Genomic DNA, 260,058 nt, shown 5'->3' on the forward strand with positions numbered 1-260,058 from the left:
CTTAACTGAATATCTGCGGGTTTAAAAATGTCTTTGTTTTGTTGTAAAAATGCTTTAGTTTCCTCAAAGAAGGCTTCAGGTTTTAAAAACTCTTGCTGTAGTCACTGATGTTTCTCTCTGTAATTGCAGGCTGTCAGGAGACACACGGAAAGTAACACTGGGATTGTTGTGACTGTGGATTGTTGCAGCAGGAGGCTGTTTAAGCCTTTTTTGTGGAGTGCCCAATGCCCAATTTGGGGATTATCAGGGAAAATGTCTTTGAACTCTTACTATCCAGTGTACCACCACCTTATTTAACCCCTTGCTTAAAGTGATAGTTCAGGATTTTTGAAGTGGGGCTGTGTGAGATTCTTATGTTTAGTCAGTAGATTACACACAGGAGCTTGTGGTAGGCACACTACTGGTTTGCAGAAATAAATGGGGCCCACAGCTCAGCCAGAGATATACTTGCTGTTTAACCTTGTGTTCACGTACCCGCCCGGCTTCGTCTGGCTGCATCATGAGCGTTTTTGGATATATACATGCCTATACGCGATGCATGCTACAGGAGGATACCTCTAAAGGGCACAGGAGAGCTCAGGCTGTATACAACTGCTGATGTGTGGGATGTAAACAGAAATGGCGACACTTAAGGAGGTCTCATCACGTTAATGCTGAGATCAAGGCAGAAAAGGCAACAATGGCAACAACAACGCAGGTACATTAATCAAGCCGTTGGGACAATGGGGAGTACATGTCTCTTATGCTGCTAATGCGAGAATTTAATGATGAAAAGCACCATCAGTACTTCCGCATGTCTGCTACGAGATACACATACTGCATCTCGCAGTATATCTCTGGCCTTACAATGCTGTATAGAGGGGTCAATATCAAAACGTGTTTAAGCCACTTTAAAAAGGCCTACCTAAAAATTACCTTATCCGTCTAACTGTATTGAGAGTGTTGTCAACGTGAACTTTCGTTTCAGTAGAATCATGTAACAGCCGCTAACAGCACTTTTTGACCCAAACAGCTGACCAGCGGCGGATGTGGTTTCAAAGGAAAAGGCTGTGTGACAGCGAGGTAAGGTGTTGAAAATACTCTTAATACAGCATCCATTTAGACTAATATTGATTTTTTTAGGGTCTGACTTTTTTAAAGTGGCTTGAATATGTTTTGACATCACCCCCTGCAGGGTTCGCATCTGTTTCTGCAAATCGGGAGTGCGCCAACAGCCAGCTGCTGTATGTAATACTCTGACTATGCATAAGTATCTCATACAGCCCAACTTCAAAAATCCTGAATTATCCCTTAAAAATCTCATTATCCAGTGTACCAACACCATATTTAACCCCTTACTTAAGGATGACACTGTACCAAATTAATTCAGTTTTTGAAAATATTTGTCAAAATGTAGTTAAATGCTTCTGTGCACATCAGTAGATTTTCGGGAGTCATCAAATCCTGATTAGGACCCCAGAAAGCTGAACCCCTCAGCTGCGTGGGAATCTCCCCAAACCAAACCAACGGAGCACAGACTTGGCTGTGAGCACATGTACTGTGTGGCCTGTTTGTGTGTACAGAGCGTTCTGTGTGTGATCCAGATGTGTGTCTCTGTGGGATTTGCACCCAGGAGGTCAGGCATTAACGTACACCGAGACCCAGAACAAGGCGCAGTGGAAAAAACCTGCATCTCCAGGAGCACCACAGCAGCCTGTGTGCACTTATTTTTCTTAATATGTAAATGTTTGGGTTTTTCAGCGTGGTCGCAGAGATTTTGGACCAGCAGATAAGATAAATAATCCTTTATTTCCATCACTAGGATCTCCCAAAGTTGAAGTTAAGAGGTTTCCCTGGACAGCAGCTGGTCGGGTGGCGAGCGGCGCTCTGGTCTGGATTACTGCTGAGCGAAGCAGTTGTGAGACAGATCATATGTCAGCTATGTATGTACGGGACATGTAGGTCCACAGGGTTAACAGCTTAAAGCCTCTCTGATGTGTTTTCAATCAGATGGAAACTAAAGAGGCAACTGAGAACAGCGGATCAAGTCCAACAGACCAGAGAACACAATGTTCTCTGCTGGTTCAAAAGACACAACGAGGACAAGATGAACCTGATTGATCCGAAAAGAAAGTGGGACAATACAGCAGCAAAGAACAGAAGGTAGAGACGAGTAAAGGACGATACAGCATTACAGGTTCAGGCTTCTCCCTGTTGTTAGAATGATTTAGTTTAAAACAACTTAAATAAAGCCAACATCACATCCTGCAGCTGCTTCACAGTAAAAGCCTTCAGTATTGTCAGAAATAACTTTAAATCCCTCGAATAACACTTTGATTTTTACACTATTTTGCAAAATTTAAAAAAATCCAACAAACAACCTAGAAATCACACAGTAGTACTCTGTAACATTTACAGTTTTTCCTCAATGTTTAAATAAAAAACCTAATCCCTTTTATTTACGGCACTTACAGTATCTTTTATTTTTCATTACAGAAAGAAAGTGGCACTTAAGATGGTGGGAAATATAACAAAAATGCCACATTGTGCAGGTTTACATTACAAATGGAGGTTCCCCTACCAGCAGCAGAGGTAGAGAAGAAGCTTCTGCCTCCTCCATATGACCAAATATACATCTGACACAAACTATATTTAAAGCATAGTTCAATATTTTGGGGACTTTACTTATAAATTCACCCAATGACACGTCTAAGGGCCCTGACACACCAGGCCGACTGACAGGCTGTTGTTGAGCAGCTGTCGCTCTAGTTTTCACATGTCCCGCACCATTGGCAGTAGTTGACGTTTGTCTGTTACTTTTTGACAGATTCAGCATGTTAAATCTGCGACGGACCTGGTAGAGCTGTTGGGTGAAAAAAGTCGCTCTGATGAGAAGTTTATCTCAGTGCACGAAAAGAGACACAGAAGTGAGGAAAGCAAACAAACAACTGAAGTCAAGAGCCATTGAGCTCTTTAGCAGAAATGGTTTGTGATTGTTTGGTTTGTTGCAGTTTCTGGCCGAGACACATGTGACATGAGGCAACGCATTGTATTGGGTTTGTTTTTATGGTATACAACCAGAAATGAAGACGTGATGTGCTGAAGCTATTACACAATGACTTTTAATATATAATCAATCGAAAAAGAAGATCTTCTTCTTTAGCTCATTTTATTTGTGCAAGTGACTCAGTCTTGTTTCTGTTAAACCTAAATCTGTTGTCTCTGTCTTCACCTTCTTTATGAAAACCCGGTTGATATGAGGCTTGTAATATTTTTTGTGTGCAAGTTTCAGTGTGGCACAGTTGTTAATGGTGACCTGTTACATCTTCAGAATAACAGAAAATATATTTTAAAAAAAATATACAATTTGTTGTGTTGACAGGAGCTTGTGAAATCTGTAGGTCCATCCTGTAAACCGGCTTCAGCCTCTCATCAGGTCATCTTCAATTTCATATATTACATATATATATACTTTATATAAACCAGTTTAAAGCCTCAAAAACTCATCACACATCTGTAAGCTGGTTAGTGGCTGATGTACAGAAGTTCACTGTGTTGCATGTCAGTGATTTTTAAAAATAATCCACAAAGAATAAATGCATTACAGTATTATCCTGTAAAATTACTGCAGGTATATGAAAAAAAAAGTATTTCCAGAACTCACAGATGCTTCTAACCGTCCATTTAAAAAACAAAACAATTGTTCTAGATTCATATTTGTACCTCTAAAACATGTCATATGTGATCGTGATATGACAAGCAACGTACAAGCCCAATTTTTAGAGACTGCAATAAGAATATTAAAGACATTATCCGCTTGATCAGAGTCTTTAATCAGAAGAAAACATCTGTTAACATCGGGGCCTTTCGACACATCAGGCCTTTAATGTCTTCTCTGTCTGGTTCTGTTTGGAAAGCATTGAGCGCTTGAGAGTGTTTTTTCCTGGAAGCGGAGCGTCATGTGCGTGTTGTCAGCCGACGTTTGGAAACACTGCGGCAGAAATTCATCTCTTCTTAACAGACCATCAACACACAGCCAGAGGTGAAGTCACTTTTATGGAAATGAGGAAGATGAGTGGAAGCAGGACGGAGGCCAAACCACCTACAGACCCGCTGACATTAACTGTGTGTGTGTGTGTGTGTGTGTGTGTGTGTGTGTGTGTGTGTGTGTGTGTGTAGTCATATTAGTTTATCGTGTAACAAAGTATATACTTTCTACCATTATCAGAGGCTCCATTCAGTCAACTGACACATTTTTCTTCATTTTAAAACTCTTACTCGTTTGTTAACAGTGATATTTCCAGACGGCATCGAGCTCCAAATGTTCTTTTCTTGCAGAATTAATTTCTCCCTATCATTTTCACATAACCACTGCATTCAGCTGTGGGGGTAGCAACATTTGTCGAGAACGGGAAAATATGTGACTCATTTCTAATGCAGCACATTTATACTTAAGTGCTATTTACTTTTACTGCAACAACACGCGGTGCAAGCTTTACAGCTTTCACTAAAAAACAGCTGCCCTCAGTGTCATATATGTGAATTTGGCAGTACATCCAACCTGCCATACAACCACAGACCACATGTAGCCAGCTCAGGACGTCCACATCCAGCATCTTAACCTGCAAGATCGTCAGCCACCAGAACAACTGATGCAATAACTGGATTGCACAACCAAATAATTTCTGCACACAGTGTCTCAGGTGAGCTCATCTACAAGCTCATGGTCCTCACCAGGATCTTCACCTGAGAGCAGTTTGACATCGTAACCGAGCTGAGTCGGCAGCTGCTCACCATTGACGGCATCTGGTGCTTCAGAGAAGCACTCTCGTCACAGATAAATCCCAGTTCACACTGTGCCAGGCAGATGGCAGACGGCGTGTGTGGAGTCGTGCGGGCGATCACTTAGCTTATGTCAGTGTTGATTTTCCCATGTTGGCAGCGTTCTTATGGTATGGGCTTGCATTAGCTCTTGACAATGAACACAGGTGTATTTTGATGACAATTGGTGACTAAAAATGCATCTCCGTAGCTCCGGTCCTGTAAAATACCTATTACAGGCTTTGTTTTCAAGATCACACTGCAGTATTTGCGATGGCCTTTTACTGCGACCATCCCGAAGCACACCTGTGTCGTAATGATGCTGTTTAATCATGAGATCTTTAACTTCAAGCTGTGGAAAACTGGAGTGTTGCCTTTAAAGTTTTGTTCAGTGTATTTTGAGATTTTACAAAGCAATGTCAAAAAATAAAAAGATTCATAAAATCCTACTCTCCATGCCCCAAACATTTTTTAAGGATTTTGAATGATGATTAAAGTAATTTTAATACCAATGAAGGCCTTCTTTTAAGATTTATAAATTCAGTGCCTTTTAAGTCTCTCCAAGGATCTGTGGGAAAAGTGAAAGGATCTAGAAGATTAAGCCTCTGTTTCCACAGCCCACCAAAGTATCTAACGGGACATTAAAATGTTTTCCCAGTGAGGCCAACTTTTACATTAACTCACTCAATTCAAACTGTAGATAATAATGTGCATTTTCTGTGTATCTGCATTTAAGTGAAAAGTCTTATATTTCAGCTGAAGTTGTTCTGATGTTATCATAACAGAAACCTGAACCAGAACCTTTACTATAAAGTGTGTGATTTCGTTTGCAGATGGACTGTTTGGTAATGAGCACATGCAACAGTTGATGTCTCATTTCTGATTCTTAAATGTGCGTAACTTTCTCTAACAACAGGGAACCATCAAGGAAACGGCCCAGTGGTCCCACTGACAGAGCAGGAGGAGGGCCGGTATAGAGGTCTGACCAGGCGTGAACGCCACCCCGCCCTCGACAAACCCCCGACAGAGAGATCATGATCACTGGACGACGAGGCTTTCAGCTCACAGGTCAGATTTAAAAGCTTTGAACCAACATGTTCGTCTCCAAAAATCACCTGATTACAGAGTGAGATAAAGTAAGACCTTTATAGTTTCATACTGGGTGCCATTCTGTGACCAGTTTGAGTGAAATATACATAGATACACCTGTGCTTGCTAATGAGTCTCTTAAAGGCTGAAGAACAAACGTCACGGCTCTCGCCTATCGCTGTATCTCTTCGTCAGTCTTTCATGCCTTCACTGAACCGCAGGGGTCCCTAATCCAGGAGGAGTTAACCTCCTCCTCCTCTGGTCAGACGGACGAACAGACACCAATTAAGCAAAGGAAGGGAAGGGGAGACGGACGGAGAAAGAAAGAGGAAAGAAAGCTGACAGAGGGGGGAACACGGGAGGCAAAGGTCAAACTTAATGCAATGTAATGCCAAGAAACAACACAAAAAAGGGCGGGTAGAGAAAGTCAAATCGAGACAAAGAGAGGAGTAAAAAAAACAAGTGGCAGAGGTCAAGCTAAACGCCTCGTAACGCAGAGTGACTAAACTAAAAGAAATTTGGAAAAGGGCTGCAGAGAGAAAGTGTTGGCGACAGGCCAGATAGACCATTAGCAAAGTTAGTCTGGTCAGTGTAGCGTAACGACGATACGCCTTTAAAATCTCACATTTCACTCGCTTTACAATCCTGCTTTTAACCTTTGGTGCAGCAGCGTTGGCTTCAGTTCAGCGAGGAAGAAAAACTACAAGAGGCAGGAGAAAGAATCCATGAGGGTAGGAGCCGGGCCTCGAGTGGAGACATGAAAGATAAACCAGAGCAAAGGCCCCGAGTGCTCACTGATACAGTACCGGATTATTGAGTTGTTGACATGGTGACTATCTGGGTATCATAAACATACACTGATTAATAATTTTTTCCTTTGAAATGTACATTTAATTTACACAATTTTAATGTAAGCAAATGGTTATCTATTATCAAAATCTTTCTTATCGTAGTATATTGACTTTGAAAGTGACACATGAATGTTTTCTGATTAGTGGGATGATCCAAGTATCGTGTGTGTATCAAAATCCGATCTTATTTCTGTGTGCCTTAGAGCTCTATTACTGTCAAAAAAAACGATTAACCCTTAGGGACTGTTAGGTGCATTTTACGCACTTTTGATTCTTCATTTTTTAATTGTTTTTGTTCACGCATATGACCTAAATTTTGGCAAGGTTGTGTGTTTTTGTTTTATCTTGGCTGATGTCTCCACCAGTGTCCAATCTGCTCTCATTCTCCACCGGTGTCTCCGCCGATGTCTGCTCCGCTCTCATTCTCCTCTGGTGTTTCCGAATGTCTGCTCCGCTCTCATTTTACCCCGGTGTCTCCGCTGATGTCTCAGAATGTCTGTTCCACTCTCATTCTCCGCCGGTGTCTCCGCCGATGTCCCTGAATGTCCTCTCCGCTCTCATTCTCAGTTGGTGTCTCCACCGATGTCTCTGAATATTCGCTCCACTCTCATTCTCTGCCAGTGTCTCTGCCGTTGTCTCTGGATGTCCGCTCTGCTCTCATTGTCCGACAGGTGATATCAATTCAATCTCAATCTCTTCTAGGGCACCAAAATGTTTCGATCCGGCCCTGATTCTGTCATTTATTAGCACGCTCGCTGTTTACAGTAACCGCTGAACACCGGTGTAAGCGTCCGCCATCTCCCCCTTCCCTCCTTCTGCTCTGTGTGTGTGACGGGGACATGATGAGAGGACATGCTGGACGCAGTCTGAGTTCGGGTGTAGTGAGTTTCCAGCTCAGTTATGCTGAAAAAATAAACTGATATCTGATGTTTGATTCCTTCCAACAACAAGCAGAACAACATGTAAATATGCAGAGATCACAGCAAAGCCGTTACTTGAACTGTTCTGTAGCTGTGCTGCTTCCCGACATTTTGGGGAATGTCCAGTCCGGTCAGGCATAGCAGCTGCACCACGGTCAAGTTAATTTTAGGTTGAATATTTGACAGATGTACGTTTAAGACCCAACAGGATCGTTTAGTTTCACTTTCATTCTATGTTGGCAGTATGAGAACAGCAGGATCATCTCCCAAGCTTCCAATTTACTGCTGGGAGCTGACACGGACCATCAATGGTGCTATGAATAGAACTGCGTACGTGTAACCGCAGCTGTCCTCAGGCGTTCAACGCGGAAATTATGTCAAAGCCTAAAGAGTCACTTGTTCACTGACTCTATATGAATCTGCCACAAAGGAGTTGTAGTTCCTCACCCAGTAAAGTGAAACTGGGAGCCCTCCTGGAGCCAGAGGCAGGAGAGGAGCTCTCCAGAAGGGTCTGGTAGACGGGTGTTAACCCTCAGTACCAAAAATCCACATGGTGTCGCCGCCCTGTAGGTCCACCACTCTTAGAGAGAGGCATTTTAGTCAGGTGTACTAAGATGGGCTGCAGACAAAGGTGTGGATCTTGGTGTGCTGACCCCTGGGACTACAGACTGGCTCTGGCAACGAGCAACACCACCTCTCTGACGAAAAAGAAACCAGAGCTGACTCAGGAGGTGCAGCTGCACCAACTACATGCGGTTGGGGTTACTCTCTCGTAGCGGTGTAGCACTGTACCGGTATTGACTAAAACCTTTTATTTATTTATTTTTTAAAATAAAATATTGATATGTTGAAAATACACGTGACAATATTGTGTAAATAATCCAGCCCTTGTTTATCATTATGAAATCTGGATAGCCCAGGGTAAGAGGTGTGGGGCTGGTCAGGGGATACTCTGCCGTGTTGGGCGTCTCCCCGGGAAATGAGAGTCACCTCTTTGTGACTGTGAGTTACTAACAGAGGGTCTGTTGTTTGTGTTTATGCACCAAAGAGCAGAGTACCAGGTCTTCTTGGTGTCTATGGGTGGTGTCCTGGAAAAGGGTAATGACCAGGGACTCTGTTTCTGCTGGGGGACATCAATGCTCATCTGGGCAATAATGAAGAAAACCTTTAGGGAACAGGGACAGCTTTGCTTTTGAACTACTGTGCAAGTCATGGATTGGCCATAACAACCACCATGTGGGAGCATAGGGTGATTCAGAAGTGAACCTGGTACCGGGACACCCTGGGCCAAAGATCGATGATGGAGTTTGTGGTCGTGTCTTCAGATCTGCAGCTGTATGTCTCGGACACTCCGAGGAAAAGAGCAGCAGAGCTGTTCACGAATGGGGGAGGCTGTCGGACAGATCTGGTCAACCTAGTGAACTGGGAATGTCTGGTTGAGGCCTCTGTTCACGAGGTCTTCAACTCCAAACTCGTGGATGAGTTTTTCGTGCATCCCGGGGCGGTTGTGGACATGGAATCTAAGTGGGCCACATCGTCCATTGGAGACACAAAGTATGGCTGGTACAGAGGGGTGTGGGGGGCGTCCAGACTCCCTCCCAGCTTCCTTAGAACAACAGTGGTCTTTGATGAGAGCTGCTGAATAGCGGCCGGGCTGCACGCTGACACCCGAGGCCGAGGAACGGCAGACCAGCCGGGATTATTGTCAAAGCCGACGACCTGTTTGCTTAACCTCCTCACCCGACCCCTGAGGGGAGGTCAAGGTAGCCGGGCCGGCCCTCCTCCTCCTCTTCATCTTGTTCTTCCCCCTCGTCTCCTCTCCTGCTGCTTCCCCCCATCCTCCTCCAGTCACATAGAGCCCCCCTCCTCCTGCTTCCCACGCCGCGTCGTTACCTCGATTACATCACACGTCATCAAGCACGCCACGGATTTGGGCTGGTTGGGTTTTTCCTTCGTGCCAGATGTATGGTCGACTATATGAGTGCGTATGTGTGTGTTTGTGCGTGTAATCCTAATCTCCAGGCTCTCCACTACCAGAGTGTGAAAAACAACTGATGATTTGTTCCTAAAAAGTCTCACAGAAGATGACTGTGCAATAATAATTCTGTGTGTTGTTACACAGGCCATATACATAAAGTAGTACTACTTCAAGTTGTGTACAATCAGTGTTAGGGTTAAGAGGTTACTTAAGGATTTATTTGACAACAGAGACGAGGAAATACATTTTATGATGGACATCAGATATTTTAGACGTTTAAAAAGTATGCATTTTAAAATTAAAGTGGTTTAATTTCCATTTTATTCTTTTATTATTTCTTTTGTCCTTTTAATGGTATACTGTTTATTAGATAAAATACTGCATCACTAACTAACAAGTTATAAAAAATTGCAAAAAAGTCTGTTTTAGTCTCAACTGATGTTTTTGGGGTAATTTAGTCTTGTGATGTTTTAATCTTAAGTTATTTTTATGATTTTATACAGCTTTGGTTGTTAATAGGTGCCATTTAGGTTGTTTTTTTGCATGAAATCTTTTGTGGGATTATGTTTTAAATTCACGTATGAGTCTGATATTGTGGCATATTCGGTCTAATTTATTTGTGTTGCATTGTAATGCAACTTTGTAAAGTTGCTATGCTGCAAGTCAGGACATGGTTAGCCTAGCTTGGTATTAAGACTGAAGCAGGTGGATACAGCTAGCCTGGCTCTGTTAGATTTTACAGAATCACCTTTGAACAGCAGTTTCAGTCGAAGCTGCAAACTGTCTCTGCGCCGACTGTTGATCAACAAGAAATATGTTGACCTGCTGTCCTGCATTTGCATAATGGCGGGGGCTAGGTCATGGCCGCCAGGATGGGAAAATATACAAAAGCAAGGGGCCTCCTTTAGTCAGATGGAAGTGTCACCATACTGGACGAAAAGCTTCAGTGTTGATGAAAACGGTACACTTAGTCTAGTTTCAACAAAACTTGATCGTTTTTGTTTTTTTTCTGAAAACAGAGCTGTTAAATACCACAGTGTTGTGAGTCAGGAAATGTGTGTGTCTTTTGAATCAGCTCTATATTAGAGTCCTGCTGTCTCCATTTGTGATGTGTAGATAAAACTATAATCTCAGCTAATTCTGGTACATTTACACTCAAATTACAGTTGATTCCTGTTTGTTGTCCCTGATGAATAAATACAAACTCCTCACTAGCCGTGTGTTAGCCGTGCTGTGCTAGCGCAGCTGCATTTGGCCAAATGCAGCTCTTAATGTTGGTCCACAGGATTAAGCTGAGCAGTAAAGCCTCCTGTTATCTGGCAGCATTATCCCTCAGAAGTTCCTAACATTAGTGACCTGTAAGCCTGTATGTTGGAACGCGGCCACTCTGCAGGTTAATGAGCAGTAAACAGACAATATGATGTTTCAGTCGGTGTTGATGGAGCAGAGCTCTCAAATGATCAGACCCACCATACATCTGCATATGAGCTTAATGTTAGGGGACAATCATGTTCATGCCTTTATGGAATACTTACCCCCGCTAAATGGCCATTTGTATATCAATCAATCCCTGTTACGTTGAATTCTCAAAGAAAATTTTCTGGCATGCCTCCATAATTCACAAAGCATCCAAAATCTGAGAAAATACTTCATAAACTAAAGTCACAAGCAACTACGTAGAACAGATTTGAGGACTTCTGTCAATCAGGGACAAAATCTTTCAACGAATTATAGGAATGGCAGGACACTAGGTTTTTTATGCACAAATTACGAAGCAGTTACGTGACTGTGGTGTAATCCATGGCATTTCCTGCCTCCTGCACTCTACCCAAATGTCACCGCTCACCTAAACCACACAGAGTATGTTTGGTAAATGATAACACCTATGCAACAATCCTCTGTCGTGTGCTACATGGGAAACTCCAGACCTTATTCTCCGGACAGTGTTTGGAGTTCCTATTAGAAAACAGCCTAAGTCTCCACCTTTGTGACAGAGAACAGAACAGATACATATGCTCCCTTCAAAACCAGACTTTATTGACAAAAACAGTAACTTTACCTCACTGGACAATAGAGTTTCTGGTCTACCACTGCCTCAATCGGGTAGTTGGTTTGTGTTATATTTTGACTTTGGTGTTTTAACTTTAGTTTGAATTAACACAAACTACAACACTACCGGTCGAAGCAGTGGTCGACCTGCAGCTCCCGTTTTCAGCAAAAGTAAATTACTGCTTTTGTTCACTGAGTCTGGCTCTGAAGAAAGGCATAGATACGTTTTACACACCTTCAGTTTAGTTCCCTATAGAAAAAGGCTGTCTTTTTGGGAAGTACTGAGCACATGACTGGATAAATTAGACTTGGCTTATGCTGCACGTGTTATTAGAGAGTTTGTAAAAGGATGTTTTGAGATAATTGTGCTGTTGGTAAATGCGATCGCCTGTGACTTGGATTCATCAAGAATTTTCTCCAATCTTCAAATTCTTCATTCACATGAGTTCCCCACAAGAATTCAACATAACACAGTAGTGTTATGTTGAATTACTATTCCCTAATTATTAGTATTCCCTTAATAAACGGCGATAAAATATTTTGTCTTTAACAACGTCATCTGTGCTACCGTTATAAATGCTGCAGTCAAAAGAGGCAGTGTTACACTGTTTAATAATGTTAAACATTATTAAGTATTTCCATTTCTGCTACTTTATACTTCTACTCCACAACATCTTGAAGGGAAATATGTACTGTATACTGCACTACATCTATGTGATAACTTTAGTTACTTTGTAGATTTAGATTAAAGCCACACGACTGTTTGTGCTACTGCATCAAGTATATTTCGTGGTAGTCAACAGCTTTATTGACTCAATTTAGTTCCCTGTAAACTGTTCACACTCTCTTGGAAAAGTGCGTTACAGATGGATATAACTATTGCTGTCGTTATTGTGTAAAGTGTTATTAGCTGCCACTTACCCTCACGATTAATGCCCCGGTGTTCTGTGCCTTTAAAGTCTTTGTTTAGTTTGTCGTACGTCTTTAAATCATTCCCCCTCCAGAGCTGAACTTGTGCTGTGCTCAGTCGGTCTATATCTGCTGTGGAGATTAATACTGAGCATTTATCCCTCAGCAGTGCCTAACATTAGTGACCTGTAAGCCTTTGTGTTGGCACCGCGCTCGGCTTCAGGTGGTTTGTGGACAGCAAACTTACGACGGCGTCTCTCAGAACTGAGGGATCTGCTGTTTCCATGACACCGGGCGGCTCAGGTGAGTCCAGGTGAACACAGTTTAATCGTGAGTGGGGGAAGAATGATAAAGGCTCTGATTTAAGCGGTTTTATCCAACATATGATTCCATTTGTTGGCATAAAGAAATGCTTAAGACATCCTGCAGCCTCTGCTCACACTCGCTGTACTCTCGGTGTTTGCACAATTCCCATGAGCCTTGTGGCTTTCTGTCCCTCCTCCCTGAAGAGGACAAACATGCTGGATGGGATTTTCTTTTCACTCCCTCCAAAAACTCAAGCTGTCTGACAATCACACTCACTTCTCGCTGCTGGTGTCTCGGTCAGCCGTGCCAAGGTGAGAAAGAAGCCAGGATCTTAACTTCAGTCTCAGCTCTCTTTTTCACTCTTTACACAACTTTTTCTGATGCTTTTTGTGTGCACAGCTAACTGCAAAGCTTAGGGTGTCTTTAGGGAAAGATTGTCCGAAGGTGTGCACCGTTGTCCCCAGATTTAAACTATAATTCGTCTCCACTCAGTGTGATGGACGGATTTTCACCAAATCTTCAAAGGTGGCTTGTTGCTTCCCAACGTGGTACGACAACAGATCTTACAAACTTGTTTTTTTCCGAACACTTTATCAGCCAACATCTTTGTTGGACCTTACTGATGCCAAAACACTCTTTCTTCCTGCTTGTCATACATCGCTGCATGTTCAGTGAACTTCAGACGTCTACATATGACGTGCTAGGTATCCTCGGTGCATCTGTTGTTCTGGGACGCTGTGTTAATTCATGGCTGTCACATACATTGTGTCCTTTCAAAATACGCCTCCGTTCTCACAGGAAATGTTAACAGTGGTGGTTGTTGGATGCATACAGTCTTTTTCAAAATAAAAGTGCATCAGTAAAACCAGTCTGTTCTTAATCCGAGCAAAATGGTGAATCAAATAGCGCCACTGTAATAGTGCTTTAAGTGTACAATCCTGACGCCAAACCTTTCAAGTCAACTTAATAAGCCTCTGAACAGCATCAGTTGAGAACGCTGCTGCACAGAAACAGTCATGTTGTTATTATACGCCGCTGGACGGCCAGACTGCATCCACCGCAGCAGTATGATATGCAGACAGGTGGCATCACTTTAAAAATGCAGCCAGATGGCATGTGCCCGATAACCCTCAGAATAGCATCAGGCTGAAATGTTGCTGGAAACGGTGTAATATGAGGAGCACGAGGCGCCTTTAAGGCAGATGGGAGGAGCAGTGGATGGACCCAACAAACCCTGGACTTTTATGTGGGAGTCCAGTGTTCACTTTCTGATTGTGCATTTTTTTTTACACCTTACCATGTGCCTCCTTCCTCTGATCCTAACCATGCGTGACTTTGTTCCCTAATCGTAACAATCTCGACAGTCCGCACTGTTGTATAAACATAAGGAGCATGCTGCATCATCCCACCATGTGGATTTGTTGACATCACCATGACAGCATTCTGGACACCTGACAAAGACACATACCCAAAACGTCATGAGTATGCACGGAAGGTCACCGACAGAGCGGCACCATGTGACAGTTGGGATGAGAACTTAATGTTACTTAACACGGTCTCACTCCCAACTTGTCACATATGGGCACATACTCACCGTCCCTTGGCATCATCATCAGTTAGTCTGTATGTGAGGAGTTGGAAGTGAGACCGTTTTCGGTTACTAAAAAGACTGAGGATGCCATTAAAAGCACCCAGCTTTGATTGAAAGCAGCGGTGTATCGCTAAAAAAATACCCACCGCTTAGTTGCACAAATACTGCAACTGTTGTTGTTTGTTTCACATGGTGGGACACTGCCCCAGGGGTGTTTTTTGACGCTTTTGGAGTGAGGCCAGGCTGCTGATGTTTGTGTGGCTGAATGGGAATAAATGGGAGTTAGAAATTAAAACCATAAGCGTGAAGACCTTTATAGCAGCACATTAATGACGATGTCATTGGAACGATGTGCTTCATTGGTGGAATGGTTGGGTGTCTACATACTTTTGGCCACGGAGTGAGTGTAGATTTACGTTATGGAAAAATAGCTCTGCATAAAGAGTGGCACCTCCCATTTCACTGCACTGTTGGTACTGTAAGCTTGTACTTAGGATTACGATGGGTGGATGGATGGATCGACCATGTTAGTCTTCAGGGTGAATACCACCCTGATGACATCATAGATTAGTGTCATGGCTGCAGGCTGAAAAGCGGCTCACATATTGATTTCACCTGCTGTAATTCTGGTGGCAAACATTTGATAACAGGTTGTTTCATGAGCTTTATTCCCTCTGTAAACTCTGAGCGTCATCTCAGACCGTAAAATGCAGCCCGAGGCATCCTCTCAGATTACACTGAGCTGAGGAGAAGAAATCAGATGTGAGTAAACGGCCGCTGGTCACTCGCTCTTTCTGCCTAATTATCTTCTTCTTGTTTTCACCACCATTTCACAGTTTGGGCATGTAGCTGATGCTGTTTTAATCCACAGTGACACTAAAATAAGCTTCAGAGACGTGATGGCAGACAGTAACAGCAGCCAAGAGCAAACACTACGCCTCCTACAAAATAAAAGTCACATGTGAAAACACACTGAATTGCCCTTTGGACACATGTTGGATCCACTCTGCAGTTTTTCAGCCTGCTACTGGTGATAATATTTGTTTCACACGTGAATTACAGATGTACATAATATCTTTATTGCAGTGTTTTACCCTCTATGTTAACATATGGAAAAGTATTGTAAATACACAAATTTTCTAATTTAAAAAAACCCTTGAAAAAGTGCAAACACAAGCTTTTTTTCGTGTGTGTGTGTGTGTGTGTGTGTGTGTGTGTGTGTGTGTGTGTGTGTGTGTGTGTGTGTGTGTGTGTTCAGTACGTCCTAAAAAGTACTTGCAGAATTTCCATTTTATATCTATTTTACTACAGTTCAGAGGAAATATTGTACTATTTTGCTGCACCACAATATTTTTTACACTTATCATTGTTAACAATCAAATAAATAAATAACAAATAAAAATTTTACACAAGTTAACAAATAAATATTTGACATGTAAAGCACATGTTTAGCATATTAAAAAAATATGTTTTGTCAAGGATAAAACTACCCAACAGCATGTCAAATAGTTAAATATTTTTTAAACCAACATAAATTGTAAAATGCTGCATGCAATTCACCAGTAATTATAAACTAATAATATAATTGTGTTATACTTACAGGACACATTTTTCTGCTCCTACAATTTTTACTTTTTTTCTACTTTTGTTAAATTGTGTTTTTTGATTAAGTTTTGCTAATAATCCTTTACTTGTGTAAAAATTCAATGCAGGACTTTTACTTGTAATATTTTCCAAGTGTTGTTTAAGTAGTTTTACTTAAGTAAAGGATCAGAATACTTCTTTCCTTGTCTAAAAAATGCAGTTTTTGTAGGGATGTTTTCTTTGTATATTTTTTCTTCCTGGATTTTTTTTCAATGATTTAATAATGTAATGCTTTGTTTTAAATCCATAAAAGCATGAAAATCACAGCACCTTCATCACCACTCAAGAACACTGAATATATATATAAACTGGTGTAGTTAAGTTCATAAATAATATATATATATTTTTTTAAAGTGTTAAGCCAGCCAATGTGATAATTAATTACTTGAGTTAATTTTTAGTTTAAGCCAGAGATCTTGTTTTGCCCAGAGTTTCAGTTCAGATAAGATTTTATTTCTTCAGTAAGGACATATAGCATTTAGGCCATAAATAATGTCTGCATGGAGAAAACATACAATATTAAGAAATAAGCGAACATCTGCTGTAGGAGACCCATTTTTATTGAAAAAACAACATAACGGATGTTGATTAAAGTCTAAAAATATCAGAATCACATTACTCTGCTATCTGGTGACTTTGTGCTTTTTTTATTTGTTTGAATTAATCTGTGTGCAGTGATCAGGCTGGAGATGTGGAAGAAATCCCGTGTGGTCGATGCTGCTGTTCACACAAAATCCTTTTTTTCTCATTTGAAATATTAAGACGGTTCCGTCTGAATTTCCAGTTTTTATCTGCAGGATGAGTGAACAGCGTTTATTTGTTGGCGAAATTTGTTTTGTCTGTATTTTATTTTTTTATTTTGCCGTGTTTTCTTTTTTTTACAAGTTTTATTTTAACTTTGCCTGACGTGCGGACTCATTTATCTGCTTTAGACTGTTTTCTCTCAGACCCCCCAGTTTCATTCTTAGTTTATTATTTGACACTTTAAAACCACACTAACTCTATTTTATTTCCAGGTTTAGTGAAGAACCAATGCAGTTAACTTTAGAAGTTAACTTTAACTTTAGGTAAATAACGTTATTATTTTTTGCGCTTTTTGCTCTTATTCTCAGTTTTAAACCGGCTGCTCACAAAGCGAACTGTTTTTGCGCGGCTGATCCCAACACTAATGTTTTGGTTTTTTTGTTGAAAATAGCCTATTTAATTCTTAACTGGAGTTTCGTTCTGGCGATAAAACAATTTAAAGTTTAGTTAAAGTTTTACTGTGGGTGCTGTAAAAATAAAAGTGAAGAAAATGCGCCACAAAGCTCCGCTGTCCGTCTGGAGCGTGATCCTAAAAAAAATCCGATTTTTATTTGTATGTATTTTTCTAAACTTTTGAAAATAGAGACAGATGTAGCATTACTTTTTTTTGTTACTACAGGAGACACGGAGTCTGACCGGAAAGGACCACAGGGAAATTAAAAAAAAAATAAAAAAAAAAGTAAAATATCAGAAGTTAGATTGATTTTTCTGTTTAAATCGAAGACATAAAAAGAAAAAAACAGTTCGTTTAAACAAAGTAAAATAAATAAATAAAAGTACATTCAGAAAATTATGCCAAAAAAAATGAACTTTACCAAAAACTCAAAAAAGCTGACGCTGTATGTGAAGCCTCGCCATAGTTGAGTATCCTAATAACAGCTTGAAGGAGTTAATAATGAGCTGCACAAAACGTTTCTCTACGCGGCTCCACACTGATCAGAAACTCCGCCAAAAATACTGGGAAAAAAACTTAATTTTAAGTTAGGCCTATAACCATCAACTTTTCCATTAACTGTTACCTGAATGATTCGTTTGCTTCACTGAGCTCATCACTGAATAGAAAATAGCTTTATGTATAGGCAGAAAAATAAATTAAAAAATCATGAGAGAAAGTTTTTTTTCTTTTTGTTTTTTTAAACAATACAATCATCCACACAGGGCATATACTGTATTTCATTCTTGAAATATTACACTTGGTGCTAGGTTACTAATTGTAATGATAATGATAACTACATAACAAAAGTCATGATGTCTAAAAACTATTTAATAATTACTAAGTTATTTAATATTTAATTATATATATTTTTTTTAAAAATGAAACTGTAATATTATATTATATCCTATAGGCAGGAAAAAGATGTCAGTGTTAACTCAGTTGAAGAAATTTTAAAAATGAAATACTACATGTAAATGCATACCGTTATTATCACCGTCATTAGTGGTAGTGGATGTTTAAAACTTTACTTATGGAGTAATAATAATGATCATAATAATGTTTCAGGATTATTTAATACATTCATAGAGGTCTTTCTGCATTAAACTTTGAAGAACAATGTCGCAATAGCACTAAGATACAATTTGCTGAAATATTTTGACAGCACAGAAATAACAGTAATCTAAGAATTAATAATTACATTAATTATGGACCGTATATTGTGTGTATGTTTGTGTGAATGCATGTGTGTGTTTTCCTCAATTGTTTTAGGTGGAGAGAATGAGCGACATATTTCTACTCAGTTTCTATTAAATTCGATGTTATTTAAAGGAAAGATTTACTCTAAATGTTAACAAAAATAAAGGCCCATGCTGGTGTTTTTAAAAGTTTACCACCTTAACTAGATAATGTAAATTTTACATTTAGGCCATTTTCAAATGGAGGCTGGTTCAGTTTAACATTTTATCATGTGCATTTTTTGGGGGGGGGTTTTCTTAATTTTGTACGCCGTTCTTGCTTTCTTAAAACTTTGGCATGAAAATATCTTAGTAATCCGTCACAGTGAACATTAAGTCTGCGTTACAGTATAGTTTCCTAATTAATTTTTAGATAATTAAGAAATAAATGGAAGCCAGTGGCTGCCTGGGATGGTAGAAAAATTACATCCACATGTCTAAAACACAGAAGCATGTTTTAAAAGCATGCAAAACCATGGTCTGGTCCTTTAAGTGAAGAAGGGTTTAACATCACAAAAACACCAAAATTAGGTTTTATTTTCATTTAATCAGGAGTTAAAGTCTAAGAGAGATTAAAATCTCTTTTTTTCTGACAAAACAGGCATGTAAGAATGAAAAAATGTTATTTAATAAAAGAGAAATGGTTTTATATCGCTCGTGTAATATGAAGTCGCGGTTATAGTGGTCGTATAGTTGAAACAAAAATCCTTCGGAAGTTCAGTCGCTGTACAAACATTTACAGTAAATGTGATTTTGTTTTGTGCGAGGTCTCAGCTGTGGCGCTGACCTTTGACCTCTCAGATGGCGACTCCTGCAGAAACAGAGTGGATGCTCTTTAAGTTTAAAACGCCTCCCTGCTGCATTATTAACCATGAGCCAAGCTGAGCGGATCAGCTGATCACGGCGAGCCGGCTGCTCGAGTCGAGTTGCCCTCCGAGGTGATTAGTTGTCACGCAGTGGGCCTCTAAAATACACAGAGGAAGAAGAGGAGGAGGAAGATGAAGACGAGTGCAGGGGAGGGATGATCTGGTGGTTTTTGGCCTCCTCATTGGTTCGCTGGCCGGGTCCCAGTAGATTTTTATTGGCTGGTACTGGTTCCCATGAGCACTCGGGGCTGGAGGGAGTTGGGGGTGAAGGAGGTGTTGGCGAGGAAGGTCAAATAGGCCACGCCCTGTTAAAACTCAGCAGCTTTTAGTGTTTATCCTGTGCCAACCCCCTGCCTCGCCTCCTCCCGCTGGAGCGCTGCAGCTCCCCAAACCAACGCCTCCTCTTGACCTCCTCTTCATCTTCCTCTGCTATTCCTGCACCTCCTCTTTCTCATCTTCACCATCCTCCATGTATTTCATCCTCATTGCTGTCTCTCTTCTTTTATCCTCCTCTGGTATCTCTCCTCTTCCTCCTCCTCCATCTCTTCCTTATTTAGTCATCACGCACCTCTTGACACTGCCCCCTCCTCCTCCTCTTAGTTCTCCTCCTCCGAACTGCATATTTTTTCTCCTTCATCTCTTTTCCATCTTCTTTCTTCTCTTTCCACTTCTCCAACCATTTCTCCTCAAAATAACAGATTTCTAACCGCAAAAACATGTTGGAGGAAACAACACAAATAACATCATGAAAGAACGTTGTTAGTTAAAAGTATAATATGCAACTCCCATTTTTTAACACGCTCTTCAGCTGAGGTGAAAATGAAATTTAACCCTAAATTCACTCTCGTTTGGCATTTAACTTCAACATATTTGCATTTTTTCTGCACTGTCTCTCTAAGAAGCTTGGAGTTTACAGTCCGGCATCCGGTCCCTCACCTAAGCGCTGTGGGCCCATAAATAAATCCTGAGCACAGAAAATAAGAAGTAAATAAGAAAATCCAGGCAGAGTTCAGAGTCTCTGCAGAAAAATACAAACTGTAATTGAAAGGGATTATTTCTGAATGAATCCAAATCATATTCTTCAGGAAAATCCTGTATATCTAACATATCTGGCAAAATATTTATCCTAAATTTAAGATTACAATGTTGCCTGATCACATATGTCATTAGTTTTCCAACTGAAGTTTACTGTTTAGTCTCCCACAGCTCTTAATTAAAGTCACAACATGAGACGAGACGTGTTACTTTAATAACATTTAACCAAATCCAAAATCTCTGCTTAACCTTAACCAGAGTACTGTTGCCCAAATCCAAACACACCAGCATCTGCTATAAAGTCTTGTGTTTCCTTTCAAAACTTTACAGACAAATCAAATTGTATAAAGACATAATCTTTAAGGAGGGCTGAGTTTGGTTAATGTAAAAAAGGTGAAAAGCTGCTTCAGTTTAGCTTCATAGACAATGCTGGAAAGTTGAAGTTCTTTTACAGTTTTGGTCAAAACTCTGGTGGCTGAATCATGACAAAATATGAGCGACTGTGTTACAAAATATCTGGTTCTTTGCTAAATTTAAGAAAGTGTTTGTAATTCCATAAACATCTGTTGTATTTAGTACATCTTTATTGCAACGCCAACGTGTTTGAACTTTTGGCTTCATCAGCGGTTGATTTATTTCCTTTTTCATGCAGCCTCATCCTGCTTCTTTTCCAGCATTTCCAGGTAAAAATTAACTACAGTTCCCAAGATGCATTTTGTCAGAAACCACTCACAGAGCTTAAAATCTTGATGAAGCTAAAAGTGATGATAGTGAAGAAACAGCTTTAATTAGTTCACTTTTATATTCCGGGTCCGTTCTAGTTTAATTCAGTAACCACAGCAACTTGTTTCATTCGAAAATTCTGCTCCAGTCGCTCCTCTGGTGCCTTTTTCTGCATAGCAACGGCCTTCAAGGCTTTTTGGGTGTTTGTAGTCACTGATGACGACTTTGAGCTGAAATGTGTTAATTATGTTTTGCTCACATAAAAAGAAAAATGTGTCATGTTTGTTTTGATGAGAGCTACAACCGTGCACCAGATACATAGTTTAAAATTTGGATCCGTGTGCACGGCTTTTCTGGCCACAGTTACGTTTTCAGACTTAAAAAATAAAGCAAAAATAATTAAAACTGGTGTCCATAACACATTATGATCATTATTATTAGCAGCAGGAGGTGGAGGAGGAGTTGTAGCAATAGTAATTGTATTTTATCATTATTTTTACAACTAAACTACTTCTAGAACCTTGCTGTCGCCTCCTCCTCTCCTCAGTCTCCTCACCTCCTGCCTCTCCTGTCATCTTCACCTCCTCATCTTCCATTATCACCTCCCCGTTTCTCCCCTGTTCTTTATTCAGCTCCTCCTCCTCCTCTGCCATCTCTCATGAACCTCCTACTTTTCTTTTTCCCCTCCACTCCTCGCCGTCTCCATCTCTTCCATAACCATCACCCACCTCCTGCTGCTACTGCCTCTATTCATACTTCCTCTCCCCCACCCTCACCCTTCTACAACTCCTCTTCCTCCTCTACTTTATTTACTACGTCTTTGCTACATCCCCTGCTGCTCATTGTCTCCAGAAATCAATGAATCGTTTCGTCTTCATGATTTCATAAAACCGTAAAAATGACATAAAGCTCATCGTAATTTCAAACGCCTTCAAATATCTTGTTTTGGCCAAACAACAGTCCAAAATCCAAAGATCTAAAGAGAGAACATTTTGCATTTTTTTTCCCAAACACTGACTCAACAAAACCACAAATATGTACGGCGGCCGACAGGAGCAAACACACTGCGACTTAACAGAATACATACAAATAACAAAAATTAAAAATTAAATTAATTAAAATTAAATTAAGAGAACATCATCAATTTGAAGACACATTCACGACATTTGGAGAACATGTTGGAAATACCACATTAGGAAATACACTACAACACAACACATTACGTATATATAGTCAGTGTATTACATACAGTAGCTGGCAGTCGGCGGTGCGATGAAACAGACGAAGTGTGACCCCACAGATCAGCATTACCATGCTGTATAGAGGAGCTGACATCAAAATGTAGTTCCAAAGGAAAAGGCTGCATGATGGCGAGGTAAAGCAACGAAAATACTGCAAATATAACGTCCAGCATACAGCACGGTAACACTAACCGGTGGAGAGCACACTTCGTCTGTTTCTGCAAACCGGGAGTGCACCGACCACCAGCTACTATATATAAAAAACTATTTATAACTATCACATACAGCCCCACCTCAAAAATCGCACTGCCAATACCACAACGCAACACATTAGGAAATTTACTACACTACAGCACAACACAACGGAAATGTTTCCAGGACACTCAAGACTGATATTTTCTGAAGTTTCAGTGTGTTTGCTCCTGAGTTAATCCTTACCCCCCGAAAAATCACTCTAAATGTTTCTGCTCTTTATTTGATAACAAAATATTCAGATTATTGTTGTTGTGTGGCATCACTTTTCAGTTGAACTTTGTTCGACCTCGTGTAACCTGCTGCTGCCTCCTCTTCCTCTCCTCCTCCTTCCTCCTCCTCCTCGACATCCTTCGCCTCCTGCTGTCACTTTGCCATTTTCCTCCAGGAAGCAGCTCTGCCTCTTTGTCTGGCTTCAAAATGACCCGTCTGTCTGTCCATCTGTCTGCCTGTCCGTCTATCCGTCGATCAGTCTGTGCGTCTTGTTTCTCCAACGCGCAGCGACATTCGTCAGAGCGACGCGTTCGTCGTCTCCACCCAGAAAAGATAAGACTGATTTTACTCCAGGAGGACTTTCAGAGGACAGTTTGTTTAAAAAAGACTCCAGTTCAAGAACTTGACCTCGGTGTCCTCTGTCGTCTGCTTTTCACAACCTTGCTGAGGCAAAATTCTCACCAAAAGCACAAACCAAACTTCATCTGGTCAAACCTGATTATTTTTAGTGCTAAATGATTCGTTTGAAGCTGTGAACCTTTTTGTTTCATTGGACTTTACTGGGATGTCTCTCGGTTTGTTTGTCGAACTCTTTGGCAGTTCGTCCGTCCGCCTGCCTGCTTAAATTTCACTCTTTCCCCACCAGTCTGTTCAGCTCACACACCTGTCTGTCTCTCTGTCCGTTTGACTGACTGGCCGTCTGTCTGACTTGATGCTTTCTTCTCGTTTCTGTCTCTTTCCTCTTCCCCGTCCGTCGATCCGAGCTGTGCCGGCCTGTTCGACCCGTCCGTCTCTCTGTCTGACGATGGACAGTTTAAATCCGGTCTCACCTTCCCTCTTGAACTCTGCCTGCCTCTTTTTATTTTATAAAATTCAGAGAAAGTTGGGGAAACTTTTTTTACCCTATCTTTTCTCAGATTTCCGTTTTAACCCCGGACAACTGGAATTGAGTCTTACATCATCTGAAATATTTTAAAATACGATATTCTTTATTGTCTCCATAGGGAAATTAATCTCGGACTCAGATGCTGCACCTATAAAGGCCTTCACAGTTACATTAAAACAACCTACACATGAACAAAACTGCAAATTTTACATACAAAATATTACACATACATTGTACACAACACATAATTCACACACTAACATCACGATACAACTGCACAATCGTCGCAGCCTTGATAGAGGTTAAAACAAATTAGTTTTTATCTGTATCGTCTGTAAGAGGGCGAGAGCTCGTATTCTGCGTGGAGGATATGTGATGATTCTGTCATTTTAGAGACTTTTCACTCTTGCAACTTACACAGAAATAACAATCAATATTATCATTTTCAAGGATAGACAAGAAGGAAATCCACATCACATTTTTTGAGGGAAAATGTTGAAAATTTTGGAGTTAAAAAAGGGGGTGTAAATCTGGAAAAAAAAAATCTACATGAAATCTAAAGAAAGAAGAAAATCAGGAAGAATGTGCTGCTATTTAATGTAATTCCTCCTCGTTTTTCACATTTTTTTAATTTAAAAATGTGAAAACCGTGGAGGAATTACATAAAAAGCCTTTATAATAGTGGCTAAATCATTTTTTAAAAAAGCTTTTGTATTGATGTAATGATATAATTAGTTTTTTACATTTTCCTGGATTTTCCTGAGTTCCTGGATTTCATTTCTGTTTATCCTGTTGGTTGCCGTTTTTTGATCATAGCCTACAGAGCAACAAGTCATCTCACCCTTTTATTAATTATAATTTTATTCTTCTTTTCTTGTCTGTTATAGCTGCACTGTGATTGAAGCACCTTTTTGTCTGGCTGTGTCTGTGACCTTTGACCTCCTGCTTGTAAAGCCGGAGACCAGGAGGTCGGAGCTTTTTGTGATTTCACGCTGGCTGCAGGTCGTTTTAGAGGAGAGCGTCTGCGACGGAAATGCAGATTAAACCCGAACAAAAAGAACAGAGGAAAGTGGTTTCAAAGACTTCGTTCTTAGACTATCCCGTTAATCAGCGGTCGCGTCGAGCGAGCGGCGGCCGAGCGGAGGAGGATAAATCATTTCCTTCCTCACTTAAATAAAGTCAATTACTGGGCGAGGAACCAGCTATAATCTGAGCTGGTTGGTTGACATCCATCACTTTCCACCTCCCCTCCGAATTCAACCCCCCGCCGTCGCCTCCCACCACAGCAGCTTAGCTCTGCGGCCCAACAGTCAGAGAAAGTGGGTTAAAAATGGCCGTCATCTCAGGAGCGTGTCAGCGGGAGGGATGGCGACTAACTGCGCCTTTACTGTACATCTGGAGAACGTGCAGCGATTTCAGCGAAAGGCCTCTCGGAGCAGGGGGCCGTAGGGTGGAAGGAGAGGAAAGAAGGATGAAAGGACGGAAGGAAAAACAGACGCAGCAGAAATGAAAGCATGCATACATAATAGATCGTGAAGCCACGAGGTGAGGATGAAGAGCGGGTCGGGATGTCCCCCTTCCTCCCCTCTTTATATTCTTGTTTCGTTTGTAGAAATACGGGGGAGGGGAGCGAGGGCTAGCGAAGGCCGGCGTTCTGACAGAGGTGAAAGCGAGGGGACGTTAGAGGAGGAGGGATCGGGGGCGGAGTCAGCGCTCAAACTGGCACCTCGGCGGGCCACTCACACCGCGGCGCTTTACGTTAGAAAAAAAAAACCACATAAAACCCTGGTGGAAGATTGAGATAATTCTAATTAGAAGTGACTCTGCGTGCCAGTGATCCATGCAGACTATTAGTGTTGTCACGAAACACTGCGGATGCTACTGGGCATGCTCAGTGAGTCGGGCAGCCCCCGCATCGCTGGGCTGTTTGGCGAAGGGAAGGTCACGTCGCCTGGGTGTACAGCAGCGAGCGCTCCCTCAGCACGCTCTGGGTTGCCTGGATTCTGCACGCGATCTTCACCGGGGGGCGGGGTGGGAGCAAACGCCGGGCGCCGCAGCCAGGCGGGTCACAGCTCTTTTTTTTTTTTTTTTTATCATTGCGTTGTTTGTTTGAAAATACTGCAGCAGAGTTTTGCAGCATTTTGAAGCTGATGCCCTTAAATCAGGCCACAAAGGGTTCAAGGCCAAAATACATCGACCCGCTGCTCAATTGACTGAATTCCCAAAATAAAAGCAAAAACAGGCGTGTCACAGCGGCGCCGCTCAACGCTCCTTCTGATGAAACAAAACCAATCTGACGTGTCAAAACTGCTGCAATGTTGTGCAAACGCACATTTAACCTCTTTGCTTTAAGAAACACAACACTTTAATTTTACATGTTAGGAGCCCTTTAATCTTTTATATATTTACATTAAGGTGAAACAGTCAAAGAAACAGTAACATTTTTAGTGGTTGAACAACTAAATGTGACTAAAGTGAAGTCTGAAATGTTAAAAATTAAAGTTTTAAATCACTTAATGTTAAGGTTTATTTAAACCGCGGGAGATTTTAGGAACCCTGAGTTTATTGTAAAAGGTGTTTGCATACATTAAGAGATCATTAAAGCAATTTTAAGCGTTTTTGCTCTGTAGTTAAATTTGTGAACTACTTAAACAAAACAATAATTATTATAAATAATTATTTTATCTTCTTTGAGTCACATGGTTTTATGTGCATAGTGGAAATTTTTGACCAAAATATTGTGTGAAATAATAGAAATTTTGAGAGAATCTCTGCGTTTGGGTGTAAAGACTTTAATTATATTTATAGAAAAGTCAGAGTTTGGAAAATAAATTTCAAATACATTTTTGTAGGTTGTGGTGGAAGTCATTGAAAATATAAAAACAGGCTGCGGTAGGTGATTTAAAGCTGCTGTTCACGAGGTTAAGCATGTGTGTTTTTCTTCACACAGCAGAACTGCGTGTGAGTAATGGAGGGGGGTTGGTGATGCTCCACATTCATCCTGATTTTCTTTTATTTGTCCGTTGCATTCAGCATTTAGATTTCATGTACAGATTTTTTCAGATATTCATTTAAAGATTTAAAATTTCATGTGATCACATGCATAACAGAATTTAGGCCGAATGCTTGCAGTGTATTTTGTTAATATACTTTAGTTCAGTGAATTTCTTTAGTTTAAATTTATTTATAAATATTTACCTTACAAAATTCCATTAAATTGTCATATACTGAATACACATTTCTGAATCTAGGGATTTAATATTTATTTCTACATATACATTTATTTGGCTTACATTATGAAATTCCTTTTTTCCTGCACATATACTCATTTTTTATTACATGCTTTAAATTTGAGACAGAGCCACAAAAACAGCCACAGCTGTAATGGAAATATCATAAATAGTTTTTAGCTATTAAAGCTATTATGTTATAATAACACAATTACAAAACAATCAGTAAAGCTGGACTGGAGTGGAGTCTGAAAACATAATAAAAATTATGTAATAACATAATCATTTTGTTAATTATTTTTAATTAAAATAATTATTTTTTTCAAATTATGACTGTAAAATTAGTCATTTTTACATATTTTTGAGTTCATGGTTTTAAAAAAATAGTATAAAAGTTTAATTTTTGTTAACTGTACTCCATACTAACATTTGTTAATTATTTAAATAAGGCGTTATCATTTTTGGTCAATTTCTGCAGCGTTTGCAACACTCAGGCGTGCATTTCTGCAGCTGTGCAAGTTGCTTAAAGAAGAAGTCTTTACTTTCCTAAAGTGTGTTTATGATCCCTAAAGAGAACATACGGACTGTGTGTCTGCATATGTGAAGCTTCAGGCTCCACCCACTGAAACAGCAGAAAAAAACCCAAAACAAAACATATTACCAAACATGAAGGAGGAGGAAAATATTTACTATGAAATCTGGTTACTGGAAGAAAAGGTTAAAATTAGCATTTGAGTGATTTTGGGGAGTTTGTGTGTTTTCATTTTCATTCAGCATTTTTAAAAGTGAACATTTTTGGCATGAAAGTGGTCAGAATTTTCCCCCAAAGTAAAAACCTCTCTGAATCTTTTAACTATTAAATGAAATCTAACATCCTTCATTAACTTCAGCATAAATTTACCAATATTAAACTGTTAAAATAATTAAAAACAACACAAAATTCTGGGTCATGACTGAGGTTTTGTGTGGATTTGATCGGGACAAAAAAACAATAATCTGATAAGTTAAACTGCAGTCTCATCCAACTGCATCAAAATTGTGCTGCATTCACTGACTGTTTGCAGTGTGGGAAACAAGCCATTAATTCAATAAACGTAACCATCACGTACGTGCCTGCTCTGCTGTTTAAAAGCTCTCTGGATGATAAAAGATGGAAAATATGAATTTGTGAATTTCCAGGATTGATACTGAGACTTCGATTGCTCACTCTGTGTTACTGTGTCTTTGATTCCAGCTGCTCTGAAAACAGACTGGACACAATCGAAGTTTGTCAGAATAATTCACGCCTGAAGAAATACGTTTCACTTGATTCAAGAAACTCGTTACAACAAACTGCTTTCAGTCAAATCTCACATTCAGCAGATTCTTTTCAATAAAGAAAATCTCAGACGTTGAGATTAACTGCCGGATTATAAAGCTCTTTTATAATCTGCATATTTGGTTTCAGAACATTGAAGGGTAAACAAGTAAACTTTATATTTTATTTTCAGAGATTGCATTTTAGGAACTTTTTGTGAGACAAATGAAGATATTTTGAGCCTTACAAAGGCTCTTTACTTCACTAACGTCGAGATAATGATTAAAAACATTCGAATTTTGCTTCTAAAATAAGTTGAACTATTTCATCTTGATGTCTATTTCCATTTAATAAAGACAATTTTTGAGACTTGGTACTAAATACGATAACTTGGTTGGTTAGTTATGCTTTTCTTTCTAGTTTTTCTCAACAAAGGCAGAGCCAAAAATGAGGCCAAAAACTTCGCTCACATCAGTTTAACATCTGCTCAGCTGGAGACAAAAAGTTCAGTTACATGTAAACAGTAGAAATAATTTTCCCTCTTGATATTTCATTACGGAAATCACACATTTTTAGTTTTGCTGCTGGAGTAAAGGTATAATAAAGTGTGTTTTGAGAAGCACACAGTAGAGTTGTTGTCTTACCAGTGATCCTGCTGCTGCCCTCTGTCACCTCCTCTCCTCCTCTGGAGTTTCTCATCTTAAAAAAAGCAGCACATTCATCCGGGTGTTTACAGCTCTGCAGACGTCAATCATAAACAACAACATGGAGATTACACGATGTGACACAAGCTGTCAGCGTCTGTGTGTGTGAGTGTTAATGATGAAGTGTGTATGAACTGTTTCTCACAGCCTGTTAATGAAGTTTAAACCTGCAGAGTTCAGAGTTTTTACATCACTTTGACTCTGAAATATTCAGACGACAAACCTGCTCTCATGGTATTTCTGTCACATTGCAAAGTGCTTTACATCTCTTTAACTTTTTCACTTCTAATGACATTCGTTTTGCACTCCTGTGTGTATGCACATGCTTGACAGGCCATATTTTTTTACCTTTATGGTTAGTTTTTGACATTGTTTTAGATCTGTCTACTGCGTCTGCAGAAAAGTTTCTCTGCGTTTCCCTGCTTTCTGGTTCACAGCTGTTCAGTCGCTCCCAGTCTGGGGATTTGACTTGTTTTTGCTAAAATTGAGGGATTATTTTTTTTTCCCCTCTTCAGGTGGAAAACCTCGTGTGAACCCTCAGGCTTATGAAACCCTTTAAAAACCTGTTGTATTATTTAAAAAACACATCACTGCCAGAGTCACTCTGAATTCCTCAAAAATTTTCTGCTGATTTTCTAGTTTGCAGTTTTTACACCTGGATAGCTCAAACTTTCTAAATATGATGTAAAAAAAGTGTGAGCTGCAGATATTGGAGGTATTTTCTGTCAATTTTGGTGTAAAACTTGCACTTTTCCTTTCTGTCTTTTCTCCTCAGGCAGCCTGCCGCTTTTCACCCCCCGAAAACACAATCTGATTTTGATTTTTAAAGAGTTAATATTTAATCATGAGGTATTACATGAGAACGTTTTGATGATGGAGGAAAATTAGGGGATTCAACAACACAAACAAACAGAATTCAGCTTATGAAAACGTGAGAATTGGGGAAAAATCCAGCTGATACAGTTTTAGTGTTTTTTTTTAAGTGCACTGACTGAGAATATGTGTATTTTCACCAGCAGCGACAGGAAGGTGATGATTTTTATATTCTGTGAAGCTTCAACACAAAATGAATACTGAATATATAAAAAAACAGAAAATGTGCCAGACGTTCATAGTGTGAGCACACAGTGAGAGCCAGAAGCACCACAATGTGTCTGCTTTCTGTCATGATTTCATTTTCTTTATTTATGAGGACAAAACACTTGAATCAACATTTCTGTAAACATGACAAAAAAAATTCAAAACATAATTCACAACAATAACAACTTTGCAAATCATGCAGAGAAACAAGGAACAAGAAACTGAAAACTGTTTTAATATAAAAATAACATCCCTTATCCACTTTATGTAGCCCTGCAAAACGATCTGAAGAAACAGCCCGAGGTGGAAGAAGTATTCAGATGTTTTACTGAAGTTAAAGTAAAAAATACAACATTAAGTCAAATTCTTCATTAAAAATCTCAATAAATTAAAACAAAATCTACTTCATGTATCCACACTAAAGTCTTTATTGTGCAAAAGTGTTTATTGTCATCATGTTATCTATTTATTATTGGAAAACTTTTACTGATTCATTAGTGTGTAAATTTTAATGTTGTAAAGGTAGAGATATTTTTTTTACAAATTGACAGGTAGTTTAATTTAAAATATATTTTACAAACTGGAAATGTTTTACATGTGAATATACTGATCTGATAAATTTGAAAAAAATGTAGTGCAGTTCAAAGTACATTTTTTTCTCTCTAGAAGGAGAAAAAAGTGATACTTACATAAAGTACAGGTATTTAAACTCAACCTGCTGAAGTTTTCATAGTTTTCATTAAATGAAAAATTAAAAATAATGTATTTGATTGGAGAAAATACAAAATTAATCAAGTCAAACTAACTGTGACACACAAACATACAGCTGAAAAAACTAAAACGATCTGAATGTGAAACCACATTTCAGTCCATTTCTGTCAGATAGTTTAATGATAGTTTTAAAATGTTTTATTTTATATTAAGGCATAACTTTAGCGATAAGGAACTGAACTTGCAACACTTTTGTGCCATTTTTGAAACTCAAAAACTTTCCCCAATGTTTTTACAGTTTGTTAACAAAAGGTTGTTTTTTTTTCATGTTTCTGTGTGCAGACTCTTCTCCCCGTCCTGGTGTGGGTCGGGGCGGCGAGCTGTGCAGGCTGGGATTAGCTGAGTGGTAGTCGGTGCTAATGACCTGTGAAGGACTTTGTTTAGCAGCGCGGGGGTCAGCGGCCCGAGCAGTCACGCTCTAAACTTCAGCTCTGCAGCCGATTAGATGCCACTTAACACAGAGGCTCAAAGGCCGCAGACCAGAATAAATCCTCAACACAAAAGCACACCTCCAAAAAAAACTGCGTCTTACTCCTTTACACCTGAACATGCTGCAGAGCAACAGGTTGAACAGCAACACTTTTGTCCTTCTGGCCAAAGTTTTGATGTAAAACAACGATAAGCTGTATTTTGATATTTGCACAGAAACTTGAACTGCATGTTTTTATACAGTACAATAAAAAATCCCTTTTTTCCTCCCAGCTCTGCTCATACTGACATTACATGTTTTGGCAGTTAAGAGCTTTTAAAGTCCACAATACTTTACATTATTTATACTTACAAAAGTGAGGTCAGACATCCTCAGAGTCCTTAAATAATCAACTACACGTCAGTTTTCCTCTCCTAAAGTTAACTGGTTTATTAAATATCATCACTACATCTTGTGTGTTCAGTACATCGCAATCAGTACATCGCTTTGAATGATTACAGTAAGGTTGTTGTGTGTGAATAAATATGAAATACTTTGAAAAAGTTATACCATGTTGATTAAACCTGCTGAATTTAAGATGATTTCATTTAAGAGAAATGTTTGCTCCTCTGTTTCAGGTTGACATGAATCTTCAGGAGTTGCGGTGAGTCGCAGCACATTAATGACGATAACTTTCAGACTCAGAGTGTGAGGTAAACTGCAGATTTGTTTCTTTTTTTCCGTGAAAACATTAAAATAAATGTTTTACTTCTTCTGTATTTAACTGGATAAAAGTATAACTGAACTAATGTCATCTTTTTAAAGACAAACTTCTCAGAGACGGAAAGAAAACAGCGGACGCTGAAACGCACCACAGAGCGGACTGCACACGAGGTAAATGAACTTTGACATTTTCTGCATTTATCACTGAATTACCTGATGTGGAAACAGCAGCACATGAAGCCTCCCTGTCCTCTAAACTTTGCATTAATATACTGCTTAAAATATCATTTTACTAGAGTTAACCCTTTGAAATCTCTCAGTAGTATGGGGGAAAAGGCAATGAGCAACTTAAGAAATGGACCAAAAATTTGCATATTTCTAAAAAGACACAAGAAGCAACTTCTGTGACTTAGACATTATCCAAAAGTAAGCCAAAAAAAGTAAAACAATCAAACAAGAAAATAACTTGAAAACAAGCAAAAAAGTTTGCTGAAATTATATTAAAAAATAAATGTTAAATTATAAAATTAGAACACAACATTTCCCCCGTTTTTCAAGAATTTTCACCACAAGAAAACTTATGTTGATCCAGGTTTCAAAGGGTTAATAACTAGTTTTCACACATCTCTGACAGTGTGCCGCGGCAGAACTGTTACAGTCATTGCTCATGTTTCACTGAATGAATCACTTGTTTTGAATTTTAGTTTTCTGCACTCTGAGTGTCAAACGTTGACATTTCACTGCCATCAAGTTCAGATGATTTAGATCCAACATGTCAGATATCCACATTTGTTCGTGACCCACATAACCAAATCATAAACCTATACGTACAATCAGAGTTGTCCCCCTCTCAAAATGTTCCAACAGTATTTATATACTTTTTTTTGTTAATCTTGTTCTTAATTAGTCCTTACCCCCCAGGGCCTCCTTTAATATTACACACACTCTTATTGCTCTGCGTACAAAATGTGTTTTTCAAAATCAAGCTGTAAAAAATATTATACATTAATTTTGTTTTCTACTCTCATGAGACAATTTTTTAACCAACATCAGTCCTAACCATAAATATCAAATATTCATTCATTTTCAGAATGTTATCCCTTTAAATGCCATGTTTTTGTCGTAATGCCACTATGTTTTTAGATGAAAAAAAAACACAAAAAAGGAAACATTTTCAATAAATTGCATGCAAATATAAAATATATATATATATATATTATTAATTAGTTAATTAATTAATTTTGAAATTAATTTTATTTATTTTTAATTATCATAGCCTGGGTATGCCAGTGATCAGCAGCAACACTGGTTGTGACAGTGCACCTGGTGGAAATAGCATGTAGGTTTGGGAGTGTCTGCATTGTTTCTTTCGGCCTCAGACTTGGACGGGGGTCTTCGTGAAATCTAGAGCCTTTGTGATGAGTCTTAATGGGCGCCAGGAGACAAAGCCCTGATCTGCAGAGAAGTTGATGTGGGGAATGAGAAGGTTTTTGGCGTCATGTTCAGCGCTGCACTGAAGTGTTTGTTATAATTATCAAAGTGTTTCTTCTCCGTCAGCCGTGCTGTGTGCTAAATAAAAGGGAGTCGAGCGTGACAGAAACCAGACACCAAAGATGAGACACTGTTTCAAACCACGTCTCACTTTTTAAATTTTCATTCATTACGCACAGCGTAGTCTGTCTCCATCGTCATGCCCCCTGGAGACTCTTTGCCGCCACCAACTTCCAAAATTCATTATTAAATGTTTTTTAAACTGTATTAGCCATCTGAAACACACTGTAAAATCTGACAAGTTGATTTTACTGAAAATATTCTTGGAAACCGATTACCTTTAAAAAGGAAAGTAAATATAACTATAAATCTTCATTTAACTTAACCTTATATCTAAGTGTTAAGTTTACTTGGAATTTAGCTGTAATTACTTAATTTTGTGAAGTTGTTACAACTTAAAAACAATAATTGAAATGACCTTGTTCTTTCTAAGTTTTTGTAACCTCAGGATCAAAGTTAGTCTGACTTAACTTAATCACAACAAAGAGTTGTTTGTCAGTTATGAAGTTAGGAGATCTTTTTTGTTAACATGTTTAAGAAAATGCAAATATGATTGACTAGTTTGCAGCAGAGTACAGTTATAGAAGCACAGCAAACACTTTGATTTATTTAAACTCGTCATTTTTTTAGTTACAACTTCGCAAAAAGTAAATATAACTACATTTTTAGTAAACTTTACAGTTAGATATTAAGTAAACATAAATCAGGATGTAGCTATATGTACGTACATTTTTCAAGGCAGTTAGTTTCCTAGATTTTTTTTTTTTCACTAAAATCAGCTTGTCAGATTTTACAGTGCAGAAAAATAACACAACAGCATTTATTCGGCACCTTTTTCACACAATGTGACGCTTGTTTGAGTCAGATTCAGGAGGAAAAGTGTGAGGAACCAAACAGAGCTCCTGTATCAGCAGGATAATGTCACCGAGAGAAAACGGGTGCAAAAACAACAACGTGAGTCTGAAGTTGACAAACTAGGAGTAGTGTTTTTTTTTAGGGGTCGGAGGTTAAAGACACAGTTGATCCTTGATTTCAGAATCAGAAACGCACGCTCTTTTTCTCACTGCTTCTCACAAAATGTCTTAGAAAGTTAATTTATTCATAAAACTATTCCTTGTTTTATTTAATTTTTTGTCATTTTACCAACTTCTTACTATTTTTTTTAACTGCCACAAAGCAGAGGTGACCTGTGTTATTATTTCTTGTATTTGTTTTTTCAGGTAAACTTTTGTTTTTTATCTGATTACAACGTAATGTTTGACAGATACTTTCACAGCTTTCACAGACACTTACTATGTTTTCCTCATGCAATTATGTTTCTCTCATATTTGATGTTGTAAATTAATATGTAAACACAACAACAGTGTTACATTACGTTTTCTTACTGGGTATTTCAAGATCCAGGGTGAAAAATTTCGGGGAATTTACGGATGTATTGCAGACTGCGACCAGCTGAAACTTCTCCTGGTTTGAATTTCTTCACTGTTCATTGATTGGGAGATTTTTACCGGGAGCTGGATCGGACGCAGAGGTCTCTTCCTCGCCAAAACGAGAAGATCCAGTGATTAAAACTATGGAAAACACTGAAAAAAGCAGTTTTACGTTAAAAAATCTGTGTTTTTCTGGTAACAAAACCACAGAAATTCTTTATTTTTAGGTGATTTTGCACCAAAGAAAATATACATATTATATTACATTATATTATATTTTATTATATTTCTGTCAATATATTCCCCTAATCCTACACACTGGACCTTACATGTAGTTTGATTCAGGCCCCCTGATGTTTATTACATACACAAAATCATCAGAAGAACAATTATGGTGTTAATTCTGAGTAGCTCACATTCTCCTATATTGCACATCACAATTATAATAAAACATCTTTAAAGTGCAGATACAGTGCATCATGATGATACGTGTCTCCTGCAGGTAAAGTTCATGCATTAATTCACTGAATGCAGAAAATCAGATTTCAAATCAAAACAGATGAAAACTTGATTCTACAGAAAACGTGATTTACATTTTAAACAACTGAACTATTTTTATAAAACGTCGCACTTTGAACTGCAGTCCATCTCTGGCTGCTCTAACACACAAACAACCAACTCATGGACTCGCGGTCTCCTGATGTGAGTGTCGCTGAGCTTCTATAGGGGACTTTGCTGCGCGGCTGATGCGTGCGTCCGTCCTGAAGGCCTTTCTGGCTCACTGAGGCGTGAAAGGGCCGAGCGTTTCGAGGAAGCAGCGGAGACGATGTCTGCAGGCGCATGTTTTGATCTCTGAAATCGTCGCTATCAAACAGATTACGGGCGGAAATACCTGACATGATGGCAGACAAAAGAGAATCGGGTATTGATGTAGGACAGACGCTTTGTGTTCAGAGTGACGGTCTGAAGTATGAGGGCCGAACTCAGGGAAGTTTTTATTCTGAGGAGACTTTATTATTTTTATTTGGTCATTATTACCGTGTTCTGGGTTTGAGTGGAGAGTTTTAGTAAGTTCAGAGTCACTTTGAAGACGGTGGTTGTGTTGTGATCCTGGTTCCTCATTCTAGTCTTATTTTTAGGACTTTTGATATCTCGATTTTAGGTTTTTCTGTTTGTGTGTTTTCTTTGGGCAGGTTTCCATTAACCCTCAAATCGTGTAACTACGCCTAATGGAAACACATCAATTTTCAAAAACTCCCACTTAGAGTAAAAAAAGTTTTAACGCTTGCTTGAGATGTTATTTCAGGCGATAAGAAAAAGTTGTATTTTGCAAAAATTCCAATGACAACACATTTTGGGTTTTTCTAGGTCACATGATGCTATGGTTATGCGCCTGTTGGTAGGAACTGGCTCCTTTATGATGCAGCAGGAGCTACAAGAGCTGCTATTACATCACATAACTCTTCAAAAGTTGAACAGATCATCTGGAAGTTTTGAATTCATAATTCCCCTGTGAAACGTAGACTATCAGCTCCCAGAAATCCCTCAATGTGGCCGCTCCCACGTATAAGGGGCTCGCCTTTTCATTATCGGTCACATAACACGCCTACGTCGCCTTCAGTTGGAAACAATGTCAGCTCATGCGGTGGCTGCAATAGAAATAAATCTGCTAATGTTTTAAACATCCAACGCCATGCTTCTTTCAATGTTTTCACCAGAGGAGAAGTCGTGTAACATCACTCAGTGGAAACTTCAATTGTCTTTTATCGACATTTCAAAAATTTATTTTGCACAAATCTGTAATGGAAACCCACCTACTGCCTCACCTTATTCATTCATGTTTAGGTTTGTTTCCTGTTTTATTTTGTAGGATGACTCCTCATGTGTCATGACCAGTTTTACTTCCTGCCTTTGTTTGTTTTCCCGCCCTGATTTGTCTCACCTGTTCCCGTCAGTCGTGCTGCCACCTGTCGTTTGTTATCTCTGCTCTGCTCCTCCTTGGATTGCCTCGTCTTCCTCGATTATCGGTTTGTTAAAGTTTTAGTTGTTTTTTTTTTCATTTGTTCTCTGTTTTGCTTCAGCGTGCTGCCCAGTTTTGTTGGCTATTAGTTTTTGTCTTTTGGTGCAGCTTTTTTTTGATAAAGTTCTGTTTGGTGTTTGGATTTTGGTCCTGAACTGAAAAATCCTGACAGGCTGAAGGAATAAAAGAGGGAAGCTCTGTTTTCTTCATCGATCGAGTCTGCCAACAGTGGAAAACGTCTGGTACGAGCAATAGCCGTTCCACTTTTCCATATTTTTCTTGTGATAAACAACATGTCAGGACACGTTAATCAGAGTAAACACAACTGCACATAATGACATAATGGGAATATCAGAAAATACTAATTTCATTATCCATGTAAGCAGCTAAGCAGGGAAACTGTTGGGTTTTTTTTTTTAAAATAAGGGCAAAAACTGAAATATTTTGTGCATGTAAACATATTCACCACAACAGTCATATAGAAACTCTTTTTTTTTTACTTGAATGTTTATTGTGTTTTAGTTCATATATGCAACCACAAGCTTTATTCATTTTAAATTATGACTTTATTTGTATTTAACTTAGAAAAAAGTCAACAGACTGCACAAACACTGAGTGGGAATCTTTGAACTGAACTGAACACAATCCAATAACTGACGTCACAGTTGTCCATTATTTTCTCAGTCTGTGATGCAGACATGAGAAAGACAGTCATCAAAACAGTGGTTGGTAAATTTGATGGTGATTTGCTAATCTTTGGTTTATGTTTTAATCCTCTGAAACCTGAGCAGCTTGATTTCTTTAAAAAAAACATTTAAGGAAATCAGTCAGCAAGTTAACAAGAAGAGGCCTAAATATTAGCAACACTAGTTTGTTGCTAATATTTAGGCCTCTTCTTGTTAACTTGTGACTTAAAAAGTTAAAAGAAAACTGCCTGAAAATAAGCAAAAAAGTAACGTAAAAAAGGAAATAAACTAGAAATTTTGCTAATTTAAAAAAAAAAATAAATAAAAAATTGTAATATATTTTGAATATAGAATTTTAATTTTCATAAATGTAGTTTCTGAACATTTTTCCTTGAAAAATCTTATTCTTCTTCCTCTCCCCCTTTTATTTAAACATTAATTTTCAGGGGTTTTTTTTTGTCATCTTTCACCAGTTTTTTTGCCATTTGTTCATTGCCTTGTTGCCATGTTCATGAAGAGAATTAAACCTTTTTGCTCAGGGTTCAAAGGTTTAAATACTTGTGAAAGGCGGCTGAATACGGCACAAGAAAATCTGATGTCCACCCAAGTTTCAAGGGATTAACTGGTTTAATGGACAACAAAGTGAGCTGATTTAGTTTTTGTTTTAAAAGTTACATTTCGTTCAGTTTTCATCTTGTTTTTGTCAAGAAAACAAAAAAAAAAGTTTGATTCCCTTTTTGTTCAAATGAGCACATCACAGATCTTAATCGTGTGTGTGACTTTGATTAACTGCTGAAATCATTAGAGTAAAAGCAAATGTGATTGATTAGGCTATTAGTTAATTATTAGATACAGGCATTAAACAAACACTATAATTTTAAAGGTCCTGCGGACCGCAGTGAGCAAAGTGACAAGTTGAAATTTGTGCTTTGATCATGTGGCAAATGTTTTTGAGACAAAATAAATGAGGAGGATTTGAGGCATTTTTTCAAGGATTTAAGTTTGTTTTAACTGTTTCAACTCTGGCTGAACTTTAAATTCCCCTTAAGCTTCCTGTTAGTATGTAAGAAGGTCGCGATGCCGCAACCTCTGAACCCGAGCTTCCTTATTATTGTTGTCTGAGACGTCTTTGTTTTGAAGTTGGTTTGTGCTGCAGGAGCTGGAAAAATACTTTACATTTTCTTTGAAACTGCTTTGTTAGATGCCACACTCCCTGTGGCCAGTTGTCACAGTTACACTTGTTTTTTGACTTAATTTTCATGAAAAAAAAGCATTGACTGTTTCTTTAACCCTTTGAAGCCTGGTTAAACGTCAGTTTTTCTTGCACTGCATTCAGAATTTTAATTAAGAATTAATTCTCTTCATGATTATAAGAAGAAAGGCAACGTGTAAATTGCAAGAGACTGATAAAAGGTGACAGGAAAACAAAACCTGAAAATGAATGTTTTTTTTTTAAAAAAAAAAAGGAGGGAGAGAGGAGAATTTTACATAAAATGTAATAAAAAGAAATGTATTAGACACTGTATTTATGGTCATTGTAATTAAAATAATAATAATAAATAATTAAAATATGTATTGAAATGAAGTAACATTTTTTAAATTTTTAGCACTTTTTAGGTCATTTCTTTTGTTTTATTTTTATGTTTGGGCAATTTTCTTGTAACTTTCTTTTTTACTAATTTGTTGCAAATTTTCAGGCCAATGCTTGTTAAGTTGCGCATTACCTTCTTACAGTGTTTTTGAAAGAAATCAAGTTTCAAAGGGTTAAACGCTGGCACTACAGCTAACAGTGTGTCACATATATATCATTTTGTCATCTGTAACTGTTTCTTGCAACATCTATTGCACATTGCCGTCCTGAAAAAGGGAGTTTCCCCCATTTTCTTCCCCATTATAGGTTTTTTGGGGGGAGTTTTTTCTTAGTCGATGTGAGGTCTAAGGACAGAGGGATGTCGTATGCTGTACAGCCTTAGTGATGATAGGCTTTAAAAATAAAATTGAAAATTGATACAATGAATCACCTGCAGACATTTTGTTCACTTAGAAGTTTTCCTGACTTATTTCACCGTCTCCATCATTCATATTTAAACTAACACTAATTCTGTATGAATAGTCACCATCAGTATGTCTGAGCCATGGGGGCTGTGAATGCCGTTCTGCAGATGTAATCCACCTGCATGAGGGCCGTCTGTCTGTCAGCTCCTCTCTGGTTACAGCAGCGTGTTTCAGCACTACTGAATTTAACTACTGCATACAAACAATATAATAATGCTCTTATGACATTCGGAGTTTTGTTGTCTTTGTAACTTTTCATAGAAGACTTCAATGTGTCTTTGATCTGGACTTGTTGTAAAAAGATATTATAAAAGGTCTTGAAAATTATTAAGGTACAAGAGGCGTTTATCATATTCAGATCCCCTGAAAACGCTAAAAATTGATTGATTTTGATTTATTTCAAACATGTAGAAACAAATGTTTACACAAACAAGCAGACAGAAAAAAAAAAAAAAAAAAGACTATTGACAGACAATGAAAAACTTAAAGCAAAAGAAACACTTGATGACTTGGTGAACATATTCGAAAAGGAGTGAGAAGAGGTACAAACTTATTTAATCCCTTAAGTCTGCCTTTTTTTCCCTTAGAATTTGTCATTTTTACTATTTTCCATTTTTGATGACGTCGTTTAAATCATATTTGGCATGCTATTTCCACAAAGTGCACTGTAACAATCAATGTGGCTGCAGATCATTTACATATTCCAGGCTGTGAAAATTAAAAAAAAAAAAAAAAAACTACTTTGCATGTAGTATATTGAAAATACTTCAATAATTAACACATGCATAGTGGCATAATGACAAAAACCTGGCATTTAAAGGGTTAAAATTCTGAAAATTAATGAATATTTGATATTTATGATCAGGACTGGTGTTGGATTAAAAAAAAAAAAATAACTCAATGCAAGTTTTTGAAAAGTGCCTTTTGTGCGCACAGCGATCGGAGTGTGTGTAATATTAAAGCAGACTCTAATGATTAATGTGTTCTAGTAGAAACACAAAATACAAGTACGAACTTGAGAATAAGCAGAATATGGGACCTTTTCAGAGTGAAAAGAAAGTGCAGCGTTTTCAGCTCACTCATGGGGTTAACTTTAGCTGAACTGTGCAGCTTTTTACAGCTTTTTATTTTCATGCCACAGTTATTTCAAACCGCACATAATATTTGTTGGTGTTTTGACTCTGATATTGAAAAACTCTTTTTATCTGCAGAACGTGGGGTCCAGCCTCATCTCTCTCTGGGTCTCAACAACAACCTACAACCAAAAGTCTGAAAATCTGCGTCAGTCTGACTGATCACAGACGTCACGGCCAACAGCGAGCAGGTCGAAGGTCAGTGTGCTTGTTTTATTCATCACTGCAGCCCAGTAGCTGTAGTGTTGGACGGAGGTGAGTGTTCGTGACTCACTGGAACAAACTGTTGGATGATACGAACGCACGTCAAACTTTCCGATGTCAGACTTCCAAAAATAAAATCAGCTGCTCTGTCTGAGAAGTTTCTGTGGTTTTTAGTCCACAAATATTCACCTAAAGACCGAGGAGGAAGCATTCTGATCTGTTTGTCCGCTAAGGGATGATTTTATTTATTTTATTTTATTTTATTTTATTTTATTTTATTTTATTTTATTTTTATTTTATTTTATCTGCACATTAATTTTTATCAATTTATTCGCTTAATGACTTTATCCAGCAGCAATTACATTCAATTAAAACTCAGCAAAGATGCAGTCAATCATAAAATCTCTCATTCTGCTCACAGTTTGGTTTGATTAATTTTTGTTTGGTAAGTCGTTGTGCTACTGAAAAGTATAACAGCTCTAGAAAACTAAAAATAACAATAAACTAGAAATTATTTAAAAAGTATATACAGAAGAAAAAAAAACGACAAAAACACAGTTTTATGTCATATACAGAGTTTATTAGTCCGTTTATTTATGTTTTATCTAGTTCAGGACATGTTTTTCTGTGTGAAAGCTTTCTGAAAATATCCTCCTGCGAGCACTTTTAACGACCACTGATCTCACTATGAGTGGTTTTTTGTTGTTGGTGTTTTTTAAATCTCTCTTTGGGTAAAATGGGAAATGAGAATTTGCCAAAACTGTCAGATTGGGTTCACTCCAAAACCCGCCAGCACATCGACCAACTGCTGCTATTTGACTATCAGCTGATAGAGATTTAAGGTCATGTGCCGCCTACAGTCCATTTTAAAAAGATTTTTCCATCCTTGCTGCTACACAACAGAAAGCACACCACACCGGAGCGCAGCCATTTCACACGACATGTGAGGACGGACGGAGCAATGCAACACTGCCCACAATATTCTGCTGACACATTAACCCCTCTGTGTGTTCACTTTCCGCTCTTTGGAAAGCTTTGGTTTACTCTACATATCAATACATAAAACATAGTTTTAGTTATTTATCAAAATTTGAGATTAAAACTGATGAGTAAAAGTGCATGTGAAGGTTGCAGACCCCTCTCTGTTTTGTTTTTTTATTGTTTTTTCCTCCTTAACGTTCACCTGTGTAAAAATGGGAATTAAACCTGGCCCTAGACCTCTTTTCTACCTCTTTTTTTCTTACAGAGTTAGGGAACATCTTTCTTTGGTTACCATTATTTAAAGCATTTAAGTAATTAGATCGTTGGACCCCCAAATTGGTGCGATTTATTTTCAAAAGCATGGGGAAAAAATGCACTTTGGCTAAATGTTTCACAAATTGCAAGAAATTAGAATTAGAAAATTACTTTTAAAAAGCTCACACGAGGGAAAAATATATTCAAATTAATCATAATTACAAATTTTAAAGTATGTTACAACATTATTATATGTTTAAGCATTGTTTCCAGGTTTATTTTATTTTATTTTATTTTATTTTTATTTTATTTTATTTTATTTTATTTTGTTTTTTTTTTATTTTATTTATTTATTAAGAAATTCAGGTAGTTTTCTTGTACTTTTTACCCATTTCTTGCTAATTTGGGGGTTATTTCGTCTTTTTGTTGCTCCATGACTTCTTCTAATGTCTTTAAAAAGAAATCAAGGAGGTTTGCTCAGGTGTCAAAGCGTTCATGTACCGAGACGGGGAACATAGGACCCTGGGAACATAGGAATGACCCCCTGTGAGGAACGCCTAGTCTCTGCCCTCTTTGCCCAAATTTGCTTGAAGATGAAGCAGCGTAAAACCAAACCTGCCCTTCATGAACCTCTGTGCTATTGTACAGCCTCTGATATAAACATTTAGACCTTTATTGTGTAAAAGCAAGTAATTCAGCTGTCAGTGAAAGTCAATCAGGGTTGTGACGTCCACGTCCTGTCCAGTTCTCAGATGGTCAGTGGTCTGTGTGTGTGTGTGTGTGTGTGTGTGTGTGTGTGTGTGTGTGTGTGTGTGTGTGTGTGTGTGTGTGTGTGTGTGTGTGTGTGTGCTGCTGACAGAGTGTAAATCTATGTTCCTTCAGGGGACGTGGACAGTCCAAACGCTCAATCACCATCACTTATCAGCCCTGCAGGGCTCGACATGTCGTCACTGTCAGGTTAAAAACACACAGCTGCAGTCTGCTGATTCACGTGTTCAGGACCCTCTGCAGCTTTTTAAAAACGCTTACAGTAGATACTCTTAGATGTGTTTCTGCAGTGGTGGAATATAACTAAGTACATTTCCATTTCCATGTGCAGTATTTGGAGTAGTATGTTTTTTAGATTCTCGCTCTGTATCATTACAACGTGTTCCTGAACTGTGGAAACAGAAAAGTATTTTAGCGTACCGTTTAAAGAGGTTGTTTACTACTGTCCAGCCGCCAAAGGCCTCTTATTTTTTGGACCAGCAAGTGGCATCACATCACCCACCAGTGAGAGCATTTATTGGTCCGCCGCAGTGCAGTGCAGTGCAGTGCAGTGCAGTGCAGTGCAGTGTGCAGTGCAGTGCAGTGCATTCTGGTAGTTGTAGGTTTTCTACCTCGTGAGCAAAAGCATGTGCGCCTCCATTTTTTTTATATTCTGTGGTCATAGAGCATCAATTTCAAAAGTATGTGTGTCTGTCTGCTGCATAGTGTTATGAAAAGACCGCTTTTACAAAATTGAAGGCCATGTATTTTACGCAAATATTTCCATTTTATGCTACTTTACACTTCTGCTCTTCTACATGTTGAAAGCCAGTTTTGTACTTTTTTCTTTATCCGAGTTACTTTGCAGATTTAGATTTTTAATACAAAACATGATGAATTAATAAATGATGATGTGTTATAACAGATTCAACTACCCAGCAGTATACATAGCCATTAAAATGAACTCCACTTTTACCAGAAGCAACATTAAAGTAATGAACACATTAATGCCTCGATAATTTAATTAAATGATAGGAAATATATATTATTCTGAAATGGGACATTCTGCATAGTGAGTACTTTCACTTTTGCCAATTAAATTATCTTTTGATGCTAATACTTTTGAATTTTTACTTCAATTTTAAATTCAAGACTTTAACTTGCAACAGAGTATTTTTATTTTTTCTTAGGGTGCATTGTAACCCTGGGATAGATAGTTAGTTAGAAGATAGTTGGTAAATTAGGTAAGGACTTAAACCACTGGCCCAAAGTTTGATATTTGATGGTAATGAGACTCAACAATCAACTATGTTTCTCCAGAAGTACATACTGCACCTGTAAGTACAATTTTGCACAGCCTTGTCAGTAGGAAATATGTTCATTTTTATGCTTTTATTTGACTATTTTTAATGCTCAGCACCAGCACAGGAAGTGCTGTGTTATTTACTTTTGTGGTAAAATATTGTGTTGTTGTGATGGATGGCTGTTTCCTTTTTCATAATCTATAACCATGATCTCTCTCAGCGTAAAACAAGTGTTTCTAGTTGTCCAACCTAAGAAATACTACTAAGCTAAACAAACGAAACAAATTGTCAAACAATTATATCCAAAATACAAGTGCTTGTTCAGCCCAGTTGACAAAAAAAATGTTGGCATTATACATTTCTGCAAACCATAAACATGTTACCTATGTGTGTTTCATTCATACCATATCAAGGTATCCAAAGTGACATCGTACATAAGCTGACCATCATCTGGAGGTGGAGTGGATGATGGACGGCGTGCCACCGAGGCGAGAGCCTGCCGAGCTGCAGACCATGATCGAGACCAACAAACAACAAAACAGGTTGTTTTCCAGTGAGTCACCTCTCTGTTTACAGCAAGTTTTTAGCCACCAGTTGTTTTTTAGGTACTTGTCACTGTGTTCCAATAGAGATATTCCAACAAAAAGGCTTTTTATTGTTGTTTTGATTGTTGTTTTTTTACTGAGACATCGTTTTTGCGTTAAGTGATCTTAAAAAACAGCAGAAAATTATTAGGTTTTCACTAGGTTGTCACTTCACATCAAAGTTCAAAATTAAAAAATATCTTAGTTAAAATCATTTATCAAGAAAAAATGCGAAACATGCGCTGGTTCCAGCTTCTCATGTGAGGCTCTTAATTAACTATCAATCAATGATGAAAATAATCAGCCAGCAGTTGCAGCTCCAAGTATTTGTAGAGGGGTATTGTTCATATTTTCCAGGATATTTGATAATATCAGCCAGCATAACATGTATCTATTATGATGGTACTTCAGGAAATGAAGGTACCATAAAGCACCACAATGATAAGTACCATAAAGTACTGTGATGCAGTACAAACACCACGTTGATGCCATAAAGCAGCTCTGTGATACAGTAAATTCTGCAGTGAGGATCACAGACAGTAAAGCCTCAGCAGTGATGTTTTCACTCGGCTGTTATCGCCGCAGATTTCTGAGTGAATGTCGGCACGCTCAACTCTTTTCTGGCACCGGACCACAAGTCGTCAGCCGGCCCGGTCTTTACTGAACGCCGATTACATTCGGCTGTGTTTTTGGTAGTTTGAATCCTGCTGCTGTCCAGTTAGTTTTACTGGTTTTGGACCAGTTTGTGTGACATCACTGGCACAAAATGACATCACAGTGTGCCCTCCCCCTCCTCTCAGCCCCGCCCCCTGTGGGCCGCCCCAGCTGCCAAAACAAGTGAGCGGACTGAAGCACCGCGCTGACCTAAATTCTCCCAGAGAGACTCCTCTTAAAGCTGCAGAGACGCAGACTGAGGGAGACGCAGGGACACAGACTGAGACACAGACCCAGAGACGGACGAGCAGAGACACAGACTGAGACTGGGAGACGCACTGAGACAAAGACTGAGACAGAGATAAGAACACAGACATAGAGAGACAAAGACAGACAAAACAGAGACGGGCAGAGACTCAGGCACTTCACCACTTCCTTGCTTTCACTCTGCCCTGCAATTTTTTATCATTTAACACAAAAATCCTCTTAAAAATGTGTCTCTTTGTATTTTTATTCATTTATTTACTTGTTTGTTTATTTATTTAATAATTAGCTTTTGGTACCACATACAATATGCGTAGATCTGTTTTTTATTGGGGTTTTTTCTCGGTTTATTAGTTTATACTATTTCTAAAATATATTTAATTACTATATTTTAATGGAAAGTAAATACAAACCACTTCCTTAGGTTTTTAAGGATGATATAACAGGATGAATAAGACTGCCAGCTTATACAATAGGCACATGAATGACTAACAGAATATTAAGGAGTTTAAAACTTTTGAAAATGTTCCTTTAACTTCTCTTTTTAGGATTATAAAATAACTTAACATCTCTATATGAAAGTTTTGTTTGTATTGTAAGAGTTAAAATGGTCAGTATAGAATGTTATTTAAAAGATATATAAGACCTTCACGTATTACACGTTATGTCACTGAGAACTTAAAAAACGTCTTCATAATTTACTATAATAAAAGGCTGAACATGCTATAAAAAGCTGTAGATTTAATAATGAACCCTATAATAAACTAATAATTGCGATATTCATTATTGAGTAGTCGTGAATTGTCAAAGGCAATGGTTTAATTACATGAATATTCATGCGTTAAGATAATAAAAAAATGCTACACTTTTTAGAAAACAAGTTCCACTATGGCAAATAATCGCTGCATGTAGCTGTAACAATAAACAATAAGTTCCGTTCTATTAAATAATAATAAATATTTTTTTAAAAAACTGTATTAAAAGCAATTGCTTCAGCAAAACTTAAATGTTTTGATTTCCTATCATTTTAATTTTCAGTACGGATGAATGTGGACGAACACACACACACACACACACACACGCACACACATACGGATCATGTGACATGTGACCACACACACTGATCTCAAACTGTGTGTAAACTTCAGACTTTTAGACTTTACAGCTCTTAAATTTGGCAACAGAAAAACATTCACAAAGCCGCTGAAATTAACCTCGAACTCATCCAACAATAAAGACTGAAGAGAACTGAAGATGAGAGTCAAACTGCTGCACGATGAGGCCTGTAGAAATTTTAAAAATTACTCTAAATGTGACAGTGGACTGTTAAACTGACGTCACATGGACTAATAATGCAGAACAAAATACACAAAATCATAAAGAATAGTCCAAAAACTCCTCGTATGAATAAAGGATGAACTGCAACACACTCCAAAAATGACTGAGTAAAAAGGCTATCCTCTTAAATCAAAGGTCCTAATCAGACACATGCAAAAGAAACAGAAAAAAAACACTCAAGAACCTTTTAACAAATAGTTACCCTGAAAATATAATAAAAAGAAAAAACGCCACAGATAAACCAGTTTTCAAAATTACAAAATACATGGCTAAATTTTAAAAACCTCTGAATACTGAGAAAGAAAATATAATTCATAAATCACATAAATCAGTTTGATAAACATATTTTTAGAGCAGTCAAGAAAATATAAACGTCTAAAGTCCTGATCAACCGTAAACTTTCTCATCACACTGTTTGAAAACAAAATTGTTTTTCTTTTTTGAAAAATCACACACATTTTTTTAACTAATAAATAAATAAAGGGATCAAATAACTTCCGAAACTCATTTTTGAAAAGTCGTATGATTAAAGTCACACGTAATAAGAATGCGTTTGTAATTTTAAAACAGTTATAATGAAATAAAATAGAATAATTAGGAAATTAACACAACCGATAAAAAAACGTCTTATAAACCGTGTCACCAAAAGAGACAGGGGAAAAAACGTTACTCGTAAGATTTCTAAAACAACCTGGGGTAAAACATTTTCTGCTTCCTCCATCTATGAAAGTGAGATACACTTACTTATTTATTTAGTGTTATTTTATTAAAAACTATTACATATCCAAAATTTAGGCCTGGGGACCCATCTTTTGGATTTTTAAAATAATCTTTTGATAGTGTGATATTTTATGTTCGACTGCACACATCATCAGGCAGAAGCTCTGCTTCAGGTTATTTCATCCTTTTTAATCAAGTTTAGTTTCTCTGGAAAAAATAACAGACAGACAGCAACAAAAACAGACAGTACAGACTTCATACAAGTGAACGCTAACAACAAAAGTGCAAAAAAAAAAAAAAAAAAAAAACAACTCCAAAATATTTGTTTTTACAAAACCAAAATTGAAAAAAAGTGACATGGAGCGAGATTTAAAAATCAAACTGAGCCTGGATCAGTCTGCATCCCGCTGCCAGTCTACCCTGTTTTTCTTCCACTGTTTGGGAAATTTAAATATTTAAACATTTTAATAATTGAGACCCGCTGGACTATTTGTGCTTTTATTTTTTCAATAATTTGCTCTTTTTTCTCCATTTGTTTTCCGTTCGTAATATCTCAATATGTGTTAGCTTGGTGTGTGTGTGTGTGTGTGTGTGTGTGTGTGTGTGTTGACAAGGTCAGCTTCTGTTGGGCTTAAGGAGGCTTTCATTTCGGTCAGAGGTTATGTAAGTTTTCTGTCTTGCACTGTAAAAATTAATTGTTTAAAAAAGGGGGGAGAGACAGCATCCAGTTTACCCAGTCTGCACGCTCAGCTGTTAGAGTACATACAATACAATACATGGATTAATACATGGGATTCATTTTGAAAAAAGTCAAGGGACTCAAATTAAAACAAATTTAAATTATATCCAACCTGCAGCTCATTTACAGTCAAAAGATTGCATTTATTTTTGCAGTGAAAAAAGGCCTCAAATAGATAGTTATTTAAATAATAATTAATAAAATCAACAGTGCAGTTTAATATCAATGCCAGCAGTAACTGGAGGATTTTAGACTGGATTTTACGTTGACATTTTTTTTCCCGTAGAATTGCAATAAATTGACATCATAATTTCACTCTCTCATTTCTGAAATCATCTGTTTTTATATTACTGGCATTTTATTGTCATCGCTTCAACACAGGCGACAAATCGACCATAAATGACTGCTTTGTGAAATTACATCAACATCATCAACATTATCTGCTGCCTCATTTTTTTCCTCTGGAACTTCAGTTTGCTTTATTTTTGCAAAGGCAACATTTATTTGATTCAGATTGTGTTTCAGAGCTCAGACAGCACTGACCTGAGATCTGAGGACGAACTGATCGATACCACAGCGATCAATACTTTAATGGTTAAATACTGCTCATTCGGTGTGCTTAGAACAAAAATTGCATTGACTTGTTTAAAATTTTTGTGCACCTTGTTGTTTTCTTTGTAAACAGCAGGAGAATAAAGGAAGTAAATTTATAAAATTATTTCCAAATATTTTTTATTATTATGCTTATTAAGAAAACAGTATCTAACTGTAAAGACTAATAATATTTTAGTGATTATTTTACTGATTTAACGGTATAGAGGCTACTTTGTGTCAAGTGATTTATTTAAATAAATACTGACTAATCTGCACCAAACAATATTTTTTAAAGGAATTATTTATTGAGAAATAAAATATTATTTATCCGTTTGAGCAAAAACAATGATTCATATAACCATTTCTTCCAAATAAACATGGCTGTGGTGAAAAGACATCTTGGTGCTCATTTGTAAATGAAATGTACTTTTTTTAAAAATTAGTAGGCAAATTTTTAGAAAATAAAGGTGATTTTTTTTCTATAAAACAACAGGCTGGTTTGAAACATTTTGAAATACATTTGCAGAAATTAATTTAATGTAACAACAATTTATAACATCATTAATAAAACAATAATTAATTTTTAAAAAATGTGTGTTTTAAAAAAATGTTGTCTTCTCACCAAAATCTTGGTATCGGTAATATCGTCATATTAAACACTGATATCGGTCTCTGATTTTAACTGGTGGGCCTTCCCTCCCTGCTGTGGTCAGTTGATGCAGGTTTTCCAGATGACATTGAAGCGCTCTGTGCAGCTTTTACTCCCCAAAAATACAAAATATGTTGCATATATTTCATTACAGTTGGCTGAAAATCTTGTATCTCCAATTGTGGTGTTTAGTGCGAGCTGACAGACCCATTCTTCAGCTCCTCTGATGGATTAAATGCAAAGAATGCAAAAAAAATGCATTAAATTCAAATGAAATGCAGCTACAAATGGCACCATGAATTATCTGTAGAGGAAGGCCGTGAGATGTGGTTGAAAGCTCTGGTAAAGTGGAGTTTAGATTATTTTTGTCAAACTGTTTTCATGGTCAAGAATGGATCCTCCTGCTCAAATTAAAAAAAAATCCAGCTCCTCTCACTCTCCCAAAAGTTAATATTTGGAGATACAAGGTTTTCACATGACACTGGATATAGTCGTATATGTGTGTGTGATGCAGAGGCCTGGTGGTTGTTTGAAGCCGCTCTGTTCGTCCCCTTCCCCCCCAAAAAAGCTGCAGAAGCAGTTCCAGCATGCAGAGGCCTCCGTCCATCCTCCGCTCACTTTAAAACTTTTCCCGGAAACCGGAGCAGGTCAGCGGGTCATTAAAACCGGGATGGAGGCGGCTGAAGTGGTGATTTTTTTTTTTTTCTTGAATAAGAAGGTTGTTTATACGGCGGCTCTTAGCACACATGCGCAGGAGGTTTTACGCTCTTACAGGCCTGCAGACACACACACATGAACACACGCGCGCACAACCAAACCAAAAATTAAAGTGGACAATCTGGGCTTTGATGGCGACCCAAAAAACATACAAATCTCGCGTTACAGCTGCGGTGTTTTGCATAATTTTACATATGAAGAGTTCAGTTCCAAAAACATTCATATCCGTTAATTAGCTAATTTATTTAAAGGGGCTCTTCAAGTCCAAAATTACATTTTTATGACTCAAAGGCAGCAGTAAAGATATTTTTAGCTTAATTACATTTCTGCTTAAGTTTGCTTTACTTTTGGATATCATTTTTTTGGAAGGAAACTCTTCACAGCGAGCAGTTTTATTATTATTTATATTGTTATTATTATTAGGCCTGTCCGGGGTCAAACCTGAGTAGAGATATGATTTGTAGGCTTATTTTTCCTCTCAAAACCCCTGATTATTTTTCTGCAGATTTTAAGGCTTTATTCGTTATTATTCAAAAGTTTTTCCTCCCAAAAAAGAGAAAAGAAAAAGTTTTGATTGTCTTTTTTCTACTTGATTGTCTGAAAATTCATAAATAATTATTCACCCTGTATGTCTTATTTCACCCCCCTCCCTCTTTTTACCTCAATACTGATAAGTATACACTGACAAATAGAATTTAAATACATTGTACAATAAATACAAAACATAAATAAAAGACTCAAAGAAAATACTGAAAATCTTTGTACAAGATATAAATAGCTTGAAATATACTTAAAGCGTTACCTTTGGCAAGTCTAGTTTACAGTTGTACAACCCGCGGGTAACAAAAGTTTGTCCCTTTTTTAAATCAAATGCGGAAAAAATAATCAAAATAAACCCGTTGCTCTTCGGGGCAGAATATGGCCAAAAAAGTTTCACTTCATATATATTTTTTGCGATCAATGTTTGATATTTACCACTTAGTATTTGCCCTTAACGTGACGTCTTTTGTGCGTCCTCGTCCCGGTGCCATCCAAGGAAAGGGAGAGGATGGGAGTTCAGTTTAGGAAAGCGTTTGGGGTGACCCTCTTTTGATGGGACAGCACCCCGGGGAACCCCGCGGACACTCCCGGGGAGAAGGCCGGTAGGGAGCTGTTTCTGAGGGAGTCCGACAGCAGGGACTGCGGGGAGCTGCTGGTCGCCAGACCGCCGTACCCCGGTGCGCTCTGCTGGAGGTGCGGCGGCGGCGGAGGAGGAGGCGGTCCTCCTCCCGGCGGCCCCGATGCTGCTGCATGTTGGGTCCCTGAGACAAAATACCCGGCAGTCTGTCCGGAGAGCAGCCCGACAGGCGACGTGCTCATCCCGTAACTGTTCGTCAAACCCAGTGCCCCGGCGGCCGACCCGCCGAGGATGGAGCGCCCCAGGTCCCCGTTGCTCAGCTGCTCCACCGCGGGCAGCAGCGACCCGTAGCCCGCCGCCTGGTTCAAAAACCCGGGTGAGGATCCGTTGTAGTGCGGGTGATGGTGGTGGTGATGGTGCAGGGACAGAAACGGAGAGATCTGCCAGTAGAGCGGGTTGTTCGCCCGCTCGTTAATCCCCAAACCGAGAGGAGCGAAGCGCAGCCCGCGCTTCATCGCCAGCTTGCCCCGGGAGGTGGCGGAGCGCCTGCGGAGCTTCCCGGTAGTCCCTCCGATGAAAACATCATCGCTGCTTGGGTCCAGCATCCAGTAGTTCCCCTTCCCCGGGTCGTCGTAGTGCCTGGGCACCTTAACGAAGCACTTATTGAGGCTCAGGTTGTGCCGGATGGAGTTCTGCCAGCCCTGCTTGTGCTCCCGGTAATACGGGAAGTTTTTCATGATGAACTCGTAGATGCCGTTCAGCGTGAGCCGCTTCTCGGGGCTCTGCCGTATGGCCATCATGATCAGGGCATTGTAGCTGAACGGAGGCTTGTCATATTTCCCGTTTTTCCCGCTGTTGTTACCGTTAGTATTCTGCTCCGGCGTGGCCTTGGCGCCGTCCCCTCCTCCGCCTCCCCCTCCGCCCTCCTCCTCCTCTTCCCCCTGCTCCTCCTTGCCCGGTTTGTCCGGGTCCAAAGCTATGGCCGTGGAGTCCACCTCCGGCGGGTCCAGCGACTTCTCCGAGTCGGAGCCCGGGGAAGGAGAGAAGGTCCCGGGGATGCCGACGACCGCGGCGGCGGCAGCAGCAGCAGCCGCACCGGAGTCTGCTCTGTCGCACTTGGAGGGCAGCAGGAGGCTCTTGATACTAAAGGAGGAGGACCGGTGGACGGTCGGCGGGTCTTTTACATCCTCCATGCCCGGTGGCGGGTCTCCCAAAAACGAGGAATAAATAATAACAAAAAAAATAACAACAACTCCAAGCTCGTCCACCTCCGTTATCCGGGCTGGAAACGAAAGAGAGACGGAGAGGAGAGAGAAAGGAGGGTCAGGATGAGAGATGCATGGATGGAGGAGTGGAGAGAGAGAACAGAGACAGACCGAGAGAGAGAGAGAGAGAGAGAGAGAGAGCGTGGCTTGGATGTAGAGAAATTAGTAATTAAGGAGGTTCCCACTTGCGGCTACATCACGGAGAGGAGGAGCTTCTCCAACTTGGTGAATTTGTCAACAAATCCTCTTTTCTGCTTCTTCCTTCCGTCTCCAAGCCGAGACTCCGACGACCTTTAATGTCTCCAACAACACAAACCTGTCATTTTTATCTGGTCTCTTTAATCTCCCTCTTTCGGTATTTACGCGCGTGCACCTCTCCCCCAAATTCGTTCGTGTAATTGTGCCGTGCGTCATGTGCCTTCCTCTCTGTGCATGTGTGCGTAAAATCCCATTCTGAGCCTGTGCGTAAAAGCGCACGTCTGTCTGAGCTGTGTGTGCGCGCCTGTGCGTGTGCGTAAAAGCACACAGGCAGTGAGGGGCAGTCAGCCTCCTCGGCTTTGTTTTCTCAACGACAGTAATAGTTTGAATTCATGTCGGCAAACACAGCGTGTGCACGGTCGGTGTGCGTTCATGTGTGCGGTTTTTTTTTGGGGGGGGGGTGAAGCACTGAGCGCGCCGCTATTGTCTAGTAATAAAAATCATTGTGGAAACACACACACACACACACACACACACACACACACAGACACAGAGAGACAGAGCGAGAGAGAGCGCCTGGAGGCTGCGGGTCTGACGCTGTAACCAGAGTGCCTCCTGTCGGCAGCAGTCAGTACTGCAGCACAAATAAAAGTTTATTTTCTCGCTGGTTCAAGGTAAAATATTGCTAATATAATAATAGTATGCTTCTCTTAAATGTTCCTTAATGCAGTTTTTAAGGGTTTTTTTCAGTGCATGAAATATTACAAAAACTGTATCATTTTGGACCAGTTCTTCATTATAGTTAAATGTTTTTTACACTGAGTAAAACCCCAAAACTCACTGGCTCTTTACAGCTGCCATGAAAATATTATTTTTATTATTATAAAAATGTATTATATAAATATTATTAAATATTATTAATTTGTCCACCAGAGAAATATTCTTAGTTGTGTGGAGAACTCTCTGGAAAAAAAGAAGATTTTAAGCCATCATGTAGGGATATATGATATATTAGTTACAGAAATGATAACTAAACAGTTAAATTAATAAATACTGCTTTATTTTAGCATCTCTACTAACATTTTTAAAGGCAGGTTGGAGAAATTTGGACACTTCAGTATTTTTAGAACCCTGGTTCTGGTCCTTGCTCCACCATTTTATTTCATGGATAAAATATATTCGAGTATGTATTTAACTATCAATTTGCAATATATATATATATATCTTTTGAGACACATTTCCCAAAATGAAGACTCACATATTTAGTGTCTTTAAACTTTGTGATCTCCCCTAGAATTAAAAGTGTGTGCATTGTTTGAACAATGTTTGGTCAAATTAATAAATACAAGTTTTTCACGTAAAGGTGAGGCACTTAGAAACTGAACATACTCATTTACTTTTCCAAATTCTACTCATTTGATGTATTATTTAAAATATACATTTTGGATGTGTGTATGTGTGTTACGATCGTCCTCGTTCCCAGACGTCTATTACGACCATAAAGTGAAACCTCGCGTCTCCCTCGCGCTCGTTCTCGAGTTTTCAGAGTTATTGATAAACCTTTGTCAATCTGGAGCTGAGCATGAGAAGCCCCAGCAAATAATAAAAACATATATTTTGGATGTGAACGTGTGTTTGCTTATTAGTTCGTTAGTTTTTGTCTTGTGTACTTCAGGAAACATATTGAGGCGAAGGAGATTTGGAGAGAAATGATAAAAACCAAACACGTAATCTAGAAATGTGATCTCTTTTTTGATTTTCATTCGAACCACTTTAGGCCCGCGGATTTTTCAAAACAGCACTTTTTATTTAAAAGAGAAATGGCTCACAGCGCCGTTTGCACGAAGTAGGCCTCTAGAGGTGCACACTACAATGTGAAACTCTAAAAATCAAGCCCTCCCACCGCGGACCGCGCATGTCCAGCAGGTGAACGCAGGAAGCGTGATGGGCCTTCAGATTTGAGCAAAACAATTGGATTATTGTTACAGAAAGAGGAGCAGGAGGCCAAAAAACTGCCAGTAAGTGTGATTTTGCTTATAGCGCGCTGGCTGCGTGTGTGCGTGTGTGTGTGTTTGTTTGTTTGTTTGTTTGTTTGTTTGTTTGTTTGTTTGTTTGTTTTTCGGCTGCACGATGTGTTGTGAGGCCTACTTCTGAGGCTGATTGTGTGTTAACGATGAATGAATATCTGCACTTTAGTGCTGGATTTCATGTGTTTAGGGTGCTTGTTGTTGTCACGCGGTAATATAATATTTCATAGGCAGACCAGGATCAAAACGTGATGATCAGCTGGGCCTCTGTGAAGCCCACTCTGTCCTCACACTCTGTACTGTTGCACTAAATTTGATGTGTGGCATTAATTTTGGAATATGCAATAGCCAGGGCCGTGATCAGCTTTTTTCACTGGGGGGGTCACTTTAGAGCATTTTGAAACAAAAACATTAGTTTTTTTTTTATGACATATTACTATGATTGCTGATATGAGTACAGCTGTTTGCATTCAGGGGGTTGCATTATGTATTTTGGACTGTGACTGTATTATTATTTTATATTGTGTGTATAGTTTTATATGAGTTACAAAGAGTTTTCCAAGACAAATAATTAAATCCACAGAGGGGATTGCTGCATAGCCCGTGTGCTTATTTTCTTATGCCATTTGTGTATTTTGCTCTGTTGCAAAGAATTGGTGGATTAAATCACTTATGCTTTTGTTTTGTTTTGGTTGCAGTTAGTGAGCGCTGCATTTGGGGTTGTATTTGTATTGATTTAGTTTTGCCCACTTCGGCAACCTTAAGCTTCTAGGACGTAGTTTGTTGAGTTCCAACCAGCCTGGTTCTTCCTGCTTAAAGCTAATTTTATATAAATATTTTTGTAACTATTTTTAATATAACAGTGTTTGGATTGTAATAGTTGGAAGTGATACAGCCTATGCAACACTCTTAATACATTGTATTTTTCCTCATTTTAATTCATTTTAAAGTCATAAAACAGAGAGCAGGTGCAGTAGCTTGTACTCACAGCAGTCCAGCAGCAGCTTCTGCTGGGATGCAAAAACACCACTCACACTGACCACATGCAGAACTGCAGTACTCTGTAATACTAGAACCAGCACTACCAATAATGGCAATTTAATAACTTTAATAGTTATTATTATTACATTTTCTTACGATTATGTTTGGACAGCGGTGTGTGGTTGCTTATTGTAGCGCAGCAGTATTTTTTCTTTATAATATTTTATCAATATATACTGTAGAGTGGTGCAGCGATAACTTTTCTGTAGGTCAACGCGGAAGTTAGTGTCGCCTTGTTCCCTTCATCAAAAAGCCCAGGAGTTTTTTCCGTTGGATGTTGGATTATTGCAGAAAATAAGCCCTGTGGTAAACAAACTTTTATAAGATAATCTTTATAAATTTACTCCACTTTTATGATATTTGAAGCCTATACAATCCCCAAAAGTAAAAAGTTAACATTTTGCTATAAATTAGGGACACCGAGGTCACATGATTTGACGTCCCCATCACAACAAGGCTGTAAAGCTGTGGTCGGCAATGACATTCTGTCGTGTCATTAAGCCACCTGTTTAGCAGACACATAAGAGCTTCGAAGTTCACAGTGGATTATTTATGTTTCAGAATAAAGCATGAAAGGTTTCTTAAGTTTGTGTTACCTGCAGACCTTATTTCAGACATCTAGGTATAACTAAAAACCGGTTCAACCAGGAGAGCTAATAACTCCTGCTAGGGCCGGGCGATAAAACGATAACGATATCAATCGCGTATAAAACTTTACCTCCATTGAAATATGAGATGTAAATCATAGAACGCTCCGGCGGTGTCTCTGAATGTCCGCTTCGCTCTCATTCTCCATCGGTGTCTCGGCTGGTGTCTCTGCCGGTGTCTCCGAATGTCCGCTCTGCTCTCATTGTCCGACAGGTGATATCAATTCAATCTCAATCTCTTCTAGGGCACCAAAATGTCTCGATCTGGCCCTGATTCTGTCATTTATTAGCACGCTCGCTGTTTACAGTAACAGCTGAACACCGGTGAAAGCGGCCGCTGTCTCCCCCCTTCCCTCCTTCTGCTCTGTGTGTGTGTGACGGGGACATGATGAGAGGACACGCCGGACGCGGTCTGAGTTCAGGTGTAGTGAGTTTCCAGCTTGGTTATACTGAAACTGATATCTGATGTTTGATTCCTTCCAACAACAAGCAGAACAACATGTAAATATGCAGAGATCACAGCAAAGCCGTGACTTAGGGACTGTTCTGTAGCTGTGCTGCTTCCTGACATTTTGGGAAATGTTCCTCTCTATAGTTCCACTATAACTCAAACACAATGTATTTTCCATTATTTTTGTAGAATTCGAGTTGGCATAAGAAGATATGAGGGGAAAAAAATAAGAATTGAACTGAAATTGATGTTGGTCTGGGAAATGACTATTTTTTAAAAAATTAGATTTTCCAGCTTTTTGTCTGAAATGTTTTTTTTTTTTTTATGAAAATGCACAAATTGAATTCATCTGTACTCACCACATCTCAGCCTTTCATACCCTCAGGTGATGAAAAACAAACATAAAGAAGTTATCGGTTATCGGTATCTTATCAGCCGCAAGAAGCTGCAAATTATCGGTTTATCGGTATCGGTTGAAATAATCATTATCGTGCATCACTGGTTATGATATCTTCATATCTCACTTAAGAGTCAAAGGGGAACGTTTAAGCTTGACAGAAATAGTGATTTGATGTATATTGTGATATATATTGATACCGACTGATATGAAAAAAATGATCGTGATAAGACTTTTTTTCCATGTCGCCCAGCACTAACTGCATAGAATCAAGGTCTTAAAACTAGATTTGGCACAGCGACTAAGTTCAGGACAGGTTCTAGTAATCGGCTATTAAAGCAGCACCTATCTTGAGGTCATTAAGTCCGTTGTTATCGTGCCTCATACTTTGTAAACTAACACAGACCAGTCGACTGAGTAAGCCTGCAGCTCTCTGGGCCTCTGGAGTTTTGCCCGGCTGTTAATCCAGCCCTGTGTCTGCTTCTGTCTCGGGAGGCTGTTACATTTGTAAACACTTAATGGTAGCCTCCGTACTATTTTAATCGTGACATAATGGTTTGATTTTAAATTCACAACAAAAACAAAAAAATCATGGGGAAGTCTGTTCCTTGAGTAAAACTAAAAAGTTATCAGTTAATCTATAGTTAATCAACAAAATAATATTAAAATGCTAGTCTGATAATAATTAATCACTAGAATGATTTTCCAGTTCCAGCTTTTCCATTTAGACAATTAGCATTTTTTCTGTGTCCGATCATTAGTTAATTAGTCAACATTTAAACCGTTAAAATCCCTCTGACATAAACACATTAAATGTACATTAAAATTTTAATTAAGGATTTTGGAGATGACAGATTTTGCATGCTGCATTCAGTGACACGCTCTGAGCTCTGTGATCGCTGTTTGTTTACACTCGCTGCAGATTTTGTATGACAACAGAGCTGAAATCCAGATTACACACGACACACACACACACACACAGACACACAGACACACACACACACACACACACACACACACACACACACACACACAGAGGTCTTCCTCCTCCAATCTGCCGTATTAAATCTCTGCTGTTTTTTTGTGCCAGATGGTGTTTCTGTTTAACTGGATCTGAACCTCCAACAAAGGCTGCGTTCACAAGCACACATACACTTCCTCTGATACATGGGTTGCTTTTCATTATGCCAACATGTCTCCCTGCTTCCCTCCCTCACTCATGACTCTTTTTTCGTATCTTAGCTCCCCCCAGTGAGTACGAGAGAGCGAGAGAGAGATGTGAGATAAAAAGCTGCATGAAGAGCTAAAGCTGCCAAATAAGAAATCCTATGTTTGATAATCTCATACCCCTTTCCCACCATAGTTAGCACATGCATGTGGGTTTTTCACAAACAGGTAAACTTGCTTAACATAGGCAATCAACTGCATTCCCCCTTCCAGTGAACACACCGCTGCAGCAGACGAGTCTGCCTTTCTGTCAGCTCTTGTATATGTGTGTGTGTGTGTGTGTGTGTGTGTGTGTGTGTGTGTGTGTATGTGTGTGTGTGTGTGTGTGGGTTGTTCTGTTGGTGTGTCCTTGCGACGTCACACACATGCAGGAGAACAGCAGCAGGAACAGAAGTCTTTGAAAACTTTTCAGTGGTTTTTTCTCTTCATATGTCTCTTCGTTATTCAGTCTCTCTTTCAGACTCGGTGCAGATGTATTCGGATCGAGGTTTTATCGCTGCTCAGGAGGAAACGGACAGTATTTAGTGATGGTGTGTCAGTGCATCTCGGCAGTTAAGGAGCTGAAATTACCTCGTTCACTCGGATGTTGTGTTCTCGTCAATGCTGATCAGAGCCGGAGGCGATAAATATGCATGATTACTGCAGAGTCATTTGACGGGGTGTGAATGCATCGAATGCATTCTCATCGCATTAAAAAGCCAGATGTTTGCAGGGTTTTTGGTACAGTGGGAATGAGGCTTCAGTCTTGCAGCTGACATAAAATAGACAACAGATGAGGCATTTCTATGCCATGCCACTTGATAAAAGACATCTGCATAGTGTCCACCTGTGTCTCCTCGCTGTAAGCTCCTCCAGAATCCTCCTCTCTCCTCAAGGTGCTTTTACCAGGTTGGCAGATCCCCCATGATGGCAGAGTGAGAACAATCTTTATTGTCTGTTTTCACCGAAATCTGTCTTGCATCCACAAGCTCTAATCAGTCAACAGAATTAAGACATATAATACGTACAGATAAAACACGTAAAAAATCATGTGTAAGGTCGCCCTCCAGCAGTCATCAAAAACAACATCCATACACCCCTCCGACAAACACTGTTAAGTGACAAACATCCACATAATACACATCCTACGTTCAGAAAAAAACCTATCCAGTCCCAGTTTGTGTACGAGGTGTGTTTGCGGGTCTGAAGCTTAATTCAGCATCATGAAAAGCAGAGATGGATGAAGTATCTGAAAGATATCTTACCTGAAAATGACTTTGGTAGAAGTTAAAGTCACCTATTAGAATATTATTTAACTGAAAGTCTTAAAATATTGGATGTTTACTGTAGTTGAGTATCAAAACAAATGTATGATATTAAATGTATTATATATTATATATATTTATAATAGTAAATAATAGTAAATGCCGTTAATTAAAATGCAAGCAGTAATTTTTTTTTACATGTGCACAACATTAAAAATGGAGCGTACATAAAACTTGAAGAAAAAACAGGTCCTTTTTTACAATTTAAAGGATTTTAAGAACAAAAACCAGTTTTTGTTTTTTTGTCCGTCCATCCGTTCTCCCATTCCTTCCCTGCTTTGTAGTAACTAACTAAAATTCTTATGGGAAATGCAGTGCAGTAAGATACATTTTATTTAGGAAATTCAGTGTAGTAAAAGGGAACGTTGACAGAAATATAAAAATTATTTTAAGTATTTTAACAAAGTATTAATTATTTCATCACATTACACCACTGATAAAAAACCCATTTGCTTTGTTTATATGAAGCATCATTTCGGCGGCTCATTTTTCAGATTCAGGGAGTCAAAAGTTAAAAGTAACGTCACACAACAGTAATCTGTCAGAAATTTTGAAATACTGCTTTTTGGTCAATACAAAACACAAATCGCCATATTTTTGATTCTGAGCAGCACATTTTACCAGAGTGTCATTTACATTGAGGCGTTGTTAGTGACACTCAATTGTTCTCACTTCAGTTTGACCTCCAAATCAAGAGGTTTCTCTAATCTGGATAAACTGTTTGTTTGTCTCCAATTTGTCAGATTGTCTGACTTGGCGAGTACATTTCATTAGTAACTTTAAAGACATCCTTGCTTATACGCAATTACTGCTTACATTTATGATCAGGGGCTTAACCACTTATATTAAGGTCAGCAGGCTGTGCTGTAAGCTTGCAGCGTAAGGGGTAATTTCAGCCATCTATCCACCTTCATATCCTGCTAATCCTGCGCAGGGTCCCTGGGGACTGGCGAGAGTTTACCAGGTACATGTCCCAGTCCGTCACAGGACAGACACGTGTAGACAAACATGTTAAGACAGTGAGAGACAACATTCAGGCACTTGTGGTGGAGTCCACGCTAACATTAGCATCTTCATTAGTCCTCTGACATCATCTTCACTGGGGCAAAACCCAAGTCCATCATCCCACTCATTAAAGAGCCGACAAATGACCCTGTGTGCACTTGTATTGATGGACCTGTTGGTGATTAACAAATCAAATGGTTGGTTAAGTTTCTGTGGTCTGACAGAAGAGCCTCACAGATCTCTTCTTCTCCTCCTCTGTGTGCACACGCTGCCGTTCCAGTTTCAGCGTCGGTCTGTGGTGTCAGTTTTTCCGCTCGCTGAGCTCGCCACCAGCTGCACAGATTACAGATCTGTTGCCAAAACAGCAAAAGTATTTATGAGCAGCTTTTAAGAGTTAGATTATCATGAGTCTGGTCTCACAAAACATGAACTTGGCTGACTTCTCGTTCACTCGCCCGCTATCATGAGCTCTTCACTGAGGAGGGGGGCCGAAACCTGATTTAACCTCCCGGCTTTCATTTAACCCTCTTTACCGCGCATCTCCCTCTCATGAAGCTTGTAGAAAGCGCTTCAAACTTCAGGACCAACTGCTGTTTTCTAGGAAGAGGTGAATCACATTGAAGGTCTGATCTGTGATCGATTTCACCTGTAAATCCAATTTAGTCATCAAGGAGAGGAGACACCGCAGGACGGAGATTTAAAGCTCCGGTCACCAAACTATCAGCTGTTTTCATCCACAAATGTTCCCTCTTCACACATCTGCTTCTTTTTTGCTCCTTTTCATCTTGCTTGTGTCCAAAACTGCAGCCACAGGATGACGACGCCTGCAGAACTTTACCTCTTCAAAGGCAATGTTGAATCTCTTGGTTTTGGAAAATTGTCACAATAAGATTTCAGTGACACCTCTGATCATTTTTGCTTTGTGTGGAGCACACAGCAGCTGGGTTCTTATTCTGTGCCAACACTTTGTAATTTTGTTGATATCAACTTTCCTTTGATGGAAGAACAACTCTAGGATAGTTTCATTATCTCCACCAGGTTTAAGTGGTCATGTGTTTGGTCGTGTGTGTGCGTGCACGAGTGTTTCCATCCGTCTGCAGTTAATCTCACAAAGTATTCGACTGATCAGCCTCATATTTTGATGCGGTGAATAACATTTGTTGCTTTATTGACTTTTTTACACCATCAGTAGACGGCTTTCTGTTACAAATTTGCGCAAAATGTAAGCAACATTTTCGAAATGTCGTTAAAACACAATTGCGAGATGACTGTGATTTTATATGACTTCTCCTCTCACGATAACGTTCCAGTAACCATGACGATGGATGTTCAAAACATGAGCAGGTTTTTCTTTTGCAGCCGCCGCAACAAAAGGCAACAAACCAAATATGAATGAATGAATGAATCAACATAGGTGAGTTATGTGAGCGATAATGGAAAGGCAAGCCCCTTTTATGTGGGAGGGGCCACATATGAGGGATTTCTGGGAGGTGATAGTCCACGATTTCACAGAGGAATTGTGGATTTAATATTTCCTGATGATCTGCTCAACTTCTGAAGAGTTACGCGATGCGCTAACACCTCTTGTAGAGTCTGCTGCATCATGAAAAGCACATATAGCTGTAGCTATTTATAAACTGGCTACCTGTGCAGAGTGCAGAGTAGTGGCTGAGACAGTGGGGACTCTGTTGTTCATCATGTGACCTATAAAAGTGAAAAAAAGTGTTTCCATTGCAGAATTGCAGAGCTTTTTCAAAATTAATGTGTTTCCAGTAGGCGTATTTTACATTTACAATTTCAATTTGCACAGTTTAAGGGTTAATGGAAACCCACATATTAAATAAATGATTATTATAACAAACAGGAGGGAATAGTGCTTTTGTTGGGGACTATTTTCAGCGGTGGATTAATCCATAGTCTGTGTTTTAGTGAGTATTTGTGGCAGCAGTATGTTTGTTATGGTGTTAATCTGAAGTATGTGTGTTCATGGTGATGAAGCAACATGTCCCCCAGTGCGACAGTGTGGCTCACTTATGTGTTTTCAATCGTGTTTGGAGCTCTAAGGCACAGAGGAAGAGGATATATCAGGCTTTGATAGACACACAGTACTTGTTAATGCATTCATTGTTGGTTTGGTTTTTGTGTTTTCATGGGATTTGTTGACAGCATATATGTGTGTGTGTGTGTGTGTGTGTGTAAACTCCTTGTGTGTATGATCGAGTTCGACAGGGTTCTGAGTTCAGTCAGAGAGAGGCAAAAGGACAGATTGTTTTTCTTAATACATTTACGTAGTACATGTAACTAATCTTTTTCTGAGTCACCATTAAATGTTGGTCAACTTTTATGGCAATTGAACCAATTTTGACTCTGATTGGGTTACTTTTTGTCAGTTCAATCTTGCAACACTTTTACAAATGCCATTTACGCCTGCTGATCACAATTTCTGGTCCATCCAGCTGCATTCTTATTGCAGTGTATTCTGTGTGTGTCAGTCGATTAACTTTACTGCTTAGTAGCTGCGTTTAGGTTTGCAGTGCCATATCACATGGATTAAAGTGCACATGAGAGAGAGTTTTCAGTTTTTCACATGACTGATTCAAATATGGGCGGTCCTTGTGTGGGTGTGCAGTGTAATGCCTGTAAATCATTAATCTCCATATAAAATAATGATATCAAAGTATGAAATAATGATGTCACAACCTCCAACGCACTTGTGTACATCGAGGGCTACACATGTAAGTTGAGCTAAATGGGGAAAAGCGCAGAATTAACACTGGCAGGATTACAGATTCAGTTCCCACTGAGACCAGCTGCTCCTCTAAGTGTTTGCAGCCTGGATTTGTTTCGGCGGCTCTTAAGAAAGCATCCAAGAAACTGCATGGACATCATGTTCAGCAGGACGTATGTTTAGTCTGAGGACTGTTATATGTTCATAAGCTTTAAAAAAATATCCTTTAATATGAGTGTAATTTTCTTATTTTTGACCAGAATAATTCAAATTGTAGATATTCCCCAAGGAATGCTGTCTTAAAATCCAATGTTTTTATCTACTACCTTTTTACTCCGCATTTCTGATCACTTTTGTGAACTGATCAGTTAGTACACCTACGACATAACATCCTTAATTGTATTTTATGCCACGTGAACCTGCTGGCACAAACTTTCTACTTAATTCAAATGAATTGCACAGCGCTCCAGGGATTTGCAGGAAGTGATGCACAGAGCACTGCAAAAAAGAACAATTTTGCATGAAAACATATCATAGCCTTTAAGAAACTCTTAATGATAGAAAAGTCGATGTGAGTATCTTCTACAATACAGTTATTCAACCTTCTTGATGATAAAATGTTTGTAAAATATTCATATTTTCCAGAAGTACAATGGAGAAATCACTTATATTCACAACTAGTTTGTATTTTACTATCCTTACCGACATTATTCTCTTGGAAAAATGTTCTCAAAACTTTAGAACTTCATTCGTAAAACCTATTTTTTTCCACCCCAAGTTTTTGTAGTTCTTGATCAAAGATAAAACTACAAACTGCCTTTTTATAGCCTTTCGGAGAGGACTTTTGATTCTTATTTTTGTGTTGAGAATTGCTTTAATGCAGCTGCTGCAGTCAGTTTTCTAAGAGATGGTTCAGCTTTTAATTAAACATTTATCTGGAAAACATCGAGCTCTATCGTGATCATAAAATCATCTCAAAAACATGGAAACCTGGATACCTTCAGACCTCCGAAATATTGTTCTAGAGATTCAGAGGTTGTTGACTGTTTAATGAACCAGTAAAATATGTCACATAATTCATCAATAGTTTGTGCAAAACTATGATGAGATGCGACAGTCTGTCAGTCAGTATGAAGGATCACCAATGTTGTTTTTCAAGCATGAGATGCCGCTTCATCTCCACAGCCGTACCTCTGACCTCTGCGGCGAGTCTTTGATTGACCTCTGTCATCAGTTTTGAAGGTCGCACGGTCGAAGCTGCGGCTGTCGTCACTAACTGGATTTCCAGGATTGTAAACGCTCTCGCTGGATGTTTGACAAAGACCTCTCAACCTGATTTTTTTGCTTTTCAGGTACCTATGCTGGTCTGTCATCCACCCAAATTCAAACAGACTGTGACAGATATGACAGCATCATCGGCGAACGGTATCATATTCGCTTATCGAGTTTGACGTGATCCAGCTCAAAATGATTTAAAGTTCAAACTAAACTGTTTAGAGAGGAGGAGGAGGGAGTCTCAGTGGAGAAATGAGGACAGTGGACAGGGACTTACTTCCTGTCAAAGCGTGTTAGGAGCGAGGCGGCGGTACTGTACCGCGGTAACTCCCTCTGGAGAGTACAGTGCAGGGATGAGATGGGTCCTGGTTCTGCGTGTTGGCTATATTATTACAGCCTGAGCCGTTACACCGAGAGACGCCAAACTAAATCAGGCTGACTCGCCGGCAGCTTCGGGGTCATCCGAAGTTTACAGCTATTAATAGCACTGCATTGGAGTCAAAACACCCACTAAACACACACACACACACACACACACACATTGCTCCTCCCACATCACTACACACACAGAATATATGTACATGTGCATTCATACATGTAACCCCCGCAAGGCTTTTCCCACACACACACACAAACACTCACACACACACACACACACAGTCCAGTCCGGGGACACATGTACAGACTTGTCATTGAGAGAATGAGGAGGGGGAGGAGATTAGGGCAGAGAGAAGGAGGAGAAGGAGGAGAAGGAGGAGGAAGGCAGGCCTGGTTGGCACAGCGACAGAGCACCCATGTTGCCACGAGGCACAGAGACAACGAAGCGTCCGTTACAAATCAAAACATTTGGTTGATTCATTCTGGGATGTTTTCCTCCTCCCCCCCACCTCGCCTCTGTCGCTGTTGTGTTTGGGATGCTCACACACTGACCTACATTGGCAAAACAGTGATGAAATCGGGGCTTGTGAGTTTGTCTGTGTGTGGTTGGCGGTGCCAGGTTGGTGAATGAACCTCACGTTTGTGTAGTTGTGCATACATGCATTTTATGTTTGCGTGTGTGTGCATGCATATGTGAGTATTTTGCATGTTTAAAGGACACTTGCATGTTACTCTAAGCAAGGTCACATTCATATCCGTGAAAACATAACTAACTGTTCACTTAAAATCTTTAAGTGCATGAAAGGAATGTGCTATAAAAGGAAACATTTTTACCTTTAAAAACGTGACTGAGCTGCTGTTTCTAAATTTTAAGTTGTTAATCTTTGTACGTATTTTTGTTATATCTCTGTTACCTTTCACTTAAAGCATATGCTGTATTCCTTGTTTTGTTTTGTATTGTTTTGTTCTGCTGTCTTTACTTTCATTGTGTCATTGTAGGTCTCTCTTGACTGTTTATATGTTGTTGTAATTGTTTCCACGTTCTGTTATCACTGCATTTCGCAAAAATAAATGCATAAGTTGAATTAAGTTGACTGAATTTGAGAAGACAAGTTGAGGTAATTTCATAATGATCCAACTTGTCTTCTCATATTCAGTCAACTTAATTAAAAAAAAATTAAGGCAAAATTAAGGCAGCCCAGAGACTAACTTTTTAAAGTTAAAACAGTGCTTTATTTTTATGTTTTTTTACATTTCAGCTCAACATTTTTATAGATGAACGCAGCTGGTGTCAGGACAGGGTTATTCTAGCCCAGCATGAAGTCTGGAATCTCTGTCTGGAGTCTAAAATTGCATCTTGCAGTGATGCATCTTGTTTGTTTAATCTGTGCGGAGTGAAAGCGACTTAGGGATTCATCGCCAGCTGCACATTTGTACCAAAACAGTATTTTGTGTTTTATTACCTTCCACAATGTCATGACACATTTTTCACACCACATCATCCACTTAACGAGGCAGAAGGCTTGAAACACACACACACACACACACACACACGCACACACACACACACACACACACACACACACACACACACACACACACACACACACACACGCACACACACACAGTTTACCCTCTGTTACCCTCCTGGCTGTTCATTCAGCTTTGCAGAAAGCACAAATTATGATGTTTAGAGAAAAATTAAATGATATCTATATTCACTGCCTCAGTCCATAATTATCTAAATATAAATATATACATATACATGTAAAGTGATCGTTTGAAATGCAAACATAACTGCAAGTGTTTCTCCCAGCAAGGTCATATTTAATTGGATTGCACTGATGATTAATATGAGGTGGTTTGCTGAACTCATCCCTCCTTTTCAATTATATTTAATATGATACAATTAACAAACTCCCAGATGTTATTTTTCCAAGAGAAACCAGTAGAGATAAACTAAAATTGCACAATTTTTGTTCGTTTTTTCTGACAGAAATCATTTGATCACATTGTGTTTCAACGGTTTCCATCGAATAATACAATTAAAGTTTGTCAGGTTTGAACTTTGCATCAGTTGTTCATTCATCCTCCCAGAGTAAATCCACTGTTATACTGCAACTCTCCTCCCTTCCTCCTCTTCTTATGCAATCTGCTCTCCTTTGTGTGTTGTTGCCTGACGTGCACGTGTTTGGTGATTAGCAGGTGTTTCTGCTGCTGCTGACTCTGAACCAGCTCGAGGTGTCCCTCATGGGCCACCGTACAGCCCTCTTTCACCCAAAGTAGATTAATGGGTCAGTTTAGCGAAGTTCATCCAGGGTTCAAGTTCAGATAGAGTTCAGCCGAGCCGAGACAGAGGGGGGGAGGGAGAGCTGGAGCCGCTCTGCTGGAAAATACAGAACAGAGATAGAAATGCAGAACGATAAAAACAGAACAGAAATAGAAACACAGAACGATAAAAACATGCAGACAGAACAGAGATAGAGACACAGAACGATAAAAACATGAACAAAGACAAAAAAGCAAAACCATAAAAACATTCAGGCAGAAAAGAGATAGAAACGCAGAATGATAAAAACAGAATGGAAGTAGAAACACAGAACCATAAAAAAACATGCAGACAGAACAGAAATAGAAACACAGAACAATAAAATAGGACAGAACAGAGGTAAAAAAAACAAAAAAAACAGCAAAAATAGAGACACAGAACTATAAATACTTGTCAACAGAACAGATAGAAACACAGAACCATAGAAACAGAAAAAGGAAACAGAACCATAAAAACATGCAGCCACAACAGAGATGGAAATGCAGAACTATAAAAACAATAAAAAAGACAAAAATAACCATTAAAAACTTGTAGACAGAACCGAGATAGAAACAGAGACCCATAAAAACAGAACAAAGATAAAAACACAGAACCATGAAAACACAGCAGACACACAAACACAGAGACCTTGTATTACTAAAAAACAGGCAGACAATCTCTTATACTCAGTGTCTAATTAGATGTTCAAACTCAATATTAATGTCCGAGTACAATGGCTCTAAAATGTGGAGGATGCCCAGAAATGCACATCAACGACCTTTTAACCTGTTAGTCCAAAAGTACAAAAAGCTAGTGAAGACGTCAGAGGCGGATCTACAGGTGGGCCTGGATGGGCACAAAAAATATGTTTCTTGTCTGTCAGTCAGTAGATTCACAAAAATAAGCAGCAATTCTCCCATCAGAGTTTAGAAAGTCACTGCAATATCTTTGTTTGTTTCAAAGCGTGAGCTTGAGCTTGACAAGTGTTAGTCTCGTCATCAGTTTACGCTGAAAAACTGTTTTCATCTGCTGATATTTTTCATTTCATCAAAGGAGCAGAAATGTAAATGTTTTTTAAAAACTGCAGAAGAGGACGCAGCAGATATTGGCAGAGCTGTGCTGAGCATACAGTTAGCAACGGACGTCACTCGACAATATTTACAACTTGGATGAATTTTATTTAAAATTTTTACTTATATTCCCTTACGAACAGAAGGAATATAAATAAACAGAGAATTGACCATTTCCAAGGGCAGCAAATAACCACCTATTTTTCCTTCTTTGTCTCTTGTTCATCGTCCGTTTTTGTCGGCTTGTACGTGGCGAGGTCGCAGAGGCAGGAGGCTGATCAAACTACTCCAGATGTTCCTCAGCAACGCTGTACAGCTCCTCCTGGGGGAACTCAGGAGGAGCTCATTAAATATATAATCTCTCCAACGTGTGTTGGGTCTACCGCGGTGGTTTTTTTTACCGTGCCAGTAAATGTGAATGAATTACACTTTGGTGCTTTTTTCGGAAAATGAACTGAACGATTGAATTGATGAGAATCCAACCGAGCTAATAAAGCGCAAAAACTTAACATTATGATGTGTGGTGCTTAGAACTAGCTCGAGCAGGTCATCCATGGTGATCTGTTGGGTTTCAGGAAGTTTTAATATTATTGTTTATTTAAAATCAAACAAAAAAACACTGTATCGGACGCTGCCTTGTTATTTTAAGACTTTCATTCATAATTTTAAGAAGACTGGAGCTGACAAGGACCAGAGTGCAGTTTACAAATGTTCGCAGCTTGTCATCACAAGCTTCAGAATTGTATTTTATTGTTGGATTTTGGGATAAAAAAACGGTTATTCTTTGAAATCAGACAAACTGTGAATTTCTCAGTGTACAAACAAACTGGACGGAAAGAGACGATTACTTTAAACTCTGGCTAAGCGGTTGTGTTAAGCACCAGAGCCTCCTCTGAAATATAGATTATGGACGCAGTGAATTATGCATCACAGTGTGATCGTTTGTGCGGCCGCTGCTGGGACCTGCGATCGGTGTGTGGCGGGTACAACATCTAAGTTATTCATGAGGGGGAGCTGAGGGACAAACGCTTGAGCTCCTGAGACGCTGCAGCTCAGCGCTGCTTTAGCTCCTTGACTGGCGAACTCAGGATTTAGCAGCAGGAATTAACTAAGGGCGCGAGGTCTGGGTGATGGTGAGGTCAGGGAAAGAGGTGGTGACGACTGCATCATAGTTAATGGGTTTGTAGGTAGAGGGCGAAGAACTCCACCTGAGGAGGAAAAGATTTTTTCTGATGTGAGACATCTGCCATTCAGAAACACGACACCTAGTCTGGTAAAATGAGTGCCAGTGTAGTAAAAAAATCTTAACTCTTTAAAAAAAAATCATGTCATAAATGAAAACTTTGTCTTTGGTGGTTGGTTATATTTTACAAAGGAGGTAAACATGCGATTTTATAAATATTGAGTGAAAATTATGTATTAACTTTTACTTAAAAGTTTATGATGTTTACAATGTTTAAAACACTGAGAAAGTAATAGTTCAAGTTTTGGTATGAAACGGAAATCGCAAAAAAATAGTAATTTTATGTTTAAGAAAATATGAATTTTAATGCTGCTACAGCTATTGTGCATATGTTACATTTCAATCAATTATTGTGGAAGCCTCAAGAGAAACATCACTTTGGACTTGGTGGGTGTAGAGAATATAAAGAGCTGTTTTAAATTAGCTCAGTTTGAAAATGGCAGGATGACAAACCCACCAGTGTGTTTAATTTCTGTATTAATTTCTCCACCATTGCTGCTGTTGTCCAGTAATGTTGCATAGGTCTTTGTGGCAGGCTATTTGTACTGCTACTCCTCCACTGTCATTGGATGGCAAGATAAAAAGTGACAGTGCTGAGTGGCTGCAGTGCCTTTTTTTTACCAAGTTAACTAGTTTTCAACCGTTGTCAACCAAAAAAAATAGCTGCCCAGTAACTTGTCATACTGTGTTTATTGTGACAGTCCTAATGGCAGATGATCAAATCACCTCTTTAGCGTGTTATCAGCCCGTTAAATGGCTGTTATCGGTTGTTTTCACTGTCATTATAATGTTTCAGACAGCACAAACTAAACTACCAGTAAGCCAGAAGGTACACATTAAATGTTGTGAAACGGTCAAGTTAAAATGCCATAACTACATGTTACATGACATAAGTTAGGTTAGTTAACTTGTAAGCAGTTTTCTGGGTGAAAGTCCTGTATTTGTTTGACCCATCCATCCCCTCCAACCTCCTCCCTGTACAGGCTTTGTCACTCTTTATGCTACGTCACCTGACTGCCTCCTATATTCCCATCATCATAACTACGGCCAGTAGTAACTATTAGTTGCTTTATATTTACATAAATATAGGAGTAAGGCCATAGTACCTCAAATCTATGCTTCCTGTGACAGCTGATATGTTCTTTTTCCGTCTTTTTTTTTAAAATGATAAATCTTTCCCTGAACTGAAAATCAAACCCCTCACCATCTTTGAAACAGATCAGAAAACATCTGATTCAGTTTTGTAACACTAATTCTAGTTTTCACTTTTTGCTCAGTTTTGGACGCTGTTGGTCTGCACAGACTTTGTATATGACGCACAGCTGCACAAATCAACTGGATCTGAATGGGATAAATATTTGTTTAGGATAAACATCCTTCATCCCACTCTATTACACACACACACACACACACACACACACACACATACACACACACACAAAGGCATCCTGCGTACTGTTTGGACTCTGAGGAGTCAGACACCAACTGACTGGACAAATGTTCTTTTGCTTTTTCTCTCAAACACAGCCGCTGGCTAACACTCTGCTTTGTGTGCGTGTGTGTGTGTGTGTGCGCACATGTGCATGCATGACTGTGTGTGAATGTGTGTGTTTTGTCCGTGTGTGTCAGCTCCTGCCCACCCTGCAGGTTTGTGTGTGTTATAGCGGCCCACTGCTCCTGTGTCCTTTGATTAAGGTCAATTTGGTAACTAGGGTTGGCAACACATCCACACACACACACACACACACACACACACACACACACACACACACACACACACACACACACACACACACACACACACACACACACACACACACACACACACATACTTGTGCATGTGCATGTCTAGTTGACACAAATCAGCCATTGTAAACTGCGTCATCCATCTGTCCCAAATTAATGCTTGTAAATACGTTAAGTTGATATTTTTAGTTTTATTGTAATTAGTGTGACATTTTCACTTTTAATAAAAAGGAATAATGGTGAGGTTTAATATGCAAAGTATATACATGCATCTTTCTGGGATATAATGGTTGAAATATTACAGATTTGATCATATTTGTTCTAAAAATAACAACAAATAAAAAGCATGTCCTGGCTTCAAATTCGTCAATGAAAAACTGAACCATAAATATACTCACAGTTTAGAAGCGATTTTTCAGGTGTGTTCATTTTTTATTTCTTTATTTCCACATATGGACTTAAGAATATACAATACATAATAAGAAAGAGTGTGAAGGAGAATTGCCTAAAGCCCTCCAGGGGCTAGAAAAAATGCCATTCTATAATCCATTAAATTAAAAGACAAAGACAAAGACATTATTATGAGAGGAAATATTCCCATACACACTCATCATTCACTTCAGTTTTACCCAAAGCCTTGTTAATATATGCAGCTCATTAAGGGAAGGATAATGAAACCACAGCAATGTGACTCTGTTTAACATGTCTGTAATATTTTGTCTGAGAGTATTTCTGAAAATTGCAATTTTAAAGCAATTGCCAGTATATATATATTGATTTATATATAGTTATTGGTATATATACACGTGTGAGAGAACGAGTGTTCACATCTGATTTTATTATATTGTTTTTTGCATGAGCCACAGTTTAAGTGTATAATTTTAGGTACTTTACTGTTGTTTTCCTTATCTATATAACACAGCTAAACAGGTGAAATATTCATAGCTCGTCAGCAGACCCAGCTCATCGTTACTTTCAGTTTATAAGCATGAAACTCGCGGCCAGCTGGTCAGATGGATCAGAGATAAAATAGTCAGTTTTTAGTCAAAAATCAGTGTGTGTTTCATTCTGAGGAAGGTAATCTGACCTCCAACATGTTCGCCATAGAGCGAGTTACTTCACTAAATGTGAAACGTTTGCAATGAAGACCCTTGAGGCAAGATAAAACGTGATATAGAGTAAATTATCTGACGTTGATGAATATGAACCCAATGACCGTAATGTATCTAATATACATCCTGTAGTCTTAATGCATCTGAGACCGTACGCTGCTGCTGTCGAGTCACATCCAATCAGAGAATCCTTAGCGCTTATTGTTTCACTTACTCTGTGTGTGTGTGTGTGTGTGTGTGTGTGTGTGTGTGTGTGTGTGTGTGTGTGTAGGGGGTCATGCTAATGTAAGAGTCCAGCATGTTGCTGTGTATGTGTGTGTTGGATGACATTACTAAAAAGAGTCGACATGTTACACAGCAGTGGAGGCTTTAAACCCTACAGCATCTCTCACACACACACACATGCACACACACACACCCCTCTCAGCTTGGCTCTGTGCCCGTATGCATGACAAGACCTCTGGGACCCCCTAAACACACACATACACACACACCCGCCCCCACCCCTACCCACCCAAACTCGGCAGCCCGGCGCCTAATAGCGCCCAACATCTTCCCCTGACGTAGCTCTGTGTTTTTGTGTGTGTGTGTGTGTGTGTGTGTGTGAGCGTGCATGAGCACGGCTGTGGCAGAAAGAACACTGCGACCTAAAAACCCAGCTCACTGAGAGCGACTGCACGCCGAACAGAAGGCTCATCCAAGTGTAAACACACACACACACACACACACACACACACACACACACACACACATACACATACACAGTGAAGCACATACTGTAGGGACGAGTGTGAACACATGCACACACACACACACAAGGCACGTGGACACATGCACTAAGTTACACACTCACAGACACACACACACACACACACACACACACACAGACGCAGACATATAAACACACAAATTGACACTTCAATAGAAAAATAGGGATGTGCACACATTGCTTTTGTGCGTGTGCATGTGTGTTTGTGTGTGTGTGTGTGTGTGTGTGTGTGTGTGTGTGTGTGTGTGGTCCTCCATCTGTATGTCGAATGATATCACAGGTGAGGAACCACAAGTGTCGGATGACTGAATATCATTTAATAAAATCTCTTTTGCGACTTATTTTCTCACTGAGTAAATTCAGATCATGTGATGACAACTGAACTGTCTCCATGGCAACTGAGCAAATGCCACATCCACTGAGGAGGGCTTTAAGATGGCTTTCAGATGTAGTTGTGTACAGTAAGACAGCCCTTTCCAATGCACCATGAATGCACATAATGTGTGTGTGTGTGTGGGGGGGGGGGCAAATTATCAAAAGTTGTTTGATAATTAATTAAAGGCAAATTATCAAAGTTGTAATATTGATGTTTAAGGTGTGTTGATTGGTGCACAACACCAACACATGCATTAAGTCATTAAATCCACCTTATATAGTTTATAGACAGCCAAATGTATATGAAATATAAAACTGCTCTCATTCCCAGGTGGTCAAATACTGATACTTCCCAGCATCTCATAATGGTGCACCCTTTAGCATATCTATGTGACGAACAGCTTAAACACATTGTAGTGTTTGCAAATACATATGCTCAGTGTTTATGAGTGTGTGGAGGAGGGTGGTGTGTGTGTGTGTTGTGGTAGTGCATCATAAATATTTTTACAGTAGCTATCATCTTGGCTTCATGTCAGAGTCCCCAGCTGTCGCCACAACACCGGCCCCTGGCAGAGAGAGAGAGAGAGAGTTAGACAAACCTCTGCTTCTGGTGTCGCGTCGGGGTGGTGATGTAGTGTGTGCTGCCGTCACAACCAGTGGCGGTGCTGTATGCTGCCTGTAACGACATTATAAAGGTGAGGCTAATTAAAAGTAATGAGCTTTGTGGGTTGTCCCTGGACCTGCCTCCTTAGATAGCTTATCACAGTTTAACACAATTTATCAGTCAGACTTGACTGTGTTTCCTGCAGCTTCAAATAACTGTTCAGTGCAATAAGCATTTACCAGCTGAGCTACAAAAGACGGTGACTTTGAGTGCTGGGAATAACGTTACAGGACTAGTAAAAGAAATATGCCTCTGCCCCCCAGAAACAAATACATGGGAACATCGGGTTGAAGATCCAGGTTGAAAAATCCTGAAATTACCCTGAAGTTAGAGCTTTTTAAAGAGTAACTAAACTCCCCAACGTTGGCCTGATTGCCTCTTTTGTTGAGTGTTAAAGGAGAAAGTCTCAAAAATGGGCAAGGTTGGTAGTGGGGCTAAGACAAACCCAGTCACCTAGCCGTGCAGCCCCTCAATCCACAGCACCTCCCTGCTACACACATTAAGTAGTCGGTTGGGGAAAAGGCGGTGAATGGGGTGGCAACAGCGGGCATGGTTGGTGATGACATTGGGCTCCTGCTGCCAGGATCAGCCAATAGCAAAACTCAACTGCAATACTCAGGTTTCAGCCTTTAGAGGTAATTTACTATGTATATTTATAACACAAAATGAATCATTTTTATACTTTACACTCAAATGTCAAGAGTTAGACCTGAATCAGTCTACACTACAAAATACCCATATATGTTGCACTCAAAAAAAAAGTGGTTCGGGTTTAATTACTCTTTAATCACCATATCTTATTTTAATCTTTTTTAAAAACAAAATGCACAAAAAAGAACTTATTTTACGACGGTAATGTGCTGGACTATTTTTTCCTGGAAAGTAGTGGCTTCCTGGAAGAACAACACGGCAGAGAGGGAACATACTACAGTAGCAGTGTGTCTGTGTGTGTGCGCGCGCATCTTTACATCTATTTGTGTAACATTACATTCTGCCTTTGTGTATTTTCCATGTTTTAACTCTTGCTTTGATCTCATCCTGTTGATGCACACGGATGCATGCTGGGATGCAGGTTGGCTGTGTGTGTGTGTGTGTGTGTGTGTGTGTGTGTGTGTGTGTGTGTGTGTGTGTGTGTTTGTGTGTTTGTGTGTGCGTGCATGCGTGCGTTGAGGCGTGCTGTACGTACTTGATGTTCCGGTACGTTCTGACCTCCTGGCTTCTGCTGGGGATTGGCGTCCTCCAGGATTCAGACTGGCGAGCTGTTAACTGGAGTCTGTGTGTTATTTCCTATGAATCTCTGAGTCCCTGTCCAAACTGTTGTGTTCACTTGACACAAACTATTTACTATAGATAGTATAGGTAAACATACATATGCAGTGCAGGTACTTTGTGGTACTACCCAAAATCAGATTTGTTTATGTTTTGTTTGTTTGTTTGTTTGTTTGTTTTTACCGGCAGAAAAGCGTTGGAAGGGCGCTGGGGAGAGCTTCATCTGAGCCACGCTACAAACATATGATTTTATAGAATATGAAGACGCTGTGGATTAAAATACCCAACACTCTATAAAGACGTTAAAATAAGCACAACCTTAAACAGCTGCAGTAGTACATTAACATTAGTTAGTGCAGCAGTAATAATAATCCAAAAAACATCAGATAGAATAGGAAAACACTGACCGGGAACATTTTACTGCACAATCAGTACTGTAATACTTTGTGTACATTTGATGATAGACCTAATAAGGCCTAATGATAGACCTGATAAGAAATGTTTAAACAGTCATGTTAGAAGACTTGTATGTAATGAAACCTACTTTACTACTCCAGCAAGTAGACAGACCCTTAATAATTATCTACAGATAAGATTTTTAGTTCCTGCTGAGCCAGCTTGAGCTAACATTAATGCTTTTTAAAGATTGTGGGATTTCCCAGTCTGAGTAAAAACCACACATATAAACACAAAACTAAGTCCTTTAACTTCACGTGGCTATTTTCAAAATTGCAGTGTCATCGTCTCCCTGGCACAGCTGATGTGATCCAAATATTTCCAATTACAGTTAACTCCAGAGTGTGCAGAATCTGAAAGTCAAAATTTATTGAAAAGATAGATATTAAATCATACCTGAAGTCACAACATGCTCTGTTTCAGTCCATCAGTGTTCAATCTTTAAAAAAACGTAATTTTCACACACTGCACATAACTGTTTGCTCTCTGGCTCGATGCACAAAAAGGGCATGACCTGCGTTAACAGAGCAGTTTCTCGGTGATATTTATTCATGGTCTCTTAATCAGAGAAAATCAGAAATGTCTGTGGTGGAGGAAATGAAAACGTTTAATTAGTGAAATTTGGGTGACGGGAGATGAGTGGAACATAGTCGTGTGTGTGTTTGTGTGTGTTAATGCTACATTTTTTGGGTCCCTTAGTGTTGATGCTCAGAGGGACGACCAGTCAGGCTGGACAGTTTAACTTCTGGAGCTGATTCAGACGTTAACAAACAAACACACACACACACACACACACACACACACACACACACACACACACACACACACACACACACACACACCTCAGGCTGTCTGTGCTAAACTCAAGCTTTTTGGCTTTCGGCTGAAGATGAGTTACAAAAAAGTGTGTGTGTGTGTGTGTGTGTGTGTGTGTGTGTGTGTGTGTGTGTGTGTGTGTGTGTGTGTGTGTGTGTGTGTGTGTGTGTGTTCAGGTTATGCAGAAGTCAAGGTTAAAGCGTCAGAACGGAGCAGGAACAAATCATGACTCAGCTTCGTCGCATCATCAGCATTTCAGCTGCTGTTAGTCTGACTGAAGCCTGCATGTTTTTGTTTCATCTGTAAATTTGTGACATGAATATTTACATCAGATCATGTCTGATTATTTTATCAAAGCTGCTTTTAGTATTTGTTCCAGCAGCTATACAAAAAAAAAAAGCACCATGTTATAAGCGATTATGTGCTGGACTTTTCATGACTGGTCAGCTTCAGATCTACAGTAGAGAGATGTGAGTGGCATCAATCTTCTCGTTTAGGTGTCATCAAGAAAGAAAGTAGGCATATTTCCAAAAACATCATCATGCCATTCCTTTGAAACTATTTTTGGGGAGCGACACATTCTTATCTAAACTGATAAAATTAGCGCGTCCACCGGGGTGTTGTATTTCCATCATCAGTGCCGATTGGAGCAAGAGATGTTTGATATCCAAGACTACAGCGGAGTCATTTGACCCAGGAGTGAGTGCCGATGTAATCTTACCCATTAGATGAAAAAGCGAGATGTTAGCAGGTGTTAGTGGGTTTTTGTGCAGCAGGGAAGGAGCTTTGGTTAGTTAGTTCCAGCAAACATCAACTCTCATTGGGTTGTAAAAAATGATTACTTTCCTGATGTTTGTCAGAGAAAAAAGTCTTATTTTCTTCTAGCTCTGTCAGTCCTTCACATTGTACGTTAGATTATGAAACTTGTCAGATATTTACTTACCGGTGCAAAAAGCCAGCATCAGTCAGTGCAGATGGACGCTGTGCTGAAGCACAAATGTGAGCAGTGTGTTGGATTTGCAGCAGCCTCTTTAGCTCCTGGTGTTTGTTTTGACACTCTCACAGAATAGACCACTGTTACATTACTGTGTGTGTGTGTGTGTGTGTGTGTGTGTGTGTGTGTGTGTGTGTGTGGTAGGGGGCGTTAGAGACTGTATGTTTGCCCTAATTGTTGAATGTTCTCTGTGTGTGTGTGTGTGTGTGTGTGTGTGTGTGTGTGTGTGTGTGTGTGTGTGTGTGTGTGTGTGTTGGAGATTACAGTGTGTTCTGTGGTATTAGAGGGCTTAAAGAGGGACGTGACGGTCTGATTGCTGAGTGTTTTCCTTGATGGTTTGCACACAGACACACACATACATATGTACATACAGTATGTAGAACATACAGACATATGTTCAAAATAAGCCTCTTTTCAAAACAAACACACACTGACATATTAATGCATGTAATGCATGCACGTGCACTAACAAAATGTGGTCTTTACCCGAACCATGACAGACAAAAGTTAGATGACTTGGAAGTGAACCGAGCAACCAGAACACAAACTTTGTCTGATCTAGCCTAAATTTTGACCCTCAAACGGCTCTTTTAACGGGCGACGACTGTACGAAATGTCCCTACTTTTCAAACATTTAATTTGTAAAAATCGTGAAAATGTCATAATTTTCTAAAGCAAATCCCAACCGTAGACTGCATAATAAAGATGGAAGACGTGAACTCCCCAAAAGTGAAGCCAAGACATTTTGATCACCCTCTAGTGGTTGGTTGCTGTATATGTTATAAGGCCCCGCCCCCCCATGTTAGCAGAAGCCCTGTTTTTTCACATAGATTGCGTGAAAGCGCCAGCGTGACATTTAACTCAGGACCATCCGCCTCTAGCTTGACGCATTTAGGCTAATACATGCGTCAGCAGCACTTTCTAAACAATAACAACAACATAACATGTCAATCACAATTATTTACTTTCTTTGTTATATGGCGGCTGATCTCGCCCTCTTGTTTTACCATTTTGCAGACATTTACGAATTAAAAGCTATGCTTTTTAAATGTCGCCCGATGGGTCACACACAAACACATCATAAAAACATCTCACCCGCGCTGCCCATGGTTACATCTTTCTGGCTTTACGTTTTACACAGACCTCATTTCAGGGCTCTCACTGTCTCCGTTCAGCTCAGAGGCGACTGTGGACGTGCAAAACTAAAAACTCAGCCTACAAAGATGGTTTTATCACCCTGCTGGATGCTTGAGTTTTCATTTTTCTAATACGCTGTTAATAACTTACTTGCTGCTGTAACGAGGGGGTGTGGCATCATAATTGACAGCTGTGTGTGCCAATCAGTGGTGCTACTTGTGATTGGTCAGACTGGTTTATGGACAGGAAATTGACACTTAGGAGATCCAAATGATGTCATCAGCGTAATATGGCAGTCATTTTTATACAGTGGCAGGAAGAGGAAGTGGGAGGAAAATGTGTCATCCATCTTCATGTACAGTCTATGAACCCAGCGCTTTAGAAATATGATTTATAAAAAAAAAAATTGTTTCCAAAAATGTCCTCACTCTGAAATTTTAATACCGAAATTGGTCCTCACGAATATAGTCATCCAAGAATGTGCATGCAAACGCTCTCACACACACACACACACACACACACACACACACACACACACACACGTGTGTGTGAGAGAGAGAGAGAGAGAGAGAGTCAAAGTGCTGGGTTCTGTGGGGTCTGACTGACATCTAGTGGACAATTAAGAGTTGAACATTTGTCTGACTTTTAAATGGTTCATGTATGTCCATTCATTCATTCATTCATTCATTCATGTTTCCAGACACTTTCACTTTCTTTATTTTTCAGATCTGGAAATAAAATGTTGCTTTAAGACATATTTGATCTTTCATGTCCCAGCAGCCTAAATCTGGCACAATTTGTCAGTGAAGCCAAATAAAGATGCAACATATTCACATCTTCTGTGACACCTTCATTAAAAACTCAGAGCTTTTTATTGTGAGGGCTGTCACTCACATTTTTTTATTATAGATCATATGAAAGGTGTCTGTGGTAGTGATGCTCCTGCAGAGGATGATCAGCTGGGTCTGCAGCTTCCCTCAGCTTTGCGGCGCTTTATAGTGAGTTTCAGCTCATTGTTGATCTGTCCAGCTCACATCTTTGCTGTTCTGATTCACTCTCACTGCTCTCACAGTGTTGTTTCAAATTACACGGCTCTCTGGTGCCAAAATGCAGCTGAGAGTCCCGACAATGAGCCACAATCAGCTGAAAACCTGTGGCGCCGAATATCTCCCAATATAACCAGCAACAAAGTATTGTAGTTTTTGTTGTTTTAATGGACTACAGATACCATCAATGCTGGCGTCCTCTGTGGTGAGATTTTCCTTTAAAAATTCAGGAGGAAGACATGCCCATGTTGGTGCAGAGCGGTGAAGAGGGAGAGAGCACAGAGAGGATCCCCCGCTCTTTACCCTGCTCTCCTGTTAAAGGGACAGTTTTTGTTTTCTCTCAGGATGTCTAAAGGTGACTCAGCAGGAACCGAACTGGTCTCTGTGGACTTTGAGATCTTCGGTCACGTTCAGGGTGTGTATGTTTTAACTCTGCTCCCTCCTCTTCCTCTCCTTTCTGCAGCGCTGTGTGAGCCGAGGCGGTAAACTGATCTGCTGCTTAATTTAGGAACGAGCTCAGCTCTGCTGCTGCAGGCGGGACAGGAACTCACCGCAATCACACACTTCCTGCAGCCTCAGATTTAATGTCATTATTAGGAAATAGTCAATAATAAGACATGTATTAAAAAATACATAAACACAGATACTTTATTTCTATATACTGGCTGTTATTATTAATATTTGCTGTTGTCTGATTACACATTTCATGTCATTTTCTCTCTCCCTCCCTTTATTTTTTCAGTTTTCAGTTTCTATTTAAACGGCTTTATTGGCATGGCTATAAAATACAATGACGTCAAAGTATATTAATAGAAAGTGTACAATTATAATGAACAATAACATTATATAAAATCTCTCTCTCTCTCTTAAATTTCCACAGGAGTCTGTTTCAGAATGGTAAGTTTCCCTTTTTGCTTCACTTTTTGCTCCCGTTGCCACAACTTTGCCTCCAGAGTTACATTTCAGCTACATTTCAGTTCTCCAACTCTCTTTTTGCACTAAAAGATCTGTAACCTGAGGCTCCCATTCCCGGATATTTCAATAACCTTGTGGTTTGTTGATACAGGCCTTTTCTTTATGTTTTAAGTGTTTAACAAATCGGGATATTTCAGATATGTAATGCAAATATTTACACAAGAACCAACTCTACAGTGCAAAGTCATTCTTATGGTCTGTTTGCCACTGTTTGCACTTTTGAAAGGTTATGTTTCCAAACAACAGACACAAAGGAGGAGAGGAAGAAGAATAAATCAAGCTCACAGGCTGAGAATCAGCTGGATAAATATTTGAAAACAATACAGAACGCCTGAGAGCTTTATTGAATTGTATTCCTTTATATTTTGATATTTTTTAACTGTCAGCTGAATTTCCTCAGGGAGGATCACCAGACACCCCTGCTCAATACATGCCCCCCTCCCAATGTACAAACAAAACCTTCACCTTTATCAATAGTGTTGCTTATTCCTATTGATGCTCTGTTTTTTTCCATATTGTCGTAGTTACAGATGCTGGGAATCATCATCTGCTCCAGAAATTAAATCTGCTGTCCATTTTTAATATCAATATTTATCAAACTAATGTTTTTATGTATAAATATATGTTTCAAAAGCACAGCTTACAGATATATTTCATAACTTTGCTTTAATGAACTCTGATATTCATTAATATCCAACAAGACAAGCAGAGGACATTTATCTCCCCTCTTACGGCACAACTCTCCTGAAATACACTATTTCTCTGTAACACCAGTCCTCAGTGAAAACTTCATCATTCTCATTTAAGTTTAACGTGAAAAAAACACCTGTGCTGTAGTTAATGTATCACTGTATGGATGTGTGTTGTGTCTGTGTCTGCTCTGCTCTGTTTATGTTTATCATAACTGCTTGTTGGTTTGTTTTATTGTTAAGGAGAGAATAATGTTTATTTCTGAATAGATTGTAAATTTTAGAGGGGAGGTTTTTTACTTTTTACTTTAAGCTCCTTCAGGTTTCTTCACCTCTCCTGCACAGTTCTCATGTTTGTTATTATCTACTTGTTTTTATCTAATCTTGTGTGATAATAAAAGTTTTAAGAATTAATTAAATGAAAAACCTCATACTGATCCCCCAGTTAACATGCCTAAAATCTGCCGTACCAACGGCGTAGATTCAACGCAGAAGTATGAACCAAGTGACTTTTTCTGTTATTACTTTTTTCCTGTTATGATAAGAAAACTTTATCATACAAGTACAGCTTTAACCCCTTCCTCTCTCTCTGCAGTACACGGAGAAGCAGGGTCTGCAGCTCGGTCTGGTCGGCTGGGTGAAGAACACCTACGGTGGGACGGTGGTGGGACAGGTCCAGGGTCCTGCTGACATGGTGGAGGAGATGTGAGTACACTGTTATACTGCAACACTACAAAATAAATGTACTTGTTCTTGTTTTTGAGTGTATTTACTTTTATTTCTGAGTATAAATGTGGACTTTGACATCATGTTTCGTGGGCTGCAGTGTTAATTTATTTGATTTTAAGTTCATTTTGCACAGGTGATGCTTGTAAAAGACGTGTGGTTTGCGATCGTGAAAGAGTCCTTATGTGTGTGTTGTTGTTGATGTCAGTGTTTTCATTATTTCATGTTGTTTGTATTGTTTGTTTATTTATCGTCATTACTATTTATCTGTCGATTTTTTTCTATCAACTTGTTTTGTGCTAGAAGATTTCCTAGAAAAGCTGATGGTTCATCTAATTAAATTAAGATATATATAGCTAATTTACTGTATATTCATCACAAACAATGTAAATCCTTCAGTCAAGGGACATTTTAACTTATAGAGACCATCATGAAACTTCCCCAGTTTATTCCTTACAGTAAGTATTTTCTATATTACAAGTTTTCTGAAATGTTATGTTTCAATAAATCAAGCTATGACTGATTTATTTATTATAGAAAAACATCTATAAAAAGTCGTAGAATATAGGTGCAAGTAAAACTTTTGCGTTTTAGTGTATGTAAGTATTACTGAAGTGGAGATTTTTGGTTCAGCTGTGGAAAAAAAATCATTTTGAGAAAAATAGGGTTAAATAAAAGGTTTAAACTGTTACATGTCACCATGACACACCCCAGTTGATTACTATTAAGACAATTATTTTTTTATTACAAGTTTTTGTAAAGTGTATTCATAAATATGCAGAGTGAGCATTAACTAAATAAATCATATATTTTATTATTTTTTAAATTCATTTATTATTATTATTTTATTTGTTTATTTAGCTTAAAATGCCAGAAATCTGAATAACCGTAATGTGTATTTTGGACAAAATGTATTTCACCTGGTGTGCAAATTGCAGTCTGACCTTTGAACCACGCTTTCACACTCAACACTTGTTGCGTTTTGTTTTTTTACTTTTTTTCTGCCACGAGATGGCGCTCTTTACCTTCACGAGATAACAATCCAGTCTGCACTTCAGTTGATGTCGCACACAGAGCTGCAGCATGTGCAGGTTTCCCCCCAAATTCATGTTTTAACACGGTTTTTCTATGCAGCCTAAATGCGTAAAGAAAAATAAGAATAATCTGATCAGACAGCAGTTCATGAACACATCACTGCAGACTGTGACACACACACAAACACACACGTTTCACCTCCTCTTTCTGTCTCCTCTTTCTGGCTCCTCCTTCACTGAATTAATGGAAATGAGCAATAATCAGTTATGAAGCTGTTTTCACGTCCTCTCTGTCCGGCGGGAGTGATGTCACCAGGGTGTGGATGTTTCTTTGGGATGACATCACTGCCTTTAGGGATCTGCCCTTACACACACACACACACACACACACACACACACACACACACACACACACAATGATATAATTCTTGGGTGTTTGTTTTCATCCCCCTGCTGCAGCAGATGGGTGGAGTTTACTGAACCAGAGCTGCTTATTTCAGCTGCAATAGTCACAGAAAATTGAAAAGCAAAAGAATATTGAAACAGCTCAAGTTGATTTTTTCTTTTTTAAAAAAAAAAAAAAAACAAAATCCAGAGGATTATTTTCCAGAAAGATGTTGTTTGGACTTGTGAAAACACATTTAAATCAAAATCCAGGTCCAGAAATTAGAGAGATATAATAATAGGAGGAAATTGAAGCTGATTTCAGCTTTTTGTTTCAGTTAAATAGATAATAAATCACATCACCTCTCTGTGACATGTATACACAAACTGATTAACACACACTTTCATTGAAGAGATTAAACACCCTCACACCCTCTCACACACACACACACACACACACACACACACACTCTCTTTACTATTTCCTTCCATTCTGTCAGAGATCTTTTCCGTGCTAAAACGCTCACTCTCGCGTCCTTCCTGTCGACTCCACTTTCACCACGACCTCACTTCCTGCAGGGCCTGGGAAACAGGAAGCAGCTGTTCCTCTGGCCAAAAAAAAAAGGGTTAAAGGAAGAGAGGGGAGGGAGGGAGGAGTAAAACCATTGGATGAAGGTTTCTCCTCTATGGAGGAGACAGGCAGTTCATGATTTTGCGGCCCTTTTTAGGACAGTTACATTTTAAAATGCTGGATTTCAGCTTTTCTAAAACAAAAAAAAGAAAAAAAAAAGTGCAACATGTGCAGGGAAAGATTTGGGAGAAAGAAGAGAGAGAGAAAAAAGCAAGGGAGGATAGAGGGTGGAGGAGAGAAAGGAAAAGAGATAAGCAGTGGGAGTGATGAAGTGAGTTGCAAGAAAGGAAGCAAAGTAGGAGAGTCAGAGCTGGTGGGAGGTAAACGAGTGGGTGGCTTCCTCTTTTTCCTCGAAGAGAAAAATCTCCCAGAGAGTCGACAAGTTGAAAAAAAACTGAAGGATGAAGGAGAAAATTATTAATAAGAAAAAGACGGAACTGAAACTAAAAATTCGACCTATTTTGGAGTGAAAGCAGGAGGGCAAAGAAAGAAAGATGAGGGATAAAGAAAGAAAGACAAACGGATGTAAAAGGTGGATGACAGTCCATCATCTTCTCATCCCAAATCGTCACATATTTCCTCTTTGCAGAGGACTTTCACGTCTACATATTGCGCTCTAGGTATCTTCCTGCGCCTGCTGTTGACGTTCAGGCAGACCGCTACTGTGATGTCAGCACATGCACACGGTGTGTGATTACGGTGCACGTGGTTATGTTTAGGCAAACACAAGCACATGGCAACCAACGGCGGCACGTTAATAAATGCACATGCTGGCACGGACGGTTAGGATATGTGAAGTGAACACCAGACTCCCACATGAAAGTCCGTAGTTTCTTGGATCCATCCACCGCCCCTCCTGCCGTCCTGTAGTAGCGCCGCCACGCTCCTCATATGAAAGTCATTACTGGCAGTTTCAAAAAACTGACGCCATTCTGTGGCGTATCATGCAGACACGACAGGTTCCCATCCGTCTGCATATCATGTGAAGCAAACTTTTGGCATCGGGATCTTACGCCAAAAGTACATCGAAGCGGCTGTATTTGGCGACTTCGGATTTGGATGATGGTGTGCGTTTGTGCGTTTTGTGAAAGGAAAAGTCCAATTTGATCAAATTTTGGGTCTTATCTTCGTAGTTTTGTCCACTAACATTACATAAGAGTAAACATTATCACAGTAATGATGGTGAATAAAAATACTATTATTATTAATGTAAATGGTGACCACAGCTAAAAACAAAAAAAAAAAAAAACACCCAAATCGTAATATACTGGAAATATTCTTTTTAGATTTGGGGGCTCGGGATTGTTTGTCAGTTCGGGTCCTCACAAGTATAGAAGCACAACCATGTGTGTTTGTGTGTGAGGACCACAGGGATCAGTTTGTTGTTTTAGAGGAAAATGTCAGCAGATTATAAAAAACCAACGAATATCCAGCTGCTGGAGAGTTAATCTGTGTGTGTGTGTGTGTGTGTGTGTGTGTGTGTGTGTGTGTGTGTGTGTGTGTGTGTGTGTACAGTACAGTAGAGTAGTAGGTCACTGAGCAGATCAGTCGACTGTAGATGCAGAAGTTTTTTGCCAAAAAACAAAAAAAATAGGACAGACCGTCTCTCTTTTTTTTTAGAACACAAAAAGACTAGAAACTCTCTCTCTCCTCTCTCCCTCTGACCGCTCCCTCAACGACTCCCTCTCTCTTCCTCCGCACCCTCTTTTCTCCTCTCTCCCTCCCTCTCAGGAAATCTCTTCTCTCTCAGAGAGTCCTCACTCTCCTAGAGAGCAAGGCCTCTTCTCTGAGAGAGGACCACCTGGGACCAAAGTTCTCTCTCCCTCCCCCCCCTCTCTTCTCTCCCTCTCTCTCTAAGGAGCGAGCTGCCCCCCCTCTTTCTCTCTCTCCCGCTCGCTCCTCTCTCTCGCTCCCTCCCTCTTCTCTCCTCTCTCTTAGATCGGGAAGTTCTCCCTCTCTCCCTCTCTTCTCGGAGGGCAGAAGCCTCTCCCAGGCTCTCTCTCTCACCCTCGCTCTCTCTCTCTCCTCTCCTCCCTCTCTCTCCTCCTTCCCTCTCTCTCTCCTCTCTCCCTCTCCCTCGTCTCTCTCCCTCTCTCCTTCTCTCTCTCCCTCTCTCTCCCTCACTCTCTCGTCTCTCTCTCCCTCCCTCTCTCTCCCTCTCTCTCACTTCTCTCTCTCTCTCTCTCTCTCCCTCCCTCTCTCTCTTCTCTCTCTCCCTCTCTCCTCTCTCTCTCTCTCTCTCTCTCTCTCCCTCTCTCTCTCTCCCTCTCTCCACTCCTCTCTCTCTCTCCTCCCTCTCTCTCTCTCTCTCCCTCTCTCTCTCTCTCCCCCCTCTCCCTCTCTCTCTCTCTCTCACTCTCCCTCCTCTCTCTCTCTCCTCTCTCTCTCTCTCCCCTCTCCCCCCCCCCCTCTTTTCTGGCTCAGCCTCGGTCGGTGCAGCTGCACGGACGTGACCCTGATCCCCTGAAATCTCCTCTAATCTTCAGGCACACCATCAGAAGCATCACCATCATCAGTCAGTCAGTCGCTGGTAAAAGCGAGTCTCTCTGCAGAAAACACTCTCTGGTTCTCAGGGTTAAATTTAGCTGTGCAGGAATGTTTGCATTTTTCCCATCATGCCCCAAATACTGAGCTGACCCCTGAGTGGCTGGTTGTGGTTTCTTTTATTATTTATTTATTTATGTATTGTCAATATTTTTGTCCCACGAGCAGCGAGGCTCATGATGATGACGTCAGATTGTTTAAGCGACACTTTGGTCCGCCGTCTTTTTTCATCGGACGCAGTCATGAGGACCTCAGTTGTGTGGAAAATTCCCAAAATGGAAATCTGCTCAGCTGTCACAGAATGATGTGAAACTGTATCGTGATAGTTTGATATCCTTCTGAGACACGGAAGTAAAAATCTTTAATATTTTGATTTTTTTTAGCATTTTTTAAGTAATTAAGTTGTGATAAACATATCACAAAGATTTATTTTCCACAGAAAATGTCATTTATTATGTTCTATAACATTTCCTTTGTAATGGATATCAAATCGATCTTTTCCACAAAAAAATACAGAACATGTTCATGTACATCACATGATTAAATTCACGTCTAAGATATATTATAATAATGGAATTGTGCATGTTTTTTAATGGCTATACATAGGGTGTGTGAGTGTGTGTGTGTGAGTGTTTTCAAGGCAAATTATCCACATGACTCTCCCTCCCTCAGTGCGGTGTTTCCGCAGTCTGGAAAATTGTTGAAATAAGGAAAAAAATCTAGCAAGAAAAAAAGTTACAAGAAAACTACCTGGAAATACACAAGAAATATATAAGAAATATAGAATTACAGGAATTATAAATATAGTTTTCAGGACATTTTCCCTGTTTTTTAAAATTATGTGTAAAAATCCACATAAGTTAATTTCCTTGTCACCTTTTACTTTTTTTTTTTTTTTTGGACAGTTCTTGCCATGTTGCTGCCATGTTTCTGAAAGAAATCAAATCAATTTTCTCAGGATTCAGAGGTTTCAATGCTAGTGAGACTCCCCTGAATGACACACACAGAAAAACAGATGTTCATCCAGATGTTCAAGGGTTAAAATGTGTATTTTGAAAGCTTAAAATGAGCACACACTTCCAAAAACTTAATATAACATAGTTAAGACTATCATAGTCAAAGAACAGCGTTATGGGGAATAGAAAAAAATCTTTACAAATTCAATCACATATCGTCCTTATTACCATTAAACATATTTCCTGCATTTCCCCCAATTCTGTCACAGTAACAGATATATTCTACTGGCCAAAACCCCACGTTTGTACAACACTAGAAAGCCCAGGAAATTGTTTTCACTGTACATCACAAATAATGTCCCCCACAGAGGACAAATATGAATTGCTGGACATTCAAGAGGAATATATCTGAAATGTCTGATGATGTAATAAAAATTGGGTGACTATTCTTATTCAGGCAATGGCGTTACTAAGTGATCAAAAGATGCTGTTTACAGGTTTTTAATCGTTATGTCTTTGAGATGTGATAATAATCACTTCTCCCCTTTCTTCTCCTGCTGCGTGTCGTCCACAGGAAGGTGTGGCTGAGTAAAGAAGGAAGTCCGAGCAGCCGGATCACCAGAGCCCGCTTCTCCAACCAGAGAGCCATCGACAAGCTGGAGATCTCCGGCTTCAAGACTCGATTCTGACCATCGAATCAAACGCACCCTGACGCGTTTCTCTTTCCCCTCCAGGACAGAAACACTGAGCGCTGATTCTAGTGTTTAAAATTTAGACTTTATATGGATGCTCCTGTGAATTCAGTGAAAGGCGACTGCTGAATGATTGGAGCTGGAGTTTGTTCGTTTGTAGAAGGATGTTAGTTTGAGTCCAGAACAACAGAAACTTTCAGGCTAAAAGTGTCCTGTTAGATTAACCCTTAGGGACCTTTTGGCCCACACGCCCTTTACATTCTTCATTTTTTGATAATTTTGGCTATGTTCATGCATAAGGCATGAATTTTGGCAATATTGTGTATTTTTGTTTAATCTGTGAATTTCCAGCTCAGCTCCTACAATAAGTCTAAAATTCACTGTAAACTGAATTGCTACATTTGTACTGTTAAATGAAAAAATGCTCCACTGAAACCCATTCAAACTGCAATATTTGATCCCACAGCCGTCAAAGCATAAAACATGAATTATATTATTTCTAGGTGTCATTCTGAGTTTTGCCTTTGAAATTTGTTATTTTCACTATTTTCCACTTGATGACATCCTCTTTTTTTTTCTTTTCTTTTTTTTTTTTTTTTTTTTTACCATATTTAGCATTTAGAGAAAATACACGTGCACTGTCACACTTAGGGTTGCTGCAATCATTGACGTATCTCAGGCTGTGATAATCAAAAATAATAATCTACTTGGCATGTAGTATATTGAAATCACTCATTTTTTGTTTGTTTTTTAATCCAAAAACAGTGGCATTATGACAAAATCCTGGCACCTGAAGATCTGATCTGAAAATTAATGAATAATTGATCATTATAATAACTGACTGATGTTGGTTGAACTATTAACTCAATGAAGAAAAATAATATTGATGTGTGATATATTTTAAAACTTGATTTTGAAAAGCACATTTTGGGCAGAGAGAGATACCAGTGTTTGTAATATTAAAGTGGGCCCTAAGTGTTAAAAAAACTTATTCATTATAAATTAAATCTTGTTTATCCAACACTTAAAACACTTATTGTTTGTACAGAAAGTTTATACTAAAGCAGTTAAATCCAGTATGTGTGTTACTGTTTAAAGTAATGGTATTAGTATTCTGAAGGCATACAGTTGTACTTGTAGCAGAGAAATTATGTTAAAGGTCCAATATGTCGGATTTAAAGGAGGAGCAGGACGAGGATTCAAAAGTCTGGACCCGGGCAATATAACTTTCAAATCTGAATAATTAATTTTCCTTAAAGAATCTCCTTGAAATCTTTAAACCTCAGGACCCTTTCAGGGCGAGAAAAATGACATAAGCAACTAATTACTCCTTAAAAAATTGAAATTACACTTTAAATCATTATAACAGTTTATTTCTATCTGATAATATCAGTCGTTGAGCCGGGTGTGTGCAGCAGGTTGCTGGTTTGAATCCCTTAAATCTACCGCTCTGTCTATATACAGTTTGTCACTGTGTGATGTAAACAAACACGCCTCAGCCATGTTGTCGTTACATAACAGCAAGTCACGTGACCCGATTACCTGTCATCTGATCCAATTAAATCACAGCCAAAGAATCCCTGATCGGCTGCCACGGCAACGACAACAAAACCCCTGACGCAGCAAAGACAGAGCTCCTGTTCACTGCAGCCACCCAGTGTGTGTGTGTGTGTGTGTGTGTGTGTGTGTGTGTGTGTGTGTGTGTGTGTGTGTGTGTGTGTGTGTGTGTGTGTGTGTGTGTGTGTGTTTGGAGACCAACTCTCTCTGGATATGCTGTTAGTGGACACTCTGTCGTCATGCCAACCCATCCTGAGACATAACTCACACACACACACAATCAAGAAGAGAGGGGAGGAGGCGTTAGGATCTTAATGTAATGACATACTTACATAACATGCTGGAACACAGGACGGACAGACATCCACTATCATGTAAACGTGTGTGTGTGTGTGTGTGTGTGTGTGTGTGGGGGGGGCTGTAATGAAGTAATAGCGGCAGGCGGTGTCTCCCCCGAGAATATCAAGAACAAGCAACTCTCTCTTTCGGTTTCTGTTTTTTTGACAGCATGAAAACGTTTGAGAGATAAGAGGTTCTCACAGGACGGCCACGCCACAAACGTGTGACGATCTCATAGAAAATGTTACATCGTTGTAAAATAAAGTACCCAACAGGATATCAAGGAGTTAAAATGAGCACAAACTTAAGCATCTATCAGTAAAATGCAACATACACATTATTGTAGCAGGAATATTCATCCAAAAACATAATAAATAACAAGAAAACATACTTACGTACACAGTTCGTTTTTTATTTTCAGGTCAGTGTGTAGGATTTAGTAGCACATAGCAAACTTCTCCCATGTGCTACGGAGAACTACGGTGGCCAATGTGAAAACACAAATAACCCTAGCCGAATAAGATAAGATAATTCTTCATCAACAGACCGTTGATAGAAGTTGTTGTGTTTTTTGGTTGTTTTTTTTAATACCTTCACATGTTTCGATGGTGCGTTTCCATCGCTGGAACTTGGGGTAAAACCTAGGAGGCCTCGTAGTCGGTTCTTTCAGCCTTTTTGTCTCGATTAGTGTAGATTCCTGATATGATCCACTGGACTCCAGAGCTGACATAATCCTTCTTTTTCTCTTTCTTTTATGTATTTTATTTGTAAAAACATCCGTAGTAGCAGGCATTATTAAATTGATATTTAATACATGAATTAATGAAAAACTTTATTACCATTGACCAGACATTGACTTTGCCATGTTTATTTATTTTATTCCTTTTATTGTGAAATGCAGTGACAACAGATGTTTATGCATTTATAACGTCAAGTCGGAAACTCCTAAAATTATCTCTAAGTTGCCGCCTTGTTTTTCCGACACAGGAGGCCGTGGCAACTTTAATCTTGCGGCTCTTAAAGACTTTTCAAATGTTATCAAACTGGATGGCATGAAAGGAGTCTTTTCGGGGGGTTTTGACGCTCCCAAAAATGTACTGATTCTCAAGCATCTCTTTCCTGATGTAAGTCAATGGGGAAAAGTCTTTTTGGGCACATGGGCATCACATGACCGACCCTGACGGTGTAATTCCACTTTCGGCCACTATGTAAAATTTGCACTTCCTGGGGGCCTGGTACCCACCCTGAGGTAGGGACTTGTTTTGCCCCCGTAAATATTTTCGATTATTGTCCTGTGGAGGTGGTTCCTTGAGTGGGCGAGGCCCATGAAAGTACCCCTGACTTTCTGCAGTGGAAACAGGCCCAAAGAAAGGACTAATTCACACCACCCCTCCCTGCAGTTGAAGGGTTTGAAGTACTGTCCAAAGTTTCGGACAAATGCTCACTGTCCCACAGTTCCCACCCAGTCCTTTTTTGCCGGCCCCCCATCTCCCAGGCAGCCTGGCCCCTCCGACCCCCTCCGCCTCTTTTCCTATCTCCGTCCTCTCTGCTGAGGCTGTCTGACCCCCCCTCGCCTCCTCTGTGGATTCAACCACCTCCACCCTGTTGATCAGCCGCTCTGCTGTCGCCCCTCATCCGGCCAAAATCTGCTGCAAATAATGCAGCAAATAACGAAAATACGGCCGCCTCCACACTCACACTGCAGCCATGAGAGAGAGAGGGAGCCCACCCACACACTCCAGTCGCTGTGGAAAAGCTGGAAAGAATCCACGGGCCTCGACCTCCTCTTCCTCCTCCTCCTCTTCCTCCGCCTCTTCCTCTCCAAGCAACCAGTTTGGCATCCCATAGTGGTCACCATGGAAACACCACTCTGTCTGGAAGTGTTTGTGAGAGAGATACAGAAAGAAAAGAAAAGTTGACACCTTCTGGATTCTCAGGTCTCCTCTTCTTGTTTCCTCTCCTGTGTCCTCGCCTCCTTCTCTCCAAACTCTCTTTTCCTCTCCTCTTTCTCTCTTCTGTCCATCTCTTTTCTCTCTGAATATCTGCCCAGCACTTTAACTGCCCACACAGTTCGTCTTATTCATCACACACACCTGAGTGGGTGCTGACAGCCAGCTGTTGCCAGGCAACATGTTGAAGTTGAGTCCAGCTCTACAGTGAAAGAAACGCTGACATTTAACACAAGCCGCTACTTTTGCTCTGAGTCGGCAGATTTTGTGTCACAGTGGATGTTTGAGAACGTGTAGTGACAGAAAGATAAAACCCACCCCTTAACTAGTTTTTATATTATTTAAATTATTTCACTAACTCTGGGCAAATAGAGAGATATATAGACAGCGTAGCATGACATTTTAAAAAGATCGCAATGATTGTAACGTTGAAATTATAATCTATCGTGTCATGTTTTGCATGTGTAGATTCATTGTTAAAAAAACTTTAGTTCAAGAAGTTAGAAAATATTAGTAGCAGTAGTCAAAGTAAATAAATAAAAACTTCATTTATACAGAACTTTTCAAAACAAAGTTACAAAAGTGTTTTAAGTCATTCAGGGACAAAAACATTTCAGGACTGCAATGTAATAAAATCCCCAAATTGCAGAAATTTAAAAATAAAATAGAAATAAAATGCCTTGATGTTATGTATTTTTAAAAAATCCCTCGTATCCCACAAAAAATGTTGGTCATAAATTTAAAGCAAAATCCAATCTTCCAAATTCTGCTTTAATCTATTTTATAAAAGCATATATCAAAAAATAATATCAAAAGCCTATTAAACACCCCCAAATACCGATGATTTAGCTAATTCGAGAGTCTCACAAAGATTTTGGCCTCATTTAACTCAGACATTGCCTCCTGTCCTGCTGGGATAATGGCATGAAAAGCAGGTTTTTTGTTTTTTTTGTTTTTTTTCTGACTGCATGTCCGTCTGGGCTTCTGCCCCCAAAACCAAGTATGTTAAGCCAAAGCATGATCTCTGCCGCAACACAACCACGTTAACCGCAGCATTGTTGAAACCCAAAGCTTCAACTTATCCACCACTTTATAACGTGCAAATGTAACGTGTTCGTGGTTTGCAGAAAAACACAATGCCAACATTTTTTCTGGCGATTGGGTTAAATATCAACTGTGGACGTCCTAATATTATGAGCAGTTTATTTTAGGAAATCTCTCTGTGGGACTGATGGTGATCCTCAGCCTGCAACTAACAACATAACTTTACTCTAAAAGGATATCAGTTTTTAACAGATCATAAAATGATGAAACAAATATAAAATAAAGAGTTAAATGAGGTGCAGCAGGTAAACAGCAGTGAGTGATTTCACAGCTCTGCTCTGTTACAGCTGCTGCATGATGGGAATTACCTCCATGACCTTTGACCTTCTCCTCACCATCCTCTGCTTCAAAACAAATATGGCTGCAGTCCGCTGGACATTTCCACCCACATGGTGTCTGGTATCTAAGTGATAATCCCCGACACACACACACGCACACACACACAGAGTTTGGGCAGTGTGTGTGTGTGTGTGAGAGTGACATCAGGAGCCCACAAAGACCTTCAAGGCCAGATCAGATTCTGCCAACAGACATAGTGTTAATGCACACACACACACACATACACACACACACACTGCTGAATTGCATATCAGCACAGTTGGATGTCCTTCAGAGTCAGAGTGCATTGCAGCGTGTGTGTGTGTGTGTGTGTGTGAGAGGTCATCATTATTATGGCATAACAACATGATTAAAAACTGACAGCCACCTCATGTCATTTTAAAGAGACTGAAGACTTCAGTCTGTCAGTTTTGGTCAGAGCAGTAGACCTCGTGCTGCTTGATTTAACTGTTATATTAAATATATTATTATTATAAGCTCCCTGATATGAGCTTTGAAGTTATGCTGTGTCTTTGGAGTCATTTTGTGTCTCCTTGTGGTTGCTTTTTTTTCTTTTTTGTAGTCATTTGGGTCTCTTTGAGATTATGTCTCTTTGTGGTTGTTGTGCATCTCTTGTAGCCTTTTTGTGGTGATTTTGAGTCTCTTCCTCAAAATCACCACCAAAAAACAAATCACCTGTAAATGTTAATTTGAGTGTCATTCTGCATGTAAAGAACAGTTGGGGGCCCCTGACTTTGGGACCTTGAGCTTGTAGATCTGTTCAGTAATCCCTCTGTGGAAACGTATACGCATACAGCACATAGTCTGTACATGACATGCACACAGATCACAAAGGCATGAAAGCTGCGTTTGCTCGAGGTCGGACATGTAATCTGTCTGTTGGCCGAGTCATGGTGATAATTTATGGCTCTATAGTCGCCTAAACTGACACAATGACCATCTCAAGACAAACAATATACACGTCACAAAACTTTTACCGATCAACCAAATTCAGCCCAGTTTGTACTCACCGAAAAGTCCAGTCAGTGTTTAACCCTTAGGGACTGTTTGGTGCATTTTACTCGCTTTCCATTCTTCATTTTTTTGATCATATTGGCTGTGTTCATGCATATGGCTTAAATTTTGGCAAGATTGTGTATTTTTGTTTAATCATAGAATTTCCAGCTCAGCTCCTCAGGCATTTAAGGGTTAAAATTCTAAAAAACTAATGAATATTTTATGTTAGGATTGATATGATTACGACTAATATTGATTTAAAAAGTAAACCCAATGAAAGTATAAAATTATATAAATGTATAATACTTTTTATAGCCTGATTTTGAAAAGTGCCTTTTGTGTGGCGAGTGGTATGAGTGTGCATTTTTGACACTGTACTTATTGACATATCCCAGGCTGCAATTATTTTTTAAAAATCTACTTAGCATGCAGTAGAAACTAAAAAAACATAGTGGCATCATGACATTTAAAGGCTAAAAAATCTGAAAATTACTGAATATTTGATATTAATGATTAGGAATGATGTTGATTAAAAAATCCTAAATGAAAGTCGAAAATAATAATAATAATGTATATTATTACAGAGCCTCATTTGGAAAAGTGCATTTTGCGTTCAGAGTGATTCGAGTGTGTGATATTAAAGGGGACCCTAGGAGTTAAACATTTCTGCGAAACCATTCTCCTTGTCTCCCCGCCCTGCAGATAATGTATGGTGAGTAAAACAATGTAACACTGGAAAGGATAAATGGAGCTCGTGTGTGATGATTCATCAGTGTAGGAGGATTGTAAAGATGAGTGTTTGGACCGAGCTGCAGAGTTTGAGCTGTTTGCTGGACGCAGGGAGGATGTGGTGGTTGAAATGTGGAGATAAGAGCCGGGTCAGCATTACATTCCCCCTCACACACACACACACACACACACACACACACACACACACACACACACACACACACACACACACACACAGTGCCTGATGGGAAATGACTCTGAAAACATTTGTATACTTTTGAATAGTGTTTTCTGTCTTTACGTCTTACGTTTTAAGGTTTAATATTGTGATTTTTCTTACAGTAAATGATCTTTCTGTATGTATTCGTTCTGTTTGATCACAGTCATCTCTAACTTTTCAGAGTCTGTTTGGCATCATTCACTCTCTGCAGACTCTCCCTCCTCCTCCTGCTCTCTGCTGGCTCAATCTCCGCCTCTCACTCAGACTGAGGAGCAGGGAGCGCTTCATTTATATCCCACTGCAGCCCTGGGGGGTGGAGACAATCTCCAAGTGCATGTCAGACCTGAAAAATGCATTGTCACTTTCACTTTGATTCATTTAGTGTTTGAACAAGGAAGATATCAGCAAGTTTCCCTTCAGCAGTGTTAACAGTTACTGTCTTTCTGTATGAATAATACATTTCGTATAAATTTTCCTCAATTTGCTTTTAAAAAATAAGCAAAGAAATGCACACACATTAAAAATGTTAAATATATAGAAAAATATCAAACTGATGTTGGTTGTTTGGGCCTTTAAATGGAGAAATCCACATTTTTAGCCAATGACAATAGTTGTTAGTTATCTTTTATTACCTTTTTTTAATATTTTTATTTATTATCTTTTGTTATCTTTAATATACACTCTTTTTTTAAAAAAATAATACAGTGCCTATCTTATTAACACATATTTGTAAGGCCATGTAATGTGAGGAGGAGCAGAGGTATCACTACAAGAACAATACTGTTGAAGTAATGATAGATTTAATGAGATTTTGTCTTGTGATGAAATACTTTACTGATATTGTAATGTGTTGATCGGACAAATATGATGTAATGAGTTTTTTGAATTGAGTTGAGCTGACTTATTTCTGAGGCCTTTTCAAAAATAACAATTATTATTGATTATTTTGATTATTATTATGATTCTGTGTTTTGAGTCTCTGTGTGTTTTCACACGCTTTGTGTCTCATTCATGTGACACATCTTTACAGTCTTGTGATGTACAGTTAAATTTCTAGTTTTAACGTTTGGTGGACATTTCATAGACGATACAATAAAAAGTCCTTTTTATGTAAATTAATAACAAAGATAATTGCTACTCGCAGCCCAAAATGACTGCCTTACACCTACCAGGCAATTAATAATTTTACTAATAGACTTTATTTGTATAGCCTACTTATTAGTGCCAAACTCTAAAATGTGTTACAACAAACATAAACACAAAATAGAAAATAAGTAAAGTTTAAATGATGAAATTGTGGTAAAGTGAAAAAAAAGGACTATTCAAAGGACTGGATGCAGCATTCATGATGGGGGCTCATTCACTCCTTTAAGAGATGTGCAGTGATGCGTGGAGCCAAAAAACTTTTTCCATAAAGTGACTGTCTATATGGGAAAAAGTCTTTTTGGGTTTCATGGCATTACGTGACAGATTCGGACTGTGTAATTCCACTTTTGGCCACCACGTAAAAATGGCTTCAAAGCTCATTGCTGTTCCTGGGAGCTTTGGCCAAACTTCTGGATCTGTCATGTGATGCCATGGGGCCCAAAAAACCTTTTTCCTATAGGCTTACATTGGGAAAGAGACAACTGTAATTCAGTTGATTTATTCTTTAGCACCACAGCTACGGGTAGATCGATTTTGTTTGTTTTAGAGCCGATACAGTTACTTATTTTTAGCCCTTAATGAAACTGATAACAGATATTTGGAAGCGATATGCATTTACAGTAAAAATGAAAATCTTTCTGTCATTATTTAGAATTTGGAATATAAATAAAACCCTGACACAAAACTGTGTTTAAATACCTTTAACAAATGTTTTGTCCAAAACTGGACCTTTCAGCATCATATACAGCAAGTTCCCTGCACCTTAAAAAAAAAAGTCAAGTAAAAATTTTAATAAAAAATGAATTTATAAAAATAGCTCCATGAGGTTTTACAAAGTAAAAGTTCCTCCCATGCTGACAATATATCTTTGCACTTTTTAATTAATTAATTTTATCTGCGATCATTAATATAAAACGCAAATACAGATAATCGCCAAAATGTCAAATATCGGCTCCAATAATCGGCCCGATAATCTGTCGACCCGAGTGTATGCACCAAAAAAAAAACCAGAGTGCGTTTTCCAAAGATGGCGCCTCCCATGTCATACAGCCTGACGTCCCCTCACATTGTAGCACCGCCCGCCCCGCCGGTGCTGCGGGGTGTATAAACCGAGCGCGCTGCAGTCCGGGCCGTGCTGAAGCGGAGCGGAGCGGGGGGCGGGGGGAGCAAGAGGAGGAGGAGGATTGGTGGATTTGAGGACTCTCTGCTCCTGCGTTGTTTTCGCTCCCAGCACTCAGCAGTCCGTCCGTCCGTCCTTCACTCCGAGCGGGACTCCTCTGCGCTTCTCCGGGCCTACAGGTGAGTGTGAACCCGAACCGGAGCCGACCCGGTCTGCTGCTGCTGGGTTAATCTGCCACCAGCCTCTGCACGGATTTGTTTCATTGTCGCTGGTGGAAGCATCCACATCCACGACGTCTGTGTGTGTGTGTGTGTGTGTGTGTGTGTGTGTGTGTGTGTTTGTGTGTGCGCGCGTGTGTGTGTGTGTGGCGGGGATGTGCGCGCTGATATCTCGGGTTAGAGGCTGCATGACGCGGGTTAATTGTTCAAACCTGCAATTAAAACAAGCAGATTCATCCGCGTTGTGCAGCGGCGGGCTGCTGGCGCAAAGAGACGCCGGGAAAAGAGCCTCTTCTCCCGGGTGTGTGTCTCTGCTTTCCTCTGCTTTCTCCATCGTGTTGTTGAACTTGTGTTAGTGTTGGTGTGTGTATGTGTGTGTGTGTGTGTTTTGGCTTTAGTGCGCCAGAGCTGCTGCTGCTGGTTGTTGTTGTTTTGGTGAAACTCTGCAGCTTTCTCCGGATCTGCAGCTCTCTGTGTTTCAAAGGTCTAAATTGATGTTGGTTTTCTGTGTGATGGAGATAGATGGAGGTGTTGGTGCAGGCGTGGTCGCCCCTGCTGACCTCACCCCTACAGCCAAAAATCACCAGAATATTCCCATAATGCTCCTCTAATATTCCTCCAGGGACTCAGTCTCTGCAGTGACCTTCTCTGTACTTTAGGATGTATTTTCGTATCACTAACACAGTGTGATGACCTCAAAGTGCATTTGTGCCAAAAAACACAACATTTATTCATATTTTGTGGTCTATCGTTGTGCTTATGCAATCGTAAATGATCCCAGAATGATTTTGGACCGTGTCTGTGGTTGTAAATACAGAGGTTTTTTGTGATCTTTGTGCAGTTTTTAGTTGTTTTATACAGTTTTTGGTTGTAAATACAGAGGTTATTTTCATGTTTTGTGATTTTTTTTTGGTAGTTTTATACATTTTTTGCTTGTGAAAAAAGGTTATTTTGATCTCTGTGCAGTTCGGGGCAGTTTTATACATAAAACTCATAAAAGAAGCTATTTATACTATTTATTTTGTGTGTATGCAGATTTAAAGCATGTTAAGGATACTAATTGTTCTGTAAAGGTATAAACGCTGCTGCTTTCAGGCGTTTTTTGCGCAGACCCTGTTTCAAATCCTGTAGAGCAATTATGTAATCAGATACAGGCTGGACTGCTGCTTTCTCTCCTCCCTCCCCTTCTCCATTTCTTTGCCCTCTCCTCTCCCTTTTCCTCCTTATCTTCCTCCACTTTCCTCTCTCTCTCATCTGTCGCCTCTTGTTGTCGTTCCACCCTCATTTTCTACCCTCTTCCGTCTTTTCTCCTTCATTTTCTCCTCTTTTTCTTCATTACGTTGCTTCCTGTCATCCTCCTCCACTTATCTTGTCTTCGTGCTCTTTCTCACCACAGATTTTCTCTCACCATGCTCTCTCTCCCTCCCTGCTCCCATCCTCACCTCCTCCCCTCCTCATTATTTCTTTGATGCAGCAACTGGCAAACATTTGGCAACTTGTTGACTGGAGCCTTAGAGACGTCACAGTGAGGCGTCGGGTTGTTCTCACGTTCCTCAGATCCTGCTGCTTTTACGACACGCTGCAGCCAAACTGGAATCACCTGATACAGTTAAATCCTTTTAGGATGTAAATCAGATTTTGGGAAGATCATATTGGATGATGAGAAAAGTTAAACTCCATTCATGTTTGCAGTGAAATAGTTGGTTTAATGCCCTGCCCCCACGGTGAGGTCAAAGGTCAGGGATTTAGAGCTCATGGACTCTGAGGTGGAGGAGGTGAAGGTCAATCTTTCATCCCAAATCTTTGTCTAGACTAGAAGATCTTCTCTTTGCAGTTGAGCGTAGAAATTCAGACAGTTACTTGGAAATTGTAGATTTAAGTTTCTCCTGCAGATTTCAAAAATATTTCAATGTAAAGCTTCACAATTCTGCACCTTTGCTGCCTCTGCCTCTGCAGTTTTACTGTTTCTGAGCCAAATTTTGTTGTAATGTGCACTGTTGTGCAAAGTTTGAGTGACAATAAAGTTGATCTATCTATCTATCTATCTATCTATCTATCTATCTATCTATCTATCTATGAGAATCACACTTCTTTAAATGAGATTTTTTTCCTGAATGTTAACAGATAGTAAAGAAACCCATGAAGCTATTAGGGTTCGTACGAGGAGCCTAAGGTGCTTGAACTTGGCACTCAGAAATTTAAGCCCTAAAATACCAAAAAAAATCAGACATTTTTAGCTTGTTCCTTGAAAAAGTACTTGATTATAATAGAAGATAACAGAATGATGAATCATTTTATGAAAAGTATCAGATAAATGTTTTAAATGTGGAAGCTGAGAACGGCTGTGTCAGGAATTTAAACCCTTGAAACCTGTGCAAATTTATTTATTAGTTCTTTTGAAAACATCATTTTTATTAATTAATTAATTGATTTATTTTTGCAAAATTTCAGGTTATTTTCATGTAACTCCTATTTTTAACTTCTTCTGGTGTTTTTGATAGAAAGCAGGCCAAATTTCTCAGGTCTCAGAGGGCTAAAATAAAAATAAGAGTTCTAAAAAGTACTTGAAAGTCCTTGAATTTGACTTTCTCCTGTCTGTGTGAAACCTGAAACATGAACTGATAAGTTACGTCACATGACTTTTGGTGCAAATGCCAAAACTTTTTCATAGCGTAAAAGATATTTGGCTTTGCATCCTTGATTTCTTGACTTCATATTTGACTATTTTGCTTATTGAGGAGACATCCCTTATATGCCCCAGTAAGGTTTTCTTAAATCTCACCTACACAACTTGTTATTTTGTTTGTCCATTTTTTGTTTGTTTGTTTTTTTGCAGATATCCTCAATCCCTGAAACATTATCAAATTCATAATGGACAGTTAAAAAGTTTTTATCAGCAGAACCAATGATTTCTTTCTTTTTTAATCCCATGCATTCTTCTTTCTTGTCGAAATCTGGCGCCTTCATTACCCACAATGCAGCTTGATCATCTATAGTTGCATGTGAGATTTGGGCGTGTTATGCTAGTAGCAGCTAATGTAGCGTTGAGCCTCCGGCCTGCAGCGGAGGAGCAGCGAGCTACAGAGGAACCAGCTTTGCATCCAGCGCTGTACTCTTCTGTCGGTGCTAAAAACGGTTTAGTTTCCGTGTGACGCGCGCTGACGCGGTCAGAAAGCAGATCTGCTATTTGTGTTTATAGGCTCTTTAAATAAAATGGAGCAAAGCCAGAATGAGATGGGAAAGAGGGTGCAGTGGGTTTATGGGAAATGTGGGTTTAATTTAAAGCAACACAGAACGCTGCACGCAGCATCTTTCTCCTCCTTTAGGTTTAGTTTCCCTTCAAGCTGTTTTTTGTTTTTTTTGGCACACAGCTCATAATTTAGTGTGTTTATCTGATCATATCCAGTCAGTCAGTTGGTTTCATTCAGCAGGTCTGATGTTGATGAAGTTGTTTTGCTCATGAATGATCTACAGGGACGTTTAAAATGAACTGATGCTCCTGCAGGAGACACGAGTGCTGCTGCTCCGAGTCAGTTTTTCTTTCCCTTTCACTCAAACCTCCGTGGCGACAGTGATGATGATGATGATGATGGTGCAGGTTTGGCTCGGCTCCGTCGGCGTGATGCAGAGGGAGATTTGAGGCGTAAATCATGGGCTCTGCTGCAGCGTCTCAAATAGCAGGTGTCCTGAGCTCTCTGCTTCATCATTTTAATACCGGGCTAATATTAAACTGAACCGCTCATGTCGCACTTCATCTGCTGTCTGAACGAGAGGAGGCTGTGAAGGAATACGCAGAGGACTTCAGATTCATACTGACTGATTACATAACCAAAGTCTTATAGAGACACTGGAAGATACAGCCTAAAAAACTGTGCATGCATGTAAAAATAAATACTGGTTTTTAAAGGCTAAAAGGGATTTTTAAGGCGACAGTTAAAGTTCTGTTGATGGACATTTATCTGAGTATTGAACCATAGCAATGCATCCATAACATCAAGTATTGATAAGTGTCATCTCGCTTCTTATTCTCTAATCAGATTCTTAATTTAATTCGTAATTTCACCACTTTTCAGCTGCTTGCGTTTGGAGAAACTTGCTTAGTACCATGACTCTCGTATCAGAAAGGCTGTGAGTCGATTGGATGATGTGGTTTTAACAGGAACTGCAGGAAATGCGTCACAGCTGGACTCTGCCTTGATTGGCCCAAATTTTGGTAAGCACCATTTTGCTACGGTCGCTGGATTAAACAACATGTGTCTTATTGACGCTGCCTGTTCAAGGCGGGAATATCACGCCGTTATTATAACGTCTGATTGTGGAAAGGGGGAACAGAGTTGTCTCGCCTTTGAGCCGAGAAAGGAGGTAGCAACAGCGACAAAATGAGGTCTGTGTTAAACAGAAAGCCGGAAAATGTGACCATGGGAAGCCCGGTTCGACGTTTTGATGATGCGTTTATGCGTGCGAGCCACCGTGGGAGATTTAAGAAGCAGCTGTTAGCATGGCAGCTAATTCAAAGAATAAAAAAAAGTGCTTTTAAAATTTTTTCTATGATTTGTTGGGGATTACCGCAGCCCTGACTTTGTGCATTGGAAGTCCTTTTTTCAGTCTCCCTCATTGCCTTTTAATTTGAGATTTAACTTTATTGTTATGAAAAAAGTCTGACATTTGTCGTGCATCTCAGGCAACTGTTTTACATATAAAAATACAACAAGAAAATTAAATCAAACAACTTATCCATAATGTTACAGCCAACATCAGACAAGACTGAAAGTGTGCAGTGCAGCCGTCTGCGTAACCGTCTTTTATTCTCTGTCGGTTTGTGTCTCTTTGTTTTCTCTCTCGTTGGATCTTGCTCCACCTCTCCTGTAAACACCGCTGTGAGTGTGTGTCGCATGTATTAATTAGTGCAGAACACTGTTGACAAGAGTGTGTGTCTCAGTCTGGTTGTTTGCTGAAAGAGGACGAGGACAGGGACAGTGGTCCAGTTGCATTGTGGGGACAGAGGAGGAGGAGCTGCGGTCATGTGATCAGAAACACCACAATGAAAGAACACGATCTTTTAAAAATGTCTTTGATCCACCTCTGTGTGCACGCAGAGTCAGTGTCTTTGTGACGGACCGAGCACGTGCTGTCCAGTCATGGTGCACCAGAGGTCGATCAAAGAGACATCTGAAGTGGTGCTTCAGCTTTTTTTTGTCTTTGACTCTGTGTGGTCAGAGAGGAAGAGGATTTTTGATGTCTTGTTTTGTCCGAACAGCAGCCCAAAAGCCTAAAATGACTGAGTTTCCAATCATATAAGAGAAGAGAAGGTATCAGATCCTCACAGTAATGAGAGGCTAAGAATGACTGCAGTGATTCGTCCATTAGCAAAATTGTTTGTGGTTATTATTTTCTGTTGATTGATAAAACATCAATAACTAATGTGCTGTCAGAGAGTCCATTAACTCTGAATCCTGAACTGGATTTGTCTCTTTTATAGATTCTTAATTTAATTAATTTTCTTTTAATTCAAAAGATTTCAGAAATAACCTCAGAGCTCAAGGCCCCTAAAAGGTCTGTAAGTGAAGAAAACCTTCAGAAGAAAGAAACTGATATAAATTTGGCATTATCACAATGTTGCAGGAGTAAAAAAAAAAATCATGAGATTCGGATAAAACTCAACTTTTTTTCTTACTGATTTAATAATATTAAGATTTGAAGGTTCGTTTGGAGGAAGGTGAAAAGTTTCAGACATAATCCAAAGAGCGTAGACGTCACAGCCCCGCCCACACTGTCTGATTGACAGGTGACTAAAAGCTAAAGGTTACTGATGAATTCACTAACATGTATAAAGGTGAGGATGTGGCGTGTTGTCCCTTTAAGACAGAGAGCTGCGCGGCGTGTATTTTCAGAAACGAGGCCAGTCTTCGGTGTTTCTGTCGTTCTTTTTCTGGTCCTCTCCAACTGCGGACCCTCCCTTCTTCCTCTCACACCTTTATTTCTCTTACCCTTCATCCCTCCTTGCTTCTCTCCTTACTCACCTCTGCCTCCTCTTCTTACACCGCTTTCCTCCATTTACTTTCATATTTGATCTCTTTTTTTTATTTTCCCATCTTATTCCCCTCATCTTGCCCTTTAAACTGTCCATTTTTCTTATACTCCCAGTTCTCCTCCTCCTCACCTCCTTCCCATCTAAAAGTTTCTTTACTCAAATTTCTTCAGCTCACATCATGAAACAATTTTTGGACAAATATCTCATAGCAATCAATCAATCAATCAATCAATCATAGCATCATTTTAAAATTGAACAGAATAAAGAAAATGAAAAACTTGAATGACGCTGCTGAAAATGTTTCAGGGATTTCACTGCGAGAGCTTCATCTGCATCCCTCCGTCGAGGATTTGAGGCTTAAAATTTAAGCTGAAAGAGTTCGGATGAAAGGAGGAGAAAACTTCATCTTGAGGCCCCGAGGATGAGGAGGGAGGGAGTGATGGATGCAGGGAGGGAGGGAGGGAGGGAGGGAGGGAGACATGTGTGGGAGAGGAGAGAGAGGAAAGCCAGGCAGGAGGTGGCCCAGAGGGAGGAGGACAGGAGGGAGGAGAGGGGGTAGTGGAAGAGTGGGAGGTGAGAGAGAAACAGGAGGAGGTGAGCGTCTACTAAATCTGGTGCCAAAATTAACACTGTGTGGTGAAGGAGAGGAGAGAAGGGCATGATGGGAGGTTCATTCGGGAGGAGGTAGTTGTGATAGAGGGATGAAGAATGAGAGAAAAAGTGGTAGAGGAGGTCCAGGAGGTGAAGAGACAAAGGAGGACCGGAGTTGAACATACCAGCCGAAAAATATTCCCAGGAAGGAGGTAAGAGGAGAGAGGGAGGAATGTTCTGGAAAATGTCCAGCAGATAGGAAGTGGAACAGTGCGACAGAGAGGAGGGGAGGAGGAGGAGGAGGAGGAGGGGGAGGAGGAGGAGGAGGAGGAGGAGGAGGAGGAGGAGGAGGAGGAGGAGGACATTTTTCCCAGTGGCAAAGCTTCAGCCAAATATAGAGACGTGTGATGGAGGCGACCACCTGCAACAAAACACTGCAGAGTCCAGATTGACAGTTTGTTCTTCATCATTTAAACATTATCAGTTCAGAGTCCACTTACTGGATTTTCTGCAGCTTTTTACGGCATCATGAAGTCTGCAGAGTGATGTATTTAGTCGTTACGGAGATAAAGGTGCCCAAACTATCCTTGATTCAGAGTGCATTAGGACTTCTTGTTCATGTTTGCTTAAAGTCAGAGCGTTTAATTTGAAGCTTTTGTGTGTGTGAACCTTTTTATACTAATATGGAGATCAGGAGGAGTCCTGAGAAGATTCAGGACCTTTTCATGCCTGAGGGTCCGAACCAGTGTCCTCGTTTTTATATCTTTTTTTTAATTTAACTTTCAAAGTGTGCAAATTGAAATTGTGAATATAAAATATGCGTATTTATTTATCCCAAAAAGCTTTTTACGCTCGCATGAGGTGGTATTTCAGCTGATTTTAAAAATCCATATTTTGCAAAACTGCAATGCAAACACTTTTCCCTGTTTTATAGGTCACATGATGCTATGGTTATGTGCTTGTTGGTAGGAACTGGCTCCCTCAGGCATGATGCAACAGGTGCTACAAGAGCTGTTATTGCATCACATAACCCTACAAGTTGAGCAGATCATACAGAAGTTTTAAATCCACAATTCCTCTGTGAAATTGTGGACTACCATCAGCTGCCATATAACATAGATGATAATTGTTATTGCCATGTTATTGCTCAGAAAGTATATGTTATATGTCGAACGAGAGACTGACTCTGTTGTGTTAAACGCCAGTCACGCCTCTTATGTTTCCAGGACGCCAGCATGCTGTCTAAAATCACATGCTGGGGTTACATAATGCCAAAAGGACCATTGATTGTTTTGTGCATGGGCTCTCTCTTCTTCTCGGGCGATAATTTTCTCCCTCTGACACTTCATGAAGGTGTCTAACCAAATGTCAGTTAAACATTTGCTCTCCTTCTCTCCCCATGTGCTACCGCATCACATTTTGTTTGTCGTTTTTCCTTTTCCAGATCTGATAATGGCCTGTGAAACTTCATGTAATTGGTCCAAAAGTCAGAACCATCCAAAGACATATTTTTACACTGGAAACCCACAGAACCACGGTTCAGCTTGAACTGGGACGGGAACATTTTTGGTCCAGACTGTGGTTTAGTGACAATCTAACAATCTGGTCCAAATAAGGGAGGTGTGAAAGGGTCCTGACAAGATCTTTACGTCAGTGAGATGAAATATCTTAATGTGTATTTAACACAGTGGATTAGACAAAAAAAGACAGTCCCATTTGGGGGGATTTTATCTTTTCATCTATGAATAGTTCCTCAAGTGTTCAGCTCAGTGAAAAGCCACTTCTGTCTGACACCATTTACATTGGGTACACACACACACACACACACACACACACACACACACACACACACACACACACACACACAGAGTTATCAGTGAAGCATGGCATGTTTGAACTGTCTGTTTGGGATTCTGCTTCTTTTCATGCTTGCCTGTGTGTGTTTACATAGCTGGGTTACGTCGGGGTGAACAGGTTTAACCTCAACAGGGGTCACACACACAAACACACACACACACACACACACACACACACACACACACACACACACACACAACTGTTCCTTCTTTTCTCACATTGAGCTTCATAAATCGTCCCTCAAGTGTTGAAAGCTGCTCACAACTGAGACTCGCATCAAGACTCTGAGATGTCAGATGTTAAAGAATCAACAAGAGCAACTTGACTCTCTCGCTGCGTTGATGAGATCATAAATGGAGTTTCTTTAAAAAGGTTTCAGAAAGACAAACTGATCATGAAAGCTGCATAGCTCATAAATGCTCGTGTGAATTTCCATCCAAGTAAGAAAAAAGAACCCATAAGCTGCAGTTACACACCCGCGATATCTCATGAATAAGATATGTGAGCAGAGTGTTTATAAAAGACTCGACGCTAATTTGCTGCAGGAAGTATTTTCCATGTGCGTGTTTCCAAAAAGGCGTTCAGTTGAGATTTGTCGGTATATTTCCTGGTAGATGCAGGCGGCTGCTGGGACCGACGAGATGGAAAAAATCACCACACATAAATGAGGGTGTTTCTATCAGCCCAGAAAATATGACTTTAAAGAAGATCTTGTTTGACTTGCTTTGATTCCTCTTTGGCTTCGAACACTCTCCGAACGATCTGTTCAGTCTGATCTGAACACTCTGCACTTTGAGCTGCTGCCTAATTAGTTTTACAGACGTTAGATGAGGCAGCAAAACCTCCCTGAAAGAGATTGAGGTGGAGAGGGAGGTGAGAGCAGGGAACTGAAACCATTAGGTCAGAAGATTGATTGTCGCTGTGTTATTCAGTAAGCAGAAACCTGTGAGTCTAATCCGTAAACAGCAGTGGAAGGTGTCCGTCATGGTTTGCCAGAGTCTGCAGTGATGTCTTAATGTCTTTCCTTTTTCTGACCAGTGATTGATCTTTATTTTTACTTCGATATAAAACAAAGACAAGCAGCAAATCCTGAGAATGTCTGGACATGCTCGGGTCCTGACACGCCAGGTTGACAGTTGGCTGCCGGTGGGCGTCTGTCGCCGTAGTTTTTGAGGTTTGTCCAACACCGTTGGCTTGTCGGCTGTGTTTTTTTTTTTTTTTTTTTTTTTTGCTGACTCAGCATGTTGAATCAGTATTGGAAAAGGTGCAGCCCGTTGGTAAGTGAAATCTCTCTGAGTGGCACTTCAGCTTAGAGCTGGAGAATAGAAATGGAAATGACAAAAGCAAATAAAAAGCTCAAGAAAGCACGAGCTTCAAACAATCATGCTGTAATATAATTGAGCTCTCTGATAGGAACAGTTCTTGAGTGTTTTTTTCACGAGCGCACCGTAAATATAATCTTGTCTTTCAACATTGGGTTGTATTGGCTGTGTCTTGAATCCATGTTGTCCTTCTTGTGGTTTTCATTTTTGAATAAATACAGACTTCCACTACCAGCTGGTTTGGAGGTATTTCCTCTCACGCAGGTGCAGAACATACATGTTGGCTGACTGTAGTTTTTGTCGTGTGTTCATGTGCAACTTTTTGGCTGAGACTCTAGTTCTTTGACGTTGGTGTGGTTAGTTTGGGCCTTGAGTTTGATTTCAGGAGCAGACGATGCAAGTAGAGTTCTTCAAAAAGTTCTTGTGGTTGAAAATCAAACTGTCACTGCAGATAAATTGCTTCATCAATTCAAGGGCTGCAGTTATTGATTATTGTAACCATTAATTCATTTTTAGATTATTTTCTTAACTGATCATTTGGTCTAAAAAATCCCACAAAAAACTGTGAAAATTGTCTTTCACAGTTGGTCCAAGCTGAAAGTGATGTCTTTAAATGTCTCTGTTTTTCCAATAAACAGTTAAAACCCAAAGGATATTCAGATATAAAACTCGATTGTCCGGTCGATTACTAACAGTCCTGTCCGCTCACTCAACACACTGAGGCGTGTGTTCATGTGTTTGTGTGAGTTGGACTGAGAGTGTAATGTGACGTATTGTCCACATGTATTTACTCTAAATTGTCAGATGGGAAACACCCCCCCCACACACACACATACATACACACACACACACACACACACACACACACACACACACACACAAGGATGCACTCCACGTTGACCTTCAGCAGGACTCCATTTAATTTGATTTCCCTGTAGCCAAAGGCATTTCTCTCTGTCACACACACACATATACACACACATACATACATACACACACACACACACACACACACACACTACACTACACTACACTCCACACACATTCCTGATAAATGAAATGTTTGAGGCTTCCAGATGTGGTCAGAAAACACACCACCGTCTGTAGTCTCTCTCTGTGTGTGTGTCTGTGTGTGTGTGTGTGTGTGTGTGTGTGTGTGTGTGTGCGTGCACAGATTGGTATTCTGATGTCAGAAGCAGGGTTGTGTCGTGGTTGATGGTTTAAATCCCAGGATGTACAAAGCATTAACTTGCTTGGCATTATGGGAAATGACTGACAATGGAGTTAAAAGGACGACACGCAAAACAGGTTCAGTCTGAGGTTAATCGGGGTTAAAGTTTTGACTTTTGGGGTCTGTTTTAGTGGTGTGTGTGTGTGTGTGTGTGTGTGTGTGTGATTATATATCGTGCACGCCCTGAGGCGTTGCTGTTATAGCGAGGGTGGGGTTGACATGCAGAGACTGAGAGGAAATGAGTGATTAGCTGAAACTGGGCCGCTGCCTCTCTGGACCTGATGCTGTTCTCTGGTGATCTGAGGCTGCGTTCAACTGCACAACGAAACCTCAACTATCTACTACCTATATGAATCTGACACACCCCCTGTGTATCATCCTCTTTCCCTGTTGTGGCTGTCACTTGTATGATTAACAGCACGTTTGAGTTCACAATTAGCTGCAAATATAAGATCAATGTTCACATACTTTGCTGCCTAATTTGTGTTAATGTGCAGAGCTATTATGTTTCAGCTCAAACAAAAACTGCATGTTTGCCCTGAAGCTGGTTTACTGCATTCTTATCAAGTTTGGGAGCTCATTCTTGAACTTATGAACAGAAGTTGATGTAACAGTCTAACCAAAAGTTACTTGAAGTGGCTGATTTTAGAAGTTTTTATAATCAATTAATGGTTTCATTTCTAAGCAAAAATATCAAAAATTCCCTCGCTCCAGCTTCCTCAGATAGAGGGTTCGCTGCTTTTCAAATGTAAATATAATCAAGTATTTTTATGTTTTGATGTTTTGGTTGGACAAAATGTCCAACATGGTCCCCAGATTTTGCGTGCTCTTGACCTTCACGCTACTCTTTGGAACAGAGAGTTGCTGACATGCAGGCAGCAGCACAGAGGAGGAGAGACCTTCTGCTTAAAAAAGGTGAATTTACAGCTCACAGCAACTTAGTACGATATAGTCTCTGGCTTTTGTTTGACATCTAGTGTCTGCAAAAAAATGTCGCACATTTACGACCTGTCATTAGCGCAGTTAGCTCGTTAACCTGAATGCCACTGTCACACCGAACATCCTGCAGAGCCCATTCAAACTTTGTATGGAAAACTAAACAGATTGTCAAATATTTGTCTTAAACAGCCAAATCTGATTTGACTGGCATAATTCTACATTAGGTGCAACCCAATTTTTTTGACATTTCATTGGCCAAACGATCAATTAAGAAAATAACAAAGTTTGAGCCCTCTGAGCGCCCAGCTGTATGATGTGATTTCATGATTGAAAGCTCTGGAATAGCTTCTAAGCCTTTATGGTCAGATTGTTTTGACAGAAACAAACTGTTAATATCACAGAAATAAAATGAAGTTTTTCTTTCAAACTTTCTTCCATTGTTGTTGCCGTTTGTTCAGAGTTTGCTGCTGACGATACTTCGCCTCCTGATACACTGCCCCCTCTGTTCAGAGGTGTAATTACACCTTGTGGTGATTCGATGCTGTGCACAGTGAAAGCTCTGATTCGCGGATGTGAATCAAAACCAAATCTGATAACACAGGTTTTGATATGTATGAAGAAGTATCAGTATTGTTACTGCATCAGTGTGCCTGAAGTCTCGTGTTCGAGTCTCAGTGATTTGTTCGCTCACGCTGTATGAAAGCAAACTCCGTCAGACTGTTGTAAACATTTCTTTACGTTATTCAGCTCCGTCAGTTTCTTTGTGCATCACAGAGAAGGTTTCCTGGAACTTTCAGCAGGATTTAACTTCAGCTGATATTTTTTCAGTATTGCTATGACGATAGGGAGGATTACATCACTGACCTCCACCCCTCTGGTCTCCGGGGCGGAGGTGTAACACGACCCCTGGTGACATCATATACTGCATTACGTGTGTGGCTGAGGCTGCTGGCACGAGAGATTTTTATTTCAGTACAGTCTACATCTTCTTAAGATAAACTAATGCTTTGAAATACATATTTTTCTAAACGTCATCTATCAGGATAATGTTGCAAAAACAATTTATTGTGTTTCTTCTCACTGTAAAATTAACTTTTACTTTGAAAAGGTATGTTTGAAAGTGTAGAAGCTGATTACAACAGTGAAAATGTTTATCACAGAATAAGACTTAATGTTAATGCGAACAAATAATTAAGATGATTAATAGTAATTGAGAGTGAAAGTGATTAAAATCACATGTTCATACACTCATACTTTTTTTTTTACATCTATTCTTTACTTTGATTCTTGTTAAATTTTACCTTGACATGTTTCAGCTGCTATCATCTTGCAGACTGCAGACTTTTTTTTGTTTGCAAGAAGGAAAAAATAAAAAATGTGTTTTACCTGCAGAAGTTAGTCAGAAGAGGCCAAAAGAAAATAAAAGTTGTATTGAGTTGTATCAGATGTTTTTTTTTTCATTTGAAGCTTCTACTGAAGTTTTCAAATTATGCTTCAAATGTATGTCACCATATTTTATGATGTCAAACAAAATCCTTAATTTGAGTTACATGATTGTTCTGATTAAAGTAGATAGCCTTATCTTTTTTTGTTGTTGTTGTGTTTTTGTAATTATATCAATTTTCTGTAATGAAAACAATACATTTTTGCAGTTAGATCGCCGCCCTGATGAGTTTGCCTGCCACAAGTAGATCTGCTGTGAGCATGACATGTGAGCTGGTGTGTCTGCAGCTGTGTGTGTATGTGTGTGTGTGTGTGTGTGTGTCTGCAGCTGTGTGTGTGTGTGTGTGTGTGTGTGTGTGTGTGTGTGTGTGTGTGTGTGTGCAGCTGTGTGTGTGTGTGTGTGTGTGCGTGCGCACGCAGTGGGATGTTAAGGAGATTTACACCAGCGTATTTCTTACCCGACAAATACCCGCTGACACACTTGGCATCATGGGAAATGAGTTTGATGACATTGGACAGGGAGTGGGAGGAGTCACATGTCCTTGGACAAATGCATTCATAAGGATCTGTACACACACACACACACACAGACACAGACACACACATTGATGTCTCACGGCTCAGATCACTGTCACAGTTCGTGCTGTCGTGCTTTGATCATTTTCAGCAGATATTTAACGCTGACTGTATCTCAGTAAAAAACTGATTTTGAAAGTGCGAAAAGTTGCTTTAAGTTCTGTTTTGGTCGTTTAGCTGGAAAAATAATCAGAATATAAATTAATCAAGACTGACAGATTCAGACTTACTAAACTCCTGTATCTGAAATTTGAAGTAATAATTTAAGTGTTCATTTTATTTAGTTCATTCATCACAAAACGAAAGCTGCAGTTTTTAAGGGAAAGAAATCAAACGACAAGATGTGTCAACATCAGCATGCTAACAGGCTAAACATTAGCCTAGTACATGCTAATAAGGTAACATGATCAGTATTTCATACTCAGTGTAAATTCTAATAAACTATAGAGCCAACCGATATATCAGCCAGTTTTATCGACCGATATTGGCCCATCACAGATATGTGTATCAGATGACAGATAAGCCGATACAGACATGATATAAAGTTTGTTTTTTTTAACAGAACGTAATGCAGAAAAAGATGCTTAATTAGGGATGGTAACGTTCAATGGACAATCGATTAATCGTTAGTTAAGAATTTAATCGAACTTGTGACATTCAAGTGATTCAACAGAATATTTAAAAAAAAAAAATATTAGTAGTTAAATTTACAAATTAATTGTTTAAGGAAAATGCGTACAAATTGCAATTAAGAATGATCAAAATCCCAATGAAGGTAACGGTTTCAGTGCACCGGGGTAATTTTTGATGATAAAGTTTTGTGTTTAACTGTAAAATGTCCTGCCTCTGTCACATATCTTTGTCAAAAGGTTATTGATAACTGCATATATATAAAATATTGGCATCAGCCACAAAAATCCAGTATTGGTTGGCCACATGTAAAATGTGACATGCGGTTACATCATCAACACGCTCACGTGTAAAAGTAGTTGCAGTAAAGCCGCCACATTTGTCCAAACAGATACTACTTTTCCCCCGAAACCTCTTTGCTCCCTCTTCCCCAAAAATCCTTTGTATGTCTGGCAGTAGAGCTTAGTTAGAGTTACAGCAGTGTGTGATTGTGTTAATTTGTTTGAGGTATGCAGACGGACAGACAGACGGGCAGGCGGACAGACAGGTGAGTCAGTGCGACAGGTGGGCGGTCGGTCTTGAACCTGCTCTGTTGAGGAATGTGTTTGATCCCACTTTAACACTCGGATCAGCAGGATACAGACACTGGAACAAAAGAACTACAGTTACTGTGAACACACACACACACACACACACGCACACGCACACACACACGTCCTGTGGAATAGATTAGATCTGACATCCCACAATGCACTGCAACATGAGCTGGGCAGGATTGTGTGTTGGAGAGAGAAAGTGTCAGCTGGCAGCTGGCCAGGGCGAGATGATGGGATGGATTGCCATGACGACACAGCCGACCCTCCAATCTGGATTGCGAGAAGCCAAGCGTTTGCGTGCTGTGTGTGTTTCTCTGTGTGTGTGTGTGTGTGTGTGTGTGTGTGTGTTGTGTCAGTGTTATTTTAGAGTCAGGCTGCCGTGAGATGAAGTGTTGAACAGATATTTTCTGGATATTTTTGTTGATCTGTTTCCTGCAGAAAATCATTTTCCGTTTAGTTCAAATCAGAAAAAGCTTCATTGGTGTGAATGTTGAACTTAAATTTCTGCCAAACAGAATTTAACAGCTTCTACTGCCGCGTCTACTGATGCTGCTGATACCTCACTACTACATCTACTACCTTTACTCTCACTGCATGTAATACTTCTTATAGTGTAATATGAATGAGAATGGAAAGTTAGCAAGTTAACATGACTAACTGGATATTTCATAAGAATGAGCTCACATAATATAACTACTATACTACTTTAACTTGTCTGTAAACATAATATCTGTCTGAGTCACATCAGATAAACTCCAGCAATAAATGGCCCCAAATTACTTCAAAACATCAATAAAAAAGTGAAAAATGGCTGTTAGGATTCCCCACAGCTCAAGGTTATGCATACAAATCGTTTTATTTAACCATCAGTCCAAAAGCAAAAGATTTCAATTTGACACTTATAATTAATATAAGACAGAAAAGCATAAATTCCTTTCTTTTAAAAAGCTGGAATCATATTTTTTGAGAGTTTTGCTTTGCAAAATTACTTATAGGATGAATAAATAATCAATAGTTGCAGATAATTTCCTGTTGATTGATGATTGACAAATCAATTTAATGTTGTGACTCTAGTTTCAGTATGTCAATTTTGACATCGACATAGAAAATCAAGTCCAGTATTTTTTTTTAGTATGAACCAATATAGAGCAACACCATCCGTCCAGCTGGTCGTCTGATTGACTGTGAATGATGTCATTTCATGCCAGTGACGGCCGGCAGAGAACAGACGTTTATCACATTATGGTTCAGTTTCACTCAGATCCGCTTGTAGCTTTTGAATGTTCTTACTCATTATCAGTCTGCTTCTTTGAAGAATAAATTGAGATTTGGACACATAATGAACTTATTTGTGTTGCCTCTAACAGATTTAGTGTCACGTTACAGTGATTTACTGGGTGGTCAACCAAGGAGTTCAGGTGAAGCATTGATTTTTGACACGTTTTAGGTCCATTGTGGAGTTTTAGAAGACATACAGAAGTGAAATATCACACTCTAAACCAGTGATGCTCAACCTGCGGGCCAAATCTGGCCCCCGCATCACTTTCTAATTCACAATACAAATTAAGTGATTAAAACTGGGAATTGTTTTTGTATTTTTAGTATGCATAAGACTGCATAAAACAGCATCAAAACAAAGCTCGTCCCCTGCAACCCCTGACAGAGATCCTAGCAAACCGTAATGTCCTAAAATCCTAGAACTGTCCCAAAATGCTAGAAATGTCCTAAAATCCAACAAACATCCTAAAATTCTTGATATATAATCTAGAAACGTCCTAAAATTCTGGAAATGTCCTGAAATCCTGGAAATGTCTTAAAATCCTAGAAATGTCCTAAAATCTTAGAAGTGTCCTAAATTCCTAGAAATCTCCTAAATTCCTAGAAACATCCTAAAATCCTAGAAATGTCCTAAAAACACCCACAGAAACATGTATGGGGCTGCTGCGACTGGCCCCTGACCTCCTGTCATTTTGCAAAAGTGGCCCCCAAACAAAGGAGGCCGAGTCTCCCTGCTTTAATCAAAAAGTGGAGGGTTTTGTGAGATATTGCTGTTGTCAAGTTCAGAAGCAAAACTTACATTACATACATTAGTGTAGATCACAGATCGTATAAGCAAGCGAAAACAAAGGAGAGGGAGAAGGTCAGATTATAAATCGAGGGGATGAGAGAGATGAGACAGGGCGGAAAGGTTTGTAACAAGAGACTTAACATCTGCAGGGGTGTTCAGACGGTCATCTGAAGGGTGGGTGTGGCGTGCAAAACACATCTGGTCCTGTGGGTCATGTGGTTGTGCAGAGTGTGTGTGTGTGTGTGTGTGTTTGTGTGTGTGTGTGTCAGATTATCTCTGGCCGTCATTGAAAAATATGACTGAAGAAAGGGAGGAGGAGGAAGAAAAAAATGAGAAAAGGGAAAAGCAGTGGGGAGAAACAGAGGAAGAGGATGACGTCTTGATAAAGAAAAGGACGGGTGGAGTGCAGAGAGGAAGATTTAAAGGAAAAGAGTGGAGGAGAGAAATAAGGGTGGAGCAAAAAAGGGATGATTAAAGGAAGAAAGAGGGAGGATGAACGTTAAGGAGTGGGTTGGAAAATGATCAGGGACTGAAAGAAGTTCCTTTTGTTTCCACTATTTTCTACTCTCCCTCTTTTTTTCCTTCCTCCCCCATGCCTCCCCTCTTTTTTTACTCCCCCTCTTCTTCTTCCTCCCCCTCACTCTCCTTGGCGCTGTCCCAGCCGCTCCACCCTCCTCTGTGATCCGGCCTGCTTCTATCACAGTTTGGGAACAACTAGTTCTCTACAGATCCAGTCTCAAGAGACCGAACCCCCACCCTGCGCACACACACACACACACACACACACACACACCACACACACACACTTTACTGCTCTGTAAGGCAGCGGTGGCCTCTGTCTACTCTCTTGCTGCTTTTCTCAGCCGCATGTTAGCTAAACTCTCCTGACCACATCACAAGCTTCATTTCGTAGAAATACTAGAAATAGAAATATTGAGTTCAGTGTTCGTGCGGTAGATGTCATCTTCGTGTTTCCCAAATATAGACAAATTAAGGTGGGGACGCACGTTATGTCTGTTGGAAATTATAAATTAGATTTGGGCATGAGATGTTTAGACAGTTTTCCCACTGCCATGGAAAAGTTATGATATTAGACTGTTTTCCAGGCCTGGAAATGGTTTGGAATTTATAGAATACAATAATAGAATTTATAGACATTGTTTTGGCTATTCTTTCTTTTCTCTTCATGATATACGTAAAACATGTCTAACAGTATTCAAAGTATGTCAAACATCAACTGCTGTGCTGCATGAACATTAATTGGATTGTCAAGGCATGGCCTTGACGGTTTGTGAAGAACCCGTATGTTTCGGCTTGGTCTGTTGGAACGTGCAGCTAGATGTCGAACTTGCAAGTAAAGATAGCAAGAGCTAGCAGGTTGCTCATCCCCAAATGCCTGGTAAGTGCATGTTTGTAGGCCCAATCATTACTTCTTTAATAAATCGTGAAAATGGGGTTAACTATTTCGGAGAAGTTTTGGAAAGGTTTTGAAAATGCATTTGTAGGCAGTAGACTGCTTTCACATTGTCAGTAGACACCTTTCCATATTTTGTCTGGTGTGTCACGTTTAACGATCAGGCAGGAAAACCGGGTTAGTAAACAGTAGAAAGCAGCATGGAGGCCAGTGAAAATGTTACTTCTTTATATGCCTCCACACCGACGACACGTCACTGTGACCTCGTCTGTCACGCTCTTGTGAGCGCAATAAGTCAAGAGCAGGAATGTCCTAAAATTTGGCAAAAATGTTTGAGTGAACTCAAGGATGAACTGATTAAGTCTTGGTGGTCAAAGGTCATGGTGACCTTGCATTCGTCTCATTCTTGTAAAAGTGATATCTCGATGGAACGTCTACTTGGACTCAACGATGAGTTGATTCGAAGATGGTGTTTAAAGGTCACTTTGTCATTTTCATGAATGCAATATCTGAAGATGGCCTTGAAGGAGTTTCCTCAAATTTGGCACAAATGTCCAGGTGGACTCCAAAACTGATTAGAAAATAACAAATGTCATGGTCACCGTGACCTCATACAACATGATTTTGGCCTTTAACCCAAGAACCCATAAGAACCACCTTGAAACTTTGCTGACTGATGTCCTGTGTGTGAGGCAGACATGGATGTAAACTGTAAGTGCACCCTGATCGGTGCGCGGAGGCATACGACCGTGTGGCGCTATATCTGTTATATCTGTTACTTTTTCAGTCTCTGTTTTAAACTCTACAGACTGATTTGAAACGATTTTTAAGCATTGCGCTGCATGGATGGGGTGACAAAGAGTCGCAGATATTGTAACCTTTCCAACTTAGGGCAAAAGCCAGATGTTTGTGGATGTTATTGGATTTTTGGAAGGACTGCACGATATGCAAAAAACAAACAAACAAACCCCAAAGCATATTTCCATGGCACGAGCAAATATGAAGCGGGGGATTTGGGGTTCCTCTCCCAGGAAATTTTGAGTAGCACTTCATTTCCTTCTAGTGAATTTTTATTCACCAATTTGTGTTTTATACAGTTTATGTTGGAAGCATCTTTGTTTTTGATTTTTTTGTCAAAATAAAGTCCTTTGCTAACTTTTATGATTTCACTGGAGGGGGTCAATAACACTTTAATGTTATTTAGGTAGATAGATGCCGAGACATCAGCATACCAGTGATTTTTTTTTTTTTTTTTTGTGGTATGACATTAAACTAAGATGATACAATGATTGTCATAGTTTTTTAAATCTTAAGTAAAAAAATAAAATACATTTGGACTTTTGTTGCTCATGCAGTATCTTTCGGATTATTTTATATAATACGCAGTTTAAAGAGTGCCTCTAAAAAAACTTAATTTGGAGGGCCATGTAGTCCCGAAGACTGTGACACATCAAGCTGACATCTGAGAACCAGCAGGGACGAAAGCCGTCTCTCGGCACCGTGTCTCGGCCAAAGATCTGCACAAAAACACACTAAACAGACGGCCAACCAGTTCGTATGTTCTGCGCATGAGTAAGAGGAAATACCCCTCCATACCAGCAGAGGGCGGTCATTTGTATTCATCATTGAAAAGGTAAAAATCGGCAGATAGCTAGTGAGTACATAAACGACACAATCCAACGCTGACAGAACAAAGAATATTCCCCGTACGACAGTGAAAAACAACACAAATCGTCAGCAAACGTTTCTGCTACAGAGGATGGCAAAAAAACAATAATCTTACCTCATATAACGTGTTTTGTTTTGACCCCCCTCCCTCTTGACTTTAGCGCTTTGTTTACGATTTTGACTTCTGTTTCTTTTCTCGTGCACTGAGCTGAACGGCCAATCAGACTGATTTCAGTCACCGATGAGCTCCAAAGCTGTCGCCTCCAATCAGAGGGGTTGACGAGGGTCGACGATGCACGGCACACCGTGGCGAGGAGTGCCACGTACGCTCGCTGTCGGCCCAGTGTGGGCAGATGGCCTATCGTAGGCTTCGCGTGTCATGGCCTTAATACTTTGCGCCGACTTCTTAAAAGCAACAGGGCGTACCTTTCGACATGAACACGAAAATCTGAGGGCTAAGCGGCAGGGCAAGTGGTGTTTTGGAATTGGGCCTGCTGGTTTAAAAATGTGGATGTAATGAACAGGATTGTCCTATCAGGGCTCCTGTAGCTGTCCTGTCATATCAGCTGTTTAGTTAAATAAGATCTGATCTCAGTACACACTCCCCGTCCTCAGAGAGACGGACGGGTCAGAAAGACTTCTGAAGAGTCCTCTTGACCTCCGCTGTTTATCTCGAGTGCTTCATTCCTCCTCCTGCCGTCTGATCCCGCGCTTCTTTCCTTCCTCTTCACATTCCTTCACTCCAACTTTCCTCATGCATTCCCTCACTAATTCGTTTCATCTCCTTTCTTCCTCTCCTTCTATCAACCTTTTCGTCTGAAGTTTCATCTCTTCTTCTTTTTCTCTGGTCTCATCTTTTTTGTATTTGAACTCTGACCACTTGTAGTGCTCGTAAAGAGATGTATTTTGGGTAATAAAGTACTACTTGTATTAGATATAAACACTAAAATCACATATCATGAAGTATTATAGTTGACTGGTTCTTATGGAATAAAACGTGTGTTGTGATGTGTACTGGTTTATGTTGATAAAACTGGTATGTGCTGGTTTTTACGGGTTTGGTCTGGTCTTTTTTGCCTCTCAGTGTTCTGATTTGCTCTTTTAGCGTCTGGTGTGTTGTTTTTTGTAAGTGTGTGTGTGTGATACAGCGATAGTGCTCTTCTCCTGATAAGCAGAGAAAAAAGGAGGTTATCTGCTCCCAGTGGAGCCACCATTAAACCCACTCCTCCTCCTTCATCACTGCTCCTCCTCTTCCATTTACCTCAAACTCTTTTACCGGCCACAAAATGTCCGTCTCCTGTGTGTGTTTGTGTGTGCGTGTGTGTGTGTGTGTGTGTGTGTGTGTTTTTAGAGCTGCCGCCCACAGACGCCCACTCAGTGATCTGCATCATACTCGTTTCCAGTGAATAGAAAAGCTGTGAATTTCTCCCTCTGCACCTGTTACTACACGTGTCAATCTAAATCTGTTGTAGGGATGGACAATGTGGCTTAAATTATCTCATGATGTATATTTGGTAGGGCTGGCCAATATGATGTCAAAAAATATTGTAATATTTTAGGCTATATTGTGATATGCAATATGTATTTTGATATTTTTAGAGGTCCTCTTATCTAATGATAACTGCTAAAATACAATTTTTTGAATGATTAGCTACTGTCATGTAATAAAGTTGAATACACTGCTGTTAAAATAACATTTAATAATAAAATACAGTTATAAGGAAGTTAAATAAAGTACCTTTATAATGTTACAATTAAATCAATTAAAGTTTTGTTCTAGCTATTTTGTAATTTAACTTTACCCACTAAGTCTTTATATGCACATCACTGATGATTCATTTTTAAAAATCTCATTGCGTAAATATTTTATAAAAGCACCAATGGTCAACGTATATTGTTGCAATATAGAGATAATGAGGTATTCAGTTAAAAATATTTGCATATTTGATTTTGTCCGTGTAGCTGAGCCCTATCACAGGCTTACATTATGAGTGAAACTAATTTTGTTTATTTTCAACTTTCCAAGGATTAATTAACTTTGTAGAAAATCATAAGATCATATCATCACAATATGATTCTTCTGTTCTGAAAAATTGGTAAATAATAATATTGAATTATTGTCCAGCCTTAGTTTTGATCCCAGAACGATTGTTTTTATTTGTTTAATTTTTAAAAAATACACTGCTTTGAGGAATATAAACAATTTAATACCCATTGTTTTATGTTGTTTTGCTTTTAATATAAAGATGAAGTGATTTGTTAATCCCACATGGGGGAAATTACATTTTTTACAATCTGTTTTTGTAAATCATCATTGTTATTAACTAAATTACATGACACTATTGGCCTGATTTACCCCCCAGTTGTGTCAGATCAAATGGTTATTGGTCCGTCATGGCTGCAGTGAGTTAAACAGACAGAATCTCAAACCTGCGACCTTTAACCCGGTTTTTCCCGACCTGTCTAGTTCATGGAAAGTTCAGGTTTTCCCATTAATATGTTCCTTTCTGTCTGAAGGTCACAGATCCACTCTGGAAAACCGACTATAATGAGACGAGAGAAAAGGCTTCTGTCTTTCTTCCTCCATCTATCTCTCTGCCGGGTAAATTAGAGCTTAACTTCATTAAAATGACTCAGTCTGATTGCATGAGAGCCGAGCTTCGTTTTCCGGCCCTCGCTCCCTCAATGTGTTGTTGTCAGTGTCGAACGTTCCCAGGCGTCTGGACCGACAATCAGCCCATCTGTCTGCCCGCAAAGACACAGTGGCCATTCAGAAATGGATATGAGGAAATAATTGTGCTGTTTATCTGAGAATATCACATTTATCCTGGAGCCATTTGGCTGCTGTGTTGGGCTCGTGTGTCGGCCTTCACGGTATGTGTCGAGGGTTCGAGTCTCTGCTCTCAAAAGCTTGCTCCCATCGCTTTTATACTGAGAGCTGTTTGTGATATTTTCTCCACATCATGGCTGTTCTTCAAGGGCCCTGAGAGGTTAATGTTTTGGAGATACAGGAGTGATGTTTTCTGAGATGTGTCAGTAAACAGTTGTTGCACAGATCAGAGTGAAGACGGTATCAAAAAGGAAACATCCATTCACTGATTGTAATGACTGAATCTGGCAGTACATCTTACTATGATTGGGCGGTATCATGATATTACTGTATACCAGGGTATTGAGAAATCCTGAAGATGTGTTCTTCAATACTGTCATAAATACAGGCGCTCCTCTTTCAATTACATTCATTGTATATAGTGCACAGCACGCACCACCAGAGCTCAGTCTCAGGTCTCTGCTGGCAGCAGAGCTGAAAGAAATCATGACATGTAGTGGTGTAGATAGAGTTACAGGACTGTAAACAGCCGGCGGGCAGCAAGCAGAGAGAGACCGTGTGGAATAACAGCAAGTTTTTTACATCCAACTTGGTGAATTAAGAATTTATTTTGACCAAACCAGAGCTGGCGATTGTTTGAACAGTGGGCTCACTAACAAGATAACAAACAGAAGTAACCAAGATGGTTTGGGTGAGTTTTATTTTCTGTCGAGTTTGAAAGAAGTGTGTTTTATGATGAGTTAACGAGGCAATTAAGACTCGTCAGTCTATCGTGACTGAGAGACAGTTGAATTCAAAAGGTGTACAGTTGTATTTCTGTGTTTAATAAGTAAAATAGGAGTGAAAATGTGATTTTTTTTTTAAACATTTTGTTGGTTTCTGTTGTGTCTTTATTAGTCTGAAAAGCTGAAAGTATGTAGCACACTGGCTGTCAGGGAGGTGTTAGCACCACATGCTTGACACCAGTACCCCTGTCACATACTGTAAACCCCAGTGAAATTTCAGGATGGTATGAAATATAACATACTGTCCAAGTCTGCATTCAGCCAGCATCACAGCTACACAAGTTGGCTATTTTGACAAACAGCTGTAAGACCCTGGTGAGGACGATGAGCATGTAGATGAGCTTCTTTGAGAAGGTTTCTGGCATTTTGTGCAGAAATTCCTCAGTTGTACAAACCAGTCGTTACATCACCTGATCAGGTAACACTCAGACAGTCTTGCAGGTGAAGAAGCTGGATGTGGAGGTCCTGAGCTGGTGTGGCTGCATGTGGTCTGTTGTTGTGAGGCTGGTCGGATGTACTGCCAAATTAATGGAAACGGCATCAGAGACGGGTCATTAAGTTTACAGGCAACAGCTCTGATGGACATTTCTGCAGTCGGCGTGCTAATTGTACGCTCCTTCAAAACTTGTGGCATTGTGTTGTGTAATCAAACTGCACATTTTATAGTCTTTTTACTGCAACTGTCCCAAGGCACACCTGCGCAGTAATGATGCTGTTTAATCAGTATTTTGATATGCCACACCTGTCAGGTGGATGCATCATCTTGGAGAAAGGATAAGTGCTCACTGACAAGGACTTTAACAAATGTGGGACTAAAGTTTGTGACATGTTTATCTGTTGAGTGCATGAAAAAAGTATTAGAGTTTTAACTTAACCTGTGAAAATTTGGGGCAAAAACAAAAGTGTTATGTTTAAATTTTTGTTCAGTATATGTTCCTAGAAATCTGCTGCGCACTGAGACTCTGTCAAAGTACATCAACTCTTCTAAATAAAGATCTCTGGGATTTCCACTTAAAACCTTCAAAGTTTGTTCATCTGCGTGTTCTGCGAGATAAAACCCAGCGGGGCTGCTGACAGCGACGGGGTCTCTGTCTCATTCATCTGTGTCCTCCACCCGTCTGCCGGTGCAGAGGGTGGAGAGGCTGTTTGTTTGAACAGGAGGAGAGCAGCCAGGCAGGGAGGCTGTTTTTGGCCGCGGGCTTCGGTTGCATAATGGCAGGAAAGCAGTGGGAGAGTTTGGACTGGGAGCGAGGGGAGGAAGGGGGAGACTGCGAGGAAGAGGCGGCGGTCAGTTTTAAGTTTAAACTCTGTAGTGAAACCGGTGATTTTCTGTCTCTCATCACGTCTAAAATGATGGAGGATTTGGGACAATGAATCCTGGATGGTTCAGGAGGAGCGTTTCAGACTAACACTGGTCATGTTTCCCCTCACAGAGAGTCAGACTGGGTTCACTGGTTTAATGTGGCGCTCAGTAATCAGCCTGTAATCTCGTTATCAGTGTATTTGGATGGAAACTGAATACTCTTGGTACTTTCTCACATTCCTGCAGTGAGCAGGATGTAAGTGAAGTGACAGCTTTGCGTATATAAAAGTAAATGTTTAAGGATTCCTCAGATTCTCAGTAATACATATTTAAACTATCCTGATGGGCACTGAGCTCTAAAATTCAACACCAGTAGCTTCCAGGAGTTTAGACAGCAAAGTTAATGGCAAGTGAGGATGTACTCATTATTGGTTCACTCTTCTCAAGATTGCAAACCAGATTTTAAACTTGAATGCACATTTTTTCCACAACATAAATGCGTAAATTTCAGGACTCTCATACAAGGACATTAGCAGTCAAATGCTGGTAAAATATGCAAGTAGCTGGTAAATTTGCTTTACTCACTAGTCCCCAAAAAACAATGGTAATCTTTAAAGTTGCTGGTAGGTTTTTAGATCCACCAGCCACAGTGGCAGGTGGACAAAAAAAAAGTTAATTTCCAATCCTGCATTAGTATCTAACTTGTAATCAGATTTTGGAGTATATTGTTTGTTTGTCAGCATCTTTTCATACCTTTCTTTATAAAAATACAACATAATGTCTTATCACCGCGTTAAGCAGGACAGGGAAGCATCAAAAATCTACATTTCAGCCAATTAAAATACATCTAGAACAATAAAAATGAAGGTAAATGAAGAACTACTCCACCAGGTTACATAATACTTGCAGGAAACCCATTGCTTTGGAAATTAACTTTGTCATGCATCAGTACAGGAGCTGCAGAAATCAATGGATTAGTTGTGCACTATTACATTTTTGTCCAACTAATCGGTTTGAGTAGCTTTTTGAGGAAAAAAAGTAAATACTCTCAGATTCCATCTCCTTTAATGTGAATAATTTGTAGTTTCTTCACTCCTCTACAATAGTAAGTTAAATGTATATGGGTTGTAAAATAAACAAAACATTTTAGAATGTATTCTCAGGTGAATGAAAAATGTACTACTTTTTGACATTTTATAGACCAAACATCAAGTCATCTAATTCAGGAAATAATCAGTGGATAATCCGACAGAATCGTTAGTTGTAGCCGTTATTGACAAAGTGCCAACGTCAGGTAAAAAATCTGAATAACATGTTTAACTAAAATGTGACGCTTCAGGATGTTTTTCTTTTACTCCTCAGAAATACAAATAGTTGATTTTGAAAGTTTAGATGGTTTAAAAATGATTTAAAAAAATATAAAAATACATATAACAATTAAATAATACATTTTTTAAAAAAAGTCCAGCTACTTGAATCTTTACCAGAGTTGGGGCAGAAAATGTCAAGTTTCTCCTGAGGAAGGTGCCAAAAAAAAAAAAAAATGTGTTTGATAAATTAAAAGGGTTTATGCTTGGGGATTTAGGCTTCGAGCCGAATGCTAACATTGCCTGCAAAGCAGTAAATACAGCTGAGTCATACTTACATAAATATGTTATGCTGAAATGTTAACCCTGACAGAAATGTCAGCATAAAACTGAATAGAGTCATGTGAAAAACCCTTATTGTGAATGTTTTATTCACGACTGAGTTCATGACTTTTTTTAAAACAATATGTTCACCCAAGAAGGTTAAATGTTTTGACAACTAATTATCATGATGTTAAAATGGAGATTAACTATCCCCAATGTTTGTAGAGGGAGCAAGACTACATAATTTTTTTGTTGTCAGTTGCCTAGCAACAGTGTTCTCATAACCTACACCACAGGGATGCCAAACACACGTGACTTCCCATTTCAGATACAAAGTACGACCTGCGGCAGCTCCAACCTGAGAATTAACTGTAAAATGTCAAACATGAAATAAAAGATTATATAGTGAACGTCTCCACACTCTCCATCTCGCCCACATCCTCCCACGCTTTTACCTCATCGCACCATCATCTACTGTAGCACTCACTACACACACACACACACACACACACACACACACACACACACACACACACACACGCACATAAACACACACAGTCCTAACGTTCGCCCTTTCACTCTGTATAAACATGTAGAAGTCTCATTAGCAGTAGCAGTTTATACACAAACCTTTAAGCACTTGAGCCGTCAGCTGGAAACACTCACACTTTTTTCTCTTTATTATCCACAGCTCCCGAACGTCGGTCAGTAAGTGATTGATTCTCACAGGATATTAACTTTTTTTTAGATGGAAAATTTTTAGCTACGTCAATATCAATCACATATTTTCACATATACCACACACACTACTCCAAATGTTATTTCTTGTTTTAACAATTTTTAGGTCACTGTAACAGGTTGTGTTACCCTGCATGGCTTCATCCTGCAACAGGGATATCTAAAGTTATGTGTATTGAACAAACATTTTTTATATTACCACAATCATGCTTTTTTTTTAGAAATGGTTAAAAGTCAGGAAGCGTGATGAATCCAGTGTCTGTCCCCATGACAAGTTACATCACTGTCTCTCAAATGTGGTTTGCTGCAGTTGCTTTGCAAACCAGCTCATGTCTTTGATTTAAGATCTGTATAATTCTTACGACAGGTTTTGTTTTTAGTTAAAAAGTACACTTTTTTTTGGAGTGTGTTTAAAAAAAAAAAGAGTGTCTTTTAGAGTGTTTTAAGTTGCTGTAAGCTGTAAATTCTCATCTCTAAACAGACGGTCTCTCCTTTCTCCTCCTCTGTGCCGCTGCCTGCATGTTCGCAGCTCTCTGTACCAAAGACTACATAAAATGACAAAACCCATCTTTGAATTTGTAATTTATTTTGATATTTACTAAGAGATTTTAGCTTGGCCTAAGTCCCATCTGCTGACATGGAGGGTGCAGGGTTCATGACCTGTACTGCAGCACAGAGCTTGTTGTTTGTCACCTTTTAGGTTGTTTTTAAGTCTGTTGTGTGCATTTGCTGTTTTTTGGTTGTTGTTTTTTTTTTATCCCAGCTGAGACATGATCCCATATTTTTACATTCTTAATCTCTGTTCTTTCAGTCTTTAAGTTTATCCAACCAAACCGCTACAAAATCAAAGCAGCCAAGAGTTGCAAAATTAGAACCATTAAAATAAGAAAGATGCCTATATATGCCTATATGCCTATGCCTATATATAATGTTTTTTTAGATAATGCAGAAATACTTAAATGTGCTCAAATTGAATAAAAAGACTTTCAGTTTTGCGTTGACTTCAGATATTTTAAAAGGTTGTTTCACATTTGTTGTGTGGACAACAAAGCTGCATCACCATTTACCAGAGGCATAATGTTATTTTTAATAATAATGATAATAATAATAATAATAACTTTATTTATATAGCACCTTTAAAGACACCATGTGATTTCACTTCGTCCGTCCTTCCGTCCCTCTATCCCATTCTCATAAATAAATATCTCAACAACACCTTGAGGGCATTTCCTGAGATTTGGTTTGTCCACTTGGACTCAAGGATGAGCTGATAAGAATTGGGTTGTCTGAAGTCAAGGTCACGGTGACCTCATGCCCGTCCCATTACTGTAAACACGACATCTTAAGGACATCTTGAGCGAATTTCCTTAAATGTGACACAGATGTCCACTTGGACTCAAGGATGAACTGTTTAGAGTTTGCTGGTCAAAGGTCACCGTGACCTCGCAGAACATCTTTTTGGACATAACTTGAGAATTCATACACTTATTATGACAAAATTTTACACAAATGTCTAATAGGATAAAATAATGAAGTGTCACCAGTTTTATATCTAATAGGTCAAAGGTCAACTTCACTGTAAGATCATAATGTCCTGAAAAAAAAAAAATAGAGGACCAGAAGAGGACAGCTGGTCAGATGCTTAATTTGTGACACTAATCTCGGGCGTCCACCTTTAAACTGCGCTGATTGCAGAGATCTGCTGCTCTGCTGAGGGGAAGATGAGTGTGAAGTATTCATGTTTTCATGAAAATTAACTGTAAGTGCAACTTGACTGGTCACAGAGGCGTACAGAGGTCGTTCTAGTTTGTTTTTTAAGATGTTTGGCTTTTTTTGCACATTTTCAGACTGAGGCAGTCCATCTTTGGGGACTTGTGGGGAATATTTTTCTTGGGAACTTCAGATTTTGGTAAACATAAACAAAACTAAACATGGCTCATGGCCGGAGTTTTTTTAATGTTGTTGTGGTTTGTTCAGAGTCACATCCTGATATATGGCCTCCACTGTTCATGGTTTTAATGACATATAATCAACATGTAGCGTTACCATCAGAGGATGCAAACAACCAACCCTGTGAAGGAACTCAGGATACATGCTGAGGCTCTTACGTGTCTGTAGGGGGTTTTCATTACAGATTTGCACAAAAATTCGGAAATATTTTCAAAATGTTGATAAAACACGATTGCGAGATGATTGCGTTTCCACTTAGTGATGTTATACGACTTTTCACGCGATTTTATTCGACTTCTCCCCCGGCGATAACGTTCTTAGAAGCATGGAGATGGATGTTGAAAACATTAGCAGGTTTTTTTCTATTGCAGCCACCGTACTAGCCATTATTATTTCCAAATGAAGGCGACATAGGCGTGTTATACGAGTGATAATGGAAAGGCGAGCACCTTATATGTGGGAGCGGCCACGTATGAGGGATTTCTGGGAGCTGATAGTCCACGATTTCACGGAGGAATTGTGGCACCTTCTGGCACCTGATGCATCATGAGGGAGCCAGTTCCTACTGACAAGCACATAGACAAGTCATGTGGCTACAAAAGCCAAAAAAATGTTTTCATTTTAGTTTTGCAAAATATGGCTTTTTTGAATCGCCTGAAATACCACCTCATGTGAGGGTTAAGACTTTTTTGCGATTTTTCTTACTGGATGTGTTTCCATCAGACGTATTTTATATTCGCAGTTTCAATTTTTTGAATTTCGAGGGTCGGTGGAAACCCGCCTACTGTTACATGAAGCTGGATGTTTTCTGTGGTGATTTTGGTGAAAGTGTTTTATTCTCCATGAAAAGTGTGCTGATTGTGTAGATCTTCTGTGCGGCCCAGTTGAAGATGTTTGTGAAGCATCAGAATTTGCAGCCTCTTTGCAGCAGCATCCTCAGACGAGTCTGGACAGACATGCATGTAAACGGTAACTTTGCTGGTGCACTGAGGCATGCTGTCAGGATTTATTTCTAGATATGTTGCTTTCATTGTTGGAAGGTTTGAAGGCATCATCAGGTGCATGAATGAAGACTTAGAGTCTGAAGAGCTGGGTGAAACTCTGGAGAGAAAATCCAGAGCAGCAGGTATCAAATAGAGAGCGAGAGGAAGCGAGAGAGGGAGAGCTGTCGGAGGAAAGCTGCTGGTTAAACACTGAAACTGTTACGCAACATTTGCTGCTTTCAGGCGTCCTCTTATCCTCTTCAGCCTCTTTTTTTATTTCTATCTTCAGTCCCTCCTCTGTTTCTATAGTGTTACTACAGACCCTTCTGTCAGTGTGAGACACAGCCCTGTTCTGCCTCACCGCCTCCTTTGTGTGTGTGTGTGTGTGTGTGTGTGTGTGTGTTTGTGTGTGTGTGTCCTCAGCCACATCAAACACACTGCAGTGTTATGAGACAGGAGTGGAAGTCATCACTGGATTTTATGGGCAGCCATAAGCTGACGTAACACTGTGACATCTCCATTTCCTGGTCGAACAAAGGACGGCATGTGTCCTCGACTGTTACTGATGGAGGACACACACACACACACACACACACACACACACACACACACACACACACACACACACACACACACACACACACAGCACTCAGGACCCTCATTGATAATTGATGGTGGTATGGCAGCAATAGTACATGGTGTGTGTGTTCATAGTTGGTAAGTGCCTTTCAAGCTGTAAATACATGATGGCATGTATATTGATGTATATTGTGTGTGTGTCTGTGTGTGTGTGTGTGTGTGTATGTAACAGTTAAGGCCCCAATAGGTGCAGTAGACATAAATATAAGGTGCGGGGAGTGTGTGTGTGCCTGTGTGTGTGTGTGAACATGCATCACACGCCTGTCTGCACACACGCATGAACACACTAACACGAACAGATGGTTAATTCATGGCGAACTTATCAAATATGGATCCACAAAACTACTCCACACACCGAACAACACTGAACACCGCAAAGCTCAACGCTGCAGCACTGCACTGTGTCAATAAAGTATTTACATTCAATGCAGATTTTATTTTAATTGTCACATTTAAAGCCATTCATGTGCAGTCGGAGGCATCTCCTCTTTAATAAACTATGAACTGTAAAAGAGCAAAGCAGGACTGCAGCTAAAAAAGTCTTTTTCCTATTAAATAATCTGACTAATATTTTATTAATCATTTAATCTTTAAAATAGTGAAAAATGTCCTTTGTGGAGCCAAAAATGACGTTTTCAGATGTCTACAGTCAAAAAACCGCCTGAAATATTCAGCTTAGTCATATAAAACAGAGAAAAGCAGCAAATCGTCACATTGAGTCTGGAAGCAGAAAATTATTTGCAATTTTTTGCTTGATAATGAGGTAAAGTAAATGAAGCAGTAAATTTAAAGACAGTCATAATCAGAAATACTTTATTGATCACCAGGTGAAAACTGTAAAACGTAACAGTTGCTTTGATGTAACGCAAAATTATAACAAAGTAGAAGTAAGAAGTAAAAACATAAAATATTTGCATTATGATACAATGTTCAACACTAATATGTAAAAATAACTGTCATACTGTATTGTATTATTACATTTCAAAGTAATAAATGAGTCTGTCAGTGAGATGCGGCCCGTCCTCTCAGGATTAGTTTGTATTTTGTTCTGCTCTCAGTCGGTTCTCTCTGGTTCTTTTGTCTCAGTCGAATCTGAAGAAAACAACTCGCCTGAGTGAGCAAATGTGACCACATGACTTATTGATGGCGAGCAGCAGCTTTCATCTGACTGGCTGCTGCGAGGAGCCGAGTTAGACTCCGCTTCAGTTTGGTTCTGCCGGTCTGGTTTTGTCTCGGCTCGGTTCAGTTCAGGTCAGTTTGAAGCTGCGGGGAGAAAAAAAAACAAAGACGAAGAAAAAGCAGGCGGCGGCGTCTGAAAAACCTTCCAGAGAAAATCAAAGTGAAAGTTACACAAAGAACAAAATAATACAAACAACCTGCACTAGTCTGACAGAAAGCTGTTTGTGTGGTTTGAAGCCCAGCTGATTCTGAATTTTTAATATTTAAGAGTTTAAAAAAAACAATCAGATCAGATCTGTCTGCTGAAATTCAATTTTTTTTAAACTAAGAAATAAATGATTAAACAAATATAAAAACAGCAGTTAAATTTAAACATGAAATGCTGCTGGACACCAGCAACAAACCAAACTGGACACGGCTCCTGTCCCCGTGAGGGGGTCAACAGTAAACCAGCGTGTCCCACAATGCTTCATTACAGTCAGACTTCCTGCGAGAGGAACACGGGGTCAGAGGTCAACGAGCTGCCGAGGGACGGATAAGTCTGTTGGCGCGCACGCAAAACACAAAACACATTACACATTACACAATAGTAATTAATCACTTGTGTGTGTTTGAGCTTGTTGTAGCTGCTGGACTGACTGCAGTTAGAAAACAGATTTAGGACGATGTCTGTCCTCCACTGGCGGCCATGTTGGCGGTGCTTTAATTTGGGAGGCGCTGATTGGACACTGAGTGAGACGACGAAGGATGAGCGCAGCAGGAGGAGGCGAGGATGTACGCGATGTACTCCCATTATTTACCTGTACCTCCATTAGTCTCCTGGAAAAATGAACTTGTTTTTTGTGTTTTGTTTTGTTTTTAAATGATGAAATTACCGAATTTTCAATTTCAAAACATCTCGTCTTCTCCTTTTCAATTTCTCGTTGCTTATTTGAATCTATTCATTGTGTTTTTTGTACAGATTATCATCTATGCTTAATTTTTTTAACTTTTTTCTGTTTGTTTTACAAGTTCAAAACGTCTATCTATCTATCTATCTATCTTCTATCTATCAATCTATATATCTATATCTATATATCCATCTACCTATATCTGTATCTTTCTACATAAAAGTCGTTTCTTCAGCATCTTCATGTCACTTTAATGACAGTCTATCACAGGTGTGGTTTCGAGTCATGTGACTTGGACTGACTCGACTTGACAAAATAAAAAAAAAACTGCAAATCAACTTGAACTTCGACCCCAGTGACTCGTGACTTTACTTGAACTTGAGCCTTTTGACTTGAAGATACCTGATACCTTCAACAAAACAAATGTTATTGAAAAACGTTGTTTTTCCTTCATTTCCGTAATAAACGAACGTTAACTCGATTTATAGCTGCGTGTTAGATGGTTCGTGTTTCCACGTTGACTTAAAAACTGATGATGGACATCTCGTTGGGAATTATCGCTTACTCAGTTGACACTAAATACTGATAACATCCAATAAAGTTGCAGGAGAGAAGAACTAACGTGACGTTACTGAGCGCCAGTTAAACAACAAACGCAACAAAAAAACAAAGCTACATTAATTTATCTATAAAAACGATGCAGTGGTAAATACAAATGAAAAAAAGTGCGGGTTGAAAATGACAGATGAAGACACAACATCTGCAAACTTAATTCAAAATCTGAAGATGCACAAAGAACATTTAGTCAGTGTTAATATTAACATAACGAGCTAATGCTCATTTGTTATTAGAAATAAATTCAAATTTCAAAAAATCATATTCCTTGTAACTTAAATTTCCAAAGTTTATTTATTCTGCTGTTAGATGGCGATACATTTGTCAAAGAAAGCATTATGACATGTTTAGGACATGAAACTCAAAGTTGCGGACTTGTAAATCTCAACTCGGGATTTGACTCGGGACTTGCTGGTCTTGACTTTGGACTTGAGTGCAAAGACTTGAGACTTGTGACTCGCAAAACAATAATTTGATCCCACCTCTGCAGTTTGAGTCGTGGGGGAAACAAAGTGATGATAGAAGCGATGTGAACGTGCGATTGTACCTGGATACGTCACCTGGATGATGTCACTGGATCCCGAACGCCTGTTTTCACGCCTGATTTCATTCTTATTCCTTAAATTCTGCCTCGCTCTGATCCGATTTCAGGATGCAAATTAGGTTTGTTTTTTATAACAATGTGTCTGAAATGTACAGACGAGTTTTTCCTGCTCTGCAGAAGATACGCAGTTACGGATCAGATGTTAATACCAGATGGAAACAGAGTGTGTCTCAGTTTTTCCTCTGTGTTTTTTGTCTTTGTCCCTTTTTCTCTCTCTTTATCTGTCCCATTCACATATGTGCTCGCTCGCCCGCTCGCTTTCTCTCAGCCAGCTCTGGAAGTGTGATCTCATCCCCTCCGACTGCTGACACATTCCTCTGCGTTCAGCCCTTTATTCCCTCACTCTTTTGTCATCTGTGTGTGTGTGTGTGTGTGTGTGTGTGTGTGTGTGTGTGTGTGTGTGTTGGATTCTCTCTCACATGACGGAGCAGTGAGGCCCCGGAAACTGACTGAATGGTTTTAGCTCATCCAGCTTCCAGACCAGGATACACCCGATCTGTGTGTGTATGTGTCTGTGTGTTATTGTGTGTTATTGTGTGTTATTGTGCAGTAACCTGCAGAGGCGTTCACTGTAATCTCGGGGATTTATCTTTTTTTACTTTTTGCTTCTTTTTTTTTTTTTTTAAAAAAGATCATTATTATTTAGTCTCTTATTTGCGACAGAATAAAGTTTCGTCTCCTAAGTGCAGTGAAAGTCAGAATTTCAAATAATGAAACCAGTCCAGTATTGAACACTGATTCTTTTAGGTATCTTAACCCTTCAGAAATAGCAAATTGGCTTGAGATGTTTTTGGTTTTTTTTAAACATTTTTATTTAACATTTTTTAAAAGTATTGAGCAATTTAAGAACGAATGGCCCAAAAATCACCAAGAAATTTTTTAAAAAGTACAAGAAAATTACTGGAAATCAGCCAAAAAAAAAAAAAATAGCTCTGAAAATTATAAAAAATCTGTAAAAAAAATATCATAATAAGAAATATAGTTTTCTGGACATTATTTCCCTAGCCTTTTTTAAATATAATTTTTCTAATTGTTTGCAGCTTGTCAGACATTTTTTGGCAGATTTTTACAGATATGTTTTCAAAAGAAAATCAAACCAATTAGCTCAGTTTAGATAGAAGTTTAGCGTCTGCACACAAAATGAAAAAAAAAAGCCGTAATTTTTAACATAACTAGTTCCATCTTCAATAACTAGTTTTCTGCCACGTTCAGAACACGTGACAATCAGTCCATCACGCTGTGAGAGAAGCATTTGTTTTTATGACTCTTAAGTTTAGACAGTAACGTACTTTTTGATTTACTTTCAGTAACCAAACATCATGTTAAAATTCACGAAACAAGGCTGTTTGGTTTTGTTAAAATGCCGTTAGAAATGCTGCGAAAGGCAAAAGAGGAGGCAGAGTTTTGTTTTTTCACTTATGTCTCATTTAGTGCTGTGTGAATATAGTGACCGTGTCAGCAAATATATAAAAAAGTGAACAGCTTTAAATCAGTATATTTGTGTATGTAGCCCAAAGAAAATATATGTCATAGCAGTTAAATGTCTATCGTTTTTTAAGTCTGCCAACAGCAATCCAATCTGTAAAACTGCCTCATCACTCTGAGAAGCTTTTATTTTGTAGTTCAAGAGATCAGATTGTGGAACAGACTTTTTATTTTCGGCGTCATTATCGACTCCCCCCGATTGATCTGTGCTGGGGCGCGGGCTGTGCATCCTTGGTCGCATTGTGTTGGTTCTGATGAGGCAGCTGTGGGTCGTGTTTCCAGGCTCTGCATCACTGTTTGTCCTCTGACGGAAGGACAGACGGCCAGAGCTTAGTCACCAACCGCTCGGAGAGTCTGCTGAAGCTGCACGTTGGCAAACGGCACGTTGTCACCAACAAACAGAAGATCCCATACTTTTTTTAGAACATTTTCTGCTGTTTAAAACAGCCTGAATCTTTATATCTGCTGCAAAAAACCTATTAAAATAATTGTGCAGAAATTAATGATAATAATTTTAGGGAGCTTGTGCATATTCTGCATGTCAGATAAGGCCCAAAAACAATAAATGTTTCTTTATGTGTGCTATTTTTAAACCAGTAAAAGCGCTGAATAATATGAGATACTTTAAAGTCGCAGAGGGACGTTTGTTGTTTGTTTTTTTGTCCGGTGTTAATGAGCAAACAAATGCTGTAAAATGAAACAAGCAGGGCGTGTGTTTCTGTTTGGTCCATTTAAACCATTGATTTATCAGTGTAACCATGGCAACCACTAAATGCATTAGCAGTTAACCTTCTCCGATAACCTAATTAAACGGAGCAGAGATGCCGACTGTGCTGCAGACCTTATAACAGCGTCAGAAAAGATCTGCCCGGGGGAATGTTTCATAGTTACAGTTTGCTCTTTTAGTATTGGCTTTTAGAGAGAATCAGCCGAATAAAAATCATTGATAGAATTAACCAAAAGAGGCAGAAACAAGACTTCGGTTTGGCTGCTTTTACTACAGTAAATTGAATATTAGCAGCAGAGGTTGGTGTATCGTGGGAGTCGAACGGGAAGCAAAGAGCCGTCAGCTGAAGTGCGTAAAAATCTAAATCTGCCATAATTACACAGGAAGAGCACGGACTCTTTTGTGTCTGAGATTGGCTCTCAGATGTTGTTCGTGTGTCAGGTTGTGTTTCTCATTACGGAGCTGACGCAGGGAGACAATAACTGTCTGTCTGTACGCTGTCATTTTAACAATCGCTGTCAGAGGATTCATCAGGAAGGAAAAAAACACTCAGAAATCTGCCACTGAAGTCTGTTTCATCTGACGGTCAAAGTGTGAAAAGGTCATCTGAGGCTCATTATAACTAAAATAACGGATATTTAAGGTTCTGTTGATGCACTTTTGAGTGGTTGACATCACCGTGCTATCACGTGTGCTATGTTGTTAACCTGCCGCATTGTGGCGAACATGACATCAGTGGTACTTTTTGACAACAATGGTCTGATCTGATCTGCTCGTACGTCGACAACAGAATGTTTTTTTTATTTGATCATCTTCATCGTTCCTGGAGAACTAAAGATTTTGGTCGCAGGTTTGTCACTGTGCTGTTAATGTAGGTAATGGTAGAAGTCAGATTATTTTCTCTTGCAGGATTTTTCTGTTGTGGTTTGTTCAGTCGCATCCTGAAATACGGCCTCCACTTTTCATGGGTTTATTTACATATAATGGACTCAACCGACCTGATGCATGCTGTCGCTCTCAGACTGTTTCGTGAAGATTTATTCTCTCTTGGTGTGATGTGTTTATTCCTCGTGAGTCAGGCTGAAGCAGCAGACTCTGCAGTGAAGAGGAGAATAAATCAGAGCTTGATGAAGATGAATGTGCAGCTGCAAATGAACTCGCAGGAGAAATGTTTTTATGATAAAAAAGTGAGCGTGAAATGATGGACGACATCTGCACAGTAACAGGACGACTGCGCGGACGTATTCGACATCTGTTCGGTTACTTCCTGCTTCTCTCCTGAGCGGAGATTTTGCCGCCGGCTGTGGACGGCAGCGTTTGGAGCCTTCAGACGTCGAGCCGCTGTGTTTGATGCTGTTGGAGTTCGATGGTGTCGGGTCAGATAACTGCTGCTGCCCTACATGGCTCTGAGTGGCCTACTTAAGGCTGCAGTGAGGAGGGCGTGATGGATGACTTCCCCATCGAACACACACTCACATGGCCTAAATATACATGTACACCTTTGTGTGTGTGTGTGTGTGTGTGTGTGTGTGTGTGTGTGTGTGTGTGTTTTCTTTAAGAACACTCCAGTGAAGGTTGAAGTGACCTTGGACAGAACAGTTTTTTATACGGGAGGTTGAAATGTGATGACACCGCAACAGATGATCCTGTTGGAGACCCCGAAATGAGAGACTTAAGTGGTCGACCTTATCATCGATTTATTGTCGGGTTTTAATGGTCGATCTCCGTTTCTCAGGCCCACATGTGTCCTTGAGCCAAGACACTTAACTTAAAAATAGGGCTGGGCGATATGACTTATAAATTATATTGCTATATTTTAGGGCTATATTGTGATACACGATATATATCTCAATATTTTTAATTAAACTAAACTACATAAACTACTAAAATATTATTAATAATAATAATATTAATATTAATTATTGAATGGGCTGCAATTAGTATAAGACTGAAGTAGCTTCTGTCATATGATAAAGTTGAATACACCACTGTTAAAATAACATTTAATAAATAATAGACTCAAACAGATAAATTAAGAATGTTAGTACGTATAGATTAAACTTTTCAGGCAAACAATTCTTATATAAAGAGAATAAAATGTATAATTTAGAGACTTTGTTCATTGATGGCTGTCGTTACTGAAGTGGTCCTCAGAAAACTGCTCTCATAGTTTAATGGCTGACAGGCTTCATGAATACAAACCTTTGTTTTAAATCCACGTGAACACACCTGTTTTCTTTATTCCTGAAAATGACACTTTAATTGCACAGTTTTTTTTTGTTTTTTTTAATTGGGTGCTGCAAGGTTACATCTGCACACCACATTAGTGTGTGTGTGTGTGTGTGTATGTGTGTGTGTGTGTGAGTGTGCATGTGTGTTTGCACGCTTTTGTGCAGTTAATGGAGAGTTCAGGTTGAGAGCTGTGGCTGCAGAGCAGCAGCAGTGTGCAGGCGGCTCGTCCTGCGTAGGAGTTTGAACGCTGCTCGGGACTCGGTTGCCATGGTGAACAATTGATACTTGAATTGTAATAATGTCAAGACCACTAAAAGTACAGAGAACTGAAGACGCGCGCAGGCTGACAGCTGTATGTTTTTCCATGTGTACATGTGACAGAGCTGCTCTCAGCTCTTTATTTAATGTATTGCTCTCATTGTGAGAGTCTCTATTTTTCCCATCTTTAGTTTTACTTTGTACTCCAAAATCTTAATTAGATGGCTTACAATGCTTTGAAAATTCACATTTTGCAGCTGTAAATCAGTTCCTTTAGCCCATTTTTAACTTTATACTTAATCTTTAAAACACTGCATAAAGTAAGAATCAGACTTTGTTTCTGCTTTATGGCCAAGAACATTTCCTATAAATACAAGAAAGTTGCATCGTTATTTATTTGTTTTCTATTTTTATTATTTATTTGGTTTGTTGTTTTTATTATTATTATTATTATTATTATTATCATTATTATTTATTATCATTATTTTATTATTATTATTTATTATTATAATTATTAATAATTTTATCGGCAGCAGGACGGTGTCATTTCAGTGTCATTTCTGTTGTTTTTAACACCAGAAACTGACTTATTTGCACAACTTAATTAGTGGACAAAAAATTCTTTTTCTCTCCTCCAGATGTTCAGTGTTCATATCAGTTTTCTGCTGCGGCGTGTCTTCAGCTCCTCAGTCTGAACGGTCTCTTTAACTTGGCCTCGGTGTCAGCTTAAGTTTTTCTTTCCCTCTGAAGCTCCAGCAGAGAGTCTTTGTGCCACTGTCGGCAGCTTGACAAGAGGGCTCTGACACAATGCAGGCTGGGACAGCTGTAACCATGGAGATGCGTGGTTTTTGACTTGATAATGTCCGTGTTTCATTGTGGACTCAGAGGGAGAGCAAAAGAAAAGATGCAACTTAATTCACCGCTGATAATAAAAAATATTTGTGAGGGAAGGTGATGGAAAGTTTAAGCTGCAGCAGCAAGGACTTCAGTTTTATAGTGTTAAATTTCCAAATTTTAGCACTGTGCTGCAGTTTGGTTTTAAATATGCATCTATGAGTCATGTTAGAAAGAATGAATTATGTTTTTATAAATAACACAGACCTGTATTACTAGCACTGGCTCTGCAGATGATGGTGCTTCTTCATTTCAACGTCTTCCTTAGCTTAAGGTTTTTTGCAGTTGCTCGATATCTTGTGTGTGTATGTATATATATATATATATATATATAAAATGATTTATTATTTTTAAACACAGTTTTCTCATACTGTCTTCCTAAATTTAGCTATACCCAACATCATTCTTAAATGCTCTGCTTTTATCATACACAGCAAAACATAAACAAAAGGGTACCTATTTAGAAAGTTAATGTTTAGGCTTGTTTTTGTAGTCGCCTATAGTTGTGACATCACAAATTCAGGAAAAACGCGACGGCTTTGACAGTTTCTGAAAACCGACTGTGTGCATTTCTCTGTGGATTGAGCGTTTTGATACTTTCACAGTATTTATGTAGCACATGCTTCATATGAAATAAGACATGTAAATCTGATTTTTTTTTACAAAATTTGACCTTTAAAAGTCAAACGTGCTCAGAGTTTTAGCATTAGCTTACATTGTCCAGTTATAGTTAGTGGAATCAGCTTATGAAAGTTGATCTGCTGCTCTTATCATGTCAAACTGCACATGTGCATATAGAGGCTTTTAATACTTAGCAACAGTAACTAAGGGGATCAGGGGGGTCAGTTGTGGCCCTGAAACATATGTTCTTTATGTGCTGACAGAATGAAAGAAGCAGGGACATAAAGAGATGTGGCACTTGACAGCTTTCATCAGAGAGAGAGCGCTTTAATAAGAGCTGATTGTAGTGAAGGATGCTGGGAGGTGAGGGAGGTGGGAAGAGGACGTGGGCGAGAGACGTAGAGGAGAGAAAAAATCCATGTAATGGTGAAAGAAACTCTCTTTTGAGTCCTCAGATCGAAAAATATTATAGGCCTGCAACTAATGATTATTTTCATTCTCATCTGATATGCTGATTAGTTTCCGGATGAATTTCTTCACCCACAAAATGTCAGAAAAATCATTTAAAATGTTACTTTTGACCATTTGAAAGCTGGAGTGACATCTCTTTTCTTGTGCTCCTTTCAAATTTCAAGAAATTAGCAAATTTAGAGTATTGTTTTAAAAGCTAAACGTCAAGGGAGTAAAGAAAAAAGCTAGGGGAAAAAAACTATATAATTATCATGGTTAGATATTTCAAGTTATGTTAGAGCTGTTATTTTTAAGCACTTTTAAACATTTTTCTTCTTTTTTTTTTTTTTTTTTTTTTACAAACTTTCATGTAATTTTCTTGTCATTTTTGTAAATTTATATTTAATGTTTGGGTCATTTTCTTTTATTTCTCATTGCCTTTATTTTTTTTTTTATTCCAGTCAACAGTCCAAAACTAAATGACATTTAATTTCAATGTTGACAAAGAAAAGCAGCAAATCTGCTAATTTTTGCAATTAAAACAATAATTTACCAAATGCAGGTGAATTTTCCAAAGATGAATTGGCATCAAATTTGACACTACGGAGAGTGTTACATTTTAAATGTCGTTAAAAGACTTTGCCTTCTCACTTTCTTTTCTTTTATGGTTCCATCTATCATCCTGTCATCTCTCCGTCTCTATTTCTGTCCTTCCTGTTTTCAACCAGCGTCATTACTGTCTCTCCTCCCTTATCTCTCCATTCTCTCTCTCTCTTTCTTGTTATAAATATCCCTCTGGAGGAGTAACAGTTCTTCTGGCTTTACCACACACACACACACACACACACACACACACACACACACACACACACACACACACACACACACAGAGTAACCAGTCATTTGCTCCTCTCTCCCCCCGTCCCATTTCTCTGCGTGCTCTCTTGCCCTTCGTCCCGTCTGTGCATGACATCATGCTTTCAGGTCGAGCGTCGCCTCAAACCTCTGCAGTCCTCTGTATCTGTGGCGTCTGCAGACGTGAACTCTGCTGCAGCGAGCAGTCGGTTAACAGAAATGAATCGTAACACTTGACATTTTTGATCTGTATTTCCAGGTTTTCAATGCAAACATTAGTTTACGGAGTTAGGAGTTGGTAGAGACCAAACATAGAGCTAAAAGAGAGTGAAAGTCAGACTTACGTTAATCAGTTGGACACAAACACCACTCCAGATTAATCATCATTTCGCTCTGCAGGTTCAGTAAAGCTGAACTGAGCACATCAGAGGCATCAGATGTTGCGTTCTCATCTGCAGATTTAAATCATTTGTGAAACAAAAGTAGTAAATTATTCTGGTTCCAGCCTCATTACCGTGATGATTTGCAACTTTTGTCTGTTTTATATCTTTGTTAAATTAATTTCTGAGAGTGCTGGACTCTTGGCCCGGAGAAAAAGTCAATTTGAAGATGTAACATTTGGCTCTGGGGAACCGTGATGGACATTTTTCACTATCATTTTTTTGACCAAACTCTGAATTAAATAATTGTTAAAAAAAACAGGGACAGACAGCCAATAATAAAATAATTAATCAATCAGTGTGTTGGTTTCAGCTCTAACAGAAACCATCTTAAGTGTCACAGAGAGAATCGCTCGTCTCGCTGTCCTGACATGACACACTTCCCAAAAACTCTCTCTCTCTCTCTCTCTACATGTGTTGTCATGACTCCATGGCTGGTGTGTGTGTCTATGTGTCTGTGTGCTTTATCACTTCTGAATGAGTGCACATTGTATTCGCTTCACTCCGGCAACACACACACACACACACACTCACATGCACACGCACGCACACACACTTACACACACTGTCAGGGTCCCAGTGGCGGCGTATTTTTAGCGTAGCAACACAAGCAGCTCCAGCCTCACTGGTTGTTGAGCTGCAAGTGGGTGGCAACACACACACACACACACACACACACACACACACACACACACACACACACACACACACACACACACACACACACTGAGGATATCAGTGTGTATCTCTGCGTCTGTTTTCAGAGAAACAGAGTTCAGGCTCTGCAGACTCTCCTCAGATGCAGAATCGTTCTCATTGGTCGAGTGGATCGTCAGTGGGCGTGGCCAGAGAACACACTGTGACGTGATGCAGAATATTGCCAAAACGCAGCGTTTGAATTCATTACTGTCGGAGAGTCAAATGGAGGAGAAAGTTCGCCATGGATGAGCAGCAGCAGCCAATCAGTGAACAGATCTGCCACAATTCTGCCGTTATTATTTTCATAGTCGATCACTTGCTGATCATTTGCTCTCCTGATTGATTAATCAGTTGTTAAACAACAGAAAACAATTCAAAATATCCATCACAGTTTCCCAAAAACAATTTATGATATTTTTATCTTTTTTTTTTTTGTCTGACCAACAAAAAACAAATCACAAATCTAATCATTTTCTATCATGTAAAATCTCCACACTGGAATCATTAGATGTTTGGCAATTTTGCTTAAAAAGACAGTTTGTTCATAAATTCATACATTTTCAGAGACCAAAGTGACAACTTCTAGATGTTTTTTTATTTTTTTTGTTTCATGCCTGTACCACTAAATTACTTGAAACTTCTGATGTGTAGATTCAGGTAAATGGAGAGTCCTTTTTGTTGATGGAGAGCTGATCAGCAGTAGTTTGGTGATAAAAACATGATGTCGTTGAACCTTGTTTGTCTTAGATTGAAATCTGCTTTTGAACACTGCTGATGAGATTTAGGCTTTTTTTGGGGGCTGACCCCGACATGTTGAAGACAGAAACAAACGTCTTGAGGCTGAGATGTGACGGTCTCGCTGTGTGCAGGAGTTTAGTGTCTCAGAGCTGCAGCTTGTGCCGAGTCATGGTGCCGTTTGCTGACTGCAGAATCCAAACAGACTCTTGGTGCTGAGTCGTGCTGCTGACTCTCTGTTTACCTGCTCTGTTTGTTCTGACTCCTTCAGCGACAGCGAACACCTCGACTGCAGTTTAAAAAGCAGTCAATAAAAAGTGCGTCACACTTTTCACCCACTTTTTTAGCTGCTACAGGGAGTAAAGCATCAACTTTTCACTGATAAAACTGATAAATAGTCAAATTAAAATCAAATTCAAAAGTAAAACATTTTTAAACAAACATCTAAAATGGCTGATAGAAAAATTTGAGAGTGGAGATTAATTAACAGATTATTTAAAGTGTTTATAACATTTTCTAGTATCAGAAAATATCCTTATTAATAATTTGATTATGATTTAGCACCATTGTCGAACCTATCCATAATCAGTAGTTGCTGTTTGGTATTAATCAAATATATTTTTAAACAATTGGGAATACATATTTGTAGTCAATTATAAAAAAAAAAAAAAATTATTTAATGACTAACAATAGTTTTTTTTTGTCTACCGCTGATGTAAACAAAGTTACAAAGTGCATCTCAAAGTGCATGAAAGTAAAACAACAAAAAGCTATATATTTAACTATAACAACTTCATTATTTGATATTATTAATTGTTTTAACTATCATTTTAAAATGGTTTCATAGCACAGCAGCTCTTCAGAAAATTCAAGAATTAAGTTGTTTATGAAGGGCATTTCTTACACAGAAGCAATCATAATTCTGGATAATAGATATTATAGATTAAAGAGACAAAATAATCTGCAGAGTGTCCAGATTCGTATCAGTCTTTCTCTGTTCCTGCAGCACTTTCAGAGCAGCTGCGTGCAGATGAGGCAGCAGAAACCAGCGTATCAGAAAACCCTTTTAACTCAAAGGTTTTCATTTCGTGCTTCACCTGCTGTCACCTCTCACTGTAACTGCATCATTAATGAGGTGTGTGTAATTATACGTCAGGATCCACATTCAGAATAGACATTAATTGGTAATTATAATAATTGATCTAGACATTTGATTTGTCATCATGCAAAAAATTGTACATTTGAAGAACTGTACAGTCCATGAACGCCTCACAGCTGAGGGGTGTGTGTGTGTGTGTGTGTGTGTGTGTGCACGTGTGTGTGTGTGTTTCTCAGATCTTGTAGTAACGTGTTGTGACCAGACAGAGGCACCATTCTCTCAGTTTACACATAAACTCGCTGCAGATCAGGAAGAGGCTGCAACAGCCTGCAGCCAATCACAGAGCAGAGTCACGGGGTCACATGACACAACAGTGCAGGAGACGCTGCCGCTCTGACACTTTAAAATCATCCTCCTTTTACCTTTTAACAGAGTAAAGTTTGCTGAAGTTTCTGAGTCATTTTCTATCATTTACACAAATGATAAATAAATAAACAATAAATAAAAAAACAATACTAGATCTTAATATATCTGCTGCTACAGAAGTTTTAAGATATTTTAAGATAAAACTAGAGTTGTAACCAGAACAGACTTAAAGAATAACATTGAAAATAATATAAAAACAAACATTACAGGACTTACTGATAGTTTAGAAACAAAAAAAAAAAGAAATTAAAGATGGTAAATTTCATTTAAATCAAGGTGAGGCAAGTTTATTTTTATATCACCCTTCAGTGCTTTACAGTGTCACAGAAATTCATGAAATACAATATGTTAAGAAAACCTTAAAATTGCATTCAAACACTTTAAGACAATCAAAGATTTCAGTCAAATTTAATAGAATTTTTCATTAAATATAAAGAGTATCTGTTTGTTGTTCATGGGGTCTCAATGACCCTCCACTAACTTCATAGTTATAAAAACCAACCTAAAATATATTTCACATATACATGTTAAGCCTCAAAAGTCATGAAGTAGTCCTAAATTTGATTTTTTTTTCTTACTTGCCACAAACATTTTATCTTATGTAATTTATCCATCTTTTGATTTCTTCTGTGTAAGTCCACATTTCTGATGTTAACAATATTAAAAACTTACACAATCCTAATGCTGTCTGTTTACTTTATACTCGCAGTTACCTGTTGGCAAAATGTAGATTAACTTAACTCACTCGAATGATCATAATCCTGAATAAAACCTGCCTCTGCACGGGACCACATATATCCTGCCTACCTCCAGTGCTTCATTAAGATTTGTCCTCCCTATGTTTGGTTAAAAGTTATCTTAACAACATCTTAAAAAGCATCAAATTTAAGCGTCTGAATGCCGTAGACAAAAAAAGAGCATCAAAAAGGTCAGTGTTTTATGCTGAAAATGTGAAGCTGAAGTTATTCTGCATTCTGTTTTTCTGCATTTTGACTCTTCTTTTGGCTGCTGTTTGTGGTTTCTCTGCCCAAATTATTTGCACAGTGTTTAAATAAAATTGAAGATTAGTATTTTATGTGTTATGTCTGACTGACAGTCACATTATCTTCCACTGACTCTGCTTCTCTTTTTGTGTCTGTTTTCATCTCTGCAGGTTTTGGGCGAGCTTCTCGGCCTGCCAGTCAGAGCCGGTCTGAGAGCGTGTGTGTGTGAGGGTGTGTGTGTTCGAGGGTCCCGTCGCTAACGGCAGCAGGCAGCAGGTGGAAGGACCCGAAGGCGGCAGCAGCGGCGGCGGCGGGGGCGGAGTCGCAACGAGGTCAAGATGACGTCGGTAGCGGCGGAGTTCGACCACATGGAGATCCAGCAGCAGTACAGCAGCGATGGCGTCAACAACCGCTGGGACGCCGACGACTGGGACAACGAGAACAGCTCAGCTCGCCTGTTCGAGCGCTCAAGAATCAAAGCCCTCGCAGGTAGGACGACAGACGGATGAATGACTGAATGGATGAATGTTTGATGGAGTTTTTCTCTCAAGCTCTTCAGAGCTGGCTGATGTTGATTTTGAGCCTCAGGAAGGCGGATCTGCGACTTTTTGTCGTTCTGGCTCAGTTAACTTGATTTGACACAAGCTTGAATTTCAAAGTTCTTTAAAGCCGTTTTGAGGCCAAACCTAAAAGTGCAGATTAATTCTCAGTTAGTTGGATCAGGACCAGGACTTTGTGATGTTGAACCCTAAACGTAAAGTTCTTTGCAGATGACTCCTTTCTTTAGGAGAACGTTGAAAAAAGTCGATATCTTCTGTGGCTGTGTAATTTCAATATGTTGTATTGAAATATGTTGTATATCGCTTAATTTGACTTAACTTTGGTGCATTACCAACAAAGTAGTAAATCTCACATAAACAACATACCTGGAACTGCTGAAACTAGCTCCAACAATTTAATGTCTTAATTTTAATTTGCTTCATAAAAGATGTTGTCAGGTTTATTTCATCATTGGCTGTAAGCAGAAGCAGTGCTTATGTGTCCCTTATTTTTGTTTCAAAGAACCAAACTAGTGGCTGAGAGCTAAAAGGATCAATTAATCCAGCTAACCCCAAGTAAGCCTGGATTAGTTGAACCATATTTGAGCAGGACCCAGAAATACATCAGACTAGTGATGTTTTTGTTGTTGGAACTTTTAGAGCTCATATCTTGTGGTTTGGCTTCGTCCTTTGTGTGTTTTTCTGTTTACTCAGCAGGAAGCTGAATTGTTTCATAAACTGTGAGTTTGCAGAGTTTGTGTCAACAAAGAGAACAATGAATCTTCTCAGAGCTGCAGATTTTGTTGGGTTTTATAAAGTTTACTTTGAATATGTTTCTTCCTCGGCTTTTAGCAAAGGCTTTGCACTGTGTCTTATATTTTGTGTTCAAAGAACCAAACTAGCTGGATGAACGTTAAAATGATCACTTGATCTGACTAACATCATGTAAGCCTGAATTAGTTTAACTACATGTATGTCAGATCTGCGGTGTTGCTGTTGTTGTTCTTTGAGATCGAGTACCTTTTGGTTTGGCTTTGTCCTGTGTGTGTTTTTGTGTTGACCTAGCAAGGGTTTTAATGGTTTTATAAGCTTTGGGTTTGCAGAGATTGTGAGGATAATGAACCACCACAAAACACAAGTTGAAACATTATAAAATCAGCAGGATGATGGCGAATGAAAATGGAAACTTTGGGTTTGATTTTTGATGGTGAACTTTCGTCTCTGTGCTCATGTAGTCTGGTGTTGAACTGACTCGGTGAGTTCAGGCTGCTTCATCACTCTGCAGGATCCGTCCACGTCACACCTGTTAATAATCAGGAGTTAACGAGCGGTAACGAGGCTCATTAACGAGCATCAGGAGTTTAACACATCTGGCCCTTTTTAAACGTGTTAGTTCAACTGTTTCACATCCAGATAAAATCCAGACGAGACACTTTCACACATGTGCATCTCTGTAATCTGATCGGTCCGTCTTTATTTTCTGGTCTGCGTGTAAATCGGGATCAGTCCTCCTCTTGTCCAGAGGGGGGCGCTGATGCACCTGAAGCTATTTAACATAAATAACAAAAACAGTAGAACTAGAAACAACTATCCATACCTTAACACAAACACAAACACGAATACATTTACGAACTACAAGTGAGTTTTTTTGGTTTAAACTCATACTTATTTAAAAAAAAAAATACAAAAAAAACATTCAGCACTTATGGCATCCACTCTCATGTTCTTATGAAACAGTTACGTAAAGTTACATAATAAAGTATTTTTAGTCATATTTCGTAAGTGTTTGTGATTTCTAATATTGTTACTTCAACAAGGTAGAATTTTAATGTTAACATGTGTGATGAGTTAATGTTGATTGATATTGTGGCTCGCATGCCATTTTGTGTGTGTGTGTGTGTGTGTGTGTGTGTGTGTGTGTGTGTGTGTGTGTGTGTGTGTGTGTGTGTGTTACAGTAACTCTACCTCTCTCTCTCTCTCCGCCTGCTGTTTTTACCCTGATGGCCGACTGCTCCAGTAGTGTCCCACTTCACTAAATAATTCACACCAGTGTTAAATATGCAGGAGAGTGCTGTCGGTGCGTGTGTGTGTGTGTGTGTGTTGTGTGTGTGTGTGTGTGTGTGTGTGTGTGTGTGTGTGTGTGTGTGTATGCGCACACTTTTAAAGGTACGGGGTGGAGCTTCTGTTTCTTGATGGCTGCTGAGAGAAATTATAAGTCTTGTGAAAGCACTTAATACAGATACTTTTTTTTTCAGAGTTTACACATAACATTATTATTTATGTAAAAATAATATGGCACTTAATGTCTAAAAGAAAAGGAAAATTATGAAAGTCTTTAAGTTGCATAAATATGTTTTTATTATAGGCAGTTATTTTGTAGCTACATGAAAAACTGAAAACTGATAAAAACGTCATAAAAATGCTAAATATTATTACTATACTAAACACACTAACATGATTATATAACAGTTTTAAATGTATTAGGTTCAGCTGTACAGTCTGTGTAATGCAGCAGAACGGTTTCACCATTAAAATTAACTCTTAAGTCAACACTCTCATACAGGAGTTTATAATTAAAATAAATACATTATCATTGAGGTCATAGCTCGTGATGGCGCTTTATGAATGGAAATAGAAGAGGGAAGAGGGAGATACATCTTTAACTGGGCCTCAGCCAAAAACTGCACATCATACCTAAGAAAGTGGCCACTGAGAGTTTATTCTCTTTCCTTGTTTTTTAACCTTTAATGAGGGAAGTTTCACAGACAGCCACACTCTCTTTTTAATGGTTCACACGCCCAAAACATCCACAGTTTGATCTCGTGGGAGGGCAAAATATGTGTTTTCTATAGGGGGGACGTTGTCTGAATGTCCGGCTTGTGCTCCTTTATTCCCCGTCTCCTCTCAACAGCCTCTTCCTGTTCGTGCTGAGCTCAGCAGGCTGGAGGATGTGTGGGGCGGTGACATTGAATTAGCACTGTATTTGATACAGGCCGAGTGTGTGTGTGTGCGTGTGTGTGTGTGTTTGTGTGTGTGCGTGTGTCCTTGTCGTCTTTCCTTTGATTACAAAAACAGTCTTTGTCTCTGCTGTTAAAGAGCTGAGAACCACATTAAAGTACTAACTAGCAGTAGTTCTAGTACTTGTACGAGTTGTTCTAGCAACAGCAATTAGCAGTTTAAATACCTAAAATTTGAACAGCAGTTGAAGAAGTTGTAATTTTATTCGCTGTGGTACTAATAGTCCTTGGAATAGTAGTAGTAATAGTATTAGTTATAGTAGTAGTGAGGGCTGGGCCTGAAATATAATTGAAATTACGATAAAAGTGCAATATTCAAATGGCAGGAGCTCCAAGTTTTTGATGAAAGTAAAATGTGCCACAACATGCCATCATGAATAAACATTGTGATGCTACAGAGATGACCAGGCCTTCAGACTTTATGAGTAACAGTTTTTTTGGTACATGTATATATTATATATATATATATATATATATATATATTATTAGGACTCATACAACTGATGGCAGTGTGATTTGTTTTTTGTGTTTCATGTGCAGCTTCCAACAGCAAGGCCTATAAAAACAAGCTCATATAAGATTATTATAAACGATTATTGTGCCACTTTCTGTTTTGCAAAGATGCTCATGTTTTTGTCTGGTGTTATACTGTAAATCCTTTACAGCGGTGCACTTTCACCCCTCCCTAAAACTCAAACTCAATCTCAGTCAGCCTGTGGCATGTTTAGTTCACCTAACTCCTGCACTTAAAGAAAGTTAAGACATTTTTTCCCCAAAAGTTCAATAAATGCACAATGTTTCCAAAGTCAGTGAGTAATCCTGCTAAATAACTGTGATTTTGATTTTTGCCACAGTCTTCCAGCCCTGCCTTAGTCATAACGCTTCAGTGTCTTTTGTAAAGAAAATAGTCAAACGTAGAGTGAGTTGACGTTTGAGTAGATCTGATTGACGACAGAAAGTTTGATAATTAACTGTTTAAAGCAATAAAATGATGCGATTTCAGCTTCTCACCACAAGAGGATTAGCTACTTCTCAGTGTTTTCCATCACTGTGAGCTGAACATCTCTGACACTGAAACATGACAGAGCGATCTGTGTGTGTGTGTGTGTGTGTGTGTGTGTGTGTGTGTGTGTGTGTGTGTGTGTCATTCAAACCATCAGCGACGTCTGAAAACTGATGCTGAGACCTCAGCCTGTGTGTCTGTGTGTGTGTGTGTGTGTCTGTGTGTGTGTCTGTGTGTGTGTATTCGTGTAGTTGAAGCCAAGTGTGTTACGCCTCCATATGATATCCTGGGAAACACAAACCGCTGATCACCATGGAAACGCAGGCAGATCTACTTACAGAGAAGGCAGAGACAGAAGGAGAGTGTGTGTGTTGGGTGTGGGTGGGTCTCTTGGTCTGTGTTAGTGTGGGTGGGTCTCTTGGTCTGTGTGTGTGTGTGTATGTATGTGTGTGTGTGTGTGTGTATGTGTGTGTGTGCATTTTTGATTTGACTTTATGACGTAAAAAAAACTGCAGTAGCTCATACTGATTGTCTGAAAAAATGTTTCTGCAGCATAAAGTCAGATGTTTTTGTCCTAATTCTAATTATGAGTCTGTGACTTTGACTCAGCGTGCAGTGAACACTGACATGGACATCAGTCCTGACTCGGACAGTGTTTGACCCGCTGAGGTCTATCGACCTGTCGGGCCCTTGGCTGTGGCCCTGAGGTGTTTCTGGTAAATTTTCTGACTTCAGAGTCGCTCAGAATAACCGGAGAAGCTGCTGAGGAGGAGGAGGAGGAGGCTGTCAGGAGGACCGGCCATCAAACCTCCACACATGTTCAGCACCAACTGCAATGTGACTTTGAATGTCTGATGTCAGATTTATACTCAAATCAAATAGTTTCTGATTCAAATCAAAGTTTTGTCAAGTTTAGACCATAAAACACTGAACTCTTTTGGAGTTTGACGTCTTTTTCTAAATGAAAATAAAAATGGTTTTGTAGCAGATTATTTCTCAAATAATCTCTCAACTGTTCAAATAAAACATCAGATAACCGTGAAAAACAGCCCTTAAAATTGTTGTTAGACTCACAGACTAAGGCCGCGTTTAGAAGTAAATGGCTCTACTAAAACGAAAAAGTCGATCATTAGCATTTGTCAGAGCAATCCTTGTGTACAAGGATCCGCAAAAACAACCGAAAATGCTGTAGTATAGAAGAACATCATGTGCATGCGCAAAGTGCGTCACTGCGACATCACTGTTCTCACAGGATCTGCACACTGCCCGTTTACACGGCGACAGAAGCGGCTGGGTTTTCAAAAAAGTACACTCGTTTCTGTGTAAAAGGCCCCTAAAACTCAAAGAAACCTAATTTGTCTCAATGTAAGACAAGAAAAAAGCAGCAAATCCTCTCATCAACTAACAAATGTCGGTGTTGTTGTTGACAAATGACTGAAAGGATGAATCAACATCAACATGATACATTTTCTGACATTTCAGTCGCTTCATCTCTATTAGAAAAACATTTATGTTACATTAAAAGTGACATTTTAAAAGAGAATCAGAGTTCAGTTTCTGAGTTCTTAGTATTTTTACTTGGTATGAATGTTTTTGCATATTTAACATCGTGTACTCGTATAATTAGGTGAACTCTGGAAGTTGACTTGAAGGTGTTAGAAGAAAGAAAGAGTAAATAGTTAAGTGCTATTATGTGAAAATGCTTATTTGCTGTCTTTCTGACACAAAGTGCTGCTTTTCAGCTCTTCTTTCATTGCAAACATTACTGTAGGGACAAAATCAATTTTTAAGACGTCAGCTTGGGCTGTGAGCTATTTGAATGGACATTTTATAGACTTAGTTAATAGGTAGATTGAACAAATAATCAATAATTAATGAAGATTAAATTACAATAATCACCTCTGCAGCGCCTGCAAGTTAATTTTCCAAGACTGAAACTGTCAAGAAAGCTAATCAATCTAAACTCTGATTTAAAGGATGAATTAACTTTTGATTTGTAGTTATTAGAGAGGAAACGGGAAATTATAGGCAAGTATTTATTATTAATGGAGTGTATTGATCTGTTAAAGCAGAGGACTTTTAGGAAAAACTGGACTGAAGCTCTAAAGTGACGACGACTCACTCAGCCGCTCAATAATTAGAACCAGGAACAGTCCAGGCTCCCCGCAGAGAGCAACACACACGCACACACACACACACACACACACACACACACACACACACACACACACACACACACACACACACACACACACACACACACACACACACAGGACACACACACACACACACACACGAGTGCATGTGTCTCACTTCCTGTTCGGAGGACCAGATGGTGGAATGCTGGGAATGTTGGTGTGTCGGCTTTTTGTTTTTTTAAATGTGTTGTGGTTTTAAAAACATCAGAGAAAGTGAAAGTAAAAGAAGCTTTTCTATAATTATCGTCTCTTCTTATTCCTCCTCTCCTGCCTCCTCCTCCCTTCTGTTCTCTTTTCAGAGTATCTTTTAGTTTCTCCTTTTAATTTTTACCTTTTTATTTTTCTTTTTTTATTAATTTTTTTATTTATTTATTGCTTATTTTCTTGTCCTTTTGGTTCTCGTGTTTTCTTTTAGTCTTTTTTTATTTATTTCATTTCTTCCTTCTTTAGTTAAGATTAGATCAACTTTATTGATCCCATGTAAGCGTTTTTAAGTGTCACGGCAGCAGAAATACAAGAGCAGATGTGAAATATGGACAAATATGGTCACTTAAATAAAACACAATATTATGAAAATAATGACCAAATACTTCACATAAAATTAATCACAAAAATCAACACAAATAAAAAAGGAAAATGCAAAAAGGGAAAATGCTTTAGACTGAATGTAATAGGGTTGGAGGTGAAGTTTCTCCCTAATTTTCCATCATTTCATCTCTTAGTTTCAGTATGTAAAAGAGTAAAAACACAGCTGGTCATTTCTTACAGTGTGCAGGAAAACATGGCCGCTGTTGGCCCTGTTGTTGTTGTTTTCTGGCGCTCTGACCTCACAGGAATGTCTTTGTGTGGTCAGGAGGGTGAGGCGGCGAGTCGGTGTGAAATTCACCACAGCAGCGACACAAGTTTGAACCCTGAATGCAGCAGCAGCAGCTCTGGACTTCAGCTCGTCGTAACATCTCGTCACTGACGGCTGAGAATGAAATTAAAAAATAGGAGGAACAAGTGTCAGCCGCAGCTTTTCACTCAGTAAAAAAGTGAACAGTGTTTTCGGGAAGCGTTTCTTCCCCGCGGCGTCCTCTGTGAGCAGCGTTAGTGCTCCGGCTGGATGAATGGTGCGTTTGGTTCGTTGGCGGGGCCCGCCCCGAGGGGCCGAGCCACGAGGAAGCCAGATGACGGGAGGAAACGTGGCGTGACGCTCAGCATGCAGGCGGAGGACAGAACGTGTTGTCATGTACAGATTATCAGCAGAGCATAAAGAGCTGCCGAAATTTCGGTCCATCTGTTGTCTGTTTGCTGTGACCTCTGACCTTTGACCTCCGGACTGATGGCTGCTCGTACTGTTGGAGATGTACTTTTAGATCCTCAGTCTGACTGCAGCGACTCTTAAGGTTCCTTAAAGTGCTGCTGTTGATATACATTTATTTAGATTGGGGCGCTCCATGTACAGTGCCACAGGTTCGATTCCGACCTCGGCCCTTTGCTGCGTGTCTTCCCCTCTCTCCCCCTTTCACGCTTAAGTCTGTCCTATCTATTAAAGCTGATTTTTTAGTTTTTTGAATTATTTTTAAAAAATATTTAAATATTTTAGACCGATATTTTGTTAATATTTCTGACTCATATTAGAATATTTTTCTTATTCTTTTGGGTTTTTTTATTACCAGAAAATGTCAAAAATCAAAGTATAGTGTGTGATCTGAAAAACAGCCTGATGTAATCTTTACACCTTTTTTCACACCAGATTGAACTTTTTCAGAAACTATTAAAGGGAAACTTATGTATTTGTATAGAAAGATAAATGTGTTCATTAAAAAAAAATGTTTTAAAGTGTAAACTATCCTCCAGAAATGACCTCAGCTGTTTTACTGAAATATTTAATATGTCTGTGATAAGATTTTCTTAAATCTGTGTTCACTTAGCAACTTTTTCACAAACTTTCAACAGATCTCATCGCCTTCTTCAGCAAATGGGAGTCGCTTATCGGGTCAAATAACGTGACCCAAGTTTAAACGTGATGACACCTAAACGACGTCTATTTGCTGAAGAAGACTATGGGTTATGGTTGAAAGTCCTGTAAAAAGCTAGTAAGTAGTAAATGAGTTTAGAGTTTTAATCACAGATACTGTGTGAGCACAAAAGTGGATCTTTATACTGACTATGATTTAATATTAATGATTTTTAGTTCACCATTAAATCACCATTAAATATGGTATCTATATTTCAGTTCCTGTTGTCCTCAGAGCTGTTTTTCGGGGATTTCTGTGCTGTTTCTGACCTGTAAAAATGTCAAATGTTGAGAAGTTTTGCAACAAATTGTCAAAATAAATGCAGTTTAAAAATAGATTTAAATCAAAAAGCAGTTCGATCAGGATTATGAGTTTGAGTTGAAGATTTGGCTGCAACTTTCAGCCCCACGAGAATATTTAGGTTTGATAATCAGCCGTGAAATTGTCTTAAATCAAGTCTGAAAAAGTGGAGTCACGTCAGATGTGCAGCGTTTCCTCTCGCTGTCTGTGTGACCTTTGCTCTGCTTTTATCTGTGAAGAATCGACTCTAGTTTGTGAGTAAAAGTGAATCAGACTTTGGGTGGAGTTGGTGCCCTGTGAAATCAGAAGGTCAAAGGTCATATTTGTGATTTAGAAAGTGAAGTTCGGTGAGGGAAAATCCCTTTGTTTCACCTCAAAACTTTCACTGTCGCCACCTGCTTGTCATGTTTGTGAATGTGGAGTTGAAGCTCATTATTTTTGAAAGTTTTCTTTTATGACTAAAATATAAAAACACATAAGTTTTGGGATTTTTGCTCAAAACTGTTCTGATAAAGTGTTTCTGAGAAGTTTTTGTTCTCTGCCATAAAAATCTTCAGCATTCTTTAAATTCGAACATTTTCACGTTTTTCGCCATCTGCAGATATTTCAGGGTCATGTGAATATTTGTTCCTCGTATTGTCTTTGTGTCGTGACCTCTGAACTTTCACCTCCTTGCTGTTGCTCAGTGTCTGGTCTGACTGTGTGTGTGTGTGTGTGTGTGTGTGTGTGTGTGTGTGTTGTTGATGGACAGCAGGATCAAACAGGAAGTGCTGGCAGGGCTCAGACAGGAAGAACATCTCCACAACAGGCTCTAATATTAGAGCTCAGATATTTTCAGGATGTTTGGACGTCTGTGTGAGCGATGAGCCCGCACACACACACACACACACACACACACACAGACTCCACCCTGTTTCCTGTTCCGTGGTACGACTCGTCCTCTCTGCACACACAGTCTTTTTTATTAACTTTATTGGCGTGAAGACGCCACATCACCACAGTGTCAGGATGAATCCAGAGAAAGCAGAATGAGCTTTTTCACATGATGTTTCCTCTTTGTGAGCAGGTCATTCATATATTTTTGTTATTATTCATATCTTTTTTTATTAAACAGCAACTGCAGATAACTTCGACACACAGATTTCACTCTCAGCACAGCATTTAGCAACATTTCAGACATCAAAAGACATTTACGTACATATCTTTATTTAAGTTCAGAAAAGATTAAATACAATTTTCCCATTTTAAAGCAGGTTCATGTCCATGTAAGTTTGTGTATATGTATTGATAAAAACTTGACGGCGGTGGGGTGTGTGTCTCCGTCCTTTATTGTTCTGCGTCTCCTCTTTGTGAGTCCGTGAACGTAGCGCAGGTTTTTTTTTTTTTTTTTGGTCTTATACTCTAATAGCTCTCCTAATAAACAATCCAGCTCCAAAAATATAAAATCAATACGTGGCTGGAGGTGTTAAAATTGTGGCGGGCTGCCACACATAAATGACTTGTGGGAAACCTGGTGATCCTTTATACATACTTATTTTTGCAGGAAGTATTCACAGTGCGCATTTAGACATTATGAGATGTTCACTGCAAGCAGGATTTGGAGTTTTCACTGCAATTTTACTGCAAGTTTGACTATTTAAATTAAATAAAACGTCATTTTTTTGCTGCACACAGCGCATCGATTCGCTCAGCCCGTCCTTCCCCCCTTCTCTCTCTCTATCTCTCTCTCTCTCTGTTTATCATCACTGCTGCAGGAGTGTGAGCTCTGTGTCTGGGACAAAGTCACACTCACAGTGACAGGATAAAGTATTACACGACTAACATTGCCAAACGGTTATATACGGCTCCGACGACTGAGACGAGCTGTTTCAGCGTCGGTGTGAGATTGTTTGGACCGTTTAATGGCTCAGTGTGGGATGTTAGCTGCTGTTGTTGTTTTTGCTCGTGCTAATCAGGGCAGAAAGAGCAGGAGGAGAGCGACTCAGGGAGACGATTATTTAGTGCTGCGTCAAACCATCACAAAAAGATTTTAATTCTGTGGAAAAACTGAATGCTCATAATGATGAGCGCTGAATCTGTTCCAGCATCACAGCTATTTTTGCAATTTTGTTTTGTCTCTGGCATTTCATCGCCCTAAAGAAAAAAGGGAAAAAAAATCCAAAAAACGTCATTACTTGCATCACAATTTTTAAAATAAAAAAAGCTGTGAAATCAGGCATTTCAGGCTGCAACAATCACAAAACAGCTTACAGAGTCCTTTAGGGACTGAAAGGGAGCAGCGTGCTTTAACTATACCTTAGTTATGGTAAATTCATATTAAAAAGTCATGCAGTAAAGTAAGTGGCAGATAATGTAGAGACATGTAGAATAAAAAAAAACAAAGCATCATCACTTAATTTTACTTTTTTATTATTTTAAATTAGATTAGATTAATTAAATTTTACTTTGATAAATGGTATTTTACCTAAATTCTACACACACACACTTATTTTTACATGCCCATTCTTTCTTATTACTTCTGGGATGTTTTATCATAGCAGCACTAAAGAAATTGCAGCATAAATCTTAAAATATGCTTTGCTTTGCTTCCTCTAGATCAGTGTCCTCTGTTATAAAGAGAAGTATGAACAGAGACACGCCAGCTCTCTCTCTCTCTGTTTGTCTTTCTCTCTCGCCCTCTTCCCACTCCTCCCCTTATGCTAAAGAGTCAATGACATCACCTCTAAGGGCGAGGGCTGTGATTGGCCGCTGGGAGGAGTGGCGGCCCCTGCTGGCGGCCCCTCCCCCCGCAGCTCTCCTTCTGTCTGAAAGGTGTTTTCAGTGTCTGAGAGCCGCCGCCGCCGCTGCTGCTGCTGCTGCTGCACACAGGAGGACAAACCCACGCTGTTTCTCCACCTCCCTCCATCTCTCACTCTGCTTCCTCTCACTGCAGCGCTCTCTCTTCTTCCTCCTCCTCCTCCTCCTCCTCCTCATTGTGCTGGTTCCTCAGGCGGAGGATGGGTGGATTCCTGAATGAAGCGAAGGTGTGATATCTGAAGACTGACAGATGGATGGATGGAGAGAAAACACAAGCATGATGCTGCCACCGCCGTCGCCTGCGCGGTGCGTCTGCTGAGCCAGCGATTTCTGCCTCCACGCTGGTGAAACACTGAAAGACAGAGAGAGACAGAGGGACTCTGCAGCTCATCTCCCGTGTCGCTGGTCCTCCATCGCTCCGGCTGCTGTCTCGGAAGTGTTGAGGAAAAAGAAGAATCGGAGTCTTCCTCTCTGTGTTGAGACCACAGCTGAGTCTGGGATTATTTCTCTACATTATAGAAGCTGTTGTGCGTTTTAAAACTCAGGTTTAAACATTTGAGTTCACTTTGTGGTCTTAAAAGCTCATTTATTCATCTGGAAACTTGATTTAACCTCTTAAAAACTGTTGGAAACTCAACTCAAGCTTCACACTGCTGCAGAGACGTTCATCCTGTGGGATACTCTCCTGGACACAGCTTAATCCTGTTGAAACTCGAGCACCACACTGGTGCGGAGAACTTGAAGACAGTTTGAATCAACTGGAAACTCTTAACTTTCTCTGCTGAGTCTCTCCTCGATGCCTCTGTGGACTCGTCTCATTTAAATCTGTCTCCGTCCTCTCTGGAGTTTCACCATGGAGCTTCAGAGCGCCACCAGCGGTCTCCCCGGCCCACTTTCCCCCGGCCACCTCTCCCCGACTCTGGACTATGCTGGCCCCCTCTCCCCATCCTCGGGTGGCCCCGGCCCATCTCATGCCACCAGCCCTGGCCGGGGCACGAGCCCCAGCCTCAGCCCCATCAGGGGGCCCAGCCCAGGTCCCGGATTCTCGGGCCAGGCTGCCTTCAACTACAACCAGCTGGAGGGGAGGTTTAAACAGCTTCAAGGTAAGAAGAGAGCTCGGAAATCTGTTGAAATGGCCCAAAAAGGAATTTGGGAAGAGAGAACTCCTGGAGGTTTTGTCGAGAGATATGTTTAACATCTCACTCTCATTTATTTGTCATCTTATCCAGACAAAGTGAGTGAAACAGTAGAAAGAGCGTGAATTCCTAGAAACAACCTCAGGAGGTTCAGAGTCGACGAGTCAGATGAGAGCAACAGCAGCTTTTCAAAATGTTACAACTAATCCCTGAAATAAAAAAAACAACATACGTTTACAGAGAAAATTAGCTGCAAAGGGAACAAACAGAAAAGCTGTAGACAAACAGCGGCTGGAGAGCAGCTTTAAATAGATGACAAAAAGTTTGAACACACTTAGATTTCATACTGTGGATTTAGTTATGAGACAGTGCAACAATAGCTCACACCTTACGCAACCCGTCAAACAATTTCAAAAAGCCAGCAAGCGAAATGACAAAAAAAACCCAGAACAAACAAAAGCAAAAATAGCAGCCACAGCAACAGCAACAACAGTGTGGGTGGGAATCACCAGAGGCTCCCTGATCTGATATTATCATGATATGTACGTCACATTACAACATCACTGAGATTTTAATATAATATTTTAATAATATGCAATGTTGTGATAACAATTATATAACCTTTTTTTATCTGCAAAATAAGGTAAACCTTTGTCAACATCTGTTTTTATCTAATTATATAAAGTTTTCAGTCTGTTTATGTCACTCAAGTCATTTTTCTTGCAGCAGCATTTATCACTGATTGATTGTTCTCTCAGGCTACTAAAAGCTGTAGCTGCAATATTACTAATTTATGATCGATTTTCAACACTTTGTGTCAGTGCAGGTTTTCCCACTTATTCATTTATTTGTGGTGGGTTGCCAAAAATAGGTTTTTGGAGCTGGACTGGTTTTTAGGACGGTTGTTGGAATATATATACTGTTCGGTTATTTATAGCACACTTAGGGCAGAGACGCCGCAGCAGAACATCAGGCACATTAAAAAAGAAAATTAACATTTTATTCTTCTGGGTCCAAAAGTTTACGTTGACTTACAAACTGCTCCTCTCATCTGTTGATGTGATGTGATCAGCTGTGAACGGATCAACAGATCAATCATTCATCCGGTGAGTGACAAACTGCTGCTGAGGAAAAAACGCCAAGAGTTTAGAGAGAGACGATACAAAGGGACGCACAGGCATTTAAGCGATGCTAAAAAAACATAAAACAGAATACCTTCCTCCCAACATACACACACATACTCATCATTACAGCACCGCTATGCAAAATATTGCAGTACTATGCTGTTTCAGTCACACTCACAAAAGTAACAAAATTAGACATATTGTTAGAAAACTTGAAAAAAAACTACAAAACTGTACGTTAATCATGCGAACTATTTAACGCAGTTTAGTTTATGTTTCTTTCAGTTCAGTTTTATTTAACACAGAGGCAGGATGTGATTGTCACAGGCTTATTAAATCATTGCAGTGTAACATTGTGTGTGTGTGAGTCAGCAGTTCTAACTTTATCTCGGTAAACTGTCGCTGTATCGGCGCTCCACCCTGCCTCTCATTCATACACGCTGATTAAGCCCATCAGCTGCACCGGGGCTGCTGGGTGTTCGCTGCCTTGCTTGAAGGGCGGGGAGCTGCTGAAAGATGATATTAAAGTTTCTCAGTCAGCTCTCACACCCAGATTCTTTCAGATAGTTGTGATGCGACCAGTGACCCTTCAGTCCGTCCTCCTCTTAGTCAATTACGCACATAATCAGTCAGCAGGGTGTTGGCTGAGAAATGTCCAAGCAGTTAGTCATTTTTTATATTTGATTAACAGAGAGTGAGTTATTCTTTTCTAGGCAATGATTCACAAACTTTGCTCTTTGAAAGGCACCAGATCAATTTGTGTGTTATTACATTTATCCAAAACATCTGACCATTAATCACAAAGAAACGAAAAATCCCCCACATTTCTAATTACAACAAGACAAACAAGTTTATTTACAAAATTAAAACTTTGTCCCAGGGGTCCACACAATCATGATTTTGAAAAGAAAGTTGCAAAACAAAGATGAGGACTTCCAGTTGCACATGGACTAAAAGGGCTCACAATATGGTAATCAAACAGCTGATAGACCAAATATTTCTCTCTGTTGCTGCAGGCTGGTTTTAAGAAAAGATAAAGACTTGCTTGTTTACACAAGTGTTCATCTTTACTTTTTAATATCAATATCCACTGGAATTTGAAACTAATCTGAGATATATTCGGCTGTTTACTCTGACTTTTATTTAAATGTGCATACTTCCTCATGTAATACGTGCAAACACAACTTAAGCACCAGAACGAAAGCGTCCACTTTTTCACGGTTTCAAAGTTAAACACCCTTAAATATGTTGGAGCTAATTTCTTTGTCTTCTGTTTCGTCTGACAAGGTGTTTTCATGGTTTCTTTTTCATAAACTTGAACTGGAGTTTAGTGCAAATGATTTCCATCAGTGCAACTCTTAACCAAAAATTAAAGCCGCAAGCACCAATCCCAGATTCAAGCCCTTTCTGTGCAAACAAAGGAAGCCACTTGATTTCCCAAAATCAAAATCGCAAGAAGCAGGATTTTGGCTTCACAAAGCAGACCAAAGTCACCTTAGCTGGTTCAACTCTGTTTAAGCGTTTTAATAATTGCATGCTGAAAGTCCCACCTTTTGGTCTCCATGAATCAGATGTGAATGAAACTCGGTGGGTGAAGTCGGGACTGAGTGCCGTATGGATCTACTGAATTTAATCAGGATGGTTTAAAGACATCTTGTAGTACCAATAACCTTTAGAGTGAACAATTTTGCACTCACTTCACACACAAGAAGAAGCTATTAAAGTCTCACCAATGGACGCTCTTTATCCGTGAATTGTTTTAACGCCACGGAGGCACACTTGAGTGTAAAATTATCGGCAGGCTGAATTTAGCTGAAGGTTAATGGAGCCAGTTTACTGAATGCAGCGTCATCAACGTGCCGATGCCCAGAAACCATCAGTACCATCCCTCGTATCAAAAAGTGTCTCTCTGGCTGGAGGCCAGGTGGAGGTGATCACTGCAGGTGGTGTGTGAAGCTGTCTGCTCAGAGCTGTTTGATTTCGGAAAGATAATGTGGCTTTAATTTGATGTTTTGTTTCGGAAAGAGACGATGAACCGAAGTGTGAAAGTGTTTCCTGAAGATCTTTCTGATTGTGAAGGCCTCTGGGGTTCTGACAGGGGAAACACTTCGTTACCGCCCCTTTTCAGGTCCATATACATCCTCTCAGGGTCATTCAGTTGAAAAGATCACTCCCAGAAGAACGGCGCATTGTCAGAGGTTTATTGCGTGGTGTTATCGAAGGTCTTATCCGTGAAGTTCTCACTGTGTAGGTTGTTTAGAGAAGGGCGGGTTATCTTGTGTGTTATCTTTCTAGAATCATAAAGTGTCACTGCTAGGATGTGGGTGCGTTAAATTGTTCTGCATTTGTAGAAAGTCGGACTTTAGGAGGGAGTTGAGAGGACTTTAAAAGTTCCGACATCTACACCACGAAATATACTTTTGTCTATCCGTATACTTAGCCTGTCATGAATTCTTGCATTTTTCCTTAAGTGTGCCAAAATATGGCTCAGTGTGGCTTTAGGTTAAAACTTGCATGGTGATTTGTTGACTTTTTTCAATCTACAAATGGAAGCAGTGATTTCAAAAAAATATGTTTGGAATATAATGAGCATATGGATGGAGTTTATTATGCATATTTTGACTCGTTTTGACTTGTCAACACTGAAATCCAATATGAAGCCAAACTAACAACAGCTGGTGTTTTTAAACTTTGGATTGGAAATGGGAGAAAAAAATCAATTCAAAAATCAAACATGAGAAAGACCATTCATGTTGAGTCTGAATTGATTCACAGATTTTCTAAATATATTGATGTCTGTCTTTTGATGAAGTTATGGCAGGAAAACTGTGTTACAGGGACGTAGCTCAGCACCTGGACGGTCTACAGTGCACACACACTGAACTTATCTAGAGTTCATCTTCAATAAAGGCAGCATCTAGTTGCAATTTGGATTTATTAAATGAGTAATAAGTTTTGCAAAAAAAAGGTGAAACACTTGGTGAGTACTAGGCACACCGAGATTAATGTTAGCAAAGTGGAGCATCATCATCAGAGCCAGCCAATCAAGGCACAATACACCACCTTACAAAAAAGTAAAGAAGTTCACACTTTGGAGACTTTGGATGGACTTCTAGTTTTCGAGAATTTCTGTCTGTATCCAATATTTATTGGATTTTAGTTGAAGTTTAAAAAGGAAATCTGGACCCAACCACTCGAACAGAGCTGGGCAAATCTGCATTTTCCTTCCATACCTGCAAATCTAGCAAGGCATACTAAACGTTGTCAGTGCTTTTCACAGGTGCTGTTATTTGCCATGTTTCTTTTAAGCTCCTGATTCCTTTATTTTTCATATTTGTTGTGTTTGGGTGGTTTTTGTGACGTTATCTTACGCCGTTTAAATTTGTATTTTAAACTTAAAGTTTTGCTGTCCATCTTGACGAGGACTCCCTGGCAGGGGAGATATTGTATTTCATGGTTGTGTTTCTGGTTAAATAAAGGACGAAAGACATTATAATGAAGACTTACTGATGTGACGAAGCCTCGTGGATGAGTGTTAAACATCTTTGACTTTGGGTTTGTCATATTAGTGTTCATATCTTCTACAGATGGCAGCTGTAGAGTTTTTCTGTCTTGAAATTATCAGAAGTGTTTAAATTTCTTTTTAACCCACAAAAGTGACAATTTTGGATGACCAGGTTTTGTTTATGTGTCACAGTGCAGCTGTAATGTGGCTCTGCACAAATCATTATGAGATCTTTTTCACAAACCTTTCATTAAACTACCATTAGGACGTAGAGATATTAAAGATGTTCTTCAATAAACCATCCCTCTGTCCCTCGAAACTCTTTAACTTCTCACATCAGATCACAATCAGACAGATAAATAGCTCTGGGAGTTGGTTTTATGAGGTCAGTAGCGACGCGTTGAGAGGATATAAATTCATGCGTCGTCTCGTGTGTTGCTCAGGTGGTTCAGAGCAGCGCCGCACATCCTGAGAGGACGCTGCTTCAGTTCCCAGTGGGGTGATCAATATGGGAGCACTGGGTGATTATTGCACTGAGGGCTAAAGGGAGGAGTAGGAGGGGAGCTGAGGAGCAGCGCCTCCTCCTTGTTAGTACTGAGCAATTGTCCCTTGTTAGAAATCAGGCAATTATGGAGGGAAAGAAGTCATCAAATTGCCTTTTGAACTGACTCATGGGAGATTTTTATACTGAGTCTGTTAGATGCTGACTGATGTCGATGTTAATCACTCAGGAGAAAAGAGATCAGTGTTTCTTTTGCTTGTATTCTAGGAAATTAAAGTAAGAAATATGTAATTTATGGACTTAATTCACTAATAATGATCAATAAGTGAGAAAGATTTTGGGTACAGAGACAGGAAGGATGGATGGATCATTGACTGGTGGATTTGTGGATGGAAATAGAAAGAGGGGTGGATAAGTAGACGCCTGGATAGATCTATTGACAGTTTCCCACACTAATTTATTTGTGGCTGCCTGCCATGATGACAACACCTGCCGACATCTATTGATTTTCTTTTTTTTTGGAGGTGGATCGTTGATTAGAAACGCTGTTGGAAGACACATATTCTCATTAGGTTATCCATTGCATCACACTGTCGGAGCGCAGAGCGTACTCTGGGTACAGATGGAGTAGCAGAACGCCAGGCGAAGTAAAAGTGAAACTTTCCCAACCATTCATTGCACTCAGTCTGAAAGTTTATATTCACTCTCCTCTGCAGCAGCTGCTCCTCTCGTACATTGATCTGATCTGATCGGCTGTGATTGGATTGACTTATGAGCCATCCAAACCATGACTCAAACCTCCAGATTTGGAGAGGGGACCCAGAATAATACAATAGGAGTCACACGACAGGAAAAACTCCTGAAAGTTTGCTCATGAGTTTGCAGCATGAGTGTGACGTTTTGATGGATCATCAAAACGTCACACTCATGCTGGGCCCGTCCTGCGGCTGTCGCTTCCACACAGAATAAGTGTGAAATAATAAGTGGTGCGATTCCTGCCTTGAAGAGGCCGTGTAAAAGAGGCACTGATTGATTTATGGATCGATAAATGGGTGAAAAAAGGATGAAGAGATAGATTGAAGACAGATGTTTAAAAGGGTGGATAAAGCAAAGGATGAATATAGAAAAGTAGATAGATGGAGATTTGGAGAGATAGAGGGATGTGTGGATGGACATATAGATACACTGATACATAACATCGATGAGAGGCGTTCAGGGGGATATTTAAACTGATGCATTGATCAATGGCTGGATTAAAGATAGAGACAGATCAATGACACAGGGTCCAAAAGATAGATAAACCTATGCGTGAACTGATGGAAAAATAGATGAGAAATGGAGGGATTTATGATACTTTCAATTGTCATCATATAATTTGGTGTAACTTACTTTTTAAATAGCTTATGTATTTATGGCATTTCTGTTTTTCTTGTTTTAAATGACAAACTATGTGAATAGCTTTGTCACCTATTAGTACAACAGAATAGCAAACAATTTATATATAACAATAAATAAACATACAATGACAGCAGTTACAGTACAGGATTAAATGTTTTAAAGTATTTTATAGAAATGGAGAGATTAATGGATAGATAGATGGATATATTATCCAAAGGTGATAGATGTACAGAACGATAGATAAGTAGACGGCTGTATCGATGAATCGATAAAGTAAATAAATGGATGGACGCATAGATAGATATCTAGATAGAGAGACACATAGATGGATGGAGGATAGATCGCCTGTATATTTAAATATATAAAATCAATCCTGCAGCATCAGAATTTTAATAGCATATATTGAAGACATATTTCATTTAATCGTTTGAATAATAGATGAATAACTAGCATTTTGTTTCCATCTTAAAATATCCATTTGCATTTACGTCACTGATGTAGACAAACAGCAGCAGAAACATCAGTGACTGATTATTTCGGGTCTGTTAATAGCAGCTTCTGATCCTTTGTTTTCATATTTTGGTGTGGGCGGGGCTACATTTTGGTTTAGATTGTGACAGAAAAGATGGTTAAATACTCACACATAAGACATGATTGATGTTTAAAACACACCAGCTTTTCTGTGAGGTCACGTCACATGGACACAAACACACACACACACACACACACACACACACACACACACACACACACACACACACACACACACACACACACATAACACGCAGCCATGCTTCCAAAACAATAACATCATCCCTCTCTGCTCCCATCATCCCCCTCTTTCCTGTGTTGTCCCCAGCCAGCCAATCAGCGGACATCTTTGTGGTTTGGGAGCCCCTGAGCACAGTGTGTGTGTGTGTGTGTGTGTGTGTGTGTGTGTGTGTGTGTGTGTGTGTGTGTGTGTGTGTGTGTGTGTGTGTGTGTGTGGGGCAGGGTTGAGGATTAAGACAGGGAGGGGTTTTTCTAAAATGGTCTGTAAGGCACAAAAAATTCCCCAAACCACATCGTCATCCCTCGTTCTTTTGTCTCTCTCTCTCTCTTTTTTAAGGTGTTTATCCGCTCCTCCGTCCTTCGTCCTGCCTCCTCTTCTCCTCTTTCCTCCTCTGCCTCATCAATGTTTCATGAGCTTCTGCAGAGCGTCTGTCATTGCCCCGATCATCCCCCTCTCCCTCCTTTACCTCCCTGCCCCTCCATCCTCTTAGTGAAATTAAAAGGGGGCTTCAGCCGTCTCGTTGTGATAAAAGTCACACAAAGGCGGGCTGAGAAACGCTTCCCTCCTCCTCCTCGTCCTCTTCATCAGTGTGAAGTTCTGTACAGGAGGAGTCTGTGACTCTCAGCTGCTCCTGACAAAATCTGATGATGCACTCATCATAAAAATTATAGAAAAAGGAGCTTTTCAGTTCTGATTTGCACCACACTAGTTTTTTTTTTATCAAATATTTTGACCCTTTAAGACCTGGATCCATATCAGTTTTTTGTGCTGCATTCAGACACCTTTCCCTTTCACTTAATCCTCTTAAATCTGAGAAACTGGTTTGATTTCTTAAAAAAAAAACATAATAAGCAACTTGGCAAGAAACGCATACAAAATTAGTAAAAGCTGACAAGGAAATGATCTGAAAATTAGCTGGAGGGATTATTAGATATTATCAAAAAACGAAGAGAAAAAGGATTACATATTTCTCTGAATTATATATTTAAAATTATGTTACAAAAAAGGGGTCATTTTTTATTTTTATTATTTATTTATTTATTTATTTCAGGCACGGACTCAGCATTACTTTGTGCAAAGACATTTATTAACATGATGTGCCTCTGTTGCATATTTTTGTCCAGTACTGTGGACTGTCCATTAACTCTGGGGTTTATTTTTAGGTAGTTTTTTGTTACTTTATTGGGGCAACTTCGTGTTAAGTTCTCATGTTTTTGAAAGTAATCAAGGCGATTTGTTCAGGTTTTAAAGTGTTAATATATTCATACACTAAACACAGGAAATGCATACACTACAACACACACATAACAGGCACGGACTCAGCATTACTTTGTGCAAAGACATTTATTAACATGATGTGCCTCTGTTGCATATTTTTGTCCAGTACTGTGGACTGTCCATTAACTCTTTAGCGCTTTTTAACAAAGCTAAGTTTGTATTTTTAGATCTTGTTATTAATGTGAGTGTGAATTAATTATCTATGTGTGCTTCTGTTTGATAACTTGCTTGCTTTAAATTGTCCCCGAAGGGACGAGTAAAGTACTTTGTATTGAATCACATAAACATAAACATAGAGCTCATCGATCCCTTAACCCATTAAAAATGTATTAGACACGACTTAACATGGAAATTTAATGTCAGTATCTTATTTTACAGATGTAATTTCCTGCATTTTATCAGCTTAATTATGAATAATGTGCACTTTGCAAAATTTTCGATTCAGTTTAACCCTTTGAAACCTGAGCAAACTGACTTAATGTTTTGAAGAAAGCATGAGAAGACGGCAATGAGCTATTTAACAAGAAATAGCTCAAAAATAATAAATTAGTTAAAAATTACTAAAAATGGAAATGGAAATAGCACTAAAAAGGTGAGTAAAACAATAAATAAATAAATAATAATTTTTTGCAATTTTCTGGACATTTCTTGCTAAGTTGTTTGTTGCCTTTTCCCCCCATGTGTCAAAAGAAATCAAAACAGTTTTCTCAGGGTTCAGATGTTTAAAGCTTGCAAAAGGCATCTGAACACAGCCCAAAAAGCCTAACTGATCCGTCTGTCAGTGCAGACAAAATATTCACAGACTTTTTTTGTCTTGTTCCAGTCAGCCATTGTTGCCCATTTATTACTCGTATTGTCTCATATAAAAATCAACAGATATAGAACTTGTGTCCAATAAATTATTCAGATAAAGACACAGTAATTAAAGTCAGCTCATTGTTAATCGGTAATGCAGATTTATTAGAAAAGTCTGCACTGCATTATTGTTTTTCCAAAGTCTAGAATGAACTTTATTTGTTTATAAAAGAAAAAAGTTTCTTAAAGCTTCAGGAAGAAATCAGAGCGGTGATGTTCACTGTTTTTGTTGTCTGCTGTTTCTGCTCGTGAACAGAAACATGAGTCGAATACGTCTCGTGTTGTTTTGTGTTTCTTGGAAACAGTCTGAAAAAGAAAAATCCTCAAAAAGTCGACAGCATGGAAACGATCCAGAAACCTTCACCTGAGGTGGAGCGAGCAGTATCAGTTACAGAGAGAGAGAGACAAAGAATAGTGTTATTGTTGAAGGTGACATGAGTGAGTGTTTGAGGAAGGAGCTGTGTGTTTTCACAGTGTGTGTGACAGTCTGAGGAAGAACAGGGAAACCACTCTGTGTGAGTGTGTGTGAGTGTGTGTGTTATCACCTCGTCTTGTTCCATGCGTAGATTTGCAGCATGAAAGGGCTCTTTGATTGGGAACGCTCGACTGAGCATGCTCACAACAGCAAAGAGGGGGCGGGGCTTATCTGAGTCAGGAGACAGAACGTAAAGTAAAAAAATCTAAAAATAAACTAAAAACTTGGTTAAGTGTGTGTGTGTGTGTGTGTGTGTGTGTGTGTGTGCTTTTCAGTTATCAGCTGCACATGAACCACAGTTATTTTTAAAAAAGGAGAAGTTCACTGAGATCATATCAGTTTCTAACTAATTTGGATGTTTTGAAGCGGTTTTTCTCTGGGTTTGTTGAATCCGCAGTGAAGCCTCATGATTCAGACTAAAATAACAACAATGATTTGTATTTCTGCAAAAGCCTTTACAAACATTTATAAGTTGGGAACAAAATTATTTTAGTTGTATTTTTTTTGCTTTAGCCAAACAGTAATTTTAAGTCCTTGCAGCTTCGTTAAATAGTTACTTATTTGTCATGAAATAAACCAAAAGTAGAGGCTTTTGATCTGGAAATCATGGCAATAATTTCTGTTTTACGTGATTTTGTAAGTCAAAGTATTATAATATTTTAAAATATACAGTATTTATCAGTTGAGGAGCAGCGTGCCCGCTGCCATATTTAGGAGCAGAAGCAGTGTACAAACAACTCTGTCTAGTTTAATGTATTTTTGTACATTAATTATTCATTAAATGCAGCTGCTTTCAACCTGCCGAGCTCATCTGAGTAGCTGGAGTGATACTCGTAATATTTGGGAAATATGTGTCCCTGCTCAGGTGTTTACATTCCTAAAAATAGAAGCACGATTCTGTATTTAACCTCAGGCGACAGCTGGATTTAACACTAACCGGAGCTTGTAAACAATCCTGCTACAAAACAACACAGAAGTAATGAAAAAAAGAAAATGATCATCTAACATTATGACAAACACCACATCCTGCTGCAGGCTACATTTAAAGATAACACAATTAAAGGATATCATCACAATGTTTCACTGAAACAGGTTTATCTCCATGCAGTTATTAAACAGTTGTATAATGTGTCTGAAAGCAGCATAAGAAAAGTAATGTCGCTCCAGGTTTCAAAGGGTTAACCTTTAGTAAAATTGAAAAATGAAAAACAAACAAAAAATAATCTTTTTTGCAAGAAATGTACTAATTAAGTCTTAGCTTATTTGCTTTAATAAACAAACGTTTGATGAGCTTTAAAGATGAATATTAATGCATTATTGATGCTGAGATCCGCAGACGCAGACATGACGCTCGGGATTCAGATGTTTAAGATTTTCTCGAGGTTATTAGATAATGATGGATGTCTGTGGCACTCTGACGCCGTTTCATTAGCATCATGGTGACACACACACGCCCACAGAGAGCGTCTTCGCTCAGCAACGAGGAATTCCAGTCATCCTCGAGCGAGCAGTCACTGCGGCGAAGTTAGCGCGGCCGCTGTAATGAGGAGAGGTTGATTTATATGGACACCGTTTAGCTTCCTGACGGCTGACAGTGCAGAGTTTTGTGAAGCAGCTCTGACACTGATGCTGAAGAGCCTGTTTGTTTGTGTGTCGATGAGTTTAGTGAAAAAAAAACCAAAAACGCAGCATGAGGGGAAAGAAAGAGGAAGGAGGAAGGCATGGAGTCTTTATTCAGCTGTCAGAGTGACGAGACCAACAGGCCACAAACACTCACACAAACGATATGAAGGAAAACTTCCCACAACTCTTGAGTTGTGTTTTCTAAATTGCAAAAAGCTGATTTGAAAATGACGAGGAGCATCCGAAAGCTGAGCAGGTGTGACGAGTGTGTGTGTGTGTGTGTGTGCGTGTGAGAACGTTATCTCTCGTCTTGTTTTGTAACGATCTGCAGCAGGAATGTAAATTTCAGGCTGTTTTTTCCGTGAAGGATGATTTAGGTGCTTTTCGAGGAAGCAGCTTCGTTTTATCTTTTCCTCAAGGACATAAACACGATCTGACGCGCTGAGTGACGCGGTGCTGTTCGTGTACATATTGCACATGTTGTGTTAGGTCAGTGAAACTCCCCAAAAAAGGTCTTCGGAGCTGGTTGATCCTGATCCAAAGTCGTTCAGCGTGACGCCTCTCACGTGACAAATGTGTCGTTACATCTGTAACAACTAAAGGGCAAAAAAAGTGTTTCGCCAAAACCTAACCAACCAGGAAAGAAGCAAATCTAAGACAGAAGTTTTTGCAAATGTATTTTGAAAAAAACGTTTGCATGTAACAAGCGTAAACTGTACATTTACTGTGAAAACTCAAGTTTATTTTGAAAAGACACAAGCGTAAATTGACACACTGTCCCTGACTCATCCAAAACTGATGCAGAAGGATATTTGGGTAACGGTTTTTCAGGGCCGATACTGATTATTAGAAGTTAATGAGACCGATAACTGATATTTGGAACCGATACGCATTTACAATAAGAATGAAAATCTCAATATTCAGAATATAACAAACTCAGACTCAAAACTTTGTCCGAATGTCTTCAGCAGAAAATGTCGAATCAGAACTGAAATATTTGACATCGTATACAGAAAGTTCCCAGCAAGTTGTTTTTATAAAGTCAAGTGAATATTTTAATAAAAAATGAATAAATAAAAATATTTCCCTGAGGTTTTACAAAGTAAAAGTCCCTTACATGCTGACATGTTTTTTTTTTAATTAATTTTAGCGGCAATCATTAAAATAAAATGCAGATGATCGGTAAAATCCCAAATATCAGCTCCAATAATCAGCCAGACCATGACCTCTTATTTTAGAGTGTCATAAACTGCGTTTCCAATTAAATTTTTCGGTAAAGTTTGGAACCAAACGTTTTTTTCTCCAAGTGAGGATCAGAATGCAGTTCACATAATGTGGTGAAATTAATAGATATATTTTTTAAATGATGCAATCATCAATAAAAGTGTGTCACCCAAAAGAGACGATAAAACCAGATGAGTGGTCAAAGTTGTCATTAACATTTAAGGTGCGTTCATGGATTCATGTCGTCCACTCGTGCATTGAGCAACATTACAAGTAAATGTTCCACCTTAAAAGTTTCCGGCAGTCGGCCCAGTGAATTAAAAAAACGTTTGTGAGTCTACAGCTGCTTCTCGAGGCGGCGAAACATAATTTCATATCATAGTTATATTTAAATGATGTGTTAAAAGCAGCCATGATGCAGCCCTCAGTGAGAGTGATGGTTCTCTACCGACCAATGAGCAGACTGCAGAGTTTCTGCCGTCACCTTTGATGTCACATCTCTGTGCTGGGTGACCAAAAATGGGGATGGCATGCAGCGCTTCCACTGGTACTGTCCACAGTTTTTGTAATGGAAATGCAAAAACTGTATCAGAAAAGGAACTGAACCAGACTGCTTTGTCAGAACAGGGTTATCGTTCGACACCGACGTCCACCGATCAAGCTTTGGTATTTGACGAGTTGGTGTTTAATTAGAATCGAGACCCAAAACACTTGAATCGAAAAATTGACTCGTATAACGATTTGAGGCTGGACTTCGTGAACTTCACCAAAATAAATTCTACAACAGTCGAGGCTGAAAAATGGCTGTGAGTCAGCGGACATATGGCTCCAGTCAGTTTAACAGTCTGATCATCAGTCAGTCAGCCAGTGTGTTCAGCAGCTCTCAATAGTCCTCTGTTCCTAATTCTGGCTCAAGTTCTCCTCCGATGGGAATACACTGCGGCGGTGTGTGTGTGTGTGTGTCAGTCATTCACATCCATTCATTTCGACTCTGCTCTCATATTTCGCACAATAACAGCGGTGGCTGTGATTGGCTGAGTCTCCGGCTCTGTCCTCTGATTGGTTGAAAGGATCTGCCAGTTTCCTGCTCTCTGTTGAGAAACATTACGTGACTATAGGTTTTATATCTGGAATAATTTTATTCCCGACCTGCTTATAAGGACGTTCACGCTCATTTAGCATCTTTTTACACCTGTTTCTGCAGGTCGAGGTTTTTTGGGGTTTTTTTGTGGTGGAAATGGATGTTTAAATCCTCTCTGAAGCTTTCTGTCACAGCAGATCCACACTGACACAGCTCTCCACAGATATTATACAAAACAGGATTAGACACTATATTTTAGAAACCATCAAAGGAAACTGTGATGCAGGTTTATATATTTTTAAGCAGAACTGGTCTCCCATGAAACATATTTAAATTGGGTTTCTAATTTAATGTACCTCAGCCTGAATATGGGTTGTATAATGTATGAAAAAATGCCTAAAATATAATATAAACAAGTGATAAATCAGACTCAATGTGGACACATAGCCATTATCCATTAATCTTCTCTCCATTTTTAATCACTTAATTTTTTAGTCTTTGAAATATCAAATATATAAGGTAAATATGAGATTAAGGCTTACATGACTGTTTTGGTCCAACTCTAAAAATAATACATAAATGGCACAAAAGAGATGAAAGCAGCAAATTCTTAAAATTTGAGAAGCTGCAGTCAGAGAATAAAGATTTTTTCCTTGATAAAAGCCATGATTATTAATTTTTAAGTTTTTTCTGGTAAGGCTTGTCAACTGTTTCAGGCTGGTTTAACACCACTTTTTTCCTCATTTTTTCCGAATTAAACAAAACCATATGAATGTTAGAAACAGCAACAATGAAATATGAAAAGAATAAAAAAAAACAGTTTGACCATTGCAGTCATCCTGTGTTGAGAATAACATAAAGTTCATTTATATGTTTTAATGAAGGAAATAGTGAAGCCATTAAATCATGAGATTCAAGTACCAAGGCAAAAATAATTAAAATAATATCCATGAGCAAACATAACTTAAATTTATATTGAAATTAAACAATATAACACAGGACAAATATACATGTTATTACTACTAAGAATAAAACAGGTTATGAATGACATCAGCAAAACATGATGTAAGAAAGAAAGTGATCCATTTAAAGATGTACTATGCATGATTTTCATGAAAAAAAAACAATGTGTAGATGTGCAGTGAGGTGTGTATTTTCTGCAGAGACTGCTCTCTGCCTGTAATTTTACATTTTCGTCTTACTGTCTGTGTTCGGGACGTTTATCGGCGTGTACCTCCTCAGCACTCAGGTGAGGTTGGGCCTTGGTTAAAAAGGTAGAGACCAGGTGTCCGACTGGAGGCAGCAGGCATCCAAGAGACACAACCCCGAAAAAAATTCAAATATATTGAGCACAAGCACCAAACGAGAATTAATCTGGTTCTGAATCCTGCAGAGTAAACCTCTGAAACGAATCTCTGTCACTCTTCTGATTTGAGAAAACATCACCATGGATTCGTTGTATAAGAGCTGGAGGGCCTTTCACCTAATGAGGATTAATCGTTGTGTTAACAATGAAGCAACGCTACAGCGTTCGACTGATATGACACACACACACACACACACACACACACACACACACACACACACACACACACACACACACACTGAGTGAGGTTAATATTCGGCGGCCTCCCGGCTCCTCCTGTGGGAGATCAGGAATGCTAGAATCCTGGAATTGCAAAACTGGAAGTGTGTATTTTGATAAGGTTATATGATCGTGTGTGTGTGTGTGTGTGTGTGTGTGTGTGTGTGTGTGGCTAATGTCATGCGATCCACCGTGAATGGCCCAGAACTGGGTTGGATTTGGAAACACACCACAGACATGGGAGACTGAACAGAGCCCCCGTGTGTGTGTGTGTGTGTGTGTGTGTGTGTGTGTGTGTGTGTGTGTGCGTGTGTGTGTGTGTGTGTTTGACCCTCTCTGTCTGTTAGTGGAAACAGATGTTTGATATGTTCGGCCTGTCTAACACACACAGACACACAATGTCTACAGTCTTGGCTCCCCTCCTCCTCCTCCTCCTCCTCCTCCTCCTCCTCCTCCTCCTCCTCCTTCTCCTCCTCTTCCTCCTCTTCCTCTCTCACTCTGACACTCCTGTTTGTCTAAGGACATTTTTTTTCTGCACATCTATGGGGTTTTAACCCTTTGAAACCTGAGTAAATAGGCTTGATTTCACCAAGAACCATGATAAAAGGGCGAGGAACAACTCAACAAGAAATGGATCAATTATCTGCAAAAAAATAGTAGAACGTTGGAAGAAAATTATCTCAAAATAAGCACGAAAAAAAAAAAAAAACAAACAAAAGATAAGAAAGTTTTTTAATTTCAGTTAAGAGAATTATAAATCGAGTTTTCTGGATATTTTTTCCTTGTTTTTTTCATCATATCTAATAATCCCACACAGCTAATTTTCAGATCATTTCCATTTTACCTTTTACTCATTTTTTTGATTTTTTTATTTTATTGCAGTTGAAGTTAGTTGACATCTTACCTCAAGTTAATCATTGTGTTTTCACCAATTCTCTAATCTTTCAGAGGTTTAATAGTATGTTAAAAGCGTGACAGAGCACAAGGGTTAAACTACTTGTGTGTACCTGTAAATTAAATATAAATTATATTTTGTCAACTGTATATTTGTAACTCCTACCAAAAATACTGCTGCTGTTATGTGACAACCAGCTTCTCGCCCACCTCTTCCTTCTCGTCTTTCCTGTCATCCAGAAAGTCATTCGTTCCTCCTCCTCCGCTATCTAATCTTCGCCTTTTTCATCATGTGTGTGTGTGTGTGTGTGTGTGTGTGTGTGTGTGTGTGTGTGTGTGTGTGTGTGAACACCTACACAGAACCAAGTATTAGTCATTATTGCATGAGGGAGGAAACAGTAAAAGCATAACTAACTGTTCAGATATTTCCCCTAAAATCCCCATCGGCAGACACACACACACACACACACACACACACACACACACACACACACACACAGACACGCACTTACTTACACACGTACAGAGGATGAATGTGTAGTTGTCGAATGTCTCTGGATAATAACAAACTGAAGATTTATTCCTGGAGTAAATCATAATAATACACACTGTCTGGACTGTGTGTGTGTGTGTGTGTGTGTGTGTGTGTGTGTGTGTGTCACCAAGGGGAGCACAGCTGTGTGTGTGTGTGTGTGTGTGTGTGTGTGTGTGTGTGTGTGTGTGTGTGTGTGTGTGTGTGTGTGTGTGTGTTTGTGTTTGATGTAATGTGTCATTTTTAGTATTCGGTTCCTCAGAGGTTATTTTCTGCCCTGACTTGAACCTGTCAGGCACAAGTCCCGCCTCCTGTTTGTTTGATGGTCAGGTTTGTATCCAAGGTGACGACCCCTGACCCTGACCTTAACCTAATCTATACATGAGCGAAGCTGATTGGTTGGTGGAGCTGGGTTGGATTAGGACACAGCTGGGGAGGAACGCTGCCTGAGGGCTGAGTTCAGGGCGGAAATGTTAATTTTCAGTTTTTGGGTTGAAAACAGTTAAAGTGATTCTTGAGTTTCTGATTCTCAGAAGCTTTTGTTTTATTATCTGGAGTGTCAGAAAAGCTTAGTTGCAGCTGGATAGTGATATTACTTGCTTTTTATTTTCATTTTTTCCACTATTCTTCCCCTTCCTCTCCCCCTTTCCATTCTTCCCTTATTCTCATCTTTTCCTCTTTTCTTTTCTTTTGTTTGTTCTCATTTTCTTTGTCTTTTTCTTTCCTTTCTTCCTTTCCACTCTTCCTTGTCTTTACTTTTTTTTCCAGTTTTGTGCCTTCACCCAGGTAATGGCAAAAGGCATAATGTTTTCAAGTTGTTCAGTCGTTTATTTGTGCATCTGTCCCAACTATACTTGTGAATGCGTTTTTTCAGTCATTTTTTTTTAAATTTGGCACAAACGTTCACTTGGATCCAAGTATGAAGTGTTTAGATTTTAGTGGTCAAAGGTCATGGTCACAGTGACCTTTTATTCATTTATTATTTTCTTTCCTTTGCTTTCTTATTTTTTCCTTTTNAATTTGGCACAAACGTTCACTTGGATCCAAGTATGAAGTGTTTAGATTTTAGTGGTCAAAGGTCATGGTCACAGTGACCTTTTATTCATTTATTATTTTCTTTCCTTTGCTTTCTTATTTTTTCCTTTTTGTCCCTCCCATTTCCTCTCTTGTCCTATCTTTTACGTTTCTCCTTCCTCGCTGCCTTTCCTTCCCTTTCTTCTTTTGTTCTTTCCTTCCTTTTCTGGCAAGTCTTTTTAAAAGTCCGAGCACCAAAACGCTCTGCAGGAGACTTATTGTTTTGCTCACTTTCTTCTCCTTTCTTTTTTCGTATTATTTTTTCTCTGCCAAACGTGTTCAGTCAGCAAAAAACACATTACAAAACTCTCAAAATTGACGGGCTGGTTGCTAAGCGACCTCAAGGCGGCGCTTCAACAATCAACTTCACGTTTCAGCAGTTATCTCAAAAAAACAGCGTGGCATAGTCAAATTTTTTCCCCGTAGTAATCTCTCAGTTCACCTGCAGCTTTGCTCCAATGGTCCTCTGCTTGAAAAATGTCAAATTTTGTGACTTTTTGTTAACTTTTTCTCTAAATAATAATTTTCCTAGCTACTCTTAGACCACTTGGGCAATTTTCCCAAAACTTTGGCAGGATCATCGTTGACATTGCTGATCTAAAGTTATTTATTCCCTGTTCATCATTTTCTTTCCAATGCTTTCCTTTATTTTGTCTCTCATGTCCTTTCTTTTACTCACCCTAACCCTTCCCTTTCTCTCTTTGTCTTTGTCTCTTTCCTGCCTAATAAATCTCTGGAGAACCACATGGATTTTTTTTTTCATTTTAGGGGATTTTTGGTGTGTGCGTGAATTTAAATTGTCCAAATTAAATGTAATGTTTATCAGTGGCCAGCAGTAGCGAGCTGAAATGTTCTTATCTGCCCTCGGAAACCTCGCTGCTCGGACCACACTGTTTATATTAGTGTGTGTGTGTGTGTGTGTGTGTGTAATCTATGTTGAACTCTGTTATGAATTCTTGTCATATCACAACCTTGACTTCCCATGATGCACTAACAATTGTTCTGTGTGTGTGTGATTTATGAGAGAGATGCATTCACACGATGATACCACGAATGATGCACCTCACATGATGCTCAGGCTGCACATTCCTGTGTGTGTGTGTGTGTGTGTGTGTGTCTGTCTGTCTGTCTGTCTGTCTGTCTGTGTGGTGCTCATTTAAAGTGGGCAGGGACATTGATTTCTTTGGGGGTTTTGTCCCATTTGAGACAAACAAGGCCACACCCTGTCTGGCGTTTGTGTGTGTGTGTGTGTGTGTGTGTGTGTGTGTGTGTGTGTGGGTGACCGTGAGGGAGTGACGGCGTGTCTACATCACTGTCTCCTCTCTCTCTAATGACACACACACACACACACTCTGCTGCGTGTTGTGGATTCAGCAGTATCCATACAGCCAGAAAAGGTAATTGGAGCCATTGACATTGAGTTCTGCTTAGCTGTGTGTGTGCATAAGTGTGTGAATGTGTGTGTGTCACTTAACATTTGCAGGTCAAACCACTTCATGCAGCTCAGTGTGAACAGTCACCTGGAATAAACCCGAGCCGCAGCCTAAATGTATTTTCATCAGTAGTTAATCTGTAATGAATAATGATTTTAGTGTGTTACTACAAAGGCTGTCCCTGACACACTGAAAAGCTCCGGAGCCTTGGATTGCATTTATTCTGTCAGAAAACATTGTGCGTATTTATATTTTAAATCCAGATATTCAGTCAAATATATGAGAGGCCTTTTAGGGCGAAACGCTTAAATGTTTGCACACTCACAACACATTTGTGCACAAACACATCAAAAAACAACAAGTGGATCCAGGTTTCAAAGGTTTAACTCGAAAAATGGAAATAGAGAAAGGTCATTCATTACTTTTCTCCTCTCCATTCCTAAACTATACTCTAAAACTGTGTAACCATTTCCTCTCCTGCCACGCTGGCTGACCGCACTGTCAACAGCCAATCAGGAGAGCTGCTGCACAGAATATCTGCATTTAATGACTGGCCTCTGACACACGTGTTTTTCCTTCTTTGACTTTTTGAAAATGTGGCAAAAAGCGTGATGCAAAAACAGCAGTTAAGGCAGTTCAGTCTGAGGCGGGTGGCTTTAGTGTAACTGGGCAGAGGCCAATAATGAATAATACAATATTTCTCATAATCAATATTAATGAAAAACATGAGAAAATATGTTTGAGTGTGTAGAAAAGTGAAAGGATGTTTACAGATCAGGAAACTGGACGGAGCAGCATCTTTGAATATTGATAGCAGAGCTGATATAATACGCATCCAGTCCCAACACACACACACACACACACACACACACACACACACACACATGCCTGCGCTACCCTTGGGTGTAGTCAAGCAGTTTCTGTGTGTCTGTATGTGAGTGTAAACACGTTTTCCTGCTGGGACGAGCATCTGCTTCTTTTTCAGCACAGGAAGGGGAAGCCCAACACACAAACACACACACACACACGCACGGGCCAAAGCGCACATAGTGGACACATACACACACTCCTGCGTGCAAAAAGTGCAGGAGGAAGCATGAAGAAGGAGATAAGACAGACAATCACATCACACAGCTTCTCAGACCGGTCATGCAGGACAGATAACACACACACACACACCTTGTGACAAATCCTATTTTGAGATTTCATTTATAAATTTCATTTGTTTTAGTCTTTTGAATTTTTTTTCTTTCTCATTGCCTTCTTTCCATGTTGTTGAAAGAAATCAAACTAATTTGCTCAGATTTTCAAGAGTTAAACAGTGACATCATACCATGACAAAGCAGAACACGGCACTAAAACGTCCTTCTGTTTTCTCCTCTGTGTCTGAAAGAGAAAATTCATCTGTCTGCAAGAGGAAAAACACACGTATATTAAACTAAACGACCAGCGCTGTCATTTTTGTGGTGAGAATTGTGTCCAAAAACTGGTTAAACTCTGATTGTTTGTAACTTTGACACTTCTTTGAGTACCTGAGCAGTGACAGACACAGATCAGTTACATCCCACATCTACATAATTATCACTTTTTGTGAAAACAGACTGTTAAATTTGACTAACTGCACCCTTTAAAGTTTGACATGACTGACAGATTTCTGTTTATGCCAAACTAGTATTTTTAAAGGATCACGCTGCAGCTAGAAAAACATAATTATGAATCTTTGGCCGCAGGTGCTTCTTTGTGTTAACGTGCCGATTGAAGTGAAGGATTTCGGACCGTAACGGAGTTCTGGCTCCGTTCAGTCGTCCCTGTTGCTTCTCTCTGTTGATAACCACCAGATTGAGACATTGTGATGTTTTGTTCACATATTTCCAGCAGCTCCAGTTTGATATGAAAAATCCTCCACAGTGTGTTTGTGCTGAGTGATAAAGCTGCCGAATGCCAGTGAACACTGACGCTATTGTCCTGCTCCGAGCTAACACACACTCTGAAGGTCATAGATTTTTATGAATGTTTGTTTGCATGTAGAAAGCAGTCAGGGGCTCTTATCATCTGTGAGTGTGTGCAAGAGTGCGTTTGTGTGTGTTTGCAAGTGTGTGTGTGTGTGTGTGTGCCAGTCAGTCAGTCCAGGTCAAACAGGGTTTAATCATATCTGATTTTTTGCTCTCAGTTCATGAACTCTGACCCGAATGTTGCAGAGAAAATGTGCATCTTGTACATTCAGATGATTGATTGAAACTAGGTTGTTTTGTTTGTTTATATTCATGCTAGAGCTGCAACTAGCTGTCAAATTTTAATTTAATTTGATAATCAATGTTTTAAGTCATTTAAAAAACCAAGTCAGAATTCTCTGATTTAAGCTTCTTAAATGAATTCTTAAATAAAGAAGTAGAAGTGCCCTGAAGCACCTTGAATACTGGGGTCAATTTCAGACAGGAGACAGAAGCGTCCCAAATCCGAAAGACAGCCACAATCTTCTATTTGTGATTAAAAAAGAGCAGAGTTGCTTTTTAATACAATATCACTTCTGTCAACTTTTGTCATTGCAGAGAAAGTAAAATACGGGGAAAAAGTACTTTTATGTACTGCTACCACAGTCCAGTTACCAGAACTTGTATAAATTCATCTGTGAACGGTACTCAACCCAAAATCTACTGACACAGTACAGTTTCTAACTTTCACAAGACCAACTCTGCAGCTGTCTTTAGTTGTCTGATGATGTAAACGTTTGCAAGTCATGGAGACGTTTTCCCACTGCTGCCTTCTGTCCCAAATGATGTTAATACAGACTAAAACGGTCTAAACAAAGACTGTTATAATAAATACAAGAGGTGTGTGTGTATTATAGTAACATCAGCAGCTGGATAAGAGATTTTTCATCCTCAGTGAAACTATGGTATTACATAACTAATTCACTTTAAATACAGATTCTTAATAAATTTCATTTAAAAAAATTCAGTCCTTCCACTGTAAGTTACATTAGCTGCAGCTTGAGGGCTCTGACATTAACTTGATCCCAATAGGTTCTACAAATTCAGAATTTTGGGGAAAAAAACACCATTCAGACACAAGGCTTACAATTACATAAGATAAAATACTTAAAGAAGAATAAAGGTTGTATTCAAAAGAAAATGAATATATTTATTTGGGGGGAAAAACACTTAAGGGGCAATCAAACACTCAAAAGCAAGTTACAGATGAAAAAAAAAGTTATATTAGAAACAAGCAAATAAGGAGACATCCTGCAGTGTGAAGTAAGTCTAAAGTTTACAATTTGAAAACTTTAAAGTACCATCTGCCTGCTGTGACCTTTGACCTCTGTCTTCACTGCTACTCGCTTCAGATGTTCACGGAGGAGAAAGTAAATCTGCTGCTGACCTTTTTTTTCTCTCTAAAGTGACAGAAATCAGTGGAGTGTAAAAATGCACATTCTTTGCAGCTGTATGTGTGAGGGTCACACCCTCTCCTCCTTGTGCAACTTCCTCCTGCGACGGGGTCGTCATGGCAACTGAGCCAGAGTTCAGCCGAGGAAACGCTCTGATATACTGTACACGCACGCACACGTACACAAACACACACACACATGCTCAGAGTCTCTGCAACATTGTGTGTGTGTGTGTGTGTGTGTGTGTGTGTGTGTGTGTGAGAGAGAGAGAGCAGTAACAATAACATCAGGCCTGTGGGAAACAAACTAAGTTGTGTTGCAGACAGCAGGTGTCTGCTGTCAGACCGCAGTTCATCTGCGTGTGTGTGTGTGTGTGTGTGTGTGTGTTTGTGTGCATCTGAATATTTACAGCAGTGATTTAGATTTAGTCTTCTTTGTCAGACACAGGAAACCTCTCCCATAGACACACACTCGCCAGCTTTCCAAGAACAATGACGCTATGGGATAAACACACACACACACACACACACACACACACACACACACACACTCTCTCAGAGGAAACACATACACATCCAAACACACCTGCAAAGATCAGCAGGAGTCCAACCTGCTGCAGTCAGAAACTGTTAGAAACAAGAGTTTTGATAAAATAGCTGTGTCCAGTAATAGTTTTTTTTTCCAGAGCTTTCTATTTGCTCTCACACTCTTCTTCAGTGTTTTTGTAGTTTTTCCATCTTCCTCATAAAGTTTTCAAACCTGCAACATTTTGCTGAAGCTTTAATTCCTCCCTCAATGACCGCTGATCTCCCTCTCCCCCTCTCTGTCTTGTCCAGATGAGCGTGAGGCGGTGCAGAAGAAAACCTTCACCAAATGGGTGAACTCACACCTGTCCAGAGTGTCCTGTCGGATCACCGACCTCTACATGGACCTGAGGGACGGACGCATGCTCATCAAACTGCTGGAGGTCCTGTCAGGGGAGAAGCTGGTGAGTGGCATAACTGTCAAGGGCTTTTATTTTGAAAGAGGAGCAGAGAGAACAGGGAGGAAGTGTTCAGAGAAGCTGAGCTGAAGCTTCACACCTGAGCAGCAGGTTACATTTAAAGGAACAGTTCAGCGTTTAAGAGGATCCTCTTGTTCTTCAGATCTCTTTCTGGCAGTTTTGCACGTCAGTCCCAAGTCTCACAAATAAATGTAATTTTAACCCTTAAACACCTGGATCAACATCAGTTCTCTTGTGCTGCATTCAGACGCTTGTAACAATCATTTGAATTCCTGAACCCTGAGAAATTTTGTTTGATGTCTTTCAAAAATACAGGAAAATATAATAAGTAACTTGGTAAAAAATGTCCTGCAAACTGCAAAAAAAAATCCTGAAAAAGGTGGCAAGGAATTGATCTGAAAATGCTAAAAAAAAATCCTGAAAAAGGTGGCAAGGAATTGATCTGAAAATGCTAAAAAAAAACAATAAAAAAGGGCACGGAATGGATCAGAAAATGCAAAAAAAAATATGAAGAGACAAATATCCAAAAATCTTTGTATTTGTTATAATTATGTATGTAGACTCATTGTCTTTCTTGCGGCCCTTGTCTTGTTTTTTTTATTTTGTTTTTTACTTTGTTTTTTTGCTTATTATTATTTTCCAGTAATTTTCTCATAACATTTAATAATTTTCTATTCATTTTTCTCATTAAGTGGTTCATTTAAAATATAAGCCAATATGATCAGATTTCAAAGAGTTAATATTATTTCTATCATACAAATTAAATAAAAAGACTTAAATAAATTAACAAACACCACATTGAATGACACAATTTTAAAATATAGATTCTTGTTATTATAAATCGGTCTAAAACTTTTTTGGGGGGCAGAAGAGAAAAATAAAACTTACATATTAATTATCTGTGTCGCCATCTCTGGACTGACATCATGGAAAAGGCAGACAATTTCTCTGTCTTTTTTTATTTTTCTATGAATTATGACTCTAATAGAAAAAGTATTAAGAGGCGTCACATTTGTCATTAATCATGCTTAAACAGCATAATACAGTCTCCCCGCGCCCGCCCCTCCCTGGCTGCACACAAACATCTGTTGGGTGTCTCGACTCTCCCACTTGTCTTATCTGGTTGTTTGAACAGTGACATGTATGAGCTCAGAAATCATTAACCAGCAGTCGCCACTCTCTGTCTGCCTCATAGTGCGTGTTGTTAAACTGGCAGCTGTTTATTTATGGTAAATGTACTCCGTAACAGCTTAGATTATACCATTTTATATTTGGTGTAGCCCATCCAGGCAGAGAGGAGAATATATGTGCTCTAATGAGAACATGCTCAGTTAATTTGTGATGCATCATAACTTAGTCAAGTTATAGTTTATGGCTCTAACAAGTAAGCGTATTGGTCACAAATACAGTAAATAAGAGCACATGTAATAAAGAAAAACACAAACACAATCCATGAAGTATTATAATCACACTGTTTTTATTTGCTTTGTTTTTTTCTTGGTTTGAAAATATAATTGTGTGAAGAAGCATTAATCCAATCCAAGAGCAACCTTTTTTCATCTGACATCAGACCCTATTTAAATGATCTGTAACGTGTGGTCTAAAGTGCACGGCACATGTGCATTTAGGGCGTTTCCCCCCACTTTTGATAATTCAGCGGTGGACAATCTGGGCACAGCCACAATAAATGGTGCAATCATTTCCTGCTGCCTCAAGACTGCAATTTGTCAACCATGTGCATGACCACACCTCATTTTAAGATCTACATGGGCGCACAGTTGGGTGCAAGACAGTAATGTTTTACCATTGCCATGGTAGCGGCGTGGTGACATGGTGACATTAAATGATTTTTGAATCTAAATAAAGATACATAAATGCATTTGCCACTTACACAGTGTGGGTGCTGATGACATCTGCGTCTGTCTGAAACAATGACAGCTTTGCTGCGCGGTTCAGTGCTTTGTGCCTGGTGTTAGGCAGAGCCCCTGCAGTAACGAGGGAGTCGGTGAAGTTACTTACTGCTGTCTGGTTGTGGCCTGTGGCTGCTTTTTGGATTAGTTCAAGTTTCTTTTAGTGTTGTTTGCAAAGGGAACAGCTTTGCAGCAAGATATTAGAAGGTACAAGGTAGATTTATTTGTCATTTTTTAAACAAAGTTCGAGCTTAGGTTTGTCCCAGATGTTCAGGGTTAACCATGAGGATGTGCACAGAGCAGTCACTGATTTCCCGTTGCAGAGTGAGCCTCAGTCTCATCTCATCCACTTTATATTCCTGCGACGGGACATTAGCCAGAAGAAGGCTTGGTAGAGGAACAGCTCTCGGTCCATGTCGGGTCAGCCTCGCCCTGATGCCAGCTCTCTTCCCTCTCTTTATCCAGCGCTTTCCATTTCGTTTCACCCCTGTGGTCTGACTGGCCGCTCGGCGTATGCCATTGGTGGGGATCCTCTCGCAGTCTGCTGCATCTAGTCCAAACTCCACACAACTTTTCTCGATGTTGATAAGTGCTTCTCTATCCTAGAAAAGTCTTGCTTCAGCAGAAGGGACTATGGAATCAAAAAAATAGAAAAATATAACGAAATGTAGGATATAGTGATGACCAAAGTCATGTTATAAACTCAGACATTGTGGCAGAGATGGAGGAAAGATCATTTATAAATATAAAGTGTTTTTTTGTTTTTATTGTTGCTATTTTCAAAGGAAATAAAGAAAAAACACTTTACATAGAGGCATTTAACTCACCAGGTCCTGTCTGGAAGTCTGTATTTTCTTTGATAAATAATGACATTAATTTAAAAAAAAAATCATTATCAGGGGATTTATTTCACATTATACATAAATTAATCTTCAAGAGTAAAATACCTTTCTCTATTATATTATTATTTGTTGTTTTACAGTGTGGTAGATGATAAACATGCCCGTTAATGTTTATAAACCTTTGTATTTACTTCCTGTCAGGTGGCTTTAATCATTGGATAAATCAGATATTTAATTAAAATCTATCTGATGCTCTGACGCTCATGTTGTTTGAGATGCAGCAGGAACAGACTTTCAGCTGTTGAATTAGATTTACTTGTGATCATCATTGTTTTTTTCCATTACATAAATATTAAATGAATTAACCAGAGCTACAGCTGGTGCATTTGACCAATAGCACTTTCATTTTTGAGCTTCTTGTAGATTCAGTCGCATTAATTCTGCAAGTTCTAAACAATTTTTGGACAAAAGTTTTGATCACAGATCGATGCTTTTTTTTCTTTCATTTCTTGCATGAATAAGAACGTGTTAAGAAAGTTGATGCATTTTCTATGCAGTCCAGACTGTGTGTGTGTGTTGGTGTGTGAGTGGGAGACTGACGGATGTCCATGCAGAGATACAGTTGCTAGTCTGCCGTCACCATGGCAATGGGAATACATTACTGTTTGACCTGCTGCTTCTTTGTGTTTCTATCCGTCCTCCTTCCAGGGCGTCTGCAGCTGTTGAAAAGTGTTAAAAGCAATGGAGCATTCAATGTCCTTTAGATTTTGTCTCTTGGCTGCTCCAGACTGTAATGTGAGTTATAAAATATTTCTGCATGTCAGGAGACCTCTAACCTGTCAGTCACAGACTGTCACTGCTGCTAGCGGCAGCAGCTAGGGAAGCTCATGTTGGACAAGTGAAGAACTTTAACTTGAGCTATTTCTTAAAAACTTTAAGAAATAGCTCATCCAAAAACAACGTAATTGGTATATTTCTCTCTCCCTTTTTTCCAGCTTTTTGTCTGAAATGTCGTTTTTTTAATGAAAATGCACAAATTAAATTCATCTGTGCTCACCACATCTCAGCCTTTCATACCCTCAGGTAATGAGAAACAAACCAACAAAAAGAAGTTATCGGTTATCGGTATCTTATCGGCCACGAGAAGCTGGAAATTATCGGTAGAATATCGCTTGAAATAATCATTATCGTGCATCATCTTCATATCTCACTTAGGAGCCAAAGGGAACCCTTAAGCTTGACAGAAATAGTGATTAGATGTAAGCTTATATCGTGATTTATATCGATATTGACTGATATGAAAAAAATTATCATGATGAGACTTTTTTCCATATTGCCCAGCCCTACTTCACATATTATTTATGTGTCAAGCACAGCTATTTTTTGCTTTAGTTCAGGGCAATACATGGATACCTCGTGGATATGGTGATGTAACACTAACTATTGTCTTTAATTTTGGATATCATAAAATTGTAAATTTTGTCTTTTCATGGTTTTTAAGGCTGTATTACAGTAAAGTGGTGGCATTTTCTGAACTTCTCTGACTGTTCTAGCTGTTCTGTTGTTTGCCTTTACCCCCTCAGTCATTATATCAACATTGTAAATAATTATTATCAAAAATCTCATTGTGTAAATATTCAGTGAAAGAAACAATGTGTCAACCTTGAATAGCATGTCAATATGGTTCTGGGGTTATTTGGTCAAAAATATTGTTATATTTGACTTTCTTCATATCGCCCAGCCCTATTTTGGCTAAACTACAACCAAACAAATAATGTGTCTGTATTCACAACAAATTAATTCTAATGAGAATAATCCAGAAAAATAATAATGCTGCACAGGAATTTATCATGTTTTTTGCTGTCTTTTATTCATCCTTCACAAAGATTATTTTTGCACTGATGTGCTTTCATTTTTCGTGCACTCTGCTCTCATTAAAGCCATTCGACAGCAACAAGAGAGACTACAGTGAGTAAAATATACAATTTAAAGTGGTTTTGGGTGAACTGTTCCTTTAATTTAAAAGAACAGCAAACATTTTAACAGGTTAATGCAGCTATCAGTTTTCTGCCACCAGGTCATGTTGATTGATGGATTATATAATCAGGAATTATTGTTATATACTGCAGGGAAAGTCTGAAAAATGTGATATAATAAATAATTCAGGTCTTATCGTCCCCTGCTGGTTTTTATCATCCATCCAGCATTATGATCGCAGTAAAATGTATTCTAGGCGGTATTAAAAATGTCTTTAAAAGTCTTAAATTTTATGGTGAACTCTGCATAAACTCTGTCCTGAAGCATTCTCTCTTTCTCTCCTACACACACACACACACACACACACACACACACACACACACACACACTTAAACTCGCTCATACGGTCCCCATTTCACCCCCTGCCTTGTTTCTTCAGTGCTGCAAGCCAAACTCCCCTCTTCTTCTTCTTCTGCTTCTTTTTTTCTTCTTCTTCTTCTTGGCCGAGTGTCCAGCCTCTTCAACTTCACTGTCATCCGGCTTTTTCACAACCTGTCAAACACACACAGAGAGAAAACACAGCTAAACACTTAAAATCGACTCTATTTTCTATATGATTTGGCATTTATGTTAGACTTTTTTGATTCTGTTGTATTTTTCCAGCTCTGTATGAGGACAGAAAGTAATCTGTGGCATTTTTCACAGAGGAGGAAGTGAGTGGAGGAAAGATGACGAGTGATGAAGGAAAGGAGAGAGGAAGAATGTGTGAGAAAGGAGAGGGAAAGAGGGATAAAAGGGATTTTGAAATAAAATAAACCAGAGCTGCAGAGTGATGGTGAAGTGGTGAGCAGGATGCATGGAGGGAATAACAGTGGGAGACAGCGTGGGGGGTGTCAGAGTTGTGAAAGGAGTCATTGAGTAACTTTGAGGGTTTTCATGGAGCCAAAACGCCTCCAGGAGCAGCAGAAGAATCTGAGAGCGAGCGGCTGTTTCCACACTGCAGAGGCAGCAGTTAAAGGATCATTCCAGTTACTTATTTCATGGTTTTGTACGCCATTTTTTGTTGGTTATGATGAAATTATTCTCACTAAGTAAATTCTAGGAACATGGTGACATTGTTTCAGCACTGATGAGCAGATGTCCTGTTTGTCTTTAACGCAGCACAAAAAGATAATGATGATGTTATTCTGTAGTTTTTATACTGTGAGCAAAGCCGGAGCCATAAATGTGTTGGTATATTCTTCTTTCTTTTGTTCACTCGTAACCACTGAAGATGGAAATCTTTGAAAAGACCTCACAAAAAAGACAAAAAACTAATTTGTAACTTCCTAAAACAGCTGGGAGTTCAGTGTCGGAAGTATTTATACAATAGAATATGATATCGCGGGACTCAAATAGACTAAAACTGCATAAGATAAAGTTAAATAAATAAATAGTAAAAATAATACCAATATATGCCAATTAATGATCACTGACTGTAGGAGTGTTGAGCGACTGCATGTATGCGCACGGATCTTGCCCACAATTTTAAAAAAGCCCAAATATTTACTTAAGTAAAGTAGCAATACCGCACATCAAAAATACTCCACTACAAGCAAAAGTGGAAATACTAAGTTAAAGTGGCTAAGTACTGTAAGAAAATGTACCTGAAATAAAAGTACTCAATGTTGAAAAAATGTTTTATATTATATTGCTGTGGAAACATGAACAAATGTCTCCTTCAAACATCCGTATTTATCCAACTTTCTCGCCAAAAACTCTTTTTTTGCAAGATCACATTGAACACATCGTGATAATGTTATAATTCCCCTTCACTCAATACTCATTTTTACTGAATAAAGCTCAAACGTGTCATAATATAACTAAAGCATCACTCTGTGAGATGTTTAGTTGCAGCCACTGGTTCCTTAGAGTGAACGTTAACCAGCTCTCATGTCGATGTCAACACGGATTTGTTGTTCTATCAAGGAAACAATGGGTTGAGTCCCCTGATTTGACGATAGTGAGTTTACTGCCTCCTTCCCCCGGAGAAGATATCCGTTCATCTCAGACACGCTGTCCATTGTCCCAAAGACGACGTGGCGCCATTAGTTTCGAGGCCTGCTTATAGCCTGCACAAAAAAACTGACTGACCACCACCGCTAGTGAATGTGATTTTATTCACTAATTGGCTGGTGGCAGTCAACAAGGTGAATATCGGCTGATAGCGATTGTGCAGCCGATAAATCTGTCAGATAAATGTAATGAAGTTTAAGTATAATGTTGCTCTCTGTAAAGTATTAGAAGTAGAAAGTGGCCTTAACTACCTCAAACTTATACTTGTATAAATGTACTAACTTACATTTCACCAATGTTGTAGTTTTAATCAGACAAACAGGATGAAATATTGCATTTATTGTGGACTATTTTCAGAGGCGGATTAATCCTCGTTTGGTGTTCTAGTGAGTGTTTGGCAGCAGGGCAGTTTATGTGGGATTGAGTTTAAATAAACTACAGTGTGTTTGTTTAAGGTGATGAAGGAGTATGTCACCAAGTGCAACAGAGTGGTTCAATTGTGCTTTTTTTTCATCATTTTTGGACAATAAAGAAGCTTTGTGGTACAGAGGAATTTTGGGAGAGTATAACCGACATTCATCATGCAAAAATCAAGCACAGACATATATTTTAGGTCTCAGTTGAGTAGTTTTTTTTTTTTTTTCAGAGCAAACGTGGAAACCCCGCTCCTCAACACACAACATGACAGTGTTACAGTTCAGTCTAAAATCGGCTAAAAGCACCAAACTGTCTGTAGAGGTAAAACCATTTTTGTTTGCTTTCAGGGACCAAAGTGCTGATTTCTGAATCTCTGCGTGGTTTGTTAGATTTGTGACTCCAGCAGACAACAGTCCAAAATATCTCTGGTCTGAGTCCAGATCCTGAATCAGTGAGTGACTTTGAGCTGCGTGGTGTTTATGTGTTTGTGTGAGGAAAAGCAAAGACAGCAGTGTTATTGTTGGACGGCGCCCTGGTTGTAGTTTGGACAGTCAGTGTTGGACGGAGGACATGTGGCGTGGGGTGGGATGTATCAGCTCTGCTCTGACAAATCAGACATTTATTTTATGATGGTTATTTATTATTTCTGCATTCAGTTTTATTTTTTCCATATTTAAACAACCCTAAACATGTCAGTGTCATCCTCGTTTTCAACTACAGATCATCAGTAGAGTGCAAAGTCATTAAAAACAAAAACACATTGAAACCAAAAATATAGAATTATGACAATTAAAAAGCATAAAAAAACTGTGTCCACTAAGGTCAACTGCTAAGGTTACATGTTTAAGGCTCCAATTTTATTTACAAATTTCCTTGCTTTGGGACAAATAAAGAATTATATTATCTTATAGATAAACATAGATACTAAGTATATAAGTCAATGTCTTTTACAGAATGTTTATTAAACTCCAAGTTTTTGCAAAATATACAAGATAAAAAAAGGTCATCAGTCATATTTAGGTGAGGATGAAAAACTCACATGTAGATGAAAGAAGCAGTCAAATAGCACACTGAAGATCGATAATCAGCAGCTGGTCTCACTTTTATTTGGACTCAGACCAATTGCGTTAACGTCAGTTTGGAGGTAGATATTGACCAGATGGACTTATATTTTATTGTTATTAGATCCGTTGTAATTGCATCAGAGTTCTGCTCCTCCAGAACATCCTGCAGCATTAATCCTCCATGTATCACACAGACGTGATACAGAGGATGGTTAAAAAAAGAAAAAGATGGACTTTTTAAAAGATTGGCTCTCATGATATTGCACCTCTGTTGCACCAAATCATATATCAGTTAGGATATGTTTACAAAACAACTCTGTAAATACTTTACAGTATATTTGGTGAAAGAAATGATATCAGTATTAATGTTTTACCATTTCTGAGACATTTGCAAAGTACTGTAATGGTAAATATGCGTGGAAATAATATCAGTGCTGGTAATGCCATGGTCACAAATTGATATATGTTGGTAAACTAGCTTACTATAAACATTATAACAGTAAAGGATGTGTAATTTTGATTTTTTTTTCTCTCTCTTTTTTTTCGCTGTGTTTCACCCTTTCAATGAATGTTTTTTTTAAAAAGATGGTGTTAAAAAAATAATCATTTATTTTTGTTACCAAATAAACCAAGTCACCACATGTGTCACCACCATTTCACTCCAATATTTTATTTTATTTATTTTTTTTTTTTTGGCCTCAAGGACATAAAAATGCAAATAAATGAATAGAAAAACAAATAAATTAAATTAAATTAAAATACAAAAAGGACTTTTAAGGAATACTAGATTCTGATTGGCTGCAGCGTGTCCGTTAAAAGCCGATAATGAACGCCTACTAAGTAGTTCCGGTTACATTGTCTGGTCAACGTTCTAAATTAATGCGCTGGCCACAAAGTAGTGCCAGCCTATACCTACAGTGAGTGTGAGGGACGCAGTCAAAGCGTCCATTTTCAGTCCATCAAAAATACCGAGTGTCCTTCGTGGATGTGGTGTCCTTCACTGTCTCATCCTCTAAACACCACGAGATGGAGACCGTGACACGCGCTGCAGGTACCGAACTGCCCCGGTGAACTAAGTCAACTCGCTAACAGTAGGCTAATGTTATTCATGGCGTATCGTTTGTCCGTGAAAATCTTTCATTTTGGGAACAGTTTTATGGCTGGATAGCTAGATCGTCTTGGTGTTAAACATACTGTCAAATTATGTTTTCTGTTAGTCACCTGTACGCGACGTTATTTACTTCGAATCTTGCTAGCATAATGGTAGCTTTCTAGCTAATAGCCGAGCCACATCGCTAAAGATCTCCCGCTGCTACGTCGTATCTAAGGGTCGGCCTATATACTGGAGAAGCTAATAACGTTTCCATTACATAAGAATCCTTACGGGGTGGTGATGATTGTTCCAGTTATTAGTCTGAGGTGTTACCGGGAAACCGACTTATGACTTGTAAGAACTGTAGATTTAGGTATAATGCAGGAAGAGATTTTCAGTTATTAATGGCCTCCGATGAGGCAAAAGTCCTTCATTCATGTCTCCATGTCGGCTACTAAAATTATTTTATGTATTTATTTTAGTTTTTATGAACGGTTCTAAAATAGTAGATTTAGTGGTCAGTACATTCAGTTTGTAAATAAAGTGCTAAGTAATGACCACTATTTACAAGCGATTTCTAGCGATGAAATGTACAATAATAGATTAAAAACAAAAAATTAACTAAAAAAGACCAGTATGAACACACACAGGGGCTTACCTATTAAGTTATAAAGTTGCACGATTTGCATAAATTATTAGTTCTGGTTTTGAAAAATGATAATGGACTTCTCTTAAAGCATTATCCCATACATTAATTACATTGCATTTGCTTGTTTTTGGCTTGAACCCCTTGATTAAAAGCCATTTACCTGTAGTGTCTTGACCTGTTTCAGATATTAATAAGTTTCCACTCATACCTTCTCACATGGTTTCATTTTAATAACTATTTGAGCTTGGAATATGCAAAAAAAAATCAAATATTTCACACAAGAATCAAGGATTACAGAAAATTTCCCCCAAAAATAAATACAAATATGTTCTTCTCAATGTTAGTTTTTAGAGTGCTCCGACTCCTAGGCTGGGATCCACCAGACCAAAAAAGCTATTTGTGTGTAAAGTAGTTCCACAAGTTGTTAATAATCAATCAAATGATGAAATATCAGTTATAGGCTCCAAGCATTTTTTTCCTTTTCATACCTTTCATGCGAAAAAAAATACTTTGGTTCTTTTAATTATTTTCTCTTTTATATTTGTATTTATTGTCATGTTCACCCTCAATGGAGTTTTTTGTTGTTGTTTACCGAATGTTTGTTGTCTAAGTGCACAGCTGTCAGACGGAGACTCTGAAGTAAACAGGTTATCACAGTGTTAAGTCCCTCCACTGGTATAATAATATCTGAATCATTCATCATCTTTCATTCTGCTGGAAAGGCTCACTGATACTCGCAGGTGATGCCAACACTTCCTGTCTGTTATCACAGGAACATCACATGGAACTCTGTGTTTGTATTTGTTTTTAGATACCAATTATCTCATTAGACCAACAAAGACTTCTTTATGTGAATGTGTTTATTACAGAGGTCAGACGGCTCATTTACAGTGACCATGTTGTAAAATTAAAAACACAGGGCTTGTCAATAAAGGTAATAGATGTTAATTTACTGGTAGGAAAGAAAGTAAAGTCATTTTGTCTGACGGTATTGATGGGCTCTCTGAAGGTATGGAGGTTATAGATGTTTAAAAATGATATTTTTATATACAAAGTAATTTTTTTTTAAATTATTTTATTTATTCGCACCATTAAAAACAGTAACAAAGAACAGGTCGAAAAGAAAAAACAGGTAATACAATAAATTACAATACTTAGAATAAATGTCAAAAAGATAAAGACAAATTATGAATGTGAATATAGGAGAGTGTGTAGAGTTAAGATGCTGCCTGAGTAAAATCTAAAAATTTAAAACACGTATCACCTGTTTTTGGGTTTGTCTAATGTGTGCAGTAATATTCTTAGAGCTTGACCATAACATGAGTTAAGTTTGCTGTGCAGCATAACTCAAACCCAGAAGGTAGTGTGTACAATTTTAAACAATGCTACAGTCTAAAAATTAAGTTATGAAAGTTTAATTATCTGATTTTCAGATATTCATGTCTTCAACAAAATTCAGAAATTACTCTACAAATGTGATGTTTATAAGAATTTAATTAAAAATAAGAATAATAGTCCAACTCAATTTGTTTATCAATTTTCAAAAATGTTACCATAAAGAATACTAAAATTCAGCAGTTGTTTCAGCGTAAACAATCGTTTGGTGTACAGTCTGTGCACCAGAATATTTCAGGGCTTTGTTGAGTCATTTAATAAAAAACTGGACAATCTGAAGTCATCATTGTATTTACATTACATAGAAATTGGTATGCAGTTACCATTTCTTTAATATCACTCAGCTCAGACCATTAGCTCACTTAATTTTCCTCCTCAGCCTCCCAAGATTTTTGGTGAACTATTGTTTATTTGTTTATTTGGAGATTTTTATCGCTTTGATTCTTAACAGCAGTCTTTGCATGATTGCATTTAGATTATAATTTTGTTTTATTGTTTAATAAAAGTTGTCCTTGTTCATAATCAAAATAACTTTCTCTCAGTAGAAAGGACAATAAAAATAAACGTGTCAGTTTTGAAGTCGGTCAGCTGTGTCCACAGCTGTTCTCTTCTTCTTCGTTTTAATTTGGCAGCAGGAAACAGTTCATGGTTCCTGGTTTTTCAAGGTTGTAAATAAACTTGAATATGTTTTTGTTTCAGCCCAAACCCACCAAGGGTCGGATGAGGATCCACTGTCTGGAGAACGTGGACAAGGCCCTGCAGTTCCTGAAGGAGCAGAGGGTCCACCTGGAGAACATGGGCTCCCACGACATCGTAGACGGAAACCACCGCCTCACGCTGGGTCTCATCTGGACCATCATCCTCCGCTTCCAGGTAAGAGTCAGCTGTGCAAGTGTGCATCCCGACATGAGGGGAACTTACTCTGTGACATCAGCTTAAATCAGAGGGCTGAACCGATGTTATGGGTCATTTGGTCCATATGTTCAGTTACATTTAAAATTAAGGAGTACACAACTTATGTTTGTACCCTCGTTTGGTCCTTTCACCTGCAGATGAATTGCTGTTACTATTTTTGCATCCCAGTTATCCTACCTGCATCACATGCTAATAATTAATTTGGCATCCCCACATAAGTTTAACTGATTTTTTCATGTATTCTCAAATTGTGGAACTTTATGTTATAGGTGTTGTTTGGACAGCAACTACTCCTCTTAAAATAACTTAAATGAGCACAGTCTGTTTGGGTCATTACACTTATTTGGCATCCCCAAATGGGTTAAATGAGTTCAGTTTGGTCAGCAGAGATCCTGATAGTGCGGCCTATCTGGGGCACTGGATTTAAATAATGGTTTGCATTACTATTTTTTGGATCCCAAAACAACGACAGTATAGTTATATCAGAGCTGATGGCCTTATGTACAGCCTCATACTCCATCCTATTTTAATGAGTCACATAATATAAAGGGATGCACAAATATAATTGGTCTGATATCATGTGCAGACATTTGTAGATCAGCCAAGTGAAAGTCAGCCAGCAATTACTATTAAGTTGAAAAGAACGTACTTAACAAATCTGCAGCAATGTGTTAGGATGGGAATCGTAAATAAAAAAAAAAAAAGAAGAAAAATCTTGCCTGGGTCCAGATCTTTGAAACAGCCCACTCCACTGACTTTTGAGTTGACTGAACATGAAAACGTAGTGCAACGAGACAATTCTGTTTGATATCAGACTAATATGAATCATCATTAATATTTTTAATGAAAAGATAAAGTGCCTCATTATTTCTGCAGATGATTGCTGTGTAATGTTAAATCCCTTTTAATCCCAAAACTGTGACATTGCTGAATCTTTAATCATTTCCTGAACGATTAGGAGTTGTCAGTTAAATATTTTGCTGTAATTTTTAATACATTTTTTAAAGTGTGAAAACTGTTAAACTGCTTCTTTTAAGGGTTTTTTCTCTGCCTCAGACTCATTGATCTCAATGAATAAGACCCTATTAAATTATTGCAATCACACTCAGATGAAACACTCGTCATGTTACTGTATGTTGACAGGGTTGTCGTGTCACTCGGGTGATGATGTCATCGTCAGGCACAGTGAACAGTTGGGTGAAAAGGATTTATATTTTATAAGCTGTGAGGATTAAAAAAAACTCTTTTTAGTGGTTTTAAATCCTGCAGTGGGTGATATCGAGCCGAGTGCAGAGTGACAGCAGGACCACTGTGTGTGTGTGTGTGTGTGTGTGTGTGTGTGTGTGTGTGTGCGCGCGCCATATATGCTGCAGTGGTGTTGATGTTGTTGATTTGTGGCTCAGATGCGGCTCACGCTTTTGTCAGACTGAGACTGATGGATGTCAATCAATGAAGGTGAGATGTTGGAGAGTTTGAGTGTGTGTGTGTGTGTGTGTGTATGTGCTCTGCTGTTTTTATGAGGACTTGCTGGTGTTAAGGACAGTGTGGAAAATGAGGACTTTTTGGAAAATGCTGACATTGTCTGACAGCTAGGATGTTTTCAGAAAGCGGGGACATGTTGGGACAGCGTGGGCTGTTTCAGAGGGCGTGGATGTGTTTTGAAACTGCAGATATTTGTTAAAGTGAGGACAGTTTTTGAAAGGATTGACATTTTTATAAAACAAGGACATTCTGAAAAATGAGGATATGTAAGGTGTTTAAATTAAGGACATGTGGACATGTCAAGAAAGTGAGGATATTTTGTATAAAGAATAGGTATTTTTAGAAAGTAAGGACATTTTTGGACAGTGAAAACATCTAGTGTGCACATGGTGAAAGGTGAGTACAGTTTTTAAAAAAGTATGGACATTTTTGGACAGTAAGGTCTACAGGTTTTTTGGGGGGTTGTCATAAGAACTAGGTGAAGCTTAGAGTTTTGGGAGTGCATCATTAATGTCCTCACAAGTATGGAGGTGCAGATGTGTGTGTTTGTTGATGTCAGAAGTGAGCGTGAGGACATTTGTGCAGCAGGGAACGCGTCACGTCAGTGGCAGACCTCACTCTGGATGGATTACACATGCTCGAGTGAAAGTTTGAAAACAGGAACATGTGTGTGATGTGTTGAATCGTCTTGCGTGTCTCAGTGTCAGTTTTTAAAAAGTCATCTGTATTATTTTATGTGTACTCTGATCGCTGTGTAATGCTGTTTTCAAAGCTTTGAAAGAAAATGGGTTAAAAGAACAACTTGGAACATTTTCACAGTTATTTAATTTGTTTCGGGATGCCATGATCTCTGTATGAACTGTTGCTCTTAATCTTTTTTATGCATGGCATGTGTGTAAAAATAAACCAAATATTTAAAAGGTATTTCCAAAAGCTGAATCAACAGCAGGGATTTGTTTATGGTAAATACTTTTTGCATAATTTCTTGTTTTTAAGTCAATTGTTATTGCCTTTATGGTGATAATATTAAAGTTACGTATTATTTAATGTAAAATTTCCCCTTTATTCCCTCCACGTTGTGGTATAGTTTCTCCAGTTTCCATTATAAATGTGTCTTTACATTAATAAGGGAAAAATCATTCAATAACTTGATAATCAAAAATCAAAAAAGAAAGTTAAAAGAGCTCCATGCATGCTTTTAGTAAGTTCTCAAACATAACATTATGAATAAAGTCAGGTTAACTGTGCCAGAAAGAAAATTACAAACAAGATTTTACTCCATAGTTAATGTGTGAATAAACCATAATTGTTTTATGAATTAAAAAATGTGCATATTTTGCAAAAAGCCAGCGTCTATCTTATTAAAGTCTTTTCTACATCATCACTCTGTCTGCTTGTCTCTGTGTCTCAGATCCAGGACATCAGTGTGGAGACGGAGGACAACAAAGAGAAGAAGTCAGCTAAAGATGCTCTGCTGCTCTGGTGTCAGATGAAGACAGCCGGGTGAGAGTTAACACACGTTTAAAATCATTTTCTAACATCTACAGACCACTGAGTGTTAGTGCTTCTCCAGAATTTAGACAACATTCTCTATCATCCCTGTTGCTTCCTCTACCTCTGAAGTTAATATACAAATTGGAAGTGATCTTTATTCCCCAATAGCTTTAACTTTTCCACCATTAACCAGAATTTTTAAAGGCCTTAGTTCTGTTTGCTGAAGTCGAGGCGAATAAAGTGTGACAGTCCCCTCAGTGATGGTCTTATTAGTTTAATTACACTAACAGCACTAAATAAATGTAATATGATATGAAAAAGACAAATGGTGCACCACTAAGTACCTGTTCAGTAGCACCGGCTGATCCGAGAACCTGACGAGCTGTGATTTCCTCTTCCTGTCCAGATATCCAAACGTCAACATCCACAACTTCAGCACCAGCTGGAGAGACGGGATGGCCTTCAACGCTCTCATCCACAAACACAGGTAGGAGCTCAGGCTGAAACTCATCACACACCACACACACTGGTACAGCTACTGCTACTTATCTACGCTATGAAGTCATTTTTACAACAAAACAATGATTTTTTGACAATTTTGGACACAACACCAGTTACAGCACAGTGGAGATTTTTTTTTTACTTGTAAATGGATTTCCTTTTATATTTAACATAAAGTTGGTCAGTTAAGTGCTCTCTCAGTTCATTGTTCATACAGGCATAAACGTAACATATTTCCAAATGTTTGCACTTAAAGTCATACTTTGCGGTTTTCAACCAGCTTTGTAACAATACGGACATTGTGCGTAAATTAACTCCATGTTGCCAGTGCCCGGATCTTGCTGCTCATTTGCCAGCGAAAATCATCCAGATGAAGCCAAACAAGTCATGCAGCTGACTCTTGCTGGCTCTTGGGCTGTTGTTTGAACTATATATTGGTACTCCACATTTTACATAAAAAATATAGAGACAGTTAAAGAGAGAGAGACCCGCCCCACTCTGTCTCAGACTCAGATCTAACTGTAAAACTAGTTTGAATCTCAATATAAACCAAGATTACGTTACTACACTGCCTATTTCTTGCCTAAAATGTCTTCATAAACATAATTTAGTGCTCTGTTTGGTGTAATAACAGAATTTGTTAAAAAGCGGGCATGCTAGTGTTTCCTGTATTGTAAAAAATGGAGGCTGAAAAAACTGAGATCACACTGATGTTTTCATATATATGCCAAAGTTCTGCTGGTGTTTTGTGCATTTCCAGTTTCTGGCAGAAACTAGCATTACATCATCGCCCATCAGAGGAAGTGTTTGTTGGTCCGATGCTGCAAAGAGCATGGTGATAGTTTTAGGTAATCTACCTCTGGAGGAAAAGCTAATGCCACGGTCCCTTTTCTCTGTTTTCTCTTATCATGTAGCACCAATTTCAAAAGTATCTTTTGAGATACTGCTGCTTTATAGGCAGTCGTGTTTTATTAAAAGCAGTAAAATACTTGTTCTAAGAAAAAAATGCTGCATAGTCAGACATTTCTCTGCTTTTCTTGCCCGCCAGCAAAAAATGATGCCACATGAACTATTTGAAAGCTGCTGTTTAATCATGTGAAATATTCTACACAAAGCAGCTTTAAAGAGAAATGTTGTCCTCATTACCTCATGATCCACAAACACAAGTAGCTCCAACATCACATCATGCCTCATGCACTCTGTTTGTCCTGCTGTAGCACTGCAGTCTTTTTTGTAATGACTGCAGTCTCAGCTGACAGTCAGCAGACTGTTTTCCTCAAACCACACTGAGACTGAAAAACATTTCTTTATGCACATTCAACCCAACAAAGCTGATATTCTGAATAGTCATGCAGCAGATTAGAAAACATTATTTATTTTTTTTCTGCTAATTATTAAACATTTGGGGTTTTGTGTTTGACTGAAATCTCCACTTGACCTGGAATTAATGTTCTTTTCTTTCTAGTTTGAAGAGTTAAAAACGAGAACATTTGAGAAGAGTGCATTTTAGTCACGTATCCACATCTCCATTTTTCAAGACTGCTGAACTTAAAAACATCCAATCGTAAGGTCATAGGTCATACTGAATAAGACCTGCAACAGAGGTGGCACTTTATATAAATTAAAAAGATCTTACACGTGTTGGGAAAAAAAAACACATTTTATTCAAGATAGGAGCAAACTGAAGGCGTTTCAATCAGAGCATTAGCTGTGCTAGTTTGTGAATTTGGGGGTTTTCACAATTTGTGGGTGGAACTTACACATGTTTGGTGTTTTATGAGCCTTTATGAGATATTCCAGTATTTTTGGACTCAGTAATCTTTTTTGACTAATTTTAAGCCAACAAAATAATGAATAATTTAAGTGTAGAACAGGCTGAAGATCCTGATCCTCGTGTTGGAAAACAAAAGTTCAAAAGTAAACATGTTAACAGAATAACAAATAAAGAAAAAAACTATGAAAAATAAAAGTAATTAAAGCATTTTAGAATCCTCTTTTGGGGAATTTGTGCCAAATTTTAACATTTCTCATTTTCAGTTTTTATTTATTACTTTTTAATTTAATCAGATTTTTTAAATTAATTAATTTATTTATTTTTTACTATTTTTGAATTCTTGTCTTCAGACCGGACCTGATTGACTTTGATAAGCTGAAGAAATCAAACGCACACTACAACCTGCAAAATGCCTTCAACCTGGCCGAGCAGCACCTGGGCCTCACCAAGCTGCTGGACCCTGAGGGTGAGATAGCACGCACACACACACACATGCACGCACACACATGCACGCACGCATTGTCATATAGTGTGTCCTCTAATCTTTGTTTTCTGTGTGTGTGTGTGCAGACATCAGTGTGGACCACCCTGATGAGAAATCCATCATCACCTATGTGGTGACTTACTACCACTACTTCTCTAAGATGAAGGCGCTGAAGGTTGAGGGGAAGAGAATCGGAAAGGTGACCATCCACCCCTCTTCACCTCGAATAGACTCTCATCTCCGCAGACATTAAGGGACCATGCTGGTGTTTGTTTGTTTTTTAACATCTTCGCTCCTCTTTTGTATATTCCAGGTTCTGGATAACGCCATTGAGACAGAGAAAATGATTGAGAAGTACGAGTCTCTGGCGTCAGACCTGCTGGAGTGGATCGAACAGACCATCATCATCCTCAACAACAGGAAGTTCGCCAACTCTCTGGTGGGAGTCCAGCAGCAGCTGCAGGCCTTCAACACTTACCGCACCGTGGAGAAACCACCAAAGTCAGTCAGCTCTGGATACACGCACACTAACTTTAAACACTTCCCCAAACTTTACCATTTCAGCCTCAGCTCCTTTTGATGTATTACGTGTCATAATATCACACTCCTCAAAAATAATCTGATGGTGTGTCATATGCAGCTGTTAACCCTTAGAAACCTGAATAAAGTGGCTAGATGTCTTTCAAAGAAATGAGAAAAAGGCAATGAGCACCTGAAGAAGAAATGAACAAAAAAATTAGAAAGTCATTACAAAGAATTACCCGAAAATTACCAAAAAAAGAGAGAGAGAAAAAAGAAAAGAAAAGTAAAAAAATAGAACAAACAAGGAAATGACCTTTAAAAAAGTGCAGAGACATAATAATGACATTTAATCCTAATTTGAAATATGTAATTATGATCATGCTGAATTTAGTTTTCTGGACATTTTTCAGTTGCTTTTTTGGAAAAAAAAAAAAAAAGTTTCTAAATCTACAAAATCTTGCAATTTGTGTGACAGTTATTGCCATGTTGCTCGTTGCCTTTTTTCACCATTTTTCTGAAGAAGAAATCACACTAAGTTTTTAAATACTTGAGAAAGCTGTCTGAACGCAGCAGAAGCAAAGTGATGTCACTCCAGGCTTTAAAGGGTTAATGATCTAGTTGTGTATGTTTGCAGGTTCACAGAGAAAGGAAACCTGGAGGTTCTTCTGTTCACCATCCAGAGTAAGATGAGAGCCAACAACCAGAAAGTATACACTCCCCGAGAGGGCAAACTCATCTCCGACATCAACAAGGTGACCTCACCTGCTGTGATGTCATCATACGCTCTAATTAGTCTTAATGCGTCAATGATCTCGAAAACTTTAGTTGATTTCAGCATAGAGACTGAGCTTCTCTAAGTTATCAGTATTTCATTATAATTTTAACACTTGATGGAGAGTTCAGGTGCATTTTACCGCTTTAACTGATGTTTTATGTCTCGTGTGGGTGTGTTTGTTTTTAGGCATGGGAGCGTCTGGAGAAGGCGGAGCACGAGCGGGAGCTTGCTCTGAGGACGGAGCTGATTCGTCAAGAGAAACTGGAGCAGCTCGCCCGACGCTTCGACCGCAAGGCAGCCATGAGGGAGACGTGGCTCAGTGAGAACCAGAGGCTGGTCTCCCAGGTAACACACACGTCCTTTTTCTATGTATTTGTTTAATTGTTTATTGTCAATTGATTTCATCTTTTCAAGCATTTGACCTTACAAAGACTCGAGCAGGACTGAACGTTGTCGTAAATTAAATTAAATTAAATTAATTTGTGCGGCATGGAGTATGTGTGCAGGCGTTAAAGTCCTATATGTATATAATTTGTTCATATGTTCCCCTGTCCTTCCTTTGTACCCTCCCTTCCTTCCTTGTTTCCTTTTCTCTCTCTTTCTCCAGGATAACTTTGGATTTGACCTCCAGGCCGTAGAAGCAGCCACTAAGAAACATGAAGCCATCGAAACAGATATTGCAGCGTACGAGGAGCGCGTTCAGGTCAGTTCATCACCTATTTTCTGATTTTAGCATCTTTTTGTGACATCTTTTGTGGTTTTGGAACCCAAAACAAGGCGAGTTCTGTGTTTTTCTGTCCATTCATCCCTCCTCCTCTCATTTCACTGGTGCAGGCGGTGGTTTCCGTGGCAAAGGAGCTGGAGGCGGAGAGTTACCATGACATCAAACGCATCACGGCCAGGAAGGACAACGTGATCCGGCTGTGGGAGTACCTGCTGGAGCTGCTGAAGGCCCGCAGGCAGAGACTGGAGATGAACCTGGGCCTGCAGAGAGTCTTCCAGGAGATGCTCTACATCATGGACTGGATGGACGAGATGAAGGTACGGAGTGGGAGTGAATCTGAATTTATTTTAACAAAAGTTCTTTTTCAGCTGTCGGGGTTAAGATAATATTGAAGATTTCCATTGTAGTCCTTAATGAGAAAAACTACTGAATATTAAAATATTACAGACATTACCAGCATATCCTGAACCTTGAACTGTAGGAAGTCGACCTCACGTGTTAAATTTATTTGTCAGTTTAGGTGAATTGAGAACATTTTTAATTATAATTGACAAAATTATTCTTAACCCTATAACACCTTGATCAACATCAGTTTTCTTGTGGTTTATTCATACACCTTCCTACAGGATTTAAACCTCTGAAAATTGAGAAAATTGGTTTCATTTCTTTGAAAGTTAGCAGGGGGGAAGTTAATATATATTAACAAAATTGGGTAAAATGTACAGAAAACTACATTTACATTTTTAATTGCTATTTTTTGGGCCAGTACTTGTTTACTTGCTCCATGCCCTCTTCCCAAGAAATCAAGCCAATTTACTCAGGTATCAAAGGGTTAATTCTCTGATTCTTTCTGATGAGTGAACATCTGATTTATTCTTGATTGACAGCCAGAGACAGATCAAGTTTAAAATTAGGCAATTTTTCAGTTTTCACTTTTTTTTCAACTGTGGAAGACAGTGGAATACAGGAATTAATTTGCTGAACATTGAAGAATGGACTTAGTTGTATCAGAACCCAAAAAATTGACTGTTTTTGGCAGAACAGTGCCCTCTCTCTGTGCTGTGCTTTAAAGCGATCCTCCAGATTTTCCTGAAAATACTAATTTGTCATGATGCCACTATGTTTTTAGTTGACAAAGTGTGAAGTAGATATATCCGTGATTTTCAGCAACATTGATTGTGACAATGTGCCTTGTGGAAATAGCATGTATTCTCTCCATATACCAAATATAGTGGTAATGACATCCAGAAATAATACAGTGCATGTTTTTCAGCTTTAATGGCTGTGGGGTCAAAAATGTCAGTTTGAATGGGTTTCAGTGGTGCATTTTTAGTGCTTGAATGTAACAATTTTGTTTCCACAGTGTATATTCGAGTTATTGTGGGGGCTGAGCTGGAAATCCCACGATTAAACAAAAATAGAAAATCAAGCTTGCCAAAATGTATGCCAGATGCATGAACACAGCCAAAATTATCAAAACTTGAAAAACGCAAAGTAAGAAAATGCACCAAACAGTCCCTAAAGGTTGAAGTGTCATGCTTGCTGCTTGCTTAGTGCTGCTGTGTCTTACTCTCGCACTTGCGGCCTCAGACTCAAACTTGGCCTTCTTGTCTAAACAGAGTAATCAAAACAAAGGAAACAAGTAAATTCTGAAGTACTACAGTCTCAGAAAGAGAAGAGAAATTATACAAGTTATGTAAACAATATTATGGCAACAATTACACCAGCCTCTCTCTTCCTGCAGATGCTGCTGCTCTCTCAGGATTATGGGAAACACCTGCTGGGTGTGGAGGACTTGCTGCAGAAACACGCTCTGGTGGAGGCCGACATCGGCATCCAGGCTGACCGAGTCCGAAACGTCAACAGAAACGCTCAGAAGTTTGCTGATGACATGGAGGGTGAGACAGACAAACTGATGGGTAGATGACATTTTAGATTTACTTTCTCTCGCTAGTCTGCTCTCAGTTGTTGTTTGTTCAGATTAAAAAAAAAAAAAAAAACAAGAAAAGAGCATGGCAATGATGATTTCACTCTTCCTCCTCCTCAGGTTATAAGCCCTGTGATCCTCAGATCATCAGGGATCGGGTCGCTCACATGGACTTCTGCTACCAGGAGCTGAGTCAGCTGGCGGCTGAGCGGCGAGCTCGCCTTGAGGAGTCCCGCCGCCTCTGGAAGTTCTTCTGGGAAATGGCCGAAGAGGTTATTTTGATTACTGTTATCAAAATAATTGATAGTTTACTCGACAGTCAAGTAGATGTTGTACTCAAATTACCAAACGTTGTGTTCTGAGGTGATGTAACTGTTACCTGAATGTGTCTGCGGTCTGCAGGAGGGCTGGATCAGGGAGAAGGAGCAGATCCTGTCCTCCGAGGATTATGGGAAGGATCTGACGGGAGCGTTGCGACTGCTGAGTCAGCACAAAGCCTTCGAAGACGAGATGAGCGGGCGAGCTGGCCACCTGCAGCAGACCATCAAACAGGGCGAGGAGCTGGTGGCCGACAATCACTTTGGAGCCGACAAGATAAAAGAACGCATCCAAGACATCCAGGTATGCTGCAGCCGAGTTTCTATGAGGAGGCTTTAAAGTCTATATTATTTAACTTTTGGGGCTTTTTAAAGTATTGTTTTCAGCTGCAGGTTTATTTATCCAATCTGAATTAATACAACAAGAATAGTTAAATAATATCAAATTCTGCCAAATAATGTTTATGGAGTTTATTTGCAACTTATTACATTATTCATGTTGTTGCTGTATGTCACTTTATATTTTATGGAAATCTGGTGTCAAAAAGAATATTTAGCGCTGACTTCATCAACCTTTATTTTGAAATTCAGGCTTGTTATACATATCCTGTTTTCTTTTTTGGGTTGTGATTGAAAATAAGATGGTCACAGATTAAGTGTGTAACATACATCACCATCAGCTTTGTTATGAAGGGCCTGATTTTATTGCTCCAATGACCTTTTTTAATACCTTATTAAATAAATACAACTGTGATATAATATGTCTTATGTATTATGTATTATGTCAATGATCTGGAACAAACATGCAACAAATGTGAAGAGTAAACTGAGGACAAGATGAATGTAAATAATTCCTCAAACACCCAGAGTGTAATATTACTATTATAACTCCTTCATCTTCTCTTTTTCCTCCTCCTCCTCCTCCTCTCCCTGTAGGAGCAGTGGGCGGCTCTGGAGCGTCTCTCTGCTGTCCGTAAAGCTCGTCTGCAGGAGGCCTGCAACCAACACCAGTTCCAGGTGAAAACACAAACTCACATTTTCATAGTTTCTCATACAAATTGATGGATTGAATTTAAAAGAGAGAAAGAAGCAACACTTTCTCTTTGATGTTTCACTGTATCTTCCACCTCATGTGATTCATTTCTTCCAAGTTATATAACAATTAAAAAGACACCAAGATTTACTGCTTTATTCTAAAATAAAGTGAATGATTTTCTTCTGAACACAAATCTGTAAAACATCAGTACGAGGACATAAAAATACTCAATAAATGTATCAGTTTCTGCTCATGTAACAAAAACAAGTCCAGATAGGACTTATTCGGATCGGAAAAGAAACTGAAAATAATTTGGTTTTTTTTGTTGTCATAGTGTTTTTGATAATATTAAATTTTTCATTTTCTCCCTGCAGGCCGATGCGGATGACATCGACACGTGGATGCTGGACGTGCTGCGGATCGTCTCCAGCGTGGACGTCGGCCACGACGAGTTCTCCGCTCAGGCTCTGGTGAAGAAACACAAAGATGTGGCCGAGGAGATCGGCAGCTACCGGCCCGTCATTGAGGCTCTGCACGATCAGTCTCGCACACTGCCGCCCGAAAAGGCCAACTCTGAGGAGGTGAAGCTCTCACAGACACAGAGAACACAACACCGACCAGGGCAGAGTCTAAAATGACAGCAGGAAGGAGTTTCATGTTGAGGATTCGAGCCGTGTTCATCATTTGATTTCAGTATTTCTGTAGTCACTGATTTCCTTTGGTTGATGATGGTGTGTGTTTGCAGGTTAAGAGCCGGCTGGCGGGCATCGAGGAGCGTTATAAAGAGGTGGTGGAGCTGACGCGGCTCAGGAAGCAGGCGCTGCAGGACGCTCTGGCTCTCTACAGGATGCTGAGTGAAGCCAGCGCCTGCGAGGTGTGGATCGACGAGAAGGAGCAGTGGCTCAACAGCATGGAGATCCCCGAGAAACTGGAGGACCTGGAAGTCGTTCAGCACCGGTAAGGACCACACCGCAGAGTCTGTGAGGAATATTTGGGAACCAGGAGTCTGGGTTTTTAACTGCATGGAGCTTTTATTTTTGTAACACTTAACAAAACAGTAAGTGCTTCACAGTCAGATAAAAACATAAAACAGTAAACACATGACAAAGTGTTTATAGGCTGGACAAACAAGTGGAAACTGTCTTAGCTGGCTGTGATAGTCTGAGACAGCTAATAATGCATCAAACGCACACTTCAAGTGGCACAACAGCATCTGAAAATATGATTTTTGATGTACAGGTGGTCACAGGACCCTGTGACATCACTGCTGAGTGTGGTCAGAGGTGAAACAGGCTTGAATCTGACTGCCAGAGAGGGCAGCAAATATGCTTCTCCACCTGGTGTTTAATGACTTTTTAAACTTGCTTAAAGAATTAATTTCTCCTTAAAGAAACCATAAACTTGCTGTAAATCTTCCACAGTGAGCAGCTGATCCTGTCATGTCATTTGCACTGGGACAAGGGACCATCGTCATGCTGACGGTGCACTAATGTACGCTGACATTTGAGCAAAACTTTTATAAGAATAACAACAATTTAAAGTTAAAGTTTTACTGCTATTTAATGGATTCCCAAATCTTAGGTGACTGATCACTCTTTAAAGAAGGGTCTCAATAAAATTTTAGAAAAAAATAAAAACTGTCATTAAAATGTTCTAAGTTTCCTAATATTTTTCTGACAAACAGCTCAAAACCTGAAAATATCAAGTCAGCAATCAAAACAGCAGGAAATCCGCAACTTTTAAGCTCGGAGAATTCATTTTCAAAGTATAGATTAATTATTTTTCTGTCAATTAACTGAGAAATTATGTCAGCTTTTAAGCACCAATTTAACTTCTACCTCAGAGGAGCACAATCATCTAAACACTAATGGTGGGATTGGAAAGGATTGTAATCAGAATAATTTGTGGTTAGTTGAATTTAACGTGCAATCAGCAGGGTTTTAATTAAAATCCAGTTTGAGCTGCATCAGTTTGAGCTGGTTGTTTGTTTGCGAGCTGCAGCAGAGCGAGACAGTCACAGTGGGACTGTGGGAACCAGAGCAGTAAACTGTTATTTACACCAGACTGCAGGTTCCACACTGTTTAAGAGGCTGTGTGTGTGTGTGTGTGTGTGTGTGTGTGTGGGGGTGTGTGTGTGTGTGTGTGTCGGTGTGTGTGTTTTCTGCACTGTGGTTACATGGTTCATTCACAGGAGCTTCTGATTCTGGTTTTCAGCCACTTGTCCCTCCATATTGTTTGACCACAAAGCATCACATGGATTTTTTCCCAGAGAGTGGTTAACACTGTGCTTTGTGTGTGTGTGTGTGTGTTTGTGTTTATTACTGAAAAGCAGCAACAGTGGTCAGCTGAGAACACTTTTCGCACATTTTTTTTCTCTAAATTGCATCATGAAACCTGTTGAATTCATTATTTAGCAGGTTCTTTGCTCCTCAACCGGGTACATCGACATGGCATTAGCAGACATTAGCAGATTATTTTAGTTTAATAAAGACATATACTGTAAATATTTGTGCATATGTGGGCCAATAAATAACAGTTAATGTCAGTACAAAAATATCAAAGATATGTTTAAGGTCATTTAGAAACAGTGTGTCTACCAGAAAAGTTTGTTTTTACACACACAAAAAAAATCTCTAAATATATCTAATGTTATCAGCCTCATAAATGGAATATTTGTTCTGCCTCTAAACTTCATATTTACTTGAAACTGTATTTTTCCTGTGAACAATAACATAAAACAAGAGTGAAAAGTTTCTAAACATAAAGTTAGCTTCATTGCATTTTTAAATCAGAATCAGAAATACTTATTCGATCCCTCTGGAGGAAATTGTGATTTATTGCAGTCCTCCGATGTAAAGCATAGAAGATTGTAGAAACATGAAAAAAGAAGTATGCAAATAAACAAGTAAAAAATGTTACACATTATGTAAAATATTTAAAAATGTAAAATTTGAATAACATGCTGAGTATCTGAAGTGTGTAAAAATAAAAAAATATGTCCTTTATGCCACATTACAATGTACAAAACTAGTATGTAAGGTTTAAAATATTTAAAAAATATATGTGCATTATGCTTCAACACAGTACATGCATAAGTAAAATCAACAATAAGATTCCAAAAAGGGAGTTAATTAAAATGTTCAACCAAATGTTCAAATGTTAACCCTGTCAGCTCCATACTGCATGGTTTCTATAGTAATAAAAGGGCTTAAAGGCTCCAAAAATATTTAGACAAATTGCTTCTCAATATGAATAACACGTCTCTGTGAGAATTTAAATGTTCTTTGTCATCATATGAAACTTCCTCTTTCTCTCTGTGCAGGTTTGAGAGTTTGGAGCCGGAGATGAACAACCAGGCATCTCGAGTTGCCGTGGTGAACCAGGTTGCTAGGCAACTGATCCACAGCGGACATCCCAGCGAGAAGGAGATCAAAGCCCAGCAGGACAAACTCAACACCAGGTAATCTGAGACTAAACCAGCTGATAAACTGGGATTTTCAGGTCATTTACTCACTTTTTAACCTTGTAATTGAGATTATACAGGAAAATAAACTGGAATCAAAGGGAAAATTAACCAGAATTAAAAGGCTTTTCAGCACCAATGGCACGTTATTGGGATTACATTGATGATGGAATTAAGTAGGATTAAAACGGTGAATAAAGTGGGCTTAAACAGGTAAATAAATGGACAACAATGAGGTTAAAAGGAAAGGTAAACTGGAATTTAAAAAAAGAATAGAATTGAACTGTGATTATGGTTTATCCAAATAAGGTTTAACTAATAAAAAATGATGAAGAAAAATAACTTGGATTAATAATTATTAAAAAATGTTTGTAAACGGAGGTTAAAAGGGGGTATCTTTACTTTGATAAGATGTGATTGAACAATAAATAAACTTTTTAATAAACAGATCAGGTAAATAAAGTTTAATACAGTTAATAAACAAAATGTATTTATATAAATTTAAAATTTTTATAATTATAAAAAAAATATTTTATTTTTTATTATTTAAAAAATATAGTAATTAATCAGGAAAATTAAAAATGACTTGTTAAGGTAACCTGGCAGGTACCTGGTTTAGTTTGTTGCTGATGGTGTCTCTGTCCGTCTGTCTGTCCGTTTAGGTGGAGTCAATTCAGAGATCTGGTGGACCAGAAGAAAGACTGTCTAAACTCTGCTCTTGGCGTCCAGAACTACCACCTGGAGTGTAACGAGACCAAGTCCTGGATCAAAGAGAAGACCAAGGTACCAAAAACAGCCTGCTTCTACAGCACTGTAATCTCCTGCAGCAGAGGTTTTCAAACAGGGAGTTCGAGTAAGGACGCAGAGTGAGACACAGTGTGTGGAGAGAAAGAGACGTGCTCTAAAAACTACAGGAAGCTAGTTATTGTAGTTTGGTCATTGATTTAACCGCTCACTAACTCGGTCAGCTCTCCAGCATCTTTTTTTCAATCATTGAAAAAAAGATTGTGTTTTAATGGAGACTATTTCCTAAAATGTAAAAAAAATAAATAAATAAATATGGAGGTTGAACCCTCCGCTAACTGACTGAATCCCCAGCAATATTATATATTCTAGTTACATCCCCCAAGCATTATTTTGGGAAATGTACTCTCTAAACATAATGTATTATTATCCACCAAAGAGAAGTAGCACAAAGATAATAGGAGTAAAGTCAAACATCCAGCCATTTACATTTACTTTTTTTGCACTTTCAGTGTTTTTGGCCCAGAATGTCTCATCAGCATAGTTGATGTAGATAAATGGGGTTGCAGCTGTTGGTTTTTTAACTCTTGTCTAACTCACACGTCTTTCCCTCTCTCTCTGCCCCCCTCAGGTGATCGAGTCGACCCAGGACCTTGGGAACGACCTGGCCGGCGTCATGGCGCTGCAGAGGAAGCTGACAGGGATGGAGCGTGACCTGGCCGCCATCGAAGACAAGCTGGGCGACCTGGGGAAAGAGGCGGACCGCTTGTCCTCCGAACACCCGGAGCAGTCTGAGGCCATCAAGGGGCGTCTGGCTGGGATCACGACCGTCTGGGACGAGATGAAGGTAAAGTGTCACACAGAATGATCAGGAGAACCTAATATCTGATCTACAGTCTGTTTTAAACCATAAACAAATTAAGATAAAGGCGTTTTCTTGTAACTAAGGCCTCAATATTTATGATCGAGACAAACTTTTATTCCTTTATGAATATACGACCTCTCTGTTTCCTGTTTCCAGGAAACCATGAAGAACCGCGAGGAGTCCCTTGGCGAGGCCAGCAAGCTGCAGCAGTTCCTTCGCGACCTGGACGACTTCCAGTCGTGGCTGTCGCGGACGCAGACGGCCATCGCCTCCGAGGACATGCCCAACACGCTGGCCGAGGCCGAGAAACTGCTAGCTCAGCACGAAAACATCAAAAACGAGATCCACAACTACGAGGAGGACTACCAGAAGATGCGGGACATGGGCGAGATGGTGACGCAGGGCCAGACGGACGCGCAGTACATGTTCCTGCGCCAGCGGCTTCAGGCGCTCGACACCGGCTGGAACGAGCTGCACAAGATGTGGGAGAACCGGCAGAACCTGCTGTCACAGTCTCACGCGTATCAGCTGTTCCTCAGGGACACCAAGCAGGCCGAGGCCTTCCTCAACAACCAGGTAAACCTGGGACGTCAACACACCTACACTTTTACTTTGGTCTGAACCACAGACAGCAGAGAAACGCATCTGTAGTGTCTGTCTTTTCTTTCTGAAGCACATTTAAGGGCCACAACTGCAACAATAACGACGTGAGCATCCACGCTGATGAGCGGTAAACAGCGGTGCAGAGCACACACTACGCACTCCATACATGTTTTTCAACATAAAAACACACATTTTGTGGTCCAAACTAGATGTTAGAATCTATGTTCGAGTTACTCTAGGAGTGATCCAAATGATATCGTTCGCCACTTTTGTAGTCATCATATTTGTAGTGTGGACTCCGCCACAACAACGATTTTTAAAAATCTTTTTACAGTTACAGTTGTGGTTATCGTTCTTGGTATTACATATTCTCACACCCACATATTTCTCATTTAATCCTCAATATCCTCTTAATGAAGCCATATTTTATCACCATATCTGAATGAAAAACTACATTCTTAGTAGAAAGTAATATTTTTATTTACTTTAAATGCAGGTACAGAGGCACACGTGCGCGCGCACACACACACACACAAACAAACACACACACTGGGATCAGCTGATAACTCTCTTGACTGGGCGTCCATCCAGTCCAGTATTGTGTGGTAGACAAGATCTCTCACACATACTGTTATTGTAAAAGGTTGTCCAGAGTGTACACCACCTCCATCCAGTGCATGCTGGGAGAGGCTCTGACCTCACCTGACCCTGCACAGGATGAGCGTTAAAAAAAATGGATAGAAGTAGAATTGAAACAATTAGTTGATTGATCGACAAACTGAGGAGGATTTCCTGCTTTTCTCTCATACTTAATTGTTAACTAAATATCTTAACGGTTTGAACTGTAGGTCAGACAAAACATAACATCTAACGTCACTGTGGACATTTTTCAGATGACTTTATGTCCTTTTCCAACCTATTAGTCGACCGCCTTTTCATTATGAGAAGATCAGACGCTGCCACCAAGTGGTAGAAGTCCTTCATTACAGCAACATGTTTAGAGAGTTTTAATGAATTTCTGTGTTTTTGAAATTATATTATCAGATAAAATCAAATGAGTCCTTTTCTGACTGATGTGATGCACATTCAACAGGAAAGGACTTGAATTTATATGCATATATACACACAAATAACTACAAACATATATCTGTTCTACATTTCACTCTCTCAAATTGCATTCAAGTCCTAGTTGAGAAATCCAAATTTTTAGTTTCAGTATTTTCACTGTGACAATCTACTCCGTCATTTAGTGGATGAATGTCATCACTCCACTTTAATGTCTCCTCTGTGTGTGTGTGTGTGTGTGTGTGTGTGTGTGTGTGTGTGTGTGTGTGTGTGTGTGTGTGTCAGGAGTACGTCCTGGCTCACACTGAGATGCCCACCACACTAGAGGGAGCTGAGGCGGCCATCAAGAAGCAGGAGGACTTCATGACCACCATGGACGCCAATGAGGAGAAGATCAGCGGCGTGGTCGACACCGGACGACGTCTGGTTACCGACGGCAACGTCAACGCCGAGCGCATCCAGGAGAAAGTGGACTCCATCGACCAGAGGTGCCAGAAATACTTTGAGTTTGTCTGTTAATGTGTGAGAAAATCAATAGATTACCAATTTCATATTGATTTTACATGAAATCTTTCACCAAATTCCTAAACGTTAAAAGTCTCTGGTTAAATTCTCACTAATGTCAAGATTTGCTTGTTTTTCTTTACTTCATTTGACAGGCATTGAGCGTGATGTTCTTTTTTACCTGTTTTCAGACAAACGTTTTAAGAAACATTTCAAATTATTATACATCATAGATGAAACTGGGTAACAGCTGATTTAAAAGCTACAGAACCAGGCTTGAGACTGTCACAGTTGAGTCCCCAAAATAAAACTAAATCATTAAAACTCTCCTGTCCTTCATAAATTACCTTCTCCCAACCTCTGCGCACCAGATTAGCTGCTCAGTTTCTTAAAAATGAGCTTTTATTATATCTGCAAGGAAAATAATTTTAAGTTACAGGTAAAACTGCACAAAATTAACATATAGATTTTTGTCCCATAGACATAAGAAGAACCGAGCGGCTGCCAGCGACCTGCTGACGAGGCTGAAGGACAACAGAGACCTGCAGAAGTTCCTGCAGGACTGCCAGGAGGTAAACACACATACTTTTATATTAAAAATGGTTCAGAATACCTGCACTAAAATTACTGTGTCTGTTGTTCACAGTTGAGGTAATTTTCTGTCTCTGTCTTCAGTTGTCCCTGTGGATCAACGAGAAGATGCTGACGGCTCAGGACATGTCCTACGACGAGGCCAGAAACCTCCACAGCAAGTGGCTCAAACACCAGGCCTTCATGGCCGAACTGCAGTCCAATAAGGAGTGGCTGGACAAGATCGACAAGGTGGGACGGGAGGAAAAGACTTATTTATTTTCACAGCACGTTACCAAAGGTGTCGTCCAACAGGAGCAATTGGTTTTAAATTAGTTTAATACAAGATGACACAGTTGACAATCCCTCTACAAAAAACAGTCCAACAGAAGTGTCGATAGCAAGTGATGGTCAAATCATGTTACCTTGGCCAAAATCTAATGCTGTCAAAAGGACAGTAATTTATTGTGCCATCAAGTATTGGAATAGCTGCCCCCTTTACATACACCAATCCAAGAGTAAATCTTTATTTAGACATCATTTACAATTACATTACTTAAGCAGCTAATCATTCGTCCAGCATTGGTCACAACTTGTTCTTGTTCTCTGGCTTTTGTGGCTAATTCACGATCTGATCACGAGACTAGTTATGTGAAGTTTACTGAGTGTGTGTCACTGTTGATGCTTCAGTGAACTTCTACGACACTTAACATGAACTGAGGCACACGTGATGGATTTAAGGATGAACAGATGTGATGTTGCATCTTTTGTGATTATTCTAATGTACATCAAACACACGCCTGTGTACATGATATGAATATGATGTACTGAATTTTGGACCCCAAGAAGATAAGCTGGTGTCACTGGCATCACTAATGAATAAATAAATCATGTGTAGTGATTAATGTACTGATGAAACCAACACTGTCTTTCAGGACGGGAAGGCGCTGATGGCAGAGAAGCCAGAGACGGAGGCCATGGTTAAAGAGAAGCTGGCGTCCCTGAAGACGATGTGGGATGACCTCGAGTCGACCACACAGACGAAAGCCAAGTGTCTGTTTGACGCCAATAAGGCGGAGCTGTTCACCCAAAGCTGCGCCGACCTCGACAAGTGGCTGGGCGGCCTGGACGGACAGCTGCAGTCCGACGACTACGGCAAAGATCTCACCTCCGTCAACATCCTGCTCAAGAAACAGCAGGTGAGGAGGTCAAATTGACCTGAGTGTTATTCTTCTTCAGGTCTTTGCAGGAATTGTACATTAACGTGAGCACAAACAGGGGCATGATGAGGATGGTTTTGCTCCATTTTTTGTCTGTTAGAGTTTCAAATGTTCAGAGGCTCGTCCTGCATCCGTGCAGCTCAGGTCACTGCTTTCTGTATCTAATCATTCATGTTACTGTAAACAAACTAAACTTCCTGTAAAGCCTCTCAGTTTGACTGCAGAGTTTCTGTTCCACTAAGATTCAGAGTGGAGCTGATGAATAATAATTTTGAAAGACAACTGAACAGTTTTCATATGATTAAAATATTTGTCAAAAACAAAACACCAGGGCCAGTAGCTCACCTGGCAGAGCCTCATGTACAGACTGTGTGTGTCACTGCAGAGCCACAGGTGGAAGTCTAGCCTGCGTCCCTTTGCTGTCATCCCCTCTTTCTCCCGCGTACACGTTTAAGCTGTCCTGTATAATAAAGGCAAAAGCCAAATTATAAATTAGATATTTCTGAGGAGCACATGAAGGTAGCATAAGTACACAGAGCAGAGATCATGGCTACAGACTTTAAGGAGCTTGTCGAAATTGTCTACAGTTCGTGGTCTAAAGTGCACAGCTCAAGTGTGTTTAGGACATGTCCAACTTCACTTTGCTTGATGAAAGACGCATAATCTGGGTGCAAAGTGAGGCGCCATGAGCAAAGCGGTGGTTTTTAGTCCATTAATAAATTACAGGTGTGTTTTTAATTCAGTCGATCAAAAGCTTGGTGCGCTTGCAGTCGGCACACTACTATTTACATTCTGCGTTGGAGAAGCGAGCGGGTTTCGGCTGAGAGTAATGCAGTAAGAGCAGTGATGTCTCTGCAGGAGATATCATGGGATATTTAAGCGGCAAAAATCAAAACTAGCTATAAACTTGACAGAGGACACTGAACTAAACTTGTAGCTTCTGAAATAATCCCGAGGTTACGCTACTCTTTGTGTTTAAATGTGCATGGGGAGTCGGGCAGAAGCTCTGCTCTCTGCTTTATTCACATCTTAGAGAATGTGATTAAAATGAAATTGTTGATGATTGAAAATTGGCTATTAAAATGACAACTGTGTCGCTCTGAATCTGGCAGTGATAACAGCGTGCCGCTTTGTGCCTGGTGTAAGATAGGGCCCATTGTGTTTTGCCCTGTTTTTCCATCCAATTTAAGCTCCAAACAAGCTTCAGAAAACACATCATTAATCTGAGGTGCTAATTAAGACCCAGAGGTATTTTGAATTCCACCTATGTATATAACTGTGCATCTAAATTGAATTCTCTAATACTGTAACTAACAGTGATTGATCAGATTTAAATGCATCCTGCAGTTTGACCTGTAAATCACTTTGACAATGCAGAGAAATGTGATTCAAAGCATTTAAATTCCTGAAAGGAAACTCTTCTCCATTTTTACAGTCATGAAAGGAGAGTCGTTTTCTAACAGCGCTTTACATAATCCGTCCACTGGCGCTCACACACTCTCTCACACTCACACAGGAGTTATGTAATCTTTCATTTGATGTGTTACGAGCCTGCACCGAGTCTGTGTGCGTGTGTGTGCGTGTGTGTGCGTGTGTGTGCGTGTGTGTGTGTGCGTGCGTGTGCGTGCGTGTGCGTGCGTGTGCGTGTGTGTGCGTGTGTGTGTGTGTGTGTGTCTCCACCAGTAACAGAGACAGAGCTGGTGAGAGCATGAAGCCGTCCAAAGGATGATGTTGGTATTTTCAGTCTATTAGAGCAGCTTCACTTCTTATCATCCATCTTTTCTTCAGATCTGTGCTGTACCATCCTCTGTGTGTGTGTGTGTGTGTGTGTGTGTGTGTGTGTGTGTGTGTGTGTGTGTGTGAGAGAGAGAGAGTGAGTGAGTGAGTGAAGTGTTGGAGGGAGATTATTAGCTGAGTGTTTGATCTGTTGTACAGTGAGAGCGGGGAGAGAGAAAGGATTCCTCTCCTCCTCCTCGTCTTCCTCTCTACTCTCATTTGAACCCAGACTCCACCTTTTTTTTTTTTTTTTTTTTTTTTTTACTCCACTGTGAAGCCGAATGTTATTACACTGTCTGGCTGCTGGAAGATGAGCATCAATTTGGCTTTTATTTTAGGCATTTTTTATCTTTTCATAGCAGTGAAATATTTTTGGAAGGTTAACACAGATTTTTACAGAGTCAAGGAGAAGATGAGACGAAGCCTCTGAAGCATCTTTAATCTTTGTAACAGCTGTTGTTTCTCCTTATTTTTTTATTTTATTTTTATTTTTGTGGGGCCAAACCTTTGACTCCTCTGTTGCAGCTCAATCAGATTATTTTATATCTTGTATATATTTTTTTTTTATTCTTTTTTTGTTTGATTGATTTAATACGTTTTTTTATTGTAATGTTGTTTGTCTTTTCATTCATTGTTCTCTCCTCATCAGAACATTTTTGTAGGCATTTCTTCAAAAAACTTTTTTTAACTATTAATTTAACTTAAAACTCTTAAGTCAACCTTGTTTTTGTCAGAGCTTTCATCTACATCTTATGGTCATTTCCAATAGATGAAGTTTGCTCAGTTGCGAGATCACGTCTTCTGAGGAAGACCTTAAATTCAGTTTTTGTTTTTTTATTTGCATTTTACTTTGTAGTTCACTCATGTTTCATGTTATTTTTTTTTTTTTAAAAATTGTTTTTACTTAAATTTTTTTTTTTTTCTTTTTATAATTTTCTTTTATTTAATTTTGTATGAACTCATTCAATTTATCACTTAATCCACTATTTTTTACTTTTTTTCAGTCTTTAGTTCTGTGGTTTTTTTTTTGCAATAAGGCATGTATCAGTACCTGTGTGACTTCCTCCCATCTGACCTTTAAACCTGTCCACCTGCAGATCCTGGAGAGCCAGGTGGAGGTGCGTCAGAAGGAGGTGGGGGAGCTGCAGAGCCAATCGCAGGCCCTCAGTCAGGAGGGGAAAGGCTCGGAGGAGGTGGACGGCCAGAGGATCAGCGTGGAGAAGAAGTTCCAGTCCCTCCAGGCGCCGCTGAAGAAGAGACGGGAAAACCTCATGGCGTCCCGAGAGATCCACCAGTTCAACAGGGACGTGGAGGATGAGATCGTAAGTGGAGCGTCTCTGACCTTTAACCCAGCTGATGCAGGAAGTAGATCATCTTCATGTTTTACAGAAATACTTTTGTCAGAGAAGTCTATTGAAAAGAGAAACTGGTTTTTGAAGCGTTAGTAGGGGAAGTAGGGCTGTTGGTTGCAGCAGAAATAGTAGTAGAAACAGTAATAGTGACACTAGAGATGCCAGTAATAGCAGTATTAGTAGTTGTAAGTTGGGCTGTCCCAATTATCCTTTGTGCAGTAATAACCTCACATAGATTCTAGCCAAAGCCCATGAAAACAAACTAACACTTCCCACAGTTCCTTAACATATCTTAGACGGGATTGAATTCATTAATCAAAAAATAAGGCTTTAGTTTTTATTAAAATGTCTTAATTTTTTCAAAAGTCATAACAATGCTGAGACTGGTATTTTTTCAACAATGACCAAAATGATCATCAAGTCATTTTTTTCTGTTACTATTAATATTTAAGTAAAACATGTTTTTTTCTTCAATTTTATTTAGTGTAACATTATATTCATTCTGAATGACATGTTAAAAAACATTTAGAAGTCTTTAACCTAACTTGCGTTAAACTGTAGGGACCCTGTATGCTCATGTTGAATACTGTAGATCACAATTTCTTATCACATGGGCTGCTTTGCTTTTTGGGGTCATGCCTATATTAAAAAAGATAAAAAATAAATCGATAAAAAATTCAAACCCTGATTTGAATCAGCAGCAGCAACAGCAGTTGTAATGTTGTGAAATTCCAACTAATTAGAAGCAGCAGTAATTATTGAATTTGGTCACGGTGTTCATCTGTAGTACAGTGGTAGTTATAGTAGTAGTAATAGTGATAGGAGTAGTAATTGTAGTGGTAGTATAGAAAGTCTTTGTCAGTAGAAGCAGCAGAGTTGAAAAATGGGTCACGATGTTCATATGAAAACCGCACTGCACCACAAATGATAAGTCTGTGTGTGTGTGTGTGTGTGTGTGTGTGTCTGTGTGTGTGTCTGTGTCTGTGTCTGTGTCTCTCTCTCTCTCTCTCTCTCTCCAGCTGTGGGTCGAGGAGAGGATGCCTCTGGCCACATCAACTGACCACGGACACAACCTGCAGACTGTACAGATGCTCATCAAGAAGAACCAGGTACACACACACACACACACACACACACACACACCTCTACTGTTATATGAGAGTAAATGACAGCTGAAAACATGTTCATTCTATAACCGTATTTGACCTTTGACCCTCACAGACCCTGCAGAAGGAGATCCAGGGCCACCAGCCGCGCTTCGACGACATCTTTGAGCGCAGCCAGCACGTCCTGAGGAAGGACAGCCCGACGGCCGAGCTGATTCGCCAGCGCCTCGCCGAGCTCCAGTCGCTATGGGATCAGATCAAGAAAGAGACGGAGAAGCGTCACAGCCGCCTCAGCGAGGCCCACAAGGCCCAGCAGTACTACTTTGACGCCGCAGAGGCCGAGGCCTGGATGAGCGAACAGGAGCTCTACATGATGTCAGAGGAGAAGGCCAAGGTGAGAGCAGGAGTCAGGAGAGTTTGTACTTTCAAATAGTACTTGAGTAATGTATTTTTTATTCTTATAACTTGTGGCTCAAGATTATAGTTTTAATGCACAAGTTACTGTTTTATGACAAGCTTGAGTCTTAAATGTCCTTAAGCCCGTGTTCAGATGCCTTTCACATTTAAACCTTTAAAACCTGGGAAAATTGGTTTGCTTTGTTTTGAAAATATGGAGGAAAAAAAGGTCCCCAAATGTCCCACAAATTGCAAGAAATTGGTAAAAGGTGAGAAGAAAACATGACCTAAAAAAGAAATGCGATAGAAACTAAATAATTCAGTTTATTCTAATTATGCATAAAAAGTTATGGCATAGAAAAATATAATAGAGCAAGTTTCAGATTATTTTCTTGTCAATTTAAGTAATTTCTTACCAATATTTTGGGTAATTTCTTGCAAAGTTATTAATTGCCATCTTCCATGATGCCATTTTGCTCAGGTTACAAAGGGTTAAACAAAGATTCCTGTGGCACCACTCTCAGGTGAAACGTTTTCCTCGCTAGTGTTAAAAATGCGAGGTTATTTCTCCACTCCAAACATCAGATTTGTGTAAATGAATGTCACGGCCTGACTTGCATGATAGTAGTTAAGTCTTGTTATCTGATCAGAGCTGATGAGTTTTGGGTTAAACAGACTTTAGAGTCTCACAGGTTAAAGTGTTCGTCATACGTTAGTGTTGTTTTCAGGGTGGCGTCTCTTCTCTGCGGCACAGAAACTTCCTGTTTCTCTGTTTTACTTTTTAGTTCACCTGCCAGTTCCTCAGTTTGTGGTTTTTCTATTAGTTTGGTCAGTTTGTGTTGGTATCAGACTGTTTCTGCTGTCGCTGCCGGTCAGTAAACTTTCTATACTCTGATTAATATCTGACGAAAGGCTCTGAGTACAAGAAATGGTGTTTGTTTCATTCGGTTTGAATCTGATCTGAGAGGATTTTAGTTTTGCTGTTACAGCGTTTGTCTTTTTGCTTCAAAAGGTCAAATCTTTGAGAAAGTTTACACTGATTACCAGGAGACAGTTTTATGGCAGTATGTCACACATTTCAGTCTCTAAATCAGGTCGAATTTAACTTCAGAAGTCGTCATCTGATGACTTGATAAGTTGATAAGTTAAATTAGTGTTTTGAGTGGAAACTTGGGGTAAAAATATTTTCTTAATTGATGTCTCCCTCCCTTTCTTCTTATTATTCTCCCATTTCATTCTTTTTAAATTTCTTTTTTCTATTTTTCACTCAAGTACATTTTTTTTGTCTCTGCTTCTCTCTCCACCTCCGCATTTTTTCCTTGTACTTTTTCTTTCCTCTTCAGTTTCTCTTTAGCATTTCCTCTTTGTTTTTTCCCTCTGGGGATTCCTTCTTCCTTTTTAATCCAACCTGACAACAGAATAACAAGAGGAACTCTGTATGTGTGTCTCTCTCAGGACGAGCAGAGTTCGGTGGCCATGCTGAAGAAGCATCAGATCCTGGAGCAGGCGGTGGAGGATTACGCCGACACCGTCCACCAGCTGTCCAGCACCAGCCGGGGCCTGGTGGCTGCCGAACACCCCGACAGGTGAGGAGGGAAGAGGGGGGTCACAGGTCAAAGGTTAAGATTCCACATTTATTTTTTTTTCTTCATTTTGTTCATGAAGGGAGGAAATGGAGAGGGAAGCAAAGAAGGGACAAAACATAACAAGAGTTTGTAAAATATGATGTTTCATTGCAGTTCATGCAGGTACAGCGATTAGTTGATGAATCAATCAGTCAATTGACAAAAAAGTAATTACCAACTTTTTTGAAAAACATTTAGGTTTTATTTTGTTTTTTTGTTGTTGTTTTTTTTAAATTTTTGGCAGGGCTCTTTTCTCCTTTTTTATATGTAATATTTAGTTTTTGGGGGTGATTTTTATTTTTTTAAATAATTTTGATAGTTTTTGGTGTTTTTCTTTTTTTTTACCATGTGAGGGTTTTTTCCTATTTAATCATTTTTAAGGGGCTGTTTTTTTTTTTATTTTGTGACATTTTTACATGTTTGAGCTTATTGGGTGTTATGTCTGTTTTTTAAGATTTTTCTGCATTGGGTGCTGTTACTTTTAAACTTTAAGTATGTTTTCCTTAAGTAGCATTTTCAATGCAGGGCTCTTGTATCAGAGTATTTTCACAGGGTGGTATTAGTACTTTTACTTCAGAAAAGCATCTGCTTACTTCTTTCACCACTCCCTCTAATTCTCTGTCCTCCTCGTCATCGTGCAGTGAGCGTATCGGCATGCGTCAGTCTCAGGTGGACAAGCTGTACGCCGGGTTGAAGGACTTGTCGGAGGAGCGTCGGGGGAAACTGGACGAGCGTTTCCGTCTCTTCCAGCTGAATCGGGAGGTGGACGACCTGGAGCAGTGGATCGCTGAGAGGGAGGTGGTAGCCGGGTCCCACGAGCTGGGACAGGACTACGAACACGTCACTGTTAGTACAACATATTTTATTCAACTCTTAGCATTAGAAACTCAAAAATGATTTGTGGTAGCAATGTTAATTCTTAATCCTGACTTTTGTCCTTCAGATGCTGCAGGAGCGTTTCAGAGAATTCGCCCGTGACACAGGAAACATCGGCCAGGAGCGCGTGGACACAGTAAACCGTCAGGCGGACGAGCTCATCAACACCGGCCACAGCGACGCCGCCACCATCGCAGAGTGGAAGGACGGCCTGAACGAGGCCTGGGCCGACCTGCTGGAGCTCATCGACACCCGGACGCAGATCCTCGCCGCCTCCTACGAACTCCACAAGTTCTACCACGATGCCAAGGAGATCCTCAACCGCATCCTGGACAAACACAAGAAGCTCCCGGAGGAGCTGGGCCGCGACCAGAACACAGTGGAGACCCTGCAGAGGATGCACACAACCTTCGAGCACGACATCCAGGCTCTGGGAACACAGGTACACGAAAAACCTGAAACACATTCAGCTTTTGATACAAGAATTTAAAAATGACACTTAAAAGCAAAGACGCAAATGTCCTCCATTGTTTTGCTGGCCGGCTGCGCTGTATGATCAAACGTGAAGTATTCTTGTGTACTTTTTGTCTGGGGCTTTTTTCAAGAGCCTGCTCCATAAAGAAATGGTTTGACTTGACTGGTCTGAGCTGATCTTTGACCCTAAACCATCCAACATCTTTGGGATAACAGCAAACAAAGATTCATAATTTAACTGTTTGTATTGCAAAAATTCTAGGCACTCAGTCAAAAAGAAACTAACATCGTTTTAAACACGATGCTATGAAACTCATTTTTATGCCTCCGCACTGGCAACACTGTCCGTCCGTCTGTACATCTGTCCATTTCATTCTCGTGAGGGTAATTTCTAAACAACGCCTTTTAAGAATTTCTTCAAATTTGGCAGAAATGTCCCCATGGACTCAACGAGGAACTGATTAGATTTTCTTGGTCATCTTTCACAGGTCAAGGTCCCTGTGACCTTATCTGTCACGTCTTGTGAGCATGACATCTCAAGAAAACCTGTAGGTTTTTTTTTTTTCTTGGCGTAAATGATCACTTGGACTCAGTGATGAACTGATTAGATTTTGGTGGTCAAAGGTCAAGATCACTATAACGTCTTCTGTCTCGTTCTTGTGAACTGAATCTCAAGAAGAGCCTATGGGATGTTCTCAACATAAACCCTTTCACTTATGACATCCGAACTTTCACGTGACCCACCTGCCTCTGAAAATGATGTTTAAATCTCAACCAAGCTTGACCCCTCCCTCCTCCTTTTTTTTTTTTTGTATTCAGGTGCGGCAGCTTCAGGAGGACGCAGTTCGTCTGCAGTCTGCTTACGCTGGAGATAAAGCCGACGACATTCAGAAGAGAGAAGGAGAGGTGAGCTTCAGTGTCAGGCAGCAGTGAAATAAAAACCACATCAGGACTCGGCTCAGTTTAATTTGAATTCAGTCGGTAAATCTGAGCCTCAGTGTTCCTGCTGCAGGCAGCACAGATACAAAAACTATAAACAATTTAGAAAACCTCCTTGTTTTACTGATTGGACTGAAAGTGAACTGAACCCTGCTCTGATGGTAACAAACTCACCGTGAAAGGCTCTGTTCCTCATGCATGCTGCACTGCTGCTGCACTAACTTTGCACTGTTCTCCGCCCCTGAAAGGAGCTGTTTAAAAAATAAAACATTTATAGGCAGTCAGATGGAGTCTGTTTCCCAGAGACAAGAATCTTAACTTAGATGATTAATAAGCCTGTGCGAGGTTGATATGAGATGCCAAAACATGTAGTGTCGTTCTTTAAATCATCAAAAGTGATTTCTTTAATAATCATACAACAAGCTGTAGGTTACAAACACATAAAATCTTACAGGGCATGGTCAAAATGCAGGAAACATCGTGAATAATGGCTCTGTACACAGAGAGATCAAAACTGCTCTTATGAATATTACTGATGCCTGGGTTTTATTTATTGTTTTATCATAATTAAGTATATTCAGTAAATATTGTAAGTATGGGATATTTAAAATGTTCAGTCAGGCTGAATATGTTTTATCTTTGACCTTTTCTGCCCATTTTTTAAAGGTGAATCTTCGGCATCGTTTACCTCTCAGCCCCTGAAATCGATAGCATTTTCAAAATATTTTGTAGAAATTATTTTAATGATGCATTTTATTCAAGAGGACTCAGGTTTCCCAGAATGGTGTCTTCTATAAGGGAATAAAACTTGTCATCTTGTGTAATGAATGTGTCTTTAGACACAACGTGAAGTCAATGGAAAGTCAATGGTGGACACAAATTCACAGCAGTGGGTGCAAATTGAGGCAAATGTTTAGGTGATGATAGGCGGGTTTCCATTACAGATTTGCTCTAAACGTAAGCTCAGTTTTCCACTGAGTGATGTTCTGCGACTTCTCCTCTCGCAATAACAATTCAAAAAGCAGAGTGATGGATGTAAAAAACATTATTTCTATTGTAGCCACCGCACTAGCCGTCATTATTTCCAATCGAAGGTGACATAGGCGTGTAATGGGAGCGATCATGGAAAGGCAAGCCCCTTCCAGATGATCCATTAAACTTTTGATGAGTTATGTGATGCAATAACAACTCTTGTAGCGCCTGCTGCATCATAGCATCATGTGACCTATAAAAGCCAAAAGTGTTTCCATTTAATTTTTGTCAAATTTGGCGTTTTGGAATTGCCTGAAATACCACCTCATGCAAGCGTAAAAACTTTTTTGCTAAAATGCAACGTCCGTGTTTCAATTAGGTGTATTTTATATTCGCAGCTTCAATTTGCGCATCTTGAGGGTGAATGGAAACCTGTCTGATGTTCAGACTTGAGGTCTTTATGAGTCTATTTTAGCACTCGAATTCACACAAATAGCACAGGGTGAGAATTCACTTTATGTTCTCTCTTTATACACTTAACAATTGTTTTACAGGTCAGGTCCTCGAGATTTATTACAGTATCATTTCATGTGAAGATTTTTAGAAATAAGTCCAAAGGTCAACAGTTGTATTTGTGGGGATAGTTAGAGGAACAGTCTGACAGAGCAGCCACAGGGAGCAAAACACGCAGCGGTGCTATAATACCAGGACCTCTCAGCTGTAGCTGTTGCTGATTCAGTTAATGTTCTCACACCAAGAAGCTGGCACATCATAATCATCATACAAAAACACAAGAAGCATTTGACGATTGAGGCGGTTGGCTGTGGCCGTAACACCAAACATCTGTCTTTATTCCATACATAGTTTTTTTTTTTACAAGTATGTCATCATCCATCCCGAAAACTCACCCTGAAGTCCACATTTGAAATAGACATTTTTAGAAAATGTTGCTGAACAGAAATCTAAAATCTAAGTGGAATTTCACCTCAGTACCACCATGACGTGCCGAAGCTTCTTGTCTCCTGACAGACACAGAGTGTTGATAATGATTCGCACTGAGTGTTTTTGATGGCGTTGTGTTTTGACCATTCCCTGTATGTCCATTTCCCTGCATATCCTCCCTGTCCACCCAGAAGAGAAAGGGAGAGGTGAGACTCCGTTTACCAAAAACATTGGCTTTGCATCAGTGTTCATTTTGGCTGTTTTAGACTTTCTTTTTAATATTTCCACTAAAATGTTGATTAATTTTAGTGACATTTTAGTGCTTTTCATGCCGTTTAGCTCTGGCCTAGTCTTAGCCGCAGACCTGGTGATTTGCAAAAACATGTAGGCTTTGTTTTATGTCTTTCTTCGATCGCAGAGCGGGTGGATTTTTGCACAGAAGTCAAAACAATCTTAATTCAAACTCTTTTTTTTTGATTGAAACTTATCTGATGCTGCTTCTCATTTACTGTAAACTTCACCCGCCTGGGCCTCTGAGGAGGTTAAAACAAATGCTACTAGTAGTTTGCAAATACAGTTTGGGTCTGGTCCGTCCGTGAGAATTATAAGTGAAAATGTCGGTCTCTAGTGTCCAGCTTCTCTCAAATCAACCTAAGATGCATTTGTAATACTTCATGGCTGCAGAAAGTGGTGCAATCAAATGTTTTCTTCACATTTGCTTAAATGTAGCTGCTTATTAGCTGGCAAAATTCTGCTTGCAGTTCTCTGCAGCCACGTGTCCATCAACAATGTTAACGATGTCTCAGTGTCAGATGGATCTGTGAGTGAAAATGTTACTGAGAGCAGCGTGAAAAGATTCTATGCAAATCGTTTTTTCAGTCTAGTGAAGATTATTCACCAAGAAATGTAGACATTTTTAGCAATATTTGAGGCGCTGTACCTCGGTTTGAAAATACAGAATCTTCTAACTAGTAGTTCTGACTTTAGTTGCTGCTTGTGGCTGAAAATGCAGTCAAGCTTTGTCATACATATTTCTTCTTGTGTTGTGTTTTTGATACAGAAAGATGGTCGTAGCACACCGAAATACCGAAATGTGTGAAATTCGCTAGCGCCTGGACTCTGACTTTAAGTTATGGGGTGTGTTTTCGCTGCAGATTTCTCCAGTATTATGCGAGACAAGTAATGAAGAAATCAGCCACTGTTTTACAACTGTGCTGAAATTTAAATGTATTGTTGGCATTCAGCAATGAGTTAACTTTAGCTGAGGCCAGCTGATGCCAAAAGCTGCACTTTTGTAATAAAATAGCTCCAAATGCTAAATCAGAACTTGTATCCAGTGTTAATGCTGCGAAGGGATTCAGCTTCGTGATGCATCTTCTGGTGGCCATTTTTTGAAGTCTTCAGCAATCATGCAATTGGGGCTGCGGGGGCTTTTTTGTTGTTGATGCAACAGAATTGATAAGACGTGGTTAATTTTTTTTTCCTGAGTGGAAACTGATCACTGAGCCATCTGATTGAGTGTTAAAAAAATAGCTTGTAGTTGGCTAACCATAGTGTCTGTGAATTATCACCTCTGTCTGGTTTTCATCCTCATTTAGCTGCTAGAAGCAAAATCATCATGCTAACAGATTAATGTTGATAGTTCCCTTTTTATTTCGCTGTTCACTTTATCTGAGAACTGAACTATGTGGATCTGCTCATCCCGGACAGCAAGCTGCTGCAGCTTGCAGGTCGGCCATTACTCAGAGGGGTGGTGGTTTGATTCCCTGTAAGACACCAACTCCATATTGCTTATTTAGCGGCACAAAATCTGCACTTATATGCTTCTACTGGGTAAGAGAAATATATATATATGTTTCAATTTATAGGCTCTGAATAATCTAGGAACAGCTCACACCATGTCAGTTACTGTTAAATCCCAGTACTTTGTTTAGAAATTAAATAATAAATGAAAGTGTTTATTTGGCGCCAGCAGATTTTGGAGGTCTGAGTGAGCAGGTGGAGACACAAGTGAACATAATCCACTGAAAACGTGGATGCAGGGGTTAAAACTGAGGATAAAATCCTGCGTCACTGTTTTTAATTCCACATAACGATTTGGATTTATAATGTGATGTAACAAATTCAGAAAAAGGTAACAGATGAAACAAAATGTCCTCTGTTTTTTTGCGAATCAAATCCAAATGTGACTTATTTTCAACATCACCTACAATGACCTAATACACCCAGAGATATCAAAGGGAGAGATATACAGGTATGTTGTTATGTAGCCCTCCCCCTACATGGTGAGTGCTTTTTGCCTCTGCGATCTGCCTTTATGAATGTTTTGCTTTTTATTTGCTTTTATGCCATTTATTTATTTCCCCGGGCTGATGCGCTGATAAGCACCCTGACTGATGCTGGACCCCTGCAAGATTCTGCCAACGATTGTCCAACAAAGTATCCCTCAATAATGAATTAGGTCAACATAAATAATGTTTCCCCATTGATCATAAAGCGCTTTGTGATTGCTGCCCTCCAGACGGTCTCTGCTGGTCCGTAATAGAGCTTGTTGTCTTTAGGCTGCAAATGAGTAAATGAAAAGTCTTTATCGGGTGAAAACGGTGTTAGAGGAGCCCTGACTGTGGTCTTTCTGGTTCTGATCTCTGCTGTTTGTCGCCTCCCTCCCTTCAGGTCCTTGAGGCCTGGAAGAACCTGCTGGAGGCTGCAGAGGGCCGCCGGGTGAAGCTGATCGACACCGGAGACAAGTTCCGTTTCTTCAGCATGGTGCGCGACCTGATGCTGTGGATGGAGGACGTCATCCGCCTGATCGAGGCTCAGGAGAAGCCCAGGTGAGGACAAACTCCTTACCTCTGAGGAGTCAGTGTTTAATCAGAATCAGAAACACTTTATTGATCCCCGTTGATTCGTTACAGTCGCTCTGATGCCTGCATAGAATTATAGCAAATAGAAATAAATATAAGCACAAATGTATAAAAATCGAAATACAGTCATAGTAAACAATTAGTGCTGTGTGTAAATATTTAAAAAATAAAGTATGTATAGTATGCTGAGTATTTGGATAATGTGCTTAGTGATTAAAGTGTGTAAAATATAAAAACTGCGTCCTATACCACAATGCAGTTTATAAAACTAGTATGTGAGTTAGAAATATAAAAATATAAATATGTTTGCAAAGCTACAATAATGAACAACGAAAACATACTTAAGAATAAGAATAACAATAAAAAATATATAACACATACAATATGTGTCACATGTTAAATATAGTCTACATTCAAGGATATTGCACATTTGAATAATTGCACCAAATATTGCAGTTAAGAAAGTGATATAGTTGTTTTATTTTTGTATCATTATTGAGCCTTAAAAACTCTATTGTACATTTGAAGTATAATAAATAAATTCTGGAATTTAAAGTTTAGATGTGTGTGCCAGTGCCAGTCTACTGACTCTGAGTTTAGTATCCTCATATGTTATTAAACTGCTTTGTTTAACTACACAGACACACACACACTTTTCCTTTCTCTGTTAATCTCCAGTGTTTTACTTTTTTCACTCCCACTTCACCTCTGATGGAAATTATTTTTGACGTTGATCCGTGTGAGTCACAGACTTCACTCCAACACACCTACAGATAAAGCCTACAGGAATACAATTACATAATTTAGAAAAATTAAGTTTTTCAAAACAAAACAAAGTGCAAATGAAATATGCTTATTTATTGTATCTTGATACCATAGCGGTCAAAATCAGAGTACGACCCACTGGTATTTTCAGGGTGACATTTTGACTTCATGTAATTGGTAAATACATTTTTACCAATTTAAGTGGTTACAGAGAGGTTTCACTCACACAAGAGATGAGAGAATTTTTGTCGCTCATGTTAAACTTCAGCTGAGGGAAACAACAAACGTATTTGAACTTCTCCAGCAGCCAGCTGATGTCTCTGCCTCTGAGTCGCTCTTAAATAGCATTTAACATGCTGTATATAACACGTTAAAAGAGATCTTTCCCGTGATTGTTACATTATTTGGTTGAATTTTATAATACATTTGGTTTATTTAACTACAGATTTGGAGTCAAGTGTAGCCTTGTCTGAGTGCTTTATGTCATTATATAATAATCAGATTATCAATAGTTATGAATGACCCAGTCTAATATTGATTTTTCTCACACTAGAAACTGCAGTCGAATCTTTCTTGCATTTATTTTATTGTTTAATGTGTTAGAGCCTCCTTGTTTGACAGCCAGGTTGATGTAAACAAAAGCATTATTGAATTTATCACATTAAATGTGAATAATGTTTCACATTAAACAAGCTAAAAATCAAAGGTTTTGTCTTTTCGTTGATGTGGTTTGGTTTTGTGTTTTCAGGGACGTGTCGTCGGTGGAGCTGCTGATGAACAACCACCAGGGCATCAAGGCGGAGATCGACGCCCGCAACGACAGCTTCACAGCCTGCATCGAGCTGGGCAAAGCCCTGCTGGCCAGGAAGCACTACGCTTCAGAGGAGGTGGAGACACCAACGTCCAAACACATTTACAACCAAACCAACATCCTTCATGTTTAACTAAAAACAGCCGGACTTCCTGTCTGATATCAGTTAGCTGTGTACCGTCAGAAATAGGTCGCATTTGTTTTTGGATTTAATTGTCTTATTTGTGTTAGCATTTTTATTTTAGTTTGGATTTAAGGTTTTCATAAGTGCAAATTCCCTCTATTACATCACTTTTTGATGCATAAATTTTGACAGTATTTCATAAAAATATCCCTCAATATTAATTGTCGAATTCAAACTTCTGACCTCATGTTGAAATTAACAAATTCTCATTACCACAAAACAGAAACGAGAATCCAGAGCCGCTGAATTTTGTGCTACCAATGATTTTAAAGGGAAGTTAGGATGTGGAAGTCTTTACAAATTAACGTATTGATTTGGGGAAGATGCTTATGATGTTTGTTTTAAATCTGCTTATTTTACAATTAAATCCTAAAATGTTTTGTCTCCTCAGATTAAAGAAAAGTTGTTACAGTTGACGGACAAGAGGAAAGACATGATTGACAAGTGGGAGGACAGATGGGAGTGGCTGAGACTGGGTAAGATTGTTGAGTCATTGCATCTGTTCGCAGAAAGTAATAAACAGGATTAGCTGAATAAATCTGGTTTAACGGGTACATTTGTGTGTTCAGTCCTGGAGGTGCATCAGTTCTCCCGGGACGCAGGTGTGGCCGAGGCGTGGCTGCTGGGTCAAGATCCCTACCTGTCCAGCAGGGAGATTGGCCAGAGCGTGGACGAGGTGGAGAAACTCATCAAACGCCACGAGGCCTTCGAGAAGTCGGCCGCCACCTGGGAGGAACGCTTCGCCGCTCTGGAGAGGCTGACCACGGTGAGACACACGAGCGCACTCCACAGCCATCTGTATTCTTAATTCTTTGCTCAATTCACCGAACTCTCTTAACTGCCCAAACTTTTCAGCATTAGAATAATTAGTGCCTCTAAAATTGCCAAATGATTCGTTTATTGGCAAGTTTCATTCACAAAAATCTTGCAAAAGAGTTAAAAAGGATGATGTCACACCACAGACGTTCAAACGCAGCTGAAAGAAATCAGCCTGAAAGAATACAAGTTCAGGAGTGTTAGTCGTCATTAAGACGACCTGAAACAATTAGGAAATATCCATAATGCAGCTCTCAATGACGTCATCATAGCATTAAGATGTGATGATTTAACATTTAATTGAACCATTTAAAACAGTTGTAACTTATATGATGATTTGATAAAAATCGTAAAATTAAATATCTTTATAAATGTGCAGCCATGTTAATGACTGTCTGTTGAACTGAATATTGATTCTGCATTAAGGTTATTTTAGTTAATTTTCATATCATTTAGGTGTAAAAATTTGTTCAGATTAAGGTAATATAATCCTTAAATAAAATGAGAGAAATCAGTTTATCTCTGCATGACTTGTACAGCAGGTCTGGATCACGCCGGAGATTTGTTCCTACCTAAGACAAAATAATGAAGAAGTGGGTGAATGCTGCATAAGGACGAATCTTTAAATATTTTCGTGCGAGTGGGCTTTTGCATGAGGCTTAATGTCTTTGTGTGTCCAGATGGAGTTATTGGAAGTGAGAAGAATGCAAGAGGAAGAAGAGAAGAAGAGACAACCTCCGCCCACTGAGGCTCAGCCCGGCGACGCTGCAGCTCAGCAAAGGTGAGAGAACTGTGTGTCTGTGTGTTCACTCTGTGTGTTTTTACACGCTTTCTCTCTTGATTTTATATTATTAGATATTGAGTAGGAATAAGAGGTGATTCACTTCCTCTCTTTGGACAGAATTTGCATGTGCATCAGGAGTCACTGCTTCAAGTTTCACCACTGAGATGCAGCTTTCACTTCCTCTGTACTATAGATTTGTGGACAACCTTCTGATATTTTAGACAAAGCGAAAACAAAAACACACTGGAAAGAAAAAAAGAAAAGGGTGTGACAGTCATGTCATGGGTTTCCGCAGATCCTTAAAAAGTATTAAAAGGCAAATAATTCATTAATCTAAATATAAGGCCTTAATTGGTATTGAAATGTCTTAAATTAATTTTTTAAAATTGGTCTTCAGTTTCAACCTGAGTGGCATTAAAAAAGTCTTGAAAAGTAATAAATTTTAAAAAATCCCTAGTTTTGGTTATTGTAAAATTGGTCTAAAATTGCATCCTGAATGGCATTTAAAAAAAAAGTCTTAAAAAATTTATTTAATTTAATTTGCCTGAAGCTGTAGGAACCCTGATTTGACATCAGAATAAAAAGTGATGAATCAGGCAAAAATGAAAGCAGTCATCAGCTGCAGCTCTTCATGTAAATATGAAATCGTTTAAAAGTGTGTGTGACTCTTTGTGAACTGTGTGTGTTTGCAGGGAGGGCGAGCCGGTGTCTCAGAACGGGCTGCCGTCCGATCAGGAGTCTCCCAGGGTTAGTTACCGCTCGCCTGCCTACCAGCAATACAGCAGCACCCTGCAGAGCCGCAGGGCCGCAGCTGCACCATGACACACACACACACACACACACACACACGCCAATAATGTATACATTTAAAATACTTAAATTTAACTCCATGCACATGAAAGATCACAAAACACAAGCAATATTAACCTTTGACCTCATGCAGAAATACCCTAGACTCTGTTGCTAACCATGTGTGTTGTTTCCTTCCGCACACACTTTGGGATCCACACATTAACCTTCCTGTATTTATCACTTTTCTTCAGCATTTATTGTTTGCTTCTTCTTCTTCTTCTTCATGATTAATAATTTCTTATTTTATAAGTGTAATAAGTTTGACTTACAGCTTTCACATGCCTTATTTTATCTTTGTCTTAAGAAATTAGTGTAATTACACTAATTAACAAAATGAGATCTTCATCTTTGAGGCCTTTAAATCTAATAACCTCTTACAAAAGGGAATAATGGGAAGCTATGGGACTGATGGAAAATGGAGTCTTAATTTGGAGACATTCCAACACTGAGAGCATCACTAGTGTGAAAGGACCAAAATTTGCAAAGCATTTCATTTGGCACTAAAACATTCTGTTAAAATGTTTGATACAAGCATTTGATAGAAGTCACCACTGAAAAAAGGTCGAGGTGGACACAAATGCTTTTTCAGTTTAATTCTGTTTCTGCTTCATCACGTGACGCTGAAAAAGAAACTTCTGTCAAAAAAGATCAGCGTTGAAGTTTTCGCTTTCAGTTTGTGAATTTGAGGTCTTGTCTTTGGAGGAAAACATTTACTTTTAATCAAATCAAGTTCAGCGTACCTAACATTCCTTTTTGTACGTAATTAGTCCAATCATCAAGCCCCAAAATGGTGCTCTGTACTCTTTAAACAAAACCAAGCAGCAGTAGATCAGTAATGTAAAGAGACAGTCATAATAGGGATTTAAACATTTAATTGTTTGCAAAATTGAGACATTTAGCAAGAAAAAGTTTGAGTCGTCCGTTTGGCATGAGTGCGACTGCATAAGTTGTGAATGGCACCACAAAACACACACATGCATACACCAGAACATGCCGCACCTGTGTTTCTATCCATCCCTCTTATTTTTATTTCCCCTCCTCCCTTCTTCCCTCTGTCTCTCTCAGCTTGACACTCCTGTCATCATCTCCCCTCAGCTGTTAATGCTTCTGCTACTTTACGTTGTAATTTATAAACTCACCATCTGGAATATGAACACCTGAGAAGTCCACCAACAAAACACACAGCCCCCCTTTAAATCCCCAAACAGGGATTTCAAAATCTGTTCATCTGTTATAGTTTTTATGGGCATTTGTAGGATATTTATTTCTGAATGTAAATCATGGTGTCGTCAGCATAGTGGCGAATTAGGTAATAAACATAAAATAATGCACTAAATATAAAGAATACATTTATCAATGGCAACAAATCAACAAAAACACTTCAATATTGTGGATATTCACCAAAATATATTCAGATAAATTATGTCTTACTATTTTTGTCTTAAAATAAAGGATTTTAAGCTGCTATAAGTTTAGTTTGATCGTTTACACTTCACATTAACAATCTCTTAATTTTTCTGTGTAATCAATCACAGGTTTGTGATTTTAATTTTAAACTGCTGCTCACTAAGAAGTTGATTGTAGACCATACATTACTTTTATATATATCATTTTTGTGTGTACAGTTATTTACAAGACATGATTTAAAAGCCGCTTTAAAAAGATATCTACGTACCCCAAGTGTGTCTTCATCCCACAGCCCAAATTCACCATCTTCATTTTTTTTCATAGACTGCAGAATCAGTTCCTTCATCCTCCATCACATCACATGCTCTCCATGCAGTGCAACATTTCTCCATGTAAAACAGCCCCTGCATGTTATTAACAGATCTCACAGCTAATAATTTATCAAAATTTTATTACGAAATATTGCAACAAAATTGGAAACTCTTTGAAATTTCAAAAAGTTATTTAAAAAAAAGTTCTTGCATCTAAATAATTATCCTCAAGTCAGACTTTATTTCAGATTCACAAGAGGGTCACAGGATGCAAGCACTGTAAAACGAAAGTAAAAATAAGCAACTTTTAAAGCTTCTCAACAGAGAAACCGTTTCATACAGAATATTTTTGACATGCTTTTTGGATCATTCAGAATGAAGTCCAATTAACAAAAAGTATTTAGAAAAATAAGAGTAAAGTCAGTGCTTTGACTTTTCATGACAGCAACACTTCCCTTACACATAATCATTGTACACACTGACCACGTGTATATGAATGACTCTGTGTGTGTGTGTGTGTGTGTGTGTGTGTGTGGACTCCATCATCATCATTATATTTATATTATTATATTATCATCTCCTGTCACTGCAACACTGTTGTTTTGTATTATCATTATTATCGGTTGTTCTCATGTTTTATTGTCGTAACTTCTTTATTTCTCCTCATGGTTTCTGTTGCATGTCCATCCAGCTCCTTCATTGGTTCCCTGACTAACACACATTCCCCAATAAACCCCGTCAGAACCAATCAGTGCACTCAGACCCGTTCTGGTTTGTCTGTCCATGTGTTATTCATGCGTAGTTGTGACTTCTCTCCATATACTGTTTGTTTGTTTGTTTTTTTTTGCATGTTGTCATCGTCATTAGCATTTCAGTTGAGCTTTATATTAATGTTGTATTTCTCCATCTCGTGTTATTCACCAATTTTCATCCTGGGGCTTTATTCGATATAAATATACTTTGCTTAGCGGGGTTAATTCATCAACATGGATAAAAATCAATGAAATGGAAGAAGACTTCAAATAATGATTGGATAATTTAAAACTAACTCGCAGCACTAGTATTCTTCTTTGTTTTAGGAGTAGTTTACCAAATAATTGTTGGCGGGCAGCTTGGTGAATTAATTTCCTGCCAAACGTGACTGTAAAGACATTTATCACCCAGAGTTAAAGTGTTCTGGTTGATCCTGTAAAAAATAACCTTGGAAATAAAGTAACTACATACAGTAGTCGTTTAGGTGGAAATTAGGCAGTTTTTTATAAACAGAAAGTAAAAAAGTTTCCAACCTGTCAGAAATCCAAACATTGGCCTCAAAGCCAAATGTGAGCATTGAACAACAATTCACTGTCAAGACATGTCGGGCCCACCTGACCTCTGATGTTTGGTGAAGATAAATATATCTGTTATTTCTGCAGAAGAAAGATGAGTGCAAACATTGATGCGCTGCATTTAAGGTTTCAGTCCCAAATAGAACGTTTTTAGAAGAGATAAAAATGACCGTCAGGATTGTTTTATGACGAATTTCGATGAAAGCTTTCAGAATTGGTCTTACACTTATCAAGAACAAGACAGGCTTAAATTTACCGCTGTGAGAAGTAGACCTTGAACGTCTTCAAACAAAAGTTCTCAGGATCGGCCCAATGTTTAATGAGCCACCCAAAAAATCTCTGATTGGGTCTAAGCTTTGATTAACTGTCAGGGACAGTCCTTAGATTTTGTCCAACCCGAGTAAATGCTCTGGCTGAGCCGTTAAGGCTCCCAGTAAACGCTCACACGATTGGTCCAGCTCTCGCCCAAAAAATCAAAGCTCCCAGGATCGGTGCAGCTCTTGCAGCCCTTCAGTTAAAGCTCCCAGGATTGGTCCAGCCTCTGAACTGTTCTCAAAAAGAGAGTCCACCTCTGGTCCAGCCCTTGAAGAGCTCTGTAACAGGGTAATAAGCATCCAGTTGGCGTGGGTGTGGTGTGGAAAAATAAAATCTGTTTTGATACTAGGCCAATTGCATTCTCCCCTCACCAATAATGACGCCCAGTAATGAGTTCCAAGCAATTTTGTGGATAATTGTTTGAGATTTTTTTGTGTGTGTGTTTCCCGACTGCTAGCTTTTCCCTCTCCTGGTCTGTCTTCACACTGTCCACCACGTTGTGTGTTACGGAGTGGTGTTTTGATTTATTATGCATGTCCTAAAACCTGTAATCAGTGCATGATCAGACTGTGTTACTTCTCTGTGCTCTTCATGTACAATGCAGATGTTTTTCTAATCAGTACTGAAATCCTGCGCTGAGCGCAAATAATTCACTGCTAAAAACAAACGCTTAAAAATGCATTACAGAGGCTGAAGTAGCTGGTGTTAGTGGCTTGATGGATGGATCTGTAGTCTTGTTGAGTTGAGCGTGTAAAACCTCGTTTAGTCTGGTATCAGCATTTGTCTCGGTGATCTGATCACAGCTGGAAAGCACTAACTACAGCTGTAAATACAATCTGATCACTGAAACCACTCGCAGAGGTGACAGTAATGCCGTAACTTATCCATGTTATGTCCAGTTGGACGAATTGTTGGGTGACCGTCCCTCGTTTTGCGTTATGTAAAGAGTTAAATTCTGCTGACAGCGATATCTCCCGCTGTACGGACACAGCCACTGTGAGAGCAGCTTGCAAAAGTGAGGACGTAATAACTGAGTTTGGGACAGTCACGAAATCTAAACACAAGTTGTCGGCTGGAGGTGCATGATGGGATCAGGTGTGAGCAGCGTTGTGTTTCTGCTGTCCGATAATGTTGTGATCACTGAAGCGCAGGTCGATACCAGCTGTAAACGGTGTTAGCTGGGCTCACGTCGGTTTCAGAGATGTTGCAGTTGTCAATAATGACGCCATCGTGTGGTCTGTTGTAATTAGAGGCAGCTTAAAGACGATGATGTGGGGTTTGCTTTGTTGTGACCTGGTCTGTCCACCAGTTTTAAGTTTGGTTCAGTCGTAGTTTCTTAAAGTTTGATGTCACATATTTGTGTTTTTTTTTGGCTTCATTGTTTTATTTTTTCCTTTGTTCTGGATTTGAAAAGTTGTTGCACAGCGTGAAATCAGACTATCAAATACATTTACATGATCATTCTCGGCCCCAAAACAAGGAAGATTACACTCAGTATGATTTGAAAGATATTTAAACCTGTTTTTGATGTGTTATTTGGCAGCATCGATTCTGTCTAAATCCAAAGAGATTGAATGCTGCAGATTGAAGCCGGTGCTCTCTGTACATTCTCGGTGCATGTATGTGACCGTGCGCGGTTAAGAGCAGCCAGTTCACAGCTTTTATTTCAGTTTTATGTAAGTTGAGAGATTTCGAAGTGCGTACGCAGCCTGTGATTCTGCTCCGCTCTGCATGCTGCAGCTCTGATAATTCTGATTCACAGCTTCTGCGTCTGAGAGATAAAGATTCATTTAAAATCAAGCATGTGTGAGATTTATCCATCCACAGTCTCTCACAGACTCTCCTCTCGTCTGTTTGCAGGATAACGTTGAAGGTGGAGAGGTGGTGAACGGGGTGTCGGAGCCCAGCCCCGCAGGGTCTCCAGGGGCGTCTCGCAAGGGCAAGATCAGCCAGGCAGCGACCCTGCCGGCCAAGACTCAGCAGGACGCTCCCACGTCTCAGCTGGAGGGCTTCCTGCACCGCAAACACGAGTGGGAGGGACATAACAAGAAGGCTTCGAGCAGGTGGGAACCGTTTGGCGCTCGCCAGACTCTGAAATACAACAGCCAGGAATAGAAGCGTCTGTGCTGCTTTCGGTGGACTGTGTGGTTGTTTTAATATGATGAAACACACACTTATTTTCATATTTTTCAAAATTATGCTTTTCTGTTTTTCTTTTCTTTGAAACTTGAGCAAGTTGGTTTGATTTCTTTCAAAAACACGGGCAGGAAGGCAACGAGCAACTTGACAAGAAATGGCCCAAAAATGGCAAGAAATGAGTAAAAATGTAAAATAATAATAATAATTTAAAAACCCTGAGAAATTGCTCTGTAAAGTTATTTTAATTATAATTAATTAGAAGAATAAATTCTAAAGTTATAATTGTAATATTGCAGAATCAATAAGAAGAATTATTGATATAGTATTGTGGCCATTTTCCCTAGTTTTTAGATAATACTTAAAATATAATTATGATATTTCTCTTTTTTTTCTCAAAAGAAAAAAACAGTTTTCTATTTTTCTCATGTTTCAGAGATTTAAATGCTCCTAAAAGGCGTCTGTTTGCAGCATCTAGGTGTTAAAAGTTTAATATTCACCTATTTCTTCATGACAGATTTAACAGAAAAGAAAACTAAATCAAACCTTTGACATGAAAATGACTGTTCATTTAACGATTTAAGACTTAAAATACAGATATTGACCAAGAACAAGGTGTTTTAAAGACAACATCAAATTTACAACATGGAATTAAGGCAGTGAGCAGAAATCCTGCGTGTTCGCTGCAGATATCGATCTGTGATCTGACTGTCTCTGCAGGTCGTGGCACAACGTGTACTGTGTGATCAATCAGCAGGAGATGGGTTTCTATAAAGATCAGAAGAGCGCCAGTCAGGGTATTCCCTACCACAGCGAGATCCCCGTCAGCCTCAAGGACGCCGTCTGCGAGGTGGCCACGGACTACAAGAAGAAGAAACACGTCTTCAAGCTCAAGTGAGCGTCCCGATGAGTGACCGTGATTTTATCCAACTGAGTGTGACCTTCTTTTCCTCTATTTCCGCTCCTTTATTCACACTAATTATTTTTTAATGTGTTCTCAAACTTCCACAGGATCACTGACGGGAATGAGTATCTCTTCCAAGCCAAAGATGACGTAAGTTAAAAAAAAAAAAAAAAAAACGTCTTTGCACCCATGTTCCTTTTTTTTCTATTTGTATATTTACTGTTAAAACCATTGTTCAAGTCTTTACTATTTGTTGTATTAACTTTATAAGTATTATTTACATTTTAAACCTTTTTGTAAAGTTACTTTTTACAAAAAGTTTTTTTGTTTTATTTTTATTTATTTAACTTAAATAATTAGATATTTCTCGTTGTTTTGTTCAAAATTATTTTTAGGTTTTTTTAATTTGCCATTATATTTCAGTTTAAATTTAATTTAAACTTAATATTTTTATTGTCATATTTTAATGTATTCTTTTTTGTTTTACATATTTTGTATCCCAGCGACATATCGTTATCATTAATTAACACAATTTAAATATCTTTAAAATGGTTTATAAGACACTATAATGTATTTGTAAATATAAATATATATATATATATATATATATATATATATATACATATATAAGTTAAATTTGTAGATAATTGTTCCTTCCTGATGACATTTATGATTGGAGGCTGCTGTATAAACATGATGAATCTCAGTGTAGTAAAACATAATTGTAATAATAAAAATTGATGCATTAATTGAGAAATTAGAACATATTTTACATAAATAAACACTTCAAACTGTTGTTTTAGCAGTTAACAGCTACATTATAGTGTTTTATTAACCATTTATTAAATTACAGCTCTTAAATCTTGAGCAGCGTGAGTTAACCCTTTCCTCTCTCCACCTCTCCGTCCTGCAGGAAGAGATGAACGTGTGGATCTCGGCCATCTCGGCTGCCATTTCGGGCAACAAGGTGGAGGTGACGCCCAGCAGCCATAGCACGCCCGCACCCACCGCACGCGCGCAGACGCTGCCGGCCTCTGTCGCCACGGCAGCGGCGGCCGAGTCCAGCCCGGGCAAACGAGAGAAAGACAAGGAGAAACGCTTCAGTCTGTTCAGCAAGAAGAAATAGACGCTCCTCCTTCCCTCCTCCTCTCTCCTCCTCCTCCTCTGCCCTCTGGTGCTGTTTGGGGTCGCTCCTCATTATCGATCCATCGTTGGTCAAATATTTGTTGAAGATGTCCGAATTTTTTGATTTAGAGTCAGCTCGTAGCAACTGTAACGACTAAAAAACCGATAGAATAACTGCTGAAAATGTAATTAAATTGACTTCTAAATGGATTTAAATGTAATTAATGTCTGTTAATGTAATAACATCAAACAGTAACTCGATGAGGAAAAAACACTTCATCAGTTTTTATTAACATTAACTCATCGGACGATCTGGACCGCTCTGCAGCCAGTTAACGCAGCTGCATAAAATCCCAAACAGCCACTCTTTTTCTTCCTCCTATTCTTTCTTCCTCCTCCTCCTCCTCTTCCTCTCTCAAAGCGTGACTCCAGCATGCAAGCTCCGAGCCAAAACTCTCCACTCTGTGCCTATCAACCGTCCGGTCTCTGCTCAGAGCAAAGTACAGCTACAACACACCACCTGTTTCCTCTGTTCAGTTTTTGTAAGATAAGGAGCAGGAAAAACGAGTAAAAAAAAAAGATCGGATTGAAGGAAAACAAATTTAAAAAAGGGGGTCTGCAAACGCTTCAGGCAGCTGCTGTCATAAAAGATAAAAAACCAGAGTTTGCCGCTGAACAACAACACGATGTAGAGGAGTTCCCAGAATATCCCTCTTTATGATTCTTATGGCTATTAGTTGTTTTATATCTCCCACTGTTTTGTTTTTCCTCTCTGCTTCTCATCATCCCAGCTTTCGTCGACTACTGCCTTTTTGTGGGTTGTGTTTACGCTCCCGAGTCGTCTCTTTTGTTTTAATTTTTTTTTGGGGGAAGTTGTAGGTAGTTCCTGTTCGGGTCCATCCTCAGTTTTTGCGAGGCCTTGTCTTTGCAAGATGACGTGTATCCCTCTGTGGTGGGGAAAACTGAGACCACAGCGGGGTAAACCTCTGAAATTACACCTCACGTGTTTGTGTTTGAAACGTTAAAAAGCCTAAAAAGTCCAGAACCATCTTGTGAAAGTGCTAAATGCAGAAATATTCCAGCACATTTCAAAACAGCAGAAAAATCAAATTCAAAACACAAAACAAGAGCGCAGTAAACGGCATTTTGTGCACTGAATAATTCGGCTTTTCTGACGGTTGTAATTTGTGATATAATTAACCCGCGAAAAGCTGATTATCATCATGTTTCGTTACGTCCCGGTGCTGTCTAATTCCTGCAGTTTCACGCAGAGAGAAAAGAAAAGGGGCTGTAATTTGGAGCGTTACCCTGCTTTGAACTGTATGTATAACTTGTGTATAACAAACTGTTTAAAAAATAAACCTGTGTTTAATTTCACCTATATTTACTACTAATAATAAGACCTACCAACCGTAATAAGCTTCATTTGAGTATAACTTTATTTACCTAAAAACCTAACAATATGTACACTTAAATCTGAATGCAGGAGGGGAATAAATAACTGAGACCAGTAAGAATGTTTGTTAACTCAAACTTTAAAGCATCCAGTAAGGTTTATTTTCTACTCTGGTTACATTTTTTGAGACATTTCTCCCCTTAGTTATTTGAAATCTGTTTCCTCCAGTATGTATTTTCCGTTCCACAGTTAAGCTATGTCTAAGGTTTATTTAGTCTGACAAGTATGGAGACGTAGATGTACTATTAAAACAAAATTACTTTAAGCATTGCTGTTAAGTGAACAAGTCGGTTCTAAAAAGCATTTATTGGAAGTGAGTAATGTTGCAGAATAATGGTCGCTTGCTTGTTGGCTTCAGCACTCCATTTTTTCTTTATTTCCAAACTTTTGCTGCCTGTATCCTTGCAGTGAAGTCTGTTGAGTTACTTGTTTGGTTGCTTTTTATACGGAAGTTCATTAATGACAAAATTAACAGAGATTTGCGCTGCAATCATCAACGAGTTGAGATTCGAGAGGATGCAGAAACAGATTTATGAGCATGATGATGATTTTTTTTAAGGACTTTTATGAATGTTTTGAGACTCATTATGTGAGCAGCCTTCCTGTCGCATGTTATCTTTGAATTAGCATGCTCTAGTTTTGGTAGTTTGTTTATCTTTGCGTGCCAAAACTTTGCAACACTCCTTTAATGTTATTTGACCCATTTGCATCTCCATAATACAAAAAAAAAAAAAAAAAAAAATCAATGAGTTTCAAAACATCAGAAGTGAGCTGGTTTGGGGGATTTAGGGTAAAGTTGCATGATTAAATGGATTTAATCAATATGCAGCAGTTTGATGGATTCTACAGAAACACATTTTGCAAAATAAACAACTGAAAAGGTGAGTTAAAACTTCAAGCTGAACTGCAAATCCAAACTTTTCTCTTCTTGATTAGAGCTTGAATTCGTTTTGTGCTCGCTTGTAATTTTGTCATTAATTGACTTCCGTACAAACAGGAAAAGTGGAAGCAGCAAAACAGCAGTAAAGAGCCCCAAAGTGTTAAAGGTGGGTGTGTTTGTTTTTCCACAGCTGGTGGTGGGCTCGGTCGGGTGGTGAAACACCTCAAGTAAAACTCTTCACTCTGTGATTGGTCCTGAAACGGTTCCTGTTTCTTTTTCTTTTTATTTCCTTTTCTTTTTGCTACCTTCTCTGGCAATTTGATAAATATAGTGTGCATTCCTCTGTCACTGTAACCATAGTAACGAGATATTTCTTCATATTGCACAATCAACAATGCCACGATGGGGGTGGGCGGGGCTGGGTTGGGTGGGCGGGGCTTGTGTGGGGGGTTGTAGGTGAGGTAGTCAGTGTGATGTGGACCAGGGGTCACTGCTAGTTGGATCTGCACCCGTAGACTTCTCCCCATCTCTGTTACATATGTGCAAAAAGCCATTAAAATGCTTTTAAAATGAACCAAACTTTTTGTTTTCTCGTATGTGTTAATTTGTAGATTATCCTCCTGCAAGACCTCCGAAAGTGAGAGATGTGTGAAGGTAAGCTGAGTCTCAGACTGAATGTGCAGAGTTTGCAGGCCGAGGTCCGAATTTTACAGTTGAAATTTCCAACTTCCAACCGTTCAGGTGCAAAAAAAAAACGAAAAACATGATAAACAGTGACGAACTGGTGTTTCTGTGGTTAGTTCATGGACAGTTGCACCGTCAGTGGGGCCGCCTCTTTGCACATATGATAGATACCTGATAGTTTTTGACATTCATTTACATGCAGAACAGGTTTTACTGTATGATAGTAGATAAATTATTTCAATTAAATATTTGAGGCCGAAGGACATTGGGTTGGGGTTTTTTCAACATAGGTAAAAGGCCAACGAAGGAAGAAGAGGCCCAAAAATTAGCACAAAAAAATAAATTGGAAAAATTACAAGAAAAATTTCAATATAACAATATTAATTGTTTTTTTTAAAGGGAAAAAAAAAACAAACAAAAAAGGAAATGACCTGAAAAAAATAATAAAAGTAAAATAAATAATAGATAAATAAAATCATAGTTCTGTTTAAAAACAAATTTATATAGAATTAACTTACTTTCTATAGACGGACAAGTTATTCGTATTAGGAGTAAATGTTGTTGCTCTTTGTTATAACTATGAAAGTCTGTTATTTTTCCAAACATTTGTGCACAGAACTACATGTCTAAAGTGAGGATGGTTGTATGATCGCATAGACAAAAAACATTTTCCACGTATAATTCTTTTTTTTTTTTTTTTAACTGGAAAATTTGGAAAAAAATCTAAATAAATCGAATATCTCTTACAAAATAAACCCCAAACTGCATTTTCAGAGCGGTGACCTGATTTCGAGTATGTAGCAGAAATCGCTTAAGCAGAAGAGACATGTCTAAAATGAAATTATTAAATGCAGGTTTTTAACCCTTCAGATCTGCACTGTAACACTGAACACACTATAAAAGGTCAGTACATTTCCAACTCAAAGGCGCTGAATAATTTAGCTTTTTGTGCCCAAATTAAGAGGTCAAGTATCCCAAAGTAAATCTAGAAAACTAAACGTTTTTTCCAGAAACAGTTTTGAGGATTCTCCTTGAAGCTGTTTTTGTTTTTTTTTAAATATAGATTTAAAATTGTCCACAGTGAGGTCTGATAGTTATTGAGACAATGTTTCTGGAGAGACACACTGCTGATTAAAATGTAAATAAGCGGAAAAATACTAAACTCTTAATGGCCTGAACTCCTCGATCCGCTCCAGACTGTCCGCTGATTCGTTTGGGTCGTTAGGTTTTAGTGAAAGTTTGGTCTGATGAGGTTTGAAGCTCAGTGACGTCTGCGGGGAACAAACAACTTCAAAGTGTGTGTGTGTGTGTGTGTGTGTGTGTGTGTGTGTGTGTGTGTGTGTGTGTGTGTGTGTGTGTGTGTGTGTGTGTGTGTGTGTGTGTGTGACACACTGCAGGGAGTGCAGGGGATTTGTAAGGATTACAAACTCCACGCGGAGAGTGTTTAATTAAACACACTCTGCTGTTTGTACTGTGCGGTCTCTTGTTTCCTTTATAAGAAATAACTTTATTTAAACATCATGTAGAGACAAACTGAGAAGCTCCTTTATGATACATTTTTTTTAAAACAATTTTTATTCATTTATTGACATACGTGGACTGAAAATGGAACACAAATTAGTTGAGATAAAATCAAATGTGAACAGACTATTACAGATTTTTCTCACATTTTTCTGCTGTATTTGTGTGCATAACTGCTGAAATAATCTTTTTTTTATATTTGTTTATTTCCAAACTTTAAGTGTTCTACAGCAGAATCTTAAGTAACTAATTTAATAAAATGCATACTTTTTAAAATATTTTTTTTTTTTTTTCAAATTTTTTTAAAACTTTGTTAAATTGACAAAATCAGAAGTCAGATTTTACACTTTATACTTTTTTAAAAAATGTCGGCCAGCATAAGCATTGTGTCAATAATAAATTGAATTTCATTAAATTTCATTTAATACATAAAATTACTGTACTTACTTCTCTAAAATGGTATCAAAGAAAATTTGAGGATCAATCTTATTCACCAAAGGTGATATTTTCTCAGTCCTTTAAAACTGACTTCATTCCCCCGGAGAGGCTGAGAAAATAACAATGCATATGAAACAATTTAAATAAAACAAAGGTTCTAGTTTTCTCTTGTTGATCTTGTTGATTTGGCTACCACCCTGAATCTAAGCCTAAGCCAAAAAAAAATGTTAAAAATACAAGAAAATTACCTGAAAAACTGAAAAAAAAAAGAAATGAAAAATAAAGTAAAAGAAAAGATGGAAATGACATGAAAAAGTAGTTACAATAATTCTGTAAAATAAGTTTAAACATATAATTATCATAATTATAAATATAGTTTTGGGACATTTTTCTCTAGCTTCTTCAAAAAATATTTTCCAAATTATATATATTTTTTGCAATTTGTGGGGCATTTCTTGTCAAGTTGCTCATTTCTTTTCTCCACGATGTTTTCAAAAGAATACACACTAATTAGTTCATGTTCAGAAAGTGTAAACGCAGCACACGAAAAGTGGTGTTGTTCCAGGGTTCAAAGGGTTAACAGAAGCGATAAATCCGCTGTTTAAAGTTCAGTGTCTTTTGGGGTTTTGGCCAGTGGGGGGCGCAAAATGACCAGTAGATCACAGAAGTTAAAGGGCAGGATAGAGTTTCTGCTCTACGGAATAATAATAATAATAATAATAATAATAATAATAATAATAATATTAATAATAATAATAATAATAATAATGATAATAATAATAATAATAATAATAATAATAATAATAACAATAATAATGATGGTGATAATAATGATAATAACAATCAATAATCATAATCATAATAATCACAATAATTATAATAACAATAACAATAATAGTGATAATAATAATAATAATAATAATAATAATGATAATAATGATAATAATGATAATAATGATAATAATAATAATAAATTAAATTAAAAAAAAATCAAACTTTAATCATTTTGACTTTTCACAGATTTCATAAATCTTCTCGCTGAGACTTTTCTTGTTATTTTCTCGTTATTAAAGGTCTCATAAATCATAAATTAACTGTGTTTTTTGCTGGCAGCCTCTTTACAAACCAGAAGCACACATGAGGTAGTTTGATGATCAGATTTGGGAGAAAAGTTCAGATTCTTGATCTTTTTTTCTGAAGCGTTGCTCTCTGCTGGTCTGCTTCAGCTCTGCTTCACTTTCTGCAGACTGCAAACTGACCTGGACTGAACCTCGAGGACTCTGATCGTTCTTTATTCCTTCATAACTGTAACTGTATGATGCAGTGAGGCCTGTTTGTGTTTTGTTGCAGCGGCTGTTTCCATCTGCAGGCTGATGTGTGTTTTTGTGTGTGTGTGTGTCGCCATGGAGCTCAGAGGTAAACACAGCTTTTATCTTTTATAATGAGGCGTGTGTGTGTGTGTGTGTGTGTGTGTGTGTGTGTGTGTGTGTGTGTGTGTGTGTCTTGCTGGCAGAGGTCGGATTAATAACAAACAACACCAAAATAAACAGTCTGAGCAGGACTGCAGAAGTATTTTGATCATTTTTTTTATTGAAGTAAAGACGGAAATACAACAATGTAAAAACACACTAAAGTGAAACATTTACATGTTTTACTAAACACCATTAAATGTTAAGTAAAAACTATATCTAACTTTTAAAATAAAAGTGCAAAATATGTCAAACATAAGTAAAGAGCAATGCTCTTTATTATAAAGATGCATATATTTCATAAAATAAAAATCGCCCCCTATTAATGAAAGCAAAATCTGATTTTAAGTGGCATTTTTTATGAAGAGTACAGCAGTTAAATTAGGGATTGGTGGATGGTGTGAAGACAAAACACCTGCAAACCTGATAAACAAACAACAAAATCAACTGTGATTTAGCGACCTGTCACTGAGTTTCCAGCTGCTTTTTACACATGAAAGCAGTTTTTTTTTTACTGCACCATCGTTGCTTTTCATGCTGGAATTAGTGGCACTGAAGAGACTGGCATTACGATCCCATAATGATCTGTTTTAAGCCAAAATATGACCTTCCTAACCATAACCGAAGTTTTTTATCAAAACCACATTATCCACAAATATCTGCTCCATAAAACATGCAACTGTTCATGCTTTGCAGAAACATAAAATGTTGATATGATTAGTGTGAAATGTAGAATATTCATGCTTTGCAGAAACAAACAATACCAATAATTTATCTGCTAACTGCTGTTTATATTGTGTGTATGCTGTGGTAAAGCACTTTATCCTTTTTTTATGGCATGTAGGCAGCTTTATTTGTATCGCACATTTCATACAGCAGGGCAATTCAAAAAGCAAAAATATGAATAATATTTTATTAATTATTAATATAAGAATTTTATTATTAATAAAAATATTTTTTTTAATAATAAAAAGATCTTTTAAAAAGAAAAGAGATAAGATATAAACGGTAAAATTAAAAAAAAAAAAAAAAAAATTAAAAATCACTATTAAAAAGTAGCAAAAGTACTGTATTTGTTTACTGCGTAAAAAATCTGTTTTTATGTGATAAAAGTCGGAGTCAAACACTTTACTTTCTTTATATATAGTGGACAAAATAACAGGAACACCCCACAACATAATAACGTCCCTCGAGTGGTTCCTAAAGTTCAGTGTTTGTTGTCAGACGGGAGCTGGTGTTGCTTCGTTCAGGAGTTGTTGTTATTAAATCCTCCCACTCGGAGCCAAATACGTCTCTTACGGCTCTGTTGGGTACGATTTTACATCAGAGGTAAACACGAAAACAAAAGCTTCCAGATCAGCCCACTCTCTCGCTCCCAGGTGGTCCATTATAACGAAACTCATCCCATCCTCTGCACACTTTCCACTGTTTCGTTATTTATTTAATAATCTGATGTATTTATTTATTTTTTGTTTGTTCATTTTCAGTATAAAGTCATATAGATGTTGATTTGAAGGTTTTTAGTCGTCATCAGTTTCTCACCGCCTCCTCCTCCCACAGTTTTAACACTTTCTGATGTGTTTGTCAGAAACGAATTCCTGTTTCAAATGTTTCCTCGGCTGGTCAGACGAGACTTATTTTCGACTTTTAACACTTTAAAAAGTTCAAAAGGTGACAGAAAGTAGGCCTGTGCCTGTCAGCAGGTGAGATAGGCGAGTTTTGTGAGACAGTGCTTAAATTTTTAGCGACACAGCACTCGAAACACTTCATTTGTCAAAAATGACCAGAAGGAACTGGATCTTTAACTTTAACAGCTTTAACGAGTATTTAAAGGTTTAAACCTGAGAAAATGATTTGATTTCTTCCCGTGGAAAACAGGACAAAAAAACATAATAAGCCCACTAACAAGAAATTCAGGTCTAAATGCTTAGATTACTAAAAAAATGACACGAAACTCACCCTGAAAACTGTCTTTACAAAAAGGGTGGGAGGGGGTCATGAGAAAATTATCAAATAAAAAGTGAAAAATGTCCATAGCATATAATTAGAATAATTATATTATTTCTGGAAAAATATATACTGTTTTTTTAATTAACATAAAATTTGTTTAGGTTATTTTTTCATTTATTTTCTTTCCCTTTTGTTGCTTATTTTCAGGTAATTTTTTGTAACTTTTTCTTTTTATTTTTCATTTCTTGCATTTTTTTTTTTAATCAATTTCTTGTAAAGCTGCTTGTTACCTTCCTCAAACTTTTTTTCATTTATTTTTTGGAAGAAAATCAGGCCGATTTGCTCAGGGTGTTACAGGGTTATTTATAAACTGTTTTGGGAACAAGTCCATTTTTACTCCTATTAGTCTTTTTTCCATTTTTGTGTGTTTTATTTATGATTTTTTATATGTTCATATGTTTGTGTATTAATGCGACACTGACTTTACCTGTGATGAAATGTTTTATTATCTAAAACTGAAACTTTCGCTCTCTCTCCTCCTAGTTTCTCCGTTCAGCACCGCGGACAGCTCCTCCGCCGCTGCTGCCGCTGCTGCTGCTGGTATTTGTAGTTTTTTTGTTCCTCTCTCGCTTCCTCACTCATAAAAACACATTAATGCCGATAAACGGGGATAAAAACACAACGTCCCATCATTCTCTGCGGCCGTACGTCCTCTCCAGCGGAGCCGGGGTGTTTTCTCTCCGTGCGTCATGGTTACCTCCCGAGCTCGAGCTGCGACAAGCGCGAGACAAACCACCACAATAAAACCGGAAAAGTGGAGATTTGACCTTCAAAATAAAATCATGCAGCTGGCAGATGGTTGGTACCATGCTGTAGTCATATCAATGATGATCCTAAATTAAGCTTATCACATAAACGTACAGCAGTAAAAGTGTACTTCAGTTAAAGTGTTATCAAAAAAAAAAATACACTTTGAATATGAAAAGTTCAAATTTAAATGATAAATTGTCAGATATTTCATTATCAGATTGAGTTTTTGCCAGACTGTTGTCGAGCGGAGCTAGTTTTAACTGTTTTATGTGCTGTTAATTATTTAAATCCAGTGGTTTCTAATCTAGGGTCGGGCCGTAATAGAGTAATGGGAGAGTAAATTATAAAAAGAAACTAATTTCTGATACTCAAATCTGGACTTTTTTCTTTAAATGTTGCTAATTGGATCATTTTTACTTTCATCCTGTCATCACTCTTGTGCATGTGCCAGAGTCTTTGCACACAGCACAAAACCTGCCCTTATTTAATGTTTAAGAGGTGTTGCCTGTGTTTATAGTATAAATAAAATAGTAAAATAAAATAGCAAATATATAAAATAAATATATATATATATATATATATATATATATATATATATATATATATGCTAAATAAATAAAATATACTAAGGCTAATGGTGACTTATTATCAACTTGAATTTATCACTGAGCATGACTGTCAGCAAGCAAACATTCCCACAACATTGGCTAACGTTACCTAAAAGTTGTAATGATGTTTTAAAGAAAACATTGTAATATAATGTTCATCATTCAGTCATTTCAAATAATGTTCCTGTAAGGTTAAAAGCTGACTAAGACGTAACGTTATAACAGCAACCGTTGAAACAACAACAAATGGAAATATATATTTTTTTTAAAAAAAAAAAAAAAAAAAAAACGTTCCCACAATGTTACATGAGAACAAAGAAAGAACATTTTTAAAGAAACATTTAGAACATGTTATTGAGGACTGAGAATACAGAACATTTTTTTCAATGAAAACGTTCCCATAATATGATATGTAAACAAAAATAGACACTATATATTTAAATGTTACCAAAGGAGAAACATTCTGGGAACTAAAAGAAAACATTGCATTGTACTGTTCCCACAGCGTTTTAAGAAACAAAAAATAACAGCTTGGTATGAACGTTTGTTGCATCTGGAGTTGACTTCTCTGAAATTTCCTCTTACCAGAAAATTAAGAGAAATATAGAAACATTTTAAGAGAGTTGCTGCATGAGGCTCAATGTGCGCGCTCATCCAGCTGATTCAACGTGCTTTTATTTTGAAGGTCAAAGCCTGGAAACAGAATCTAATGACTCGCTCCGAGTTAACTTGATGCTTCTGCTTGTCAGTCGGAAAACGAGCGAGAAAACATCACAGTGATGAGACTCGGCGGTCAGGGAGGGTCTCCATTTGACACTCCGCTTTACCGATCAGCTGTCTGTCTCATCACCTGTCTCTCTGTCCTCCTGTCTGTCTCTGTCTGTCTGTGGGTGGAGGGACTCCGCTGCAGCTGGAGGATGCTCTCCTCCTGCCGGGATTCAGGACTTTCCTCTCCCGTCCTCCGGCCGGGATGCTGCGGTCTGAACCCGGAGCTTCTCCCCTCCTCTGCCCGCTGAAGTTGGCTCCTCTGCGGGGATTAAACACTTGTTTTTTTTGTCGCTCTTTCTCTTCGGCTTTCTCCGGAACTGCCCGAACATTTCCCATCTGATCTGAATAATCCGCTTCTTTTATTTTGAGATTCTGGATTATCACACACCCCGTCCTCCTCCTCCTCCTCCACCTCCTCCTCCTCCTGCTGCAGCTGCCTCCGGTGGATTTTACTCACGCACAGATTTGTGAATGGGTCTGTGAGCCGCCGCACCTTTTCCTCCTCCACCGGCCGCGCTGCGCGTTATTGCGCGCGGAGCGATGATGTGAGCGCACACACACACACACACACACACACACACACACACGGGGCGGGGGGTGCATGCAGGGAGAACAAAACACCCGAGCTGTAGTAACCATGGCTGGTACCGAGGTCGGGGATTAGTGTGAGGAGGGATTATATTTTCCAGGAGCAGAAAAACCATCAATTGTGTGTTCATTTATTTCTATTTTTTTGTCTCTTTGTTTTTGTTTGACAGAACTTTCCAGACGCGTTAGGATATATTTTTTAAATTCTTTTTCCTTTTTTTTTTTTAAATTTTTCTCGTTGGAAAAGTAAAATAAAATCATGTGCAGGCGGTCTGTAGGTGAGGAAAAACGGAGAATATTCCAGGCTGAGGCGATAATTATGAATGAGGCTCAGAGCGCGCTTCTTTAAATGGAAAGAGTAACCCCATTATAGCTTCATTTTTTTCTTTAATTTTAAAGTTCCACTTATATCTTAATATAGTTATTACAAACCGCAAGGCATAATGGGGTCCTAATGTCCTCACTGTTTATAATTTAGAGCAATAAAAACTCTGTGGGTCCCTTCAGGATTATAAAAGGATATTACACTCAAACCACAGGAGACACAAACTGCATCAAAAACTCTGCAGGACGATAACTGTGATCTCAGCAGCTCTGAGGATGAGGATGAGGATGATGATGATGATGATGATGATGATGGTGATGGTGATGGCTGGTAGGGAGTAAAGAGCTCTGAGCTGCCTGATAATATGAGACATCTGATTCACCTGCTGCTGGATGCAAAATTATGGAAATACAGCAAGTTGATCAGAGGTGGAAAATGACCCGTAAGTACTGAAATAACTCCAAAATACCACAAAATACACACAATTACACTGTCAAATCTGAAAAGTTGATTTTAAGTTTTTTTTCAAAAATCATGGGATTGCCTTGAAAAAAGAAAGTACCTATTACTATTAATCTTAATTTATTTTTACTTTATATTTAATTGTTAATTTAACTCAAAATTTAGCTGTATTTACTGAATTTTATGACTTATTTTATGATTTAAAAATGACAAGTTTAACAACTTTAGTAAACATCATCATCATGACAAAGAGGATTTTGCCAGTGATGACGTTAACAGATACCTTCACAAGAGAAATTACTTATTGTTTAAAATGATACAAATTCTTAGACAAACAAAAACAAAAAAGCACAAATTTGCCCAGAGCTCAAAGGTACAAATACTGAAAGGAGTCTGAATGCAGCAGGACAATAAAGCTGCAGAGAGGAACTTTAAATCAGTTATTCAGCCTCTTTGTGTCGTTGTTCTTCCTGTTTAGTATCAGACAAAAATAAAAATGATAACTGATCAGGTAGATTCTTTAATTCTGCACTTTGAGAAAATACAATAAGAAAAAAACTTTGTTTTCTAAAAATTTTTAATCTCAAACAACATGATTGTTAATACAAAATATGAATATACTTTGGTCGTTAACTGTCATTTAACTGATGATAAATCTGCTCTGCAGGATCTTGAACCAGCAGAAGCGGCAGTGAACCAGCAGCAGCAGCGGCGGCGGCGGCGGACCCGGACCCGGACCCGGACCCGGTGTCCCGTCAGATGAGTGAGCATGTCGGACCGGAGCGCCCCGGGCTGCCGGCTCAGACTGGACTGGGTCTACGGGTACCGGGGCCACCAGTGCCGGAATAACCTGTACTACACCGCCGGGAAGGAGGTGGTGTACTTCGTGGCCGGGGTGGGCGTGGTTTACAACACCAGAGAGCACAGCCAGAGGTTTTACCTGGGACACAACGATGACATCATCAGGTAAGAGCACTGCTGCAACACCTGGATCAACACACGAGCAATTACTGACACACTGCAGGACATAATGTCATAAAATACATTTCGTCTATCTAAAAGCTTAAAGCAAGAACATTAAAATATTATATAAATACCTCCACAACAAGAAGAAATAACATCTGATGATTTAAAGTTTTACCAGTGGTAAATCTTAAAATGTAACATTTGTCCAGGCACAAGAGGAGAGATCATTAAAATTTAAAGGGTTCATCCCCCGAGGATTAAGAATCTAAAAAAGGACATTTTAGGACAATTTTTACCAAAGATTTTGATAATAATAATTTTAAGTTTGTCTGAGTTTTTCGTGGGAGGATAGACAGGAGGACAGGTTCATCCTCTGAGGAGCCAGAATGAGATCAGGACATTTTAATGAAGACTGTAGATTTTTATATTTCTGTTTGTCTTGTTGACGGCACCACAAATCATCAAAACCTTAGTGATTTATATCCCATCTAAAGAAAAACTGTTGGCATCGAACGTCTCAGCAAACCACAAATACTTTCATACATAATGATGCAGCAGATATTTTGAAACTTTAGTTTGAAAAAGCACTTAAACTATTTGTTTATTGTTGGGAAAAGATCATGTTTTGGCTTAAAACATCCGTGTTCGTTGGCTCAAATGCTGCTGGAAAATGCTGTCATTGCGTGTTAACCCTTTGAAGACCTGAGCAAATTGTCTTGATCTCTTTGAGGAAAAAATTGGCCCATGAATAGCAGGAAATTAGTACAAAAAATTACCTGAAATAAAACACAGGATTTAAACCATCCTTGACGTTAAAGGAAAGGTGCATCACATTATGTAATTCCCAACTTTAACTTATGTGTCTAAATAAATTAAAGAATATAATTAAGTTATCTACCAAATCAAATAATACTTCACAAAATAAATCTCATCATACATTAACATACGCTCCTTTTAGTACAAAATTCTCCCCTTTTGTTGTAAACACAAAGAGGAATTTCTGCACTAAAATGACTATTGATCATGTGAGACTTTTAAAGTAATTTACTGGAATAATATTAGTTTTCTTGTGGAAATTCCTTCGTGGTTAACTTATGATCAAAAGAGGTTTTGAAACATTTTCTCGTGAATCTGATGCATTAATTCTGTGTATAATAATACGGCTGAAGGATGTTTGTGTTTAACTGTCGCGTAAACATTTTACACGACAAACACGACAGACCTGACCGGAGGGACAAACTCGGCTGAATGAACAGTGACTGTTTCACCTTCCCACTCTGATAATGGTTAGATTCTGTCTCAGGGCGACTCGTCCTCTCCTCTTACTCATCTGTACGTTTTTTTATTGTTTTTTTGTCTCTTTTGGGTCGAGATGTTTGTTAAAAACCCTGGCGGGGTTTTATCTCTCCCACGCAGTTCGGTTTATCCTCCAGTTCGACAGAAGCTAAAATCTAAACAGAAGCAGATCTTTGCCAGAAAACAGCTTTTTAGGTTTTTTGGGGGATGATTTCCTGGTGGGTAGTTTTTAGGTCTGATATTGTTGGTGTGTCAGTAAGAGGATTTAAGTGAGGAGAAAATATTGACATATAAATGTTAACATTGTGACCAGCTGGCAGTGCTTGTTGCAGAGCAGAGCTGCGGAGCAGATGAGGGTGTTTGTCCTTTTTTCCCATGATGCCTGGGGAAGAACTCGTCTGTCATACAACATGTAAAACACTCACATTAGTGAGTCCTCTCCAGTGTGTAAATATGCCACATGACATCAGGATGACACATCTGACACATGGCGGGATGACTCAACTGTTTCACTAGAAAACTGAGGAGTAAGCTGTCCTCAACACGCTGGTCGTGCAGAAATGGACTTTTCTCTGTTGTCAGGTTTTAGCACCAAAATACCTTTTAACAAGGAGGTTTCTTTAAACATTAATATGATCTTTGCCAAGTTAGGGTTAACTTTACCTAGTCATAATTTCCTAAAACTAACCATAACGTAACTATAGAGGTTTGTAAAGAATCAGAAGCCAATGACAAATAAGAAAATGCTGATAGAGCGCTTCAGAGATGACATTTTAGATGGCTTCGCCCTGGTTTCTGGTCAAAATGCCGCTTAAAGCTGCAGGGATTGTGAATAGTTGCATGATGTTTTACCACTGGGTGTGTGCAATATATGTTACGTGCAATGTGTGTGCAATATTTTGAATACACAGTTTGGATTATGTGCAGTTGGTGTGTTTTGGTACAGCCAGTGCTGTTTTGTTTATATGTGGTGTGTTTCATTGTGACTTTGAAGGCATTTATAGGTGCAGCAGCTGAGTCCACGACAAATTTCCTACGGGGACAATTAAGTATATCGTGTAGTGACGTGTTGTGCTGTGTCATGTCTTGTCTTTTTGTGTTGTGTCGCGTCGTATCGTACAGCCTGTCCTCACTCTGAAATGGTCAACTATGTCCGCTCTGTCAGAGCTTTCGTCATTCGAACGTAATGCCAAAAGCGACCTTCCGTGTCCAATCGTAACACGGCTGGATGGGGTCAGATGAGACCACGCTTCGACTGAACCGGTTGGGTTATTATTATACGGGATACCATGACACAAGTTGGTATATAAAACGTATCACATCGCATCATATCGTATTGTATCGAATCGTATTGTATCGTATCGTATCGTATAACACTGTATCGTATTGTAAACTTTTGCCTTAAGTTTTACCTTAAGTAATAAGTAATTGTAATTTTTACTCATGAAAATCATGTGAGCTACAAGTGAAGACACATTTTAAATATAAATCTTTTCAGTCATCTTTCCCACTGTTGCCTCATTCTTGCTCCCACTTCTGATGTATTCACTGCATGACTTTAAGAGGTTAAACAGGATAAAGACAGAAAATGCATTTCTTATTTTAACTGATGACACACCACAGTCTGTGTATAATAATATGTAATGTAATAACTGCTGATGATGTTTCTGGGTCTAATGAAACACTGAGACTTGGAGGTTCAGATGAGCTCTTAACGAGCTGCGCAGCAGTGATCTCATTAGAGGAGCCAGATGCATTTTCAGGTGATGAATGTTGTCGCCCTCACCTGAACTAAATAAACTAATCAGGAGGGAAAAACAAGCAGGGAAGACAATTTAATCATATATTATTTGGAGCAAGTCTCGTAAGCTTGCCACGGTAATATCATTATAAATTTTATAGTTTACTGCAAAAATCTGATCACAAACTCCACAGAAGTTGAAGAAAACATTCAACAAAGAGGAGCTGTGTGTCCAATAAAAGCCTCCAAATCCTGGAAAACCCCTTTAAAACCCAGAACACAGTCTGTAGATCTGCACGAGCCAATTAAACATTTGCTCAGAGTGTCAAACCAGTTCACAAACACCAGGAAGCTTTAATCTGGGATTATCTGGCAATTATATAATGGAGAGTCTGTTTCCCAGTCAGGATGGGCAGTGAGAGGTGTTTCTCAAAATGTCGTACCCACACAGAATCATCATCATCTCTGCAGCTCGACGGAGATTTTTAGCATCGTTCATGCAACCCAAATTACCAGACAGAATTTGGTATTTAAAGTTTCTCCAAACCACAGATTACTTACATTTGTTCTCTATTTTGTAGTGGATTTGTTGAAACGTAATGTTTCCAAACAATGCTATGGTGAAGGTGTAGTTATATTTAGGCAAATATACCATTTGTAATGGATGGGAAAAGACCTGGTTTTGCTTGAAAGTCAGTTGAAATACAGAGAAGAAGGTCAGTGAAAGACACCTGGGTACTTCACAGGCAAACACAGCAGTCTGTTAGTACAAAAGAAATTTTGTCCCCAAATACCTCTTTGTTTTATAATGGAACCACAGTGGTACAACTGGGCCCAGTATATGGAGTTCGTGTGTTTTACTTTGTGCTCTCTGCAGTCGACTCAGTGGTTCGATTGAACAGGTTTAAACCTTTGAGCCCTCGGAAAATAGGTGTGATTTCTCTCAAAAAGATGGGAATAGTTTTAAAAAGCTAGAGTGAAAGGGAAAAAAAAGAAAAAAGACTAGGTAGACATGTTTTTTTTATTATCATAATTATGTTTTTTGAAATTATTTTACAGAATAATTAGAATTTTGAAACTTTTTTGCTAGTCTCGTTTTTTTTTTTTGCTTTGTTTGTTGTTTTCTGTTTGATTGGATTTTGTATTAACTTTTTAAACTTTTTTAACTAACTTCAGGTATTTTTCTTGTGCTTTTTACCTATTCCTTGCTATTTTTGGGGTATCATTTCTTCTTTTGTCGCTCTTGCCTGGTCTCAAAGGGTTAAACTGTGATTTGTCAGTCCATAGTTTGTTAAGATGATATTCCACCAGTGCTTACCTGCAACTAACCTCAGGTTTCAATCGTGAACTTTGACTTTACTAAAGCAGTATGTTTCCTGTTAGTTCAGATTGTTCGAGGTATTATTGAGCACTTGACACTGATATAAATCTGCAAACATTTTGATGCTAAGATTTCAGTTTCTTTTACCGACGACTGCTGATTTTTCTCTGTTGAACTGTTGCTCATATTTGCAGTTGCACATTCGCTGTGCATGCAAATCGTTTTTAGGAGACGGGGTCGTTGGTTGTGTTTTGATCTCTGCGGCGTTTCTGGACGTGGAGTGAATTTCTCCAAATGTTTGCTTGTTCGCATTTTGAATTAATGATTCAGGCAGAGCAGCAGAAGGGATTTTCTCTGTTGATGAGAGCAAATGTGAGCGAGTGGAGGAGGAACATGATTCAACGAGGTCGCTCATTCATCCTAACGTGGTCACTCACACACACACACACACACACACACACACACACACACACACACACACACACACACACACCAGGTGTATTCAGCGACACTAAACAGCCTGTGAATCATCAGAGCAGCAGGCGAGGACAGTTTATACAGAAGGCCAGTCAGCTGCAGCCCATGGTGCTGTGTGTGTGTTGTGTGTGTTGTGTTGTGCTGTGTTGTGTTGTGTGTGTCACACTAATTGAAAAGCTGGATGCTGCTTCGGCTGCGCCATGCTCTCTGAAAGGAGTGTCAGATTTGCGTTTGTGCCAAATCGTCATGGCTCACAGCTGACTGCAGGTTCACAGCTGACACTACAGCTAAATGTGCTGCACGTGTGGTGCGTCTCCTCTGTGTCGCTGCGGTGGCTTTGAGCTTTATGAAAAGGTTTCTGCAGAAAAAGACAATGCCTATTACATAAAGAGGAATTCAAATTGTGTTGTATGGGGATTTTTTCTACTCTAACTCTGACTCTTGTGCATAAAGAACATATTTGCAGTGCTCTCTGTAAGTCTGACAGGCTTTTATGTCGACCCCCTGCAGATCTGTGGGGTTTGTATCCAAATTATGAAGGCAGTCATTACCATCAAATAAGTTTGGGCTAAAAAATATGAAAGATGAACTCCTCCTAAAGCCACAAATCCTTAGTTTTACATCTCAGCCTGTGTGCAAACCAGTGGTGGAAGACATATCCTGATGGCTGTGGGATCAAGAATTGCAGTTTTGCATTTTTTTGCACTGAACATTATTATTGTTACAATATTGTTTCCACCGTGTATTTTTGATATATTGTTGGAGCCGAGCTGGAAATTCCAAAAGCAAACATAAACACATATTCTTGCCAAAATGTATGCGATATGCATTAAAACAGCCAAAATTATTAAAAAATGAAGAAAGAAAAGCACGTAAATTGCATCAAACAGTCGCTTAGGGTTAAACAGATGTTTTGCAGGCGTCTGCAGGTTCACAGTTTAAGTAAACGTCGTCTCTCGTGACGTATTTCAGACTTTTCTTCCTCACATGTATCTAAAGACACACAGACCCGTGAGAGCAGTGACTGGCTGCAGGAAATGTCCCTGTCACTGGTCCGCTCTGATGCATTGGCCTCTTCATCAGTGCTGGCACCACAGCCGCTGCTGTTACACTGGAAATCTGCCAACTCACCATTAGATCCTGAGCGGGTGGAGACCAGTTCTGGTTTCAGTTCAAGCTCGAAAAAACTTTAAAATATCCTCACAGAGTTCAAGCAGGACTTCCAAATTATACCACACTTTAGTAACTGGTTCTTAAACTTCTCCAATCTTTTGTATTTGAGTGTATTTATCTCTCGTAGTTTCTCAACAACCATAACAGCTTCCTGGAAGTCTCCTATCGCTGCTTTGTGTGTATCCAGAGTTCAAAATATGGCAGAGCTGCGTGGAGCTCGACTCGTGAAAGAGACACGAGAAATTTAAGGGAGGCTCTAAAATATTGTCATTTTTGGTGCCAACATTTATTTTTCTTTTAGTTTCATTTTGCTTTCTGTTGCCTTTTTCAGTGGAGCTGCACACATTTTTGTTACGTAACATAAAAACAGGTATTGATTTAGTATATACGGATGATGCACAGAGATTAATGTAGTTGTTTGTGTATGAAACATTCAGATTAGCTCATTATTTGGAGAAAGAAAACAAACTCTTTATCAAGACCAACTGTAGATTTGTAAAATTCATTTTTCACTATACAATTCTTTTTTTTGCAGGAATATTATTCATATATTATTTTGTAATTAAATCTATTTTGTGTACCGACTTCTTTTTTTTGTAATTCCATATGGGATACGCCAGAAATGAAAATAAAAACTAACTTAATAACATAATAATGATATAACTATAATTTTTATGTACACATCTAAATTTCCCCATGTACTCAGGTCCTGAAATAAACAACAGCTGATAGTGAAGCACCTGTAAACGTGTCAGAGGGTCATAAATAAGACTTCCCCTTTAAGAGGACGCAGTTTGTCATGATTTACTGTTAAACCTGACAGCTTGTACACATGTTCCAAAAATATGAGTATGATTGATGTTTGTATTAAAGAGTTTATGTCTCCATTTTTACAATAAAACATAGTTTTCATTTGTTAACTGACAACTTTGTAGGTAAAAGAAGAACCTGTTGTCAGCAGGGATTATAATTCATGTAAAACTTTTGATTATGGATGAATTTTCCTACTTTTGTTGGTGGTTCAGTATGAAAACCTTTAAAACAGAAGGAGGAGAGCAGATGTTAGTGTAAAATGAGAAATTTTCTGTCAGGATCTCACATTTAGCTTGTTGGTTAAACTTCACTTTAAAAAAACTAAATAGAGTAAAATGTTTGAAATTAAAGGGAATGAAGAGCCTCTTTTAATGAATACAGAAGTCGGTTTATATTATGTTTAACTCTGTAAACTGAAAGTCAGACGTTAATTTGAACTTTGTCTGCTGCACTGCGGCTGCTCCTCCTTCTCCTCCCACAAACTGGAGCTGATGTGGAAAAATCTGCAGACGACAGAGGTAGTAATTACATTTGCATTTTAGTCACTTAGCCAGCGCTGTGATTCAGGCTGGCTGACTCACAGTGAGAGTGACAGCAGAGAGAAAAAGACATCACATCAGCAAATTTACAGAT

General features: G+C 39.0%; 4 protein-coding genes across 8 annotated transcripts in view; 3 read left to right on the forward strand and 1 right to left on the reverse strand.

The window, feature by feature from the left end:
• Positions 1-51,723: 51,723 nt before the first annotated feature.
• Positions 51,724-53,097, reverse strand: LOC121954225 (forkhead box protein G1-like). Its single transcript, XM_042501572.1, has one exon. The coding sequence runs from the start codon at positions 52,975-52,977 to the stop codon at positions 51,724-51,726; it is 1,254 nt and encodes a 417-aa protein (XP_042357506.1). The 5' UTR covers positions 52,978-53,097.
• A 27,906-nt stretch (positions 53,098-81,003) lies between these two features.
• LOC121954950 (acylphosphatase-2-like) lies at positions 81,004-89,872 on the forward strand. Its single transcript, XM_042502705.1, has 4 exons — positions 81,004-81,147; positions 81,613-81,629; positions 82,992-83,101; positions 89,246-89,872. The coding sequence occupies exons 1-4, from the start codon at positions 81,078-81,080 to the stop codon at positions 89,358-89,360; spliced, it is 312 nt and encodes a 103-aa protein (XP_042358639.1). The 5' UTR covers positions 81,004-81,077; the 3' UTR covers positions 89,361-89,872.
• Positions 89,873-98,942: 9,070 nt separating this feature from the next.
• sptbn1 (spectrin, beta, non-erythrocytic 1) lies at positions 98,943-239,697 on the forward strand. Of its 5 annotated transcripts, none has more exons than XM_042501881.1 (44): positions 98,943-99,041; positions 145,668-145,986; positions 182,066-182,217; positions 194,334-194,507; positions 197,443-197,534; positions 197,932-198,012; positions 200,151-200,266; positions 200,371-200,483; positions 200,598-200,785; positions 201,441-201,558; positions 201,768-201,926; positions 202,189-202,284; positions 202,416-202,622; positions 204,050-204,224; positions 204,353-204,504; positions 204,635-204,853; positions 205,486-205,566; positions 205,960-206,166; positions 206,331-206,542; positions 208,908-209,045; positions 209,711-209,831; positions 210,424-210,639; positions 210,814-211,233; positions 212,611-212,813; positions 213,311-213,401; positions 213,505-213,651; positions 214,335-214,598; positions 217,493-217,717; positions 218,767-218,856; positions 218,969-219,247; positions 220,705-220,835; positions 221,516-221,720; positions 221,818-222,192; positions 223,044-223,130; positions 227,751-227,908; positions 229,455-229,593; positions 230,093-230,177; positions 230,271-230,467; positions 231,198-231,298; positions 231,994-232,048; positions 237,375-237,577; positions 238,371-238,544; positions 238,662-238,704; positions 239,468-239,697. In XM_042501881.1, the coding sequence occupies exons 2-44, from the start codon at positions 145,836-145,838 to the stop codon at positions 239,678-239,680; spliced, it is 7,053 nt and encodes a 2,350-aa protein (XP_042357815.1). In that variant the 5' UTR covers positions 98,943-99,041; positions 145,668-145,835; the 3' UTR covers positions 239,681-239,697. The 5 variants fall into 5 exon arrangements, with proteins under 5 accessions (XP_042357815.1, XP_042357816.1, XP_042357813.1 ...); XM_042501882.1 differs by having other exon boundaries at positions 204,050-204,203; XM_042501879.1 differs by lacking the exons at positions 98,943-99,041; positions 145,668-145,986 and adding an exon at positions 157,400-158,456.
• A 12,710-nt stretch (positions 239,698-252,407) lies between these two features.
• Positions 252,408-260,058, forward strand: part of LOC121954837 (echinoderm microtubule-associated protein-like 6) — a 58,845-nt gene continuing 51,194 nt past the window's right edge. Inside the window, exon 1 of the mRNA XM_042502547.1 lies at positions 252,408-252,604. Within this exon, the coding sequence (XP_042358481.1) occupies positions 252,408-252,604 (197 nt within the window). The remainder of the gene's footprint in view (positions 252,605-260,058) is intronic.

This window comes from Plectropomus leopardus, chromosome 15 (assembly GCF_008729295.1).
Source record: "Plectropomus leopardus isolate mb chromosome 15, YSFRI_Pleo_2.0, whole genome shotgun sequence".
In the NCBI taxonomy this organism is placed as follows: Eukaryota; Metazoa; Chordata; class Actinopteri; order Perciformes; family Serranidae; genus Plectropomus; species Plectropomus leopardus.

Coding starts and splice junctions, on each gene's coding strand:
- LOC121954225 (XM_042501572.1), bottom strand. CDS start 52,977: ATGGAGGATGTAAAAGACCCGCCGACCGTCCACCGGTCCTCCTCCTTT.
- LOC121954950 (XM_042502705.1), top strand. CDS start 81,078: ATGTCTAAAGGTGACTCAGCAGGAACCGAACTGGTCTCTGTGGACTTT. Junction 83,102..89,245: donor GCTGACATGGTGGAGGAGAT/GTGAGTACACTG, acceptor TGTCGTCCACAG/GAAGGTGTGGCTGAGTAAAG.
- sptbn1 (XM_042501879.1), top strand. CDS start 158,207: ATGGAGCTTCAGAGCGCCACCAGCGGTCTCCCCGGCCCACTTTCCCCC. Junction 200,267..200,370: donor CAAGCTGCTGGACCCTGAGG/GTGAGATAGCAC, acceptor GTGTGTGTGCAG/ACATCAGTGTGGACCACCCT. Junction 222,193..223,043: donor TCCAGGCTCTGGGAACACAG/GTACACGAAAAA, acceptor TTTTGTATTCAG/GTGCGGCAGCTTCAGGAGGA.